Raw genomic sequence first — 215,876 nt, 5'->3', positions numbered from 1 at the left:
CTTCAAATAAACTTTCTGTCCCCTTTTCTCTTTCTTCTTCTTCTGGGATCCCTATAATGCCAATGTTATTATGCATGAGGGAGTCTCTGAGTTCATTAGGTCTGTTCTTATGTTACATAATTTTTTCTCACCTGCTCAGCTTGATTTCTTTCCATTATTCTGTCCTCTGGGTCACTCACTTGTTCTTCTGCCTCTTTTAGCCTGCTATTCCATCTAGTGTATTTTTAATTTCAATTATTATGCTCTTCATTTCTGTATTTTAATCTAGGTGTTGTCTAATTGATGCCCTCCACTCTTAAGTCCCATGAGTATCTTTATGATCATTACTTTAAATTATCTATGAAGCATATTACTTATATCTGTTTCACTTAGGTCTCTTGCTGTGATTTTGTCCTCTATTATTTCATTTGGGACTACTCCTCTGTCTCCTCCTTTTGTCTAACTCTGTGTGTTTTTGTGTGGTAGGAAAATTGGCTACGTCTCCTGCTCTTCAGAGTAGTGGGTTGGGTGTCACTTTTAACAAGGTGGCACTGGTCTTCTTCCACAGGAGAAATGCACTGCTGCGGAAGTTGGGGCACACAAGGCACCTCTGTAAAGCATGCTTGGGGAGGGAAAATGCAGTTTTAACAAGGTACAGGAATCTTCCTCAGGAGGTAACCAGCTGTTGCCACTGAGACCAAGGTGCCACAGAGTGCAGAGTCGAGAGACACAATGTTGGCAAGGTTTGCATGCTGGTCTTCTGGGGGAGGGCAGCTGCAGCACCAGGACTGAGGCAGGCTTGGCTAGAAGAGGCAGGACCCGTGGAAGCACTGGGGCAGGAGGGTGGCAGGGTACAGTATAAGCAAGTTAGGCAGTGAATGCTGGTACCATGCTGGTTCCCATATTTATGCTGGAGGATGGGGGAGGAAAATGGTGCCTACCATCTCCTTTCTTTGTTCCTGGAAAAGTTCCTTGCTGTACTCTGACATTAGTCAATAACTTTCCTTCCTGTATGCCCCAGACATTTTTCAAACTATTGCTTCTAATCTGTGTCTCTACAAGCTGTTTGTCATGCTGTCTCTTTATGTATGGGGACTCAACTTTCTGTCACCCTCAGGGCTCCCCCACAGTTTGCTCTCTGATTTTTGTTTCTTATATTAAAAAAATTTTTTTAACTTAAATTCATGTCAATGAACATATAGTATAGTGTTGGTTTCAGGAGTAGAATTTAGGGACTCATCACTTAACATTTAACACCCAGTGTTCATCCCAACAAGTGCCCTTCTTAATGCCCATCATTCATTTAGCCCATCCCCCTACCCATTCCCCTACAGGAAACCTGTTTGTTCTCTGTTTTTAAGAGTCTCCTATGGTTTGCTTCCTTCTCTCTGTTTTGATCTTATTTTTTTTCCTTCCCTTCCCCTATCTTCATCATTTTTGTTTCTTAAACTCCACGTATAAGTGAAATCATATATTTGTCTTTAACTTATTTCACTAAGTGTAATAGTAATACACTCTAGTTCCATTCACATTGTTGGAAATGGCAAGATTTCATTTTTTTTTGATTGCTGAATAATATTCTACTGTAGACATATACATCTTCTTTATTCATCAGTCGATGGTCATTTGGGCTCTTTCCATAATTGGGTTATTATTGACAATGCCACTAATAAACATTGGCATGTGCTCCCTTTGAATCAGCATTTTGTATCCTTTGGGTAAATACCTAGTCTTGCAATTGCTGGTTGTAGGTTATTTCTATTTTTAATTTTTTGAGGAAACTCCAAACTGTTTTCCAGAGTGGCTGCACCAGTTTGCATTCCCACCAACAGTGCTAAAGTGTTCCCCTTTCTGCACATTCTTTCCAACATCTGTTGTTTCATGAGTTGTTCATTTTCACCATACAGGTGTGAGGTGGTATCCCATTGTGGTTTTGATTTGTAGTTCCCTGATGATGAGTAATGTTGAGCATCTTTTCATGTATCAGCCATCTGGATGTCTTCTTTCAAAAAAATGTCTATTTGTGTCTTCTGCCCATTTCTTCACTGGATTATTTGTTTTTTTGGGTGTTGAGTTTGCTAAGTTCTTTATAGACTTTGGATACTAACCCTATCAGATAAGTCATTTGCAAATATCTTTTCCCAATCCATTTGTTGCGTTTATTTTTGTTGATTGTTTCCTTTGCTGTGCAGAAGCTTTTGATCTTGATGAAGTCCCAATAGTTTTTTTTTGCTTTTGTTTCCCTTGCCTCTGGAGACATGCCTAGTAAGAAGTTGTTGTGCCCAAGGTCAAAGAGGTTGCTACTGTGTTCTCTAGGATTTTGATGAATTTCTGTCTTACATTTAGGTCTTTCATCCATTTAGATTTATTTTTATGTATGGTGTAAGAAAGTGGTCCAGTTTCATTCTTTTGCATGTTGCTGTCCAGTTTTCCCAACATAATTTTCTAAAGGGATTATCTTTTTTCCATTGGATATTCTTTCTGGCTTTGTCAAAGATTAATTGACCATAAGTTGTGGGTTCATTTATGGGTTCTCTATTCTTTTCCATTGATCTATGTGTCTATCTTTGTGCCAATACCATACTGTCTTAATGACTACAGCTTTGTAATACACCTTGAAGTCCAGAATTATGCCTCCAGCTTTGGTTTCCTTTTTCAAGGTGGCTTTGGCTATTGGGGTCTTTTCTGGTTTTATACAAAGTTTAGAATTGTTTGTTCTAGCTCTGTGAAGAACGGTGGTGTTATTTTGATAGGGATTCCATTGAATATGTAGATTTCTTTGTGTAGCATGGACGTTTTAACAATACTTGTTCTTCCAATCCATGAGCGTGGAATGTTTTTCTTTGTGTCTTCTTCAATTTCTTTCATAAGCTTTCCATAGTTTGCAGCAAGCAGATCTTTTACCTCTTTTATTAAGTTTATTCCTGGGTATCTTATGGGCTTTGGTGCAATTGTAAATGGGATCGATTTCTTGATTGCTCTTTCTGCTGCTTCAGTATTTGTGTATAGAAATGCAATATATTTCTGTACATTGATTTTATATCCTGACACTTTGCTGAATTCATGTATCAGCTCTAGCAGTTTTTCAGTGGAATTTTTCAGGTTTTCCATGTAGATTATGATGTCTTCTCTGAAGAGTAAAAGTTTGACTTCTTCCTTGCCAGTTTGTATGTCTTTTATTTCTTTTTGTTGTCTGATTGCTGGAGCTAGGACTTCCAGTACTGTGTTGAACAACTGTGGTGACAGTGGACATCCCTGTCATGTGCCTGATCTAAGGAGGAAAGCTCTCAGTTCTTCCCCATTAAGGATGATATTAGCTGTTTGTCTTCCATATATGGTCTTTATGATGTTGAGATATGTTCCTTCTACCCCTACTTTCTTGAGGGTTTTTATCAAGAAAGGATGCTGTATTTTGTCAAGTGCTTTTCCTGCATCTATTGAGAGGATCATGTGGTCCTTATCCTTTCTTTTATTAATGTGATGTATCACACTGATTTATTTGTGGATATTGAACCAACCCTGAAGCCCGGGAATAAATCCCACTTGATCATGGTGAAAAATTTTTTTAATGTATTGTTGGATTTGATTTGCTAATAATTTGTGGAGAATTTTTGCATCCATGTTCATCAGGGAAATTGGTCTGTAATGCTCCTTTTTAGTGGGGTCTTTGTCTCATTTTGGCATCAAGGTAATGCTAGCCTCATATAATGATTTTATAAGTTTTCCTTTCATTTCTATTTTTTGGAACAGCTGCAAAAGAATAGTTATTAACTCTTCTTTAAATGTTTGGTAGAATTCTATCTGGCCCTGGACACTTGTTTGTTGGGAGATTTTTGATCACTGATTCAATTTCTTTACAGGTTATGGGTCTGTTAAAATTTTCTATTTCTTCCTGTTTCAGTTTTGGTAGTTTATATGTTCTAGGTATTTATCCATTTCTTCCAGATTGCCCATGTTGTTGGCATGTAATTGCTCACAATATTCTCTTATTATTGCTTGTATTTCTGTGGCATTGTGATCTCTCCTCTTTCATTCATGATTTTATTTGGGTCCTTTCCTTTTTCTTTTTGATAAATCTGGCTAGAGGTTTATCAATTTTGTTAATTCTTTCAAAGATCCAGCTCCTAGTTTCATTGTTCTGTTTTTTTTTTTTTTCATTTCAGTATCACTGATTTCTCCTCTAATCTTTATTGTTTCTCTTCTTCTGCTAGCTTCAGGCTTTATTTGCTGTTCTTTTTCCAGCTCCTTTAGGTGTAAGGCTAGGTTGTGTATTTGAGACATTTCTTCCTTCTTTAGGAAGGCCTGGATTGCTATATGCCTCCCTCTCATGACCACCTTTGCTGTATCCCAAAGGTTTTGGACTGTCATGTTTTCATTTTCATTGGCTTCCATGTACTTTTTAATTTCCTCTTTTAAATTTTTGGTTAACCCATTAATTTTTTTAATATGAAATTTATTGTCAAATTGGTTTTCATACAACACCCAGTGCTCATCCCAACAGGTGCCCTCCTCAATGCCCATCACCCACCCTCCCCTCCCTCCCACCCCCCAACAACCCTCAGTTTATTCTCAGTTTTTAAGAGTCTCTTATGGTTTGGCACTCTCCCTCTTTTTCTTTTTTTTTAGTAGGATGTTCTTTATCCTCCAAATATTTGTGGTCTTTCCAAATTTTTTCTTGTGATTGATTTCAAGTTTCATAGCATTGTGGTCTGAAAATATGCACAGTACAATCTCAGTGGTTTTGTATTTGTTGAGGGCTGATTTGTGACCCAGTATGTGATCTATTCTGGAGAATATTTCTTGTGCACTAGAGAAGAATGTGTATTCTGCTGCTTTAGGATGAAATGTTCTGAATATATCTGTGAAGTCCGTCAAGTCTGGTGTGTCATTCAGAGCCATTGTTTTTGATTTTATGCTTAATCTGTTCATTGTTGTAATTGGGGTGTTAAAGTCCCCTAGTATTATTGTATTGTTATGAATAAGTTTTTTATATTTGTGACTAATTGGTTTATATATTTGGGTGCCTCTGTCTTGGGGGCATAAATATTTACAGTTGTTAGATCTTGGTGGATAGACCCCTTAATTATGATATAATGCCCTTCATCTGTTGTTACAGTCTTTGTTTTAAATTCTAGTTTGCCTAAGTATGGCTACCCTAGCTTTCTTTTGACATATATTAGCATGAATGTTGGTTCTCCATTTCCTCACTTTCAATCTGCAGATGTCTTTAGGTCTAAAATGAGTCTCTTGTAGGCAACATATGGATGGATCTTTCTTTTTTATCCATTCTGATACCCTATGTCTTTTTATTGGAGCAATCAGTCCATTTACATTCAGAGTGATTATTGAAAGATATGAATTTAGTGCCATTGTGTTGCCTGTAGAGTTGGTGTTTCTGGTGATGTTCTCTGATCCTTTCTAGTCTTTGTTGCTTTTGGCCTTTTGGTCTTGTTTTTTCTCCAAAGACTCCCCCTTAAAATTTCTTGCAGGGCTGGTTTAGTGGTCATGAACTCCTTTAGATTTTGTCTGAGAAGCTCTTTTTTTCTCCTTCTCTTCTGAATAATGGCCTTGCTGGATAAAGAGTTCTTGGTTGTATATTTTTCCCGTTCACCACATTAAATATATCCTGCCACTCCATTCTTTTTTTTTTTTTTAAGTTTATGTTAAGAGAGAGAAAGTATGAGCATGAGACCTGGGGAGGGGCAGAAAGAGAGAATCCCAAACAGGTTCCATGCTGCCAGTATAGAGCCCAATGTGGGACTCAAACCCATGAGCTCTGAGATGACCCAAGCCAAAGTCAAGAATCAGATGCTTAACCAACCGAGTCACACAGGCGCCCCTATCCTACCACTCCTTTCTGGCCTGCCAGGCTTCTGTGGACGGATTTGTTGTGAACCTGACCTGTCTTCCTTTGGAGGTTAAGGACTTTTTTTCCCTTGTTGCTTTCAGGATACTTTCCTTGTCTGTGTATTTTGTGAATTTGACTATGATATGCCTTGGTAATTGTTGGTTTTTTGTTGAAATTAACAGGAGTTCCCTGTACTTTTTGAATTTTGGTGTCTGTGTCCTCCAGATTAGGGAAGTTTTCAGCTATAAAAACCTTCTGTCCCTTTCTCTTTTCATCTTCTGGAACTCTATTACATGAATGGTTCCTCTTTAATAGTCACTGATTTATCTAAGTCTTGTATCATTACCTTTTGCCATTGTATCCCCTATTTTTTTCAGCTTCATTATTTTCCATAATTTTATCTTCTATATCACTGATTTGCTGGTCTGCTTTGTCTATCCAAGCCATCATGGAATCCATTTGAGACTGTATCTCAGTTACAGCATTTTACATTTTGGCCTGACTAGATTTTAGTTCATTTAATCTCTGCAGAAAAGGATTCTCTGGTGTCTTCTATGCTTTTTTTCAACCCCAGCTGGTATTCTTATAATTGTGGTTTTCAATTCTAGTTTGTACATCTTACTTACATCTTTGTTGATTAAATCCCTGGCCATTTCTTCCTGTTCTTTCTCTAGGGGTAATTGCTTCATCTGCCGAGATCTCTCAAATTATACAGGTTGTTGCATTAATCCTCAGGTCAATTACCTGTGTGTTCAAAATCGTTTGATGCTGATATAGCTGTGTTTCAGGAATGAGACAAACTCAGGGTCCCCTTACTACTCTGCCATCTTAACTGCCTCTGCCAAGTTTGCTGATTCTTAAAGTTGCAGGTTTTAAGTCTTGCTGGTTGTAAGAATTCACAAAATTTGGCCCTCTAGTCTTCAAAGCCAAATTCTACAGGGATTTGTCTTTGCTGTGCAGCCTCCCTGATTTGATTGTTTTGTGCCCTTGTCTGCACCTGTCTCTCCTTCTGGCAGCCAGACCTGCAGGGTTTAGCTCCCCTCCATGTCTCTACCCTTTCTACCTTCTTCAATGTGGCCTCTTCTCTACATTTAGTTCTGGAGTTTATTCTTCCAGTCTTTGAGTCATTTTCTGGGTTACACTGATGTGTTATCTGGTTATATACACAGCACAGGTGAGTTTAGGGCCCTTCTACTCTGCCATCTTTGCCAAAAGTCCTCCCTACTGGTCTTATAAGTGATTTATCTACCTTTATTATGTTTGTATGTGCCTGTGGAATTTTTTTCCTTTTCTAATTTTCTTACTCCTGTTTATAGTTTTTCTTTCCACTGAAAGATTAATTCCCTTTAACATTTCTTACAAGGCTGGTTTAGTGGTGATAATTCCTTTGGGAAATTCCTGATCTCTCCTATTCTGAGTGATAATCTTGCTGGGTAGAGTATTTCTGGTTGCAGGTTTTTTTCCTTTCAGCACTTTGCAGACCAGGAGTGGCATATTATATATTCAAAGTTTCTGCTGATATATCAGTAGGTACCCTTATGAAGTTTCCCTTGTATGTAGCTGTTTTCTTTTCTCTTGCTGCTTTAAAACTTCTCTGTCATTACTTTGGAGTGGCACTGGTCACTGTGGGGGCTGCTTGCAGGATGTGAAATCACAGGAGCCACTTTGAAGGGACTCTTGGTAAGTGGGACAGATTGGATGGGGTGGAGCCACAGGAGAAAGCACAGGTAGAGTGTGGTGTGTTAGCAAGCTAGGTGGAGATTGGTCATGCTGTTTCCTGCAAGTGTCCAGTGATCTAAGCTGGGGGGCAGTAGAGAAATGGCTCCTGTCAGCTCTTTTGTTCTTGAACAACTCTCCTAAAGATCCCTTACCCTTCAGCACATGTTCTGAAATTAGTAAACAAATCTTTTTGCTGTGTACCCAGGTACTTTTCAAACTGCTACTTCTATGCTGTTTCTCAGCAGGGCTTTTTGCTAAGGTGTCCCTATTGCTCCCTGGCTCTCCTAGAGCTAAGACCTAAGATCTCCAAAGTACCAGGAGGTAAGCCCTGCTGACTGTAAAAACTTATGAAGTTAAGCCCCATTGGTTTTTAAAGTCAGATGTTGAGGTGATTCATCACTGTCTGGGGGGCCTGCTGTGTGGTTGGTCCTCTCCTTTCTCTGTGCTTGTGGAGTCCCTTTCTTTTGTGGTTAGTCTCACCAAGAGTTTGGGTAATGACCCCATCTCTGCCCCTCCTACATTTTTCCTTGTGGCCTCCTCTTGTGGCAATTAACTGTGGAAAGCTTGTTCTACCAGTCTTTGGATTGTTTTCTGTGTTATACTGATGTGGCTATTATCCATATGTATCCATGGGACAAGCTGAATTTAGGCTCTTTGTACTCAACCATCTTCCCAGGCTCCAATACAATATTTGGATCTTGTCAAACTTTGGTTCACTCTTGAGAAAAACTTCAATTTATAGAATTTTTGTCAGTTTCAATTTTTTCTAACATAAATCATAAAGGCTATGGGGCTTAAATAGAATTGGCTAATAGAAAATAGATTATTGATCACTCATTTAATGGTATAATCAAGTTAGTAATTTTGGGCAGGGGGGGGGGTGAGACCAAGAATTTCTAGTTATCCTCAAGGCTGTTAGTATGTGTATCAATCAGCATGCAACTGGGAAAGTAACTCTGGATCTTTCAAGTAGAAGGAACACAGGGAACTGGTTTCATGGGTGATGGAACCAAGGCTAAGAAACCAAAAGAGATGGTGAAGCAATCCAAAGATTAGCAAGAGCAGGAAATGATACCATCAGATGGAATTGACAGCAAGAAGTGGTGTTACCAGAGTCCTAAAGCCAAAAGACAAAAAAGATACACCTGCTACCAGAGACACCACAAGAAACAGAGAAGTGGGACAAAAGGTGAGAAATACCACATTTCTTCTGTCTCCTCTTATGCTCTGATCTGCCACTCCTGCCTCCTTGGAAACCAGAGAGTACGAGTGTGAGGAAATATTATTCCCAATGAAGCATAGCAGGGGAAGAGTGAATAAATGGATTTGAGAGCTGACAATTGACCAATAGTACTGACCTGGCTTGTAATAAAGGAACTATTTACTAAATGAAACTGAAATCCCTTTACCTCATTGAACTTATAATGGCAATACTGTAACATACCAAGAGTCAAAAATTTCCATAGAAATCAAAATTATAGACATCTCTCAAATTTTTTCAAGTCTTTTTTAAAAACAAAAAACCCTCTTATCCTTTATTCAAGGAAGAATTCCTTAAATATTAAATGTCTACAATATGCCAAATACTTGGCTAAACACTAGGAATATACTAGTGAATAAGACCATATTCTCAAGGAGTTCACAGTCTACTGGGGACATAAATATACAGAGTTGTGTAAGTGCTGTTTGGGAAAGTACTATAGAAGATCATAGGAGGGCATTTTAACTAAGGTGACTGTACTAGTTTGGTTCTTCAGAAAGCAGACACCAAGATGAGATTAGACATGTAAGACATTAGACAACAAGGTAGAATGATGACTCCCCTGTCCCCATCCCAAACATATCAACATCTTAATCTCAGGAACCTGTATTTTACCTTACATGGCAAAAGGGACTTTGAAGCTGTGATTAAGAATCTTGAGATGGGGGGAGATTATCTTGGATTTTCTGAGTAGGCCCAATACAATCACAAGAGCCCTCAAAAGAGACAGGCAGAAGGGTCAGTCAGGTGATCACTGAACAGAAGCCAAATAATAATGCTGGTTCGTGAGGCAAAGGCAGGCAGGTAGGTAGTTGCTAGAAGTTGGAAAAAGCAGATTTCTCCCTATGGCCCCTAAAAGGAATGTAGCCCTGTCAACCCATTTGACATTTCTGACTTCTAGAACTGTAAGATAATAAGTTTGTAATATTTTATGCCACTCAGTTTGTGGTAATTTGTTATATCAGAGATAGAAAATTAATACAGCAAGGAGTCTATGGTGCAAAATTTAAGGCAAGTGATCTCAGGGTGATGCTATCAATATCTATTATGATGACTAATTTTATCTGTCAATTTGACTGGGCCACAGGGTGCCCATTTATTTGGTCAAACACTACTCTGGGTATTTCTGTGAGGGAGTTTTTTTGATGAAATTGGCACATAAATCTGTAGACTGAATAAAGAAGATTGCCCTCTTGATGTGGGTGGGCCTCATCAGTTGAAGACCTGAACAGAACAAAAAGGTTGACTAGGCCAACCCTACCCTGAATAAGAGATCATTCCTTCTGCCTAACTGCCTTCAAACAGGGCATCAGCTTTTTCCTGCCTGTGGACTCTGAAACATCAGCTCTTCCTGGGTCTTCAGCCAACCAGTCTTTGAACTGGAACTGCATCATTAATTTTTCTGGGTCTCTAGGTTGCCCATTCATCTTGCAGATCTTGGGACTTGTTAGTCTCCATGATAGTGTAACCAATTCCTTATAATAAATATCCTATTAGTTTTTGTTTCTTGGAGAACTCTGATACACTCACAGGAGATCTGAGAGGCACTGCTTCAGGGCTTCCAGATTCCATCTCTTGCACTAACATCAACTCTCCACCCAGATTCAGAACCTCCTCTATAGTTCCTGTGAGCCTCTCTTACCTGGAGGAAACAGGAGGAGGTTAGTGGAATAACCTATAGCCCCCACAACTACCGGGGCCTGTGATCTCAGGGCCTCAACTGGTACTCATCTCCTTTCCCTCCTCTACCTTGGCAGGTCTTCATGGCTTACTTGATGGAGTAACCTAAACATTCTTGAGGTGATCTGGCCAATAAACCTAAAAAGGTTTGTGTTTCAAATTGTCTATTCATTTTTACATTATTTGTCTCATTGTTTTAATTCTTTAGTCTTAAGACAATCATCTTAATCTTATTTAACATTACAGTAAAAATTATTTTAAGAAAATCCATTAACTAAGGTAGGTCCCAGTTTACCACAAGGAGTACCACATACTCCTTGGGATACATCTCTTTTTTGCTAATAAGGTAAAACCATTAATTAAGATCTCTATGCCCTTAAATGTTGTATCCCCTACCGCAGCAAGAATAGTCCTATAAAGGGTCAGAACATCATCTGCCTCATTGAATAAATTCCAGGTCGTCTCCAATTCTTTACATTATGTAAATAATCTAGGGGCTTCCCTTGGCAACACAAATTAGAATCTGTGTTTTAGCTTTGTCAAATCACAAAGAAAAAACCATAAACTCAATTTAATAAATCTTTATTGAGCTCCCACAGGGTGCATGAATTTAGGATCTATAACTTACATAAGTAGAAAAGTGTCACTTTAGCCTCTTAAAAATGAAAAAAAAAGCACAAATTACAACTTCTTTATCATTTAATGTGAGGCTCAGTTTGATATTTAACAGAATAATATGGGAAGTATAAACATTTTCCCTTCTACCAAAAAAGGGTTTTGATGCCAGGATAAACTAGCCTGTTGGTCTAACAATAGCTGATCAAAAAGGCTAGAGAATCTGGAAGTAAAAAGTGTACTTGGAAGCACTGTCCTCTGAGGGCTCATTCCCCTGAGGGCAACAAAATGCTGAAAAAATTAAATGGCTCAAAACTTAAATTCAAAGATCAAGAAGAGGAATTAGTCACAGCTTGGGGAAAAAAATGAGAACAGAGGACACTAAATGTAACTAGAGTCATAATTCTGAAGTTTTTCTGGAGTTGTAATAGAACTGTGAGTTAACCAAAGAGGATATAAACTCATGCTTCTTTGAACAGAGTGGTTTTAAACAATAGATTCTCCAGTGCAACAATGGTATTTTCAAGTATAATTCTAGTATTTGTACCTAGCAATACAGAAGAAAAGTAGCAGAGAGAAAGTGTCAAGTATCTAGGACATACAGGATTTGGCAGCCCTAGAATTCCCAGTTTGAGTCTTTTTCATCAGGAAAATCACATTCCGGCTCAGTCCAACGTGACACTGGAGACAGTGCTATTGATGGCTTAGGAGGCAACAGTGTAAGTATTGAGTCCTGGCTTTCTTCTTTCATCTGTTAAAGAAACTCAAAGCTATTGGTACATATGTCAGCAATAAATGATTTTTTTAAAAGTCATGTTAAGTGTGTAAAATATTTTTTAGGTATTTTCACTAATAATGCCTTTGATCATCTGAAAACAGGAAGAAATAATAACCAAATAAACTGATTTTTATCAGAATTATTTTTCCCCTTCATCATTTCTAGCCAGTATAAAAAACTGTCTCTAATCAAAATATAAGCTGAGGGTATAGTAACATTTAATGACATTCTGTTTTTTATTTATTTTGTTTTGCAAAATGGAAATATTTTAGAAAGCCTATAATTGAACTACTACAAAAGTTTTCGTATTTTTAACTTTACTTTGGTAAGAAAGTCATTATTAAGAATCCTGGTTACCAAATTGTCCCCTTAAGCTAACAAGATTAAATGAATTTTTAATAGTAACTAAAAATATCTAGACAACAGAAGATATATCAGCTTACCTGTTTGAAGAACACATGGGACAATAAACTGCTTGCAGATGGTCTGATATTTTTTTTAATGTTATAAAAAAAAATAGAACGTCGTATTAGACTGTGTATTTTTAGGTGTAAAAAAGTATTAGAAATTAGATTCAGAGCTATAAAACTCAATACTAAAAAAAGAAAAAGAAATATCAGGAAGCCCAATTCTTTAACCTTGACTAATGGAAAGAATTGAGAGAGAACATTTATGGGGCACTTACTAGTTATAAGGAAGTGTGCTAGGCATTACGGGGCTAAAAAAAGATAAGACACATCTTAAAGTACTAACATTAATGTATAATTATGTAATAATTTACACTATTGTTACACAGAAACAACATTTTTGTACAGCTTGGAGCTTTCTAAAATGTATTAACATAAATACAGTAATTAATGTCCAGAAAGATGAACTGATTTTTACAAGGTGACTTAGGAAATGATACAGCTGAGATTGGAGCCCAAGTCTTCTGACTTCAGTATTATTCCCATTTGCTCATTGCCTCTATTTGCTTTTAGTTTTGATATTTTCTAGATTATAGTTTTTTGATCAAAAGATTGAGAAAAGAGACTTGAAAAGCTTCTATAAAAAATAAAACATGTAAGTTTGATGCTATTTAGAAGTGGCCAATATTACCTTTTCTCAGGATCTTGTTGCAAACAGAGCTGTACCAAGCTAAAGAAGGCAGGAGAGAAAGTTTTTGAGGATGGAGTTTGCAATCTGTCACTATTTACTGTTTGAGTTCCACTGGAGACAAGTACACTTTCTCCAATCCCAGAGTCTACACCTGATCGGGAATTCTTCATTCTGGATTCTGATTGAGGGAAGATACTGACATCCAATGGGCTGTAAGGAGGACCTTTCAGCTTCTGTAACAACATCTAAAAGAAAGAAAAGTTTCTTTCACCCTTTTCAGGGAAAATGTTAAAACAATAATAAAGATTCTAACAGCAAAGACATTTTAACAGAAATTATCTAGAATATAAGGGATCTTATGAAGGGAAATTAGTTTGGGATTTTAGTAGCATTTACCTGAGTCCTATGCATGTCCTGGAAAGGTACCTTCCCACTGGCCAATTCACATGCTGTAATCCCAACACTGTAAATATCTGACTTTACATTATATCCATGTAAATCCTGTAGAACAATTAATTTGAAGTCCTTTAGTGAAAATAAAATACAAAGTTATATATCTGTGTTTTTTTGAGAAAGGATGTTGAACAATGGAAAAAACTCATTAGGTGAGAAATCAAGATATACCTAATATATGGTATATACATTTTAAAATCCCTAACAATAATTTTGACAAGAAAGAGGAAAAGTCTTGCAGTAGGCTATTCACCAAGCCAAATCTAAGGGCACAATTGTCCTTTAGTCAAGCTCAGAAGACACTCAAGATGCACAGACAACCCAATGCAAAGGCCACACCTGACCTGTCTCAGTAGTTCTGGGCTCAGCCACGGCTGCACTGATGTGCTGAACTGTGGGAAATCATACACAGCCCTATGCCTCTGTCCATGCTTAACCAAACTATGCAGGTGGGACAGGCCAGAGAGGGTCACTAGGCCATCACCAGAAATGAGGATATGGCTGGCTTTAATACTCCTAGAACAAAAAGAAACAATCCTAAATACTAGGAAATTGGCCAATGAAGAATAAAAATCTGGTCAGAACAAATCCATGTATTCTCTTGGAAATTAAATACTCTTTATAAAACAGCACGCTTATATGTAAGTGTGCTTATACACACACATATACATATATACATACACACATATAAAATATTCAGGGAATTAGGAATCCTTTCAACTATTTAATGTAGCATTAGAACAAGGGAAAATACAACTGACAGCTACATGTTTGGAAGTGATAATATTTTTTTTCAAACTTGGAATGGAATCACATTACTAATTTCACTATTTTAGGATACTGCTGTAAAATACCCAAGGAGAAGTCTAAAAAAATCAAGTAATATTTGAAGCATAAAGTTAGAATATAAAGTTAAATGCAGCATTATCCAATAAAAGGCAGCCTCCCCTGGTATTAACATCATTTATAAATATATGTCTTACATAAAAATTTCTTTTTTCAAATAAATTGTAAAAGAGCCTTGTTCAGTAAAATACTGAATTTGGAAACTAAGGGAGTCTGGTTAACTGTAGTAAAACCTTGATTAATTAGAATACGGTCTGTTAGAACTCACAGTTAACCAGAATGTTCCTAAAAATGAATAGTAAGAAAACAAGCTTTAAAGAGACTGAAACGAACTTTAAAAATAATTTAAAAAGAAAAACGTCCCAGTATATCTTAAAACAGCATTGTTTTTAATGTTCAGTCAATTAGTTCTGCATCTATAGTTTAAAAACAAGAGAACTGATACTTAGCATGATAATCTCAAAGTGCTACAACATATTTAAGAAATTAACGAAAGGTTTAGTTCCAATTTGTACGTAAATTTGTAAATATGACATAGAGCTATAAAGCAGATAAAGCAGCTCTTTATATGCTTAAGAAAAACAAACAAAAGAGACAGCAAGGATCCCATTACATAGAGTTTATACTCCACCAGGAAAGGCTCTCCACCAGAACACTAAGCACAGCATTTGGCAAAGAGGATGTGGTGTGAACATTTTTGGTGAATGACCATAAAATGTAATAAGCATTTACTACTACTGGCCCCTTCCTCTCTCAATTTTCACTTATGAGTTTCCTATCTCTCCTAACACTCAACTGCTCCTTCCTAAAAGCTCCTTAAATGATTTCATTCTTTAAAATACAAATAAATAAATACCTGTGAATGCAGCCATTTTGGTGCAGATAGCTCAACCCTCTCACTGCTCCAAAGAGAATGTTTCTTATTAAAGTTTCACTCATTCCTTCAGGAAAGTAAGTCTTCAAGAGCTGACTTGCTGAACCTGAAAGAAACACCTGAAATCTTTAACTGAACATTGGTTTTGCTTGTAGCTATGTTTTAAATGTTCTTTTCAACTATAAATACACACACACACACACCTGTTTTAGAGTCTACCTACTTTCCTATGCAAAGGTAGTTTTCCTTCAAGAATCTTTAAAAAGACTTTTCTAATGATACTCTAGAGATTAGAAAAGAGAATTAACAATTTTCAGTATTACTTAAAAAAATACTGTATTTATATATTTTTAGACCCAGAGGCAATTTATCAAAGTTATCCTAAAGATCAAAGCTCTAACTCTTAAATACAGAGAACAAACTGAGGGTTGATGGGGGGGTGGAAGAGGGGAAAATGGGTGATGGGCATTGAGGACGGCACTTGTTGGGATGAGCACTAGGTGTTTTATGTGAGCGATGAATCATGGGAATCTACCCCCAAAAACAAGAGCACACTGTATACACTGTATGTTAGCCAACTTGACAATAAATTATATTTTAAAAAATAAAAAATAAAAATAAAAGCTCTAGAATCCATTTGTTTATTTGTGCAATATAATTATTGAACACTTTATGCAAGGAACTGTATGAGCACCAAAATGAAAAATACATACATGATCCTGCCCTCAAGAAGCTGAAGTACAGTGAAAGGAGAAGACAGGTACACACACAGATGTTTATACTATAATAAAGTAAGTTTACAATGAGAGAAATAGGGACAGAGATGGTGTGCACAGGTGAAAAAACATTCTGCTTAAAGACTTATAGTGGCTCTCCATTGACAGAAGGGCAGGGAACTGAAGGGAAGAGAGAGCTTGTTCAAAGGCACACACTTCTTGGAGAAGCAGTAGTAGTTTCATTGATCATCAGGTCAACATGAACCAGATATAGAAATTTATCACGAAATCTAGAATTGGCCACCAGATTTATAAATTAAAAGTAGTGAATCATAAATCTAAGATCCTACTCATCCTTATAAGTATGGCTTCCACGCTAAACTCTGAGTTATTTTATGTAAGACAAGTTTTCTTACCATAGGCCATAAATGGAGAAATAACCCAAAGCCAGCTGCCAACAGTGAAAACAGTCCAATAGGTTGTAATATTGGGGTGCCGGAAAAAGTGGGACAAAATCACTGCTTTCTAGGATAAACACACAAGAGACAAGACATTTAAAACAACTTGTTTTTGCCTTGTGATGAAAATAACAGTAGAGGTGGCAGCTAACACTCAGCAGAATTTATTGATACCAAGCACTGTTCTTGGTGCTACCATTTCTTTAAATCTCACCAACAAGACATTAAGTATGTCATATGATCATTCCTATTTTACAAGAGAGAAATAGGAAATAAGAAACGTAGAAATAAGTTAGAAAACTTGTCCGAGAGCATATAATCAACAAAAGAAATAGAAGTGAGATGTGACCTCAGTCTGACTTCTGAGGTCATACTCTCAACATCTATACTATGTTCTTAAAATAGAAACATTTAAAAATACATAAAACTGTGAAGATAATCACTTCTAACACTAAATCTCAGAGAGAACCACTGTTAACATTTCAGCATAATTTCTTTCAATCTTTTTTTCTGTGCAATATACATGTGCACATGTAAATACTTTAAAAATAAGGACAATATCAAAAAATGCTTTCCCTCTTTATATCAAAAATGATTAGTGACACAGCATAGATGGAGATGAAGTGTATTATTTTAAGTGAAATAAGTCAGTGAAAGACAAATACCATATGATTTCACTCATGTAGAATTAAAGAAACAAAGCACATTAACATAGGGGAAGGGGTAAAAAAAAGAGAGGGAGACAAACTCTCAGCTATAGAGACTCTTAACTATAGAGAACTGAGGGTTGATGGAGGGGAGGGGTGGGCTAAATGGGCAATGGGCATTAAGGAGGACACTTGTGATGAGCACTGGCTGTTATATATATGAGATGAACCACTAAATTCTACACCTGAAACCAATATGACACCATATGTTAACTAGAATTTATGTTCTTTAATGCTTATTTATTTTTGAGAGAAAGAGCACGAGCAGGGGAGAGGAAGAGAGAGAGGGAGACACAGAATCTGAAGCAGGCTCCAGGCTCCAAGGTGTCAGCACAGAGCCCAGAACAGGGCTCGAACCCACAAATCATGAGATCATGACCTGAGCTGAAGTCAGATGCTTAACCGACTGGGCTGCCCAGGCGCCCTAGTTAACTAACTAGAATTTAAATAAAAACTTGAAATTAGTGCCACTCTGGAAAACAGTATGGCAGCTCCTCAAAAAACTAAAAATAGAACTACCCTATGACCCAGCAATTGCACTACTATTTATCCAAACGATACAAAAATGCTGATTTGAAGGGGCACATGCACCTCAATGCTTATAGCAGAGCTTTCAACAATAGCCAAATTATGGAAAGAGCCCAAATGTCTGACTGATGAATAAAGAAGATGTGGTGTGTGTGTGTATATATATATATACATTTATATGTATATATACACAACATACATACATAAACACACACACACACACACACACTTGCTCTTTCAAAAATTTTAATTTCAACAAATATGCAGAGGTGCCTGGGTACACACACACACAACGGAATACTACTTGGCAGTCAAAAAGAATGAAATCTTGTCATTTGCAACAATGTGGATGGAACTGGAGAGAATTATGATAAGTGAAAGAAATCAGTCAGAAAAAGACAAATATATGATTTCATTCATATGTGGAATTTAAGAAACACAACAAATGAACATAGGGGAAGGGAAGGACAAATAAGATAAAAACAGAGAGGGAGGCAAACCATAAGAGACTCTTAAATATAGAGAACTGAGGGTTGCTGAAGGGGAGGTAGGTGGAGATGGGCCAAATGGGTGATGAGCTTTAAGGAGGGCACTTATTGGGATGAGCACTGGATGTTATATGTAAGTGATGAATCACTGGGTTCTACTCCTGAAACCAGTACTACACTGTATGTTAACTAACTTGAATTTAAATAAATTTGAAAAATTTTTTTTAATTTGAAATTGAAAAAAAATTAGTGACAATGAAAATGGTATTATAATATTCCTAAAATGCAATTCTGTTAAAATTTATTCATTCAGAAGTTAATTTTACTTACCTGGATGAAAAGGAAACTGTATGCTTTTGTTTTTTCTATTTCCTCATTTGACTATTTGTGATTGGACTAAGATTATTGTAAATCTCCAGACCAGCATTTTGAATATGATATTCGTTTGAAGGAATTTACAGTAATTACCAAAGTTTGAATATATTTGTTCTTCTGTGGATCTGGATTCCAAGTATTCCTTCCAATTCTGTACTTGCATATTCATTAGAAGAAAGAAATCTAACTTCCTCTAACAGAAAGAAATATTAATTTGGTAAAAAAAATTCTTACAGATGTAATCTCCTCAAATAGACATTAAATAAATCATTTTTTTCATTTTGTTACCTGTAAAGCTTTCAGGCGTTCATCAGTGCAGTTTTCCAGATTTGTAATTTTTATAGTCACCAGTGTTCCTGTAGGAGTATGCCGGGCAAGATGAACAGAAGTCAAGTTGTCAAATCCTCTTCCTACAGTCAGATGTAAAACTCATGTTAGTAACCAAAGAAGAAAAAAACTGACAATTTGGACATCAAAATTTAAAACTGCTCTTCAAGAAAATACTGTTAAGAAAACGAAAAGATAAGCCACTGACTGAAAGTATTAACTATGCTTACATCCAGTATATATACAAAATTCTTACAATTCTATACCAACAGAATTTTTACAATTCTATACAAACTTATACTAAATTTTAAAATATGCATAAGATTTGGGGTGTCTGGGTGGCTCAGTTGGTTAAGTGTCAGACTCTTGATTTCAGCTCAGGTTATGATCTCACGGTCTTTTTAAAAAAAATTTTTTTTAATGTTTATTTATTTTTGAGAGAGATGGAGACAGAATGCGAGTGGGTTAGGGGTAGAGAGAGAGGGAGACATAGAATCCAAAGCAGACTCCAGGCTCTGAGCTGTCAGCACAGAGCCCAACGCAGGGTTCAAACTCACGAGCTGCAAGATCGTGACCTGAGCCGAAGTCAGATGCTCAACTGACTGAGCCACCCAGGCACCCTATGATCTCACAGTCTTGAGACTGAGCCTTATGTTGGGCTCTGCGCTGAGTGTGGAGCCTGCTTAAGATTCTCTTTACCTGCCCCTTCTCTGTGCTCACTCACTTGCTCTTTCAAAAATTGTATTTTAATTTCAACAAATATGCAGAGGTGCCTGGGTGGCTCAGTTGGTTAAGCATCTGACTCTTGATTTCAGCTCAGGTCACAATCTCATGGTTTGTGGGTTCGAGCCCCGTGTTGGCCTCTGTGCTCACAGTGTGGAGTCTACTTGGGATTCTCTCTCTCTCTCTCTCTCTCTCTCTCTCTCTGTCCCCTCCCCCTCGTGAGCACACACTCTCTCAAAATAAACTTAAAAAAATCTTAAATAAATAAAAATATTCAGATGATTAAATAGGCAATCCACAAAAAAAGATATAGGAATGTCCAATAAACACATGAAAAGATGCTCAAGATAGAGAAATGCAAATAAAAAACCACAATGATACACCATTACATATCTGTTATAATGGCTAAAATTGTGACCTGATAAACAAATTATGACAAATTCAAACAACAGGATACAATCAGCAATTCCTACACCACTGATGTCATTTCTGTCACATAAATGGTATCATAAAGAGTACAGTCTTTTGTGTCTAGTTTCTTTTACTTAGCATAATGCTTTTGAGTTTGTTCCATGTTGTTTTAATAGCTTCTTTCATTGCTGAGTAATAATCCATTACTATGGACAAGTCACAATTTATTTATCCATTCATAAGTTGATAAATATTTGGGTTGTTTTCAGTTTTTGGTGACTATTAAGCTGCGAAAACATTCTTTAAGTAGACATATGCTTTCATTTCTCTTTGGCAGATACTGGCAAGTGGGATTGCTGGGTCACCTATATTTAACCTTATAAGAAGTTGCAAAACTGGTTTTAAAAGTGGATGAACCATTTTTAATCCCATTTAATCCCATTTTTAATAAGAGCTATAGCTGCTTGACATACTCAACAGCATTTGGTATCATCAGTTTTTAAAATATAAAACACCTGGAGTGGCACCTATCAATAGGCATCTAATAAATGTTAGTTCCTCTCTCTTTCCACAGTCACCAAATTCTGCCACTTATCTTTGAAATGAAGTTAACCACAAATTCATCCCTTTCACTCCAGTGTCAGCATGACTGCCTTAGTTCAAGTCCTGTCCTCCTTTGCTGGTCAAATGTGGTGACTTCCTTATCATGTTCTACACTCTCAACTAAGACATGCTCCCAAATTACTGGGGGATCTACTTCAAAAGCCTATACGTAGGTCCAATTCACCAGAAATTTTGATTCGTTAGGTCTGTGATGGGATATAGGCATTGCAATTTTTAAAGACTCAGGTGATAGGGATGATACTTCCAGTTGTAAATCACTGTCTACATCTTCCAGACTGCTGCCTGGAATTGCTGCCAGTTTTCCCTCTAGAACTCAGCATTTTATCACTAGAAGAGTACTACCGTGCAGCACCTGAGACCTTAGACCCTCCAGTCAGAAAGGTTTGCTTTAAAATCACTAGTTGTAGGATTGCTACTTGAATTCTCAGAGGCTCAGCATCTTCATCAGCCAAATAGGAGTGGTAAAAGGCTGACATGAAAAACTACACATGAAATGTTCAGCTCAGTGCCTGTTAGACAGTATTATTACCATTGTCACTGTTCCACAATGTATCTCAAGCACAGAGGGAATAAATTCCAAACTTGTGGCTTAAATGCTTTGAGCAATGAAGTGGGTAAGTTGTGAGGGATGAGAGTCTGAACTTGTAAATACACCATATGAGGTCTTTCACAGGTGTTCCAAACCTCCCTTTCTAGATTTGTCTCCGACCACTACCTACTCTTGTAGGCAACAAGTGGGGGGTTGTTTAGGTTCCCCACTAACCATTCTTCCTCAGTCATCTACTGAAGTAATTCTGTTTTTACCTTTTTTGAATTGACATCATCTGAATGTCCATTCTAATTTGGGGGCATTTTCCACTAGTGCTATTTTAGGAAAGGTCAGATCCTTATTTGCTCTTGGCTTCCTTGACCCTGCCATGTGAACATCAATGACCTATGCTTAGCTAACTAAAGGATGGAGTTAGTGACAAACAGAAGCAGAGGCAGTCAGAACTTCCTGCAGTGGGTTCCACTGTCTGGGATATAAGTACTCTAACAGGTAATACACTAACTAGGCTGTTCCTAGGCCATGGCCCTGGCTCTGGTTCTAGTTATGCAGCTTCGCTTAGCTTCTTCCAAGTCTATCTCTCTAGCCAATAATTCTGTCAGTTAGCAATATTGTTCAAAAAATTCCTCTCTTAAGTTAGTCAGGATTGTTTTCTGTTGTTTGTAACAAAAACCCTGACTAGAACATTCAGCAAATTTTTCCTCATTTTTCAGAATCCAGCTCATTTTTGCGATCTTTCTTGCGACTTTCACAGTAGTCAAGATGGATGGTCAGATGTTTCATCTTTTCTGTTCCTGTAATACTTAACACATCTCTACTTCAGTACTCTCTAGTACATAAACAAGGCTATCTTATGTGTTCAACTTCCCAGAAAGAATATGGATTCCTCAAGTGTTTTACATGGTTTTATATCCCTAGCATCTAACAGAGTATCTGTTTGCAATGTTTAATAGATGTTTCTGAATATTCACCGCAAAAATTTCACATGTATATGGCTATAAACAATAATTCATCTTGTTCCAAACTTAACTGAGAAAGGTGTTTACTATAAATGGGGTTTTAGGTAAGTTTTTGTTTTGTCTTGTTTTGTTTTTGAAAGAGAGTGCATGCAGGTGTGACTAGGGGAGGGGTATCAGCAGAGGGGGAGAGAGAGAATCTTAAGCAGATTCCATGCCCAGTGTGGAGCCCAACCTGGGGCTCAATCTCATGAACTGTGAGATCATGACCTGAGCTGAAATCTGAGCCATTAAGGTGACCCTAGGTAAGTTTTTAAGTTAAAAGAAACTTGGTTAAAAGATTGTGACTAAAAAGATTTACATGATTTTTCATTCCCAGTATAAATTATAGACATAAAATCAGAAGATTCCTACAATAAAGACACAAATAATATTTAGATTACTTAGTGTCTTCCTTCTCTAAAAATACTTGAGTGAAAAAGTAAAAATTCTAGAAAGTAATCTTGAAAATTGGGGCTGCTATTTTAGGGAAGACATAAAATTAATAGATCCATCTGACTGACACAATTAACATGTAGCCTTATTAACATAGGTGACAACAGAGAAAGACCCACTCACAAAATAATCTTTGTGCCATCAATTTCATTTCTAACAATGAAGGATCAATTCAGGATAATTACCAATTTCCACTTGGAGTTCATAGTGAGAAACATTGGTGGAACAGATCACATCCTTGGCTCTAGTGGATGAAGGCAACTGGGAAAAGGGTAGCTCATCAACCTGCATTGTTTTAAAAAGAGGAAAACAAAATAAACTTTTTTGGTTCCCCATTTTAGTCCCCTACCCTAATATAAAATACTGATATTTTAGTTTCAAACACAATGCTCATTAGGAAAGCACTGGAGGGTGGCTTAAGACACTGTTTCAAAATCTAAGAAGAGTTTACAATTGCTAATAAGTGGTTAGTTAAAAAGCCATCAGCACGTAAAGGGGGACAGGGTGGGAAAAGCAGATTTATAGGTAGCAAAGAATAGTTTCCTGCACAATTTCCAGTAAGCACTTTTACGAATTGCTAGAAATGGCTGTTAATTCCTGAGGTTATCTAATAAACACATCAAGGGTAGAAATGCAGGGACCTGTCCAGAATATTCTATACTTTTACTCTTGCTTCAAGTGGTTGCCAGTTGTATCTATTACACATACAGGTACCTGACTCAGCTAGTGGAGGTATTAACAATTCAAGGAAAAATTTCCACATTGCAGCCTATTAAAATTGCTGAAGTTTTTCACAAGATTGAATAAATCAGAAGGGAGATCAGAAAGAAAAATAAACCCCAAGAGTTGGAAGAATAGGGTACAGACTTCCCGAATACCAATATGAGGTCTCATGGGGGTGCTTTAGGGTCAGAGTTCTAGGTTTGCACCAGATCCCAGTGGCAGTGAAAATGACATGCACACAGAAGAGAGAAGAGGCCAATACCACTCATGTCATATGATAGCGAAGAGGACCTCCCAAAAGACACAGTACTCCAAAAGACACTTGGAAGGATTTACAGGCATTGGTAGGTGGCAACAATTTTATTACTGCCTCCAAGATAGAGATAAGGAAATGTGGGATTAGAAATGATATTACTGTGTGTTAGGAATTGTACTGACCACTTTTTACATCCTTGATTCTACATGTTCCCTAAACTTCTAAAAGAGCACAAAAAATATAATTATAAGCTCACAGCTAAAGATGAATAAAGGTGAATACTGTTCAAGAGGAGTGAAAGACTAAAATTAGAATTAATCCTAATGAAGAAAAAAAATCTAAATAAATCAATTTTATTTCATTGTAACAGGTAACCTTCAAATAAACTCAGATTTAAAGAACACAAATAAGAGATAGAAAAACATATAACAATTTTTTTTAATTTTAAAGTAATAACCTGTAAGCCTGTCAGGAAGGCTAGATCACAGAATAAACTAAATAAACTAAAGCTTACAGTTCACTGCTTGAAAAAAAATGGCAATAGGCTACCAGATAATGGACTAAAATCAGGCTAATCAACCTTTTCTTTGCTTCCATCTCATTGATTAAGGAAATAGTCTTCTTTAAAATAGAAGGGGCACATGTGTTATAAATAAGTAGCTGAAGTCTAAAACTGTTTTAAATAAGTTCAAAGCTACAGGCCAGACATAATTAGATCTAGGATACTAAGTGTGCAAATATAGTAAAACTATTCTGAAGAAATAGCCTTCCTGGATAGAGTATTCTTGGTTTCAGAATAGAAGAGATAAAGAGTTTCGCAAACAAAAGATAAAGGAATTTATCACCACTAAACCAGCATTACAAGAAATGTTAAAGGGTATTCTTTCAGTGGAAAGGAAAGACCATAAGCAGGAGTAAAAAAAAAAAAAGGAGGCACAAATGCAGTAAAATTAACTATATCTATAAAAATTAGTTAAAGGACTCACAAAATAAAAAAGATGCAAATTATAAGACCAAATACATAAAAGGTAGGGGTGAGAAGAGTGAAAATTTACTGCTTTTAGGAAGGATTCAAATTTAAGCGAGCATCAACTTAATATAGACTGCTATATATAAACCTAACAGTAACCACAAATCAAAAACCTATAATAAATAAGCAAAAAATAAAGGAATCTAACCATATAAAAAGAGCCATCAAACCATGAAAAAAAGCACAAGAACAGAGAACCATGAAATCAACAGTGAAACAAGTAACAAAATGGCAAAAAGTACATACTTACCAGTAATTACTTTGAATGTAAATGGGTTAACACTACAATCAAAAGACATAGGGTAGACAGGAGAGTTTTGCAGGGCCTCAGTTCCAGCGGAGGTGGTGACAGGTATCATTTCACAAGCAGACCAGAGTACACCTAGTTAAAAGTTGCCACATTCAGGCCAGAGACCAAACACTGCCCATACTAGGCAAGGAGAACCTCTGCAGATGACTGTCTTGAAGAATAGAGCAGCCAGAACACAACAGCAGAGCACATGAAGCACATACTCGAGACATTTCCTGAAGTGGCAGGCCCTCGGCACTACGTGACCTCTTGTTCATGGCCATTACTTTAGGAGCAGGAGACATAACTTGCTTTTCTAACACACATGAGCAGGCAGAGATTTAGACAAAATGACAGTGGAATTTTTTCCAAATGAAAGAACAAGGTAAGGCCACAGCCAGAAACCTAAGCAAAACTGATATAAGTAACATGACTGATGGAAAATTTAAAGCAACTCTCATAAGGATATTCACTAGGCTTGAGGAAAGAGTGGAATACAAGAGTGAGACATCAGAGATGAAGAGTATAATCATCAAGATTTGAAACATGCTTGATGCACAATGAACACGAAGCTAGAAGAAGCAGAAAAACAAATTAACGACACAGAAGACAAAGTAATGGAAAACAATGTAAACAAAAGAGAGAAAGAATTATGTAATATGAGAATAGACTTAGGGAACTCAGTGACTCCACCAAATGGACTAACATTTATATTATAAGAATCCCAGAAGAAGGAGATATAGAAATGGGCATGAAATTTATTTGAAAAAATAATAGCTGAAAACTTTCCTAATCTGGGAAGGGAAATGGACATCCAGATCCAGAAAGCAGAGAATTCCCATCAAAATCAACAAAAGTTGGCCAACACCAACACATTGTAATTAACTTTGCAAAATACAGTGATTAAGAAAAAAATCTTAAAAGCAGCAAGACAAGGGAAGTCAGTAACTTACAAGGGAACACTCATAAGGCTAGCAGGAGATTTTTCAACAGAAACTTTTCAGGCCAGAAGGGAGTGGCATGATATATTCAAAGTGCTAAATGGGAAAAATGTGCAGCCAAAAATACTGTATCCAGCAAAGCTATAATTCACAATAGAAGGAGAGATAGAGTTTCCCAGACAAAGACTAAAGAGGTTCGCAACCACCCTCTTGCACTGTTGGTGGGAATGCAAACTGGTGTAGCCGCTCTGGAAAACAGTGTGGAGGTTCCTCAAAAAATTAAAAATACAACTACCCTACAATCCAGCAAGAACACTACTGGGATCTGTCCAAAGGATACAGGAGTACTGATTCACAGGGGCATATGTACCCCAGTGTTTACAGCAGCACTTTCAAAAGAGCCAAATTATGGAAAGAGCCTAAATGTCCATCAACTGATGGATAAAGAAGACTTTTTTTTTTTTTGCAGAGCCCCCTTCATTTTATTTTTTTTTCAATATATGAAATTCATTGTCAAATTGGTTTCCATACAACACCCAGTGCTCATCCCAAAAGGTGCCCTCCTCAATACCCATCACCCACCCTCCCTTCCCTCCCACCCCCCATCAACCCTCAGTTTGTTCTCAGTTTTTAACAGTCTCCTATGCTTTGGCTCTCTCCCACTCTAACCTCTTTTTTTTTTCCTTCCCCTCCCCCATGGGTTTCTGTTAAGTTTCTCAGGATCCACATAAGAGTGAAATCATATGGTATCTGTCTTTCTCTGTATGGCTTATTTCACTTAGCATCACACTCTCCAGTTCCATCCACGTTGCTACAAAGGGCCATATTTCGTTCTTTCTCATTGCCCTGTAGTACTCCATTGTGTATATAAACCACAATTTCTTTATCCATTCATCAGTTGATGGACATTTAGGCTCTTTCCATCATTTGGCTATTGTTGAGACTGCTGCTATAAACATTGGGGTACAAGTGCCCCTATGCATCAGTACTCCTGTATCCCTTGGGTAAATTACTAGCAGTGCTATTGCTGGGTCATAGGGTAGGTCTATTTTTAATTTTTTCAGGAACCTCCACACTGTTTTCCAGAGTGGCTGCACCAGTTTGCATTCCCGCCAACAGTGCAAGAGGGTTCCCATTTCTCCACATCCTCTCCAGCATCTATAGTCTCCTGATTTGTTCATTTTGGCCACTCTGACTGGCGTGAGGTGATATCTGAGTGTGGTTTTGATTTGTATTTCCCTGATAAGGAGCAATGTTGAGCATCTTTTCATGTGCCTGTTGGCCATCCAGATGTAGAAGACGTGGTTTATATATATAATACTATTTGCCAATGAGAAAGAATGAAATCATGCAATTTGCAGCAATGTGGATGGAACTGGAAGGCATTATACTAAGCGAAATAAGTCAGTCAGAGAAAGATAGATATATATTTTCACTCATGTGTGGAATTTGAGAAACTTAACAGAAGACCATGGGGGACAGGAAGGGGAAAAAATAGTTACAGACAGAAGCGGGGGAGGCAAACCATAAGACACTCTTAAATACATAGAACAAATTGAGGGTTGATGGAGAGGTGAGGGAGAGGGGAATATGGGTGATGGGCACTGAGGAAGGCAGTTGTTTGGATGAGCACTGGGTGTTGTATATAAGCGATGAACCATGGGAATCTACCCCTAAAACCAAGAGCACACTGTACATACTGTATGTTAGCCAATTTGACAATAAATTATATTAAAAAAATAAAGTAAAATACAACCTCCAAAAAAAAAAAAGGGGGTTTATGGCTACTAAACCAGCCCTACCAGAAGTATTAAAGGGGACTCTTTGAGTGGAGTTGAGGGGAGACCAAAAGTGATGGTATAAAGATAAGAAACACAAAAGAAGTAAAAATGAGTATCTCTGGGAAAAAATCAAAGAACTCACGCACACACACACACACAAAGAATATAAAATAACACATACCTAAAATGAGGGGAGGAGAGGAAAAAAGAATGGGTTCACACTTAAATGACCAGCAACTTAATATACATGCTATATGAAGAAGAGGTTATAAACAAACCTAATGGTAACCATAAATCAGAAACCACATATATGGGCATTTGGGTGGCTCAGTTGCTTGAGCATCTGACTTGATTTCAGCTCAGATTATGGTCTGACGGTTCATGGGTTTGAGCCCCATGCTGGGCTCCACACTGACAACATGGAGCCTGCTTGGGATTCTCTCTCTCCTCCTATCTCTACTTCTCTCTCTCTCACTCTCTCAAAAATAAACATTTATTTAGATATTATTTTTTTTAATGTTTATTTAGTTTTGAAGGAGAGAGAGACAGAGAGTGAGTGAGGGAGGGACAGAGAGAGGTAGACACAGAATCTGAAGCAGGCTCCAAGCTCTGAGCTGTCAATGCAGAACCAGACACGGGGCCTGAACTCATGAAGTATGAGATCATGACCTGAGCCAAAGTCAGACGTCCAACTGACTGAGCCACCAAGGTGCCCCCAAAAATAAACATTTAAAAAAAAACCCACAAATAAATAAGCAAAGAATAAAGAAAAGACTTCTAATGTATCACTACAGAAAATCAGCAAACGTGAAAAAGACAAGTAAGGATCAGAGGAAAGCTCCAGAAACAACCACAAAACAAGTAACAAAATAGCAATAAATTTATATCTATCAATAATTACTTTGAATGTAAATGGACTAAACATTCCAATCAAAAAATATAGGGTGTCAGGAGGGATAAGAAAACAAGACCCACCTTGCTGCCTGTAAGAGAAGAATTTTAGACCTAGAGTCACATGCAGAGTGAAAGTGAGGGGTTGGAGAAACATTTATTATGCAAATGGCTATCAAAAGAAAGCCAGAGTACCAATACATGTATTAGACAAAGTAGACTTTAGAACAAAGACTCTAAGGGGACAAAGAAGGATTCTACATAATAACATAAGGGATACTCCAACAAGAAAATATAACAATTGTAAATGTTTATGCACCCATATGGAAGCACCCAAATACATAAAACAATTATTAACAAACATAAAGGAACGAATCAATAATAATACAGTAACAGTAGAGGACTTTAACTCCCCAATAACATCAGTGGACAGATCATCTAACAGAAAATAAATAAGGAAACAATGACTTTGAATGACACGCTGGACAGAGGGATTTACCAGATATATTCAGAACAATCCATCCTCAGACAGCAGAATATGCATTCTTTTCAAGTGTACATGGAACATTCTCCAGAAGACATCACATAATAGGCCACAAAATAAGTGTCAACAAATTCAATAATATCAAAGACACATCATGCACCTTTTCTAACCACAATTGTATGAAACAAGAAGTATAAGAAAGAACACAAATATATGGAGGTTAAATAACATGGTACTAAACAATGAGTGGTACTAAACAATGAATTCTTTATTGAATTCTTTCAATAAAGAAATCAAGGAGGAAATAAAAATATACATGGAGACAAATGAAAATGCAAACATAAAAATTTTGGGGATACATCAACAGTGGCCTGAGAGGGAAGTTTATAGCAATACAGGTCTGCCTCAAGAAGCAAAAAAAATTCTCAAATAATGTAACCTTACACTTAAAGGAGCTAAAAGAAAAAGAAGAAGAAGAAGGAGGAGGAGGAGGAGGAGGAGAAGAAAAAAACAACCCAAACCTAACAGAAGGAAGGAAAGATTAGTATAGAAATAAATGATATAGAAACAAAAACAATAGAACAATGAAACCAGGAGCTGGTTCTTTGAAAAGTCAACAAAAATAAACCTTTAGTCAGATTTATCAAAAAGAAAAGAGAAAGGTCCCAAATAATAAAATCACAAATGAGAGAGTAGACATGACAACCAACATCAAAGAAATACAATTATAGGAGGATATTATGAAAAGCTATATGACAACAAATTGAACAACCTAGAAGAAATGGATAAATTCCTAGAAACAAATAAATTACCAAAATTGAAATCAGGAAGAAACAGAAAATTTGAGCAGATCGATTACCAGCAAAGCAACTGAATCAGTAATCAAAAAACTCTCAACCAAAGTCCAGGGCCAGACGGCTTCACAGGCAAATTCTAGCAAACATTTAAATAAGAGTTGATACCTATCCTCTCAAACTGTTCCACAAAAAGAAGAGCAAGGAAAACTTCCAAATTCATTCTATAAGGCCGGCATTACCCTCATACCAAAACCAGATAAAGACACCACAAAAAAAGAGAACTATTGACCACTATCTCCAATGAACATAGTTGCAAAAATTCTCAACAAAATAACAGCAACAGAATCCACCAATACCTTAAAAAAAATCACTCAGTACAATCAAATGGGATTTATTCCTGGGATGCAAGGGGAGTTCAATATTCACAAATCAATGTGATACATGGCATCAATAAGAAAGAGCAAGATTAAAAACCATATAACTTCAATAGATGCAGTAAAGCATTTGACAAAATACAACAATCATGGTAAAATCCCTCAACAAGGTAGTTTTAGAGAAACACATCCCAACATAGTAAAAGCCATATGTTAAAAACCCACAGCTAACATCATGCTCAATGGTGACAAACTGGGAACTTTTCCTGTAAGATCAGGAGCAAGATAAGGATATCCATTTCCATTACTTTTATTCAACATAGTACTGGAAGTCCTAGCCACAACAATCAGACAACAAAAAGAAATAAAAGGCATCCAAATCGGTAAGGAAAAAGATAAACTTTCACTATTTGCAGATGACATAATACTACATACAAGAAACCCTAAAGACTCCAAAAAACTACTAGAAATGATGAAAGAATTCAGGAAGGTTACAGAACACAAAATCAACAGACAGAAATCTGTTGCATTTCTCTACACTAAAATGATATAGCAGAAACAGAAATTTAAAAAACAATCCCACTTACAGTTGCACCAAAAATAATAAAATATATAGGGGTGCTTGGGTGGCTCAGTTGGTTAAGCACCTGACTCTTGGTTTCGGCTCAGGTCATGATCTCACGGTTTGTGAAACAGAGCCCTGAATCAGGCTCTGTGCCGACAGCATGGAGATTGCTTGGGATTCTCTCTCTCCCTCTCTCTCTGTCCCTCAACTGCTCACATGTATGTGCTCTCTCAAAATAAATAAACATTAAAAAATATCTAGAAATAAACTCAACCAAAGAGGTGAAAGACGTGTACTCTGAAAACTATAAAAAAAACTGATGAAAGAAATTAAAGATGACAAAATAGAAAGATATTCCATACTAATGGACTGGGAAAACCAATACTGTTAAAATGTCCATACTACCAAAAGCAATCTACAGATTTAATTCAATTACTACCAAAATTCTAACAGCATTTTCCATAGAACTAGAACAAATAACCCTAAAATTTGTGTGGAAACACAAAAGACCTCAAATAGCTAAAGCAATCTTGAAAAGGAAAAACAAAACTGGAAGTATCACACTCTCAGCTACAGTAATTAAAACAGTATGGTACTAGTAGAATAACAGACACATAGATCAGTGGAACAGAATAGAGAGCCCAGAAATAAACTCATGATTAGTCAGTTAATCTATGACAAAGGAGGCAAGAATATGCAATGGGATAAATACAGTCTCTTCAACAGTGTTGGAAAAATTGGACAGCTACATGTAAAATAATGAAACTGGACCACTTTCTTATACCATACACAAAAATGGATTCAAAATGGATTAAGGACCTAAATGTGAGACCTGAAACTGTAAAAATCCTAGAAGAGTGCACAGGTAGTGCACTAATGTAACACTGTATTTACCTGATATTAACCCATAGAAACATTTTTCTGGATATGTCTCCCAAGGCAAGAGAAGCAAAAGCAAAAATAAAGTGAGATTGTATCCAAATAAAAAGCTTCTGCATAGCAAAGGTAACAATCAGCAAAATTAAAAAGCAATCTACTGAATGGGAAAATATATTTGCAAAAGATATATCCATTAAAGGGTTCATCTCCAAATATATAAAGAATTTATATAACTCAACATTCAAAACACAAATAATCCTATTTAAAAATGGGCAGAGGACAGGAAGAGTCATTTCTCCAAAGAAGACATACAGATGGTCAACAAACACATGTAAAGATGCTCAACAGCACTAATCAGGGAACTGCAATTTAAAACCACAAAGAGATATCACCTCATACCTGTCAGAATGGCTAAAATCAAAAACACAAGAAACAAGTGTTAGCAAGGTTGTGGAGAAAAAGGAACCCCTTGCACTCTTGGTAGGAATACAAACTGGTACAGCCACTGTGGAAAGCACTATGGAGGTTCCTCAAGAAATTAAAACAAGAATTACCATATGATCCAGTAATGCCACTACTGGGTATTTACCCAAAGAATATGAAAACACTAATTCAAAAAGGTATATGCATCCTTATGTTTACTGCAACATTATTTACGATAGACAAAATATGAAAGACACCCAAGTGTCCACTAATAGATGAATGGATAAAGAAGATGTGCTATATATACACCACAGAATATTATTCAGCCATAAGAAAGAATGAAATCTTGTCATTTCTAACAACATGGATGGATCTAGAGGGTATACTGCAAAGTAAAATAAATCAGTCAGAGAAAGACAAATACCATATTATTTCAATGAAATGTGGAATTTAAGAAACAAAAGAAATGAACAAAGAAAAAAAAGAGACAAACAAAAAACCAAACTCTCAAATATAGAGAACAAACATGTTTACCAGAGGGGGGTGGGTCAGGGGACTGGTGAAACAGGTAAAGGGGATTAAGAGCACATTTATCATGATGAACACTGAGTAAGGTATAGAATTGCTGGAGCACTATATTTTACACTTAAAAGTAATTAACACTGTATTTTAAGTACACTGGAATTAAAAAAAAAATCATGGCAGGTTCTTGTTCATGTTACATTTTTTAGTAACTTCCTAAAAATTCAGAGGACCTGCTTAATGACTAATCTGCAAAGGAAATCATGAAATCAATTTCAATAAAATATTTAAAAATTAACTTAACCAAGAAGTGAAAGTTGTACAATGAAAACTACAAAACATTGCTAAAAGAAATTAAGGAAGACATAAATAAATAAATGGGAACACATTTCATGTTCATTGATTGGAAGACTTAATATTATTAAAACTTCAGGGACCCTGAATGATTCAAATAATCTTGAAAAGAAGAATAAAATCGGAGGACCAACTCTTCCTGATTTTGAAACTTATTATAAGGCAATAGTAACCAAAACAGCATGGTACTGAAATAAAGACAGAACTATAAACCAATGGAAGAAATAGAGAGCCCAGAAATAATCCCTCACATCTATGGTCAAATGGCATTCGGCAAGGGTTGCCAACACCATTCAATAAAGCAAGGATAGTATTTTCAGCAAATCGGCTAAAAAAAGTGTATATCCACATGCAGAAGAATGAAGTTGGACCCTTATCTAACACCATACACAAAAATTAATTCAAAATCAATCAAGGACTTAAATTTAATACCTAAAACAATAAAACTCTTAGAAGACATAGGACAAAAGCTTCATGACACTGGATTTGGAGATGATTCCTTGGATATGAGAGCAAAAATATAAGGTTTAAGTAAAAAAAGAAAAGCAGACCAAGCGGACTTTGTGTAAATTTTTAAATTCTGTGCATCAAAAAACACACATCAACAAAGTTAAAAGGCAACCCATAGTGTGGGAGAAAACATTTGTAGACATCTTTTAATGTGTTAATATCCAGAATATATATAGAACTCCTAAAATTCAACAACAAAAAAGCAAACAATCCAATTTAAAAAAGGGCAGAGGACTTGAATAGAGATTTCTTCACAGAAGACACACATGTGGCCAATAAGATGAAAAGGTGCTCAACATCACTAATCATTAGGGAAATGTAAATCAAAACTATGAGATACCACCTCACACCCATTACATTGGCTACTATCAAGAAACAGAAAATAAAGAGGTGTTGGTTAGAATGTAAAGAAATTGGAACTCTTATGCACTGTTGGTGAGAATGTAAAATGGTAGAACCAGCGATGAAAACAGTATGGTTTCCAAATTAAATTCCAAATTAAAATGGAATACCATATGTATGATGCAGTAGTTCCACTTCCGGGTATATACCAAACAGAACTGAAATTAGGGTCTTAAAGACATATCTGCATATCCGTGTTCATAGCAGCATTATTCACAATAGCCACAAAGTGAAAGCAACCCAAGTGTCCATCAACAAATGAGTGGATAAGCAAAATGTAGTATATACACACAATGGAACATTTTCAGCCTTAAAAAATAAGGAAATTCTACAATTTGTTGCAACACAAATGAACCTTGAGGACATTAAATGAAATATAATTCAGTCACAAAAAGGCAAATACAGTATGATTCCACTTATATTAGGTACTCAGTGTAGTCAAAAATCATAGAAACGAAGCAGAATGGCGGTTGACGGGAGCTGGGGAGAGGGGAAATCGGGAGTTATTGTTTAATGGATACACAGTTTCAATTTTATAAGATTAAAAGAGTTATAGAGATGGATGGTGGCAATGGCTGTGCAACAGTATGAATGTATTTGATACCACTGAACTGTACACTTAGAAATAGCTAAGATGATAAATTTTATGTAATACGTATTTTAGCACCAGGGCAAAAAAAAAAAAAGAAAAAAAGAAAAAGGGCAGCAGCACCTGTGGAAGTATCCTGAGTGTAAGACCTCTCTCTTGGTAACAGCAAGGGGATAACAGGAGACACTGCACTCTGAACACTACTCAATCTGAAGGATAATACTTAAATGAAAATTAGGATTGGATACTATATCTTATTTTATAAAAAGGCAGACTAAAAGACTTTAGAATATTAGTGACTAAAAAGCGAAATGAGGAAAATGAAGAGAACTGAAATAGGATCAAGATACATATATAAACAAGAATAACTGGGATAGCTTGATTTTGTAGGAAACATGGCATTTGCAAGGCCCGTTCCATTTTATAGTAAGAACTGCAGAATAAAGTAAGGATTAAGGAGGAAAGGACCTCAGAGAAATATTTATTCCCAAGCATGTTTTTAAAAATATTATTTAATATATCAGGCATTGCCCTGGGGAGATACAGATGAAAAAGACAGGATGCCTGTTTTATGGGAATCATGTTATACTTAGACATGTACATCAATCATTGTGAGACAATGTAATAAATATTTTCTGGGAATGTCTAAGGTTTGTAGAAGCATAATGGAATAAAAAGTACAAGAGGATAGGCTTCAAAGATGTGATACTTGCACCCACCTGCACAAATGAGGAGGAATTTTGGAGGAAAAAAAAGGAAAGTATTTCAATCAGAAAAAAAAGAGTATGCACTAAGATTCAGTAGCAAGAAATGAAGCTCAAAAATTAGATATATTCCACAACATTAAGAGTCCTTAAACCATGCTAAAAAGTTTAGGCTTTATCCCATAGGTTTCAGGAAACCAATGAAAGTTTTAAAGTTGTAAAGTGACACATACAAGCAGGCCCCTTAACTGGTCACAGTGTTGAATACTGATCTGAGTGTGAGAGGAGGTTTATCTAGAAAACTAGGGGCAATGCATCTACCTGCAACTGTCCAGGTAAGAGACGATGAGATTCAAGTAGTAGCAGTGATGAGGTGAAGGAGGAGATGGACTCAAGGGCATCTCAGAGACAGACAGAAGAGACTGTATAACTAGATGTGAGGAAGAGGTAAGTGTCAGGATAACCTCAGTTTCTAGTTAGGGCGACTTAGTAGAAAGGTTTTCATTAGCCAAAGAAAGAAATCCAATGGATCAGAGAAGTTTGATATTCTAAGGGTTTACTCAAACTGCATAGAGAATGCCTATGAAAAGTCTAATTGGAGGCATTCTATAGACACATCTAGTGGCCAGGAAAGAGTGTGGGGTTGTAGGTAAAAATTTGAGAATCACCAGTCCTGCTTGATGCCAGAGTCCCTTGGTGACCTAAAGAAAAATCTGAGGTAGCAACTGAAGCCTATGAATAGGTGAGACTGCTTAGGGGGAGCCTATTTAGGGAAGAGGCCAACTGCAGACTTCTGGAGAATAACAGAAGTAGAGGAAGAAGAAACAGTAAAAGATACCATGAAGAAAAAGAGAATTGGAAAATAGGAATTACATTCTGTAATATATTACAGAAAGCAAAGGAGGAATATTAATTGTACTTAACTATTTTCTTACCAAGTGTTGATGGATACTGGTCTCAGACTGTTTTTCAGGTCTGAGTGATTCAACTTGTGTTCGTGAAGTGCAGAAACAATCCTGGAAATTTAGAAATGCATTATTTTAATAATGAAAATAATGAAAATAGTGAAAAATAAGTCATAAGATCAATAGGGGTGACATGTGAATATAAAGGTCTGATGACTAGGGCGAGGAGCAGAGACAAAGGGCAGCATGCAAGAACCTGGAATTGAAGTCAAGATCCATACCATGGAGGTCCTCAGTATGGGAGAGATGGGAAAGCAGCTGGGTATGCAGAAGACAAGTTATAATTTTACTTGGTGCTACCTCTGGAGGTCATAATATCAATTCATTTTTACTGCTGCTATTAATTTTTAACCCTTTCATCATCTTTGCAGTTTTGAACATTTAGCTAAAGGTTATACTGCTATACTCATTATAATCAATTTTATTTTAATCCTCAGATTCTTTCTTAAATGTAAGTACCATGTTTATCCACACTAAACTATACAATTAATGTATTTGAAACCAATTTTGTTTCTTAAGGTGATAAACATCTTACTTCAACTGAAATAAAATTAAAAGTAGAAGACTTAGAGCCTGGGTGGCTTAGTCGGTTGAGTCCGTTGGACTCTGGATTTTGGTTCAGGTCATGATCCCAGGGTCATGGGATGGAGCCTTGTGTCAGGCTCCATGCTGAACATGAATCCTGCTTATGATTCTCTCTCTCTCTCTGCTCCTCCCCAGCTTGTGCATGCATGCAAGCTCTCTCTCCTTCTAAAAAAAAAAAAAAAAGTAGGAGACTTAGTTCTAGTTCCATTATCACAATTTACCTTTTCTTGCATTTTAACCCATGGTCCTACCATCACATCTTGCCAATAAAGAAATGTAACACCTCTATATGATTTATCATCAGTCGGTGGCATAAAGCTGGCCTTATTTTATTTAGGAAGAAAAGATATGTCAAAAGAAAAATATAAACAAATTATATGAAAGAGACTTTACAATAAATTATTTTCTAGCATCTCATTAACATTTATTTGTACATGAACAGTAAAGTACTAATACCAAATGAGTCTTCAAGATAAGCTCTCCCATGTCTACCTAACACTTTGTAGTTACTTTTTTTTTGTAGTCACTTAAAAATAATCAAACTTCCTTTAAAATACACCAGAATTTCTCACTAATCAAACTAGTCATTTTCTCAGTTTTCTCAGTTTACTGATTATTTTAAGACAAATTCCTGAAGTTTGTATACCTTATCAATTTTATCACAATAATTTGATCTAAATCTCCAGTCTTAGGTAAAATTTGCCCCTGGAGAACAGGAGCTAACAATGTCAATTTTAACTATAGAAACATTTCCTTTAAAAATTTTCTATTGGATGGTCTAGAGTGAATACAATGGACAATAAAAGTTTTTGAAGATAGTTATTACCAGTTAGGCCATATACATAATGTATTTGGTATTTACATATATTTTATAACATTTACTCTGAATTGTTCACAATAATCATTAACACCATTGTGAAGAAAAGAGTTAACATAGCAGACCTAAAACTGCTATCTTTAGAAAAGGCTTGTTTGCAAAGTTGATCCTTGGCTAGTATCTGGGAACAAGGAGGGTTCCTGCCATTCCTTGATAAGAACGGATCATGTGCTTAAACCATATAAACAATATGGTTTATGCTGAATATCTGCTTTTTTTTCCTGGAAGTCTGGAATTTTGTTAACCTGCTAGCAGAAGGTACCTACATGACCAACACCCAATAAAAAGCCTGAGAATAAGTCTCTAATGAGCTTACTTGGTAGGCAACACTTCACACATGTTGACATTACTCTGGGAGAATTAATAAGCACATCCTACGTGACTCCACTGGGAGAGGATTCCTAGAAGCCTGAGCCTGGTTTCCTTTGAACTTTACTCCTTGTACCTTTTTCCTTTGCTGACTTTGCTTGGTATCCTTTAGCTGTGATAAATCTTAATTATAAGTATGACTACATGACCAGGTTTTCCAACTCCTTCTAGCAAATCACCAGACCTGGAGGTAGTCTTTGGAGCATATCTAACACAGTTATCAAAATATATTCAAACATAAAAAAGTCTCTCTAAAAAACCTCCATCACTTTTTTTTTTTTTTGATGGAAGCTAATTTAGGACATATTGGGCATATTTTTTTTAAACTTATATTGACCCTAATTTATTTTCAAAATAAGAGTCATGATCTGTCTTTTTGGTTTATATATAGAAAACATTTTATAAAATAATATGGTAGACCTCCATTTAATTTTCTTTATATAGAATTTTCACAGCACAAGAAAATGATCACTATAAATGTGAAAATAGCTAAAACCAGCCAACATTACAAGGCAAAATGTTTTTGCTGACCTCTCCTAAAAAATACTAGCATGTTCATTAGCTGTCCAGGTTATAAAAATCATAAACCACTCATAGCTTATCCTTCAAAACATTTTTTATATCCACATTGACTCAAATGAATGCTAGTGAATATAATAGCTCATGAAAACTCTACATATTAAGGTCTTTTAGGCAGGAAAAATGATTGAAAAGCATCCAGAAGCTGCCCCAAAATATTTTTAATGTAAAATTTAATGTATTTTTAACCCACTACCATAATAGTAGTGAAAAGCAGTTATACCTAAAAGAGAAACTAAAGGAAAATATTTTAATTATGCTGCTCCTTTGAAAACACTGTTTCTTAGCTCTCAAACAGAGGGTAAAAATTGAATGGGGAGGAATCCTTCATAAGTAAAAACATCAACTTTATCTCAGCCGCACAAATATCTCATTTAGGAAAATAACGTGAATATTTTGATTCAAAGGATTCTAAATATTTCATCATTACAGGAAGAATAAGTGTAAAATTATTAACCAATTGAACAAATTTAAACCACCCATTATTAAATTATATTAGTTTTCACAAAACCCATAATTATGGAATAATGGAATAACTAAGATATTCCTATTCCAAAATTTAGAAGCCCTGGGACACAGCCCTCTAAATCTCAGGATCTTCATCTATCAAATACCCTTTCACATCTCATCCAATTTACAAATCAATATAAAACTGTTAACCTTACGTAATCCTTTAGAGCAGGGGTCTGCAAATTATGGTCTACAAGTCAATCTGACTCACCACCTATTTTAGTGAGTAAGGTTTTACTGAAACACTGACTCATTCATTTTTATTCATCTACATATTGCCTATGACTGCTTTCACACTATAACAGAAAAGTAATTTGTAACAGAGACCTTATAGCATACAAATACTATCTGGCCCTTCACAGAAAAACTTTGCCAATCCCTGCGTTAAAAAATGAGGTTAGGTATCTAACCCCATGTACTTCCTAGATAAAGTTCCCTGTTAAGTAGAAAAGCTTAACTTTAAAAATAAAGTAAATGCATTCCGTATTTTCCATATAACAAAAAAATCATACAATAAATTCAACAAATGCATTCTGTATTTCCTCATAGTTCTGCCTCTCAGACTTGGCAAATGATGGAGTGGATTAGCAGATATGAGTTTGAGCCTTGGCTCTAATTCTATACAATCTTGGGCCAGACTCAAAATGAGGATTATACCACCTGCCCTGCCAATCACTCACAATTTTGAAGAGTGAAAGAGATATAATATATGAAAGTATTTATATACTACAAGTAATCATACAAATGCATCCATCACTTTTTAAAAAGATCACTGCTTTAATATAATCAAATACTGTATTATGTTCTATATAAGATGTGATGAAAGACCTAAAACTAATCCAAATAATCCAAATAATATTTTCTGTAGGTTGAATATTTTTTACCTTATGATTCTTGGTTTTCAATCTAGATACCATGGATCTACTATAAACAAAAACAAGTTGGAATCTATATACATCACATACATTGATCCCAATGGTTTTGTCTTGTTAAGAGGCTTATTTTAATTACTATTTTGCTTGCCTTTGGTCTAATGGAAATTTATAAAAGGGATTTTTAAAATATTTAAAGGATAAGGCATAACTAAGTGGATGGGAGAGGCATATCTAAGTACAGTAAAAAAGTACATGAAAAAAGTGGGTATGAGACAAAGGAAAAGAATAATATATTAGCAAAGTATATAAGCAAAGTATTAGTAAAGTATAAGCAAAGTACAGTAAAAAAGTACATGAGAAAAATGGATATGAGACAAAGGAAAAGAATAATGAATATATAAGCAAAGTATTAGCAAAAAAAACTAAATGGGAATTTAACTCATTTCTTAAGACCAGAAGCCATTCTGGTCAAAATAACATCTCAGGGCATAATAATATCCAATATCCCATTAGAACATGCCTTCTGTTATGGCTGTGCATCTAACTACTCTGATAGCACAAAATTAGAGCTACGTTAATACAAACTTACCAAAAGAGACATTGAATCGTTTTAGTTCACAGGAAGTGACAAAAATCCATCTATTTCAGAAAAAGATTTTTGCTTTATCTTCAAGGTGAAGAGATATCCTATTATAAAAACAAAAGCAAAATAATTTAGATGTACATGAAAGATCCTTAAGAACTAGTTGTTATAATCCCACATGAAAGGCAGCTATTCTTTGACACAAGGACTACAGACATTCCTGAAAAGTGTCTTTAAAGAGCATTTCTGTTTACAGAACACTACAGTATTTGGGATCTGACATCACAACAGAAAGGCAGAGTGAAGTTGAAGGGAAATTCTGAATATTTCCATTGACCAATATACCTGTATCTCTCCTCACCTATATTTTCTGTACTACTTTTTTAAGAACCCGAAGCAAATGTGAAAGCAATATGGAAAGTCAATGTTGGACCCACATTTGACATAAATGGTGCCACTTACAAATACACCCCAAGAATTTCCAATGGTTCCACTTAAAAGTAAATGTTGACAGTTCCAAAGCTTCCTGATTGTATTAATTACCTATTAAATCATTTGGGGTCTATGACAAGCAAATTTGGGAAAGGATGTGGATTAGTAATACACTACGAATCAGTAACATTTTTTCGTTGCCATGTCTTTAAAAAAGAAATTTCAATTTTCAGGTAAAAATAATATTTTCTTTAGGTTGAATATTTTTTACCTTATGATTCTTAGTTTTCAATTCTATTTTTCCTGGAATTTGACAAATATGATATGCAGATTATTACACAAATAATTCCTGTCCACTTTCTTTAGTAGAGTATTAATCTCAATAGTTTATGAAGACTCTACAACAGATTCAGAAGTTTAAAATAGTAACTTCTTTGGATTCAAGGAGCTTTAAAGAAACCACCAAAACTTTCCAGATTTTTCCGAATAGAAAGGGTGGCAATGTTCTAAACTTCCTAGTGCTAGGTGTTCTTTACACCTAACTAATATCACCTCTTTTTTCTAAATCATGGTTCGTTATTTCATTTTAATAAAGTCCCCAAGTTTACTCAGGGTATCTGCAACTATCTGAGCAAAATTAAAATGAAAAATAAGATTTTATAAACAATAGATATAGTGGAGCAGTATCCAATTTAATTGCTAAGGAAAGATATGAATTTATTCAGGATATTCACTACAAACCAAAAGCAGAGAACAGGAGGAAGAAAAACCTGAAAGGGTAGGATTATTTTGTCACCTGCCATTCATTATCATCAATTTAAGGCAGTGGCATTTGCTGTATTACAAAAGGGGGAAAGCAGTATCTACCCTGCCCAATTTCCAGGGTGATGGAGATCAAATGACTGAAAGGGCTCCTAACCACCAAACACTACCAATATAAGAGCTTGAATGGATGCTCCAAAAAGTACAATCAAATATTACTGGTGGTGGTTCAAAAAGGCTTATTTGCAAAGCAAGTTGGCAATGTTTCAATAACCATGATAATACTCATACCTTTTGATCCAATAAAATTCTCACTTCTAGTAATCAACTTTAAGGAAACATCCAAATAAATGAAGAAACCATACATATGTAGAAAGTCATTACACTGTTACTCTGAAACAGACAAGTATTCATTCCACAAGTGTTTAATGAATGGCTGCCATGGGTCAGGCACTGGGGACAAGGGCAGACAAGGTCCTGACCACTTGCAGTTTACATTCCCACTAGCAGGAAGATTAAGGATGTCGTGATTAACTGAATTTTCTGGTTATCAGGATTTTGTTTCTTGCTTTTTCCACTTCATGTCAGTAAGTTCTAAATAATAAAAAAAATTTTAAATCCATTACATTATCTATATTTCAGAAAAACACAGAAGAAACTGACACAATCTAAGAGAACAGTTAGTACTAAAGGAGTTGCCCTTTGGGGTGGTTTAATCTCACTGGCTTCTGCTTTAGATATGCAGACGATTAAGAGATAATTTTACAAGACATTTTGAGGTCAAGGCAGCAGCTGCACCTAGTAAAGGGGAGTGGGGAATAGATTTGCTGTCATAATTTTCCCCTGCATGCTCTTTCACTAGATATGAATATAAATCCTTCTTAAAGAAATACTTGAGACCTGTATTTCCAAATGTATTACAAGTACATCAATGTGGTCCCTTGCATTTGTATCTAACAAGCTAATCAGGGGAACGTTTTATAAGTAATTTAAACCTGCTCCATTATAAAATCACTTGAAGGCTTTCATATCAAAGGTTAACAATTTGTTAGAATCATAGGTCACATTTATTTACAGAACTTGGATTTTGAGTTAATTTAGGCATCCAACAGAGGCCATTGTTACAGGGGATGCAAAAAAAAAAAAAAACACCAGATTTAACTCTGAGCCTTAAAATTACTGTAATTTTCAGAGGGATCTTGAGAACCCATAAAATCTTAAAAATTATAGCGACGCACACACAACTCTGTAAAATTTTCCAAACTTAGTATCGTGACTCATGCTTTCAAAAAATATTTACTGAGCGCCTACTGTGCGCCAGACAGACTCTGTACCAGGGAGACGCTGTGTCACAAATCCTGACCAAGTTTTGAGGAAAAAGGTATTTGACACAACCGACGAGGGAAAAATACAACGTTGGATTTAAATTCTGAGACCCAAACGAAGCTTGAGCATTTAATTTTCCAAGAGGTTCCTTCCGAGTCCTGCTTTGGGGGATCTTGACAGAGAACTCGTAGAAGGTGGTGCACAAACCCGGGCCAAAGGCTGTCTACAGTTTGGAAACTCCTCCAGGCTCCTGAGCGCGGCCAAAGGTGAGAGGCGGGGGCGGGGGCGGAGGTTGGAAGACTGCACTTCGCGCAGCTCGCGCAGTGCGCACCTGGCGCGGCCAAATCCGGCAAGCACCGCCTACCCCACACGCAGGTGCCTCCGCCCGCGGGCGGCCGGGGGCTCACGGGCCGCTCGTGCAAGCCGGATCCAGCCACGGCTCCGCCGGCTGCCCGGGCTTCGATTCGAAGCGGGGCGGCGAGTTCTAGCCTCCGGCTTCCCAAGGCGTGCGCGGACCAAGCCGCGCTCCCTCACGTCCCCGACCGGGCCTTACACCCTCCCCTCCCCGGCCCAGCCTCCCCTTATTACCCTGGCGGCGACCACAACCAGCGATTCTCCTCAGGCGGCCAGCGGTGCGAGGCCTGCTGGCCCCGGGAGCCCAGCTGGCCGAGGGGCACGGCGAGCGCACAAGACCCGCTCCCAGCGCGGGCGGCGGGGCGCAGCAAGGCGGCGCGACCCGGACTGGGGCTGCGGGCCTGGAACTCTGCCCCAGTCCCCGGCAGTCCGCCCGGACTGGACTCGCCCCAGGGTCGCGGCCCCGCCTCCCGCCCCAGGGCTGGGCAGCCAGGGGGCGGGGTCTTGTAGCTTGAGGGCGGGGCCGAAGCGCAACAACTTGGAAGGGTGCAGGGGCGGGCGGACACGAAACCACAATTCCCGACAGGTCGTGCGCTGGGGCCGTGGAGGCTGCTGGGAGAATGGGTCTCCTTCGCTCTTCCCCAATTGTGTGGGGCAGTTAGGGACCCGGGCGTCGCTGCAAAACCGAAGTCGCCGAGTGATGATGTTGTGAAGTCGCTCGCCTGTCTCTGCCACGCCCGGGCGGTTACTGGCAGCGGCGGCCGCTTCGGCTGCAGCTCTCAGGCTGCTACCGGTTTAGATCCTTTCCCTGAGGGAGCGCGGGCGGAGGACGGAGGACGGAGGACGTCGGGGCATTCCTGTGAGTAACATTCCCGCGCATGACTCGAACTTGCCCTTGCCAACTTCCCCTGAAAACGCAGGAGCCTCCCAGCCCCGAGCTCCTCTCGGTCCTCTGAGGTCACGCGCGGACAGAACAGGAGGCTGGATATCGGAGGCCTGGGTCTTCACCGGGTCCCCGCCCCGCGGTGGGAAGTGGTTTGTTTCCTAAGTGTGGGTACGAAGTGATGGGTGCTGGGCTCTGGTCTCTGGGTTCACCCCAGCTGCACCTCTTGAGGATTGGCAGCATCTATCATTCTCTGTCAGAGAGCATCCAGCTGGAGCCCCATCCCTGAGTGATGAGCGGCTTTAGTGCCTGGACGTCAAACCTTAAGCCTCGGTCACCATCTGTGATGTGAGCGAAAGGAGAGGATATTGCAAAGAGCTCTTTTCTGTGTTGATTTGGGCTTTTCTTGAGATTGATTTTGAGCCAGATACCACATATCTTTGAAAAGAAATGGTTAACTTTAGTTTCAAGCATAGATAATAGATATTGGCAGATGTCGTTTTTAGTACCAGCATAATCTAAACAGTTAAAAGAGTTCTGGGTCATAATAATAATAGTGATCTCAGTTGCCCACGAACCTTTTATTAAAACCTGCAGTTTCTACGCCGGGGTGGGGGGGGGGGGGGAAGCAGTAACTTTTCACTGGAAATTCACCAAGCTAGAATGGATCATAGGAATAAAATGATATGGACTCTTCCAGTTTTTTTTAAAAAATAGGTATTTCAGCAAAAATTGTCCTGACCTTCAAATCTTTGCCATAGAATTGGAAGTCTGAGTTACAGTGATCTCCAAATAGCCTGTTAATAGCCTTGACGTGACACCTCAGAACAAACAGAACAAATTGTGAAGGACATTTGGTGGTGAGAAAGGGCAGGGATAAAGACACTTTATCATCTCAGCAGTTTTTCCAGCTTTCTATTCTTAAAATTAATGTTCAACAAGTCTCAGGCATTCAGCAATCACATGTATGAAAGACAGTGTTGTTTTTTTTTTTTTTTACAGATTTTTATTCATTGTTGAAGGAGCCATAAAAAAGAACAAACATTTGAGTATAGTTGACCCTTGAACAACATGGAGGATAGGAGTGCCTATCCCCTGCACAGTCAGAAATCCAGGTATAACTTTTGACTCCCCGAAAACCTAATTACTAACAGCCTGTTGACCAGAACATAACATAAACAGTTGATTAGCATGTTTTGTGTTATATGTATTACATGCTGTATTCTTACAATAAAGTAAGCTAGAAAAAAGAAAACGTTGGGGCGCCTGGGTTGCCCAGTTGGTTGAGCATCCGGCTCAAGTCATGCTCTCATGGTTAATGGGTTAGACCCCAAGTTGGGTTCTGTGCTGACAGCTCAGAGCCTGGAGCCTGCTTCAGATTCCGTGTCTCCCTCTCTCTGCCCCTCCTCCGCCTGCGCGCTTGCACTCCCTCTCTCTCTCTCTCTCTCTCTCTCTCTCTCTCAAATATAAACATTAAAAAGCAAAAAGAAAATGTTTTTAAAAATCACAAGGAAAAGAAAATATGTTTACTGTGCTGTATTAAAAAAAAAAATCTGTATATAAGTGGACCCTTGCAGTTAAAACCTGTATTTGAGGCAGCTGTCCTGTCAATCAGCCAGGCACACCAGTCATAAGTTCTACATACATTCACTCACTTAATCTATAATAACCTTATTGTGCTACTCTGAGGCTCAAAGATTTTGCTTATGTAACAAGTGAAGATTCAAACCTGAATCTGCCTTGCTTCAAAGTTACAGGTCAGGTAAGTTGTACCTATTTCAGAAATTACTCGCCTTAAAGGTTGGATGATTAAAAACTATTTTCCAGCATTATTTCCTAATACTGGTTCCTTACATACCTGGAATATCTAGAATAGGTTCTGAACCCCTGCTTTACTAGTTTTGAACAAAGTGTTCTCTCTGTTTACCATTCCTGTCCCCCGAAGAGCTGTTCACTAAGACCCTAAAAGCCCATTCCAAATCCAGCGCAGTTTACTTGTGTAAGGCATGATAGGACTGGATTTTCATCTCAGAGGTTCTTTCCAGTTCAAAGGTTTAGTGATTCTACATTTGAAAATATGAGCCAGAGCGTTATTTTGTACTGAAAATCATCGTTAACATCAGTAGCCACAAAGAATAGAAAAACTAGTTTCCTAAAAATTTCACATCAATACCAAAAATGTTAAACACCAATATAAGAAATGAAACAGATAGTAATATGTATTTTTTTGATTATTTTGAGCTCTTTATATCATCTGTACCAGTTTTCTACCCTCTTTAGTTACCATCCTCTTGAGTTAAGAAATCTGAGGCATTAAAATAATACATTTAAAATGACTTAGTGAATGAAGGGACTAAATTATTCATGGTTTCCAGTCATGTTTTTTCAGATCTGCAGTGCTCATGTAATAATAGGAAACATTTTTATAATACTGTGTGTTAGATATCGGTCAACATTTTACCTCTATTATCCTCACAATAGCATTATGCGGTGTTCTTGTAGATAGGCAATTGAAGCAGAGGATAAGTTAACATACCCAAGGTCATTCATCTACTAAGTGATAGAACTGGATATCAAACCAGGCATGCTCAGAAATCTTTAACATTTACTGAGCACCTTCTGTGAACCAACCCCACAACTGGGTGTTTTTATTATAATTAGATCATTTATCTGTACAACTACCTTAGATAGAATGTAAGTTCAGCATTTAGTGACTTGCCCAAAGATATAAGAATAAATGGTTCAGTTGAGATTTGAACCCACTCTTGCCTTTCTTCGAAGTCCTTATTCTTTCTTCTACTTTCCCTCAATAATCTAATCTTTATTAAATATCTTCAATGGGCCAGACACTGTGCTAGGGATTTAGCCCCTGCTCTTAATAAACACAGTCTGAAGAGGGAAAGACAAAATTGTGATAGTGTATTAATAGGATAGCAGTATACAGAAGGCAACATGCAGAGGTCCTATAGGAACAGAGAGAAAGGGAGTGAAATCTACCTGGGGTGGGAAGGCTTGGGCCAGTCTTGGAAAAACAAATGGGAATAAGCCTGGACACAGAAAAGGAGAAGGGGTTGTTGTGGGCTGAATGGTGCCCCACAAAATTTATATGTTAAAGTCTTAACCTCCAAAACCTCAGAATGTGACTGTATTTGGAGATAGGGCCTTTAAGGAGGTGATTGAGTTAAATGGAGCCTTTAGGGTGGGGTGGGTCGTATTTCATTCTGACTGGTGTCTATAAGAACTTTGGAAACAAAAAGAGACACCAAGGATGTGTGCACAGAGGAAAAAAAATTATATGAGAACACATTCACAAGGCAGGGATCTGCAAGTGTCAGGAGAAAGCAAGCCTGCCAATACTTTGATATTCGACTTCTAGCCTCCAGAACTGTGAGGAAATAAATTTCTCTCATTTAAGCTACCCGGTCTATGGTATTTTGTTATGGCAGTCCTAGCAAACTACTGCAGGGATGTTCTAGCAAAAGGAATGACATACAAAAAGCCTTTGAGGTGTGCCAGGTGATTAGATTTCATGGTAAGAAGTGTTGAGAGATGAAGCTGGAGATTAGGCTGGGGCCATATTAAGACGATTTTGTATGAAATGCTAAGGAGCTGAACTTTATCCTAAGGAGGATGGAATGGAGAGGGTTTGTAGCAGAGGAAAAACATTAGATCTGCATTTTAGAAAGACTACTCTGAACTTTGTGGAGGATGGATTAAAGAGGATAAGACTGGAAGCAAGGAGATCAATTAGGTGGAAGCTGAACTAAATATTTTCTTGCAGTATTGAAGTGTCAAACTAAGGCAGAACTATTGTTAAGGAAGATTTTAAAGGCCACAGCTAACCCTTAGGGCAAACATGGGAGGATTTAGGAAGAATTTGTATCTAGAGACCAGCTTTACTTTTGACATTTTGCTTTCCGTAAATAAATAAAACTTTATACCACAGAATGTTCAGTATTTGCCCACTGCATTTAATAGACAGCTTTATGGGGCTTACACTGTTTTAAGCCAACTCCTCTGATGACCTTATAAAATATCTACCATTATTATCTCCGTTTTATACGTAAAGATATTGAAGCACAAAAGAGTAACTTACCCATCATCACATAGCAAATGTTAGAATCAAACTCAGCCTGTCCTCACAGTCTGTGCTCCTAGCCATTATACTACATGTTACCATATGTTATTTATCAAGATCTTCAAGTACCTATGAAAGGAGGGAGTAATAAAAAAAATAAATTGCGTTATGTGTGCTATAGGAAGTATATAGTTTATCAGAGGAGATAAGGAATAATTATATGGTTAAAATGTTTTAGAGAAAAGTGGAGAGTATTCAGAAGTAATCTTATTTCAAGTTGAGGCTTCTGGGAAAACTGGCACTGGGAAAAAGTGGCATTTGAACTGGGGTATGAAGAATGGCTAGACTTTGAATATGTACAAGGAGAAGAGATATTAAAGGTAGAAGAAATTGCATGAACAAAGTTACAGGATTGAGGGTTTCTTGGTGTGTCTAGGGAGCTGGTAAAGAGAATCCTTTGTTTTGTCTGGGCTATATTATGTTGGTGGAGAATCCAGTTTGGGGATTGGGGGGACACCAACTGCCTGGGAAGGAGAGCTCTTAGGGAATGAAGGGCAATGAAAATTGTGAGGTTTGAAGTCAAATGATTGAGGTATATGCTAGATGTAATTATTTTTTAGGAGAGGATAAAGCTCATCTAGTCCCAACTCATAAGTTAAATCCTGTCTTCAGTGTCTCACAAATCCCTCTTACTGTTCCCATTCACCTCATTTATGCCTTTATTACAATAATCCAGGCATAATTTGATAACATTTAAAATGATTTTTATCTCAAATTTTTCTATCCTTGAAATTTATTCTGTATTCTGATTCCAGATTTATTTCTGAAATGTCATTTTTTTTTTTAAGATTTTATTTTTCGGTAATCTCTACACCCAGCATGGGGCTCGAAATCACAACTCTGAGATCAAGAGTTGCATGCTGTACCGACTGAGCCAACCAAGCACCCCTCAGTCGTCACTTTCATTTAGAAACTTGTTCCTTATAGGATCAAGTTCAGACTTCTTAATCTGAACTTGCCAAATTTAAGGTTCCAAGTACTGTCCCCATAATCAGTCTTACTTAAATTGGTCTATACACTGCTGCCCAACTGGCTCCGTCTTCTGTTTGCTTTGGGGCTTCTTCTTTTTTTTTTTTTTTCTTTGTCTTTTACCTACTGGACACTCCCCTTCTCACTGTTCAAATCCTTTCATCTTTGAGGAACCTACTTAAATCTTACTCCTGTGTGAAACCAGAACACTTCAGCCAAAAAGACCTTTCCTCCCACTGACTCATATGTAGAACAGTTCTGTTCTAATACTCATTAGATATTTATTATCTGGTGGTGTTATCTTCTTTTCTTAGCTATCTTAGATCATGAAATCTTAGATTTAATCTAGATCATGGAGCTCATTAGAGCTCTCCCTGATAGATCTTAGATTTCTTTAGATCTTTAAACTCCCTTAGGTCAGAGGCTGTCATATACCACTTTTTTTCTCTTGTCTTTTAGTTGAAAACTGTCCAATAAGCAGCTGATTGACCAGTTGTTAGTTCAGGTCATTTTACTGAAATTTCTTCTATAACTAGCTTCTTAATATGTAATGTTCCTGGCTTTGTTACTGATTCATATAACCTTGGGATATCCTGTTTAAACACCCTGGATTATGATTTATTTATGCTAGAAAATGAGCATACAAAGTTAACTCGTGGTATAGAAGTGGAACTAATTCATGTTGTAAGGATCATTGAGGTCTTTGAAGCTTATCCATGTCTATATCCATTAGCGTTTGCCAAACTTCAAGTTCTTTCTCTTTAGAAAGCTTTCTGACAATAAGGAAGGAATAGTTAAGGGTCTAATTTAAGAGTGTTACACTATGTGTGTAAGAAAAAAATTGATATGTGTGTTCATGGTGAAAGAATTCACCCACTAGTTCAGTTAATAGTTCATTTCAACTACAAATTAGTATTGAGTTGCTTAAGCTCCTACCATTATCTACTCATTCTGATCATCAAGAGAGAAGAACGGGAGAAGGTAGCCCCTCCCCCTTCCTTCCTGGAAGACTACTTCCTGAAAGTAAATTGTAATATATGTTGTGAAAGAAACAAATTAGATGCTGAATTAGAAAATAAAGATGGCAGGGGAGGCTGGCTACTTTAGATGAGGTAGACTGGCAACTTCTCCCTGAGGATGATTTTTCTGGAAGAGTGAGAAGTAGTTACCATATAAACAATAAGAGGAAAGGGTATTACAGGTACAGTGAACAGTTACAAAGGCCCAGAGATAGGAGAGAATGTGATGAGGAAATAAAAAAAAAAAAAAATGACAAGGTTGTGTCTCTGTGGCTGAGTATAAGCAAGGAGAGTGGTGCAAGATGAGTGAAGAGAAGTAGTCAGGGGGCCAGACTAGGCCAGACCCTGTAGACTGTGATTTGATGTATGGATCTTATCCTAGGTTTTGTTTTTTTTTAAAGGAGTTTAGGGTGGTTTTGTTTTTTTTTTTTTTTTTTTTTTTTTTTTTTTTTAATGTTTATTTATATTTGAGACAGAGACAGAATCCAAAGCAAGGTCCAGGCTCTGAGCTGTCAGCACAGGGCTCGAACCCACAAGCCGTGAGATCATGACCTGGGCTAAAGTCAGATGCTTAACTGACTGAGCCACCCAGGCACCCCAAAGGAGTTTAGTTTTTAACACATTTTTCTTGTTGCCTTACAGAGACAAAGAGCAAGAAGTTGAGCATGGAGTCCTGTTATAAGAGGCTGGTTCATAGACTAAGAGCTAATGATGGGTAGAATTAGGATGACAGAAGAGGGGATGAAGAAAAGTGGGCAAATTTGAGGCATATATTGGTATTAGACTGTATAGGATTTGGTAATGGATTGGATGTGGAAGATGAGAGAAAGAAGGCATCTACTACTGTTCAGTGGATCAATTCAAGGAAATATAATCAGCCTGTGAGAAATTTGAGTGGAGCTGAGGAAGTCTAGTCTGAAGAGCCAGATTTGGAGTTATTAACACTGCAGAGGTAGTCGTTGGTTTGCACAAAGGTAAATGAACAAGAGCAGCAATAAAGAATGCAGTCACATTTGGAACTTTGGGGAACACCAGCATTTAAGGATCAAGGGGAGGGAGCTGGGTGATCCAATGAAGGGATTTGAGAAAGTGCATTCATTTTAAGATGTAGACTTCAGGAAAGTCATAGGAAAGTTTAAGTAGGGAGTGGTCAACACTACTGAACAAGAGATACTAAGATAACAACTAAGAAATCATGACTGGATGGGTAAGCAGGGCCTATTGGTAACGGAAGAGAATGCAGTTTCAGGAAAAATCAGATTATAGTGGGGTTGAGGTGTGAATAAAAGATAAGGAAGAGAGTAAATACTCTTTGAAGAAACTTGACTGAGAACAGAGAGCAATAGCTAGAGGGGAACCCAGAGTCTTGAAGAAGAGAAATTTTAAATTTTAAATTTTATCTGTTTTTTTTTAAAGGTTTTGAGCAAAGTGGAAGGTTTTGAGCATGATAATTGACCAAGGAGGATGTTGCTATTGAATAGGGATAACTAGTGGAGCAAAGTTTAGAGAAGGCAGGAGTAGAGACTTTTAAGTAACATATGTTTCAATATTTTATACCTGGGTGAGCATATACATATGGTAGACAAATTGTAAGGTAATTGTAAAATAAGTTTCTCTCCCACTTCTGTCTTCCAGCCACCCAGTTCTTCTAAGAGAGTTGCTAATTTATACTCTGATTAACAAGTGTACAAGTGCATGATTGAGGTTATGCTTGTGTTTAATTCTCAGAGTTTGGAGAGAAATCTAGCTATAGATGATATAGATTTATTGGTGGCAGGAATAAAAGTAAGAAGGATGGAGAACAGATGGGTTCAGAGATGAATGTCAAAGATGTGGTATGGAGCTGTCTCAGAAAAGGACATTTAAGAGGATAATGGAGGGCATGCCTATGATGTGAGATCCATGGTTGATGACTAAATTTACAGCAGCCCCATTCCACGTGGTTTTGTGACTTTTCCAGGAGAACTTAACTACTTCTTTATATTTAAAATGCATGTCAACTTAGAAAAGACTTCTCAAAAATTCATCACTTAAGTAAATGCATGTTTGGTGTCCCAAGTGCCAAAGCTCTGCTTTCTACTCTTACTGCTTTCAGTCTAGGCATGTTGTGTCTGGTGCTTTGAGGTTATTCAGGCCAGTGATATAAATCAAAACAAAGACAAGTTTGTTGGTTAAGAAAGAGCATTCTCTGTCTGAAGGAAGAAAAGAAGAGATGGAGACTAGAAACCAACTAAACTGTCCCTAAGATGGTACTACTGTTTCTAAAGCACATAACAACTTAAAAATTTTTTTCTTTTCAATCATTTTTAGCTCTTTAGCTAGTACTAGGCTAAACCACTAACTTCCTTTGTTTTATTTTAGTCACAAATTCAAGACTACAAACAAGACTTAGATTAGCAGTTGTGCGTTTAAGAAGATATTTTATCATTTTCATTTGATGTGGGGCTTATTTTAAATGTATCCATAAACAGCTGCAAATGTTATTAGTGGAAAACATAATAAATCTAAGCAAGAAGCCAAAGATTCCATTTTAGCTTCCCTTGAAACTGACAACTAGTTCTTTTTCGTTATTACAAGAAAAGTGGGTACTGCATTATTGCTATAAAAATGATAAATCACCCTTTTAACAGCGAACTCTTATATAGAGGTGTTTTTTGTTGTTGTTTTGTTTTGTCTTGTTTTGTTTTTGAGAGAGAGGGAGGAGTAGGCGGAATGGCAGAGGAAGAGGGAGAGAGAGCATCTTAAGCAGGCTCCAAGCCCAGTGTGGAGCTGAAGCAGGGGCTGAATCACATGACACTGAGATCATGATCTGAGCTGAAATCAATAGTCTCTTAACCTACTGAGCCACCCAAGCACCCCTCATATAGAGTTTTTCATAAAGCAAATACAGTGTTTTCTTTCAAATGTTCAATCTTCGCTTAATTTTTCAAGGCAGTTCATTTAATTGACGTTGGACTGAAATGTATTAATCAGTTTTGTTCGTTAAATTACTTCTGTAATTCAGTGTGTTGGCATTTTTAATCTTTAAGCTTATAGCTAGGTATGTATTATGAGCCTACTATGTGTCTGTTGCTTGTAGCTTTGGGGCATACAAAAATAAAATACCGTCATTCAAAAAGCTCACAGTGTTATAGTGAGGAAGATAGTGAGCACATAGTCTGGTAACATCCAAGAAGAGCAGTCAATAAATACTGATTAAAGAGTAAAATAATAATTGGGGCACCTGGGTGGCTCAGTCGGTTGGACATCCAACTTTGGCTCAGGTCATGATCTCACAGTCCGTGAGTTCAAACCCCGCATTGGGCTCTGTGCTGACAGCTCAGCCTGCTTTGGATTCTGTGTCTCCCTCTCTCTCTGCTCCTTCCCTACTCATGCTCTGTTTCTCTCGTCTCAAAAATAAATAAAAGCATTAGAAAAAAATTTTTTTAAAAAAAGAGTAAAATAATCATGACAAATTTTAAGAATTCTTAAACCATTTTTTCCATGTTTGTAATCCACTATGTACTTCTCAATAGCAATTAACAGTAAAATTCTCACAAAAGAGAGAAGAACCTATATTTTTCTTGGGGTTCAATAAAGAAGGGACAGAGTGTATTCATAGCCAGCCTATAGAAAAGAAAAAAGGACACCAAGATGAGAAAAGCACTTGACAATAGTGCTAAAGGAAGAGAAGCAAGCCAACTAAATCCCAGTGCTGGAGGGATGAAAGAAAGAGGTAATTGAGGAGCTAGCCAAGGGCAGAAAAACAGGTCCTAGGGTTCAGTCTCAAGGAGACACTTTCTGGGTTCTCTGATAACCTGGTTGTCTGGTTTCTCAGCCAACAGCCAGTTAGAAAGCAGAGAGGCACCCTGCAATGGCAAAGTGTAATAGCCTCACAGTGAGGGGGAAAAGAAAATGAGAAGTGGACTTACAATCTCCAAAAAATTAGCATTTTCTGATGATTTATTGTAGGAAGAAAGAGCTTTTTAAAAGCTTATAATCCTGGAGGGTACAGCTGTAGTCATTATACTATAATATAGTGATTGCTAGACATAGTAATGACCCTGAGTCATCAAATTCTTTTTAGTCTGTTCTAAGGACTTTTTTCCCCCACTCCCATAGCAGTTGGACTTTCTCATTACCATGCCTTAACTTTAGGGGAAAAATATTTTACTACCAATGTTTTTAAAATAAGAAAGCTTGGGGAGAGGGTCATTATTAAAGGTTTTGTGGGTTTTGCCACAGTGTTGTCAAACTCCTCTCTAGGGACTTTGCAACTTCACTGTAACTGGTGGGCTTAATTGATAGAGCCCTGTCCATAGCTAACATCTCTTACTGAAACTCATGAGAAACCTTTATAGACTTTGTAAATTGTACTAAGAAAGCTCTCAGTTTTCAAATGCTCTGACAGTCTTAGGTTTCTCATGTAGTTTCGTTTTTGTCCCTACTACAGAAGGCAAGGATATAACTTGACTAGAGATTGAGTCATTCATTTCAATAAATATTTATTGAATGCCTGGCATATGCAAGATATCAAGATATAGGTAGACTTAATTTATTGGAATAAGGATTTATTTTGGTCTATATTCCACTAATTTTAGTGGAGTGGAGAAGGAGAATTTCTCAAACTACACATGCTCACTGTCCCCCACACTCCCAGTCTCTTGATAGTAGAGCTCAAGAGTTTGGATGACCCAGCTTTGGAAAACATAGTCTTGGGTTTGATTCTGACATTATCCTAGTTTGGGCAAGTTAATTAACCTCTAAGCTTCAGTTTTCTTGCTTATGAAATGGTGACAATAATAATGTTCGCATCTTGGGGTTCTGAGGATTAAAAGGGGTCATGTGCATAAAGCCTTTATTCCAATGCTTAGCACATAGTAAGTACTCCATCAGTATTATCTATTATTATTAGGAAAAACTGAATGTGGTTCAATATTGAGAATATATTTCTTTATCATGTGTTTCTCATTTGAAACACAGAAGGTTCTTGTGTCTTTATTATCAATTGTTTAACATTATCAGCTGATCTTAGAAAACTTTTATACTGCTAGTTTCACTTGTTGTTTTCTACAGCAAATTCATGAATTTAACATAGAAGTTGGTTTGTTTTCACTGTCAAAAGAAGATAGTATCTGCTCAGGAAAAGTCTCACAGGGCAGTGATGTCTCCTATTCAATTGTTGAAGTCTAGAAACTGAAGTTTTCTCAGTGTACTCTGAGTTGATAGATCTGGAGGAAAAGACACACTGAGCAAACTCACTCAAGAAGAATAAACAAGCCAGAATGTCTGCCATTAATGTACAGTAGAACTATCAAGTGAACTGTATGTTTTGGTTTACAAACTGTATTTTTCTCTTACAGGAAAATTTGTAGGAGAAGCCAGGTTAACACAAGTTTTGTGTTTTTGTGTGCTTTTAGACATGGAGGACATCTGAAGCATACGGAACAATCTGCTTAGGGAATGGGGAGGGGTGGGCTGAGTAGCAGTAGGCCACACTAGCTCACAGTAGAAGGGGCTGAGGCTGGAGGACTAGGTGGAAAGCTATTGCAGTAGCCAGAGAGAGAGAAGGGCTTGAACTAAGGCCATGGCAACAGGTTTGGAGAATAAGTAGACAGGGACAGGTGACTACATGAAAAGAAGGAATTGAAGAGAAGAAAGATGACTCTTAGATTTTTGGCTCTGCTGATCAGTTAAACTGATAATATTAACTAATTAGTAAAGCAGGAAAAAACAGGTTTCATGGGAGAAGGATATAAGTTCATTTTGGAATGTGATGAATTTATGGTATTGATTACAAGTTGATGTTTAGAGTTGTGGTTTAAAGTCCTATGCGAATTTGGGCTAAAGATAGAGACTTGGGAAGTAATTATAATATAATTAGAAATTAAGGCCTTTGAAGTAGATGAGATTCCTTAGGAGAGAAAGGAGAGGGGCTTGATAAAATCCTGAAGAACAGGGGCTACTAGCTATTAGTAAGGCATGTAGAGAAAGACGGTTCTGAAATCTTCTCAGCTGCCTACTTACTGTGCCTGTCAGGCTCAGAATCTCATTGTCTCCTGAGTGGCAGATAATAGCCATAGCTCAAAAAATTTACCTGAACTTCATTGGCAAACCAGAGTCATCCATTGCATGTCAGTTCTCCCTCAAAAGATAACCTTATTTTGAAGTCCTAGAGTTAATTGTGGCAACTGGTTTGGAAAACGATGACTAATATCTAAACTACAATGTAATTTGAACATCTCCTTGCTTAGCAGAATTACATTACTGAAAAAGTTATATGTCTTAGATATGTAGAATTCTAGAAATCATTCTAGAAATAGATATGTTTATAAATATGTTTATAATATTCTGTTCTGACCACTCCCATTTTAAGTTACACCCTGTTCCTGGTCATATAAGATTGCATGTCCTGGTGCCACTGATTACTTTGTTGATCTGAAGAACTGTAGTACCTACAGTTTTTTCTTTTGGCATCTTTTGGAAACGGCTACCTTATTATAAGTTTAAAATAACTGAAGGATTTAGGATCATCTTAAGTCACCAAGAGCAAGTTTACATTTGATTGTTAGAGGAGACAAAGAGAAATGAAGACACAGGTTTCTACCTCTTATTGAATTAATTCTGTTTTTTAAAATTTGTATTTACCTTACTGCTAGCTAAAGTGGTGTTTAAGGGGTCTTCTTAGCTATTTTATTTGAAGATAAGTCCTGAAGAGCAGATTATACAATAATACTCTTAAGTCTGCCAGCATGATTACATCTGTTCAGTTCATTTCTTAATCTTCTGTGAACTGTTTGTAGGTTTTCAGATGATGATATCTCTTGATTTAATCTACAGCTTAAATATTGCCAATCAACATTGAAAGAATATACTTTCTGATTTGTTGGGTAAGGATGTATTTGGTTCTAGAAATATAGTATATATACTTTTGTGGTATAGTACCAATGGAATCTGGAAGCTGTTGTATAAAATGTCTCTGCTCGAGGTGTTTCCCCCATTTTTGGTTAAGAGAACAGAAATCCCAAATTCTATGCCATTTACTCTGCATTACTCATTTTTGAATCAAAAATCATGATTTGAATCATGATTTGAATCAAAAGGACACAAATTTCTGTTAAAAAAAAGACTTTAAAATATTATAGCTATGATGATTTTATTAAAATCCCAGAATATAAATTCTTGACACCAACTGCTTTTGTGAATAAATATTTTATTGTATTGTATTGTATTGTATTGTATTGTATTGTATTTATTATTTTGGGGGGCTATAAAAGTTTATTTCAGGAACATGTATTTTCTTTTTTTCTTTTTAAAATGTTTATTTAAATTCTAGTTAGCTAACATACAGTGCAATATTGGTTTCAGGAGTAAAATTCAGTGATTCATCACTTACATACAACACCCAGTGCTCATCATACCAAGTGCCCTCCTTAATATCCATCACCCATCTTGCCATCCCCTACCCACCCTGCTCCATCAACCTTCAGTTTGTTCTCTGTCTTTAAGAGTCTCTCATGGTTTCTTTCCCTCTCTGTTTTTATCTCCCCTCCCATGTGTTCATCTGTTTTGTTTCTTAAATTCCACACATGAATAAAATTATGGTATTTGCCTCTCTGACTATAGCATAATACTCTCTAGCTCCATCCACATTGTTGCAAATGGCAAGGTTTCATTTTTTTTGATGTTTGAGTAATGTTCCATTACACACACACACACACACACACACCCACACACACACACACACCACCTCTTCTTTAGCCATTCATCATTCGATGGACATTTGAACTGTCTCCATAGCTTGGCCATTGTTGATTATGCTGCTGTAAACATCAGGGTTCATGTACCCCTTTGAATCTGTATTTTTGTATCCTTTGGGTAAATACCTAGTGTAATTGCTGGATCCTAGGGTAGTTCTATTTTTAACTTTTTGAGGACCCTCCATACTGTTCACCAGAGTAGCTGCACCAGTTTAGATTCCCACCAGGAGTGTAAGAGGGTTCCCTTTTCTCCGCATCCTTGCAAACCCCTGTTGTTTCTTGGGTTGTGAACAAATATTTTAATGTATCTATAACCCAAATGTCAGCTGAGTGTCCAGACAGACCCTTTAAAAGCTAAATAGTTGTCTTGAACCTTCAATTTCATGTTATGGGGAAGCAAAACCCTCCCTAAGATATCTGCAAATTCCTGGTGTTCTTGTGGCCTCTGAGCTACTGCCATCTGGCTTCTGTCTCCCTCTCCAGAGGAAGAAAAAACAGTTATTTCCCTAATCTTATGTAGAGCATCTTAGCCTTTCTTTTGATGCTGCAAGGCCTCACCTTCCACAAGTGGCTTTTCCATGTATTTTTCCCAAACAAAAGCCATTTGTTTCCTAAGAGGAGCTCTGCTATCATATGGTAAGATGATGAAATGTGTACCTTATTAGGTGTAATGTGATAATATTAACCCTTCTAGTAAATCTTATGTTCTCCATTTATGAAACTTTTAAATATTTATTTTTTTAAATACAAGTTTATTTTTGAGACAGAGAGAGAGAGAGCAAACAGGGGAGGGGCAGAGAGAGGGAGAGAATCCCAAGCAGGCTCTACACTGTCAGTGCAGAGCCTGATGCAGGGCCCAATCCCATGAACCACGAGATCATGACCTGAGCTGAAATTGTGAGTCAGACACTTAACCAATGGAGCCACCCAGGGGTCCCAAACTTTTAAATATTTAACTAATTCATACTAAACTCAGTCTCCACACCTTAGAAATTATAAGAAAACCCTGTCTTGAAAAAGCTTTTGCAATATTGGAATTGGATATATTGTCTAACATTGTGTAGCTCTTTGCCAGATCAGACAGAGAAAATAGTGCTCTCTTGAAAGGACATAGGATTTCAGATAGAGTTTGAAGAGACATGATTATAATTATATGAGAAGTAGTCTGCCTTCTGAAAGAACAGTAGGGCTTCCTTGGGTTTTAAATTTTTTCCCTTTTATCTCCTACCTTGCTCCAAGTTTCCCTCACTTTCTAACCCACAGGCAAGCATTTTAATGTGTCTATAAGTTTAATGCAGAAAAAAAATTAATTTATTGTGTACATGTCATTATGGTATATCTCTAATTTTGTTTATAGCCATTTGTTTGAATGGCTGTACTCCCACCGTGCATTCCCACCATGAGCATTTTATTCAGGGAAATTTTTATAAGAGTTTCCCTAACACTAGTAGTTAGTAACAAGAAAGGATTACCTTAGGTAAGAGTAATTGTTAGAACTCCTGAATTATTGCTAGGTGGCAGTTCCAGGTGAGATATATAGCCATGCTTTTTATAAGAGCATGTACTTTTTGAGAATAGAGCTGTCAACAATGTGGAAGGGTAGGAATTGATCTGAATTCTGTATCTTCTGCATCCAGATGACCAGGTATCATGAAATGGTATTGTTTGTATTTTATAATTCTACCTCCCCATCAATTTAACTTCTAAATTATATTTAACATATAAATAATTCTTAGTGTGTATCAAGTACAATATAACATTGGATTGTGAGTAACTTGTTCTACCAATGTTCCATAAGACTAGCAAACATTTCTAATAAATTTTAACTTGATAAACAAGCAATGTCTTGCAATATGAGAAGTATGTGATGCTGAACATCACATGATCATAACTGAACCAATGGTTCTTGAAATTCACTTTGATTTTTGAGTGCTTTGGATTACAAGCATGTTTCTGGAACCAATTATGCTTGCAAACCTAAGTTTGTTAACATATGCTTTAATAAATATTAACTCATTTAATCCACATAACAACTCAATAAGATAGGTACTGTTATTGTCCCAGTTTTATAAATGAGGAAACTGAGGCATAGAGGAATTATCTAAGTATAGATTCAGTTTTAATAAAAATCTGTAAAAATAAATGGGTTATGTAGTATATGTTATTTCATAGTCCGTTACAAATATAAAGGTGCTGTTTAACTTTTGAATACCAACGTATGTAATTCATCCTAAGGCCAATAGGAAAGGGAAACACGTCTACTAACATGTTTAATATTATACTTCTCAGAATTTGAAAATAATATCTGACAATAGCAATAACTTTTATTAGATGCCATAGTTGGTACTCCAGCACATTGGATGTGTGAATTTTCCAGATGGGTAAACTTTAATTATTTAAGCATCATAAAATATTCTCTTTTAATGCTTTCTTTTAAATCCTGTTTTTATGACTTGTTAAAGAGTATGTTTGGAAGCATGATTTAACATTTTCCTCATGATTGGTTTCATATTTTGATAACTGTCATTGTACTTTGGTGAGCTATTATGATTAGCTATGAGGATGAGGATATAGATGTGAAATATGAAACAAAATGGCTCTGATAATGACTAGACCTTGCTTTCTTGAAAAAGCCCCTACTATTTTTTTGCTTTTGGATCATTTGCCTAACTTTATAAAAGGTAAAGTATGCAGTGTGCAACCACAGTTGTATAGTGTGGCTGCTCTTCTGTAAAATTGATCATTGACTCACAAGTGGTTCCTTGTCTAGGAAACCTTCAGTGTTGCTGTGGTGGTTTTAGCTCTTAGTGATTTAAAGACCTTGATGAATCACAGATACTTATGAGCAGTTACCCATTCACTATTTACTATTCACTATTCACTATTTGTTGAGGAAAGTACAGAGAAATAGTATTCCTTTCCACTTCAGTAGTTTGGGCTAGCTTACTTCAAAGAATATAAATTCATTATCTTTTGCAAACAAGATATCAGGCTCAAGTTTCCTTCAGACCTTTAATATTTGGCTTGAAATGAAATGCCAAGCATGAGTAACATCTCAAATTACATGTCTAAATGTACAGGACAGAAAACCCTGTTCTTGCATGGTAGATTTACTTTCTTCTACATTTTTTAAACACAAACTCATCTGTTTAAAATGTATAATTCAAGAACTTTCTGGCTAGAGACAGAGTATGCCCCAGAGCAGATTCAGTTCTGCTGATCACCAACAGATGGTCATTTCAACTCAGCCATTATTATTTTTAGCATGTTTGTTTTATATAGATACTTTTGAGGTATCTCAAAAGTAGATACAAACTCCATTTTGTCCCTAAAAGCAGTGCTAGTGGTAGATTGATGGACACAAAAGTAGAAATGGTGTAAAAAAAATTGAAAGTGCAAAAATTACACATATTAAACATATGATTAGACAATAAGAATGATTCTGAAAGACAATTCCATGAAAAAAGATGGGCCTGTGCTATTGACAGCAAAAGGTGAAGAAATGTGAATGTTTGAAATGGTTTTGCATTAGAAAAAAAAATTTTTTTTGAAATGGGGTGCCTGGGTGGCTCAGTCAGTTAAGCATCTGACTTCAGCTCAGGTCATGACCCCATGGTTTGTGGGTTCAAGCCCTGCATCGGGCTCTGTGCTGACAGCTCAGAGCCTGGAGCCTGCTTTGGATTCTGTGTCTCCCTCTCTCTCTGCCCCTCCCCTGCTCATGCTCTGTCTCTCTCTCTCTCTCTCTCTCTTAAAAATAAACATTAAAAAAAATTAGAAATTGTTTTGGCAGAGGATGATTGCTAAAGTGGGATGCCTTTTTAGTTATTTATTCAAAGATTAATTCATTTAAAGTTAGTAATTTAAGAATTTAAAGGCTAAGCATGGTGAATGCAAGTGCTTCTGTGGAAACTTATCAGAAACCACAGATGGCACCATGGGTTTTTCCTTATCTGCAGGTGAAGCTCTGGTGCGGATTCCTTAGCTGCCAGAAGTTCCCTCCCTTCTGCTGTTGGTAGAGATTGTGGCGGGGGTTTGTCTGCCTCAGCAAATATTTATTGTAAACAAAACAGAGAAGTTTTTAAAAAATGCCCAAAATGTATCATATCAGGTAGAAAGGAATGCAGAGCCCATAAACTTGAATCTCACTTATGGTTTTGGGCTTTTAAACCAATGGATTTAACAGCCTTTGGAATCCAACCTGTTTGTAAGTAGAGCTGCCTCCATATATTTCATATTCTGAAAATCCTACTGATCTTTAAATCTAAAAAAGATCTCTAAAAAGGGGGGGGGGATAAAAAAAAAAGAGATGATACCAAAAAAGGGGGGATACAAAATATTTGCTGGGCACAATTCCTGTTTCCTAGGGGTGAACTTTACAACTGCTGGTAGGATAGCTATGCTGAATATAGCCGATTGTAATATACTGGGGCACATCAGTCCAGCTAGACGTGGTGTTGATGTGTGGTCTCTGCCTTTGTGAGGTCTGCTACTCACTCTTCAGGATGGATTGTGGTGGTGACACCCCACCCCTTTTTTCAACTGTTATACTAAAGCAATCATACTGTCTTTTTTGTGATTTAAGAGCTGGTTTTAAAATTAATGGTTTTTTTGGTAAATCTTACCTTTGATGTAGCTGGACAACATTAAAATTAGTGCATATCTGCATCAAAAATCTATTTAATGTATAAATATAGTAAATTTATTTTATTTTTTAAATTATACAGGTTATCTTTAGACCGGATTAGGGTTGTTGCTGCCTAAAAGAGCTCCTGCTGATGGTGATTGGCACTCTTCCCATTTCTCCATGCAAATAAGCAGACAACATGTACTCTAAATTAATCCCCAAAGTATTATTTGTATAGTAAAGTTTTAAAGTGTATTTCTAACTTAAGTATTTGTTAAATTTTTTTTTTTTTTTTTTTTTTAATGTTTAGTTTGAGGGTGGGAAGGAGCAGAGAGAAAGGGAGAGAAAGAATCCCATGCAGGCTCCTCACTGTCAGCATGGAGCCTGATTTAGGGCTTGATCTCACAGTTTCTGAGATCATGACCTGAGCCAAATTCAAGAGTCGGATGCTTAACTGACTAAGCCACTCAATAGCCCCTATGTGTTTGTTAAATCTTTTGTTTACTTTAATTGTAGGCTCTGTGCTTTTGTTGAGATGAGGTTTCTCTGAATTGTTTTAGTCTTTTCTGTAAGCCTATTTTGGCCAGTGTATCCTGTTTTAAGGAAGTAGCAAGATTTTTTTTAAGGCACAGAACCTATATTTAGGCACACACTGTTGACCATTTAGTTTCCATGGCTAGGCTAAACTAAGTCATTAGCCATGATGTGTTCTTCCAATAATATCCCCATCAATGACATGTTTTGGTTGTTCTTCTTAAGTCGTATTCTTGTTTAAGTAAGTCACTTGGCTATTTTACTTTATTTTCTCCTAGATGTGCATGATTTATAAAGGTTGGCTTCTTGTTAAATAATGCATGTTTGGTTGATCAAAGAAAAGCATTGAAGTTGTTCCTGAAAAGAGTGAATAAAAATGGAGCATAAAAAATAGTTGGTGCTCAAGGAGATACTAAGAATATGTTGTACGAACGAGGAAGGGTACTGAAAATGTGTTGTTTGTGCTTGCCAGAGTTTGCCAGCAGTTTCTACTACATTTAGAACTCTGATTCTGCAGTCTTTCTTAGAAAGGAAAATGATAAATGTCACTAAACTGACATCACTTGTTAGAGGGCAGGCAGTAAATGGGATTTCTTATGTTAAGAGAAAAATGCCATTAAGTGTCACAAGTACGGTTTACATTGTTCCCAACTTTGTGTAAGGCACCATAACAATAATATTATTAATGATACTAAAGTAATACCATTTAGTTATGATAGAAATAGTAACTAATATTTGCATAGAATTTACTCTATTCTAAAGCATTGTTCTATTACATGTATTAACTTGTGTAATTCCCCCAACCGATTCTCTGAGGTGGGTGTTAATACTATCCTCTCCTAACTCACTTAATCCCCATAGCCACCAAATAAATAGAGCCTGTTATTAGGTCCATTTTTAGATGAAAAAAATGAGATTAAGTAATTTGTCCAAGGTCGTACAACTAGTAAGTGGTGGAACTGGGGTTCAAATATAGGCAGCCTAGGTCCAGAATCCATGTTCTTAACTGCTGTCAGTAGGCTGAACAATGGCTGTCAAAGAGACCCAGATCCTAATACTCTGGAACCTGTGAATATTACCTTATATGGCATAAGGGATTTTGCAGAAGGGACTAAATTAAAGATTTTGAGATGGGGCGGTTATCCTGGATTTTCTAGTTGGGTCCTAAATGTAATCATAGGTGTCCATATTTATACAAGGGAGGTAGAGAGTGATTTGATGAAGGTTTTGTAGCAGTAGAAGCAGAGAGATTTGAAGATGCTTTGCTACTACTGGCTCTGAAGGTGGAGGAAAGTGTCCTGAGCCAAGGAATGCAGACTTAGAAGCTAGAAAAGACAAGGAAATGGATTCTTCCCTAGAGCCTTCAGAAGAAGCACAGACCTTCCGATACCTTGGTTTTGGCCCATTGAAACCACTTCATCCTTTGATGTCCAGAACTGTAAGATAACAAACTGGTGTCGTTTCAAGCCACTAAATTTTTGGTAATTTGTTGCAGCAGCAGTAGGAAACCAATATAGCTTCTATGCTATGAATAAAGGTACTAGTTATAGTTAAGACTTTTATTGTAACATCCCTTCCCCAGAATCCTTGAAGGAATGAACTTCAGTAAAAATCTTCTTCAGTTGTCCTGCTTTATAAGGCACCTGTCACTTTATTGCTCAGTTCTTTTCTCTTTATATATGAAGATTATTCAATCGTTAGACTATAGAGTAGTCTAAACAGGGTAGCTATTCTGAACTCAGAGTTGGCTGTTGAGCCAGAAATTTAAGAAATACTAGGCAGAAGACATCATCTTTTCTTTAGGCCCAAACAAAAGGGGAAGCTGAAGGGAATGAGCATTTTAGTGTCTACTGTATGTCAGGTACCAAACTAGGAATTTCTATTTTTTTATGTAGTTCTCATACCTGACCCTCCCTATAAAGAGTAAATTATTACTCCCACCTTGACAATGAGGAACTGTTAAATAATGTGCTCAGGGTCAGAAGACCAGTAAATAAGATAAAAATTCAGGTTTGTCTGATGCCAAGGTGCATACATTGTTTTATGCTCAGCATTGCTACTCCAAACTAATCCTACTGAGGCACTCAGATCTAGACTAGGGCACATCCAAAGGGTCTATTTCCTTAGCTCTAAAGAGTCATCGGAAAGAACATATCATTTCCAGATCATCTCTGACCTGGTACACAGTCTTCTGGTTAGGCAGGTTCCTGGATTGCCCTGGAAGTCTAGATTCTTCCTGCACGACTCTGAAGATGGACTTAGTTCTGTATTCAACTTGGTGTTCTTTATTCTTATATAGAAGAGTTAAGGCTAAACAATTAACACTACCTCCAAAACTAATTAAAAAGCAATCCTCCAGAGCAAAGATCTGGAGTCCATAGTTGAACTTTATATACAGTTTTTTTGTGTCTGTGTTTCTATGTGATACATGTAAATATAAAAAACAGAAAAAGTAGGAATGCTATAATAAGAGTAAACCACCTAGTAGGTAAGAGTGGCAGGCAGAAGGTCCCAAGGTTATCATTAGATTTTCACAATGGTCTTTGATTAAAATATGTTTAAGAACCATAGTTCTGTTTAAAAACCAATTTGGCCCAGTATGAGAGGCACTTGGCTTCTATTCTCTCCTTTTTCATCTCCCTCCTGCTCCCTCTGTTTCTTCCCTTTTTATCGTCCTTTCCTCTCTACTTCTTTCTTCACATGCAAATTTGTAACTTACTACTTTTTAAAAAATGCTTTCTTATAAATTGAAATAACTTTAGGGGCGCCTGGGTGGCGCAGTCGGTTAAGCGTCGGACTTCAGCCAGGTCACAATCTCACGGTCCGTGAGTTCGAGCCCCGCGTCGGGCTCTGGGCTGATGGCTCAGAGCCTGGAGCCTGTTTCCGATTCTGTGTCTCCCTCTCTCTCTGCCCCTCCCCCGTTCATGCTCTGTCTCTCTCTGTCCCAAAAATAAATAAACGTTGAAAAAAAAATTAAAAAAAAATAAATTGAAATAACTTTAAATACACTTGTAAGTGTAGGAAATAAAGTCTATTCTTTACTGAAATTCTTCAAGAAGTAGTGATCTAATTATAAGTATCTAAATGTAGGGTGGAACCCTGTTTAAGAATTTGATCTAGGAAATCATTGATTTAGACAGATGATTATTTAATACCTGAATTATTTTACTACTAGATCGGGAGTTGGCAAACTTTTTCTGTAAAGGGTCAGAGAGTAAATATGTTAGGTGTTGCCTGACTTATAAGGTCTCTGTCACAATTACTAAGCTCTCCCACTGAGGCATGAAAGCCCAATCACTTATCAATAAGTGAGTGTGGCTGTGTTCCAGTAAAACTTCATTTATGACACTGAAATTTGAATTACATATAATTGTCACACATTTTGAATCATTTTAACTTTGATTTTTTTCAACTATTTAAAAATGCAAAAACTATTCTTTAAAAAAAATTTTTTTAAGGTTTATTTATTATTGAGAGACAGACACAGAGTGTGAGCCGGGGAGGGGTAGAGAGAGGGGGAGACACAGAATCCGAAGTAGGCTCCAGGCTCTGAGCTGTCAGCACAGAGCCCGACATGGGGCTCAAACTCACAAACTGTGAGATCATGACCTGAGCCAAAGTCGGTCGCCCAATCAACTGAGCCACCCAGGCATCCCAAAAATGTAAAAACTATTTTTATCTCAGGGCAGGCCAAATTCATCTTTCAGGCAATAGTTTGCTTACCCTGCACTAGATAGCCTGTTATACACTAGCATGCTTATTCTTATATTTGCATTACCATTCTATTTTTAAAAATACATTGCCGGGTTAATAATTATAAATTTGGGTCTCTGGAGTATTATAATTTAAAAGACCTTGGTAAAGATTATATGTAACATAAAGACTTAAGAAAGTTTTTGTTTGCCTACTGATGAATCATTATCCCCCTCCCCCACTTCTTTGTTGGCAGAACCCCTAATTAAGATTTTGTTCAAATACCTGATGGTCATATATTTCAGAGTTTGCTTTCTTCTTCCTCCCAGTTTCAGGGTATGGGAGTGGGCAAATCTTTATTGGTTTGATCCAATTTTCATTCCTTTTCCTTTGTGGTGATTGATTTAGGAATGGCAATTTGGACAATAAGGTACATGGAGAAGAATTCAATTGCATACAATAGACTGATCTTGCATATGAAAATGAATTTTTGACAGCTGGAGTTAAAATCAAAATACCTAAAGAAATACTTTTGAATTTTACTTCATTTTGCACTGGCCACTGCAGATTGCTGTCTTAAGTTTTTTTATTTTTTTGTTTTTGATTTTTTTAAGTCAAGTTAGTTAACATACAGTGTAGTATTGGTTTCAGGAGTAGAACCCATTGATTCATGACTTTCATGTAACACCCAGTGCTCATCCCAACAAGTGTCCTCCTTAATGCCCTTCACCCCTTCGGCCCATCCCCCTGCCCACCTCCCCTTCAGCAACCCTCGGTTCATTCTCTATATTTAAGAGTCTATTATGGTTTGCCTCCCTCTCTGTTTTTATCTTATTTGTCCTTCCTTTCCCCTATGTTCATCTGTTGTGTTTCTTAAATTCCACATATGAGTGATTTTCTGATATTTGTCATTCTGACTTCTTTCACTTATCATAATTGCCTCCAGTTCCATCCATGTTGTTGAAGTGGCAAGATTTCATTCTTTTTGATCACTGAATAATATTCCATTATATATGTATACCACATCTTCTTTAAAAAATTTTTTAATGTTTACTTGTTTTTGAGGGAGAGAGAGCACAAGTGAGGGGGTGGGTAGAGAGAGAGAGAGGGAGACACAGAATCTGAAGCAGGCTCCAGGCTCTGAGCTGTCAACACAGAGCCTGATGCGAGGCTCAAACTCACAGACCATGAGTCATGACCTGAGTTGAAGTCAGAGGCTTGACTGACTGAGCCACCCAGGTACCCCAACCATATTTTCTTTATCCATTCATCAGTCGATGGACATTTGGGCTCTTTCCATAATTTGGCTTTGGGGATAGCACTGCTATAAACATTAGGGTGCATGTGCCCCTTCAAATCATCATTTTTGTATCCTTTGTATAAATAACCTAGTAGTGCAATTGCTGGGTCGTAGGGTAGTTATATTTTTAACTTTTGGGGGAACCTTCACACTCTGCAGTCACAGAGTGACTGCACCTGTTGGAGACAAGGGAAACAAAAGCAAAAAATGAGCTATTGGGACCTCATCAAGATAAAAAGCTTCTGCACAGCGAAGGAAACAACAAAACTAAAAGGCAACCAGTGGACTGGGAGAGGATATTTGCAAATGACATATCAGATAAAGGGTTAGTATCTAAAATCTATAAAGAACTTATCCAAACTCAACACCCAGAAAACAAAGTGAAGAAATGGCCAGAAGACATGAATAGACACTTTTCCAAAGAAGACGTCCAGATGGCTAACAGACACATTAAAAGATGCTCAACATCACTCATCATCAGGGAAATACAAATCAAAACCACAATGAAGTACCATCTCACACCTGTCAGAATAGCTAAAATGAACAAATCTGGAAACAATGGATGTTGGCGAGGGATGTGGAGAAAAGGAAACACTTTTACACTGTTGGTGGGAATTAAGTTTTTATTTATATTCCAGTTAACATACAGTGTAATATTAGTTTCAGGTGTATAATATAGGGATTCAGCATTTCCATAAAACACCCAGTGCTCATCACTAGTGCACTCCTTACTTCCATTACCTATTTAACACATCCCCCCCACCCACCTCCAGTCTGGTAACCATCAGTTTGTTCTCTGTAGTTAAGAGTCTGTTTCTTGGTTTGTCTCTCCCTTTTTTCCTTTGCTCATTTGTTTTGTTTATTAAATTCCACATATGAATGAAACCATACGGTATTTGTCTTTCTCTGACTTATTTCACGTAGCATAATACTTTGTAGTTCCATCCGTGTTGCAAATGGCAAGATTTCATTCTTTTTTATGGCTGAGTAATATTCCTGTGTGTGTGTGTGTGTGTGTGTGTGTGTGTGTGTGTGTGTGGTGTGTGTGTGTGTGTGTACATACCGCATCTTCTTTATCCATTCATCAGTCGATGGACATAGGCTGTTACCGTAATTTGGCTATTATAAATAATGCTGCTGTAAACATCAGGATGCATGTATCCATTTGAATTAGTCTTTTTGTATTCTTTGGGTAGATACCTAGTAGTTGCTAAATCATAGTGTAGTTCTAATTTTAATTTTTTGAGGAGAATCCATATTGTTTTCCATACTGGCTGCACCAGTTTGCATTCCCACTAACGGTGCACAAGTGTTCATTTTTCTCCACATCCTCACCAACACGTGTTGTTTTTTGTGTTTTATATTTTAGCCATTCTGATAAGTGTGAGGTGATATCTCATTGTAGTTTTGATTTGTATTTCCCTGATGATGAGTGATGTTGAGCATCTTTTCATGTGTCTGTTAGCCATCTGTAACATGTCTTTGAAAAATGTCTATTCATGTCTTCTGCCCATTTTTTAATTGGGTTATTTGTATTTTAGGTGTTGAATTGTATAAGTTCTTTATATATTTTGGATACTAATCCTTTATTAGATATGTTCTTTGCAAATATCTTCACCCATTCTGTAGGTTGCCTTTTAGTATAGAATTTTTAAATTTGTATTTATTAAAATTTTCTGAATTCAAACAGAAAAATTAAATTTTTATTATGTCAACAAAAAATTATAACTCCTTTTTTGGGAAGGAGTTGTTTATTCCATTATGTCTTTTTTTCCTTACACAATGTATTTTTCAAAAAAAAGGCAACCCTATGCCAATAATCACAGAAGTTTTCCAAATTTTACTGGTCCATGTAAACCTTAAAGTCTGGGTGTTGGAAATCTTGGTCTGTACTCAGTAAACTCCATTCTTACTACCTCACTTCCTGACTCCTTGCAGCCTGGCTCTGGGCCTAACTTTGTGGCTGAACTGGTTTCTAGAAGGTTAACATCGATTCTATGGTCTCAGCACCCTCTTTTTAAACCAAATTTCCCCTTTGCCTTTTCTGTAATGTTTAATTCTGTTGCCTATTTCATCATTGAAACTCTTTTGCCTAGCATTTACTGAGAACGCTTCTGTATCTACCTCAGTGACCATTTTTCAGTTTCTTTTAATGCCTTTATTTTGTTCCTATTGTGACTCTTGTTTACAATGCCTGTAAATAGTATGCATGAGAATGAATTAGCCATAAATAGAAGCTGCAAGTTGCTAAGTAGACACTATTTAGTAGAGACTGTCTTTTGATATAAAGCTAGGCTTATAATCAGTATTAAATAGTTTCCCTAACTGATAACAGTTGTTTTTTTCAAGTACACACATATGTTTAATGCATTGCATTCCTTGGTATGTATCTTTATTAAACCACTTCTTTTTTATTGGACTTAAAATTTTTTTTTTAATATTTATTTATTTATTTATTTTTGAGAGAGACAGAGAGAGAGTGGGGAGGGGCAGAAGGAGAGAGAGAATCTCAAGCAGGCCAGATCTGAGCTGTCAGTGCAGAGCTCAATGCGGGGCTCGAACTCACAAACCATGAGATCATGACCTGAGCCAAAATCAAGACTTGGATGCTTAACTTACTGAGCCACCCAGGTGCCCCTTAACCATTTCTTTATAGATATTTTCTTTCCATTTGTGTGCATATGCTTTTAAAAAAATAACCACATGTGCATTCTTGTGCCTACGTCTTGACACACTTTGTGAATATAACCACATTATAAATTCATAGTGGTAGAATTGTTGAATTGTAGTGTATGTGCACTTAAAAGTTTGGTATACATTGCCAAATAGCCTTTCTAAAAGTTTGTACCAGTTTGCACTTTTATCAACAGTATGAGTGCTGCTTTTTCCATGCCCTCTCCAACAATGAATATAATAAAACTTAATGTTTGCTTATCTAATGGGTGAAACATGTTTACATTTTTATTTATTTTAGTTATAGTGAGGTTGAGCATATTTTATATTACTGGTTCTCAACTGGGAGTGTTTTTGCCTACTACCAGGGGACATTTGGCAATGTTTGCAGACATTTTTGGTTGTTACAACTGAGAGAAGGTCTGGGGAGAAAATTCTGCTGGCATACTGCTAAACATCCTGCAATGCACATGACAAAGCATTATCGCCAGATACCAGTAGTGCCAGAGTTGAGAAACTATTTTATATTATTCCACTTCATCTCTTTTGTTGGTTTATTATCTGTAATTCTTGAGTTATTTTGTTGGTTACTTTCAGGTTTATAGTATATAGCTTTAACTTATCACAGATTACCTTCAATAATGTTTTACCATTTCACATACAATATAAAAGCCTTATAACAGTATATTTTCATTTTTCTCCTCCTGGCCTGTAATACTATAATACATTTTACTTCTACATGTGCTATAGACTTCACAAAAATAATTATAATTATTATTATTAGTAGTAGTAGTAGTATTTTATTTTAAACAGTTGAGTATCATTAAATTTTTTAAACGTTATTATAATTTATTATTAGATTGCACATATTTCAGGTGAATAATTTGATAACTTTTGGCATGTATATATAATTGTGAAACCAACACCAAATATCACAATACTGAACGTATTCATCATCCCCAAAGCTTTTCTCCTGCCCTTGGAAATCTGTCCCCCAACCCCAGGCAGCCACTCATCTGTTTTCTGTTGCTATAGATAAGCTCACATTTTTAGAATTTTATGTTAATGGAATCATAAACAATATATTTTGTTTTTGTCTGACTTTCATCTGGCATAATTAGTTTGACATTTATCCATGTTGTATGTATCACTAGGAAAACATTTTTAATGACAGAGATTCCAGGTAATTGAACTGTTATTAAAGAGCATGCTGAATTCTAAAGTCATTTGATGTGTTCTGTTTTAGGTCATGACTCGCCAGAGTATGATAATCACATGAGAGCACTCATTGCTACAGATGTCATTTGACTCATCAGAAAAAATCTGTTTAAAAGAAAATATCTATACGACCAGATCCATTTCATTATTGAATGGCTTGATGGATTTCCTTTACTCTGATACACACCAAAGCTGTCCTTATCAACCAAAGCAAGAAAGGATCCTGCATGAGTCAATCACAGAATGCCATTTTTACATCACCAACAGGTGAAGAAAACCTCATGAATCGCAATCACAGAGACTCAGAGAGTATCACTGGTGAGTCCAGTTTAATAAATATTGAAGTGCTATTCCTTACAGGATAAAATGCAGATGCCTCAGTCTAGTATATAAGATCTACCATGATGAAACCCTGGCTTCACTTTACAGCCTGATCTCCTGAGAGATCCACTGAATTAATATTTCCTTCTCCTAGGCCCTTACTGAATTATCAAAATCTGCCTTGTGTCTTCTGTGTCATCTATGTTGGATTCTTCTGTACCATGTGAGCCCTGGTCAGAAGGAACTGCATCATACTTACTCTCTTCCCATCTTGCCTTTCTATTCATATCTTCCTATCCCTACAAGGAAAGAGTTGCTTGCATTTATATACCTTGCAAGCATGTGACAACATTTAGGCACTTAAGAAGCTCTCAGGACATAAAGGTTATTCAAACATGGGTATGGGCCCATAAGCCCTTATGTGTAAGACCAAATCAAAACAACTCTGAATACTCAAAGTTTTTTCTAGACTTTGGTTCTTAAATTCATTGGTCCACAAAGCTTGACTTGTGTAGCTGTTTCTAGATTTATCTCACTTAGCGTGAATATTTGCTTGCTGAATGTGTATTAATGTATTTAAATATGGGGTGCTGCTACAAAACCAGTTGGTGATGTTATATATCGTATAGTAGATGCTTAGCACTACCTTTCTAAAACTCCAAAAAATTCTGAAGTCCATCCAAACCCAGTTTTTTTCAAATTTTTATTCAGTTTTATTGTGATATCTCCCCTCTTCTGTAACTCCAATTGCATGTATGTTAGACTGCTTGATACTGTGACACAAATCACTGATGATCTGTTCATTTTCCCCCCAGTTTTTTTTTTTTTCTTAATGCTTCATTTTCGATTGTTTCCATTACTATGCCTTCAAGTCTACCTCAGTTCTTTTCATTTGGGGAATGTCTAATCTGTTAATGTTACCCAGTGAGTTTTTCAATTTAGACATTGTACTCTAGTTCTACTCGGGTTTTATAAAGATCGATATAACTTCTGTTTCTTTTCATCAGGTTTATGTTTTCCTTTTAAATCTTTGAGCATATTAGGGGCGCCTGGGTGGCTCAGTTGGTTGAGCGTCTGACTTCAGCTCAGCTCATGATCTCTCCGTCCATGAGTTCAGGCCCCGCGTCAGGCTCTGTGCTGACAGCCAGAGCCTGGAGCCTGTTTCGGATTCTGTGTCTCCCTCTCTCTCTGCCCCTCCCCAGCTCATGCTCTGTCTCTGAAAAATGAATAAACCTTAAAAAAAATTTTAAATCTTTGAGCATATTAATAATTGCTGTTTTTAAATTGTTGTTTACTATTTTTATCATCTTTGTCATTACTGAGCCTATTTCTATTGATTCATTTTCCAACTGGTAATGGATTACAGTTTGCTTATTCTTTGCATATCTAGTAATTTTTGACCAAATACTGAATATTTTGAATGTTACATTGTTAGATGTTTAGATTTTGTTGTCTTCCTTGGAAGAGTGTTAAAATTTGTTCTGGCGTGTCCTTAAAGTTACATGCTGATAAAGTTGATCCTTTTGAGACCTGGCTTTTTTTTTTTTTTTTTATGAATATAATTTATTGTCAAATCACTTACATACAACACCCAGTGCTCATCCCAACAAGTGCCCTCCACCATGCCCATCACCCATTTTCCCTCTCCCCCACCCCTCCATCCACCCTTAATTTGTTCTCTGTATTTAAGAGTCTCTTGTGGTTTGTTGAGGCTTGTTTTTAATCTTTGTTATGTGGGTCTCTAGATCACACTTTAGATCATACTGTAATATGCTTTGTTCTAGCATTAATTTAATCCTACTACCAGTAGGTATGGCCTAAGATCTTTACTGATTATCCCACCTGTTCATAAGGGTTTTCTACAATGGCTAGATGAAATTCTGACCTCTTTTTGCCTTGTGTAGGAGAGTGACATAATGTAGATATGAAGATGTAGATGAAAATTTGAGTGTATGCGAGCAAACCAGTTTTGAGGCTCTTCAAGAGGAACAAGAGGAGTCCTTGATATTAAATGGACACAATGTGGCTACAAAGAATTGGGCATATGGAAGGGACATTTGAAAGATAAATGTTAGCAAGGGAATTGTTAAGACTGGATAATCAGAGAAAGATATCACATGATTTCACTCATATGTGGAATTTGAGAAACTTAACAGATGATCATAGGGGAAGGGTAGGAGAAAGAAAATAAAAACTGAGAGGGAGGCAAACCTTAAGAGACTCTTAAATACAGCAAACAAACTGAGGGTTTATGGGGGTAGGGAAAATGGATGATGGGCATTAAGGAGGGCACTTATTGGGATGAGCTCGGGTGTTATATGTGATGAATCACTGGAATCTACTCCTGAAGCCAAGACTAACACTGTATGTTAAATAACTTGAGAATTAAGGAAAAAAAAAAAAAGACTGGATAATCAGAAAAAGAAAAGAGGATAAGCCGGAGAGTAGTAAATAGCACATTATTAGAAACACAGAAGCAAATAGGGGGAGCTAGTCAAGGATATTTAGCCTACTAAACCTTGATTGTATACTCATTTTATTTTAGAGGGGAGGGGAGAGGGACAGAGAGAGAAAGAGAATCTTAAGCTCCATGCTCAGCATGGAGCCCCATGTGGGGTTCAGTCACATGACCGTGGGATCTTGACCTGAGCTGAAATCGAGTCGGATGCTTAACTGACTGAGCCACCCAGGTGACCCATGTGTACTCATTTTTAAAATTACCTCTTGCAAGTAGGGAATTGGTAACCTTAAATTTTCATTAGAATTCAATAATAATTAGAATTCATAAATAATTCATTAGAATTTCATTAGTACATATTAAAAGACAATTTCTAGGAAATAATGGCTCTATTAATGAAAGATAAATTTTGTTCTTCATTTCCATTATACCCCTGAATTGCCTACAAGCCTGTTTTTAGGTCTGCATGTATTTATAGTCAACTTCTCTTCCTGTGAGTATTACACTGACTATCTATATATGATATATTTATGGCAGGAAAAAATTGGATAATCGCATGGAATTTGTAGTAATAAAATTTGGTTGTATTTTTAGGGCTTTTAAAGAGATCTGCTAAGGGTTGAGAGCTTCTTTAGAACCATATTTAAAGTTAAATGTACCTCATCTTTGTGATTATGAAGTCACTGCTTGTCCTGGGTAAAGAGGGGTATGTGATGGGGTATGTGGTATTGTTAACTTCCTCATATTTGATTTATTAAACTGTTATTGTTAAGGTCAAGTTGTAGAAATTTACTCCTTTAAGATGTTTTCTTAAAATGAACTTTGTTGTTTTTTGCCAGAGTTAGAATATGTTTCTTTATACTATCCACAAAGGAAATATCAGATCTCTTTATAAAGTGTGAGGGTTGATATGACATCCTGTGTTTTCTCTATTTTAAGCATGTTAAAAGGGATAAGTTTACTTTTTTGGTAAACTGCTAAATTTGGTAAGTGTTAAATGATGGTCCGTATTTGGAACAGGAAGCCAGGAGCAAACACAGAATAAAGGCAGAGAAGCCAAGTGTGTTCAGAGATGTATATGCAGGAAGTAGCTAGAGGTGTGTGGGTGAGAGAGTAGTGATGTGAAAGGTATTCAGGACTTCAAATGTAGTACATCTTTAAAATAAAAATGATAAAGTACTTATTCCAGTACTAGTGCTAGAACACTGCTGAAATGTTAATATTACTGGTTAACATTTAGCCAATAAATGTTTATTTTTTATGTCTAACTGCTGTGAGAATATACTGAAATACAATTTTTCTAAAGTTTAAAGAATACTCCCACAGAGTTTAAATTCTCTTATTAAAGAACATGTCATTTTATTCCTTTTGAACTAGCTATTTTCTGGTGGTTGTTTTGTGTTGCCTTTTTCTCCCAAGTATATAATTTATTTGAGGTCAGATCTCTTTTAAGCAACACTAAATAGACTGATAAGGAGGAAATATGAAATGTGTCCAAACTCATTTAAAATTTTAAAAACATAGTTATATTCACCAAGCAATATATATATGTATCTTTCTTGAACTGTCTGGTTTTTTTTTTTAATTGATCTATATAAATTTAAGTTAGTTAACATACAATGTAGTAGAGGTTTCAGGAGTAGAACCCAGTGATTCATCACTTACATGAAACACTCAGTGCTCATTACAAGTACCCTCACTAATGCCCATCCCCCTACACAGCTCCCCTCCAGCAACCCAGGCAGTATATTTTTAAATAGACTATAATTAAAATTCATGGTATTATTTTTGCTATAGAAGTTTTCATATTAAAAAAAGCTAGAGAATGACCAACTATATAGTACCAGCATATATTAGTAAAAATCATTGGAGAAATTATCCCAACTAGTGTTTCTCTGGTTACCCTACTTTTAGAAACTAATTTCACTGATATTTTCTCTGTAACTAGTAAATTGGAATATTTTGGATTCATTTACATGGAATCTCCTCTTTAGATGTCTGCTCCAATGAGGATCTCCCTGAAGTTGAGCTGGTAAGTCTGCTAGAAGAACAGCTACCCCAGTATAAGCTAAGAGTGGACTCTCTATTTCTATATGAAAATGAAGACTGGACTCGGTCCCCACACCAGCAGCAGCATGCATCTGATGCCCTCTCTCCAGTCCTTGCTGAAGAGACTTTCCATTATATGAGTGAGTATTTTTTAGCCTCTTAGACTTTGTCCATTGAAATAAAGATGATAAGTATCTTGGTGTTGACTTTTAAGAAGTTTTAGAAGTCATTTAAAAGCATTTAAAAAGCATTTAAAAGCATTCCTAGCCATTGTTCATTGTGTACCTACTTGAACTCAAACTGATTTAACAACACAAAGAGATGATTCTGTGTTATGTCTGAATGTAGAAGGTTTGTCATTCTTTACAACTCTGAGTGTCTGTGGTTGCAAGCATACTCAGATATTTCCATTTCTTCTTTCTTTTATTTGATACTGTTCTCAGACTGAGTAGAAAAAGGAACTTAAAAAAAAGTAGTTGAAATTTTAATTTAAAATTTTAAAATTCCTTTATATCTCAAAGCATTTATTATATCAGTAGTTTGATATACTGAGCCATCAGCTTTTTGACTTTATATTTCCTGTTAAACACAGTCGTAGAAACTGTGTCAGTCATTAAGAAGCATAGTTTTTGGATACATAAGTAGTTTTAATAATTAAAGTATGGAGACCTTTTTGCTTTTGACTTCATTCCAAACATCTGCTTTCAGGTTGAGCTGACTTTTTTTTATTCATTCACTATAAAAATATGTGCATAGTAGCTGTTAGGATATATAAGAAAAGTCTATAAGTTCAACATTGATATAATTGATAAATTATATTGATATAAATTGATAAATTGATAAAATTGTTTTCATTTGAGTTACATATGACATTGCATCAGTTCCTACACATTTTCCCAGTGAGTGCTTCAGTGTTTTTAGTGATTGTTGTAAAATGCTCATTTTTCATAATAATTTTTTTAGTGATCATTTTTATAGTAATCATTAACTTGCTTTTAGTAGTTTTCCTAGAACCAGGTTACATACTACTCAGGAAAAAATTATAAACATTGTTTAAACTTGAAATGGAATATCAAGAAACTCAAAACTATTTCTTCCTCAACAATTCTTATAAGTAGCTGACTATTAAAGTTCTTAAGGTTTTCTTAACTTTCAAGTTTGAGAAGTTGTTTGCGAATTTCTGAAAAGTACTTATTTTTTATTTCCATTTCTCTTTGTTCCATACATTTTTAGATTTGTGAGAAAATTTCAAACTGGAATTTCATCAGGATAAATTTAGTTTTTGTCACTATTTTGATAAAGTGGCACAGAAAGTGCCCCTTTGTTTACTTTTTCTTTGTCATATACGCCACAAGAGGATGGAACTGTAGCTAGAAAGCTGTCTTAAATCACGATTTAACGGAGTTACTTTTAGAGAGAATGTTAAATAAAAATAAATTTTGGAAAATAAATGATAATCAAATTATAAAATACTTGGGTTTTCAGGACTTTATACAAAGCAAACCATAGTATTCAAGGGAGCAGTTTAAAACTCGAGATTAATAGGATGATACAGATTCCCTTATTCTAAATGTACTATTTTCACTTCAGCAATTTGAAAATTGGACTATATATGATATACTTAAGGTCATGAAGCAAATAAACTATGATTATAATTGGTCCACTAATACTTTATCTCTGTACTGTAATTTCACTGTTATTTTAAAAGTATCAGTTCTTTGGGTTAATAGTTCATTCAAATATAAATAAACTTCATTATGAATTTGTATGTTATGAATATAAAAGATAAGTGATTTACTTCATTTAGCAAATTGACCAATGTTTTAAAAAGCAAGATATAAAACATTCTCTGACCCTTTCTAGCAGTTTTCTGTCCCTTTAAGATATCAAGATCCATAGCTCTGAATAATTATTATGTACCCTGACAGGCCATCCTAGGGTTTAGCTCCTTGGTGCTACTACTCCAGCCCCTTCTAATCCATACTTCCCTCACTTGCCAGTAGATCCTTGTACTCATTAAAATGAATTTTAACAACTAATAAAAAAGAGGTGGCCCAGGCAGAGAAACTTCCGTAACACAAAGAAATTGAAAGAGCTGTGAGAAGAAAAATAAATTCAGAGGGAAACATGGGCAGGATTTGGGGTTGTGAGCCTGCCTCACATGGATGAAAGGATACTGGTTGTTCTCTGAAGCCCCCACCAAACCAGGAAGAGATTGTTTACTTTTAAAATAGAACACTTGGGAACAATGGGTGGGTCCAAAAAATGATTCCATCCTACTCCCTGCCATATATAAAGTTTAAGATACAGAATATTTTGCATGCAGAACAGGTCATTTCAGGATTTTCTTAACTTTAAGAGAGAGACCCAGAGGGGCGCCTGGGTGGCTCAGTCGGTTAAGCGGCCAACTTCGGCTCAGGTCATGATCTCACGGTCTGTGAGTTCGAGCCCCGCATCAGGCTCTGTGCTGACAGCTCAGAGCCCGGAGCCTGTTTCAGATTCTGTGTCTCCCTCTCTCTCTGCCCCTCCCCTGTTCATGCTCTGTCTCTCCCTGTCTCAAAAATAAATAAAATGTTAAAAAAAAAAAAAAAAAAAAAGAGAGACCCAGAGTGAGCTGTGGAGCAAGCAGTAAAGTCAGAGCACATCATAACAGAAAGTACCATTTGTTCATGTTAAGGCTAAGAATAGAAACCTGATCTGCCTTTCAGAGTATTTTTTATTTGGGAATAAGGGATCACCTGTACCACTTTCTAATGTATAAGAGAAAGGGTTGGGGGAAATGATTAGCTTTATAAGTTTTATTTAAGAGATCAACATCACTTGGGAACTTGTTAGAAATGCAAATTCTTGGGCTCCTACCCTTATCTACAGAACCAGAAATTCTAGGACTGGGCACGGCAGTCTGTGTTTTAAAAGTCCTGGTAGTGCTGATGCACACGCAGATTTGAGAACCACCAGTATAAAGCATTGTCAACCAAAGCTATGTGGCCATTTCACAGTGATGTTAATTGGAGGATTTAAGGAATTAGGGAGGTTGTACAATTTTGTAGAGAAAGAAGGTTGTAGAAATAATTACTTCTGGCTGGCAAGTTATACTTTTCCTCAAGGTCTGCCCTCAAAAATTATTAATCTGGGGCGCCTAGCTAGCTCAGTTGGAGGAGCATGAGACTCTTGATCTCAGGGTCATGAGTTCGAGCCCCATTTGGGCTGTAGAGATTACTTAAATAAATAAAACTTAAAAGAAAATAAAGCACAGAACTTAAAAAAAAATGACTATACTGTCAGGAAATGAAATATAACTGATAATGTTCGGGAAGCATTAACCATAAGTCAGATAATGGAAGTTAGCAGATTTATATTTACTCTCAACCAGTTCCACAAAATAATTAACTCATATGCCTCAAGACATCTATTGAGTATTATCCATGGAAGAATTGAGAAAATTGTCTCACTCAAATCATTATCAGTAGGGCTTAATTCTCACCTGGAACCCTGTTGAGAAAGGCTGTCGTAGGTTGTACATATCATCAGATGCCTTCTCTTTGTTCTCAGTTCTTTTGAAGGCAGTTTTTTGTATTGCAGAAATATTATCTGTAGTATACACCAAGAGCAGCAGTTGTTTATTTGGGGTTAAAACTGTAAGACCTGTCTGTACTTATCAGGAGCTCTGCAGCTTTTACTATGCCATGTGGGAGGTGTGTATTTCATTTTTGCTTTTTGTTGTTTTGTTTTAGAGTTTTTGCTGTGAGAGGGTTGGAGAGATTAGAAGTCTAGTTAGTTAGTTAGTTAGTTAGTTAGTTAGTTAGTTAGTTATGGGAGAGAGAGAACATGAACAGAGGAAAGGGGCAGAGGGACAGAGACAGAGAATCCCAAGCAGGCTCTACGTTCAGCACAGAGCCTAATGCAGGGCTCAATCCCACAACACTCGGATCATGACCTGAGCCGAAATCAAGAGTTGGATGCTCAACTGACTGAGCCACCAAGGGACCCCTAGGAGTCTTTTTGAATTTCAGTAATTGTGGTAAAAACTTTAGACCTTGGAAAGGAACATTGACAGAAATATCAAGCACCATCTCATATAAATTACAGAGATATCGAAATAGATTAACATTGGCCCTTCTCATCCTGAAAAATGTGAGATTGGGTGGTTGATGTGAAATTATGCAGAATTAGAACTTAAAGTAAGGATTGGTAAAGGACTTATGTATATTCCCCCTCCAGTATTTTTTTCAGGAATGTTAAATTCTCCAAATATTATACCAAAAATGTTGAATGTTAATTAACTTTTATAAAACCAAGTTGCAAGACTGTTCAGTAAAAATGTTTATCATCCCCACTAATGTATAATTTTTTTTTTAGAGAGTTGGGAATTTCATGTCTGGAAAAAAGGAACATTGCTAATTTTTGTACCACATAACATTTTTATTTTAACAGCTGAGAACTGAAGGGAAAATAAGATTTAATAGGATTGATTATAATAAAATCAGTCATCTTGGCTCTGCATTTTCAGTCGAAGAATTGCAGTGAAGATTTAGTCTATCACTTTGGAAACATTTAGTTGCATTGCCTAAATGCCAAGAGTAAACTTAAGAGCTTTGCCCTACTTTTGGAATCTTCCCAAGTGGCATAGCTACCAGGAGTACTGTGTTAAAGAAGACAAGACAAAACTGATAAGGCCGCAGAGAGGAATTCATTGTGTTTCTGTGTGCTTTGTGACTGACATCAGTTGAGCTGCTCTGTGTAATTAAGGTGGCCCCCAGCCTTTGGGGCTCGGTAGTGTATATAGACTGTTTCACATAAAACAAAAATTGGCGGGGCGCCTGGGTGGCTCAGTCAGCTAAGCGTCTGCCTTTGGTTCACGTCATGATCTCATGGTTCGTGAGTTTGAGCCCCGCATCTGGCTCTCTGCTGTCTTTGCAGCGGTGCAGAGCCCACTTCGGATCCTCTGTCTCCCCTCTGTTTCTGCCCCTCCCCTGCTTGAGTGCTCACTCTCTCTCTCTCTCAAAAATAAATAAATAAAAACTTTTTAAAAATCCAAAAAAATAAAAATAAAACAAAAATGTAGAATCCTGGTTACATTATCTAACTTCATCGCCATAATAAATATTTAGGCATTTGAAAATTCATTTTTGCTTTTTGAAACCTCTGAATAAGAGCTGCTATTTTTTTATTGCAAAGATAACATTTATCTTCTTGGAAAATTAGCAAAAGAAAGAAAACAAGAGATCAACCATAATCCCTACCCAGAGATAACCACTAATGTGTATCTTTCCAGCCTGTCTTCTATATCAATGTGTATAAGATATGCTCACGATTTAAAAACAAAATTGGGATCTGTGTTGTTTTGTAACTTGCATTCACGGATGGATACTCAGTATTTCATCAGATAAAGGCCTTCTGATCTTGGTAGGACTGTGGTAGAAACAGCAGCATGGTGCAGAGCCCATTACTGAGAATGAGCAGACCCAATTTTTTTCTTATGACCTAGTGAGATGGGAGTTGTTATCACCCCATTATTATCCTCACTATTATTAGTTTCTCCTCAGTAAAATATGTTTTATTCTATACATTTCTTTTCTGTATTACTGTGACCTTTGTTTTCTCTTCTTGTTTCTTCATGTGTGACTTGTAGCTCATAGCTCTTTATTACATCCTTAACTTATTGGTTTTACTTCAGAATAAAATTACCACTTTATCTTCAACTCTGGTCAATCATATAACATAAACTATGTCATATATTGTTTAAATTAGTTTTATAAAAACTTTTTTAACTGAGTCTCTAGGATTCCTAGTTCTTGCTTGGAGTGTTACCCCTGAATTGGTAGTTTTTATTGCTAACTCCACATCAGAACACCTGGGCATCTTTTACTCACTGTGTGTGCTGTGGGGCTCCTCTAAATCAATTAAATTAGAGTCTAGAGATAGACCTATCACCCTGGATTACATTTGGGTTTGCAATCATTGGCTAGTTTTCTGCTAATAATTTAGAGCATAGATATGGTTTGATTTTTTTCCCTTAGCTTATTATTGAGGAGTAATAGGAGTAGAGGAGACCTCACACTGTAAGTAAATTATGAAGATTCTGTGGGCCTGTTCCCGTATCCCAGGGGTTAAATTACAGAGCCAGTTTTTCTACTTGTAAATATAAATCCTTGTGGGGTGAAAATGTTTCTATCCAGATCTTTTTAGTTTTCTATCTCATATCACTATCAATCTAGCACTTTGTTTTACTTTTACCTAAGAATAAAACTGTCATTAATAATTAAGCTCTAGGTAGTTCTCAGATTCATTTTAAGCAGTTTTGCCAGGAAGAAAAATAAAAAGCTAAAATAAAAGTAAAACATGTCTAATGGTGTCTTTTGGGCAACCTCAAGGTTAAGATGGGACTAAGGAACTACAAGTGACTTATATCATAGTATCTGCTGCCAATACAGTGCATTATTTACAGAAAATTTTAAACAAGGCTATTTCACACATATCAGATGTGTTTAAGAGTAGTAACTGTAGGGGCGCCTGGATGGCGCAGTCGGTTAAGCGTCCGACTTCAGCCAGGTCACGATCTCGCGGTCCATGAGTTCGAGCCCCACGTTGGGCTCTGGGCTGATGGCTCGGAGCCTGGAGCCTGTTTACGATTCTGTGTCTCCCTCTCTCTCTGCCCCTCCCCCGTTCATGCTCTGTCTCTCTCTGTCCCAAAAATAAATAAAAGACGTTGAAAAAAAAAAAAGTAGTAACTGTAAACAGTAGTATAACACTTAATAGTATTTTAATACTGCTCATTACATTATCGTATTTCATTCTTCTAGTGACCTTGTGAGATGAGTGTTATTACCTCTATATTATAAATACAGAATATGAATTTTGGAAGGGTTAAGTGACTTATTCAAGTTCACTCAAATCCATAAATTCAGCACTTCTTTAAAGCCTCTTATTTTTTCACACTTCAAGGCAAACTAATTGTAAAATCAGTCTAAATCAAACACAGATCTGTTTCATGTAATGCACTCCAGAATGAAAAGATCTCTCTTTTATTATAAGATCTCTTTTTATTATTATTAAGCATCATTAGCTTAAAAAAGTATCGCTTATTGGGGTGCCTGGGTGGCTCAGTTAACCATCCGACTTTGGCTCAGGTCACGATCTCACAGTTTGTGGGTTCGAGCCTTGCATTGGGCTCTGTGCTGACAGCTCAGAGCCTGAAGCCTGCTCCAGATTCTGTGTCTCCCTTTCTCTTTGCCCCTCTCCTGCTTGTGCTCTCTCTCAAGAATAAAATATACATTTAAAAAAATGGGTTTTTTAAAGGTATTGCTTATTGTGACTGTGGAATCATTGGGGTCATATTTGTCATTCTCTTTGGAGCTATAATATGCAATATATCGACAGTTCCTGAATTTAATGCAGAATTACTGGACTTAAATTATGCAAGTAATAGTGTATTATACAGTTTATCTTATAGCAAAGGCCTAGATATGATAGAGATTATCATTAATTAAACTAAAAAGGATTATGCCTCATAACAGAACTATAAAAAGTCCTACAAGTCCTATTCCTTGTTTATTGATTTTAGCTCACATGATAGATGATCATAGATATTGAAGATAATCACATCAGAATTCTAATTAAATTCATTTGTAATAGCATAACCCCTCACTAAATAAGTCACCCCTCAGGAACTTTAATTTAGATTAGGGTATAAAATAATTGGTGATTTAATCCATTCTTCAGGGCCACAGTCCCTAATGTGAGTGGACCAAAGTTCTAATCTTATTGAGGGAGGAAGAGATAGGAAGTGGTTGCCTGATGATCATTTGATACTTTTTAAATTCATTGTATGATATATATTTTGTTTGTAATAATTGGTCTGTTTTCTGAGTGTCTATTTTCTATTTTCACATATATTTTTAATCTCCTGAATGGCACTTTTGTAAAAGCCTGGAGTGGTGGTGGTGGTTGTTGTGATCTTTCAACTATTATGAATATTTAAAATTCTCTGTTGTTTCTAAATCCTATAAACAGTTGTTTTAAACTGTCTCAGTTCTAGGCACAGACAGGGTGGAGCAGATGACCAAAACTTACAATGACATCGACATGGTTACACACCTCCTGGCAGAGGTAAGAATATATCTTTTCTTTCTCCAGTACAAAAAGCTAAAACTTGAAGATCATTTAACATCTATCAAGTTTGCACATCAAATGAAAAAGGAGGATGTCTTTGTTCTGGGTTGTTTTGTATCAGGTTGTTACAGATGGAACAGCTGGCATTCCAAAGTAGAATGGTTCCTAAAGTTTATTGTTATGACGTTGCAGAGGGTTTAATTTTTGTTGTTGCTATTATAATGATGCTGGCTTTCTTATTCTAGAAAAGCTATCAAAAAAAAAAAAGTTGATGGTGTTTTGGTTTTTTTGTTTGTTTTTTGTTTTTTGTTATTTTAATAAATTCCTGCTGTTACCCTGGAGCAGAGCAGCCCATTCAAGAAGCAGCTCCATTGCAAATCAATACCAGCAGTTTGCATCATCTTCCCTTTTTTACTTTCAGTTTGGACTATTATTTGAGCTCACTTTGTCCGTGACATTTTTAATATATAGTGTATCTCTTCCAAATGGCATTCTTAGAGGTATCTCCTTATACTGCAACTTCAGTGGGTCTTGAAAGTGTCTTTCTCTTTAAAGTACCCTTCTCCCCTCTCCCCCCCAGCTCCCTAGAATGATTTTGTGTATGCCATTTAGCCTATATTGAAAATGAGATACATTGGGCCTTGAAAATTTGGAGATAATTCATCTACCTCTTTTCATGTATTATAGAGCAAAAGAATAGAGGCTTAATTCTATCTGTATACAGTGATTAATGTAAGTGGAACCCATGCTCATATATAAGGTAGCTAGATGTATATTGACAGTTTTCATCCTACAGGATACAGTCCTCACCACCAACGCATAGATGGGATTCCTACACCCTTGCTAAGTATCACCATCTGCTTAGGACAAGTAACTCTTGGTTTGCTTGGCTATTCTATAGGCCTCCCTGCATCATTACCACCAACTTCTTTAGACTCCCTTCTTTATGTTTCAGCAGAACCTGTAACCTCAAAATTTCTAGTCTGCTATCCCCTCTTTTATCTCACATCATTCTTGCAACAGTTGACAGTAGGGCTCTTGATTATGCTTTCCTCTAAGCCTCTGGCTCTGAATGCATAGAAGCTTTCCCATAATTGGAACTTTTTTCAACATATGTGCTGTATCATTACCATGTTTAATAGACAAATACTCAACAAATATTTGTTGGGCTTTCACTGTGTGCCAGGCCCTATCCTCATTTTCTAAAGACTGTATTGATTTTTTAATTCCCCAAAATCATAAATTTAAAGGTTGGGTTTCTTGAGTAATTAATAGGGTGATCAGTAAATCTCACTTGATTTAGGGGTGCCTGGGGGGTTCAGTCAGTTGAGTATCTGACTCTTGATTTCAGTTCAGGTCATGATCCCAGGGTCGTGGGATCAAACCCCACATCGGGCTCCCTACTGGGTGTGGAATCTGCTTGGGATTCTCTCTCTCCCTCTTCCCCTCTCCCCTGCTTGCTCTCTCTAAAAAATAAAATAAATCTCACTTGATATCAAGAAGAAAAATGCCCTCTTGCATTTATTACTATGGCCGTCATCCATTTGACCAGTGTGTATTAAACACTATATGTGTGTCAAGCCCTGTGTTTATTTGTGGTATCTGGACATTAAAATGAATCTTGATGCTTTCTGGGACATTCCTTGTGAGTGAACAAAATTGCAGAATTTCTAAACTGCCATTTAAATTTTTTTTTGTACTCAAAAGATATATTTGGTATTTTAACAGAGGGATCGTGATCTGGAACTAGCTGCTCGAATTGGACAGGCTCTCTTAAAACGGAACCATGTCTTGTCTGAGCAGAATGAAGCTCTGGAGGAGCAACTGGGACAAGCCTTTGATCAAGTAAGTCTTTGATCAAGTATTTATAGCATGAAATAATTAGTTACTGGACAATAGAAAAGTTTATTTTTCTGGGTGCCCCTGAAGTGATAACAATAGGTAGATAAATAACACCAGTACATGTTAACTTTGTTGTCAGCCATTGAACTAACCAGTAGAGAAATTAAATGTTATTGTACAGAGAAGTGCTCAAGTGACTCTACCTTAGTCAGTATAAAAAAAATATGGTAGATACTGTGTTCAGTACCTATCATACATGTGTCACCCTGCTAAGATTCTAACACTTTTCCTCATCCCTTTGTGTAGACTTTCTGTGTGATCTTATCTTAAATTTATTTTGAAAAAATAACCCTAAATAATAGATACCCAAATGAAGCATCTTTATTCAGAAACCCAAAGAAGAAGAAAAGGAAATTTTGAAAATATATTTATTTCATGCAGTAAATATTTTTTAGTGAGAACCAATTTATTATTAACTTGAAAGGTTACTTTTCAAATTTCCTTTAATTTGTTACTATCTGGTTTCATTAATATTTTATAAATGCCATTATGTTTAATAACATTTGAGCCTTTGTGTTAGAAATAGTTTCTAGAACTATTTCTAGAAGTCACGCAGATTTATACTTAAAAGCTTTAAAGTGTAAGTCTTTAGGATGAGAATTTGAAGGAGGGGTCTATTCTGACACTTGAAAGCTTCTTCAGTTTTGTTTTTAACTGTGAATATATCATTATCTTATGTGAAAATTTCCTCCTACGTTCCTATTTATATAGAATATAAAAATTGGCTTTTCACCTAGTACAGAAAAAGCTGTCTTTGTGGAGTTAATGCTCTAACATTATATCTTAGGAAGTATGTGAGGTTCGTTATTCTCTTTTTAGCACTTGTTACCTTAGTCAATAAAATCTAGCAGCTGATTTTATAATTTTATTTTATGGTAAGAAACAATTGCTCCATGAATTAAAAGCTATATTACATGTAAATAATGAAAATAAAGAACATCTTGTAAATCAAGCCCTTTGATGTGCAGGTTAATCAACTGCAGCATGAGCTGTCCAAGAAAGATGAATTACTTCGAATTGTCTCTATTGCCTCTGAAGAGAGTGAAACTGATTCCAGCTGTTCTACACCTCTTCGGCTCAATGAGTCCTTTAGCTTATCTCAAGGTTTGTTGCAGTTGGACATGCTACAAGAAAAACTCAAGGAACTGGAAGAGGAGAATATGGTTCTTCGATCCAAGGTACATTCAACCGAATTCCCACTTTCCTGTACCTTAAAGGCTGTAAGATTTAGGTCCATGTATTGAGGTAAAATATGGCATAACTAAGGATTTGCTATTGACATTCCAATTAGGAGGTGATAGCAAAGGCATGTGTATTTGCCTTTCATTGTCATTTAGATCCCATTCATTGATAGCTGGATAATAGCAAACTGATAGATGAAATAGAGAAAGCCACAGCACAGAATATATATGTTAGGTAGTTTACACAAATAACTAAATAATTATAACTGTGATAAGAACTATGTTGGAAGATTACAGGGTTTCCTGAACTTGTGTAATGGGGGAGAATCGAAGTCCTACTTAAATGACATTTTAGCTGAAACTAGGGATTAGCCAGGCAGAAAAGTATGGTGGAGGGGAGGCATCAGAGAGAATGAGTAGGCATGTGCAAAGATCCTGAGAGGAATGAGGGGGAGATGTTTGTCATATCCTGTCCCATATCATTATTTTTATTTTTTTATTTTAGAGAGAGGAAGAGAGAGCACACATGAGTGGGGAAGGGACAGTAAGAAAGAGAGACAGAGAGAGAGAGAGAGAGAGAGAGAGAGAGAGAGAGAGAGAGAGAGAATCTCAAGCAGGCTCCATTCTCAGTGCAGAGCCCAACACGGGGCTCAGTCTCAACGATTGTGAGATCATGACCTGAGCCGAAATCAAGAGTCTGACACTTAACTGACTGAGCCACCCAGGTGCCCCCCCATATCTTTATTTTAGATAAAGCTTTTTGGGTTTTATTTTTCCTTTTCAGCTGGTGAACTTTTATCTTCAGATGAGAATTAAAGGTTTTTTAAGTTAATACTGTAAAGTATTGGAAGATATTATCACACACTGATTTTTTTCTTTCTTGAAGGCTTGTCACATAAAGACAGAAACTATAACCTATGAAGAGAAGGAACAACAACTTGTCAATGACTGTGTTAAAGAACTTCGTATGTATTATGCATTTTCTTTCATAGTTTTTGGGCAATTCTTTGATGGCATTTCACCAACTCAGAAGTTAAATCAATGATTTCAGTAGAGGCATCTCAAGAAACAATTTTAAATAATTACTGACAGTCTTGGAATATCATGTTGAGCCCACAACTCTAAGCAAAATACCATATGTACTTTTAAGAAATAGTTTTATTTCACATTGCCATCACTGTTAAAGAAAGGCCTATATTTCTATCAGTTGTAGCATGGTAGAGTGAAAATAGCCAAAGCTTTTATTTTGTCAATGGGGAAATAGTCCTATAAAGAATATGATTTGCCAAAGTTAGAAAACTTGTAAGTGAGAGAGCCAGGGCTTAAATGATGGCATAAAACTTTACCTTCAATGAGTATTTATTGAGTGCCAACTATGTGTCTATGAAGGAACATATTTTGGTTTGATGTATTATTAATTAAAATAATTTTTAAAAATAAATCAGAAAAAGGTAGGCGCTACTAGAGAAAGATACATAATTTCTCTGTATATCTATAACATTTTATGTTGAAAGAGAAGATATGATACATGATACCAATTTGTCTGGGCTGTTGGTGTCAGAATGTAATACCTTAGAGTAACAGAATTTTTGAGAACCACAAAGAATTTCAGTTGAATCTTCTCCATCAGCACTTCCATTATTCACATTTTATACTTTAAAAAACAAAAAGGAAATGACTTTCCCAAGAGCTTAGATCCCAATCTCCTGCCTCCTTATAGTATCCTTTGAACTGTTATAGAGCTTCTGTCAATTTTAAAATAGTTGTATATAACACTGAGAAATAGTTTTGCCACTTGAGTTTGATGTCAGAATTTTTATATGCAAAATTTCCTTCCTGCATGGAATTCTAAAGGTTCTATTTCATGTGCCTGTCAGAATGCTAGGCTAGAAGGATTTTCAGAGGCTTTATGCAGTTTGCTAGGTATCCCAGAAAGTCTCTCTTGTACAGAAACATCTCCATAGCTTTAACAGATTGTGACTGTTGCATTTGAAATGTTCCTTTGTTAAATTTGTTAAGTTTAATTTTGTTTATGAGATTTTATTGATGTCCCTGAAGAGTTCTGAAAGACATAAATGAGATTATGCCTTGGTACTTGCAAACATATATAATTCACCTATCTCTTTTCAGCCTTCTTGTCCCTCATAAAGAAAAAGATTGAGGCAAAACTTTTAGCTTGCTTGCCTTTACAAGTCACCTCTTTTAGCTTCATTGCCTCCTATTCAGTTCTCAGTATTAGCCTATTTCAGAAGGACCTTTATTTTCCTCTACTTGGTTATCTGGGTTTATTTTTTAAATTAATGTTAAAGAAAAATCCATTCATAATGTTGTCCAGTGTTTGTTACAAAGTAGGATTTAGCCTACAAGCCATAGTTTGCCAACACCTACCCTACATTTATATTAATTTTTAAGTTTTTGTTTTGTTTCCCAGGTGAAACAAATGCTCAAATGTCCAGAATGACTGAAGAATTATCTGGGAAGAGTGATGAACTGATTCGGTACCAAGAAGAGATCTCCTCTCTCTTGTCTCAAATTGTTGATCTTCAGCATAAAGTTAAAGAAGTAGGTTCATTCATTCATTCAACAGATGTTTGTTAAGCATTGGCCTCATACCGTGCACTCTGCTAAGTGCTAGATACATTAAGCAAAATAAACACACTCCCTACCCCTTTACAAGTGCTTTAATCTGATTACTGTTCTAGTCTTTCTGTGTTGTGAAATATGAATAACTACTTTCAACTTACTATTTCTCGTGGCCAGGTGGGGTTAGATTTTCCTTAGAAAGTTGTGATGTGAATTATTGACAAATGATCATTGTCCTCTGAATACCTTAATAGATTTTGTATTCTGCCCATTTTATTGCTCTCATTTGGCTTTTGAAGGGTTAGCTTTTTATAGGTCTCTAGACCGTACCCCTGACAGACACTCTTAAGATGTCTTTAAAAGGGGCGCCTGGGTAACTCAGTCGGTTAAGCATCCGACTTCATCTCAGGTCGTGATCTCGCGGTTCGTGAGTTCAAGCCCCACGTCGGGCTCTGTGCTGACAGCTCAGAGCGTGGAGCTTACTTCAGATTCTGTGTCTCCCTCTCCCTCTGCCCCTCCCCTGCTCACGGTCTGTCTCTTGCTATCTCTCAATAATAAGTAAATGTTAAAAAAAAAAAAGATGTCTTTAAAAAAAAGAGAGTAGCCTGTACTTTATATGGAAAGGCTTCACTTGTCTCTTTTAAAATGTTGTTAGCATGTGATTGAGAAGGAGGAACTGAGACTTCACCTACAAGCTTCCAAAGATGCCCAAAGACAACTGACAATGGAGGTAATCAAATCTTCCTTTATCTTGTGTAATATGGTGGGGAGAAGAATGAAGAGTTTTGTTTCATCTTCGTGAGTAAGAATGATTAAAGGTAATTACTGGATTTTAAATAGCAAGAGATTAAATTATGAGATCTAAGAAGTAAAGCAATTTAAAAATTCTGTCCCTAAAACTAATAACATGACATCTTTCTTGATTAATAGATATAAGATTCTGTAGGAATATGTGACCCTTTTACCAGTTTACCTTAACCCAACAGTTTTTAAAATAATTTCTAATAAGTGTTTTTGCAAATATGTCAGAAGAAAATACCAAAAATCTTTTGCTTTCAATCCAAATAAAAATTCTATGTATTAGATACAATTTGGTGGTTCCCTGGCATACGTTAAGAATCACCTGGCAGAATGAGTCCTAAATAGAGACTCCCAGGCACCAGCCCCAAAAGTTTCTAATTGAATAGGTTTAGAATAAGGGTCTAGAATCTACATGATTCACTCCACACACCACACTTGAAGAAATACTCTGAAAATTGTGTACTCTTTTACCATGCTTATGTATCTAACTATAAAGAAGATTCTGAAATAAGGGAGAAGAAACTACTTGTTTAGGATAATTGACCACCCTGGCATCATATACAATACTTTGTAGGCTTGATCTTGTCATTTACAGACTTCAGAGTGACATTTAAAAATATGCATAGCTAACATTATACTAAACCTAACTTGACCATAGCTATTATTCTTCCTCTATAAGTTTTTTTAAGGGTTTGAATATTGAATTGACAATAATTATGATTACTTCAGCTACATTTCAGATTTTTTGGGAATCATATTTATGTAGAATTCTGGCCAAGACATTCCTAATTCTGGTGACTTGAAATATATATGTATACACTCTCCTTGCTTAGTTTGTTTTGGAGTCTTTGTATTGAAATTGTTTCATGAGGTTATCTAGCCCTCTGGATAAAATTAATACTTATCCCAATGGGGTTTATTTTCCTGTTGTCATTTTGAAAATGAAATGAAGTACACTAATTACCATCCTTTTTTTCAGCTGCATGAGTTACAAGACAGGAATATGGAGTGTCTGGGAATGTTACATGAGTCCCAAGAGGAAATAAAGGAACTTCGTAGTAGATCTGGCCCTGCTGCTCATCTTTACTTTTCACAGTCATATGGAGCTTTTTCTGGGGTGAGTTTTTCTGGGAAAGATGTTACATATTTAAGGAAACTTTTTAAGATTAGATTGTCCTGAGAGTGATGTGGTTTCTGGTGGTATAAAGTATCTTGAGAACATTTGTTTCTGTCCTTGTTTCTGGAAGTCATTTATTCATTTAGGCTTTAATTTGTATATTTACATCTACCTTAATACTCTTACTTATGGTAGCCTTTCTTCTAATAGATGACCTTCCGGGTTTATTATAATATATGAGATGAACCCTAAGGAAATTAAGTTTAGGTCTGTGTACCATAGAGCTACTTAAACTTGGGTCATCCTTATCCTAGGCCCACCACATGCCACTTATTCAAATAGTACTCTGAACATCTAAAACCTATTTCAACAGATCTCAAGTCTCTTGGTATATTTCATGCTAGTTAGAGTGTAAGCCCCATGAGGGCAGGATTCATGTTTGTTTAATTCATCAATATATAGTATTATTTGAATTAAAGAGATTAATGAAAACTTGTGAGTCTATGCCAGAATTTATAATATTGGTTCAAAGAATTATTTTAACAGTCTAGTTTGTAAATACTTATAAGCAATTCTGTGAAATATTTTAAAAAACTGAAACTATAAATTATAGTAATTTTTTGAAGAATATGGGAGCAAGACTTTGGTTTTTAACTTTTTATTTTGAAGTAATTTTAAACTTAGACTAATACTACAAAAATAGTACAAAAACTCTCATATATCCTTCATCTAGATTCCCCAATTTTTAACATTTTACTACATTTGCCATATCATTCTGTTATATTTTTTCTGGACCATTTAACAGTAAGAGACACCCTATTAACTCCTAATACTTCAGTGTGTATCTACCATAAACAAGGACACTCCTATATAACTACGCTACAGCTGTCGAAGTCAGAAAACTGTCATTGATATACAATACTATCATCTCATCCACAGAGCCCTAAGTTTAAATTTTACCAGTTGTCCCAACAATATCCTTTGAAGGATATGTTGCATTTGGTTGTTTCAAAAGGCCTGTTTTACATGCCTTTCATTACCTTTGTAGCATGTCCTCAGTTTGGGTTTGTCTAATGTTTCCTCATGATTAGATTCAGGCAATTTATTTTTGGCAGAAATAATGCCATGTTCTTCTCAGTACACTGTAATAGGAGGCTCACATTGTCTATTTATCCCATTACTGATGATGTTAAATTAACTTTACTAAGTTAAGGTAGTATCTGCCAACTTTTCTATTCTAAAGTTAATGTTAATTGATAACTAATTAAATTAATGTTGCTAATTAACTTTACAATGATGAAAATTGGCAGGTGCTACCTTAGCCAAGTGATCAAAGTTACTATTTTGTGGGAAGATACTTTAAGACCTATTTAAATATCCTGTTTTTCTCAGCAAACTTTTATCTGCTAATTTTAACACCTAGGGATGGTTCGTATCTGACTCAGTTTTTACTAAGATGATTGCCAAATGGTGATTTTCTAATTCCATCATTTTTTCAACATTTATTAATCAACATTTTTTTGTCAGAACCTTTCTGTCTCATTTATTTATTCATTTGTTCATTTAGTTATGTCCATATGGACTCTTCCTATTTTAGTCAATGGATTACAGTCCATTATTACTAATTTTTATTTTGATATTTAAATTGTCCCAGATATGGCCAGCATGATCTCCTTTAAGTTCATCTTGCCCTTTTCCTGTCCCAGTCCTGGAGTCAACCATTTCTCCAAGGAGGTCTGGTTAGTTTTAATGAGGAATGATATTTAGAATTCAAGATCTGGGTCCTGTGTGTCCATTGCCACTAGAGTATCATTACTTCTAGTCCCTCTCAGCAGATAGAGCTAGAAAATATATGTATGTTCATGCATACACCCACTGAAACACATCCATATCTATGTTCCAATCCATATTTATGTTCATCTGTCTACATGTATTTAAAAACATGAGTTCACACCAGTATCTCCAATTCTAGCCATTGTCAGCCCAGCCTCACCGAGCATGGCACTCATGCCAGTTGAATCCTCATCTCTGACCAGGGAAAAGGAAAACTTGCTTATTTTTCCTTTAATGATTTTTCTACATTATAAAAGCCATACATGTTTATTATAGAAGTTAGAGATTACAGAGAAGCAAAAAGAAATTGTGAAATACTGTCAAATCCTGACTTCCAGAGAATTATTATTGGCATCTTGGTTTATAGCCGTTCAGATCTTTTGGTTTTTTGTGTCTACGTAGGTAATATATTCTGTTTATCATATTGGTTTTTCCCACTGCTCGCCTGTAAAAAAGATATCATGAAAAAGAAGTTGGTTCTTGTTTAAAAGTTACATTTCCAAAATGCCTCTTTTTTTTTCTTTGCATTTTGGCCTGTGCCTATTTTCTTGTGTTTTCTTTTATTGTAACACCAAAAGTATTGGACCCTGGAGACTCTGTTAATTCATGTAAGGATAACCCATTTCTCCTAACCATCTTCTTACATAATCAGTATAGTAATCTCACACTCTTTTTCTTAGGAATCCCTGGCAGCTGAGATTGAGGGGACCATGCGTAAAAAGTTGAGTTTGGATGAGGAATCTTCTCTCTTCAAACAAAAGTAAGTACAATCACATGTATTGTTACCCAGGCACTGGGATGGAATTAAAAAGAAGCCACAATCCAAAGTGATAGGTATTTTGAGAATTCAGTTGTAAATCTGCTTAGTATTCAGTTTTTTTCTCATAGTGCTGACATTTGGGGTTTTTTTACATATTTTTTAAATGTTTATTTATTAGAGAGAGAGCAGGCAAGCAGGGGAGAGGCAGAGAGAGAGAGAGGGAGAGAGAATCCCAAGCAGGCTTTGTACTGCCAGTGCAGAGTCCGATGTGGCGATCAATCTCACGAACCATGAGATCATGACCTGAGCTGAAATGAAGAGTCAGACATTTAACCAATTGAGCCCCAAGGCTCAATAGTCCTCACATTTGTGAGAGTGTTCTCTTGTTCTGAAGCTTATTTTCCAATAATTTCTCTTAAAATTTAGAGGCTAGTCAGGGTAGTTTTATTTTCAATGAATTGTACACGCGTGTCTCTTTTCTAAAGCACTCCAGTGGTAGACAGTGGCAATAATGAATACTACTTCTTTTTTGACAGAGCCCAACAGAAACGGGTATTTGATACTGTCAAGGTTGCCAATGACACACGGGGCCGCTCTATCCCATTCCCAGCTCTGCTGCCCATTCCAGGGTCCAACCGTTCAAGTGTCATCATGACAGCAAAACCTTTTGAGTCTGGTTTGCAACAAACAGAGGACAAAACCCTCCTGAACCAGGGGGGCAACTCAGAAGAGGTTTCAGAGTAAGAAATATAGATCATGGCAGTTATCGTGTATTTCTTATGGCATTGACATACCAGATGCTCATACTTATATTCCAGCATTGTTCTGTGCTATTCCAAGGAATTTCTGGAACTGTCAGTTTTCATTCAGTAATGATGCCCAATAGCATTATTTGTAAGACAGATCATTGACTTCATAAAAGTTTTTGGAGTAAAAAGGCTACATTTAATTAAGTATATTCAAAACAGAAGTTGCAATGAAGTGTAAAATTCTTTACTACTTTCTTCTTCAGTGTGGCAAAGTTTGAATCTAAATCTTCATGTTCTAAGTCAGATTTTTTTGAATCTGGTCATTGGCAGTTTATGCATAGCATCAGTGACACTTTCTCATAACCCATGCTCATAATCTCAACTGCTTTGGTGCCTTTAGGATAAACAATAAACTTGAATACTATTGAGGAAAAGTAGGTTGCTCTTAACTTCCTATTTGTTTAAACTTAGACTTTTTCCAGCTTTCATTAATTCATCTTATTGAATTATAAATAACTAGAAATTAAACAGCACTACTGGAAAGTCACCGAAGGCTTTCGAAAGATAGGTATTTTGTACCTGAGAGAAATCTTCCTAATGCAGAAATCTATCCTAGGACATACCAAATACCCAACAAGTATTAGCTGCTATCAGTAGTAGTAGTGGTGGTGGTGGTAGTGATGGTGTTTTTACCATTATTGAATCCTCTTTGTGGACTAGGAGCTAAATCTTATTTAATACTCTCAACAACCCTGTAGTGTAGGTACTATACCTTTTCAATTTACAGTTGAGGGAAGTGAGGCTCAACTCACTATGTAGGTTGCCCAGGGTCACTCCACATGAAGGTATTGGTCACATCACACTGTTGTAGGGTCACATTTCTGTAAACTACAGATTTGGTCCATGGATACACTTTGGTTCAAAAATAAAAATATTTGTGTTTCAAAAGAAAGAAAGAAAGAAAGATTTCTCATCCTGGGTTTTCTATTGTATTTCAGTTTGTATCTACAGTAGCTTTGTGTGTCAATACTGTGTCGTTGATCATAGTTACCTTAGGAAGAGATCAACAATCAGATCTCTGTGAATTCATATAGAGTAGCCAGGAGCAACTACAGTTTGGCTTGCTACTCTTTCTTTTGATATCAATTGTTAGATACCTTCGATTTCAAAAATATGGAAAGGGAACAAATGTGTTTACAGAACTATGAAAATATAGTATTTACAAATCTTGGGGTTTTTTTTAAATGTTCTACAATATTCGTGGAGGATTACATGGCCTAAAGCAAATTTTTTCACATTTTATATTTTGAAATTGTTTGTTTTGCAGTTAATGGCATGTCATAGTTTAATGGGTTGCATTTTTTCTTTCTTAGTAGTACATAAAATAATGGTACCTCTTGCAATCAATGGTTTTATAGATTCAATGCAATGTGATAATGTTTATTTTTCTGGCTACCTGAACTCAATTTATATAGTCATATCCGTAGTTTCATAAGTTAAGTGACTATACTTATCATGGTGAGCATTGAGTAATGTTTATAGTTCTCAAATCAATATATTATACACCTGAAACTACTGTAACATTGTATGTTAATTGTACTCCAAAAAAATTTTAAGTGAAATGAAAAATTCGTAAACACCACATAATAACCAGTATGTTTTTATTTATCTGAAGTTGCTTGAAATGATCCATAAAAAATGACATGTAGTATTAGTGATTTTGGTTTATTGTTATTATTTCTGTATTATTGACACCTAAGAAAAACACTTTGATATCTAGGAAAAAAATGCTTTGAATTTAATCAGTTTCTTAAACATTCACTATTGTAGAAAAGAGAAGTCTAGGTTGTGCTTCTCAACCTTACCCTTACAGATCTAGTCAGTGAATGATTTTCCCACAGGAACATTCAGAAGCTGGGTCAACCAGGACCCTCTGAAGATAGTGATTTGGCTACAGCACTGCATCGCCTTAGTCTGCGGCGACAGAACTACTTAAGTGAGAAGCAGTTCTTTGCTGAAGAATGGGAACGGAAGATCCAGGTTCTGGCTGACCAGAAAGAAGGGGTTAGTGGCTGCGGCACCCCCACAGAGAGCCTTGCCTCTCTGTGCACCGACCAGTCAGAGATCACAGACCTCAGCAGTGCCAGTTGCCTTCGAGGTTTTATGCCTGAGAAATTACAAATTGTCAAGCCCCTTGAAGGTAATAAATCAATAAGAGCCATTTGTAAGCCCTGTTGGTTATTAGCCTTTCCTTTTCCTGGAATTAAACCTTGTATTGTAATTATAAGAAGACTATGTACAAGAGATACTTTTATTATCCCTAAACCTCATTTGTGTGACAGTGTATTATAGTACTTTGTGGAAAAAGTGTGTGCAGAGATCTGCATTCTCCCATCATCATTCATCAGTATTTTTTTAATATAAATGTGATGGAGAAAGAGCAGTCTTTTCTTTTGTCCTTAGCTAAGAAATATCATTGACGGCAGTTTTTATGGTAAAACAAACGGGATATAATAAATAAATGAAAATAATATAGGTGTAATACTTTATCTCTACCTTTCTATTCAAAAAAAGAGTTCCTTACCCAGGAAGTGTCATTTACTTAGAGATGTGTGTGTCTGGGTTGCATGGTTTTGTTTTTCCAGTTTTTGCTAATTTCTTTTCAGTTTTTGTTCTCTCCTAAGATAGAATTTGAATTCAAAATAAATTTGTTTTATGGAATATTGATTACCTTCAAATGATTCTGTTATTATCATAAAAGAGTCTGCATTAGACAAAATTTTGAGTTGGTAATCTATAAGGAACCCTCAAACTCAAAGGTTCTATAAGTTAGTTTTATTCATTAATGATCAGTTCAGGTATTTGTCAGAGTTGCCCCCTTAGGATGAAATGTCTGTAGTGACATAATTAGACATTGCATCTCGTGCAGGTGCTTGGGATGGTCATTTGCCAGAGTTCATAGATAAGAACCATAGGGATATATCTTCCTTTTAGCATCTCCTTCACTTTCCTACTCTGCCTGAAGAGCCTGGGGAAAGGAGAGTCATGAGCAGGATGGGGAAGAATACAAAAAATAAAACAAAACACTGAAATTCAGGTGTCTTTTAATGTAGGAGCCTGGCTTTTGACTTCAAAGTTCATAAGCGTAGTTTCAAGCCAAGAAAGTATTGATTTTTGTTCACCTGGGAAAATACAGCCCCACCTCCGAGGTGCATATCTTCTTTCTCGTCACTACCTCAGCATCCTAGTTCCTATCAAGGGTGCTGCCTTGACTTTTTCACCCCTGCTTTAGGTGTCCTTTTTAAAGTTAACTTTTGAAATTGAAAGATTATTGTTCATACCTTTAGCATCTTGTCAGTCTTCCACAGAGAACTTCATACAAATTTTACCAAAACATTAAGACCGAATAAGTAGTTTTATTGTTAGCCTTAATATTTCACACATTATAATTTTAGCCTCTGTGTCAAGATTGAATACTTGTTGGGAAATTTAAAACATGCCTTGTTGTTTTGTTTGTGTGTTTGTTTGTTTGTTGGCCTTGCACGTTCAGGATCACAAACTTTGCACCACTGGCAGCAGCTTGCTCAACCAAATTTAGGAACCATTCTTGACCCACGACCAGGTGTCATCACTAAAGGCTTTACCCAATTGCCCAAGGATGCCATCTATCACCTCGCAGATTTAGAAGAGGATGAAGAGGAAGGTATCACTTTTCAAGTGGAACAGAACCCTTCAGTATCCAAGCCAGTAACAGGAATCTTCCTTCCACCCATTACTTCAGCTAGTGGTCCAGTTACAGGTAAGAATAGTGCTTGGTGAATGTAGTCCAATAATTTTGCATTCTGACTTAACAGTATGGTCGTGTGACTACCTTGATTTAAATCTAACTGGAATGTACTCAGTCTTTAACATAAGAAAATAAAAATCTATAGCAATAGTGGCCCTTCTCATTCTACTTCTTAACCAGCCTGCATAAGTAGATTGGGCAGAGAGAAAGATCAATTCAGTCAGTGGTTCATAAATCTTTTGAGCTCAGGATCTCTTTACATCCTTAAAAAAAATTGAGAATTCCAGAGAGTTTGTCTTTGTGAATTGTATCTATTGATATTTACCATGTTAGAAATCAAAACTGAGAAATTATAAAAATATTTATTAACTCATTTAAAAATAATAATTACATGCTAACACAAATAGTATGTTTTATGAAAAATAGCTCTTTCCTTTACATAGTGAGAAGGTATTGTTTTACAATTTTGTAAGCCTCTAATTTATGGCTTGAAAGAAAATATCTGGATTTTCATACAGCTTCTACATTCAGTCTATTATAGTATGTTGCTTTGCTTGAAGAATATAAAGAAAATGCAGGCTCACACAGAGGTGTAGGTATGAAAGGAAAGAGTATTTTAATAACCCCTTCAGGTATTTGTGAATATTTTTTTGATATTACACCAAAACTTGATAAGTAGCAGTTTCTTTGTAGCAATATGGAATCCAAAAACCTATCATACTTTGTTACATTAAAGTCTGTTGGTCTATCCTACACTTTGAATGCATCTTTTACCCATGCATGATTTTATAACTTCATGCACTAGTCATTTGGAAAATATTGGTTCTCTGAGTTATGCACATCTCTAAATGTTAACATATTTCATTATATAATATATTAAAATTACATTACTATCACCACCTATGTCATCAGATAAGTCTTTTACTATTATGAAGCTTTAAAGCTCCCAGGGATGGATATAAGTTCTGCAAAACTTGAATTTTCACTTGAAAGTGCAAGTGACAGCAAATCCTATAAGCTATTTTTATTTATTGAAGAGACAGGCTCACTACCTTCATTTCCAAGAAAATTTCTGCCACATAGCCAAGTCTGAACAACTAGTTTGTTAGTTGTTCTTTCAGTTAAAAATGGTGTTCCATGAGAAAATTTCAACTCAATTGCCCATGTGCTTTTTCCTCTAGATGACCATTGTATCTTGGTATGCAGCAGAGTGCTTAATACTAACTTCCCATTTAATCACACAGAATTTAAGATACAAGGGTCAAGATTTAATAAGTAGTTTTTACTGCTTCATCAAAGACGTTCTTGTGTGAATCTGGCTGCTTTTTTTTTTTTTTTTTTTTTTTTTGCTATGGTGGGTGAACAACAGTGAAAAATATTCACATAGCTTGGTGCCATTGCCTTGATTTGTGCTAAGGTGTCAGCAGATTTGCTCACCATTGCTTTTGTACCAACCATGCAAATGCCAACCCAGTCAAAAAGGCAAATAGCATCTTAGGGTTGCTATGAAAGTAGTTTTGACCTGTGGATTCCCATAAGGATCTGCAAACCACACTTTGAGAACTGCTGGAATAGTTTGACTAGAAAGATTGAACTGACTAGATCTTGTTTGGGATGTTGGGGGCGGGGGAGTTAATGTACTTTTTCAGAATGTGTTTTTTTCTTATTTCCAAGCTATTTTTAATCCCTTTAAATTACAGTTTTAAAGTATTGAAGGATTCAACTATGTACTAGCTAGGTGATACTAATACAATATTTGTGTATATTTCATTTCCAAATTTAGTGGTTTTTGTACAAAATACCCTTGATTAATGCTGTATTATTAATAGTGATGAACGTCTTACATTATTAACCTAGTCTTTTAATTTTTTTTGATTCCACAAAAATCTCTACTTCAGTTGCAACTTCAAACCCAGGAAAGTGTCTGTCATGCACAAACTCGACATTCACCTTCACTACCTGTAGGATATTGCATCCTTCTGATATCACTCAGGTTACCCCCAGGTAAGGGGTCTGGGCAATTTGAGGCCTAAAATTTCTTTCCTTTTGAAAACTTTGTTTTCATGAATTTACCTTTAAAATTACTTTCATGTAAATCTCAGATTTTTAATTAATGTTCTATGATCATTTGTCTTTAGGATATTTTCACATTGTATCTTCTCCTTTGATCATTGTAACTCTTCAAAGTGGCAGGGCAAGTGAGTATGTATTGCATAAGTGAAAAACTGAGACAGAGAAAGTCTAGGTAACTGGTCCAAGTCAGAGAGGTAGCAAATGACCCAACTGCAGCCCAGAGTAAGCCAAGCTCTAAGATTCAAGGGACTAGTCCTCAGCACAAGACTCCCCTCACTTCTGACACCACTTGCAAGTTCACAGGGTTCCCAGAACCATTCTCAGGTTTCATAATTTGCTAGAAGGACTCACAGAACTTTCTGAAAACATGATGCCCATGGCTGCTATTTATTACTGGGAATGGATATAGGTTAAAATTAGCCAAAAGAAGAGATATAATAGGTCAGAGTCTGGGAGGGTTCCACATGAAAAGTTTCCCTTGTCCTTAGGATTTATTACTTTCCTAGCATCGATGTGTGATAGTACGTGCAGAATATTGCCAACTAGGGAAGCTTACCCAAGCCTCAGTGTCCAAATTTTTTATTGAGGCTTTAGTGCATAGTCTATTGGTTGATTGATTGATTACCCATTGATTGATTACCCATTGAGCTCACTTCCAGATCCAGTGACCTAAAGTCTCCACCTTAAACCACATGGTTGTTCTCTCTGGCATGGCTAGTCCCCTCCCTAAAACTATTGGGTGTGGTCAGGCTCACCCCAAGATCTAGTGTGGCCAGCTTTCATCCTGAGCAAAGACACTTCTATCAGACATGGCATAGATTACTTTCCAGAAGCTTGAGGGCAAAGGCCAGAACCCTTTGGGCAAGGCCAAATTATTTACTACACAGGCTAGAACATGAATATTCTAACACATAATTGAGGGATCTTATTCAGCCATATTGCTGCTATTTCTGGCCCACCAATTCCCAAAAGAATTGAAGGTACTTTTCAAAGGTATAGAGAACATTGCAGGGATAATGTTAACTAGAAGTAGAGGAGAAAAATGAAGCAAAGAGGAATCAAAAGTAAGGATATAAAATGGATAGAATAAAATTAGTATACAAGTTGTAACATAAAGTCTTATATACTTGCTAGTGTGAACCATGTATCTGAGTCTTAACTTTCTAGCTGCCATTGTAGAGGGAAATAAGATTATGATTTACAAGGTATGTAAGAGCAAATCAATTATTTCGCAAAGCATTTGGCTTTCATCCAATAAAGATCTCAGTATAAGTCTGTAATGAACAGGCATATGTGCAATTTTTCTACTTTGTTCTTATAGTCAACAAGATAACAAGTTTATAGAATTGGTTCCTGGGAAGACTCTCAATACAAGTTGGTACCATCATATGAAGTGTACAGTTTGGGAAAGGACTGGCAGTTCTACAGTAAAGTAGGGACAGGGAGGTGGGAAACTAGGAATAGTCTGTAGATGGCATCGTATTAGAGATTCTTAGTTGGACTTGTTTAATCAAGAAGCCAAATATGTTTTTAGTTTATTTCTTTTATACTAGTTGGTACTTTAGAAGGTTCATTAATAAATTATGAATTTTAATAATTTTGTTCATAATCATTAGAATTTTGTTACCTTGATATAGTGAGTATTTTATGTTAAGTGAAAGTTTGTCTATTAAATACTGGTAACATTTGCTTAAGGGAGGAAAATTGTCTATAGAAGTCGCTTCTCTATTCTATCACCATTTCCTCGAGTACATGATTTCTTAGTTTTTTTCTTCCTTTCTAACAAAACATAAAATAAGAAAGTTTCTAATAGTTGTTAAAGCTTTTAATTATTTTTATTTTCCAAGAAACATATGTTCTAAGTCAAGGTTAAGAAACATTTGTTCCATGGGTATCCTTATACTACTTTTGTTTGGAATTAACATTCTTGAAAATGGACATTTAAAAAAATATTTTTTTTAATGTTTATTTATTTTTGAGAGAGAGAGCCAGAGCATGAGCAGGGGAAGGGCAGAGAGGGAGGGGGACATAGAATCTGAAGCAGGCCCCAGGCTCCAAGCTGTTAGCACAAAGCCCAACACGGGCTAGAACTCATGAACCGTGAGATCATGACTTGAGCTTAAGTCGGACGCTTAACCGACTAAGCCACCCAGGCGCCCCAAAAATGGAAGTTTAATCATTTCAACTTTTATTAGTTCTTAGTAATATAAAATTGAAAGATTAAAAGGAAATAAATTTCTCTTTAGAAGAGCGTCTTAGGTTTAATATAAAAGATTGTATTTTCTAAAAGGTTGGAGAATTACTTACTTATGGATTGTTGTCTCTGGTGTCTTTCACTTTATAGAATGGATATAGTAGTAAAAATTTCTGAAATTTACTTCCTTTAATATTTTAAAGTTTTTTTGCTTTCAATTTTATTTTATTTATTTTATTTTCAGCTTCACAGGTGAATTCTATGAAATATTTTTTAAATATAATTTATTGTCTACTTACTTATTTTTTAAATATCATTTATTGTCAATTAGCTAACATACATATGAAAAGATGCTCATCAGGGAAATACAAATCAAAACCACATTGAGATGCCACCTCACATTGGTTAGAGTGGCTAAAATTAACAACTCAGGAAACAACAGATGCTGGTGAGGATGTGGAGAAACAGGAAACCTCTTGCACTGCTGGTGGGAATGCAAAATGATGCAGCCACTCTGGAAAATAGTGTGGAGGTTCCTCAAAAAATTAAAAATAGAATCACCCTACGACCCAGCAATAGCACACCTAGGAATTTATCCAAAGGATACAGGAGTGCTGATTCATAAGGGCACATGTACCCCAATGTTTATAACAGTGCTTTCAACAATGGACAAATTATGGAAAGAGCCCAAATGTTCATCAACCAATGAATGACTAATATTTTAATTTCTTTTATTTCTTTTTTTTTAAACTTTTTTTAAATGTTTATTTATTTTAGAGAGAGAGAGAGAGAGAGAAAGTGAGTAGGGGAGGAGCAGAGAGAGAGGGTGACACAGAATCCGAAGCAGGCTCCAGGCTCTGAGCTGTCAGCACAGAGCCTGACGCAGGGCTCAGACCCACGAACTGTGAGATCATGACCTGAGCCAAGTCAGACACTTAACTGACTGAGCCACCCAGGTGCCCCTAATTTCTTTTATTTCTATCATAAAATTTAGTCATATTCCCAAAAATATATATTTTGAATTAAAATTTAAGAATAAAGTTAAAGTACAGTAAACTTTTTCATAACCTATGAAAAGAAGTATGTTTCATTGTTACAAATTACAAATAATTAACCAGTCATTGAAGTAACATCAAAAGTCTTACTCTTCAGATCTTTCCACAGAGTTTAGTTATTGATACATTGCCTGTGCCTCTATATTTACTGTGGATAACTAATGTGATTACTTTAAATGCTGTTTAGAAATTACTTTTATTTTTAAACCTCTCTTTCTTTCTTTCTTTCTTTCTTTCTTTCTTTCTTTCTTTCTTTTTTTCTTTTCAAAGTTCTGGGTTCCCTTCATTATCCTGTGGAAGTACTGGTAGCAGTTCATCAAACACAGCGGTGAATTCTCCTGCTATGTCCTATAGACTCAGCATTGGTGAATCTATTACCAACAGACGAGATTCTACTATAACATTCAGCAGCACCATGAGCTTGGCCAAACTTCTACAGGAACGAGGCATTTCTGCTAAAGTGTATCACAGCCCAATTTCAGAGAACGCCGTCTTCCAGCCTGTCCCCAAATCCCTGGCTATTCCTTCCACACCACCAAATTCACCATCTCACTCACCCTGCCCTTCTCCTTTACCCTTTGAGCCTCGAGTGCATCTCTCTGAAAATTTTTTGGCCTCCCGACCAGCTGAAACATTCCTCCAGGAGATGTATGGTTTGAGACCTTCCCGGAACCCTCCTGATGTTGGCCAGTTGAAGATGAACTTAGTGGACAGGCTGAAAAGACTGGGGATAGCCAGAGTAATCAAAACCCCTAATGCACAGGAAAATGGAAGAAGCCGAGAGGCAGAAATTGGTCTTCAAAGACCAGACTCTGCTATTTATTTAAATTCAGGTAGCAATTTATTGAGTGGACTGAGGAGGAATCAGAGTCTTCCAGTCATGATGGGTAGCTTTGGCACGCCTGTATGCACATCCTCGCCAAAAATGGATGTCCTGAAGGAAGACTGAAGTTCAGCAATTAACTGATCTCTTAAACAAATTAGCACATGAAGGATAGATTTGCACTGATACATGTAGTCTGGTCTGACTGAGAGATAAGGAATGTTGCAGATGGATTGTGAATGTGGAAAGGGGAAGTAGAAGAATGGAAACAGAATTGAGATGAGCCCCTAATGAATGAGGTCTAATAAATTGCAAGTATAGATGAATGAGTCATGAGTGTTTGGAGGCAGAAAAGGAAGAAAGGTTTAATATACTCCTTCAGTTGAATGTTCCTATCTTGAAAATAAAAAGTGACTAGACAATAAATTCAGTAATACCGAAATATGCCAGAGATACTAAACTTGCTAGAACATTTATTCCTAGTAAACAAAAGCAGGAAGAACCCAGGTTAGGAGATGGGAAGAAAAAGGGAGAAGCCTTGACCATTGCCTATAAAAAGCTGTACTGCAGGGTTGCTGAGGTAAGCCCTATCTGTTACTGAGACAAGGAAGATGCTTTTATGTTTTACCCTGTTAATGTCTGGATAAATTACATATCCATCAAATGGTATGTACACAGCGTTAGCAAGCAAGGAATTTTATCTTTTTCATAAAATCAAAATAGTGGAGACTCTCTTTTTGCTTTCCGTTTTCAAGCCTTTGAGCCACTGGGAGCCCAAACGACCCAAATTCCTTTTGTATTTGTGATTAATAAAAATTCATTTTTAAATTTGTATTTTTATACAACACCTCCCAAAAAACAATATGAATTGGGGGATAATGATGTCCTTTAAGAAGGAAAATATGGGTAAGTTGGAACCAAGGAAACTTGTTTTCAAAATATTTTATTTAGATAAGTACAGTGGCCAAGAAATATGAACATAATTACATGGCTTTCAAATTTCCTTGGAGACTGGAAGGGGTTAAACCAGAAGTGCAATCAATAGGAATTAGGGAATGTTGTGTATTTATGTCTGTACGTTTTTTTGTAAGTAAAGTTAGTTGCAACTAAACTTTTTCCAAAGTGCTATGCATATTTTTCATTAAAGATGACATGTATTTGCACAAAATTTCTCAGGCATATTAAATTATTATAAGCTGAAGTAAAACCCAGGTGCTTGCTTTGAGATTGTGGTTTTTTTTAATTGTAAAATTAAAATACATCGTCTTTTTCTTGGTATCTGTAGAATTAGAGAATGAACTTTTTAATGGGGAAGTCAAAGTTTTTGCTTTTTTTCTGGGAATCTTTTTTTTTTTTTTTTTTTTGTACAGATTCTATGAAATGGCAAAGTGAAACTCGGGAATTTGGTTTCAGCATTCATCAGTGTGACACAAGGCTGTGAATTGGGAAGAAACAGATCTGTTTTACAAACTGTCGCTAATCAAGGCCTATTCCTCATCATGACATGGCTTTCTCTAGGCAGTACAGTTCAGAAAAAAAAAAAAACCATTATATGAAAGGCATGATAGAGAAGAGATGAGGGTGGAGGCTAATTATTTTGTTATTAAAAATGGGAGGCATATTAAGTGATCTTTTTGGTGGTTAATTTGCAAATGTTTTGCTCCTTACTTCTGACTTAACTGGAAGGCAGTTTTGTGAAGCATTCTTGATGAGAGTCTTGCTCTGATTCCCATCCATACACCTATTCTCATGCCTGCAGAGGATCCTTACTTTCTCCTCTTGTGGTGCCTCTCTTACATAAAGAGCTATGTGTTCAAAAGGGTAGAAAAACCCACATGTGTGCATGGTAAGAATGTGTGAGTTTACCATGCTTTTTAGAAGCTTAATAAAACTTTTCTAAATTTCTTAAAAACAAAAAGTGAAAGTGCCCTTTCCGCCTTCTCTCCCCTTTTGTTAGTCATGCTGACATCAGCAGACCTTACATTAACATGTTCAGAAAGGATTCTAGCAGGTCTCCCATAAGTGAACATAAGTGTCCCTGAATGTGGTAGGCATTAACCAGAAGAATTCCATGTTTAAAGATGTTTAAATTTCCAGAATATTCCAATTCACTTCTAAAAAATAGTATTTGAGTTCTACTTCATAAAATAACTCTGGGGTGCTTATTTTAGCAAATTCGTAAAGCTTTTTATTTATTCTCTAAGAAAATAATCTTGCTGTTGCCAGTTTCCAAGAAACATCGGGAAATGGGTAAATGTACAGCCAGAGAGTAGTACAAAGTTATGAAATTATCAGATTTATGTATACTATATAAATAGCTGTAAACTAAGCTAGATTTTGGAGTGTTCTGTATAATTAGTATACTTTTTTAATAACTGATGCTAAAATGATCATTTTGGAGGCAGGGTGAGGGCATATTCACAGCCAAATAAGCACATCTAATTGAAGTTTCAGTTTTTGAAAACTAGATCGATGTTACTGTTTCACCAGAAACATAATGATTTGTATACTGGCACATACTTGTCTCTAAAAATGAATGTTTTGAAATTGGGTTTTACTGTTTTTAAAGATTCCATCTAAAATCATTTTTGGTACAGCCTGAGAGTCTCTATTCTAACAAAAGTGTGCAAATTATAGGAAGAAGACCTGGAGCCTTGTAGTAAGTTTCTCCTCACTTTATCTGTTACACTTGAGTACTGTTCACATTTTAGTTTTTCTGTATCAACTGTGTATGTACTTTTATGCCAATATAAGAAACTCCAATCTTTTGTTTCTCCTTTAGGAAGATTCTCAGTGATTATACCTCAGGTATTTCTAAGTATCCTACTCTCTATAGGAGGGATACCTTCGTGGGCTCAGAATGAAAAGTTTCCCTGAATCTGAATTATGATGATCTCAAATCTTACGTAATAGCCTTAGGAGTTGGTCTTAGGGAGAACTTCATGACCATTGTTAAAGTAGCTGTTGGTTTTTTTTTTAAGTTTTATACTCTGTGTTCTTGATTTGACATGAATGAACAGACGTTGGCAAAGGGAGGAAATAAGAGGCAGCTCACAACAAGAGCCTATTCTCTATAAAAGGTGTATTTTGTACAGTATTCATTCAAAGTTTGCTATTTTTTTTTTTTTTGACCGTTCTGATACTTGGTTACTAATATTGACTTTTGACATCTGGAACTAGAGCTCTCAAGTGTTTAATGGCCCACGCCTTTGATGTCAGATCCCACAGGCCTGCAGTCCCAAGTGCAACACCACAGTGTCTACAGCTGAGTGGTTGCATTGTGGAGCACAGCTGCCCAGGAGTGGTGTTGGAAGTGCCCTCTGGGGCAGCCAGGGAAATTCTATTGTTTGATATCTAGGGCTTGACTTTGTCAAACAGCTCTTTGTGCACCTACCTTTGCTTTGTCAAATGTAAATCAGATAATAAACATGAATATCTTCTTAAATTTTTGTCTTTTGGTGTTTTTGTCCCAGTGCTCTTCACAGATTATCCTGCATTGAGGCTTTCCTTTCCATTATGTTGGTTTTGGTACAGAAGACAACCTCTGTTTGCCAAAGCAATACAAGACAAACCAATTATAAGTCACATGTAGTAAACAGGTCTTATTATATTTTCTGAAATATGTTTAAAAAGAATAAAGGGAGTGTTATATATGCCATATTGTTTCCTTAGCAAAGTAACAGCAACAAAACATCATTGCAGATCTTTAATTTGAAAAAGACCAAAGCAATTCTTTTCCTATAGTCCACAATTTACTGTTGATACTCTTAGCTATTTAGAAACTGTTTCCAGCAGACAGTCTCTCCTTTGCTGTCCTGCCTGCGCTCCCTTGTGGTGTATTCAGTTAACTTCTTTCTCTTTTGTTCTGCCTTGGGTGAATGCTTTCACTGCCCATGCCACTAGCCCCACCCAATTGTAGCACCCCATATTTGGTGAGCCTCTGCTGGCCCAGGACTCTTACTGGATTCCTTAGGAATTTCTCGGGACTTTCCCTCCTCAGTGGACCAATTCTAGTACCCCTTGGGAAACTGACAACCTCTGGCAGAGGTTACTCCTCAGTGAGGATCAGAAGACCCACGGGGAGCCCACTGGACTGTCCTTGCCCAAAAGAGTGATGGATTTTCCCTCTTGTCCTTCATAAGGACCCTTCCCTCCCTCTCCTTTCTCTTTTTAGCCCTTTGGTCATCTAACGCTAGTACTCCTCAGACAACTGAAGATCTCTGGCCAGGACAACTCCCTGGTATGGTCTAAAGGTGTGAGGATGAACAAGTCAGACTGCTGGTGCCTGTGAAGGCAATGGACCCCTTTCTTCTCCCCCAACTCTGTCTCTTCTTAGGTCTCTATTCCCAACTTGCTTATTTTGGAATTCCCCCCTCCCTTTTTTGTTCCCACAGATCCAGCTGCCATCTTGATCTATAGCAAAACATATTCCTGTGCATCTGAATGGTGAGTCCTTCCCTCTCCTTTTTTCTGACCCTAACTGGCCACCACATGTCCAGCTTTCTCTGTTACAGGGACACCCCAGCAGGGATTGCTGTTGCCACTTGCTGCAACCCTCTCCTTGGTGGAACACCCCATTAGAGTCGGTTGCCCCATTTAAGGTCCAGTCCTTTTTCAGGTCATTGGGATGCCCTAACTGAAATCATGACCACGAATTGGAGCTCCATTCCCTGTGGTGGAGCACCCCTTTGGGAATCAACAGTCAGTCTTTTTGACTGTGAGACAAACCCCCCTCTATCCCTTTGGACTCACCCTTGGGCTATATTCTTAAGAACTGGAATAAATTTGACACCCAAATCCTGAGAAAAATGTCTCATCTTTTTTAATGTAATATTTCCTGGCCTTAATAAAAACTCCCAGATCAAAAGGTATGACCCGTTCATGGAATCCTTTCATATAATACTATTTTCCAGCTTGACCTCTTTTGCTGGAACTCCTCCAAATGGCCAAAAGTCCCACGTATTCAAGACTTCATGGCATTGTCCCCAAATCCCAATCTCTTCAATAACTGTAGAATGTGTCTTGCTTGGTTTCATGGCCATCTGACCCTGTGGAAGCTATCAAACCTGATACTTTGAGGTATGCTAAGTTAAATGATAAGTTCAATTGAACTCATTGGATATCTAAGTCTTTTCCAAATAAGGTAGAATACTAAAACAATGGTTATTAAATATAGGTTTATCTGCTTTTGATTTCTTCTTACAGAGAAACTAAAGATACTTGGGTCTGTTGGAAAACATGTTTTGTTTCTTACTGAAAGTTCTATGGGGGCACCTGAGTGGCTCAGTTGGTTAAGCATCCAACTCTTCAGCTCAGATCATGATCTCAAGGTTCATGAGTTTGAGCCCCACATTGGGCTCTGCACTGGTGGCATGGAACCTGCTTAGGATTCTCTCTCTCTCTCTCTCTCTCTGTCTCTCTCTTTCTCTCTCTCTGACTCCTCCCCCATGCTTGCTCTCTATCTCTCTCTCTCAAAATAAATAAAAATAAACTTTTAAAAAAGATTGTACTATGAAAAATGCATGTTCCTAAAAATCATGAAATATATTTATAAATTTGCCAGTCTAAAGAATTCTAGTGTAATAGTTCACAACTGGTTACTATTTAGTTTTCACTGGAGACTAAAGTTCTAAGAGTTAGAATTCTGCTGTATGTAATTAAGACTGATGGAAATGATAAGGAAAGCAACTCTGTGTAGGAAAGTAGGAGACATGTAAGAAAGGTATAAGGAATGAGAACACGTTTTTGTTTAGGGGAAAAAGAAGGTAATTTTGTCCTAAAATGAGACTACTTGTTTGGAGAGAAAAGACTTAGGACAAAAATCTGAATGCAAAAAAGTTGTAGAGGATCTGTGAAGTCAAAGCTCTAGAAAAGAATTTTATGTGTGGTCAGGACAAACTAAGGTTGAAATGAATGGGTTTTAAAAGTACACTGGTAAGCGATTAAAATTCTCCTTTTCTGTTAGAAGACAAAGTTTCCTCAGATTGTTGGTCTGCTCTTGATAAGAAAATGAAACAAAGTTCTTTTTTTCTTTTCTTTAGCTGCCCAGAAAACCAAAGTTTTTATGTTGTATCTTTATCAGTTCTTTAATGATCTATAATTCTGTTTGGTATGTGCTTTAAAACTTTCTAAGGGTTTTAATAAACTTCCCATAGGTTTAAGTTGTAAATGAAGTGGGTTTATTTTGTTTTTGTTTTTTACTAATTAGGCTTGTTTATTTGGTATGCTAAGTTACTTGGGAAGCACTGTCAAATAAATGATGTTAAGCCTTAGGTTGTATTGTATGGGTAAATGCTATAACTGTCTTAGAAACTACATAAAATCCCTAAAGTTTTAATATGTTCTGTCATAAGGTCATTACTTGAAGTATTGAAATGTTCTGTGCCACAGAAATAACTGGATTTCCTTGTCCGTTGCATTATAATGAACTCTCAGATCTTTAACCATGTCCATTTCTAAGGTTTTTTTTGTGTGTGTGTGTCATTTATAGTTATTGTTCTGATGCTCTTGTGAAATGAGTTTTTTCTGTAAAGAAATTCATGAAAAGGACTTTTGCAGGGGACAAGTACAGGTATTTGATATCTTTAAGATTGTAAAACTGAACTGGGTAAGAATTTCCAGAACTAACAAAAAAAGCTGCATCCAAATAACTAGAATTAATAACATGGGACTGAACGAATTATGGAAGATTATAGTTTTTGTGATTTTTGTTTGAAGCATTGCTAGTTCTCTAATGTTTGCCTTCCAGATTGAGAAAGTTTTCTCTTAAAATATCTATGACTTACAGAAATGTGATAAAGTAGTCCTTTAAGGACAAATTGAAACATTTAACTCTTCTCCCTATCTGAACCCTCTGAAATTCACAAACTCTCGGTGAGTATTCTTTGTTCCATGGCAACTATAATTAGTTGCATAAGTTCAATAAGAATCTATTCTCCTTGCAACAAGACACCATTGGAAACACTGGTTATATTACCAAGGCTTTCACTGGAATGTCATATTTGCAAGAGACATGCATAGACTCAGATATAACCAGACTGCTATAAGGAATTAAGGTTGACTTTATGAAGCCAGTAGAGTCCCATGGGAATGTTGGCCTGATACCTTGCTTCCAGAGTTCCCAGCAGCCTTATCAGGTAAGTAAGGAACATCACTTCCTGGCAGAGGCAGGAGCCTCAGGATATTTTGGGGATCTCAAGAAGAGGAATTTGCCCAAATCTAGAGGTATTGCAGGCATGTCTGATGGCAAATATTTGGCTTGGCTTCTGGCTTCAAGAGTGTATTAAAAGTTCAAATCAGCAAAACTAAAAGGCAACCAATAGAATGGGAGAAGATATTTGCAAACAACATAACAGATAAAGGGTGAGTATCCAAAATCTATAAAGAACTTATCAAACTCAACACCCCCCCAAAAAAATAATCCAGTGAAGGAATGGGTAAAAGACATGAATAGACACTTCTCCAAGGAAGACATCCAGATGGCCAACCGACACATGAAAAAATGCTCAACGTCACTCCTCATCAGGGAAATACAAATCAAAACCACAATGAGATACTACCTCACACCTGTCAGAATGGCTAACATGAACAACTCAGGCCACAACAGATGTTGGTGAGGATAAGGAGAAAGAGGATCCCTTTTGCATTGTTGGTGGGAAGGCAAGCTGGTGCAGCCCCTCTGGAAAACGGTATGGACGTTCCTCAAAAAACTAAAACTTGAACTACCCTATGACCCAGCAATTGCACTACTAGGTATTTATCCAAGGGATACAGGTATGCTGTTTCAAAGGGGCACATGCACCCCAATGTTTATAGCAGCACTATCAACAATAGCCAAAATATGGAAAGAGCCCAAATGTCCATCAATGGATGAATGGATAAAGAAGAAGTCGTATATACACACACACACACACACACACACACACACACACACACACACAATGGAGTATTACTTGGCAATCAAAAAGAATGAAATCTTGCCATTTGCAACTACGTGGATGGAATTGGAGGGTATTATGCTAAGCAAAATTAGTCAGAGAATGACAAATATATGACTTAACTCATATAAGGACTTTAAGACACAGAACAGATGAACATAAGGAAAGGGAAGCAAAAATAATATAAAAACAGGGAGGGGGACAAAACAAGAGACTCTTAAATATGGACAACAAACAGAGGGTTACTGGAGGGGTTGTGGGAGGGGGATAGGCTAAATGGGTAAGGGACATTAAGGAATCTACTCCTGAAATTGTTGCATTATATGCTAAGTTGGATGTAAATTTAAAAAATAAATTTTGAAAAATAGTGGAAAAAAAAGTGCATTAAAAGTTCAATCTCAAGATTCCTTATGAAAAGTTCCAGCAGGGGCACTTGGATGGCTCAGTTGGTTAAGCAACCAACTCTTGATTCCAGCTCAGGTCTTGATCTCATGGTTCGTGAGATCGAAACCCCACATCCAGCTCTGTGCTGACAGCACAGAGCCTGCTTGGGATTCTCTCTCTCTGTCTCTCTCTACCCTTACCCTGCTGATGTGTATGCTCTCTGTCTCTCTAAATAAATAAACATTTTTTAAAAAAAGAAAAATAGAAAAGTTCCAGCAAAGCAAATTTTAAAAAGGTCTATATGATCAATCTCTATTCTTGCTGAGCTTATGTAAATAATTAGGCCAAGTTCATTAAAATTGGACTTGTTTCTTAAATGAATTAGTCTTGATTTGACTACTTCTAGAAATAAGTGTGAATTTAGAGAGAAATTATATTTTAATAACACTTCTGCAGATGTTGAATTCTAGTTCTGATTGTCTTTAAATGTTTGTTGTTTACCTAAGCTAGACAACTTGAGATAAACTTCAGAGAAAGTGTCACAATAGCTCATGTATAGACAGTCTTCATGCTTGTTATTCTGTGGGGATAATAACAGAATAATTGGCATATGGTTATTTGAACAACTGGAAAATGGGATGGACTCCCTAAGAATTGTTTAACCCAACTATCACCTTAACAAATTCTGTATGTCTGGGATGACAAAATTGCTCCTTAAGAGCCAGAATGGACTCCACTCCATGGGGTTAAATATGGACTTATGGAGATAATTGATGGCCCCACTTTCCTTGTGATTGGATTGGATGATGTACTTGGGGATGCCCATACCCCCAGACAGGTCTTCTCCCACTTGCCAGTGATTCCTCATAATTGGGATATTGTTAAGGTTAGACATCAAATAAAGAGGGCTCCCTTAGCCTTATTTGTCCCAAGAGCTGCCTCTATTGATATAAAATTGCAAAAAGAGGCTTTAGCCAAACATACGGTGGCCACATTTAACTAAGCCCAACATGCCGTTACCAATAAATTCAAAGGGTAGCCCTCCAAAACCAAATGGCCCTTGATATCCTGACTGCATCTCATGGAAGAATCTATTATTCCTTTATTCTATTATCCTATTATTTCTATTATTCTGCCTTATTAAAACAGAATGTTATGCTCCTCCAGATTACCACATTAATGTGACAGGATTACTAGAAGACATGAATACTCGAAGTGGCACTTTAAAAGATCAATCTGTCTCTTCTTTAATTGGTTAAACTCCTGGACTGGAGGAAGATTTTGGTCAACTATCAAAGGCCTTTTATTCAGGCTTCCTTTCTCATAATAATAATAATCTTATTTCATTGTTTTTTCTGATGTCTCTCCACCTGGTGCCAAGATTCCTTCACTGCCTTAACTTTAAGCCAACAAATGACCCTTTCTACTCAGAAATTCATGTATGTTGTCTACCTTGGATTCAGCTGCCTCTGCCTTTCATAATTCCTACATATAAATTCCGAACTGACCAATGTTGACCCATAGGTAGAGACATCTCGGTGCCCCTCATTTAGCAGAAAGAAGCCACTAAAGATAAGACCACCCAAATGCCAAAGATTTGTTATTGTCAGTCTATCAGGGAGGAATATAGAGGCCCCTTTTAGGAACAGCTTGAGCAAGGCAAAAGGGCTTACAGCAATCACCAAGCTGAATGCAAAGAGTCTCATTAAGCATCCCACCTTGAAATAGCCATAGGCCCTAACTGATCAATTACCAGGCACTGGTCCCTGAGATTACCAAAAAAAAGGGAAAATTCCATATGTTCCCATACTCCCTCACTTCACCCTATAACTGTGACTCCTCACCACTGCCTCACTGCAGACAGTCTCTCCTTTGATGTCGTGCCCAACACTCCTTTGCAGTGTATTCAATAAACTTCTATCTCTTAAAAGAAGAAAGAGAAAGAAAGAAAGAAAGAAAGAAAGAAAGAAAGAAAGAAAGAAAGAAAGAAAGAAAGAAAGAAAGAAAGGGAAAAGAAAAAAAGAAAAGAAAAGGAAAAAAGAAAAAGGAAAGGAAGGAAGGAAAGAATGAAGAAAAAGGGCACCTGGGTGGCTCCATCGGTGGACCATTTGACTCAATCTCAGGTCTTGATCTCAGGGTTGTGAGTTCAAGCCCTGCACTGGGTGTGGAGTCTACTTTAAAAGAAGAAGAAAAGAGAAAAAAGAAAAGCTATTTCCAAAAAACTAAATTTGAAAATGGTTGGAGTCTGATAGAAAAGTTCTTTAATGTTCTCTTTTCTCTATCACAATTTAATTGTTGGGTTTTTTTTTTTTCAAAAATGCATTTTATATCCATTTAGAAATCTGAGCATTTTATGATAAGTAAATGAAGTATGAATCTCTAATTCCTTGATACATTTCTTTCTGTTTGTTTTTCTTTGATATGAAATTTAGTGATATCCCCAGCATCTTTTTTATTTAAGTTTATTTATTTTGAGAGAGAGAGAGAGAGAGATCGAGCAGGGGAGAGGCAGAGAGAGAGAGGAGAGAGAGAGAATCCCAAGCAGGGTCCACGCTGTCAGCACAGAACCTAACATGGGGCTTGATCCCATGAACCATGAGATCATAACCTTAGCTGACATCAAAAGTTGGTCGCTTAGCCAACTAAGCCACCCAGGCATCCCTCCCAATATCTTTAATTGTGTTTTCTTTCACAAATGATGAGCAGTAGATGCATTTAAGTCCCAAAACCTTCTGATGAGGGCAACAATTGAGGGTGTTCTGTTGACTTCCATCTCTGTTTTTACTATATTAAGTTGGAGTTATGCTAGTAGTGAGTTTTGTTTTTCATTAGTTTTTATAAAATAAGGCCCCCAAATGCCATAGAATTTTCAAAGGAACAAATGTTGCTGTGCATTTTTGGCAAATATGACAAAATACAGCTGCTGGCAGGCATGAAGAGTTTTATTCTTTAAGAAAATGTAAGTAAAGTACACCAAATGTAATGTGAGATTAGAGAAAAATACAAAAGTCAAATAATTTAAAGAGTATTCCATAAAATTTATTTTTCTTGCCTTCTTAGAAAAATCACAAAGTTATTTAAAAGTAAGATTTTTACATTACATTTAAGCATTACAACAAAGGGCCAGGAAGTTTTACAAAATAATGTTAGGTAATTCGCTACCACTTAAAAAGCTATTTCACCATCTTTCAAGGGAATCTCTAGATCCACACAATTCCACACAATAATGTGAAGAATTAGCACCCTACCTTTTTTGTGTTATATCTAGGCCTATACATACATATACATAAATTTTAAGGTAATCAGACTTCATATTGTAAGATATTCTTCAGTCACAACATGCAAGTCTTCCAAGTATTGCTTTAATAAATAAGTACCTGTGGAATTATAAATTAAAACATTAAAAGAAGTGAAAAATGGGTGCTCAGCACCACTGGAAAATAGTATTTCATTATGTATGAATCTATGCATCCCTGCTGAGAACTTTCTACAAGTTACCTTTCCTCTCACCTCACTACTACTGCCCTCATCCCTCCTGAATTCCAAAGCAGTGTCTGTCTCTGACCTTAGCAACAGCACAAACCAGAAACTTTCCTAGTATTTAAAAATTTTTTTTATTATCAAAGTGTAGTTGACATACAGTATTATACTAGTTTTAGGCATACAGCACAGTGATCTGACAATCCTATACATTATACAATGCTCACTAGAAGTGTAGTCACCATCTGTCACCATACAATGTTATCACAATATTAATGGCTATATGCCCTATACTGTACTTTATATCTCCATGATTATTTTATATCTAGAAGTTTGTACCTCTTAATCCCCTTCCTCTATTTCACCCATTCCACATCCCCACGCCTCTGGCAACCACCAGCTGTTTTCTGTATTTATGAGTCTGTTTCTGTTTTTGTATGTTTCTTTTGTTTTTTAGATTCCACAGATAAGTGAAATCATATAGTATTTGCCTTTCTCTGAAAAGATTGTCAGCCTCACTGGTCATTAGGGAAATGAAAGTCAAAATCACAATGAGATATCACCTCACACCTGTCAGAATGACTGTTATAAAAAAGAAGTAAGTGTTGGCAAGGATGTGGAGTAAAGGGAACCCTCATGTCTTGTGGGTTGGAATATAAATTGGTGCAGCCATTGTGGAAAACAGTATAGAGGCTCCTCAACAAATTAGAAATGCCATATGATCCAGTAATTCTACTGAGTACCTACCCAAAGAAAATGAAAACACCAATTTGAAAATATATATGCATCCTATGCTTATTGCAGCTTTGTTTACAATTGCCAAGATATGGAAGCAACCCAAGTGTCCATCCATAGATGAAAGGGTAAAGAATGCAATGAAATATTAGCCATTAAAAAAAAAAAAGAATGAAATCCTACAATTTAGGACAACATAGATGGACCTAGAGGGTATTATGCTAAGGGAAATAAGGCAGACAAAGAAAGACAAATAGCATTTTGACACAGTCATCTTTTGTTTTGAAGAGAAAGGACAAGAGGTATGGAGAAGCATTTCCCTGGATCCTGAATGATGTTACTGATGAGAACAACAGATGTTTGGATTGTGGGTCCTGCTGTTCCAGCGCTGAGCTGCAGATCAAGTGCCTATGTGTTCTTTAATAAACTCAGGTTTTTGGGTATACCTGTGATATGCAGAACTCTCTAAAGCCCAGGGCTCAGGGCGGTGGCCCCTCTTTCTAGATGTGAGAGTGGCACTGCAGGTGCTTATATAATTCCTGTGGCTCCCTGGTGAGGGGCCACTTGGAAAAAGCTGAATGAGTCAGTGGAACTTAGCACCCTAAAATGAGATCTTGATAGACAAGAAATGATCAAAGGAAATTGAGCAACTTGGAGATAATGATAAGCTTCCTAAAAGAACACTGACTTTTCCACACTGGGAGTATTCTCAGAAAGCCACAAATAGGGCTACCCAAATGGAAAGCCTCTAAGTACACACTGTCTGATCACTTTTGTCACTTCATTAGGGCTACAGCATCACGCAAGGCCCGTTTCCCAACCCAGTGTGCAAGCTAATTTTGATGATATACTTGGATTCTTAAGTCACAGTTTCTCTCATTCATTTATTCAACGTCTACTTTCTTATACTGTTGATATTCTGGCCTCCTACACCTCCATTCCAAATAATAAGGAGCATTGCTTGGGGAAAGTTACTGAGAATGTTATTAGCATCAGTCCCCTTCCTGGGCCTTTGGAAAGAGCCTTTTTTGCAATGCCACAGTTTCCCTAAATTCAGTCAAAGGAAAGGGCAGTTAACACTTAGTCCCTAAAAGCCTTCATTTCCTTCCCTTCTATTTTGAATCTGACAAAATTGTACTCATGTCTAAAGAGAATAAAGGAGGAAACAAAAATCCTAAAGTAGTGGTAATTTGTGCTAAGCCTTGGCCTAGTCAAGTGACTTCCTTCTGTGCCTGCTTCCTTTGTATCTTTGCTGTTAGCCACTCTCTACACAAGACCCAAATCCTGCTTTTTTTTTTTTATTGTAGGAAAGCATTTGAATATAAAATTTCACACAAACAGACTTGAAGTAATATCCAGTCTCTAGATGGAGATGGATTTGACCAGATGAGTCAAATCTACTCATTGTTATCTTTGTAACTTCTTTCCCTCCCTCTTTGTTTTTGAAGTTTGTCTCCATCTAGTCTGCCCATGGTGCCTGACACACTGAGATTGGCATGATAGAAAGATGAAAAATGCCCAATTCTCCAATGACATTGCTGAGTATGCATCAATTTGGTAGCACTACTTACACACTTCATGTTTCATGAAACTAATGAACCTTTTTCTTTCATTCAAATGATGGTTATACACATTTGAACGATAACATAGCTTTAAGAAATACTGTCGTAAGTGTTGGTGATATTTCTCAGGGCTCTGTTGTAGAACCTATTCTCTTCTTACGCCCTTTACCTGTGTGATCTCATCCATCCCTTTCCTTTAAATCTACCCCGAAGACTCCTAAAGTGTTTCTGGCCCAGACTCTTCTTTTGAACTCCCAAATCATGGAACAAACTCTGTAATGGACATCACCACTTGAGTTTCTCCCTGGCACCTCAAACTCAACATATCCAAGCCCAAAGTCATGATCTGTTCCCTTGAGCCTGTCTATCCCCGAGACTTTCTCATCTCAATAAACTGGCACTGCCATCTACTCAATTGCTTGAGCTAGAAACCCATGAACCATCATTGCCTCCTCCTTTTTCCTGTGACATTTGATCAATCACCAAGTCTTACTGTGTCCTCCCTTCTCCATCCCTACTGCAGCTCCCTCAGCCAAGGCCACCATTGTTCTTATTTGACCACTGCCACAGACTCCTAACTGGTTTCCCTGCCTCCTGACTTGGCCTCTCCAATTGTTTCTCAACACTGCAGTCAAATTGATCTTTCTAATATGCAACACTAATCAAATCCCTTCTGTGACAAATTGTTGTCTGACTCATTAGAAGTCCCTGCTGTACACTTCCACTGCATCTGGTGAGGCTCTTAAGTTTCATTGTGCTTTTATTGAATTTATTATCTGCTTTCCCATTAGTCTCTAAGCTCTGTGGGCACACAAACTGAATATATCCCCACACCTTACAACAGTACCTGGCACACAGTAGATAATAAATGTGAAGTCAAATGAATGGATGAATGTATAACAATGTTTTGTAAACTATGGGTTGTGGCCTAACAGTGGATCATGAAATCAATCAAATGGATTTATAATGAGCTTTCATTTTAAATTGAAGAAAAAATAGATGAGAATAGCGTGTAATAAAGGTACTATTTCATGCAACTTTTTATCATAAGATGTAAAATATATTTCTTATAGTGAATTGCAGTAGAATAAAAATGAAATCCCCTGGTCTATCATAAGCAGGCATATTTCTTTCTTATAATGAGAAAAAGCAGCTTTTCTGCTTAGGAAAACTTAAGGGGGAAAAATTTCGAACTCCTTGGCAACTGAAAAGGATTCCTGCCCTAGGGTATTTATACTTTCACAGATTTCAAAGCCTGAAATTCAAAGAAGAAACTGCCTACTTCAGAGTTTTAGGTTTCTGTAAGCAAATGACAGAAGAACATAAAATCCTCCTCCTGTCTGGCAACTACTGCCATAGGCCAATTAAGTTTAGGAGTGCAGTTTAATTCTATTTCCTCTGAAAGTATATCTTTTTTTTTTTTAATAGGTTAAGAGTCCTACTTTTTTTTCTTTTTCTTTTTTTAAAGTTTATTGAGAAACAGAGAGGGACAGAGCATGAGCATGGGAGGGGCAGAGAGAAGGTGAGACACAGAATCTGAAGCAGGCTTCACGCTCTGAGCTGTCAGCATATATCCCGACATGGGGCTTGAACTCACAAACTGCGAGATCATGACCTGAGCCTAAGCCAGACGCTTAACCGACTGAGCCACCCAGGTGCCCCCCTCTGAAAGTATATCTGAAGCATATTTTGTCTTGTGTCTTAGAGAATTTGTTAGCTGGCTGCTTCTCCAGCCTTCTTTTTAAGAGCTGAGTGCTTGAGCCAATGAGGTGCTGCCATTCTGTTTCCATAGCAATAAAAGAAACAAACCTTCACCTGCCATCTCCCAAGGACAAATCTCACAACTCAAGGCCCAAGTCAAGAGAGTCTGAATGAAAGGTTGACTTTCTCCTCTAGTTTGACTTTCATGGCAATACTGAAAGATTCAAACCGGACTGTCTTTAGAAAGAAAATTTGTGCTGACGCCCGTTCAGCCTTTGTAAAAGCCTTTGACTGAATTCACTGCAAGTCTGTCTCTCTGCCCTACGTGTAGGGCATTCTGTTTTGGCATTTCAGTCACTTGGAACAACCAAAGTCTCAAGTTCTGGAACTTCTGGATTTCATCTAAAATGAATGCTAATTTTATGTCGATGAGGAACAGTTTCTCTATAAAATTGTGATGTCTTTAAGACTCTTGACTTGGAAAAGGACCACATGGGAGAAACAAATCTTTGAGAAGTTCCAGGTAAGCTCTTTGGAAAAGTCGTTTTATGTACTTTCTGTGTCTGGTTATTAGCACTAACCAGTGACCTTTCTGGAAGCTCAGCTGGCTCACTGGTGACTACAGTGTCACCAATTGACACATTCAGTCCCCTGAGCCTTGGGTAAAATCATCAAGGAGAAATACAGGAAAGGAAAAGAATAGGGAGAAAGTATCCTACATCACACATGGGTGTGCCTGCATAGATACACACACACACACACACACACACACACCCCACTGTAGTCTTAAAACCTTACAATGCAACATCAAGCCACTTGTAGATACAGTAGATCTATGTATGCTGATACGGAAATAGCTACTAGATATCCTGTTATGTAAAAAGAGCAAATACATGGTGTAGTATATAAAGTATACCTCTGATTTATGTAAAAAATTTTTGAGATTTTATGTATAATATATTTATGTACATTCATATTCATAGAACTTTTCTGGAAGTATACGCCTCAAAAAAGCCTGTTAACAGTGGTTTCCTCATGGGAGAGTACTGGAAGTAGAGGGCTGATGTTTAGCTGGTATGTAGTCATTGAAATATTAAAATACTGCCATACTGGTTATATATACAGTTGAGCCTTGAACAATGCCAGGGGATAGGGGCACTGACCCCCATGCAGTCAAAAATCCTGGTATAACTTTTGATTCCTCAAAAACATTACTAACAGCCTACTGTTGACCAGAAGCTTTACCCATAACATACGGTCAATTAAGATATATTTTTATCTTATATGTATTATATACTGTAGTCTTACTTTAATACCTAACTTTCTCTTAATTTGTTTTGGTATCCTAGGCTACATGTTCAGCTGCAAGTTTTTTAAAATTGTCACAAATCTCAAAAAGATTTTCCAATATATTTATTGGAAAAAATCAGCGTATAAGTGGACCTGCACAGTTCAAACTGTTTTTATTCAAGGATCAACTATATACATTTTCCAAGCCATTCAAATGTCCTCCTTGCCACCTTGGTTGCTCCAGCTCCTCCTCTGGTACCCCCAGACCTCCTCATGATTAGGCAACTAAAGGTTAATGCCTGGCACAAGGGTAGGAGTGGAGTCCTGCAGGACCCTGTTCCAGCCCTATAGCCATGCCTTTTTTGATTGTTCAATAGCCATGTCTATACTAGTTGTTAAATATTTTGAATATTTATCCCTATAAGTGTTTGGAAGGAGAGGCCTGTACTTTTTAAAAGCAAAAGAATATACACCAAGGCATTGTTTACGATAGAAAAAAAAAGGCAATACCCAAATGTTCATCAATACAAAACTGGCTAAAAATATAAATGGATATGTTTGTAGGATAGAAATTCACACAACCATAATGATATAGAAATACATCTTAGACTTGTTTTATAGATTTTCCTGAAGTATAATTTGAATTATGGATTTGTTTTAAATTTGTTTAAAAATAATCTGTTATTAGAGGAATGGGCTGAGTATAGATGAGTGAGATTAGCCATAAATTGCTAATTTATGATGGGTGATGGGTGAGTTCATTATACTGTTTTCTCTACTTCTGTGCATTTAAAAAATTTCTCCACAGTAAACTTCAGTTTAAAAACATGACAATATGTCAGGGTGCCTGTGTGACTCAATCAGTTAAGAGTCCAACTCTTGGTTTTGACTCAGGTCATGATCTCACAGTTTGTGAGTTCAAGCCCCCCACCAGGCTCTGTGCTGACAGTGTGGAGCCTGCTTGAGATTCTCTCTTTTTTTTTCCCCTCTATCTCCCTCCCCTGCTTTCTCTCTCTCACACACAAAAATAAACATTTTTTTAAATCTATAAAAAAAGATATCTCTACAGTTATTGACATTAAAAGAAGTTCATGCATATATAGAATGCATGTATAGTTTTTCCCATTATTTAAGTCTGTTTCTTTAGTCTAGAGAGAATTCTAGAAGTTATTAACCAAAATATTTTCAGTGGTCATCTCTAGGTGTTAGTACTTCAGATAATTTTTGCTCCCTTAGGCTTTCCTGTATTATGATTTTCTTTACAGTAAGCCCATTTCAATTTAACACACACACACAAATAAACCTATTATCTCCAAATATTAGGGATAAAAGCTTCAGTATACAAAAAATCACTAGGGTTTATAATATTCCTAAACTCAGTTACCAGGTTTTGAGAACCTAATGTGTACAAGGCAGTGTGCCAAGAGCTTTTCTGACATGGCCTCATTTCTTGTGCATGACAGCCCAGTGAGGCATGAACTTCCATGTCCCCATTTTGCAAATGAGACTGAGACTCAGAAAAGTAAAAGTAAATGTCTTGAGGTCCCACAAGCAGTGGAGCAGAGGAGCTGTTATGCAAAATCATGCCCACCTGACTCAAAAACACAAGGAAAATTTTAGTAAAGGATGTTGAGGGGGGCGCTTGGGTGGCTCAGTTGGTTAAGCATCCAACTCTTGATTTTGGCTCAGGTCGGGATCTCACGGTTTGTGAATTCAAGCCCCATGTCGGAGCCTGTTTGGAATTCTTTCTCTCCCTCTTTCCTTCCCCCATTTGCTCTCTCTCTCTCTCTCAAAATGAATAAACTTTAAAATAAAAAACAAATTAACAAAATTGGGAAGGGAGAAAAAAACATAATCCTGATATTCTAGCCCAATTTTCACTTTTTATTATTTTCTGGCTTTTGTACATATAGGTACATACTTGTATGTAATTGTATCCATTGCATATATACCACTTAATATCTTTGTTCTTAAGCATTTCTTCACATTCTCACAGGCTTTAATCAGTTAAAATCTGTGTAAAACTCCATTACTCTTCAATAATTTACCAATCATTTTGTTTTTTAATTCTAATTTTTAATATTATCCATAACATTGTAACAGTGGTTACATTTTTGCAGTTTATCTGTGGATCTCCTTTCTCCTTGTTGACTCGGTCCCTGTGGTTACAGCCACTCAGTTTATTAGGCAATAAATATTTATCAAATACCCATTGTGGACAAGTCACTTTGCCAGGCTCCATGGGGACACAGAGAATGACATAGTGGAGTCCTGCCCTTCAAGAACCATACAGTCCGGTTGGGCAGGAAAGAAACTGAATAAAGAAGGCAGTTGCTGGGAGCTGGCCTCCTCAGACTCTCACTTCCTGTGCCAGAAACTCCCGCTAAGTCCTCCAAGTTCACGATTGGCCCCTGTCCTCGCAGAAAGCAGATACAAGGTCCAAAGCACCTCTTGCTCTCGCTGCATCCTCCTTTCAGACTCTCCCCTGAATCCTAGCCCCTGTGGCATCATCTTCTTGGCTAGGGCTCTCCACCCCAACTGCTTCTGACCCTGTCTCCCTGAGATCTCCTGACTAGGTCCCCATGCACAGCAGAATGCAAACAGTTACATATGGTAGCCTTGTCATCTGGTCTTTAGGCCTTCACTGTTTACCCAGTCTCTTGGCCTCCTTTCTAGGAGGCCTCCTTTCTAGCCCTGACCTTAGTGCCACCAAGCACCAGGACCCAGTCCGTCCTGTACCTGCCTCCACCTGCACATCCTGTCTTTCTTCCAAGGCGAAGTCTCTGCACAGCTCACTCAGCTCCCTTTCTTTTTTTTTTTTTTTTAACTTGTTTTATTTTTTATTTTTTTAAAATTTACACCCAAATTAGTTAGCATATAGTGCAACAATGATTTCAGGAGTAGATACCTTAGTCCCCCTTACCCATTTAGCCCACTTCCCCTCCCACAACCCCTCCAGTAACCCTCAGTTTGTTCTCCATATTTATGAGTCTCTTATGTTTTGTACCCCTCCCTGTTTTTATATTATTTTTGTTTCCCTTCCCTTATGTTCATCTGTTGAGTGAAGTCATATGATTTTTGTCTTTCTCTGACTGACTAATTTCACTTAGTGTAATACCCTCCAGTTCCATCCACGTAGTTGCAAATGGCAAGATTTCATTCTTTTTGATTGCTGAGTAATATTCCATTGCATATATATACCACATCTTCTTTATCCATTCATCCCTCAATGGACATTTGGGCTCTTTCCATACTTTGGCTATTGTTGATAGTGCTGCTATAAACATGGGGGTGCATTTGTCCCTTCAAAACAGCACACCTGTATCCCTTGGATAAATGCCTAGTAGTGCAATTGCTGGGTCATAGGGGAGTACTATTTTTAGTTTTTTGAGGAACCTCCATACTGTTTTCCGGAGTGGCTGCACCAGTTTACATTCCCAACTCAGTTCCCTTTCTGATGGCTACCCTCCTGACCACAAGTTCCCTAAGGGCACAGTGCAAGTGTTACATATTCCCCAGCATCTAGCACAGTGCTCACAGCAAGCGTCTGTAAGTATTTTTGTTGTTAAATGAGCATTTACAGGTGGCCCAGGAATCACTTCATCTCTTTGAGTTTCAATTTCCTCATCTGTAAAATGGACTCCAGTTATGATTCCCTTTAGCTCTAAAATCATTAGGCCATATAACCGGGTTTCTCAAGTATCAGTCATGTTACAGAAAAACATTTGTTTCATTTTTCAGTTGATTCTTAAGCAAATTTATTCTAGTATACTATTGGAAACCAGTCACTGACTTGGAAATTTGAGTGAACTCTGCTATCATTGTAATCCTTCCATTGGTCTCTTGGTTCTCCTAACATTTTTTGTCATTGGCTTTTATTTTTTATCAAATAATCCACTGATAACATTTAAAATTTAAATTGTGTTCCAAGTTTATTAATGAAAAGTTAGAGTTTCTACCACCACCCCCCTGCCCCTCACTTCTCAGTCTACTCTTCAGCATGTTCCTTAGTGGCAACTATTTTCAGCTCTTGTAACTATTTCTTTTGGAATTTAATGTCTGAATAATTGCCTTCACCCCATTTGTTAATCTTTCAGCTTTAGACATTGTCTGTTGACTTCCAGGTGTGGTAGATGAGGTTTTAGCACTTATATATCCTTCCTCCATTCCCTCCTCTGCTCTTCCAATTTAGTCACAATTAACTTTTTTAAAAGTAATTATCAAGTGTTTATATTAATATATATGAGAGTGTACCTTACTATAACTATGTTTACTTTCTCACATAATATTTTTTTAACCCGGAGTCATTATATAATTTTTATTTTCTTAGGCTTCTACGTTTCTTTCTTTTTTTTTTTTAATGTTCATTTATTCATTTTGAGAGAGTGGGTGAGAACATGAGCAGGGGAGGGGCAGAGAGAGTGGGAGACAGAGAATCCCAAGCAGGCTCCATTCTGAGTGCAGAGCCTGACTCCAGGCTCAATCTCACAAACTGTGAGATCATGACCTGAGCTGAAATCAAGAGTTGAACACTTAACTGACTGAGCCACCCAGGCACCCCAGGTTTCTATGTTTCTATTAGTAATATCACCTCAATTGCTCTGTTTCCTATTACAACTGCTCTGTAACAAATTTAGTGGCTTAAAACAATAGCAATTTATTCTCTTACTAGTTCTGAAGTCAGATGTCTGAAATAGCTCTTACTGGGATAAAATCAAGGTGTTGGCAAGACTTGGTTCCTTCTGGAGGCTCTAGTAGAGAATCATTTCCTTGCCTTTTCCAGCTTCTAGAAGTGCCCACATTCCTTGGCTTGTGGCCTTTCCACGACCACTCCTACCTCCTTTTCCACCATCATATTCTCTTCTCTGACTCTTACCCTCCCTTTTATAAGGTTTATGATTACCTTGGGCCCACATAGATAATCTGGGATAATCTCCCTTCTCAAAACCATTAACTTAATCACAGCTGCAAGTCCTCTTATTGCACATATTTATAGGTTCCAGGGATGGGGGCATGGACATGTCTGGGGGGAGGGTGCATTATCTGCCTACTATGTGCTCCAACAGATCTGCCAGAGGTCTGTCAGTGTTATCCAGTAATCCATCAGTTCCATGTCCTGAGTCTTTGGGGGCCTTCACTGTGGGAATTGGCCCCTTCTGGTTCATACCCATTTTGCAGGTGTGTAGGCTGCATCTTCCTATGGTGTGCTGATAGGGGGAGTTAGTGGGTCAAACTTGCATGGACAGCCCTTGTGCAATTCCATCTCCTTTCCCACTCTCCCTGTTCTTGTCAAATTAAACCTCTTTTAATCCTTGAATTAGTAAAAAAGCCAGTCCTTCCTCCTGTGTGTCTCCTTTGCTCTCTCATGACTACCATACTCATAACACTTGTGATACCAGATGTGTGTGGGCTTTCCCCCCACCAAGCAATTCTCTGTAACACCAACTGGGTATCCTACAATTTACCTCAATTCTGACCCCCTCTACCTGGAGATAGCACCAGATACCACAGGTAACTACTCAGTCCCACATGACTGCACTCACCACCCCCACCAGAGATGCCAATCGCAAATTCAGGTTGTCATCTGTGTGTCTGACCCATAAGCTAGAAATCAGAGGTTTCTGTGACCCTTCCTTGGGTTAATTAACTTACCAGAACAGCTCACAGAACTCAGGAAAACAGTTACTTGCATTTACCAGTTTATTAAAAGATATGATAAAGGATACAGATGAGCAGCCAGATGAAGCAATACATATGGTGAGGTCTGGGAGGGTCCTGAGCATAGGAGCTTCTGTCTTCATGGAGTCAGGGTGTGTCATCCCCCTGAGTGTGGATGTCTTTGCCAACCCCAAATTCACTGAATCCCATACTTCTGGGAGTTTTATGGAGGCTTCCTCATGGTATGATCAGTTATTAACTCCATTTCCAGCCCCTCTCCCCTCCTGGGAAGATAGGGGCAGGGGCTGAGGCTGATATCTCCAAGTTTTTAAACATGTCTTGGTTTTTCTGGTGACCAGCCTCCATCCCAGAGCCCACCCACAGTTGCCTCATTAGAACAGCAGATGTTCCTAGTGCTCTTATCACTTAGGGATTCACAAGGTTTTCAGGACCCCTGTGTCAGGAACTGGGGGCAGAGCCCAATATATTTTTTCTACTATCTCACAATCCTGTACTATCATTTTTGTGGGGTTCTGGAAAATAAAGAAAATAAACAAATGTGGTCAAGTTTCCATGTTTATCTGATAGTTGTCTTTCACACAGACCTTTGTAATAGGGATTTTTTGGTTTTGTTTTCATGGAGCTAAGAAGGAAGGATTTTGATCTGTAATTTGGGCAGGTGAACAGGGATGAGAAATTGAGACATTCACTTGCACTGTAATTTGAGTAACAGAGTTAATTTTTCAGGAAGTTCTGTGCAAGATCTACTGTAGGGATTTCTCCTCATTTCAGTGAGAGCTAATGTGGCCTGATGGAAGAAGGGCCTAGGAGATTTTTGCTACCCCTGTGATCATTCTGAACCTCAGTATCCTCATCTGTAAAATTGAGATAACAATAATTGATCACTTATTGTGTGCTTGGATCACAGTATGCACTCAATGGTGACAAATTTTAAATCGCTTTCAAGTCAAGTCCACTGGGTGCCAAGGAGTGAGATGTTATTCTATAGTCAAGACCCTGCACCAGATCAACAGCTCCCAGAATTTACCATGTGTGCTTTGGGCTTTTGCTGGGTCTTTCCTAATTTGTCTCTTAAGTATCATTGCTTTGACTCTGAATGGTGTAACTCTCTGATGTTACTTTCCCACTTCAACCAGGACCTCCTGATCTAGCAGCTCCTGCCATGTACCCCAACCCTCTCATCTACTGTACCTGCTGGGACCCTTGGAACTTGGGACCACGGAAGCTAATCAAGACCCCTCAGCCACCAAGAAAGACCTCCACAGGGAAGCCCAAGTAAGGATTATATGGATGGAGTAGAACAAGGGCCCTTGAATTCCATTTGCAGCCTTCTTTCTCTTCAATATATCCAAATAGTCAACTAGGCAACAAAATCCCAAGAAGGCCAGAAAGCCTAGCTTTACACAGCTTTCCCAACCAGCCTGTTGGCACCACATTGCTCTTGCCAGTCCTGCTTAGACTCAGTGTCATTTTAAATGCGGAAGTCTCAGGGGTGCCTGGGTGGCTCACTTGTTTAAGCATCCAACTCTTGATTTTGGCTCAGGTCATGATCTCACAGTTTGTGGGTTTGAGCCCCACATCAGACTCTGTGCTGACAGTATGGAGCCTGCTTGGAATTCTCTCTCTTTCCATCTCTCTCTGCCCCTTCCTGCACCTCAAGAAAGAAAGAAAGAGAAAGAAAGAAAGAAAGAAAGAAAGAAAGAAAGAAAGAAAGAAAGAAAGAAAGAAAGAAAGAATAAAAATAAATGAGAATATCTCAGAGTTTGTGCAGCAGGGAAAGGTCAGCTTCCAAAGAAAGGACCTGATAGCCCCCCTCGGGAGAAAAAGAGCTTTGGGCTCTGGGGGACAAGCTGCCAACCCAGGGTCCCCTGGGAAATGAACCTTCTCAAGTCTTCTTCTAGAGACTCCCCAAGACCTTCCTGACTTTAAAGATTTCAGCAGTCAGAGCATGTATTCCCATTTTGGGGTCATGATGAGCATCTACCTAATCTGGGAATGCTAAAACAGGTTTCTGAATTTCTAATTTTCTCTTTTTTGTTATCTATTTTGCATTTTCAGGCTAACTCCTCTTCCTTCAGCTGCAAAAAAACAAAATTGTGTCCAACCCACAGCAAAACCTGTTGTTGCCCCAAAGTAAGTATTTTTATGTTCATGGGGAAGGAATTACCAGAACCTACAATGATTTCCCCCAAACCTCAGATCCTGCATGCAAATTGTGTGGTGCTCTGCACCCACTTTCAAAGTCACAACAAATAAGCTCTCAATTAGGGGTGCCCCTGACAGCCACTATTTCCTGCCCTAAAAGGGAACAATATATGATGCATGTCATAGGCAAAGAGCCTTGGGGAAACTCCCAGGCATTTATGGTGGTGACTTACCTTTTTACTGATTACTGTTCTATGTCTAAGGTTTTTGGTAGATGGCAGCTCTATTTTTATTCATAAATTAAATTTTTATCCATATTTTGTTAAGCTTAGAAGTATAACTTAGTTTAGGCATGTATCTTTGTATTCAATTTATTTGGAAAATATTTATTGAGCCCCTACTATTTGTTTGGCATTATTTCAGGTGCCAGGAGACAGCAGTGAACATAGAAGAGTCCCTGCTCCAGAGCTTACATTCTAGGGAGGAAATGACCATAAAGAAGTTAATACATCCCAGTACATCCCAGTGCTATGTAGAATATAACACAGGCAAAGGGAGGAGGGGATAGTGAAGGCAGGGTTGTTATTTTCTATGGGTATTTCAGGGAAAATCCTTATGTAAAGGGGGCAGCAGGAGCCTGCTGATATCTGAGACTAGCACTCCTGGCAGAGGGAACAGCAAATACAAATTCCCCCTGAGTGGGAACCTGCTTGGCACATTTGGTCTTTTCCAGGAAAGCAAAGAGGCCCATGTGGCAGGAGTGGAGGATATGAGCAGAGAATGGGGAGAGGTGAGGTCAGAGAAGTAGCAGAGATGATGAATGTAGTTGGCAGAATAATGGCCCCCCAAAGATACATCCTAATCCCTGGAAAATATGATTCTGTTCTATTACTCATCAAGGGGGAATTAAGGTTGTAGATAGAATTATGCTTGCTAATCAGGGGACGTTGAGATGGACAGATCATCCTGAATTATTGGATGGGCCCAGTGTAATCACAAAGGTCCTTATTCATGAAAGAAGAGATGTGACAATTGAAGCTGAGTGATACAGTTGTTGGCTTTGATGGAGAAAAAAATGCCGCTACAAACACAGGAAGCTTCTAGGAACAGGAAAGTCAAGAAAACAGATTTTCCTGTGGAGCCTCCAGGAGGAATATCACCCTGCCAACACCTTAATTTTTTAGCTCAGTGAGACCCATTCCAGACTTTGACCTCTAGAACTGTAAGATAATGAGTTGGTTTTGTGTTAAGCCACTGAGCTTGTAGTAATTCATTACAGCAGCAATAGGAAACTCATACAGTAAAGCTTGCTACCAGTATAAGGACTTTGGCTTTTACTTTGAAAGAGACAGCCTATAGGGCTGCCATAACAAAACAAACAAACAAACAACAACAACAACAAAAAAACACAGACACTGTGGCTTAAGCAACAGAAATTTATTTTCTCACAGTTCTAGAGACTAAAATTCAAGACCAAGGTACCCACAGTGTTGGTTTCCTCTCAAGACTCTCTCCCTCGCTTGCAGATGGCCACCTACTTTCTGCTCCTTCACATGGTCTTTTCTTTGTGTATGCACATCCCTGGTGTCTCTCTGTGTGTCCTATCTCTCTTATAAGGACACCAGTAAGGTTGGATTAGTGCCCACCATAATGGCCTCATTTTAACTTAATCCCCCTATAAGGCTCTGTCTTCAATACTGTCACATTCTGAGGTACTGGGAGTTAGGGCTTCAACATATAAATGTTGGGGGGACACAATTTAGCCCATAAGAGATGGGAAGCCATCAGAGGGTTCTGAGAAGAGTGACATGATCCAACTTGCATTTGGAAATGACTAATCTTTTTTTTTTAATTTTTTAATGTTTATTTATTTATTTTGAGAGAGAGAGAGAACATGAGCAGGGGAGGGACAGAGAAAGAAGAGAGAGAGAACCCAAGTAGGTTTCACGCTGTCAGCACAGAGCCCTGTGCTGGGCTCGATCCCACAAACTGTGAGATCATGACCTGAGCCAAAATCAAGAGTCAGATGCTTAACCAACTGAGCCACCTGACCCTGCAAAAGGATGAATCTGGCTACTGCATTGAGAATGGACTACAGTGACCAAGGGTAGAAGCAGAGTCCAGTTAAGATGTAATCGTAAGGACCCAAGCAAGAGAAGATGGTGCTTTGACCTGGTAGAAATAGCAGAGGTGGTGAGGAGTGGTCCCATTTGGGATATATTCTGAAGGTAGAAACCGGTAGGATCTGCTAATGGGTTGGGTGTTAAGTATGAGAACAAAACAAAAGAGGGGTCAAGGATGACTTCAAGATTTGGAGCTGAGCAACAGGAAGGATGGAATTTCCATTTTCTGCAGTTGGGGCAGACTGTGGGGGGAGGTACACATTTGTCAGGAGTTGAGCATAGGAAGTTCAAGATGCTTCTTACTATCAAGTGGCAATGTCAAGTAAGCAGTTGGATAAGTGGGTCTGAGAGAGAGCTCTGGGCTGCAGATATACATTTGACAGTCGTTGGCATATACATGATACTTAGAGCCCTCAGATCAGATGAGATCTCCAAGACAGGGAGTAGAGCCAGAGGTAGGAAGAGGTGGGAGAACGGAGACCCAGAGCACTCCAATGTTGAGAGGTTGGAGAAACCCCGAAAAGGAGAATGACAGGGAGTGGTCAGTGAGGTAGATGACAAATCATCTACCTGGTATCCTGGAAGGAAAATGACAAAAATGTTCCAAGAAGGAGGATTCTTTTTTTTAATTTTTTTTTTTAACGTTTATTTATTTTTGAGACAGAGAGAGACAGAGCATGAACGGGGGAGGGTCAGAGAGAGAGAGGGAGACACAGAATCGGAAGCAGGCTTCAGGCTCTGGGCCATCATCAGCCCAGAGCCCGATGCAGGGCTCGAACTCACGGAGTGTGAGATCGTGACCTGAGCTGAAGTCGGATGCCTAACCGACTGAGCCACCCAGGCGCCCCTCAAGAAGGAGGATTCTAATTATCTGTGTGAACAACTGCTGATAAGTAATTAGATGAGGGCTGAGAAATACTGTTGAGTTTAAGTGGCCTGTGGGTCATCAGTGACATGAAGAGCATTGTGTCAATGGTAGTGGTGATAAAGCCTGATTGGAGTGGGATCCATTCATAACAAGGGATCTGTTGAATGGCTGTGTAGGTGAAACAGTTCCTTAGTGCCTGCCTTCTGTGTGACAGCACACTGCTGGCATGATCACACCTGTGGGTCTTATCTGACCCATATTAATGGTCAAGCTCAAGGTCTCAGTCTCCCAGTACCTCTTATTGGGAGCAACATCACTCACACCACAGCTCCACTCTGCCCGCCAATTAGCCCCTGCTAACACTGTCCTAGTCTTTTGCAATATGGTGAGGAACACTTTGTGGGTACTTTTATTATTTTTTTTATTTTTTTTTAATGTTTATGTATTTTTGAGAAAGCGCTAGCAGGAAAGAGAGGAGGAAAGAGAGAGAGAGAGAGAGAGAGAGAGACAGAAACAGAATCTGAATTAGGCTCCAGGCTCTGAGCTGTTAGCACACAGCCTGATGCAGGGCTTGAACTCACGAACCATGAGATCATGACCTGAGCCAAAGTCGGACGCTCAACCTACTGAGCCACCTGGGGCCCCTACAATTCAAAGACCTGTTCATTGTATTTATAACTTTCCAGTGAGACCATACTGGGACTCCACATCACCCAGTCTCTATGTCCTATTGAGTCAGCACTGACTGAGGCTGGGAAACGGAGCAGCTGGGATGGCCTCACCATCAGGAAGGGGCTCGGGTAGATACTGATATGACCCACAAATTGGGACGTGAAGAATCTGTTCACCAGCCAACTGTTAACTTGGGCCTCCAGTCACAAACATACAGCCTCTGTGAATTACATCCTTTTTGTGAATCCTCTTGTTCTTTTGCAAACATACAATGTACTTTTTGTTATTTCGAAAGTCTTAATTCTTAAATATGAACTACAACATAACTGTTTTAACCATGTTTGGGTAACTTTTTTTTTTTTTTTTAATTTCTCAGAAGCCTTGAAAAATGGCAGTAGGCCCAGTGCTCTCAACTGTCCTGGGAGACACATTGGCAAATTGCTTTATCTGCAATTCTTTGTAGCACTTAACTTTTTCTTCTTCTAATTTCAGTATTTATGTGCCTCTATTTTTCTCTTCTTAAATAAAAAGCATCACATCTCATTCCATTTCTCTTAGTATGGAGCACTGTGGTTTGCATCCATTAACCACTCATTGAATTCATTAAATGAGAAAATGTGAAGTGCTTTGACTGACATCAATGAAGTATCAAACTTTGGTTAGTGTAATCAGAGTAATCTGAGTAGGTTGACAAGGGAAAAAGGAGTCAAGGAGAATCATTCTGGATCAACCATACCTTTTACTTTTCAGAGTGAGAAATACAATTCCAACAAAATTAGTACCCAGGAGCTGCACTCTGACCCTTGGAGCAGTTCAGAGGTGAATGCAGTACTGTGGAAGGTCTCCGTTTGCTCAAGGAGATCTACGAAGAACAAAAAAAGACATAAGCTTAAATCCATCGCCAGCTTTTTTTTTTCAATATATGAAATTTATTGTCAAAATGGTTTCCATACAACACCCAGTGCTCATCCCAAAAGGTGCCCTCCCCAATACCCATCACCCACCCTCTCCTCCCTCCCACCACCCATCAACCCTCAGTTTGTTCTCAGTTTTTAAGAGTCTCTTATGCTTTGGCTCTCTCCCACTCTAACCTCTTTTTTTTTTTCCTTCCCCTCCCCCATGGGTTTCTGTTAAGTTTCTCAGAATCCACATAAGAGTGAAATCATATGGTATCTGTCTTTCTCTGTATGGCTTATTTCACTTAACATCACACTCTCCAGTTCCATCCATGTTGCTACAAAGGGCCATATTTCGTTCTTTCTCATTGCCACGTAGTTCTCTATTGTGTATATAAACCACAATTTCTTTATCCATTCATCAGTTGATAGACATTTAGGCTCTTTCCATCATTTGGCTATTGTTGAAAGTGCTGCTATAAACATTGGGGTACAACTGCCCCTATGCATCAGTACTCCTGTATCCCTTGGGTAAATTCCTAGCAGTGCTTTTCCTAGGTCATAGGGTAGGTCTATTTTTAATTTTCTGAGGAACCTCCACACTGCTTTCCAGAGAGGCTGTACCAATTTGCATTCCCACCAACAGTGCAAGAGGGTTCCCGTTTCTCCACATCCTCTCCAGCATCTATAGTCTCCTGATTTGTTCATTTTGGCCACCCTGACTAGCGTGAGGTGATATCTGAGTGTGGTTTTGATTTGTATTTCCCTGATAAGGAGCGACGTTGAGCATCTTTTCATGTGCCTGCTGGCCATCCGGATGTCTTCTTTACAGAAGTGTCTATTCATGTTTTCTGCCCATTTCTTCACTAGGTTATTTGTTTTTCGGGTGTGGAGTTTGGTGAGCTCTTTATAGATTTTGGATACTAGACCTTGGTCCAATATGTCATTTCCAAATATCTTTTCCCATTCCGTTGGTTGCCTTTTAGTTTTGTTGGTTGTTTCCTTTGCTGTGCAGAAGCTTTTTATCTTCATAAGGTCCCAGTAATTCATTTTTTCTTTTAGTTCCCTTGCCTTTGGGGATGTGTCGAGTAAGAGATTGCTACAGCTGAGGTCAGAGAGGTCTTTTCCTGCTTTCTCCTCTAGGGTTTTGATGGTTTCCTGTCTCACATTCAGGTCCTTTATCCATTTTGAGTTTATTTTTGTGAATGGTGTGAGAAAGTGGTGTAGTTTCAACCTTCTGCATGTTGCTGTCCAGTTCTCCCAGCACCATTTGTTAAAGAGACTGTCTTTTTTCCATTGGATATTCTTTCCTGCTTTGTCAAAGATTAGTTGGCCATACATTTGTGGGTCTAGTTCTGGGGTTTCTATTCTATTCCATTGGTCTATGTGTCTGTTTTTGTGCCAATACCATGCTGTCTTGATGATGACAGCTTTGTAGTAGAGGCTAAAGTCTGGGATTGTGATGCCTCCTGCTTTGGTCTTCTTCTTCAAAATTACTTTGGCTATTCGGGGCCTTTTGTGGTTCCATATGAATTTTAGGATTGCTTGTTCTAGTTTCGAGAAGAATGCTGGTGCAATTTTGATTGGGATTGCATTGAATGTATAGATAGCTTTGGGTAGTATTGACATTTTGACAATATTTATTCTTCCAATCCATGAGCAGGGAATGTCTTTCCATTTCTTTATATCTTCTTCAATTACCTTCATAAGTTTTCTATAGTTCTCAGCATACAGATCTTTTACATCTTTGGTTAGATTTATTCCTAGGTATTTTATGCTTCTTGGTGCAATTGTGAATGGGATCAGTTTCTTTCTTTGTCTTTCTGTTGCTTCATTGTTAGTGTATAAGAATGCAACTGATTTCTGTACATTGATTTCGTATCCTGCAACTTTGCTAAATTCATGTGTCAGTTCTAGCAGACTTTTGGTGGAGTCTATCGGATTTTCCATGTATAATATCATGTCATCTGCAAAAAGTGAAAGCTTGACTTCATCTTTGCTAATTTTGATGCCTTTGATTTCCTTTTGTTGTCTGATTGCTGATGCTAGAACTTTCAACAGTGTGTTAAACAACAGCGGTGAGAGTGGGCATCCCTGTCGTGTTCCTGATCTCAGGGAAAAAGCTCTCAGTTTTTCCCCATTGAGGATGATGTTAGCTGTGGGCTTTTCATAAATGGCTTTTATGATCTTTAAGTATGTTCCTTCTATCCCAACTTTCTCAAGGGTTTTAATTAAGAAAGGGTGCTGAATTTTGTCAAAGGCCTTTTCTGCATCGATTGACAGGATCATATGGTTCTTTTCTTTTCTTTTATTAATGTGATGTATCACGTTGATTGATTTGTGAATGTTAAACCAGCCCTGCATCCCAGGAATGAATCCCACTTGATCATGGTGAATAATTCTTTTTATATGCTGTTGAATTCGATTTGCTAGTATCTTGTTGAGAATTTTTGCATCCATAGTCATCAGGGATATTGGGCTGTAGTTCTCTTTTTTTACTGGGTCTCTGTCTGGCTTGGGAATCAAAGTAATACTGGCCTCATAGAATGAGTCTGGAAGTTTTCCTTCCCTTTCTATTTCTTGGAATAGCTTGAGAAGGATAGGTATTATCTCTGCTTTAGACATCTGGTACAACTCCCCTGGGAAGCCATCTGGTCCTGGACTCTTATTTGTTAGGAGATTTTTGATAACTGATTCAATTTCTTTACTGGTTATGGGTCTGTTCAAGCTTTCTATTTCCTCCTGATTGAGTTTTGGAAGAGTGTGGGTGTTTAGGAATTTGTCCATTTCTTCCAGGTTGTCCAATTTGTTGGCATATAATTTTTCATAGTATTCCCTGATAATTGTTTGTATCTCTGAGGGATTGGTTGTAATAATTCCATTTTCATTCATGATTTTATCTATTTGGGTCATCTCCCTTTTCTTTTTGAGAAGCCTGGCTAGAGGTTTGTCAATTTTGTTTATTTTTTCAAAAAACCAACTCTTGGTTTCGTTGATCTGCTCTACAGTTTTTTTAGATTCTATATTGTTTATTTCTGCTCTGATCTTTATTATTTCTCTTCTTCTGCTGGGTTTAGGCTGCCTTTGCTGTTCTGCTTCTATTTCCTTTAGGTGTGCTGTTAGATTTTGTATTTGGGATTTTTCTTGTTTCTTGAGATAGGCCTGGATTGCAATGTATTTTCCTCTCAGGACTGCCTTCACTGCATCCCGAAGCATTTGGATTGTTGTTTTTTCATTTTCATTTGTTTCCATATATTTTTTAATTTCTTCTCTAATTGCCTGGTTGACCCACTCATTCTTTAGTAGGGTGTTCTTTAACCTCCATGCTTTTGGAGGTTTTCCAGACTTTTTCCTGTGGTTGATTTCAAGCTTCATAGCATTGTGGTCTGAAAGTATGCATGGTATAATTTCAATTCTTGTATACTTATGAAGAGCTGTTTTGTGACCCAGTATATGATCTATCTTGGAGAATGTTCCATGTGCACTCGAGAAGAAAGTATATTCTGTTGCTTTGGGATGCAGAGTTCTTAATATGTCTGTCAAGTCCATCTGATCCAATGTATCATTCAGGGCCCTTGTTTCTTTATTGACCATGTGTCTAGATGATCTATCCATTGTTGTAAGTGGGGTGTTAAAGTCCCCTGCAATTACCACATTCTTATCAATAAGGTTGCTTATGTTTATGAGTAATTGTTTTATATATTTGGGGGCTCCCGTATTCGGCGCATAGACGTTTATAACTGTTAGCTCTTCCTGATGGATAGACCCTGTAATTATTATATAATGCCCTTCTTCATCTCTTGTTACAGCCTTTAATTTAAAGTCTAGTTTGTCTCATATAAGTATGGCTACTCCAGCTTTCTTTTGGCTTCCAGTAGCATGATAAATAGTTCACCATCCCCTCATTGTCAATCTAAAGGTGTCCTCAGGTGTAAAATGAGTCTCTTGTAGACAGCAAATAGATAGGTCTTGTTTTTTTATCCATTCTGATACCCTATGTCTTTTGGTTGGTGCATTTAGTCCATTTACATTCAGTGTTATTATAGAAAGATACAGGTTTAGAGTCATTGTGATGTCTGTGTGTTTTATGCTTGTAGCTATGTCTCTGGTACTTTGTCTCACAGGATTCCCCTTAGGATCTCTTGTAGGGCTGGTTTAGTGGTGACAAATTCTTTCAGTTTTTGTTTGTTTGGGAAGACCTTTATCTCTCCTTCTATTCTAAATGACAGACTTGCTGGATAAAGGATTCTCGGCTGCATATTTTTTCTGGTCATCACATTGAAGATCTCCTGCCATGCCTTTCTGGCCTGCCAAGTTTCAAAAGAGAGATCAGTCGCAAGTCTTATAGGTCTCACTTTATAAGTTAGGGCACGTTTATCCCTTGCTGCTTTCAGAATTTTCTCTTTATCCTTGTATTTTGCCAGTTTCACTATGACATGTCGTGCAGAAGATCGATTCAAGTTATGTCTGAAGGGGGTTCTCTGTGCCTCTTGGATTTCAATGCCTTTTTCCTTCCCCAGTTCAGGGAAGTTCTCAGCTATGATTTCTTCAAGTACGCCTTCAGCACCTTTCCCTCTCTCTTCCTCCTCTGGGATACCAATTATGCATATATTATTTCTTTTTAGTGTATCACTTAGTTCTCTAATTTTCCCCTCATACTCCTGGATTTTTTTATCTCTCTTTTTCTCAGCTTCCTCTTTTTCCATAATTTTATCTTCTTGTTCACCTATTCTCTCCTCTGCCTCTTCAATCTGAGCCGTGGATGTTTCCATTTTATTTTGCATCTCGTTTAAAGCGTTTTCCAGCTCCTCCTGACTGTTCCTTAGTCCCTTGATCTCTGTAGCAAGAGATTCTCTGCTGTCCTCTATACTGTTTTCAAGCCCAGCGATTAATTTTATGACTATTATTCTAAATTCACTTTCTGTTATATTATTTAAATCCTTTTTGATCAGTTCATTAGCTGTTGTTATTTCCTGGAGATTCTTCTGAGGGGAATTCTTCCGTTTGGTCATTTTGGATAGTCCCTGGAGTGGTGGGGACCTGCAGGGCACTTCCCCTGTGCTGTGGTGTATAACTGGAGCTGGTGGGCGGGGCCGCAGTCAGACCTGATGTCTGCCCCCAGCCCACCGCTGGGGCCACAGTCAGACTGGTGTGTGCCTTCTCTTCCCCTCTCCTAGGGGTGGGATTCACTGTGGGGTGGCATGGCCCGTCTGGGCTACTTGCACACTGCCAGGCTTGTGGTGCTGGGGATCTGGCGTATTAGCTGGGGTGGGTAGGCAAGGTGCACGGGGGCAGGAGGGGCAGGCTTAGCTCGCTTCTCCTTAGGTGATCCACTTCAGGAGGGGCCCTGTGGCAGCGGGAGGGAGTCAGACCCGCTGCCGGAGGGGTGGCTCCACAGAAGCACAGCGTTGGGCGTTTGCGCGGAGCAAGCAAGTTCCCTGGCAGGAACTGGTTCCCTTTGGGATTTTGGCTGGGGGATGGGCGAGGGAGATGGCGCTGGCAAGCGCCTTTATTCCCTGCCAAACTGAGCTCTGTCGTCCGGGGGCTCAGCAACTCTCCCTCCCGTTGTCCTCCAGCCTTCCCACTTTCCGAGCAGAGCTGTTAACTTATGACCTCCCAGATGCTAAGTCCCGCTTGCTGTCGGAACACACTCCATCCTGCCCCTCCTCTTTTGCAAGCCAGACTTGGGGGCTCTGCTGGCCGGCGGGCCGCCCCTCTGCTCTGGCTCCCTCCCGCCAGTCCGTGGAGCGCACCGCCTCACCGCCCTTCCTACCCTCTTCCGTGGGCCTCTCATCTGCGCTTGGCTCTGGAGACTCCGTTCTGCTAATCCTCTGGCGGTTTTCTGGGTTATTTAGGCAGGTGTAGGTGGAATCTAAGTGATCAGCAGGACGCGGGGTGAGCCCAGCATCCTCCTATGCCTCCATCTTCCTCTCTGTCTCCATGGCCAGCTTTTTAAAGAGATCCAGGTTACTCAGTGATTTCCCCACCACCACCACCCCAAGGCTTTCCTAAATTCAGAGAAAGTAAACCAAATTAGCATTGTAAAGAGTTCCTGGTTTATGAATGGGAGCATATGGTTGCTATGAACTGAGTCGTATTTTAAGTGGTTTTAAATCTTTTCAATTACATATGAGTCCCATTGTATTATCAAAGTATACGGTGCATTCATGTCTGTTTTTTAACACACAGAGTCATGTTTTCGCCAGTTAAAATAATAGTATCTACAGTAGCCAAATCCTTGGTCTAGTTTTCTCAAGGGAGTCTTCAGTGCCTCTCTGGAGGCCTCATTTGGGGGGTGGAAGATGTGGGATCAAAACCAGACTTTATTAGCCAAGGTAGAACTGCCTCCACCAAGAAAAATCCTCTCAACCCCACACCCCCATACCCAGCTGACTTTGGAACAGTCTCACCCTGGTAACCACTCCACAACCCTTAAAGATATTGTGGTTATTTTGATCATAGGGAAAATGGAACTCCTAGATCAGTTTTGGTTGTTTCTTTTCACAGCAGTTGGCCTGATTGTATGTATATGGGTGTGAGTGTTTGCTGAAGCAGAGGGAAAATGCCCTAGCTTCATATACCTGAGCCTAACCAGTCTTGTTGTCAGCACATCAGAAACTGGTTACTCTTATTCCAATCTTTCAACTTTCCAGGTGAGGTCCCTTACAAATACGCTTGATATTTGGATACCTGATATGTTCACATTTCTACACCTGAAAACAACAACTAATTATGACCAGGATTAACAATTTACTTATCCTGAATTTATGATACTGACCATTTCAGGTCCCATATCACTAATTTCTGGTGCAAATAAGAAAGGCTTTTGTGCAGACAACGTAAATGTCACTAGTGTGCTCATTTGAGATTATGCACCATAGGAGAGCCCTTTGGACTCTCAGGCCAAGTCTCTTGACCCTTATTTTAGGAGTGGTTCTAATAGGCATGATAGTCAACTCCCCACTTTTTTACTTCCTGCCTTTTTATCACAACCTGTATACCAATGATCTCGGGACCATTGAACATTCCTTAGTTCCTGAGTAGAATATTTCAGAGCTGAAAGGGGCCTCAGAGATCATCCCAGTAATGTCACTTTTTACAGATGAGCAATTGGGATCAGGGAGCAGCTTCTAAGCTTTGAACTTCTTTTTGCTCCCTGGTTGCTTTCTGAGCACGTCTTTCTCTTGCAGAGGGAAACTCCATTTAGGAAAACAAGAGGAGAGCAATAAACCACCTTATGTGAGTAAAGACATGAAGGGTGCAGCGGGACTAACATTTACTGAGTGCCTACTTTGTGCAAGCACAGGCCTTTTACATGTACGTACCTCATTGGATCTTTGCAATGATCCTATGAGGAGGGGCTGTCGTTATTGCACATAGCGTAACTGGTAAGTGGCAGAAAAAGGACTTGAACTCAGCTGAGCCAGACCTCAGAGAGGGCATGTAATTGCCACTCTCTACTGCCTTGTGCATGGCAAGAAGACTGTGCCAAGGAAACCAGACACTGACCACCAGTCCAGGCTAGGGTACAGCTCATGCCCTCGTGCCAGAAACCCCCCACTGTCACACTGGGGAACCCACAAATGCTAGGGCAGGGACAACAGAGAAAGGGAGCAGGGCCAGGACCACACTGGAGAAAGAGATGGGAACTAAACCCAGGAAGATCTCAATAGCTGCCTAGGAGTTTGGGCCTAATCCTTCCGGTGTCTGGGAACCTTCATGGGTCTGACACAGGCACAGTACCAGGTAAGATTTACATTCTAGAAAAAACATTGTCTGATGGGATAATACTGGTACTTTTTACTATGGGATTTTTATCTATTTTCTTTTTTTCCCCTTAAATAAGGATCATGCATTTCCTTAACAGTCAGGAAAAAAACCAAAAATGTTATTGCCCTCCAGACAGAGAGGATGATGAACTTTAGGGGAGCCAGAATGAAGGCAGGGAGGCCAGCTGGGCAGGTATGGCCAAAGCCAAAGAGAAAGAGGAGGGTGGCTTTAGGCTGTTCCAGGGCAGGAGTGTGGAGAGGAGAAGCTGAAGCTGGGGTACAATTAGGCAATAACAATGACAGGACTTGTGTTGCCTTAGGGGTGCCCTACACAACCTAGAAGGCACAATCTTATCCTGGTCTATGCAGGCTGGTAGCCCTGCCAGAATTCTGACTTGGGTCTAGTGGGTAATAGAGGAAGAACTGACTAAAATAGATGTGTTTGTTTGTTTTCATAACCGTGCTAGACACTTTCTCCTGTTATTTTGGCTTTCCTCATAAAAGCCCTTTGAGGAAGAGTTATCCTAATTTTCTAATGAGGAAACTGAGGCACACAGATCTTGAATAACCATAGTTGGTGGCAGATCCAGCATTTGAACTCAGGCCTAACTCCCAAAACTTAGCAATTTCCGCGGTGTCTGACTGCCTTCTAGCCTCTGGCCGTGTGGAGAATGCAGACGAGGTGCAGGGCTTGGGGCTGAGTGCCGAGTGAAGTGTCAGCATTTAGGGTTGCACATGTTGAGCTTGAGAGGCCTTTGGGAACATCCAGGAACATTTGAGTCTTGAGACCAGATCTCAGGAGAGAAATCTGGGCTGGAGTATGAGGGTGAGTGGTAACTCGGGAATGCACAGGAGGGACTTGGGCTCTGGGATCCCACCTCATGTCTCTGTGTCTAAGATGTGAGTAGCACTCTAGTGGAAGATTTGGAGGAATCTCTGCACTCCAGGTCTGCAGTATTATCTTACCTTCCACCTTGATGCCCAGGAAGTGATAAACGTGTCACCTGGTTATCGCCTCATTCGAAATAGGGAGCAGATTTCCGTCACCTTGGGAGATGAAATGTTTGATAAGAAAAAGCAGTCGCAATCAGAGATCATGGACAGAGTCCAGATTTCCAGGTAATGCCCTTGGACCTATATCCAGCTCCTCAGAGCTATCACTATTGGGCTTGGCCTGGCCTCAAGGAGAAGCTCCTAACTTCCATGCCCAATGCACAGGGTCTCTGTTCTGAAGATGCTATAAAGTCACTTCACTCCTCATCCCTGTGCTGCTCCTCTCCACACCCATCTCTCTGCCCTGATCCCATTTGAAACAGGACAAAGGTCAGGTCAGGCAGCTGACCTGAAAAGTGATTGGGTATAGTATAATTTGTACTAAAGGAAAGCAATTATTCTTAGAGGTGATGAACAGATGAAATATTCATAAAATAGTCTGAATTTGGAGGGTGTAAAGTAAGAGTAAAGTCAGGGTTTTTGGGGAGCTGAGTATGCATCTCCTTCTCATTTTGCCCAAAGATGTCACTCAGTTCATGCCTCTGGGAGGCATAGCATGGAAGATTCTGGCTGAGTCTGCCCCAGTTGAGCACAGTGCGTCCTCTCTGTCATTCAGGCCCTACCCACTCTATCCTCAAATGCCATATAAAGTCAGCTCCCACATCTTATCCATTCTACTTCCTAGATCTCTCATTCATGTCTCTCTCTCCCTGTCTCCTCCTACATCCTCTCTCTTGTTCCCTCACCTTATTGAATGGAGGACCATCTCTGCTGCACTGCACACATCACTACCTGCCACCCTGTCTACTCCAGCTCAACCAAATAGAGCTAAATAACTTACGGACATCATGGAGGCTCCAAACCCAGAAACACAGAAAATTATCTATTCTGCAAGCCATGCTCTGAAATCCCCTCTTTGTCCTGTGTCTGGGCCATTCCTTGTCTATGATTCACTGTCAGCATCAATCCATCTCCTACCTTCCCATTTCCTAATCCTCTGAATTTTTCCTCCTCCATTTCAACTGTCATTACTGAATCAAGGTCAAACCCTGATAGATCTCTGACATATTCCTCTTCCCCTTCTATTCAATGGGTAACCAATCCACTCCTCCACCTACTCACACCCCCCACTGCAGGCTAGCTTACCCAAAAGGTCTGATCTGAGGCTCAACCACCCTGCTGCCTAATTCCTTCTCCCAGACTACTCTTCCACCCCTCCCATGACCCCCATGATGATGGAGCAGATGCAGAACATGGCCTGACTGTCACCAAGCCAGAGATAGTCATGTACAGGGAGATGCCTGACTGGCACAGAATGGAAGCTCTGTGGATGATAGAAGGATTCCTTGTCCCATAGGACTGATATCATTACTGACCTGCAAGAGCAGATCTCAGAATTGACAGTGATCATTGAGCAAATGAACAGAGACCATCAGTCTGCCCAGAAATTGGTGAGTGATCCTTGAGTTAGCTGACATCTCTATGGGTAGGGGAAAGACCGGTTTTTTCAGATCACCTGCTATGTTCCAGGCAAGATGCCAAGCGCTTTACTCTCGGGAGCCATGTTGTCTAGGTGACAGCTCTGAAGATAGGACTGTGGCTACACAGTAGGATTTCTCTGACTCCATCCTTATCCATGACTGCAAGAACTTAAATCTTTTCTCAAAGCCTAAGTCAATTTCCAGGAGTTCTTTATGTGCCTGCAGTGTGTACATTGCTACTGAACTCACCACACCAGGGGGGGCCAGCATCTCACGTCAGGCTTGCTGTGGAGAGTTAAACTTCAGAGGGTGCCGAGTCTCTTCCTAATGGCAATAGTGTGGTTAATGCACTCAGTGTGGTTCAAAAGCTACCCAGAACCCTTCAGTACCCACTTCCTGTTGCTGTTAAAATTGCCAAACCCCACTTCAGAATTTGCTGAGATCAGTCTGCACTCTGTGTTTCCTGGGGATTTTGGTGACAACTCCTTTAGATTTTACCATCTGCTTTATCATAGTCTCTTCTTCCCCACCTCAAGAAGGGGTGCCTGCTGGCCTGGGCTGGAGTGATAAACCAGAGCAATGCTCAGAAACAGCCTCCCCCACATCCCACTTGCCTGTTGTTATTGAAACCCACTTGTGAAGGTCGACTTCCCACCATTCCTACCCCTCACCCTCTGACATGCCCCAGATGTGTCTGAATCCTACAGTGACCTGGCTTGTGACTCACACTGAGACCTCCCCTACTGTTGGTTCATTACTATATTTATCTGAAAACCCTGCCAGGTTTGTGGTCTGCTTCTACAGATAGGAAATTAAGGCTCAGGAAGTTAAATAAGTTCTATGAGATCAGTCATCAATGGTGGATTATTGTTGCAAAATGCACATTTTCACTCACTGAATCATTGGCCCTGCTAAAGACCTATTTAGAGATTATTTCCGTGCAGGGACCTCATATTGTGATACTTAAAATTCTCCCACCTGTGAACATCCCAAATTGTTGTGTGACCCTGTGGAAGGATGTAGTGCTGGCTGCCAGTGTGTAGACAGAGAGGGACAGGGAGAGCCCTGAACCCTTTTGTCTCAGTTTGCAGTGGGTGCTGACTGTTCTGGAAGTGTCCTTTCCTCCTGAGACACTAACCAGAGAATCTGATGGTTAAAATGGAAGGTCACCTGGAAATGAGCAAATTTTGCCTGCAGTAACATACCTTTCTGACAAAGAGGCTTTATTAACACCAGATTTTAAGTTCATTGAAAGTGTGGAGTTTGAGTCTTGGGCCTCTTTGGCTCTTCCAGGGCAAGCTCTTTGCTCAATAGATGATAACTTAATTGAATTATGTATCAAAGAAATCCAAAGACCAAGATCTTAGAGATTGCTGTCCAGCAAAAAGACCAGACCTGCCTATAAAACCAGTTAGTGAAAGAGATGGTTTCTGTGCACCAACATTATGAACTGATTACATACCAAACAGCAATAGACCAAGGCAAGGATTGCTCCATTCCCTGAGTAGTGATGTGCTCTCTGGGATTGGAGAACACAAAGAAGAGAGTGTGGGGAGTAGAGCACACCCTATGAACGTGAAGGCTTCTCAGAAATTGCAGACTGCAGTGGGAGTGGGATCCTTGATCCTATATCGTTAATGCCATGTTGCTCCCAGCTCTCCGATGAAATGGCTCTCCGCTGTGCTGAGATGCAGCAGAACTTCGAAAACAAAAACAGGTAAGCGTTCTAGCACAAGCTCCTGTGTGCTGAAGGCCCTAAGACTCTTGCTTCCTTGCAAGATTTCGTTTCACTGGGATTTAAGATAGTGCCAAATGGAGTTGGGTAGGTGGGGATGGGGGAAATGGGCAAGATGGTTTGATGTGAAGCCACCAAAATGTAGCACAGAGAAGGTCATTCCTAGTTTTGCACTTTCTGATCCAATTACTTTGTTTCAAGTATAATCTCCCTTTCTGTTGATTGCTGAGGAGAGCCAGTTTTCATTCTCTATGAGATTTCTGTGACAGACAACTATTGTTCTCAGCCCAGCCTCCTCCTATTTCCCCTGCCTCTTCACTTCCTCCCCCCTCTTTCTCTTCCTCATTTTTGTCCTGTCATTTCTACTCTCTTGGCTACTCCCGGGACCTGGGCAGAATGGGAAGGAGGTATGGGAGGAGCAGGAGCCAGAGCCACAAAGACAAGCCAAGGGGAAGTAAAAGGAAGTGTGTTGCCTATGTGGGTGAGGAAACCTTCAAAACCTCCTTCCAGGCTACCTGCTGGGACCAGAGCAGCCTCAGAAGTCCCAGCAGAGAGAAGCATACCTCACTGAGTCGTAGACTTGCTTCCAAAAAATTATAATAAATAAGTAACATATTTTTTATATAATAGCTTTCATTATTTTTAGAGCAGTTTTAGGTTCATAGTAAAATAGAGCATAAAGTACAGACAGCCTGACCCCACACCTGCACACCCCAAGTAATCATTAGCTCCTGCACTATTGTGATGCATTTGTTACAATTGATGAACCTACATTGATAAATTACCATCACCCGAAGTGCATAGTTTACATTAGGGTTCACTCTTGGTGTTGTACATCCTATGGGTTTTGACAAATGTATAATGACATGTGTCCACCATTATTGTATCATACAGAGTAGTTTCACCGCCCTGAAAAATCCTCTGTGCCCTGCTCATTCATCCCTCCCTCCCCACTAACCTCTGGCAAACACTGATCTTTTTACTGTCTCCACAGCTGTGCATTTTCCAGAATATCATATAGTAGGAATCATATAGTGTGTAGGCTTTATGTATTGACTTTGGTCACTTACTATTATGCATTTAACGTTCCTCCATGTCTTCGCTTGGCTTGACAGCTCATATAGCCTTTCTTTTTGACATTCATCTTGAACACTGCCAGCTTCTGCCCCCTGGAATGGAGGCTGAAGAGACCCTGGGCTCTAAAATTATCCTGGATGCTAATGCAGCCTACAGTTTCCCAAGACAGCCATAAACAAATACTGTGCTATTAGCACAGGAGTCTATGGTCTCCACCAGCTCCATTCAAAATAATAGTTGGTAAAAATGGGTCTTCTCACCTTCTTTGGGTGGATGCCAGGAGAATGAGTCAGGAAGTGAAGGCCCTGCAGGCTGCCCACAACTGCCTGTGTGATGGGGAAAGGTGGGATCAACTGAGTGTAACAGCTCAGCTCTGGACTTTTTTTCACTGATTGTGGCCTTCTCCCGGGGTCGCACAGAGAGCTCAAAGAGGCTCACGCAGCAGAGCTCAGTCATTTGGAGAACAACTACAAAGCCACACTGAAGGCAGAGAAGCTGGCTGCCCAAGAAAAACTAGGTATGGTCTGGACTGGGGAGAATGACCCTGGGGAAGGGTGAGAGGCTGACCATGGGGGTCTAGGACCAAAGAACTCCCGTGGTCATGGATGGGCTGGGACTATGCTCTCCAGATGTCTTCCTAAAGCTCAGAGACAGGGAGTGACTGAGAATGAAACTGAAAAGAGGGAAACCATGTCATCAGTGTCCCTCCTATGCCCAGGTGATAGACTGGCCTGCAACCAAGTGTTAGGATCTGAGCAAGTCCTTAATCTCCTTGAGTCTCATTTATTCTGTCTAAGAATTGAGGACTATAATACCTGCCTTTATCAGAGAGATAAGAATGTGAAAGCACCTTTTTAAAAAATATTTTTAACTCTACAAATATAATATTATTGTAATCCAGCAAGTTACATCATCTGTAAAATGGTGGTGTTTCATTATATTATAATAGCACACTATGATTTATATGGCCTTATAATGCATAAGAGTTGTGTTGGCCATTTATCCCATTATTTATGCTGTCCTCGGGAAGGGCAAAATGTGTATCCTTCAGAATTCTGAGATTATAGACTAATCTCCATAGGGAGAAGGAGAAATTCTATAATCTTCTCCCTTTATTTTGCCTTACTTTTTAAAAAGAGGGTACTTATAGCTTGCTGATTTTCCAATTTTCTAAAGAAAACATGTATCATTTTCAAAATCAGCGTACACTGGAAACATTGCTTTAAAAAGAGAGAAGCAGGGGCACCTAGGTGGTTAAGCGTCCAACTTTGGCTCAGGTCATGATCTCACAGTTCATGGGTTTGAGCCCCACATCGGGCTCTGTACTGACAGCACAGAGCCTGATTTGGATCCTTTCTCTCCCTCTCTCTCTGCCCCCTCACCCTGCTTGCACTCTGTCTCTCTCTCTTTCAAAAGTAAACATTAAAAAATAAATAAAACTGCTTTAAAAAGAGGGAAGCAGGTGCATACTACAAGGTTTTGCTCCTCTTTTCCCTACAGATGTAGGTTTACCCCCAGGGATTAGTTCTCACATTTGGTATGCATCAGAATCACTTGAGAAGCATATTATCCACAGACACTAGGCCTCTCCTCTGAGACCTGAATTCAGTGGGTTTGGCTGGGTGGAGGTGGGGAGTAGGAAAAGAAGACAGGAGTCTGGATTTCTAATAAGCCTCCAGGGTTATTCTTGAGGTGCAACATGGTTTTAACACCTAGAGGATGAGTTGGAGATGGAGGAAGAGTACAGGAGAGCTCGCACTTGAGTATGAAAACATTCATTTCGGAGGAATAATGATGACCCTGTTGTTTTCCTTTTGTCCAGATGAAATGGGAAAGGAGTATAAGTATTTGAAGAATATGTTTCATATGTATCAGGTGAGATTCAGAGCTCCTTGGATTATGAAAGTAAGAGGCAAGGCTCATTCCTGGCTGATGACATCAGGCTGAATCTACAGCTCTTGCCCAGAAAATAATTTCCTCAGATTCCCAGCATCCTTGGTTCTAGGTGGCACTAAGTACACCCAGGGAGAAGAGTGACCTTCAGACCGTGGTGGCTTCCATGTGTGAATCAGTCACCCAGTCCCTAAAGAAGCCCACTGACAAATATGTTTGTAATTACAAAAGTAATACCTGCTCATGGTTTCTAAAAAATTGAAATACAAAAACCAACTACAACAGCAACAAAAGAGAATTACCACCGCAAGACAATCTGCTGTTAGCATTTGCACTTTGTAACATCTTTGATTTTAGTAGAGTGCAGGGCCAAAAGGGATAAACATTTTAAAGGCCTTTGATACATTTGGCCAAATTGCCTCCAAAAAAGACTCTCTCACTGCACCCCCACCAGCTGGGCCTGGGATGCTCTAGCCATCTCACAATGTAACTCATTCATTGAATCAGCTAATTTGAGGGAGGCCTGGGGAAACAGGCCATGATTTCTTCTTAGTGGGATGAGAGAGTAGGAGATGAGGAATGAACAGGCTGAGGCAGCAAACCCCCATCCTATTGGTGAGCAGCTAGTTGTGGTTTGCCCAGGACTTTCCAAGTTTTAGCATCAAAAGTTCAGGGTCCTGGGACACAACTCAGTCTCAAACAAAGACAGTTGACCACCCTCTTAAAGGAGGAAACCAAGTCAAGCATCAGCACCACCTCTGAAATTCTATTTGCTATCCACAGTTTCAGTTTCGAGCTTGTATCTAAAACTTGTTTTTCAAGATGTATCTTGATACAGTGAGGGAAAACATCTTAGAGCAAAGCCTAGGAGAAGCATCAGACTGATGTGTGGGTAAGCTGCCCCTTACGTTTGCTTCAGTCTATACCTCTCCAGAGAGTTTGACCTCTATGGAAACTGAGCTGCCCACCAGTCTTGAAAATGATAAACAAGAACCTTTACCTAAATGGCCATAAACAATTACAAATGAGCTGTGATGTCTGGCCCCAGTGTGAGTTATGCTGCTAACCTGGGGAAAAAAAAGGAGGTCAGGGTACTGAGACGTTACTAGCAGCATCCAGGTCCTAGGCCTTCCTCCTCCTGGAGTCCCACCCCCATGAAGTCTGAACCAACCAACAGGATTGGCATCAGGTTAGGCTTATTTAACCTCACCCACAAAGGAAGTTAGATTTGCTGAGTTAAAAATAGACAGTGTCTGAAAAACATACTATTGTTTTCTAAGTGTTCAAATTAACTACTAGGCATTTCCCTTGTTTCTTCATGGGCTGTTGATAAGTGATTCATGATTCAGAGGGAGCTGACATGTGAATTTGCAGCAGGAGAGTCAGTTCCAGTGGGACAAACACATGCAGAACTTGCCTTTGACTTTAGGGTTCTACAGGCCCTTGGATGGGCTGGGCTAGAATTTACTCCCACCAACCACCCACAGAGGGACTCCCAGCAAGCATTCCAGTGAGGGAAGCTTTAAAGGGCCCAATGCTGTGCCTGGAACCAGTGTGCAGTCTTCTCCAGGATTCTTTTCATAATGCCTTTGTACCTCTGCAGGACAGCATTTATGATGAAATGGAAGATAAGTGGTTGAAGAAGAAAGCCGAATGGGAGAAGGATGAGAAGTTGGAGCGGGAAAAGATCCTGCTACAGCAAAGTGAGTACAAGAACTTCTCTTTTTGATGGCACGTGTACCAAAAAAAACCTGCCATTAAGTTTGGTCTTAGCTTGAGAATATCAGCTTTAGATTCACTAAAGGTGATGGCCACAGGGCTGGATTCCTGAATCAAGAGTACATGGAGTTTTCAACAAGTGACAACAAGGATGGAGTCTTTTATAAAACTCAGCTATTTGAGGGTATAAGCCCGTACCTTCCAAAGCTCTCCAATTCCAAGCTTAGCCATCATGGTCTGGAACAAGCTCTGGGACATCTGTAGGAGCATTGACTTGTTACCTGGATACAAGTGACCCCAAATTTCCAGAAAAATGTTCTGGAATTAGAGTTTCAAATATTCACTTGTTGGGAGAGTGACAACACAATCATACTGAGAGCCTCTGTATTCCCATATCCCCCCAGAGGATCTCCATTTTTCAGGTACAATTGGCATATAACACTGCATATGTTTAAAGAGTACAACATGTTGATTTGATACATTTATATATTACTATATATTTTTAGTATTTCCAACACCTAGCACAGAGTTTGGATCATAGAAAGTGTTTTATGGAGGCCCTGGATGGTTCAGTCAGTTAAGTGTCCGACCCTTGATCTCAGCTCAGGTCTTGATCTCAGGGTTGTGAGTTCAAGCCCTATGTTGGACTCCACACTGGGAGTAGAGCCCACTTTAAAAAAAGTGTGTTATGGATGAGCCTCCTACCCTCAGCAAGCATCTTCCTAAGTGGAAAAAGAAGAAAGGAATTTATGGAGACTTTGCTCCCTGACCTAGAGGACTGGTTGAGGTAGGAGTGGAGCCTCTACAAACCTATACCACATCCTACCTCACCCCAGTTCATATCAAACTTGGTTGTTTTCAACAAATTACTCATTTAAATGCAGAAACTCCCTGGGTAAGTTAATCCTCAAGGTTATTCCCACTCTGGTGGGGACTCTTGACTGCAGGAAGGCAGCATGAAGACCCTGGAACTAAGGGTGAGGAAAGGAATGAGGAGCTGAACCTCTCTGAGGCTTTACTCAGAAGCCTGGTGTAACATAACCCAGGTCTTCTTCCAGACTTCTGGCCACCCATACCACACTCATCCCACGTTGTCAAAATCTAAGTAAGATGTTACACCCAATTTTGAAAAAGCAGACTTCAGCTGTGCATAGTGTAGCTCAGCCCTCTAGGGGTAGCCTCCTATCATTCCCAGCTTATTCACAGGATGAGCCTAGGGGTTGCCTCCCTATAATTCCCAGCACCATGAAGCTGAAGAAGAAATCTGTGTCAGCCCCTCACCCCTCCTTTCTCCTCTTTGGTTTTGGGGCTCAGTTGGTAAGTTCTCCTGCACCAGAAACATTTTAAGCCTTCCTCTACCCCAGGGTTAAGTACAGAATAAATTTTATTGCTGGAAAATTCACATTAGTCAAGAGCTATATTTTAAGGTAAGAATATCCAAGAAAACGTAGTTACTTCAGCAGAGGGAATGGACAAAATAATAAGCAACAGATCTAAAATTACACACACACACACAAATCAGAGACATTAGGAGTAAAACCATATGGCTGATACCACTGAAAACTGCCACCATGTTCACCTGATTCCCAAGCATTTCTAGGTGAGCATCAGAGGCTGAATGACAGGCTGAAAGGAACTTGAGTTTGACCCAGTCTGGAATTTTTATTACCTTCAGATATTCTCAGTTTCTCTCTGCATGTGCTTTCCCCACATTTACTCACATACGTAATTTCTTCTCACCCCCAGAACATAATATGACAAAAAGGTTTGAGTTAGAGTCAGAAGAAGAAAAGAAGAAAATAAATGACTCCTACAGTACCGTGTTTGAGAACTTCAATCGAGAGAAGGAGGTAACTTAGCCCAAAGGACATGAGTGGTTGAGCATGAAGCCTAGGTGGGACATCCGGTTCCTAGGTGTGCCTCTGTAATTAGGCACAATTTTGCCTTTATGGGCATATTCTTCCTTTCCCAGCTTCCTTGGAAATATATGCAAGTAGACTGGCAGTCTTGCTGTCCTTTATCTACATGGTCTTACCACAGGGTCACTGTGGAATGAAATCTGAAACTAGTGGGAAATAATAGAATGCTAAACACATACAAAACATGAAATTCCCTATTTTGCCAAATTTTCCCAGTTTCTGAATGTCCTCCTCATTCTTGACTGTAGCTGAAGAGAAAGGGCAGTGTAGCAAACTAAACTAAGCAAGTTGGTCATGTATAGCTCTTAGTAATTTAGAGGATCTATCTAAAAGTTAGAGGGGGTAAGGGCGCCTGGGTGGCTCAGTCAATTAAGCATGTGACTTAGGCTCAGGTCATGATCTCATGGTTTGTGAGTTTGAGCCCCAAGTTGGGCTCTGTGCTAACAGCTCAGAGCCTGGAGCCTGCTTCAGATTCTGTGTCTCCCTCTCTCTCTCTGCCCCTCCCCCACTCACTCTCTGTCTCTGTCTCTCAAAAATAAATAAACATTGAAAGAAAAACAAAAGTTAGAGGGGTTAAAATGTAGCTACTCTTGTTAATCACTCCCCTACAACCTTGATACTGATGCCAGATCATAGTGAAAACAGGTCTCAGACATACAGACATTTACTAAATAAACATACATTACTAGCAAGCAGGCCCCAAGTGGTTATACCACCAGCTCTCTGAACTTTTAGGTACATGAAAGACTCATCAGAGGTGTATGCAAGGGTAGTACAGAGGTAGGATTCTGTAACCACTGTAGTCAGCGTCTGGCAGCTGGAGCTCCTCCTAAGCAGACACAGGACCATTTAGGGATCAAACCTTAGACACCATTCCTGAGTGTGTAGGCTATAGGCTTTGTTAGATTCCTGTACTTTTTTCCTGCAAAGTGGACAGTGTCTCTAAAATAGTATCTACCTTCAGGGTGCCTGGGTGGCTCAGTCGGTTAAGTGTCTGACTTTGGCTCAGGTCACGATCTCACAGTTTGTGAGCTCAAGCCCCGCATCGGGCTCTGTGCTGACAGCTCAGAGCCTGGAACCTGCTTCAGATTCTGTGTCTCATTCTCTCTCTGCCCCTCCCCCACTGTGCTCTGTCTCTGTCTCTCAAAAATAAATAAAAATGTAAAAAAAAAAATTTAAATAGTATCTACCTTCAATATTCCATTTTTAAGAGTACATTTCCAATTATCATGCTAATTAAAAAAAACACTAATTTCACCAATAAAAGCCCATTTCTGACATTCACTATAACTGAGCAAAACAGTAATGTGGGTGTGGGACATGCTGTGCAGTGTGTCCAGTTCTTCTGGGGTATAGAGAGCTCAGACATCTGAATAAGAAGTAGCAATTCCTCTAGTGGGGAGAGAGTTGATCATCTGCATGCATCCTTTCCTCTCTTCTATTTTTTCTCCAATGATGCTGACTATGAATCTGTAAATGGTACTCTCTCTGTCTCTCTCATGAAGCATAATTTACACTTAGCAAAAGCATTGTTTTGAAGGGGCACATGAACCCTAATGTTTATAGCAATGCTATCGACAACAGCCAAAGTATGGAAAGAGCCCAAATGTCCATCGACAGATGAATGGATAAAGAAGATGTGGTATATATATACAATGGAGTATTACTCGTCAATCAAAAAGAATGAAATCTTGCCATTTATAAAAATGTGGATGGAACTACAGTGTATTATGCTAAGTGAAATTAGTCAGAGAAAGACAAATATCATTATGACTTCACTCATATGTGGAATTTAAGATACAAAACAGATGAACATAAGGGAAGGAAAACAAAAATAACATAAAAACGGGTAGGGCAACAAAATGTAAGAGACTCTTAAATACAGAGAACAAACTGAGGGTTACCGGAGGGGGAATGGGCTAAATGGTTAAGGGGCGTTAAGGAAGACACTCGTTGGGATGAGCGCTGGGTGTCATATGTAGGAGATGAATCACTGGATTCTACTCCTGAAATCATTATTGCACTATATGCTAACTAACTTGGATATAAATTTAAAAAAAAATCTAGAGCATTTCAGCAATCCAGAAATCAGTCTTGTGTTCCTTCCCAGTTCAGCCCTATCTCCCTCAAAACTTGACCCAAGACAACCACTGTTTTGATTCCTCCCATCATGGATTAGTTTCACCTGTTTTTAAGTTTCATATAAATGTAATCATGTAGTGTATGCTCTTTTGTATATAGTTTCTTTTTCCACACTACAGTGCCTGTGAAATTTATCTATTTTTTGTTTATATCAGTAATTTCTTACTTTTTATATCTAGTAGTATTCTTTTGTAGGAATATCACACAATGTGTTTACCATTTCCCTGTTTTTGGAGGTTTGGGTTGTTTCCGTTTTTTGTCCTCCCTATTTTATAATTAAGGCTTTTGTAACCACCCTTGTACAAATATTTCCATAGGCACAAGCTTTCATTTCCTTTGGGTATATACCTAGCAGTATTATTATTGGTCTCTCGGGTAGTTATAGGTTTAACTTTATAAGAAAATACCAAGCTATTTTCCATAGTAGTTGTATCATTTTACTTTTGCACCTTAAATCTATGAGAATTCCAGTTGCTCCTTATCATCAACAATTAGTATTGACATCCTTTTTAATTTTGACCCTTCCAATGGTATGAAATGGTATTTCATTACAGTTTTAATTTCCCTGACTATTATGTTGGGCAATTTTTTATATGCTTATCAGACAATTTATATGTCTTCTTTTGTGAAATGCTGGTTTAAGTCTTTTGTCATTTGAAAAAACTTGGATTCTTTATCTTTTTATTATTGATATGTAGGAGACCTTTACATAATATGGATACAAGTTCCTTGTCAGATATATGTGTTACAGATACTGTCTCCTAGCCTGTGGTTTGCCTTTTCATTTTACTTACGTTGTCTTCTGATGTGCAGAATTTTTTTATTTTGATGAAAACCAAATTATTAATTTTTTCCTTTTCACAGGAAAATTACAGCTTTTTGTGTCCTTTCTATGAAATTGTTGCCTAGTCCAAGGATACAAAGATATTATATCTTTTGAAAAGCTTTGTAATTTTAATTTTTATGATTCTGTGATCCATTTTGAATAATTTTTATGTATAGAGTGAGATAGAGGTCATAGGTCACTTTTTTCTGTATAAGTATCTAGTTGTTTGAGCATGATTTATAGAAAAAAACTTTCCATTCTCCATTAAGTTGCCGTGATGTTTTTGCTGTGTTTTGAGGGGTGGGGTGAGGGGGAATAGACTCTGTTCTGTTCCATTGAATTATTTGTCCATACCAAGGCCAAGACAACCATCATCTTAATTATTGTAGCTTGAAATCAGGGAGTAAAAATCTAGCTTTGCTCTTGTGTTTCAATGTTATTTTGACTCTTCTATATCATTTACATTCTTTTAAGTTTATTTGTGTTTGAGAGAGAAGGGAGAGAAAGCGCAAGTGGGAAAGAGAGAAAGAGAGAGAGAGAGAGAGAGAGAGAGAGAGAGAGAGAGAGAGAATCCCAAGCAGACTCTGGACTGTCAGCACAGAGCCCAATGCAGGGCCAAATCCCATGAACTGTCAGATCATGACCTGAGCCAAAATTGAGAGTTAGACGCTTAACTGGCTGAGCTACCCAGGTGCCTTTATATCACTTATATTTCTACATAAATTTCAGAATTAGTTTGTCAAGAAAGCTTGCTGGTATTCTGACTGAGATTGCATTGAATATAAAGATAAATCTGTGGATAAATTAATATTCAACAATATTAAATATGTACATTAACAACAAAGTCCTTGATGAAAATATGGTGTCTTTTTAATATTTGTTGATGTGATATGGTGTAAGAAAGTGGTCCAGGTTCATTCTTCTGCATGTCACTGTCCAGTTTTCCCAGCACCATTTGCTGAAGAGACTGTCTTTTCTATTGGATGCTCTTTCCTGCTTTGTCAAAGATTAGTTGGCCATATATTTGTGGGTCTATTTCTGGGTTTTCTATTCTTTTCCATTAATCTATGTGTCTGTTTTTGTGCCAATACCATATTGTCTTAATGATTACAGGTTTGTAATGTAGCTTAAAGTCTGAAATTGTGATCTTCACTAGGTTACTTGTTTTTTTGAGTGTTGAGTTTGGTGAGTTCTTTATAGATTTTGGATACTAAGCCTTTATCCGATATGTCATTTACAAATATCTTCTCCCATTCCATCGGTTGCCTTTTTGGTTTTGTTGATTGTTTCCTTTGCTGTGCAGAAGCTTTTTATCTTGATGAGGTCCCAATAGTTCATTTTTGCTTTTATTTCCCTTGCCTCTGGAGACAGGTCACATAAGAAGTTGCTGCAGCTGAGGTCAAAGAGGGTGCTGCCTGCTTTCTCCTGTAGGATTTTGATGGTTTCCTGCTCACATTTAAGTCTTTCATCCATTTTGATTTTTTGTGTGTGTATGGTGTACATAGGGGAAGGGAAAGAAAAATAAGATAAAAACAGAGAGGGAGGCAAACCATAAGAGACTCTTAAATACAGAGAACAAATTGAGGGTTGCTGGAGGGGACATAGGTGTGGGGATGGGTTAAATGGGTGATGGGCATTAAGGAGGGCACTTGTTGGGATGAGCACTGGGTGTTCTATGTAAGAGATTGATCACTGGGTTCTGCTGAAGCCAAGACTACACTGTATATTAACTAACTTGAGTTTTTAAAAATATATATATATATTTATATAACATATATTTATATATATATTTATATATTATATATTTTTTATATTATGTATTTATATATTATATATTTATATATTATATATTTATATATATTATATATTTAAACATATATATATATTGCACATAAGTTAAGATTTTCAAAATTTACCTTCAACAAATTAAATGTGTGCTTCATTACACCAATATCTAAACTTTGGTGAATACTACATTCTGGAATCCTATTCTGGCTTTCTCAAGTCTCTGAAAGAAGTGCCAGAAACCCCAGTGCTGACCTTTTCCGAATAAAATTGTTTTTAGGAGCTACTGAAACAACATGAAAAGGACACCTTGCAATTAGAGGAGCTGAGAAAGACCAAACAGGTAAGCTCTTTCATTTTTCTTGTGGAATTAGCATCTTACAAATGCACCAGTAAAATTATATACCCTCAATAAAATAGAATCTATTATAATTTTCCAAAACAAAACAAAAGGAAGACCCAAAGCTGAGTTTGCTGGATTCAACAAGTCAAATAGAACTTTATAACTATAATACAAAGTCATTTGTAAAACAGAGCCTTTGTGTCTTTTTAGAGCAATTTGAGCAAATATATGAGCAATATGCTGTGTGATCTTCAGTGTCAAATGCGTTCCATTTCTAGTAAGGCTCAAACCACAAAAGAGTCTTGATTTGTAAAATACCAAATTCTTCCCTTAAGCTCTAAAAAGTACAATACTGACCCTGGGAACTCTAATTCCAAGCCTCTCCTTGATATTCCAAATGTGCCTCAACCCCAACAGCTTCCTCAAAGAATTCTGTTCTTCTGGGACAAATTATGGCACTTCCATGTGGGAGATACCTGAAGGGAAACTGTTCAAACCCATGAACTGCCTTCTGATTCTTCTTACACTAGGATCCAGAATGGACATGTTTGGGAAAAGACTAGCCATTATAAAATCATGGAATTATATCTTAGAGCTTAGGCAAGGCTTCAGCATTGTTGGGTCAACAAGCCTCAATGTCCTGCATGGTAGACAGATAGGCTTTGGAGCAAGGAAAACCCAGTGCATTGTAAGAGCTGCTTTAATGAGCTTGTCTACTAATTCTGTCATTCCTTTCTGGTTCTGTTAATTGATTTTGCTCCTCATTTGTGGTCATATTTTCTCACTTGTTTACATGCCTGGTAATTTTTTTTTTTTTTTGGAGGCCTGCCATTGTGAAGTTTACCTTGTTGGGTGTGGGGGGGGGCGGTGCCTGGCTGGCTCAGTCCATAGAGCATGCGTCTCTTGATCTCTGGGTTGTGAGTTCAACCCCCACCTTGAGCATAAGCGTAATCAAAACAAACAAACCAAAAAGGTGGATTGCAAACTACCTTGTTGGGTGCTGAATATTTTTGTATTTCTTTAAATATTGTTGGACTTTGTTCTGGGATGCAGTTAAGTTAAAGCAGTCTTTAGTTTAAGGCTAATTTTCCCCCCTACAGAGATAATACCCTTCTGAGTAGTCTACCCAATACTCTGTGTACTCTGGTTGGTGGGAATGTAACTATTCCCAGTCCTGTGTTGAGGCTGGGGATTATTCTACCTGCTCTGTGCTCATGATTCTTTCCCCTAACCTTATCTCCTTCTATTTCTTCCCCTTCATTACACAACTGCAATGGCACTGGACTCCTTGCTGTATTTTTAACAGTCAAGGATCCTTTACTTGGGGTCTTTGCACTTGACATTCACTCTTCTTGGGAAGCTCTTTCCTAGATATCCACACAACTAACTTCCTTACCTCTTTCTGGTTTTGTTCAAATGCCATTTCTGAAGGGCCACTCTATTTAAAGGCTTAACACCCTCCCCAACACTTCCATTTCCTTGTTTTATTTTTCTATACAGATTTTTTACATTTATTTATTTATTTATTTTAAGAGAGAGAGCAAGCACATGAGTAGGGAAGAGGGATAGAAAGAAGAGAGAGAATCTTAAGCAGGTTTCATACTCAGTACAGAGCCTGATGAGGGGCTCTCCAAACTGTGAGATCAAGACCCGAGCTGAAATCAAGAGTTGGATGCTCAACTGACTGAGCCACCCAGGCGCTCCTCTATACAGATTTATAACTTTCTAACCTGATAAACTCAATGAATGAAAGCAGAGATTTTTGTCTGTTTATTCTACCACTAATCTCCAGTTTCTAGAACAGTACCTGGCACATCACAGACATTTAGTAAATACCAGCTGATTTTTTTGAATGAATAAGCAAACAAAAGAATGCTAAATGACCTAGTACAGTGCTTTGTATAATGCAAATACAGTGAGAGATGGTACCTCTTTAGTTTATACATCTTGAGAAGATGCTTATTCCATGGGAAGAGCTCTGAAGACATGTAGGAGTTAAATGAGGCTGACATCTGAAAGCACAGAGCCATCTGGATCATTTTTATTGTCTCTTCAGCGTTTATCTAATGTAGTAGATTCCACATTTATCCCTTCCCCACACTAACACTGCATCTTCTATCTTCATCCTTGGTTTGTTTTTAATTTATTATTGTAATTATTTTATTGACTTTTATTTAATTTTTTTCATCCCCTTCACTAGGGTGTATCTCCATAAGAGTAGAAATTATATTTTTCTTATTCATCATAATATTCCTAGTGCCTATAATAGTAGGTGTTTTTCCTAATTAAAAGACTATTTTTAAGGAGTGCCTGGGTGGATCAGTCGGTTGAGCATCTGACTCTTGATTTCTGCTCAGGTCATGACCTCTGTGTTGAGTACAGCACCTGCTTAAGATTCTGTCTCTTCTGCCCCTTTTCCCTACTAGTGTGCTCTCTCTCTCTCTCAAACCAACTTTTCTTAAAGGCTATTTTTTAGAGCAATGTTAGGTTTACTGAAAAATTAAACAAAGTGCAGAGAGTGCCCATATCCTCCCCCAACACAAACATACAATATACTCTATTATTAACATCTTGCATTAGTGCGGTACATTTGTTACAGCTGATGAACCAATATTGATACATCATTTTTAATTAAAGTCCATAGTTTACATTAGGGCTCACTCTTTGTGTTATGCATTCTATAGGTTTTATCAAATGCATCATGCCATGTACCCACCACTGCAATATCATACAGAATATTTTCTTTACCTAAAACTCCTCTGTCCTCCACCTATTTATCCCTGCTTCCCTTCCCAATCCCTGGCAACAACTGATCTTTTTACTGTCTCTATAGTTTTGCATTTTCCCCAATGTCATATAGTTGGAATCTGGAGTAGATATTTGATAAATATTTGTTTAATAAATGAATGATTGGTAGCTATTGTGACAACCACGGGAGCTCTGGTGAGGGCTGGCTCTGGGGCAGTGATAGTGAGTCTGCATATGAGGATATAGATGGGCAAGACATAAAGGAGATAGAAGTAAGAGGGCACAGTGACTGAACAGTGAAGGAGAAGGAGTAGCTAAAGTTGACGCTTCACATTCTAGTCCAGGCACCCTGCAGAAGAGAATAAATAGATAGACATTGTTGTCTTCTTAAACAGGTCATGGAGGAAGAGTTGAATGCACAATCTGTTATCTTAGAATCACTTAACACAACCCTCTACCAAACCCAGATGGAACTCCAGAGAGAGGTGAGTCCTGGCTGGAGTGGGGATAGGGTTGTGCAGAGGAATCCAGGTCTCTGTATGGTTCTGCCATGTAGCTTTGCTCTGGATGACTCTGGTTTGGGAAAGAGAGCAATTAAAATTTACATGTATTTCAGAAAGCTACAGTGGGAAATCTGGAGAAAACACTCCAGACCAAGCTTGCCGAGACTGAAGAAAAGTTTAAATACACCATACAGCTTCTGACAGAAGAAAACATTCATCTAAGGTGTGCATGATGCTGTTCAAAAAGACATGGCTGAGTTATCTTTAGAAAGTGGAAGGGAGTTTGGATGAGGAATAGATATGAAGATGAACCCAGGTATTTCTTAATAAAGTCAAGGCACAGGCACTTCCAGGAGGGAAATAGTCATTCAAAGCCTGGCCACGGAAGTCACCTGCTAAGGACAGACAGTTCATCTGAAGTGGTGCTGGGCATGTGTCTAGACTCCTCTCCCTTATCACATCTTTGTTTTTATTCAAAACAGCACATGAAATTTACCTGTGGATCTTTATTTTTTAATTAATTAATTTATTTTGAGAGAGACAGAGAGAGTAAGTAGGGGAGGGGAGAGAGAGAGAGAGAGAGAGAGAGAGAGAGAGGAGCAGAGGATCTGTAGCAGGCTCCACACCGACAGTACCCGATGCAGGGCTCCAACTCGTGAACTGCGAGATCATGATGTAAGCCAAAGTCAGACACTCAACTGACTAAGCCACCCAGATGCCCCTATCTGAGGGTCTTTGAGTTTATTCAGTTCTGTGAATAAATTTTAAATCCCTAAAGTCCTCTGCCCTCCACCTATTCATTTTTTGCTTCCCCTCCCAACTCCTGGAAATTACTGATCTTTTCACAGTCTCTGTAGTTTTGCCTTTTCCAGAATGTCATACAGTTGGAATCTTTAAGAGATATTTAATAAATATTTAATGAATGAACGATTGGAAGCTATTGTAACAACCCATCTGAGTTCTGAGTTTTTACCATGTCCCCTGAGGGGTTATGGGTTTAGGTGTCAGTGGTTTACACTTAGATACAGCTGCGTTTAGTTCATGTGGAAGTCAACTTTAGGTCAGAAATAATACTGTTAACTGGAAATGCATTTTAAATCATTGGGATAAATTTTTGGTAGATACTTCAATAAAGGGAAGTTATTCATTGTATTGATTTGGTAGTAAAACTTATCCCTTCTTGTCTAGGTTCTTTGATCTAATAGTTAAATTGGCATAAAACAGATTAACAGGAAAAAACAAATTTAATTTTGTATGTATAGGAGCTCAGTAAAATATGAGACTCAAAGAAGTGAACAAATCAGGCAGTTATACCTTTTAGACAAAGTAACAATAAATTTGTAAAGAATTGACAAGACAAAGAAGTTTGGGGTTGGGGTACTAAATTAGTAAGTAAGTAACAGAGTTGTTGGGGTTTTTTTTAATGGTTTATTTATTTTTGAGAGAGAGCACAGGCAGGGGAGGGGAAGAGAGGATCTGAAATGGGCTCTGTGCTGACAGCAGTAAGCCCAATGTGAGCCTTGAACTCACAAACCGCAAGATCATGACCTAAGCCCAAGTCAGACACTCAACCAACTAAGCCACCCAGGTTTTTTTTATACAGACTTCTTAGCTTTAAATTCCCTATTTCTGCTGATAGGGATATCTCTTTACCTTCTGGTATAGGGAAGGTATATTCATATGAAAAATATATTTCCTACTTTCAGGGGAACAAAGAGGGTCAGAATGCCTTTCTTGCACTGGCTGTTGCTTAAGTAACTTTAACTCAAGTAATCAATATGCAAGGTATATTGGGATGGCATACTCTGTTTCCCCTCAGCAGAATATTCCTCATTTGAGAATTTGGTAACCTAAATATCATTTCTCATTAAATTCAAAACCACTGCAAGTATGGGGTGCCTTGGTGGCTCGGTTGGTTGAGCGTCTGACTCGATTTCGGTTCAGGTCATCATCTCATGGTTCATGGGATCAAGCCCCACATCAGGCTCTGTTCTGACAGCGTGGAGCCTGCTTGGGACTCTCTCTCTCAAAATAAATAAACATTAAAAAAAAAAAAACCTATAAGTAATGTGTGCAGCTGCCCCCAGTGAAGGAATGAAACCACATTTCTCTCCCCTCAGATATCCTACATCCCCTTCTATCCTTGAGTCTATAGTGATACATGTTCTTTTTCTCTATAGGCAAAAAATAATTGTGAAGAATGAAGAAATTTATAAGGAACGATCTGGGAGGTTTCTCTCAATGTATGAGAATGATTCTGATAATTTAGAAGATGATAGCAATGAAAAACAAGAACTATGAGCAGAAAAGTTGTTCTCCAATACAAAAGATGTTAGGAACACCATCTCCATAGGCTTAGACAACTCCCGTGAGAGTTTCTTGAGAAATGTATATTATGAGTTTAGTTCTTGGGTTGCCTGGGTTCTACTTTTGCCTTTTCAAAATTTCCTTTCTTCTAAATGGTTGGGAATGTTTGAATTCTCATCTCAGTTATACAGGCTTTCAAGACTCTTCATTGTAAAGTGATGTTCCCTATACCTGGATCTAAACTTTCTCTGGGTATTATACTATTTTCTCTTCCACATTTACACATTTCATTATGAAAACACTGATCCGAAGAACTTGTTCCTATTAAATATTGACTATATTTTGAAATACACCTTTTGTCCCCCTGGGGCATTTACCTAGCAAAAATGTAATTTGTTGATTCAATTCCAAAAATCCTTTCTCTCTTACATGTGTCCCCACTGCTCCACTTCTCAATCGTGTTCCCTATACTATGATTTTGGAAAAAGTGTCTGATGATCCTTGCCACCTTCTCTAAACAATCATCAGAATTCAAATCCCCACAGGGCAGGCAACTGGTTTTGGGGGTAGATTCCATGATTCATCGCTTACATACAACACCAGTGCTCATCCCAACAAGTGCCCTCCTCGATGCCCATCACCCATTTTCCCCTCTCCCCCCCCCCAATCCCCATCAACCCTCAGTTTGTTCTCTGTATTTAAGAATCTCTTATGGTTTGCCTCCCTCTCTATTTGAAACTATTTTTCTCCTTCCCTTCCCCCCTGGTCTTCTGTTAAGTTTCTTAAGTTCCACATATGAGTGAAAACATATGATATCTGTCTTTCTCTGACTGACTTATTTCACTTAGCATAATACCCTCCAGTTCCATCCACATTGCTGCAAATGGCAGGATTTCATTCTTTCTCATTGCCAAGTAGTATTCCATTGTATATATAAACCACATCTTCTTTATCCTTTCATCAGTTGATGGACATATGGGCTCTTTGCATAATTTGGCTATTGTTGAAAACACTGCTATAAACATTGGGGTACGAGTGCCCCTATGCATCAGCACTCCTGTATCTTTTAGATAAATTCCTAGTAGTGCTATTGCTGGGTTGTAGGGTAATTCTATTTTTAATTTTTTGAGGAACCTCCACACTGTTTTCCAGAGCAGCTGCACCAGTTTGCATTCCCACCAGCAGTGCAAGAGGGCTCCCATTTCCTCACATCCTCGCCAACATCTTTTGTTTCTGAGTTGTTAATTTTAGCCACTCAGACCCAAAATCTATAAAGAACTTACCAAACTCAACACCTGAAAAACAAAGAATCCAGTGAAGAAATGAGCAGAAGGCATAAATAGACACTTTTCCAAAGAAAACATCCAGATGGCCAACAGACACATGAAAAGATGGGCAATAAATTTTTAAAATTTACAACTGTATGAGCCAACACTGGGGAACTAAAGTAAAACATATCTATGATCCAAACATTTTCCACCTGTGAGAGGTCAATGACAAAAAACAAACACAAAATGAACAAAACAATCTCCAACCAACAGTAAGTTAAAATTCTATTTTACAATGTTAAAAACATTATTGAAAAGAAATACTATTCAAAAAACATTCTTTAAAGAAACAGTTTTTTTTTAAGTTTATAAAGATTTAGAATTAACACATAAAGAAAGAGCAAATGCAAATACATGGAAGGGATACAATATTGTTAGAACAAAAGCAAATCAATTGGTAAAAAAGCTTTTAACATAAGAAATTACATCTTCAAATTTATATTTAAAAAAACTTACAGGGGCGCCAGGGTGGCTCAGTCGGTTAAGCGTCCGACTTCAGCTCAGGTCATGATCTCAAGGTCCGTGAGTTCGAGCCCTGCATCAGGTTCTGTGCTGTCAGTTCAGAGCCTGAAGCCTGCTAGGGATTCTATGTCTCCCTCTCTCTCTTCCCCTCCCCCATTCACTCTGTTTCTATCAAAAAATGAATAAACGTTAAAAAAAATTTTTTTAAAAACTTATAAATTAGTGTAGAGGATGGCTTGGAAAGGGAGAGACTGGAAGTACAAAAAAATAAAATTCATGCCATTAACATCAGTTCCTTCAAAAGTGAGGTTAATTGTACTTATAAATAATAAGAACAAGGAAAATCATTCCTCAGTTTTGTATAATCTAAATCTAGACAGAGTCATGGTGTCTGAAATCAGGGTTTCCTCATAACTCAAGAGAGGAGGCTCACATGTTTCTGAGATTGCCCAGCACACATGCCAGAAGAGCTCAGGTTGGATGTGGGAGCATTACACATGAGGCAGGTTTTTGTTTGTTTGTTTGTTTGTTTTCTTAGCTAGGTCAGATCACAAAATCTCCCTCAGTGACCTTTGAGAGGAGGTCACTGGCATCCCCCTGCATACTGTTAAACAACAGAAATTCAACTGAGTAAATTTAAAGATCAAATTGAATTAGGTCACTCTCCTAAGGGGAATGGAAAGAGTTAATCAGGAGGATTATTTCACCAGTGCTAACCAGGTGATTCCATGTTGATTGACTAAAGATTATATTCCTGGGGAATTGCATTTTGGTTAGGTATTAAGTCTTAATTTGCTGACATGGAGTTTAGCACAAGGGACTCCATTTGGGCCTACTGTCTCCTTTTTAACAACACCTTTTACAGTTGTACCTCACATTCTGCCCCATAGAATCACATCCAGTTAGCAGGAATGTAAGCCTGACAAATTCTCAGGAACCAAGAATGAGGAATTAGTTCTTTCACGGAAAGGAGGAGAATTATGGTTTTCTTGACATCCTCTCCCAATACTTGAACAACATTCACTTAATTCTGAGTCCTCAAGTGGGAAATTGCTTTCTCCACTTCCAGTCTTCTTATGCCTTATGAAATCTCTGCACCACCATTAACTCTGTGTCCCAGGTTAAAGCTTTGGAATAACATCCTTTTTATTTTATTTTATTTTTTATTTATTTAATGCTTAACAATTTGAAGGGAATCAAATGACTCTAGGTTGAGAGGCACCTGGATGGCTCTGCTGGCTAAGCGCCCAACTTTGGCCCAGGTCATCACCTCACAGTTCATGAGTTCAAGCCCTGTGTGGGGCTCTGGGCTGACAGCTCAGAGCCTGGAGCCTGCTTCAGATTCTGTGTGTGTGTCTCTCTCTCTGCCCACCCCCACCCCCACACTCATGCTCTGTGTCTCTCACAAACATTTAGAAAAATGATTCTAGGTTGAAAGCAGATGAGAGATGTACAAAGAACATTCTGCCACTGCTTTTGAACTTTATGATGTTACATTTCATTTATACTTATTGTATTTTTTATCTACTGTAAGTTTTTTAGGAACCTTTTCATTGAATCAAAAATAAAATTAAAACCATGCCTGTGGCTATCAATCTCCAATAGTTATTATTGCAAAGCCAGAGGTTTAGGCTTGAATTTGCAGTTTTCCTGACTTCCATTCTCTCCCCTTCCTGCCATCCAAAAGAAAAAATATAAGCTGATAGCAGCATTTTACTAACAAATAAATTAAGCATAGTGTTATGCAACTAAACAGCATCAATTAAGAGGGAAGAAGAGTTTTTTCCTCAGTGTGAAAGTAGGTTGTGGCATTTGTTTCCCCATGTTTTTCTTGTCATCCTTATTGCTCACTTCAAAGTTCACCTCAGTAAGGATGGTGAGGATATCTTCGCCCCTGAAAAACAACAACATTGTGACCATCTGTGGGGAAACAACACTGGCAAACCCTTCTCATCTGCTGTACTCAGGGACAGTTCTTTCCCTCAAAACATCAGGCATTGGAAATCATAAGTTGCTAAACTAATTTGTATCAAAGCTTTCCAGGTAAAGGAGTTGCTTCAGAGCTTAATAACTTATCTTTGGTTTACTCAAGATCTTTACTGACCATCAGAAACCTCGGTGTCAACATCAGATTTGAGTTCTTTCCCTCCTGATCTGTTTGTACCTTACTCTTCTATGTACTATGTCACTTGCCACCATAATTGCTTCAGTGCCCCCCAAACATCCTCTGCCTCAGATCAACATTGCTTCTGTGATCATCTAATGATCACTTTGGGGCAAGGGAAAACCCAATGTCTCCTACAGTTGCTCCACCCCTTTCTCACCAGCCTCTCTTCTCAGGTCAGCTGGGCAACTTGCTCATTCGTAGTCAAGGTTACAAAAGAAAAACATGGTGTTGATGTTATGATTCACTCCTTTGTCTACCATGGGAAATTCCCACTCTTCATACACTTAAAGCATGGTGAGATATAGAGCTAGAAGATTTCTTGCTATTCACCCATTACATGTGCATTTGTGTGAACTGTGACTACAAAACCATCATTTAGGGTATAATAAATGAAGGAAGAATATTTTCCCACATTTTGTGGCTTCAAATTAGGCCAAATTAGTGGGAATATAAAGGGTTTCTACTCTTTGGTACTTATCTCCCACAACACACCAAGAGGGTTTAAGGTTGGTTAGCTATTATACAACTTTGACAGAGTTGGAGGATGTTAAAAATTGAAATGGGTTATTGTACCTTCTTGGAAGACTCCCAAAACCAGTTAAGTTGGCTCAGTCATGTTCTACCTAAAAACAAAGCTGAGCTGACTTTACCATCATTCCCTGCTCTATGATACCCTATCATTTCAGATGCTAAATAAAAGAAACTCTGCAGTAAGTACCTCAGTTTTTTTCCATCTGTGAGCTGAAGATATTAACACTTGCCCCCTCTCCCATTTTGCAACTAACCTGGAAAGTACAACTATGTAATCCATAGCTAGAAATTTAGAAATGAATGAAAGGCAGAGCAAGCAAAAATTACCTAGGACATCTTTCTCTTAGGCTCTGGCAAAGTGACTGGATATACCAGGTCCCCTCCGTAGGGTTTCGGTAGGAAACACAGTTGTTCACAGTGGCCATCCCCAGCAGAAAATCAGCCTCATCTGGGATATATCTCTTCTGAAATGATGAGTCCATTTCTAAGTAGTCTTCCTTCTGTTCGGAGTCAGTCTCAACAGCTATACCTCTCTGGTAGTTATCCCCTTGACAAGCCTGAATAAAAAAGATTTTGGGCTTGCCTGCAAGGGAAGGGCACTTTGAACCAGTGAAGTAAGAAGTCAGCTCATAGATGGGGGCTTCCTGCCCATCAGAGCCATAAATAATGCCTTTGTCTCCATGGGAGAGGATACAGCAGATGAAGCAATCTTTGTTATTATGGTCCATTCTTTGGTAGGATTTCAGAACTTCACAGATTGTCTTTGCTGTAGAGTCTTTGAAATTCACAATCTCAAAATGAAGCTCACTAAAGGTCTTACTCAAAGCTTCTGAAAAGTGAAATAAGAAAAGTCATATTACACCACAGTAATTCCCAGACCACAGCCCAATAGAGAGAACATTGATCAGATAAAGAATGTGAAACAGAACTGAAGAGCAAGGCCATTTATATCACCTGGCTGAATTCCATAGTTTTCTAATATTTATTGCCCTTAGCAGAAAACATTTCTAGTCCTGAGGCAAATGAGAAAGGGGAGAGTGCTATTGTTGGCCTTTTGTCTTTTCTCAACTAGACTATAAGATGGGTAAGCTATTATATAGGCTTACTACCAAACCAATCTAAATAATAATTGTATTACTTACATAGAACAAAAAGCAAAAACATTTTTAAAATTTTTAAATTTATTTTACTTTTTAAAATGTTTATTTTTTTGAAAGAGAGAGAATTTAAGCAGGGCTCAATCCCATGACTTTGGGATCATAACCTGAGCCAAAATCAAGAGTCAGATGCTCAACCAATTGAGCCACACAGGAGCACCCCAAAACACTTTTTAATAAAAGATCCATATTTATTTTATCTCAAGCACTCTCAAAAATTGTTTACCAAAATGCAAGATATGAACCTTTCAAAAGTCAAGTAGAACTGAAAGTCCTATTACAAAAAAGCTATCCCTTTTCTACTTCTCCCTTTTACCCAATCATGTTCCATGAATGCAACCATTTTCAACTTTTAACTACTTTTTTTTTGGTATTAGCCTCCATCTTGTAACGAATTTGGGCACTTTGCTATTTACTATTTTATAAATTTTAGCCTTATGTAACTTATGTATTGAGTTCCTATTATGGAAGATGAGCATTTTTTTAAGTTTATTTATTTTAAGAGAGAGAGAGAGTGCATGCACATGCAGAGAAGGGGCAGAGAAAGAGGGAGAGAGAATCCCAAGCAGGTTCTGCACTGTCAGTGCTCAAACTCACTAACCATGAGATCATGACTGAAGCCAAAATCGAGCCCAGACAACCAACTGAGCCAGCCAGGCACCCCACAGGATGAGCGTATGAACTCTTATTCAGTTGTTTACAACTTTAAAAATTTTTGATGTTTATTTATTATTTTGACAGAGAGAGAGAGAGAGTAGTGGGGAAGGGGCAGAGAGAGGGAGACACAGAATCCGAAGCAGGCTCTGAGGGTCAGCACAGAACCTGACATGGGGCTCGAACCCATGGACAGCAGACCACAATATCAGGACCTGAGCTGAAGTCAGATGCTTAACTGACTGAGCCACCCAGGTGCCCCAGTTGTTTACAACTTTTAGTTGAATCAACAGTAAGATGAAAATATACCTTAATTATGCTTCTTTTCTTATTAAATTTTTTCTTTCCTGGAATTAGTAATTGCATTATTTTTTCATTGCTTTGTTTTCTATATGCATAACATTATTTTTCCCCCTAGTGTTCTAAGATCTAGTAAAAGTGTTTCAACGTTTTCAGGCTGCTTGATTCTTTTTTTAAAACTAAAAATTATATATATTTAAGGTGTACAGCATGAAGTTATTACCACAGTCAAGCTGATAACATATCTCCTCACATACTTAATTACTGTGTGTGAGTGTGTGTGTGATGAGTTCACCTGAAATACTAGTATTCAATACAGTCTTATTAACTATAGTCATTATGTCATACATTAGATCTCTAGACTTTTTCATCCTAGAGATCTGCAAATTTATACCTACCCTTTGACCAAAAACCCAGAAATACAATCAAATATTATTTTAATAAAAGTGTTTTAACAGAAAATTAATGAAAATCAAAGGCCTGTTTCTCCAATACCAAGGTATATGATGATGAGTGATACAGTCAGTGGACTTCAGCTCTGTGGCTTTTGAAATCTTAGAATAGATTTGCTTGAATAAACAACTGTTAACAGAGACCATTAGCAGAATCTTGATGATTAAAATCAACCTACATTAATTTTCCAAACTTTATTCAGTTAAAAAAATATATATCATTACCTGACATTATGACTCATAACGTCAACCAATTGAGCCACACTAAGGGCCCTACTAAGGGCATTTTCAAAAATACAGTTGTTGGGTTGGATTATTTCTATTCTCACTTTTAGTAGTAACCATTTCTATTTTCACATGCTGCCAATTATTTTTTCATTTAACCTATAAGTTCTCAATCTTATCCTAAATAGGCTGAGCAAAAGAATTTCTGGCTAGTTTAATATTTGAAAAGACCATTTCTATTAAAGACTGACAATTTCATCTACGCTTATAGCCCAACTTTTATAAATGCAACTTCTAAAAATATTTTTAATTTTTTTTTTAATGTTTATTTTTGAGAAAGAGCACGAGCAGGGGAGGAGCAGAGAGAGAGGGAGACACAGACTCTGAAGCAGGCTCCAGGCTCTGAGCTGTCAGCATAGAGCCCGATGCAGGCTCAAAGTCATGAACTATAAGATCATGACCTGAGCCAAAGTCAGACGCTTAACCAACTGAGCCACTCAGGTGCCCCTAAATTTTTTTTTAAGTTTATTATTTTGAGAGAGACAGAGACAGCTAACAGTTGACAGCTAACTAGACTGATAACCTTCAGGGTTTCCTTTGCTTCCCGCCACAGAGAGTAGGGAACAGGCTAATGAAACAATGTAGCTGATGAGTCTTTGAAGGTTAATAAATCGAAGCAATTATGTTTAGAAAGGCAATTCATGCACCCGCTCCTTGAGACAAAAATATAGAGCCGGCAAGATCATGAGCATGTCCTGCTTACACCTAAATCACTAACTAGAAACAGTTTTTGAAATATCAAGCTAAAAGAGACAGCATGAGTAGGGGAGTGGCAGAGAGAGAGGGAGAGAGAAAGAGAATCCCAAGCAGGCTCTGCACTGTCGTGCACAGCCTGATGCAGGGCTCAAACCCACAAAACTGCGAGATCACAACCTGACCAGAAACCAAAAGTTGGACGCTTGACCAAATGAACCACCCAGATGCCCCTATAAATGCAACTCGTATATATGGTCTTGATCCCAAAGCAATGTTTACACCTAATAATTAATACATTCTACAGAAGCAGTATTAGTTTAGTTGAATTACAAGCAAAGCTTGTTGTTGCTTTTTATTATTAGTCTTTTATTAAGACTCAATATTTTACCCTAGATACATTACTTTGATTAAAAATTAATTAAAAAAAAACAAAAGCAGGGTCACCTGGGTGGCTTAGTCAGTTGAACAACCAACTTCGGCTCAGGTCATGATCTCATGGTTTGTGAGTTCGAGCCCCACATCGGGCTCTCTCGGCTGTCAGCACAGAGCCTGCTTCAGATCCTCTGTACTCCCCTCTCTCCCCTGTTCATGCTCTCTCTCTCTCTCTCTCAAAAATAAATAAACACTTCAAAAAATGAAATTAAGAAATTAAAAACCAAATGCAGAAAACTAACGAATACATAAGAATGTTCTTCACTTCCACCAGGAAATATATCTATTTTTTTTTCTGAAACATGTGGCCCTGTTGGTACAATTTTGTTCTTTACTTTTGATAAAAACATAGGTATTAGAAATATTTCACTTCTTTTCAGGGTCCTATTGTACCTGCATCGAAGTTTGTTCCATTCCTATCCTTAATGTTCTGAAGTTTGGGCACATCCTTCCGTGCTCTGCTAAAATCATAATTGTTAAAGATCAAACAATATCCGCGAGGTTTGCTTTTCATTCGGTAAACTTTGTCCGATGTCTGGAAAACAAAAATCCAACCCAGGAGCTGACTCTGTGGGTCAAACACTTGAGATGTGAACAGATGACTCCCTAGTGAGAAGCCAGTCTGTCCCCTTAGCCAAACTGGGACCCAAGTGTACTTACAATGTCCCTACCCCAACTTGACATTGTTTCTCTGGTGAACTGGTTTCCACCTGTTCTCCGGACACATGATTCCCCAGACTTCTGCCCCACAGTGTGTAAAATCAGTGTCCCAGTACTTGGGCCTCCTGAGCACTTTGCACATATATTAATATGGTTGTCATCAGAGCATATTTTCATTATTTGTTTTAGTTTACGCTCAAGGTGGCTAACATCTGCACCAGGAACTAGAATTTATTAAATTTTTTAATGTGAAACTTATTGTCAAATTGGTTTCCATACAACACCCAGCGCTCATCCCAACAGGTGCCTTCCTCAATGCGCATCACCCACTTTCCCCTCCCTCCCACCCTAGAATTTATTAATTTGTGAAAGCTCTGTCAGGAGTTGATGAATGAATGAACATCCTAATGCTGTCTTTGGGTTGCCTGTCTGTCACCTTGTGATTCCCTTGGCTAGCCATTCAACTCATCTATGTTTCTGGGCTAACAGTTGAGGGTCTGCCCTTCACACATGACATAGTGTGGTTCCTGGATTTTGAAAGCCGATGACTTAGTTTGGCTCTCAGGACCACAGCGATTGGAGGAGAGAGATGCACTAGTCAGGCAGGTCTTGGCTATGCTGCAGGTTACAGGATCCAGATTCTAGTACCTGACAGCATCAGTCAGAGATGGCCCTGTGTTCTGACTCTCCCAGGGCTGTCTCAGTGCTGAGATATTCAGCACGTATTGGGAAATCTATGCAGCTCCTCGAGGTAGAGAAAAGGGCTCCACACTAAGGGCTCAAGTTCCTGGCTCAACTACTTAATAACCTTAAGACTTTGTACAAGTTACCAGAGCTCTCTTGCACTTAGTACGTTTAGCAGTTCAATAGGGACCACACTTACAGAGCACTTTGCTATTTGCAAAGTGCCACATGACTTTGGTTACTCTTTGATTTTCAGACTTAGATCTGGTAATCTGCTCAGGAGCCCACTTTTAACTGGTCTCTCTCAGCTTACTTTCAAGTCTCCCACTAGACTGATAACCTTCAGGGTTTCCTTTGCTTCCCGCCACAGAGAGTAGGGAACAGGCTAATGAAACAGAATGTAGCTGGTGAGTCTTTGAAGGTTAATAAATCGAAGAAATTATGTCTAGAAAGGCAATTCATGCACCGGCTCCTTGAAACAAAAATATAGAGCCGGCAAGATCATGAGCATTTGCTGCTTACACCTAAATCACTAACTAGAAACAGTTTTTGAAATATCAAGCTAAAAGAAAAGCTTGCTTTTCCCAGTCCTTCTAGACTTTTCCCCCCAAAGCTTTCTCCCACTCAGGCTGAGGCAGCTGCTGAAAGAATTGCATAGGAGGCTTCTCACTTGCTCTGCCCACCAACTATTCCAATGCCTTTGTCTTTGGTTTTGAAATAAGATGTCAACACTTGTTAACATTAAAACTTAAAAAATAACATTTTAAAATTTGTCCTTTTGTGAAAATTTTCTATAGTTCTCAAAATTTCCCACAAGTGTCTGCCCCTTAGTAGTTTATCTAAGAAGCTTAAAAGCTAAGGAATATAAGAACTGGAATATGCAATGTGAAGAGAAAAAAGGAACCGGGATTTCTCCATACCTGTGACTCACTGTCCTGTTCTTCTAGAGAGTCCGATAATGCCATCATTGCCAGGGATTCCTCCCCTACAAGCAACGGAGAATGAGACATGGCAGGGACGATACTTTGGTAAAGAAACACAAAGCACCCAGGACATCGTAAGGTCCCCTTTAAAATGAAAATTCACAGACTGCCTTGAATGCAATATCCTTGCAGTCCACAGAATAAGTAAAAATCTTGTTACTGACTAACTCTTCATCTATTTCGAACTTGTCACACTGGGGCTGCAAGGTGTATGTCTTTTGACAACTTTTTTATGTTTTTCAATGTGTAGAGGTGACAAGCAGGCACTGAGCCTACTTCTTGATACTAGGAGAGCAAGACCATTAAGATGTAGGTGTGGTAGAAAGGTGTGGAGAGGAGGCAATAGGGTTGTCAGATAGTAAATTAAGTAAGTCTTAAAATCGTATTTCCAATATTACCATTTGACAATTCATCTGGACTTCTTTGAAGGCTCATTCTTCCCTCTGAATTAAAAAATAAACACATATTTGATTAGAAACAATCATGACATAGAGGGACTTGCCAATTTAAGAATACATTTTGCTAATTCACAGCTGTCAAGTTATTTCTACCTCTGCTTAATTCTTCATAATCAGTGATTTTCTTCAGCAGGCTCTTGTTGATTTGGTCACAGATTCTTTTCAGAGTGTCCAAATTTCTTTCCCCTAGGATGACCCTCTTTTCCATCTCTATGAAAATATCAAGCAAGTTCTAAAAGGAAAAGAAATGAAGTTGGAAGACTGGATTGATACATACTGGCTTTTAGATTAGATTTTCTTTTTTTAATTCCATTCTCTCCAAACAGAGGGCCCACCCTAGCTTCCCAAGCTGACCCTCCTGAGAGGACATCCTGCCTGGTCTTATAAAACCCATATAGCACTAGAAAAGCAATTCTGTGTTTTCTGGATTAATCAGATAGAAGTGAGAAGATAGAGAAATGACATCAGATGGCATCCGGGCCCTAGGCCGTAGGCCCCAAGCCCTATGCTGAAACCACCTGTGGGCACCTTTGTGTGAAGTCTATGAAAGAGCCTGAGATGCATGGCTAAGACACAGTACCCTGGTCTCCATGGTGACAGCCCTGGGGACTGTCCCTCTCCCAACACTCCCTCTGGTACCTGATTCACCTCCAGTCCCGCGTTCACACACACGCACACATGCATACACACGCATAGAGTTCCAGATCCCAGCTGATTTCAGAGACTACACAAGTGGGAAGGTGTCTCCAGCTCACCACTGTCTTTCCTGGCTCTGTAAGGTCCCACACCAGGCTGTACCTCCACAATAAATCTTCCTCTGTAGCTCCTGACTCTGTCATGCTCCTGATAATTAATGTGAGAAGCATTTCCCAGTATACAAAGGAATCCTATCTACAACACTGCTGCCTGACAACTTTTTTCTTCTCCCCCAGTTGAAAAGTGAGAGTCCAAGTTGTTTTTACTAGACTAGCCCTCTCTCCAGTCTCAGCAGTTCTCACTGGCTGACTCAACCTCAGGACCAAATCTTGGTGAAACACCGGGTCTTACCATATCATCATCCACTTTACATCTGGAGATCTCCTGGCTCAAAAGAAACTTAAACGACCTCAATTCCAATTTGTTTACATCTTCTGAAATCTGAAAAAGCATGACCCTGTGGTGGGAAATGGAGACACTTTAGATATGGTTTCTTAGGGTCAGTAAGTTAAGCATTCAGCTCTTGATTTTGGCTCAGGTCATGATCTCACGGTTCATGAGTTTGAGCCCCGTAGGGGGGTCTGCACTGACAGCACAGAGCCTGCTTGGGATTCTCTCTCTTCTCTCTCTGCCTCTTCTTGGCTTGTGCATGGGCTCTTTACATACATACATCCATATATACACAAACAGACATCAAAGAAAAGTTTTCATAAATAATTTCCAATTTGATAAAAGGAGTCACAGTGGAGACTTGATTCTGTTCACTTCCCCTTAAAACAAAGAGAGCTAATGACATAATTTATGAGTGGAGTTCTTGAAAAGTGGCTGCTGTGATGGCACAGAAGGCTATTGACTCATGCCCAACTATTCTCCCCTTAACATAATTTAAAGTTCCACTAATTTTGTCATTCAGTTCATTTCAGTTAAGTGAAGTGTGTTTTTCCTTGGTCCCTCACTATAAAATCAAGAGTTTGTTTCAGTAGAAAAAAAGTTTTTACTTAGGAAATTATGCTTTTCAAAATGCAAACTGAATGGGGCACCTGGGTGGCTCAGTCAGTTAAGCAGCTGACTTTGGCTCAGGTCATGATCTCGCGGTCCATGAGTTTGAGCCCGGCATCAGGCTCTGTGTTGACAGCTCAGAGCCTGGAGCCTGTTTCAGATTCTGTGTCTCCCTCTCTCTGACCCTCCCCCATTCATCCTCTGTCTCTTTTTGTCTCAAAAATAAATAAACGTTAAAAAAAAATTTTTTTTTAATGCAAACTGGATCGTCACTTCCTTAATTAAAACTTGCCAGTGCTCTCCCATACGAAGGGCAAACACATGGTTCTGGAATACGGACCTTTATGAAGCCCAGCCTACCCTTCAGCTTCTCAGGCCACTCCTCACCACCCACCCTCATCTCCTCTTTAAACACACCTGGCTGCCCTGCTCCTCACCCCTTATGCTGTGCTCGCCACACCCACATTCCCTTGTCCATCTGCAGACAGCCAACCACTCATCCACTAACAGCTCAGGGACCACTGAGTGTCTTCAGAGCTGCATTCAACCCACTGTGCCTTTGCCACAGCAGAAGGTTTACACACAATGTTATAATTGTTTATGAAGCTCTCTGAGTCCCCTGAGAGCAGAGTCCATGTCCTTTTTGTTTCCATAAGCCCAGTGAGTCATGAGGTACAGTAAGGGCAGAGGCCCCAGACTACTGAGGTATTGGAAGCTTGGTTCCACCATCTCAGAGCTGTGTGACTATAGACATGTTATGTACTTTTTCCCTCACCTATAAACTTGTAGATAATTCTATATACCACTGGGATATATTGAGAATGACATGACTATATTTATCTGAAGTGCTTAAACCAATCTTTGGCAACATACTAAGTATTCAATACACAATAGGCATTATTATTTCTTTTTTTTAAACTTTTTTTTAACATTTATTCATTTTTGAGAGACCGAATGTGAATGGGGGAGGGGCAGAGAGAGAGAGAGAGAGACACACACACACACACACACACACACACAGAATCTGAAGCAGTTTTCAAGCTCTGAGCTGTCAGCACAGAGCCTGACTTGGGGCTTGAACTCATGTATGGTGAGATCATGGCCTGAGCTGAAGTTGGACGCTCAAATGACTGAGGCACCCAGACACCCTTATTGTTTCTTTTTTCTTTTTTTAGGTTTATTTATTTTGGAAGAGAGTGAGAGAGAGAGAGAGAGAGAGAGAGCCAGGGAGGGGTAAAGAAAGAGGGAGAGAGAGAAAATCCCAACCAGTCTCTGTGCTGTCAGGGCGGAGCCCATTGCAGGGCTCCACACCACCAACAGTGAGATCAGGACCAAGCTGAAATCAGGAGTCAAAGGCTCAACCAACTGAGTCACCCAGGTGCCCCAGGCATTATTATTTCTTAATCCATGATAGGTTCTCAGGATATGTTTATTGAACGAACAAAGGAATGTTTAATAATTCAGAAAACCTTTCACTATTATGGTGTAAAGGAAAATAACGTTAACACAAAAACATGCTAACTTCAAATTAGAAAATGAAAATTCTGGGGCGCCTGCGTGGCTCAGATGGTTAGCGTCCGACTTCGGCTCAGGTCATGATCTCGCAGTCCGTGAGTTCGAGCCCCGCGTCAGGCTCTGTGCTGACAGCTCAGAGCCTGGAGCCTGTTTCAGATTCTGTGTCTCCCTCTTTCTGACCCTCCCCCGTTCATGCTCTGTCTCTCTCTGTCTCAAAAATAAAGGTTAAAAAAAATTAAAAAAAATAAATAAATAAAATGAAAATTCTGAAAATAAATTTAGTGTGGAACTGGAAGTTACTCAGTATTATCATCTGCTTCATCCTCCCTCTCATGGATTCTACCCTAGAAGTATTTCTCCAAAGCTTTCTAAGTTTGGTTGAGATTAGGTCCAATCAAAAGCTACTGTCCCTTTTAACTTTATTACAAAGTATTTTCCCTTTTACTTTCCTCATTACTACAACTTACTAGCTTCCATCACCGTCTAGAAACAAATCTGGGTAGTTCATAAGATACTTATTTTATAGGTAGCAATTATAATTTGAAAATAAAAATGTCTAGGGCTTTCTTATAAGTGGAAAGTGGCCACACTAGCATACTTTTTATTTCCTGGCTAACATCCAACAATGATTAACTGTAGAACTTGTGCTGACCTTTTGTTCCCAAGCTAACATGTTAAAGAGTTTAACAGATCCTCTCTTGTAGGGACTCTTAGCCCTCCAACAGAGAGTTACAGCTCATTGTGTGGCATTGATAATATGCTTCAACTTTGCTTACGTGGCAGAAGGAGTGCAACTTTCAGAAGACCAAGATGGTGGGCCTAAGATGAGACTCTCCAGCTTTCCTCATTCTAGGGTTGTTGTTTTTAGGACTAATTTGTGCCTTAATGGAAAAAATTGTTATAGAGATGTCACAATTCCATTAAGCCAAAGTTATCCAGTATTAAATAATGTCCTCCCCCAATGCTACTCCTAAATTCATGTCCATCCTGGATGTGGGAATGCAACTTTATTTGGAAAAAGGGTCTTTGCTGATGTAATCTTGTTAAGATGAGGTCACACTAAATTAGGGTATGCCCTAACCCAATGACTGGTGTCTTTACAAGAAGAGGGAAATTCCAACAAACAGGCACAGAGAGGAGACAGAGCTTAGAGTGATTCATCTAAAAGACAAGGAACACCAAGGATTGCCTGCCAGTGCCAGAAGCTAGGGGAGAAAGAAACATAAAACAGATTCTCCCTAGAGCTCTGAAAGGATCCAAGCCTGTTGACACCTTGACTTCAAACTTTTAACCCCCAGAACTATGAGTGTATAAATGTCTCTACTGCACTAAGGCACTCAGTCTGTGGTAGTTTGTTACAGCATCCCTAGGAAACTCGTATACCCAGAATATCTCTCATTCAAAATGCTCAAGCTTCGAGTAGAGAAACGTATGATAAGGAACATGCCAGAATCTCAGATCTCTGAGATTAAGGACCAGGGTGTTCATAAATAGACAGGCCAGTAGAAGATAGTGGCTTTCAGCCCTGGCTGTGAGGACTTACTGTCACACATGTCATTGTTAATGACAAGAAAGAACAGACTGAGAAATGGGCCACAGCCAAGGCTTGAGTAGAAGTTTCCAGAAGGAAAGCTAAAAAGAACTTTACAGAGGGGATATTGAAATAGAGAAGTTGGTAATGTGTTTCTATTTTAAAAGTCTGTTACCAACTCATCAAGAGGTAACAGAACATGGCTTGTTATCAGCCCTGGGTACCCACTCTCCCACAGGTGGGGAGAGGCCTAGCTGTGAGGCGTTTGGCAGGACAGACGACCAAAGTCTCCACTGTTCTCCTGGCAGAAGCTAAGCCCACAGGGGCCAGACAGTCTTCGTGGGGTCCAACCTGACCTGTCCAGAATGGCAGCATACACCCCTCATTGGAGAACTTTGTGATACAAGTCTTTCAGTGTGGAATAAAAGCCTAACACCCCACTGAGAATATCCATAGTCATCCACAAGCAGGCAGGAGGGGGATTTCATGTAAGAAGTAGTGACACTTTATCCAATAATAGGCAAAGTAAGCACATGCTATGGACAGAAGCAGAGCAGAGGCAACAAAAGAGGAGACAGAACAGAGAGAGACAACATACAGAAGATGTCTGTTTTAATTTCAGCATACCTATAGGTAATATTTCACTTTGGAAACAAAAGTGTTTTTATTTTATGGTTTAACTTTTTTTCCTGAATTATATATAGGGTCTCTAAATGTCTTAATCTGACCCTGGTGGGACATCTTCAAGGAACTTCCAAAGTCATACCACACAGACACCTGCCATCAGCCCTGCCCACAAAGATATGTCCACTGCACCCACACCTCCCAGTGTCTGAATTGTGAAGGTTCTCCCCACCTGTAGGGAGGGATCTGGGCTCTGCCTGGTATCTGAAGCTCCTGCTGCATCGCTTCCTTGCTGGTGTTCAGGTAGTTGAACAGCAGGTCCAGTCTATTAATTCGGAAAAGCAGCTCCTTCAAGAAGGACAGGTTGCTTTCCTCCAACATTCTCTTTTCCTGGAGTCTCTGGAATAACATCAAGGCATCTTTGATGGGTTCTTGCTTCTTTTGTGGGATGTAGTCCAGGCTCAGGAATTTGAGGGAGGCCAGCTCGTCACTGCCCAGCTGTTCCCCAATATTATACAGACATTTACTGAAATCCATGTTGGTCAAGTGTCAGGAGAATGTTAATTGTAGCCTAGGACAAAATACAATAGTACATTCAGATGAGGAAGAAAACTTCATCAAAACTATTATTTCTACCACACGCCAGATATTCTACTGTGGACAGAAGGCAAAAAACAAAAAAGCAAAAAACAAAACACAGGGACAAGTTTCTGTTCTCAAGTAGCTCACTACTTTGTAAAGTAGATATACAAATTAGCCAACGGTCAGAGAGTTGTGACCAGGGTACAGTAGGAATACAGAGGAAAGAGCTCCAACTCAGCCCAGGGGAAGGGCTTCCTAAAGGGAAGACACTTTCAGGAAGGACGTAAGAAAGGACAATTCTTAGCAAGAAGTAATTTATGCAAAAGATGGAGGCAAGGATGTTCAAATCAATTCAGGCTGGCACAAGGAGCTCAATAAAGTAAAGCATGAAGTCTTTGGGGGTGGGGGTGGTGGGAAAAGGGATGAAGCTGTGAACAGGGACTGTTACAAAGGGCCTCACACTGTGGGGCAACGTCTCAGGCTTTGTCCTAGAGGTGACAGGGAACTAAGAAAAGACTGTAATGTCATCCAGTCTGGGACTAACAATAAAAGTGTGGAGAATAGATGGGAAGGGCTGCTTCCAGAGAAGTGATGAGGTCTGACTGAAATAATAGTGCTAGGAAGACATGATGTACTGTTGTGCCCCAAAGACCTCAGGACCAGCAGCCACAGCTGATCAAGAATCCATGACTGGAAATGAACCAAGTCGACTCTGTCAGCCTTTCAATTCAGTTTCTAAATCAGTGGTTTTTGTATGTGTGAAAATTGAAAACACGGTAAATTATACCATGCTCAGAGTTATGATAATTCACACACCACATACACACAGAAATATTTATATAAAAATTAGAATCAGGTTGCATATCTAGATGTATACATCTATTTTCCCCCACTTAATATTTAGAATAAACATTTACCCCAACCATTAAATATTCTTTTTTTTAATGTTTATTTATTTATTTTTTGACAGAGAGAGAGCACAAGCAGGGGACAGGGCACAGAGAGAGGGAGATACGAAATCCAAGGCAGGCTCCAGGCTCTGAGCTGTCAGTGCAGAGCTGGATGCAGAGCCCATACCCATGAACCGTGAGATCTTGAGCTGAACCAAAGTCAGATGCTTAACAAACTGAGTCACCCAGGTGTTCCTAAATATTCTTCTTGGGTATATTTTTATTTATTTCTTGATCTCTTGCATGCAGATATATCGAAATTTATTTTATTTTATTTTATTTTCAATATATGAAATTTATTGTCAAATTGGTTTCCATATAACACCCAGTGCTCATCCCAAAAGGTGCCCTCCCCAATACCCATCACCCACCCTCCCCTCCCTCCCACCCCCCATCAACCCTCAGTTTGTTCTCAGTTTTTAAGAGTCTCTTATGCTTTGGCTGTCTCCCACCCTAACCTCTTTTTTTTTTTTCCTTCCCCTCCCCATGGGTTTCTGTTAAGTTTCTCAGGATCCACATAAGAGTGAAAACATATGGTATCTGTCTTTCTCTGTATGACTTATTTCACTTAGCATAACACTCTCCAGTTCCATCCATGTTGCTACAAAGGGCCATATTTCATTCTTTCTCATTGCCACGTAGTACTCCATTGTGTATATAAACCACAATTTCTTTATCCATTCATCAGTTGATGGACATTTAGGCTCTTTCCATCATTTGGCTATTGTTGAGAGTGCTGCTATAAACATTGGGGTACAAGTGCTCCTGTATCCCTTGGGTAAATTCCTAGCAGTGCTATTGCTGGGTCATAGGGTAGGTCTATTTTTAATTTTCTGAGGAACCTCCACACTGTTTTCCAGAGTGGCTGCACCAGTTTGCATTCCCGCCAACAGTGCAAGAGGGTTCCCGTTTCTCCACATCCTCTCCAGCATCTATAGTCTTCTGATTTGTTCATTTTGGCCACTCTGACTGGCGTGAGGTGATATCTGAGTGTGGTTTTGATTTGTATTTCCCTGATAAGGAGCGACATTGAGCATCTTTTCATGTGCCTGTTGGCCATCCAGATGTCTCGAAATTTATTTTAAAGAATTTTCAATTTCTTTACTCTTAAAAATAATATTGTATTGAGAAGCTTTTTTATATATCCTGTGCATAATTCTGATTACCTCACTCTTAGAATTGGAATTATGGGGCAAAACCTTTTTTCTCCCTTTTAACCTAGAGCTTACATTATTGTTTATAACTTTATTTTAATGTTAATTTTTGAGAGAGAGAGACAGGGCACGAGTGGGGGAGGGGCAGAGAGGGAGGGAGACACAGAATCCTTAGTAGGCTTCAGGTTCGGAGCTGTCAGCACAGAGCCCCACGCGGGGCTCAAACCCACAAACTGTGAGATCATGACCTGAGCTGAAGTCAGATGCTCAACAGACTGAACCACTCAGGCACCCCAGGGCTTACATCCTTGTTTAGACAAGTTTTCTTGATTCAGGAAACTAGAAATCTCTTAGGAAGATACACTTTGCACTGGATTCACAAAGGCTCCAGAGCCTACATCTTTCACAAAAGCAATCAATTATCATGAAAATTATTTTATTTAGAAAAGATATCTTAAATATATACCCACCATCTAACAGCATATGTTTGGAATGCAGCAGAGGCACCTGAGTGGCTCGGTCGGTTGGGTGTCCAACTTCAGCTCGGGTCATGATCTCAGGGTTCATGGGTTCGAGCCTCGTGTTGAGCTCTGTGCTGACAGCTTGGAGCCTGGAGCCTGCTTTGGATTCTGTGTCTCCCTCTCTCTGTTCCTCCCTACTCACTTTCTGTGTGTCTCTCTCTCTCAAAAAATAAAACATTAAAAAAAACTTTTTTTTAATGCAGCAAACTTCACTGGACATATAAGGGAACAAACTAGCAAGCTCATTCCTTAAACCACACTCCATAGAAACACACGTGTGCTAAACAGGATATGTGCATGGAGTGTCACCACCACACAATGTGTAACCCTGAACAACTGGAAACACCCCAAATGTCCATCAATAAAGAAATGGCTAAATAAAACAAGGTATGGTCATACTACAGAATATTATGCAGCAGTTAAGAAAATGTACCCCATCTTCTGAAATAAAAACGATAGCTACCCAAGATGTGTTATTATGACAGTACAAAAAAAATAGAAAAAGAAATTGCAATATTTAAAAAAAAAAAATCATACATCAGGGCACCTGGGCGGCTCAGTCGGTTAAGCAGACAACTCTGGATTTCGGCTCAGGTCATGATCTCACAGTTCAGAGTATGGAGCCGTTGGGATTCTCTATCTCCCTCTTTCTCTCTGCCTCTCTCTGGTGCTTGTGCTAGCCCTCGCTTTCTCTCTCTCTCTCTCCCTCTCTCTCAAAATAAATAAATAAACATTAAAAAAATGTTTAAAAATCATACATCCACTTTTTAAAAAATACTCAAAACAATACTATTACACTTTCAGTGGTTACAGATACATATACAAAAGCGGAAAAGAAAAAGGTAAGGAGGTTCTGGGAAGAGACATATCAAATTCAAAAGTTTCTTCTGGGAAATGAAGGAGAAAACTAGGACTTGGGGGTGAAGACGTGAGGAAGGAGAATTGCCCTTTTCCTGTAATACGTTATGAAGAATGTATGCAGATAGTGTCTGTGAAAATGAAACTACTGTAAAAACACTTGGGTGTGTTCTTGGGTTTAAGGTACTGTAAGAGAGTAAGTGAAGGAGGAGCAGGAAACTAGGCTGTCTGGGATGCCAAGGGCAGATTAACCAGGAAAGGAGACCAGGGAGAGGAGCGGCACTACCACATGTGTGTTCTTGAAAGAAAAGAACGTATTAGAAGAACTTGAACGTTAAAAAAGAACTTTAAGAGAACTCAGAGACCTTATTTGCCCCCAAAGGAGAAGGAAACTTCCACACACACCTTTCTTAGAAAATAAAAAGTCTAATAGACTAAGTAGAAGACTGGAATATCCAGGTGGTACAAATGACAAACTGTAACAGTATTTCCTCCCAGTAGCAAATGCACGTCCTTTCAAACACGTATCAAATAGTCACGAAGATTGTCCACAAAGAAAATCTTAATGTGAGATTTCCAAAGAGCAGAAATAGTGCAGTCCATATTCTCTTTTAGAAGTTAGCAATGAAATTAGAAATTAATGTGTTAATTAGAAGTTAACAATGAAAAATGGCCAAGCCAAACATACTACAGAAAGGGCTATCCACGTTTAGGTGGCTTTTTCAACACATGGTGTTAAAACAATTGGGCAGACTTCTAGAACAAACAAATGGACCATAACTGAACTCCTTACATTAAAATAAGCTGCAGATGGACCAAAGATTCAAACCCAAAAATTAAAATACTCAGGAAAGAAATACAGGACAATTTTTTAAAATAATCATGCCGTGGTGAAGAACCTTTGTAAGTACAACAGAAAACCTGGAAACCAACAAATAAAGGTTGATAAATGTCCTTAAATAATAACCAAAATATCCTGCAACAATAAGCCAAGCAAAATTTAAAAATTAATAAATCTTGCACTTTGGGAAAAAAGTAGAAAAAGGACCTATTTTCTTAAAATAAGGCTCCCGTAAGTCCATTTTTTTTGAAAAAGAGATAAAAGAGATAAAGCGATCCAATCCGATGCATAAACAGGTAAGCACACAGTTCATAAGCATCATAAGCACAGAGTTCAGAGAAAAGTAAGTACCAGTGGCTTTATTTTTTTAAACCAATGGCTTTCAAACATTTGAAAACGTATTCAACCTCATTCACCAAGAAAAAAAAAAAAAGCAAGTTGAAATTACAAAAGACCATTTTTCAACTGCCAAATTGGTGAGGTACAAAACTTGCAATACACAGTGTTGCGAGATGGTAGAAATAAAAACAGGTAGGTAGGTAATCTGGTCATATCGGTAAAAATATAAAATGACTTCACAATTTAACTTCTAGGAGTTTTTCCTACATTAGCTTAAACGCCATGTACTTAAAAATATGTACAAAGCTATTCATGTCTGTACTGCTTGAAAGAACAAAAGGGCAGAAACAACTGTTTATCAATATCAGAAGTTCAATGAAACTCTACTCTGACATTTTTAAAGAATGGGAAGATCTATACAATGTATTATCAAGTGGTGCATGGATTTGTGTACTCACAGATCTTTGAATAGAATACACAAGCAGCTGCTTCAGCGGTTTGCCTCAGAGGAGATGAACTAGACGCCCAGGGGTGGAGTGGACGACGAGGCCAGGGGGTAGGCAGAAAATAAGGCTTACAGTTTGGATTTTCCTAGGTGCATGTATTACTTATTCTACAAGAACTTATATTTAAATTAAAATCACCTCTTAAAGGCCCATTTTCATTCATAAGTTGGAAAGGATCTAAACTAGGTCCAGCCCTGTTTAGCACCATTAGCTCCAATGTCCTTAAAAATTTTATCAGTTCTAACCACTGTTAAAATCTCATTTTACACAGTCAAATGAACCAAAGAATCAAATGAAAGCAGAATCTCTTTTCTTCCCTCTATAAATTTTTTTATAACAATGCTCATTGTATTCATTTTAGAAAATACAGAAAAGATAAAAAAGAAAATAAAAATTGTCTATAATTCACCATCCAAAGATAATAATAATATTTTAATATTGAAATAATTGATATTTTATCTAATATTTTACTATCTTTCCTACCAAATATTTTACATATTTATATTTTCCCTTGTATTTTATCATACCATATTTCTGAGGTATAAGTGGATATTTCCAATGGTAATATTGTAAGTACATCTTGATATCTTCATTTTTTCTTCTACTGCACGGATTTTAAAATTTGTCAAGTACCTAATCATATGATTGGGCCATAATTTATATAACAGTCTCTGCTTACATATAGAATAAGATCTTAAAATGTCTGTCTCCATATACAACTCTGATTATTTTCTTACAATAATTTCCTAGAAGTACTAACTACTGAAGCCTTCTTAAGGCGTCTGTTACATATTTAATAGCATTTTCTGACAGTATATAAATAATAATAATCATACAATTATTTTGATGATCCTCAGGCCAGGATGACCTTAGGTTGATTATAATATGATTGGCCCTTGGCTCCTGTCCTCTGTAGCTGCCTCATCGCGTTCATTTTCTTATCTTTGCAATAATTAGACAATGCTTTCTAAATGATTTTTGCATCACATCAAAATGGAAAGTTCATTGGAAAAATGCTGGAGAGGCTTCTTTTCTGGCCAAGGTTTTACAGGACACACTATGGCATAATATTCAGTCTTTGTTTAGGTCATACATCTCTCTAGTCATAGTGCCTGGAAAAGAATCAGCTGCAACAGAATTTTACACCACTGGCCAAGGAGCCACCTCTAGACACTGAGATCGGTAGATACAGGGACTGGGGGATGGTCCTTGTTTTATGGGACCTAGGTTTACCACATAAGATCAGGAGCTAGAAACTTTGTTACAGTAATATTTTTAAAAGAACTTGTATCGTTGTATTTTTCTGATCTTAAAATAGTAAAAGTCACACTTACCCCTTAGAGAAAGTACCAAAAAGTATAAAAAGAAAAAGAAAAATTACTTAGAAACTCACCATTTAGATAACTCTTTGGTTACATTTGGTTTCCTTCCAACTATATTCACGTGTGTGTGTGTGTGTGTGTGTGTGTGTGTATAAATGCATATATGTAATGTATTTATATACATACATGAAATACATAAATTTGAATATTTTCATGAATAATATATATAAGCCAGAAGAAAGGAATGGCCTCCAGGAAGTTTTCTTTTACTTTTGATTATATAATATCTGTTCAATAATAAGTCCACGTAAGTATATTTGTATTATACAACATATAAGTATCTTTAATATTTTCAATGATAAATTTATGTCCCAGAGTATTTGATATAAATGTTTATTATGATATACAGGCGCTTATAACATATGCATATAAACATAAAAATATTTTTTGACTCATTGTACTACAAGCCTCTGAAGAAATTGGTATTATCATCTTCATGTTACTATTGTAAAAAAAAAAGTTTAGAAAGAAGCTAGTAAGAGAGGTGGCAAGCTCAGATTTGAACATCTCACTTGAGGGCTTCAATGACAAGCCGTGCAAAGATTTAGATTTTATTCTACTTGCAGATGGAAGCCAGTGAAGGAATGTAACCAAAAAAGGCATGTAATCATAATATGTTTAAAGATTAAAATAATAAAAAAAAAATTTAAGGCAAAAAAACCCTCCCAAAACACAAAACCAGGAATTCTTAATAAATCCACTTTGAAACAGAACGGATCAGAACCTTATAAATCAAACCTGTATGTGCTAGAACCCGGACTTAGATGGTGTGATCTCATTCCAGGGTCCCAACCCTACCACTGTTTATGTCACAATTTGATTAAGGATGAGGTTCCCTGTATAGTTATACCTGGATCATTCCAGAAAAACCGAACCTAAGCTGGAGGGGGCCTTGAGATCTAGAATCTGTAGGGCCCTCACCGTGGGTCTCAAAAGGACTGCTTGCTAATTCTTGCGGTTTCCCCATCCTCTGCAGCCTAGAAAACTCCAGAATCAAAGGCCCTTTCTCCCTGCAGGCCCAACCAACCTTACCAAAGAAGCGAATCCTGGGACCCTCACAGTGGCAGCAGCTTCTTCACAGACCCCTGTTTCCTGATGTTTCTAAAGAAAGAGCTTCAGAAGAACTGAGGAAGAACGAGGCACAGCTAGCTCTACTTCCTGTTTTGAAATATCTGAGTCACATAGGCTTACTGAGGCCGACTCGCCTCTGAGTAGCACCTCCTCCCAGAGCTCAAAAGAGTCCTAGAGGAACATGGGACAGGGGGCTGGGTGGGGAACCTGGCCCCCTGAGCTTTGACTCTGCGAGATTTTGGACGGGTCATTTTGCCTTTGGGACCTCATTACCACCTTCCAAAATGAGAAAGTTTGGACTGAATGATAACTACGAACCCTTTCTTTCCATATTTCAGGAATTCACAGATTTTTCGGGGTTCATTATGAAGATTTTAATGTTTTCACTCAATAAATATCAGTTGAGCACTTCTGAGAGATCTGATAACTGCAAAGCCCTCATCATGGCTCTGAGAGGGTCTGCTAACCCCCACAGCTAACTCTCCTGGTTTCCCATCTACACAGAATACAAAGATCACCTTCATGGGTCAGGAGGCCACCAGTCCCCACCCTCATTAGCCTAGAAAACTCTAGAATCAAAGGCCCTTCACCTGAAAGGCCCAGATGACCTTACCAAAGAGAAGAATTCTGGGGTCCTTAGCATAGTCTGGGCCCTGGAGATATAACTGAACAAAACACAACATTAGCCCAGCCTTTTTGCTGTGAGTCAGTTGAAATGTTTTTTGAGGTTAAAAGAAGAAAAAAAATCAAACATTTCCCTTCCTTTTTTCTTTCCCCAAATAGAATATAAGCTTTCAGAAGGTAGAGACTCACCTTAGGGCTGAGCAGATTACACAAAGTATCTGAAAGTTCCTTCTGACCTGTAGAGGGCTTGGTACAGTTGCCGTGGTAATATCGATGCCCTTCACTACCATTTGATTCTGCCCATAAAGTCTGAGTGAGAACATAGCAACAGAGGGAAATCCTATTAGTAGCTCAATCATAGCCTAGGAGGTATTCCCTGATTCTTGATGCTTTCTGAGCATCCACCCCAGCATTTGTTCCACTGTTTTGTGACCAGTCCCTGTGCTAGACTGTGAGCTTCAGAAGGGCAGGACCATATCTCTCATGTCTGTGTTCCCAGAACCTGCCACAGGAGTAGCAATATCTATAACCTACAAATATTTCCTGCAAATCAAGGAGAAGAAGAAACCCCATAAAGGGACAATGGCTATGAACATGGAGTTCCTTGACAGGGATGCTTAAACAGCCAAAGTGTACAAGGTGATGCTCAAAAGTTTTAATGACCCGAGAAATGCAAAATAAAGCAACATGATACCCACTTTGTACCTATCAGATATTGGCCAAGGTTTGCCGGTTGGATCAGCCCGAGGATTGGTGGGCAATTTATGTAGTCCTTCTATAGGACTGTGAACACTATCCATCATGTAATAGTATGTAGGAGTTAGAAAGTGGGACCTGGCAAAACCTAGAATTTCAAGTGCCAGAGTGCTTGCTTTTTATTTTATTATTTTTTTAATTTTTTTAATTAAAAATATTTTTTTAACATTTATTCATTTTTGAGAGACAGAGTGCGAGCGGGGGAGGGAAAGAAGGAGAGGGAGATACAGAATCTGAAGCAGGCTCCAGGCTCTGAGCTGTCAGCAAAGAGCCTGATGTGAACCCACAAACTGTGAGATCATTACCTAAGCTGAAGTCGGATGCTTAACCGACTAAGCCACTCAGGTGCCCCAGAGTGCTTGCTCTTTAAAAAAAGAAACAGAACGAGCAAAATACAATTTAAATAATACTAATACTTAGTAATAATTGCTAATACTTCCTGGGACTTTAGTAGTACCAGTCACTGAATCCCATTTAATGATGAGGAAACTTATGTACTAGTTCCAGTTCATAGTTAAGAAATTGGGTATATACACAAAACAATGATATGTTTTGCAAAGATACAGATCAATTCAGGGATATTATCAAAAGATTTAGAGCAGCCTTTGGGAGGCAGTAGGGAGGGTAGGAAGTGGGGTGGGAGAGGAATGGGAAGAGAGTACCTAGAACAGGGCAGGGGAGAATCTGACAATTAACTCAACCCTCTGCCCAAATGGAAAAGAAAACAAATTAAGTAGGTAAAAAATGAATCTCCAAACTGACCCAGCAGGAAAGAGACACTGTGTCTGTATTCAAGGCTGGGGGAGGGGGGGAGAGACACTAAGAACAGAAATGTAGCAGAGGAATTGGAGATCCTTCAGGGATGAAAAGTAGCAAGGCCACAGGCTATGGTTCAGAGGGAAACCCTGCTCAGAGGTCTGGGGCCCTGGCAGGACCCTGAGGTGTGCCCACTCTGCCCCCTGAGTGAGTCCCGGAAACATGGTATTCAGAAGCCACCTCTGTACCAGGCACTCACCTGCTCCACCCTGTCCCAGCGACATCACAGTCACCAAGTGCCGATGCCAACACCCCTGAACTGCCTAATTTCATACAAATTCCTAAGGCTTTTCCACACAACCAGAGAAAATTCCTATGAAACAGGGTGGGGATGGGGGGGGGGGATGGAAACACCTCCAGGAAGAAGTTTTCTTTTACTTTCGATAACTCCACTTTCTGCCTCCCCAGGGGATTCACTTCCTGTTCTCGGCATTCAGAACTTATTAGCAAATTCAGCAAGGCTTGAAAAAAGTCACAAGGGGCAAGAGCAGCATCTGGTATTCGGCAAGCCAAAAAGAAAATTCCTCAACAGAAAGAATTAGAAAATAAACTTGATTCCTAAAGCAAGAGGACAGAGATGACTCACTCTAAGAAGAAGTGTTTCTTAAAGGAACAGATGCCCCATTTCCAGCCATTCAGAAGAGGGACAGAGACAATGTGTCACCATTTAAACTAACTGGTTAGTGAGGGGGGCAGGCAGAATATGCCACCCCAAAATATACCACTTTGCATATGGATTATTTTTAATTAGACTTTCTTAAGAAATAATCAATGCAAGAAAGACTCTTTGACCCTCCTTTTCCCCCTGAAAGCAGGATATAAATCTGCCATGTGAAAGGTACCCTCCCTGTACCAGGAGGTAGAAAGATATCCTTATCCTTACAAGGGACAGAGAATTTAGAGCTGAGAAGTTTGAATAAGCAAACCTTGTTATTTCCTCACCAATTTACTACTCCAATCCCAAACTTCTTTCTCTTGTCAATTTTTCACAAATTTATTGTTTGCCTACAAGTTATAAAAGCTGCCTGTTTTGGTCATTTCTTTGAGTCTGATATTTCTATGAGCTCCCATAGGTATGAAATTAAATTTGTTCTTCTCTTGTTAATCTATCTGTGTCAATTTAATTATTAGACTAGCCAAAGAACCTAGAAGGGAAGAAGGGAAAAATTTCCCTGCTGCTGCACCTAGAAGTTGGGCATGTTTTATTGGGAAGCATTTACATTGACTACATTTAGTATTAATAACCCCTGTAATTTCCAAAGATAGGTCTAAGACTGCCTGTATCAAGTAAAATGTCACTCTCCTTCTCAAGAAGTCCAGGGAGAGGAATTGTCCCTCTGTTCTCCAATCTCAATGCTGAAACCATAGACCACCCATGAGTTCATATGGCAGAGGCTCTTCTAGGGTCAAAGCCAGCCTCTAGCTGAAATGGGAAATCCTGCACAAGGAAACAGGTGGGTCTGGCCCAGTCCTGAGTAGGGATAACAACACTATTTGCTCTTTGGCCATGCTCTTAGGTTTAGTAACCAGTGCCTCCTCCATCCCTAAGCCCGGAGTGGTGGTAACATGGAGATTTGTCCCCCAGGACTCGGAGCTTCAAACCCCATGAGGGGTTTCCTCATCCTCTATCTCCTTCCCACCCTCTGTTTCCTGTTTGAATTTTTTTAAGGGCTTTCTTCCCTTTTGCAAAATCTTGTGCATTTTAGAACCAAAACGCTGGCAATAATGCAATACCTATATGTTGTACCCTTTACATGAATTATCTCCAATTCTCACCACAATGGAGGGGATTGTTCTCCCATGAGGCTCAAATGGATACATAGATTCAAACTCAATCTTGTTGGACCAAACACAAGGATTTTTCCACTGTAACATACTAGTCTGCCTTCCCTAACACTTAGAATTTGAAATGAACAATGTAGATGGAAGAGCAATAAATTTAAACTAAAACAGAGTCACTTATGCACAAAGGTCAAAAGGTCTTTGAGTTCTCAGTCACCTAAGAAAAGTGAGTTGGCCTAATGGCACAAACTAACATTTATCAAACATTTTGTGCATGCCAGGCATAGTCACCTAACTTTAGGTTAGTCCCTTAACCTAAAATAAGTCACCTAACATTTTACCTTCTGAACAATTCTCAAAAGTGAATACTATATTTTGCTCCCATTTTATGGATGAGGAAACTGAGGCTTGAATGGGTTGAGAGACTTGGCCGAGTGCATACAGCTAGTGGGTGATGGAATGAGGTCTGTTAATCTCTCAGACCCTGAGCAGTTAATCATTGTCTAAATATTAATACGCAACCATGGTTCTCAACTGATCTGAGAATTAACTGGGGAGGTTTAAAAATATACCAATCTTCAGACCCCAGCTTTGGAATTCCTAACTGAGCAGAATCACAAGGGATAAAACAGATCAAGCATTTAAGAGTTCAACAGTTGTCAACAAACATCTCCTACCATTGCTACTTAAGTTCACAATATCTGTATAATGGGTATGAATTATTAGACATATAGTACAGATAAGGAAAGAATTCTGTGTCAATCAGCTGACAAATGGCAGGGCCAGAACACAAACTCAGGAATGTCTCACTTGAGAGTTTGGGCTCATCTTCCTCCCCCCCACCCCCTGTCTGCAATCAGGCCCCGCCTGTTAGAAATGGATGAGTTACTGGAAATATCCAGGGGGCTATGCTGAGAATGACTGAAGAGGTCTCATTGTCATTTGTAAAGTATTGATCCTAGGGTCTCCCAGTCTTAGCTTTTGCTAAAAACAAAGATGAGTAACTAACAAGTGAAATGTGAACCTCAAGCTGGTTAAACTCTTACTGTGATCTATAAGGATCATTATTAATTCACACACTTTACCTAGTTTCTCACTTCAGTCTTGAGATACGTGTGTGTGTGTGTGTGTGTGTGTGATTATTTGTATCAAAATGAGTAATGTGCATGGTCCTTTGTCCCAGGGAAGCTGGGAGACCTGGAAATGTTGCAGCTGCAGCAGGGCTTGGGGGAGCTGGTCCCCACCCAGGGCAGGGTAAGGACAGCCTAGCTTGCCTTAGTGCTTTCCACCTTCCTGAATCTCAGCTCCCACCTGAAGGCCTACTCCAGACTCATGTCTACTAATCTGCTAAAAGCAAATTTGGATCTATAACTCTTCCTAAGAAAGGCTAGAAGGATTAACCTCCTTTCCTTTCAAGTAACTGAAGCACACCCTTGCCATTGATCCAGACTTGAACTAGAGGACATTAGTCAAAGACAAATACTAACCACGAAACAAAAATCCCTGGAATGTGCATATTCTTTTGTTGCTTCTTTATTAAAAAGTTGTATATAACTGACCCACAGTCCAGGCAGTCTGGTTTGTGGACCCCTCTTAGCCTTTTTTTTTTTTACATTTTATTTATTTTTGAGAGACAGAGAGACAGAGTGCAACCAGGGGAGGAGCAGAGAGAGATAGAGACAGAATCTGAAGTAGGCTCCAGGCTCTGAGCCGTCTGTCAGCACAGAGCGCAACGTGGGCCCAAACCCACAAACCTGTGAGATCATGATTTGAGCCGAAGTCTGAGGCTTAACCAACTGAGCTACCCAGGCACCCCACCTCTTAGCCCTTTTTGGCTCTGGCAGCCAGCCTTGGCTCTGGCCCTAGACTCCTTTTAGGGAGTGGTAAGAGAAAGGAAAAGAGATTGCATTCCAATCAATTTATTTCATTCCCTTCAACGAGCTATCTAAAACTAAAACTAGCTATCTAAAACTAGCTATCTAAAAGTTTTTAACAGTTGGGATTTTAAGTCTTTTGATTTTTGTTTCAATATTGAGATGATTAGACAGTCATGGGCAGATGGAAGAGTTTATAGTCACTGATTTCAATATGTATATTCTGCAACTTGCTTGTTACCAATACCTGCCCCCTCTACTTTCTAAAAGAAACTACTGCAGAGAGGAATACGTACCACTGATCTAGAAAGGAGGAAACTGAGGTCAATGTTGGGCCAATATTTATGCCATCAACCTAACTTTTTCTATATTTTCTTGAAGGCCTGAGCCTAGACAAGGTGAGGGTCCTTGTCTTGCTTCCCAAGAAATGCAGCACCTCAAACCCTACAGACAAATGTCAAGAGCCATTTAAAAAAAATTATTATGGTGGGGCACCTGGGTGGTTCAGTCGGTTAAGCGACCAACTTCGGCTCAGGTCACGATCTCATGGTTCGTGGGTTCAAGCCCCGCATCAGGCTCTGGGCTGATGGCTCAGATCCTGGAGCCTGTTTCAGATTCTGTGTCTCCCTCTCTCTGCCCCTCCCCCACTCATGCTCTGTCTCCCTCTGTCTCAAAAATAAATAAACATTAAAAAATTAAAAAAAAAATTATTGGGGCGCCTGGGTGGCTCAGTGGGTTAAGTATCCGACTTCGGCTCAGGTCATGATCTTGTGGTTCACGAGTTCGAGCCCCGCATTGGGCTCTGTGCTGACAGCTCAGATCCTGGAGCCTGCTTCCGATTCTGTGTCTCCCTCTCTCTCTGACCTCCCCCCATTCATGCTCTGTCTCTCTCTGTCTCAAAAATAAATAAACGTTAAAAAAAAAATTTAAAAAAAAAGAACTTTAAAAAAATTATTATGGTAAAATATGTGTAACATAAAATTTACCAGCCTAACCATTTTTAAGTGTACAGTTCAGTGGCATTAGGTACATTCACATAGCGGTACAACCATCACCACAATCCAAGAGCCACTTTTAATGACATAACAATATATTCTTTAGGCACAATGCAGTTTCCTTAAATTGAAATTGAAATTTCTTTAATTTAAAGCATGTTTCTTACTTTATCTCATTTGATCCTTGTCGGTAACCACATTTTTTGGTCCAAGGCAGGCCGAGCAGGTGTTACAAAAACATTTAGGAAACTGAAGCTCTCAGAAAGATGCAGTGACTGAGCTGGGCCTACACAGCTCCTGCATCTACATACAGCCCTAGCGACTGCTTCTTAAAACAGATGGGTGAATTGTTCTCCAAAACATATATTTTCTCTATTTTAAAAGAAGTCATTTCTCACTTTCCACAAAAGACATTCATTTTATTTGTTCCCAATATAGAAGGATTTCAAGAACATCTGTAATAGTAACAACTGCAAAGCATTCATTTTTTCTAAATGGGCAAGGATTTTTTTTCCCTCAAAACTATTAGTGAAAATAATAAAAATATACACATCCTCAGTAGGACAGCTACTGTGCAGGCATAGGCAAGCCCCAGGTGAGACTGTCAAGAAGGCAAAGTGTGTGTTTGGTATCTTCCCCCACACAGGACACTCTTTCTTCCCCCAGAGGTATTGTCTCAGGCTCAGAGTCCATAGTCTGTTCCTACCAAATCCTGCTCTCAACAGACATTCAACCAGAATGGTAACTCACTGCTGTGTTAGGAGGGCTAATGTAGTTCTTATTTATCTTTCTTGGGATATTCTATACAAAACCAAAAGTAAACATATATTTACCTTAACTTTAATTTGTGCACAAATGATTTGCATATTTGTATAAACGTTTATGTGTTCTACAACTTTTTCATCTAAACCCATCTTGTAGCTCTCTTCACATCAGTACTTTATTTATGAACCACCTCAATCCTCTATTACCACTCTATGCATCTAGGCTAAAGTTTAATTCCGCTTGGGACAATGTGCGTTTAAGTCAGAGTTCTTAAGAACTCTGAAGCCCATTTTGGCTTCTTAGAACAACAATGCTGAAGAGTAAAAATGCCGTGTTGACCCTGAGGCTGACCCTGGGAGCTGTGGCTGTTTGATTCACTCACAATCAGTGGCAGTTTGTGAGCAAAAGGGCTAGATTTTAGAAATGGGTCTTCTGCCACTAGGGTTCGGCATGTTATTTTTTCTTTTAGACTTTTTCTTTTCTCTAAAGGTATTCAGAAGGAGATTAAATGAAAGAGTCCTGATAATATTCATTCTACATAACATATTAGAGGTGTTGGTAACATTCATATTCACTCATTATTAAACAAACATTGGCTAAACACCCAGTGACAGTTAACTGTGTTAGGAAATAAAAAGAAAAGGTCATGAGTAGACATAGAAGCTAGGTTATAAAATTAATTCTTTTGTGATTTACCATAGTGTTTTACAAACTTCTGGTTTCTGAGAAAATGAGTCACTTCTCATCTGACACAACATATAGGAGATCAGAACATGCCACCCCAAAATATGCCCGTTTGGTGTAAGGATTATTTTGTGTTAGAGGCAAATGAGAATCAACAGATGAAGAAAGAAGCCTTCTGGAGCATCCCTTATCTGAATAAAAGTAGAAACTTTTGAGAAATGAAAACGGCCACAATCCCCTCTCCCAGGGAATTTTTATGACCAAGAAAAAGAAGGAAAGTTGCCACCAACTTAGTTTGCTCCATAGAGTTACCTTCCCAGTTTGCTGCTCTTAGAAGCCTAAAAGCCTTTGCCTTTGTTTTATCACTTCTGTACATAATATTCTTTGCTGAGATGCTATAAAAGCCCAAGTTTTAACCTTTTTGAGTTACCCATCACAAAGATTTCTCCCACTTGGTGTGCTCTGATGCATTAATAAACTGTTTTTCCTCTTTTTCATCTGTCTTTTATTGGTCTAGTTTTCAGGGACTCAGAGAAGGTAGGGGTGGTAAAGGGGAAAAGTTTTTCCTTCTCTACAGTGTCAAGAAAGACCCCAAGGACAGATCAGAGGAGATGCAAAGTATCATGGCCAGGCCTGTTGTTTCCTCTTTCTTTGTGCAAGGGCAGTAAATGAAATTTTCCTGATAGTTCAGACTTTCAGCAAAATATCCACAAGTCAGGACAGTTGTATCTCCAAATAATAGAGGATATGCTAAACACATCCTCATAGTAATAAGAAAAGACAACGTATTAGTCATGTCTTTTATTTTGTACTTTTGATGCTTTGACATTTTGAAGCCTTGCTGATCCTGGAAAGACTGCCGCTCCCAGAGCTAGTTAATTCCTAGAGAGAGCAAACTAGCTGCCTGTGAGCAAGTCTTTCATATGCAAATCAATTAATCCGGAGTCCATATCCCCAACCACCTCTTTTATGAGATCTCTTACTCCAGGCCACTATTCCCCTGCCCTAATACTCTAGGCCAGGTACCAAATGACTAGGGACAGCCCCTTATATCCCAGGGCTCACTGAAATTATGGAAACAAATTCATCCTAAGCCTGATTACCCTATCTCACCCACTCCTTGCCTAAGAAATCACAATATGCCTGCATTTCCCCCTCACTCCCTCTGCCTCCTGACCAAGCTGGTGCTTTTCCATGTGGACCCAAATAGTGTGCCACTCCTCTTGGGATCCATGAATATAAACTCTCTCCTCAAGACAGTCATTTCCATATCTGCATGTCTTACCATACCTTATTAAAACAAATTGCAGTTACCTTTAAAACAGCCACACTGCTTTTCTGACATTTTCAATCCCATTCTGCATAGTCTACAGGAGCAGAAGATGAAGTTCCTTGAGAGAAAATCAGAGCAGAAGGTGTGAAAATTAACAAAAGGGAACCTCATTCTGAATGGAGTCAGGGGGCGCCTGGGTGGATCAGTAGGTTAAGCGTTCAGCTTTGGCTCAGTTCATGATCTCATGGTTCATGGGTTCAAGCCCCAAGTTCGGTTCTGTGCTGACAGCTCAGAGCCTGGAGCCTGCTTCAGATTCTGTGTCTCCCCCTTTCTCTGCCCCTCCCCTGCTCACGCTCTGTTTCTCAAAAAAATGAATAAATGTTAAAAAAAAATTTTTTTTAATCTCATGAAACTTAGGAATCTTAAAAAAAAAAAAAAAGAATGGAGTCAGCAGGTTGGGAGAGCTCTCACCCCCTACTACACATTGTTAATTGCAAATCCAACAAGTAGAGAAAGATCTTGCACATGGATATTACTTTACCACCACAGCAGGAGAAAGGAAGGCTTTCCTCCTTCCCCAGCAACAGCCCAGTCAATGAGAGACTGTCACAATTCAGCCAATGAGAAGCCACTAATACTCCTAACTCCTAATTTACTGCAATGGGCTCTTTGTTTATAAAGACCCTCCCAACTTCCCCCCTTTCCTCCATAAAAGAGTGTTTCTCTCCTTTGTTCTGCAGACTTGCCTATGGTTTTGTTATAGCTTGCTTTTTCTGGATTGCACTTCTCTATTCTTGAATAAACCCATCTTTTGCTGGTAAAATAACAGTTTTGTTTTTAAGGTTAACAAAGGACAACTGAAGCATAGGTAAGAGGGGGTCCAGTGGGACAGAAAGGACTTGCACTTGCCCACGGTGTCCTAGTAAGGAAGGAGATGGGGAAAAATACTTAGTGTAAAGTTAGTATGATGTTATGATTTATAATAAATATATAGTTTGGTCTTCATTCACTCTTCCTGGCTCACAGCACCCAAAACATTTGGAAGTTCTGATAACAATGATTAGAGCTTCTTTTGTTATAATATTTGGTCTTTTTTCATTTGTTCTGAAATTGCTTCAGAGCCATAATGGTGAAATGGATGTCTTGTTATTCGTAACAAACCCCTTTCAACCACAACTGAGTTTTTAGTTAATGAGATGACTTTTGGAAATCCCCTAAGAATGGGGGAGCTGGTTGACAGGGGAACCAACCATGAATAGAGAGTTGGAGTTGGAGTCCCACCTCTTGACCTCTGGGGAGGAGGGAGAGGTTGAATTTTGAATTAATCACCAAAGGCCAATAATCTAATCATTCATACTTATATAATGGAGCTTCCATAAAAACCCGAAAAAGAAGGGGTTTGAAGAACTGCCAAGTTAGTGAAGATGCATCCATATGTCAGGCCCTAAATTCCATGGACACAGAAGTCCTGGTGTTTAAGATCCTTCTGGACCTCACCTTGTGTATCTCTTTATTTGGTGTTCATTTATTTCCTTTAATATCCTCTGTAATAAACTGGCAATCTAGTAAGTAAAATGTTTCTCTGGGTTTTATAAGCTCCTCTAACAAGTCAGTTGGACCTAAAGAAGGGATTGTGAGAACCTCCAGTTTATAACCAGTCAGAAGTACAGGTAACAACTTGAACTTGCTATTGGCAACTGAAGTAGAAGGTGGGAGGAGCAGTCTTGTGGAACTGAGCCCTTAACCTGTGGGATCTGACCTATCTTCAGGTAAGTAGTGTCAGAACTGAGTTAAATTTATGGAACATCCAATCAGTATCCACAGAAAGTGGAGTCAATGGCTTGGTGGTGTGGGGAGTGGGGGGACCACAACAGAGTTAGGGAACTGTCCACAAACCACCCTCACTTCTGATGCAATTGTACCTTTAGGGGGGTTCCCCAAAATGCCCTCAGGTTTGATCATTGAAAGCTGTTATATTCATGGTTGTGGTATTATTACATGGTTGTGATTGTGTGTATCTTATAAAGGATACAGATTAAAATTCGCCAAGGGAAGAGACAGCTGAGGCAGAGTCCAGAAGGATTCCAAAAGCTGACTTTTTAGTTGTCTCCTCCCCATGGAGTCATGGAGAACATTAACTCCTCTCTGCGATGAGATGTGACAATATGCACTGAATACTGCCATTGAGGGAAGTTCATCTGAGCCTTGGTGTCCAGAGTCTTTACTGGGGATCTGTGGCAATCAGCCTGCCTGCCTCTCCAGTCCTCCTGGGAGATTGAGCTGATATCCAAAGCCCCTACCATAAATCACATCTTTAAACTTTCTGGCATAGTCCAACTCCCCCAGGGAAGAAAAGGACATTACAAGTCACAGAGATTACCTCCCAGAGGCCAAAGGCAAAAGTCAGCCCTCTTTTGGGGCAAAGTTCAATTTTTTATTAGATACTTAAATTGATCAGGGTGCTTGAAAGAAGATAAGACTTGCACTGTACTTCCTAACAGAAGGCTTGATGAACCACAGATGCTCAGAGGACCATTACAGTAAGCCCATTGAAGTGGAATGCTTTGAGAAAGTTCTTGAAAGAGTCTCACTTGCAATCCCTGGTATTTGGGAGCGGTAGGAACATGCAGACTGCTGCCTGCATCTGACTTGGAACATGAAGAAGGTAAGAAAATTATTGATGTTACCACTATTCAGCAGAGGGAAGCTAGGAAGGAAATAAGGTACAATTCAGGATTTTCTTATTGGACAAAAGTTGCCTGGCTCAAAATCTCTGGTTGGATCCCACCCAGAATAACTGGTTGCCAGATCCTTGATATTGTGGAGGTCATCCCTATGGCTAGGAGCTTGATTGTGATGAGCAGGATTCTGTATTAACTCAAAAACTCCACTGTAACTGTGGAAAGTTGGAATTTCCCCACACATCTGTGTGTGATGTGTCAGAACCTGGATACCTGTTATGACAGTAGACGTCAACTGCCAAGAGAGATCTACAGTTAAGTAGAATGACTTTTGCCTCTTTCCCTTGTCCCCCTGCACCACTCTGGGGGTGCCAGAAACTATGGAGTGGGTGGAGACTGAAATGACAAAGAAAAAAGTCCCTTCCCCTACTGAAGGTCCCCTAGCCAGGGCTCACCCTTGAGCTAAAGGTAATGGAGATCCTTTGACTTCTGTTGAGATGGAAATTTTAGAATATCTGAACTAAATTTTTAGTAGGTGAAAATGGGTCATAATTACTAAATACTATCTTTCTTCTAACCAAAAGAGAACCAAAAACTGTGGGGTCTGCCCAATGTTTAGTCAGGGTTGTCACAGGAGATGTCTCATACCATCACTGAAAGTAATGTAGAAGAGAAGATGGTAACATTGTGTGTCAACTATACTTCAATTAAAAATAAATAAATAAATTGGGGTGCCTGGGTGGTTCAGTCGGTTAAGCATCCAGCTCTTGACTTTGACTCAGGTCATGATCTCACAGTTCGTGGCTTCAAGCCCCACATTGGGCTCTGCACTGGCAGCACAGGGCCTGCTTGGGATTCTGTCTCTCCCTCTCTATCCCTCCCCCCACTCACATGCTCTCTAAATAAATAAAGTGATACAAGAAAAATAAAGGCAGTTCCTATCGGTAGGCCAGTGAGTTCAGGCCACTCAGTAAAATAAACACTAGTTTTTGGGGTGGTGGGGTGGTGGCGTGGTGTAAAAAGATCAGTGTTTGCTAGAACTTGAGGAAAGGAGGATGAGTAGGTGGAACACAGGGGATTTTTATGGCAGTGAAACTATTCTATATGATACTGTGATAGTGGATGCATGACATTTTGTATTTGACAAAACCAATAGAAGTGCACAATAACTGCAGAGACTAAATCCTAATGTAAAGTATGGACATTAGTTAATAATAATAATAGGGGCACCTGGGTGACTCAGTCAGTTAAGCATCCAACTTCAGCTCAGGTCATGGTCTCACAGTTCTGAGTTCCAACCCTGCATCTGACTCTCCAGCTCAGAGCCTGGAGCCTGCTTTGGATTCTGTGTCTCCTTCTCTCTCTGCTCCTCCCCCACTCATGCTCTTTCTCTCTCTCTTTCTCAGAAATAAACATTAAAAATAAATTTAAATAATCAAAAAAAATTAATATGTCAATATTGGTTCATCAATTGTAAACAAATGTACCACACTAATACAAGATGTTAGTAATAGAGGAAAGTGTGTGGAGAGAGAAAGTCTGGGGAGAGATATATAGACACTCTGTACTTTCTGCTCAATTTTTCTATAAACCTAAAACTGTTCCTTAAAAAAAAGTCTATTACTTAAAAAAAAAATTTCTCACAGATTTATGATCCCTAATTAATGGATAAAGATGACACTGCAGTAAATTGAAAAAAGGATAATCTTTATATTAAATAATGACAGATCAACTAGATCCAGCTGTATAAAAATAAAATGAGCCTTTATCTCTTTCCTACAGAAAACTCACACCCACATGGATCATAAATCTAAATATGAAAGGGAAAGCAATAAAGCTTTTATAAGAAACCCTAAGAGAATATCTTCCTGATACTGAAGTAAACGAAGGCTCTTATAGGACCTAAAAGTACTGACCACAAGGCAAAACCTGATAGGCTGGGATGTTTTAGAATTAAGAGCTTCCAGGGGCACCTGGGTGGCTCAGTCAGTTAAGTGTCTGACTTCAGTTTGGGTCATGGTCTCATGGTTCGTGAGTTCGAGCCTTGCATTGGGCCCTAAACTGCCAGTGCAGAGCCTGCCTGGGATTCTCTCTCCCTCTCTCTCTCCCCCTCCTCCACTTGCACTAAATAAATAAATAAACAAACTTAAAAAAAAAAGAATTAAGAGCCTCTGCTCAGCAGCATGAAGGCAGGCCAGCGAACAGGGGAAGAAATGTTAGGATGTGGAGCAATCTCCAAGATGCGTTGATAACAGGAAGGGGTGTTACACACAGGGCAGTCACCAGAAAACAGCCTGGCACCTCCTCTGCAGCCCAGCCCCATTTGATGCCATAGCTCTAAAGTGAAAAACCTTCAAATGATCTTCTGAGGGAAAATTTGCATCTTTCCTTGAGGTGACTATTAACGGACAGATTCACTCAAGCTGAAAACCTAAACTGATAATGTTGCCACTTGTGATCATTGTCACAGCCACCTCAGTCAGCCATGTCCCCATCTGTGAGGTACTAGAAAACATATATGTTGGTCTCTGCCCCAGTTCCTGGCACAGAGGTCCTAAAACCTTAGAGATCCCTAAGTGCTATGAGCACTAGGAGCATCTTTTGTTCTGATGAGGTGACTCTGGGTGGGTTGCTGGGTGGAGGCTTATCCCCAGAAAGACCAAGCCATGATTAGAAGCTTGGAGTTTTTAGTCTCACCCTCTCCCCCATCCTCCAGAAAGGGGAGAGGGGCTGGAAATGGAGTTAACAATTGATCATGCCATGAAGAAGACTCCATAAAATCCCAGTAGTGGGGTTCTGGGAACTTCCAGGCTGGCAAACACATCCACACCAGGAGGGTGATGCATCCCAATGTCATGGAGACAGAAGCTCTTGTGCTTGGGACCCTCCCAGACCTCACCCTATATATCTCTTCATCTGGCTGTTCATATGTATTCTTTATCATATTCTTTAATAAACTGGTAAACATAAATAGGTGTTTCCCTAAATTCTGTGAGCCACTCTAACAAATTAATTGAACCCATTGTTCTGGATATTTGTCTTTATCTTGTTAATTATTTAAATAGTGGGGAAAAAAGAGAAAAGTAATTACCATGACTAAGAAAGTAGGGTATCTAGACCTTAAAAATTGAGGCTGTTATTCATTAATTTATTGTGCAAGGGAATTCTGAGAAATCCAGCAACCCCTGGGGGAAAGTGGAGCTGAGGGCAAAGGACAGAGCCAGAAGGAAGGACTTCAACCTGAAAACTACAAGAACTCAACTGGATTCTCAGTTGATATCAAGAGCAATGTGTAACTTATACATATTCAGTTCAAGGAAAAGTATCTTCTGGATGTCCCAGGGGCTACCAGCCTAGGAAATTCTAGAATAAATCAGATCCTTCTTACAATCCTAAATAAACCTTACCAGAGGGCAAATGCAGGTGTTTCTTTCTGGGATGTGTTCTTGCCAAGAAACTCCTCCAAAAATATAATGAAAGTCAAATAAGGAACATTTGGCTAGCATACCCTATGAACACATCCTCTGAAATTTCCACAAGCAAAGCAGACCCAGCAAATCAATGTGAAGAAAGTGAGGACCCAAGAAGTAAATGAGACACACCTTTTTCTATGCCATGGCAGCAGGATAGGCCATGATGCAAAGTGGAGAGAGCACAGGCCAGAAAGTGAGGTACCCCATCTTGAGTCTGTGTTGCACAATTCAGTTCTCAGTCCAATGTCTACATTCCCAAATAAGGGAGTTAGGGAGTTAGACTAGGCAATCATTATGAATACTTTCAGTCCAGGGGCACCTGGGTGGCTCAGTAGGTTGAGTGTCTGACTCTTGACTTCAGCTCAGGTCATGATCTCAGGATTGTAGGATCAAGCCCTGTGTCGGGCTCTCACAGAGCATGGAGCCTGTTTAATTCTCTTTCTCTCTCTCTCTCTCTTTCTCTCTCTCTCTCTCTCTCTCTTGCCCCCCCCCCACTCGTGCTCTCTCTCTCTCTCTCTCTCTCTCTCTAAAATAAAATAAGAAAATATACCTGCAGTTCAAATATTTAATGAGTATGTGATGATATGCTTTTTTTTTCATTCGGTGTCTTATTTTTCTTCCAAGGTTCCAGTTAAGACATTCATTCATTGGGTGGGGGAAATATATATATATATATATATATATATATATATATATATATATATATTATTTGTTATTATGTGGGGGAAGAAGGTTTTATTATAAGCCAGATACTATTCTGGTATAAAGCACAGATGGACACAGAAAAAAATCTTAGCCCTTGTAATGTGATTCAGTTTGAATTTTTTCTTGGTTAAAATGAGGAGGAACTTTGAGTTCTGAGACACAATTGCATAGGTTCACTCTTCCCTGCTCTTCCCCAAGTATAGCCAAATACCCTGAGGATAATTCAGCAATTACACAATGACTCTCAGAGGTACAAAAAAAGTAGCAGACTAGGGAGAGGTCTCGAGGTTTGAAAAAGGACACTCTGTGCTTTATCCCATAAGTTTTCTTTTATCTCCCATATATGCCAGACTGAGAACTGGACAGGGCTACAAATATAGAACCATCAATGAACATTTTTTATATAGAACAAAATAAAGAGAAACAACAACAGCAAAAAGAAAAACCTGCTCTGTTTGGCCAAAGGTCTGAGAAAGGAGCAGCCAACCAGAAAACTAGCAGGGACATAGCCCAATTCACACACCAGCAGTGACAGCTTATTTGCCATAGTGGCAGTGTCAGAGGAGATCCCTGCCCAACATCTGTGGCAGCTGCTGTGGCAGCTGGAGGCCCATGCCTCACTCCAAACCCAAGCAGTGGTTCCTATCCTGATGGTTCCTTGGATGTACAATGAGGAATTTTGAATAGCAGATGACAACACTGTTAACCATACTCAGAATTCTGGGTTTGTTAGTGCCTCTCCTGCTGGTTTCCAAACCCAATTAAACCTCCTCATGAGGTCAGGTGAATTGATCTGAGACACAATTCAGATCATAACTGACAAATTCTCAGGCATGGAAAAAGCGGCTACTACCAAAATAGCACAACTTGATCAACAGAAAGAAAGGCAAAAATGATCTGGACAATCAGGTGAGGGTCTTCCCTAAGAGATCTCTGAGTTGGGTTACTCAATAACTAGGTCTCAAAAGAAGAAATTGGTAGATAGGCACCAAGGAACTTATGAGCAGGCAGCAAGCCATAGGGGGCTTGACAGACCACGAGGATCTCATGCTGACCAAGCTATGACAAATACAGACTATTCTATCCCTCCTGATGACCTAGATGAATCATAGAGTCCCAGAAGCTTTTACCCAAACCTCTCCATTTTCAAAAGTAAACAAGATTAGGGCTTAGATGAAGTCTCTCTGTCCTCAGGGGCTACTAGAGGCCATATGCAAGGTTAGTTTGATGAGAAAATGGGCAAGAATTTCACTTCAGGGGTCTTTTAGATACTGATGCACTGGTGACTATGGTCTCCCAACCCCTGACACCACCAAACAGACAATGTGCTCTGGATTTGGAACTGAAGCCACTACCATCAGGACCTCGGTCCAAGCCCAACTATGGATGGTCCTTTTGATCCCATACCAACCTCCATTGTTACACCTTCACTACTAAATACATTAATGGTATTGATGTATTGTCCCTGTGTATCCCCAATCATCTTCACCCTCTATCCAGATAGGAACTGCTACTGTTAAAGCAATCTATCTTACTGGGGCATGTAGAAGACCATGAATCTGCCCAACTACCAGCACTTAGTGCTCTTGTCTCCCCAAAACAATATTGGCTGCCTGAGCTTAAGGAAGCCAAAGTGCTCTGTGAGACTCTTCATTCAATACTCTGTCTTTGTGTAAAACTTGGGATGCCTGGAAACTTACCATTGATTATAGGTGACTCAATGCCATAGCACTGCCCTTACACTGATGATACCTGACATAGTGACTGCTACAGAGGCTACTGACTAGGCTGAGGGAATTTAGTATGTGACAGTTGACATTGCAAATGCCTTTTTCAGCATCCTTCCATCTGATTATCAGGATTATTTTTCCTTCATGTGAAATGAGTTACAACATATCTTTAATGTCATTGCACAAGGCCACCTAAACTCCCCAGCTATCTACCATCAACTGGTAGGCCATGATTTGGAAAAAACCCTGCGCCTGGAGGCTTTCTTAATGCCTCTTCCTGGTGGGCCCAAACAAGGACACCACACAGCAAGGACTGAACATCCTGTTGACCTTCATGGGGCAACACAGTTAGGCTATTAACTCAGATAAATACAAAGTCCTAGTACCCCACTGAAATTCTCAGGTGTAATCTGGGCCACACAGAACCACATATTCCATTTGAGTTACAGATCTCAGCAACCTCCCCACTTGTGAATTGGAGCCTATGTCAAAAGGACACTGCTACAAGTCATAAGCTCTTGTTGGGCTTTTGGACCCATGAGCTCCTTGATTTGGCTGAAAATTACACACCCTTTGAGAGATAATTGTTGGCCTGTTGTTGGATATTGGTGGATACTAAGTATATGATCCACATCTGTGAAATAATCTTAAGACCAGAAATCCAAATCATGTTGTGAGTCTGAGCAGAGGTCTCAAACTGCTGGGTATGGGTGGCTCAGGATCATCCGTAGTAAAGTAGAAATTGTATATACATATGTGGACAAAACCACTTGGGGCCACTTGGGGCCACTTGGGGCCTCACAACTACATAGAATGGTCTCAAGAATCCCCCTCTGCCCACCAGGCATATTGGTAGAGGAGCCACTGGCCCAGATATAAAGACCTCTCAGGAGGGGTGTCGCCTTAGAGATCGGGACTGGCTGGGGTGGCAAAAGGATCAACATGACTTTGGCTAGAGATTTACTCCACCCGTCCTTGGAAGAAGAAAAGAAAAAACATAAAAAGAAACGGCTAGTTCAAAGCTCAAATTCCTATTTTATGGATGTAAAATGCCCAGGTTGCTACAAGATTACCACGGTTTTAAGCCATGCTCAGATGGTGGTTCTTTGTGTAGGCTGTTCAACAGTGTTGTGCCAACCAACAGAAGGAAAGGCCAGACTCACAGAAGGGTGTTCATTTAGAAGAAAGCAACACTAATGATCACACAACCTCTTGAATTTGTGTTATATTGCAGAAAGCCTTATCAGTTCAATAATTCCAGTTAATCTACCAAGATAATGTAATTACGTTTAATTTTGTAAGGTATACAATAGTCATCTCCTATTTTGGTGTCAGTTTTTCAATAAAGTTTTGATTATGGGGAAAAAAAACCAAACTCTCAGAACTGCATGGACTTAGTTCACTGATGGTCCTTTACAGTTAGCTTCTATCTGGCTAGAAGACAGTGCACCTGACTTCCAACCTGAAAGACTTTGTCCCTTAGCAAGTGCAGAAGGAATGTTCAGCACAATGGGAAGAGCCTCATGCAGTATGGATGGCTCTCTAGTCCTCTTCAGTGAAAGAGTCCTACTATATTTCATTGATTTATGGGCTGTGCTAACAGCCTGGCTATTTGGTCAGGCCACTGGCAAGCCTCAAACTAGTATATAAAATAAGCCCCATTGTAGAAACAAAACATTTGGATAAAGATCAATTTGCTCTTAATATGCTTTTTGTTACCCACATAGATGTTCACCAGAACACCTCCTAACCTGACAAGGAGAAACATAAACGAAGCATGGGCAAACCATGCTTGTCAACTAAACACAGGAACTAAAATGTCCTTTACCCCAGAACAAGCAGATGTTGTGGATTCTGGATCCATGAGAGGGTGGCCCATGGCAATTCACACTAGACTAAGACTACACACATGGACTGTCTTCAGAAGACTTTGAAACTGCATAGAAAAGCTGTCCTGACTGCCATATCACAGACAAGGCAAAAAAAACCCTGCCCAGAGACATATTCCTGAGCCAATGGGTCAGATGTTGCAGGTAAATCATATTGAACCTCTCATCTCATCCAGAGGGTTTTACTGGATCCTGACTGCAGTTGACACTCTCTGGATTTGGCCTAGACATTCCCATGTATTCCATTGACTCAGGCCACACTATCCAGGACCTACAAGCCCACATTTGTTTCTTCCTCAGGTTTCCTGAGCACACTGAATCTAATAACAGCCCAAAGCCACATATCATGTGGCATATAATGGAGCTTCCATGCCCCCATATCATCTCCAAGTGACAGGGCTGATTGAGCATTTTAATGGACAATTAAAGGACAGGCTTAAGCAGCTGGTAGGAGGGGGTAAGATAACCCCAGGCTGTACTATGGTGAGGGGTGAGCAGGGGAGAACTCTGGGCCTCAGGGCAGCAATTTCCTGAAAGGGCACTTGTTATTTGCACCATATGTTTGATCAGGCTGTTTAACCCTTTCCTCTAATTTTACACTTTTGGTCTCTGTGAGGAACAGTGCAAGGTCCTTCTAGTCCCTTCAGCCCCTTTCTGAAGACTCACATAGATGGGAATTTGGAAGAGAAATTAAACAAGGAGTGGGAGTCAGTAGCCCCTTCTTCATTTACCCTCCAGGGTACAAAGCATGGGTCTTTGTCTACAAGATCTTTGAAGAGAATTGCCATTAACCTATCATTTTTAACCCAATATTTTCCTTAAGTTGGCCCTGCCACTTTGCCCCCAGTAGCCCCATGGGATGAGTATTGTATATAGAATAGAAATTTTTGTTGAGTCACAAGAGGATCCAAACCAGAAGATTTGGGATTCATTTGGGGGATGGGTAAATGGTGTCATCTTTGCTCATGGTACAGAACAGACTGCCTGCTTCATAGTCAGTGAGAAGTCCCTCCAACTGATAGGATGTGAGCCCTTTTGGACCTATGAGCTTGGTTATGCAGAAGGGAGAGATGAAAATCTAACCTCTCTCCTCTTCCACAGAGTAGCTTGTGTGACTTCCACATCACCAAATTTATTGCCACGCTCATCCCAGGAAGTTTTCCCTGCCCTACATTTGACAAATTGCTGGATGTGTCACCCACCACCTGACCACATAGATAAGCATCTGACTGCTATGCTGCTAAATACTACAAATGGGCATTTCTCTAAATATGGACCTTTCTGTTACCTCAGGTACTCCTACCATATTACTCTGGACCCAAAGTATTGCTGCGATTGAATCTGACACTGAAAGCACAAAATGCCTCCCTAGGTGTCAACTTGTCAGAAATGGGACATCAGGAACATCTTGGCAAAGAGACCTGGGATCCACCACTGGGACTATTTTTGATCTCAGTAGTGAAGGCCTTCTCCCCTACACATGCCCCAACTTACACAGACTTTTCAATTCCATTCAAGGACTCTGCCCACTCACAGCACTTTGTGCACCCCTTTGGAATGTTATTTCTTTAGTAAATATCAGGCCTTCACCTGCCTTCCTCCTAGCAATGAAGCATGCATTTCATAATAAGAAACTTATAAATAGTCAAAACAGCCTCCCCCCAACCCAGGCTAGACATATCATACTACACCAACTAGGATGGAAACTCCAAAACCAGGCAGACTCTGGTTACTCAGGAGATTTACCAGGAGGCATTACCAACTCCAGGTTATTATTTCTACTGTCAGAGTCCTTCAATCAGAAAGGGTCAGGTACCACCTGAGGTCATCAACGGCACTACTTCAGCTTTCAAAGCACAACAGATCAGTCCCAGTTCCTTGGCCCAAGTAGTGTTGGATAACTACATAGCCTTTGACTCCTTATAGCCAGCCAAGATGAGGTCTGTGCAACTGCTGGCACTTTGTGTTGTACCTGGATCAATGAGACTGGCAGAATAGAACAATCCATCACCAGCCTTAGGAAAAAAAACCTCCAGGATCTCTACGGTAAGCCCAAATGGAATATGGGACATCTTTTCCTAGCTTGGCAATGATTGAGGTTCATGATTACATTTAATCCTCTAGGCAAGTGCAATCTTCCTCCTTTGAGTGGTATTGATTCTGACCTCAGACTAATTACCTGGTTCTTAACACAGTCCCTCAAAATCTGACTCATTCAGGCCCATGATGGGATAGTCTATGTTTATTCCTTGGGCTGTAAAAAATCAAAAGATAGAGTTGAGGCCAAAATCCTATGTGTGATCTTTCAGGTCTGGCCATATGCAATTACAAAGGCTTTTCCTCTTCAAGAGCACAGGTAAGCTGCCCTCCCTACACTGGATATACATGCTCAATTAACTTGTTAAGTTGTCTAGATCATTAAATTGTCAAGGTCCTCCAGAACAGTGTGGAAAACTTTATCATGTTCTTGAGTTTAATGAGAATGCCTACAAAGTTTTCCTAGTATGATTTTTTACTTAGGTTTCTGACAGTTATTTTTTTTAATGTTAATGCCAGTATAGTTGACAGTGTTATGCTAGTTTCAGTTATACAATATGCTGATTCAACAATTCCATACATCACCCAGTGCTCATCATGACAAGTACATTCCTTAATCCCCATCTCCTATTTAACCCATCCACTCACCTCCCTCCCTTCTGGTAACCATCAGTTTGTTCTCTATAGTTATGAATCTGTTTCTTGGTTTGTCTCTCTCTCTCTTTTTTCCTTTCCTCATTTTTTTTTGTTTCTTAAATTCCACATATGAGTGAAATTATATGGTATTTGTCTTTCTCTTATTTTGTTTAGCATAATACTGTCTAGCTCTATCCATGTCATTGCAAATGGCAATATTTCATTCTTTTTGATGGCTGACTAATAGTCTATTGTGTATATATATATATATATGCCACATCTTCTTTAGCCACTAATCGATCGATGGACACTTGGGCTTCTTCCATAATTTAGCTATTGTAAATAATGTTGCTATAAACATTGAGATGCATGTATCCCTTTGAATTAATGTTTTTGTATCTTTTGGATAAACACCCAGTAGTACAATTACTGGATCATAAGGTAGTTCTATTTTTAACTTTTTGAGGAACTTCCATACTGTTTTCCAAATTGGCTGCACCAGTTTGCATTCCCAGCAATAGTGCAAGAGGGTTCTTTATTTCCCACATCTTCACCAACACTTGTTGTTTCTTGTGTTTTTTATTTTAGCCATTCTGACAGGTGTGGAGTGATATCTCATTGTCATTTTCTTTTGCATTTCCCTGATGATGAATGATGTTGAGCATCTTTCCATGTGTCTGTTGGCCATCTGGATCTGACAATTATTTTTATCAAGTTAGAGATTCTTCTTTTCAACTTAAGCTCCCTAGTATTTTTTTAATCAGGGAGGGGTATTAAATTATCAAGGAAAAAAATTTTGGTGTTGATTATAAGATTTTCTTATCTAAGTTTCCTAAAAAGTTGCTTACATGGTGGTTGTAGATTTAGGGCTAATTGAGCCTTGCAAAATGAGTTGGAAAAAATTTCTTTTTCTATATCCTGTAATTGCTTCAACAACATAAATTTTCTTGTATATAAATTGTTCATCTATTTTGCCCCTTATTAAATGAATGTGAAGTATTGGCTTTGTTAGGTATATGAATTCTTTACATAGCGGGAATGGGTCTGTTTGGCTTATGAAACATTGCAGGTCTAAGCCTTACCTCCCACATGCTAGAAACAGACCTGGCTTCAGTAATATGGGGACCTCAGGAATATCTATGCAAGAATTTATAGACTCACTTCTCAGGAAGGCAAGAGAGACAAGTAAATAGGCTAAAAGGGATCAAAAGTCTCCCCACTGCTCTGAGAGTAGGGTCTAGCTAGTATTGGAAAGAAAAGCAGAAGAAAGCCCAGTTTCATGTGTTTGGGTTCAATTATCAATAGGCAAATGCTGTACCAGATTCTATCTGAAGCCACCAGGGAAATGTCAAAAGCTTCACAATTCTGCTGCAGTGGGAGCTTCATAAGAGTAAGCTCACAGACAATGGGGCAATGACTGCCACTGCCCATTACTGGTGACATTTGAACTGGGAGGATTCTCTTGCTTAAAAAGGGTGAAAATTGCCAAGCCAGGATGGAAGGAAAACAGAAACATGTGATCATAAGGGAAAGCAAATAAGACCAAAGCACAATCAGCCCAAGATCCAGAGATTCAAGGAGGAAACATCATAGAAAAGTAAGCTGATGGGAATCTATGAACTCCTAAAAAAAGTGTGTTATTAACCAAAAAGTGAAAAGCATCAGGCAAAAAAATAAAGAAATTAGATGAAGATACCTAATAGTTGAGGAGAAATGCATTTCAGAAGAGAAAAGAGAATAAAAGTTCAAGTGCCCCTGTGTGGGAATGGGAGTGACTATTCCCTGAAATTACCTCATAAATAACCTTTGGATACTTAAGTGATAGTCCACACATTCAAGGGACCTTTTTCAAATAGAACAAGTTCTCTGCTTTTCCCAAAAGACACCACAAGCCCTCTCAAGGCTCTTTTTTACAGTATCTCAAGTCCAGCTCAGCATTGGGTCCTTGATAATATCATGCTATTCCACCCACCTTTCTCATTTTTGCCCCCCTGTTATTTGTTGTCCCATCTTGGAACACTCTCCATCCAATACTCCAAAGTGTGAATCCACAAAGGAGTACATGCATCCCGATGTTCATAGCAGCATTATCAATAGCCAGACTATGGAGAGAGCCCAAATGTCCATCAACTGATGAATGGAAAAAGAAGATATGGGGGCTCAATCAGTTGAGTGTCCAACTCTTGATTTCAGCTTGGGTCATGATCTTATGGTCATGGGATGATCAAGCCCCATGTCAGACTCCACCCTGGGTGTAAGGCCTGCTTGGGATTGTCTTTCTCTCTCTCTCTCCCTGTCTCTCTCTCTCTCTCCCTCTGCCCCTCTCCCATTCTCCCTCTCTCTCTCTCTCTCAGAAAAGAAGATGTGATACACACACACACACGCACACACACACACACTGGAATATTACTCAGCCATCAAAAAGCATGAAATCTTGCTATTTGCAATGATGTGGATGGAGCTGGAGTGTATTATGCTAAGTGAAATAAGTCAAGCAGAAAAAGACAAACACCGTATGATTTCACTCATATGTGGAATTTAACAAAACAGTTGAATATATGGGAGGGGGGAAAAGAAAGAGAGGTGAAACAAACCATAAGACACTCTTAAAGGTAGAGAACAAACAGAATTGATGGAGAGAGGTGGGTGGAGGATGGGCAGGATGGGTGATAGGCATTAAGGAAGGCACTTGCTATGATGAGCACTAGGTGTTGCATGTAAGTGATGAATCACTGAATTCTACCCCTGAAACCAATATTGCACTTGTATGTTAACTAGAATTTAAATAAAATCTTAGAAAAGAAAAAAAAGAGAAGAAAAGAAAAGAAAAGAAGAAAAGAAAAGAAAAGAAAAGAAAAAAAAAGAAAAGAAAAGAAAAATAAAGTGTGAATCCAGACAACACTATCCACTTCCTCCAGGAAGCCAGCTCTGACTACTCCAGCCTAGATCTTTATTGTCCAAGTTCTTCTTACATGTTTATTCAGGACCCCACAGGCTGCTCCCAAAGTTGTTTAATGAAAATGCAAAATGCCTCTTTCCATTGTTCCCAGGCTAACCTTTTAACTCTTGTCATGCATGACATCTAACGCTGTTGCTTCATCATCAAAAAGAGCTGGCCCACAAGTGGCTTTGGCACAGAACCAAAGAGTATTATTTGCAACTTTAACTTCTGTCTTTCTAAGCCAGGATGAAGCCAGATGACAGAACCACTCATTGATGCACAAATAAGCTAAAGACTTTACCAAATAGCATACTTTCTTAGGGGATGTTGTGGATTGGTTTGATATGATTTCAAATCCATTTATTTATGGCAAAGACAAAAAAAATAAAACTGAAGTAAGCTGTATCAGGATATCCTTATCTTATCTGTGGTACTGAGCACTCAGTAACTCAGCTCCTGAGGAGTGTTGCTGGGGACTAAAACATTTGAGGAAGCAACTATGGCAAGAGGACATTTAAACTTTAAATACTGAGAGTTTGTGAGGACTGAGATGGTTCATTCTGGGCAAGATGATTCTGCTAATCTAAAAAGTGCTTTACTGGGTGTTGCATGGAAACTAATTTGACAATAAATTTCATATAATAAAAAAATAAAAAATAAAAATAAATAAATAACTAAAAAGTGCTTCAAAGACCTTGGGGCATTAGTTCCTGCTGCAATAAAGGCAACTCTTACCAGCAGTGGTGAAAACCAAGCAGTGATCTTATCCACCAATACCAATGCCAATGTTCCCTAGGAACATGTTCTACCAATAGGGACTTTTACCTTTGCCATGGCAGGTAGATGTCAGCTTTCAGTTG

The 215,876-nt window shown here is 38.5% G+C and overlaps 5 protein-coding genes across 12 annotated transcripts; 3 read left to right on the top strand and 2 right to left on the bottom strand.

Moving 5' to 3' along the window:
* Positions 1 to 11,053: 11,053 nt before the first annotated feature.
* Positions 11,054 to 43,718, bottom strand: STRADB (STE20 related adaptor beta). 2 transcript variants are annotated; one of them, XM_027053507.2, is made up of 12 exons: positions 43,472 to 43,718; positions 40,370 to 40,467; positions 35,956 to 36,036; positions 22,692 to 22,791; positions 18,712 to 18,833; positions 16,284 to 16,392; positions 15,134 to 15,257; positions 13,776 to 13,947; positions 13,375 to 13,479; positions 12,979 to 13,223; positions 12,324 to 12,366; positions 11,054 to 11,853 (listed from the first exon to the last, which is right to left on the bottom strand). In XM_027053507.2, the coding sequence occupies exons 2-12, from the start codon at positions 40,379 to 40,381 to the stop codon at positions 11,719 to 11,721; spliced, it is 1,248 nt and encodes a 415-aa protein (XP_026909308.1). In that variant the 5' UTR covers positions 40,382 to 40,467; positions 43,472 to 43,718; the 3' UTR covers positions 11,054 to 11,718. The 2 variants fall into 2 exon arrangements, with proteins under 2 accessions (XP_026909308.1, XP_053071536.1); XM_053215561.1 differs by lacking the exon at positions 43,472 to 43,718 and adding an exon at positions 42,012 to 43,437.
* A 179-nt stretch (positions 43,719 to 43,897) lies between these two features.
* Positions 43,898 to 109,270, top strand: TRAK2 (trafficking kinesin protein 2). Of its 3 annotated transcripts, XM_053215560.1 has the most exons (18): positions 43,955 to 44,096; positions 45,123 to 45,235; positions 68,302 to 68,461; positions 72,056 to 72,345; positions 76,801 to 76,995; positions 84,888 to 84,964; positions 86,696 to 86,812; positions 87,838 to 88,047; positions 88,937 to 89,015; positions 90,482 to 90,612; positions 91,289 to 91,363; positions 92,414 to 92,551; positions 95,065 to 95,144; positions 95,681 to 95,884; positions 97,795 to 98,093; positions 99,444 to 99,692; positions 101,579 to 101,684; positions 105,273 to 109,270. In XM_053215560.1, exons 4-18 carry the CDS (start codon positions 72,255 to 72,257, stop codon positions 105,949 to 105,951), a joined length of 2,730 nt encoding a protein of 909 aa, XP_053071535.1. In that variant the 5' UTR covers positions 43,955 to 44,096; positions 45,123 to 45,235; positions 68,302 to 68,461; positions 72,056 to 72,254; the 3' UTR covers positions 105,952 to 109,270. The 3 variants fall into 3 exon arrangements, with proteins under 3 accessions (XP_026909265.1, XP_053071535.1, XP_026909263.1); XM_027053462.2 differs by lacking the exon at positions 68,302 to 68,461; XM_027053464.2 differs by lacking the exons at positions 45,123 to 45,235; positions 68,302 to 68,461 and having other exon boundaries at positions 43,898 to 44,096.
* Positions 101,626 to 165,937, top strand: FLACC1 (flagellum associated containing coiled-coil domains 1). 3 transcript variants are annotated; one of them, XM_027053480.2, is made up of 16 exons: positions 101,626 to 101,684; positions 110,220 to 110,271; positions 129,730 to 129,868; positions 130,652 to 130,726; positions 142,488 to 142,536; positions 144,052 to 144,185; positions 145,417 to 145,510; positions 147,196 to 147,257; positions 148,772 to 148,869; positions 150,175 to 150,227; positions 151,849 to 151,948; positions 153,711 to 153,814; positions 158,917 to 158,979; positions 162,123 to 162,212; positions 162,344 to 162,453; positions 164,411 to 165,937. In XM_027053480.2, the coding sequence occupies exons 3-16, from the start codon at positions 129,756 to 129,758 to the stop codon at positions 164,529 to 164,531; spliced, it is 1,266 nt and encodes a 421-aa protein (XP_026909281.2). In that variant the 5' UTR covers positions 101,626 to 101,684; positions 110,220 to 110,271; positions 129,730 to 129,755; the 3' UTR covers positions 164,532 to 165,937. The 3 variants fall into 3 exon arrangements, with proteins under 3 accessions (XP_026909281.2, XP_014941842.3, XP_026909295.2); XM_015086356.3 differs by lacking the exons at positions 101,626 to 101,684; positions 110,220 to 110,271 and adding an exon at positions 119,987 to 122,147; XM_027053494.2 differs by lacking the exons at positions 101,626 to 101,684; positions 110,220 to 110,271; positions 144,052 to 144,185; positions 145,417 to 145,510 and adding an exon at positions 121,087 to 122,147.
* Positions 165,938 to 166,066: 129 nt separating this feature from the next.
* CASP8 (caspase 8) lies at positions 166,067 to 192,103 on the bottom strand. 3 transcript variants are annotated; one of them, XM_015086359.3, is made up of 10 exons: positions 191,751 to 192,103; positions 190,169 to 190,288; positions 181,384 to 181,722; positions 176,834 to 176,939; positions 175,880 to 176,018; positions 175,727 to 175,771; positions 175,266 to 175,330; positions 173,395 to 173,536; positions 169,353 to 169,854; positions 166,067 to 168,221 (listed from the first exon to the last, which is right to left on the bottom strand). In XM_015086359.3, exons 3-10 carry the CDS (start codon positions 181,686 to 181,688, stop codon positions 168,086 to 168,088), a joined length of 1,440 nt encoding a protein of 479 aa, XP_014941845.1. In that variant the 5' UTR covers positions 181,689 to 181,722; positions 190,169 to 190,288; positions 191,751 to 192,103; the 3' UTR covers positions 166,067 to 168,085. The 3 variants fall into 3 exon arrangements, with proteins under 3 accessions (XP_014941845.1, XP_026909341.1, XP_014941844.1); XM_027053540.2 differs by lacking the exon at positions 190,169 to 190,288; XM_015086358.3 differs by lacking the exons at positions 190,169 to 190,288; positions 191,751 to 192,103 and adding an exon at positions 189,317 to 190,135.
* Positions 192,104 to 208,390: 16,287 nt separating this feature from the next.
* Positions 208,391 to 208,888, top strand: LOC106987981 (40S ribosomal protein S27-like). The gene has a single exon (XM_053215559.1). It carries the CDS (start codon positions 208,456 to 208,458, stop codon positions 208,708 to 208,710), a length of 255 nt encoding a protein of 84 aa, XP_053071534.1. The 5' UTR covers positions 208,391 to 208,455; the 3' UTR covers positions 208,711 to 208,888.
* Positions 208,889 to 215,876: the final 6,988 nt, after the last annotated feature.

This window comes from Acinonyx jubatus, chromosome C1, assembly GCF_027475565.1.
Source record: "Acinonyx jubatus isolate Ajub_Pintada_27869175 chromosome C1, VMU_Ajub_asm_v1.0, whole genome shotgun sequence".
Taxonomy (NCBI): domain Eukaryota; kingdom Metazoa; phylum Chordata; class Mammalia; order Carnivora; family Felidae; genus Acinonyx; species Acinonyx jubatus.
This window is presented reverse-complemented; position numbering and strand designations above follow the sequence as displayed.

What these genes read in the sequence shown, in the direction of transcription:
- STRADB (XM_027053507.2), bottom strand. An exon ending in AGGACATGCATAGGACTCAG is followed by an intron (nt 13,224 to 13,374) that starts GTAAATGCTACT and finishes TCTTTCTTTTAG; the next exon opens with ATGTTGTTACAGAAGCTGAA. An exon ending in CAACAAGATCCTGAGAAAAG is followed by an intron (nt 12,367 to 12,978) that starts GTAATATTGGCC and finishes AAAAAATATCAG; the next exon opens with ACCATCTGCAAGCAGTTTAT.
- TRAK2 (XM_027053464.2), top strand. Translation starts at nt 72,255, where the DNA reads ATGAGTCAATCACAGAATGCCATTTTTACATCACCAACAGGTGAAGAA. An exon ending in TTACACACCTCCTGGCAGAG is followed by an intron (nt 84,965 to 86,695) that starts GTAAGAATATAT and finishes GTATTTTAACAG; the next exon opens with AGGGATCGTGATCTGGAACT. An exon ending in ATATGGTTCTTCGATCCAAG is followed by an intron (nt 88,048 to 88,936) that starts GTACATTCAACC and finishes TCTTTCTTGAAG; the next exon opens with GCTTGTCACATAAAGACAGA.
- FLACC1 (XM_027053480.2), top strand. Translation starts at nt 129,756, where the DNA reads ATGTACCCCAACCCTCTCATCTACTGTACCTGCTGGGACCCTTGGAAC. An exon ending in AAACCTGTTGTTGCCCCAAA is followed by an intron (nt 130,727 to 142,487) that starts GTAAGTATTTTT and finishes TTTCTCTTGCAG; the next exon opens with AGGGAAACTCCATTTAGGAA. An exon ending in AGATGGAACTCCAGAGAGAG is followed by an intron (nt 162,213 to 162,343) that starts GTGAGTCCTGGC and finishes CATGTATTTCAG; the next exon opens with AAAGCTACAGTGGGAAATCT.
- CASP8 (XM_015086359.3), bottom strand. Translation starts at nt 181,688, where the DNA reads ATGGATTTCAGTAAATGTCTGTATAATATTGGGGAACAGCTGGGCAGT. An exon ending in GCCCAGATCCCTCCCTACAG is followed by an intron (nt 176,940 to 181,383) that starts GTGGGGAGAACC and finishes TTCCCACCACAG; the next exon opens with GGTCATGCTTTTTCAGATTT. An exon ending in CTAAGAGAAAGATGTCCTAG is followed by an intron (nt 168,222 to 169,352) that starts GTAATTTTTGCT and finishes GTTGTTTTTCAG; the next exon opens with GGGCGAAGATATCCTCACCA.
- LOC106987981 (XM_053215559.1), top strand. Translation starts at nt 208,456, where the DNA reads ATGACTTTGGCTAGAGATTTACTCCACCCGTCCTTGGAAGAAGAAAAG.